The 212,284-nt window shown below is 36.2% G+C and overlaps 6 protein-coding genes across 14 annotated transcripts; 3 read left to right on the plus strand and 3 right to left on the minus strand.

The window, feature by feature from the left end:
• The first annotated feature begins 5,827 nt into the window (after positions 1 to 5,827).
• cobll1a (cordon-bleu WH2 repeat protein-like 1a) lies at positions 5,828 to 19,674 on the plus strand. 5 transcript variants are annotated; one of them, XM_051112357.1, is made up of 12 exons: positions 5,828 to 5,990; positions 8,182 to 8,271; positions 8,481 to 8,624; positions 8,717 to 8,915; positions 9,706 to 9,931; positions 12,112 to 12,153; positions 12,301 to 12,407; positions 12,701 to 12,922; positions 14,603 to 14,711; positions 15,817 to 15,958; positions 16,073 to 17,778; positions 19,147 to 19,674. In XM_051112357.1, the coding sequence occupies exons 3-12, from the start codon at positions 8,533 to 8,535 to the stop codon at positions 19,152 to 19,154; spliced, it is 2,853 nt and encodes a 950-aa protein (XP_050968314.1). In that variant the 5' UTR covers positions 5,828 to 5,990; positions 8,182 to 8,271; positions 8,481 to 8,532; the 3' UTR covers positions 19,155 to 19,674. The 5 variants fall into 5 exon arrangements, with proteins under 5 accessions (XP_050968314.1, XP_050968315.1, XP_050968312.1 ...); XM_051112358.1 differs by having other exon boundaries at positions 5,828 to 5,985; XM_051112355.1 differs by having other exon boundaries at positions 8,478 to 8,624; positions 19,147 to 19,673.
• Positions 19,675 to 25,252: 5,578 nt separating this feature from the next.
• On the plus strand, positions 25,253 to 47,348 carry LOC127166798 (fidgetin). The gene is made up of 3 exons (XM_051112365.1): positions 25,253 to 25,280; positions 26,101 to 26,271; positions 41,234 to 47,348. Exons 2-3 carry the CDS (start codon positions 26,241 to 26,243, stop codon positions 42,415 to 42,417), a joined length of 1,215 nt encoding a protein of 404 aa, XP_050968322.1. The 5' UTR covers positions 25,253 to 25,280; positions 26,101 to 26,240; the 3' UTR covers positions 42,418 to 47,348.
• Positions 47,349 to 71,768: 24,420 nt separating this feature from the next.
• kcnh7 (potassium channel, voltage gated eag related subfamily H, member 7) lies at positions 71,769 to 131,189 on the plus strand. The gene is given in 16 exon segments (XM_051112354.1): positions 71,769 to 72,300; positions 74,345 to 74,575; positions 92,393 to 92,548; positions 101,569 to 102,030; positions 106,165 to 106,379; positions 112,340 to 112,765; positions 112,885 to 113,284; positions 114,779 to 114,978; positions 116,034 to 116,286; positions 121,617 to 121,822; positions 125,360 to 125,468; positions 125,856 to 126,074; positions 128,277 to 128,421; positions 128,604 to 128,751; positions 130,812 to 130,853; positions 130,855 to 131,189. Coding segments are annotated over 16 exon segments (3,513 nt in total). The 5' UTR covers positions 71,769 to 72,224; the 3' UTR covers positions 131,080 to 131,189.
• A 2,130-nt stretch (positions 131,190 to 133,319) lies between these two features.
• Positions 133,320 to 187,691, minus strand: dnah9l (dynein, axonemal, heavy polypeptide 9 like). The gene is given in 86 exon segments (XM_051112368.1): positions 133,320 to 134,660; positions 134,743 to 134,883; positions 135,685 to 135,797; positions 136,896 to 137,011; positions 137,135 to 137,317; positions 137,793 to 138,035; positions 138,229 to 138,348; positions 138,436 to 138,627; positions 138,874 to 139,101; positions 139,179 to 139,306; positions 139,524 to 139,672; positions 142,883 to 143,076; positions 143,260 to 143,382; positions 143,490 to 143,660; positions 143,911 to 144,051; positions 146,224 to 146,388; positions 146,462 to 146,666; positions 146,778 to 146,900; positions 148,370 to 148,605; positions 150,320 to 150,493; positions 150,618 to 150,752; positions 150,860 to 150,961; positions 152,998 to 153,180; positions 153,522 to 153,665; positions 153,800 to 153,913; positions 154,874 to 155,020; positions 156,024 to 156,257; positions 156,655 to 156,816; positions 156,896 to 157,038; positions 157,139 to 157,262; positions 157,378 to 157,540; positions 158,818 to 159,011; positions 159,105 to 159,266; positions 159,434 to 159,673; positions 160,998 to 161,100; positions 161,179 to 161,344; positions 161,572 to 161,776; positions 163,939 to 164,112; positions 164,226 to 164,357; positions 164,454 to 164,604; positions 164,683 to 164,831; positions 164,913 to 165,040; positions 166,410 to 166,542; positions 166,767 to 166,844; positions 166,949 to 167,143; positions 167,262 to 167,354; positions 167,432 to 167,570; positions 167,688 to 167,804; positions 168,446 to 168,591; positions 170,422 to 170,578; positions 170,660 to 170,820; positions 170,910 to 171,041; positions 171,149 to 171,256; positions 171,487 to 171,612; positions 171,703 to 171,867; positions 171,965 to 172,091; positions 172,218 to 172,309; positions 172,394 to 172,618; positions 174,041 to 174,163; positions 174,243 to 174,365; positions 174,529 to 174,687; positions 174,868 to 174,951; positions 175,113 to 175,271; positions 175,439 to 175,525; positions 176,136 to 176,252; positions 176,331 to 176,553; positions 176,707 to 176,876; positions 177,223 to 177,477; positions 177,903 to 178,010; positions 178,012 to 178,233; positions 179,439 to 179,661; positions 179,754 to 179,926; positions 180,041 to 180,145; positions 180,842 to 181,037; positions 181,129 to 181,253; positions 182,724 to 182,861; positions 183,066 to 183,182; positions 183,791 to 183,958; positions 184,160 to 184,402; positions 184,501 to 184,712; positions 184,826 to 184,925; positions 185,632 to 185,827; positions 185,946 to 186,130; positions 186,885 to 187,091; positions 187,263 to 187,509; positions 187,604 to 187,691. Coding segments are annotated over 85 exon segments (13,506 nt in total). The 5' UTR covers position 187,509; positions 187,604 to 187,691; the 3' UTR covers positions 133,320 to 134,412.
• A 3,382-nt stretch (positions 187,692 to 191,073) lies between these two features.
• sp3b (Sp3b transcription factor) lies at positions 191,074 to 202,210 on the minus strand. 4 transcript variants are annotated; one of them, XM_051112360.1, is made up of 8 exons: positions 201,937 to 202,210; positions 199,287 to 199,623; positions 198,647 to 198,764; positions 196,889 to 196,986; positions 193,992 to 195,180; positions 193,496 to 193,676; positions 192,423 to 192,619; positions 191,074 to 192,303 (listed from the first exon to the last, which is right to left on the minus strand). In XM_051112360.1, the coding sequence occupies exons 2-8, from the start codon at positions 199,572 to 199,574 to the stop codon at positions 192,026 to 192,028; spliced, it is 2,349 nt and encodes a 782-aa protein (XP_050968317.1). In that variant the 5' UTR covers positions 199,575 to 199,623; positions 201,937 to 202,210; the 3' UTR covers positions 191,074 to 192,025. The 4 variants fall into 4 exon arrangements, with proteins under 4 accessions (XP_050968317.1, XP_050968318.1, XP_050968319.1 ...); XM_051112361.1 differs by lacking the exons at positions 199,287 to 199,623; positions 201,937 to 202,210 and having other exon boundaries at positions 198,647 to 198,777; XM_051112362.1 differs by lacking the exons at positions 198,647 to 198,764; positions 199,287 to 199,623; positions 201,937 to 202,210 and adding an exon at positions 197,288 to 197,443.
• Positions 202,211 to 203,155: 945 nt separating this feature from the next.
• On the minus strand, positions 203,156 to 209,367 carry ola1 (Obg-like ATPase 1). 2 transcript variants are annotated; one of them, XM_051112367.1, is made up of 11 exons: positions 209,229 to 209,367; positions 208,477 to 208,577; positions 207,767 to 207,910; positions 207,557 to 207,684; positions 207,107 to 207,282; positions 206,897 to 206,977; positions 206,046 to 206,143; positions 204,876 to 205,016; positions 203,773 to 203,869; positions 203,559 to 203,681; positions 203,156 to 203,475 (listed from the first exon to the last, which is right to left on the minus strand). In XM_051112367.1, exons 2-11 carry the CDS (start codon positions 208,575 to 208,577, stop codon positions 203,374 to 203,376), a joined length of 1,191 nt encoding a protein of 396 aa, XP_050968324.1. In that variant the 5' UTR covers positions 209,229 to 209,367; the 3' UTR covers positions 203,156 to 203,373. The 2 variants fall into 2 exon arrangements, with proteins under 2 accessions (XP_050968324.1, XP_050968323.1); XM_051112366.1 differs by lacking the exon at positions 209,229 to 209,367 and adding an exon at positions 208,666 to 208,823.
• Positions 209,368 to 212,284: the final 2,917 nt, after the last annotated feature.

The raw sequence follows: 212,284 nt of genomic DNA on the forward strand, positions 1-212,284 counted from the left end.
AGGGTAACAAATTATTTTGAGCTGACTCAACATATTGTGTTTTCTGTTTTTTACAGTGTAGTGAAGTGATCTGTCATTTTCTAAGAAAAATAAAATTTTCTATACTTTTTAACCACAAATGCTCATCTTGCACTAGTTCAACCTCATGCATTACATAATCATGCATGTATGATGTAAGCGGAAGAAGAACTAGGGGTGGAATGGTTTAACTTACTCACGGTTCGGTTTGTATCACGGTATCAGTACAGTTCAGTATGTGCTGTGTTTAGGGAAAAACTATACTGTCAAATAAAAATAAAGAAAATAAGAATAATCTAACTAACTACAAGCAACAGCACAAATAAATACAATAGAGTAAAGATACAAGTAAATGCGCGGTCACACTGCACTTCTGTTCATACGCATGTGAATGCGTCAGACCGGAAACGCAAGTCTGTGCAAAAAGTTTTTGCATTTCACGGCGTTCCAAAGTTCATGCTTGGTGAACTCTGACCTGCGGATTTGCATCACGTGACACTGTGTGAGCAACAGCAGATCGATACATCACAGTATGACCTCGTAGCTGAATGAAAAGAACATAAATTTAAAACTGCAGCACTTGTTGCTGTATAATTAATATTAAGAATGTGCTGTCACTTTAAGAGAATGCACTGATCCAGTGCACTGAAGTAGTTACTTACAGTACGACTATGTCTGCTATAGGATACTTACCAAGACGGGCATTTTGACATCATTTTTGTGTGAATTTGTCAGTTCAAACACAATACTTCAGAGAGAGCTTAATATTTGCATGCGTTCTGAGCATAGAAGTGCAGGTTTCCATGCTTTGGATGAGACAAATCTTCTCACTGCGCGTGTGAGCTTGTGTCTTCTGGCTCTCAAATTTTTAAACTGGCAATGCTTAAATAAGTTTAGATTAAACTCAGATAGCAGCGTGTGCTGTTCAGGTCTCACCTACACATCAGCACAATGATGGAATAAATGACTGCTTATATTCCAGCATATGGCATTCGCCTTAAACAAGAGTGACTGGTTTGTCCACGTTTTTCATCGCTGTTGTTGTAATGTACTGGAAAGCCAGAATGTGCATCCATCAACAGAAACATACATTAGTCGAACAAACCATATTACAGATGCGTAGTCAGATTTAAGTTGAACCGTGGTCCCAGTGAATGCCGAACCGTGCGTGAAGAACCGTACTTTTTACCCGAGAACCGTTCCACCCCTACCAACCCAGTGTTTACAAAGCAAATGTGTCAAAACAGTCAAACAGCCTTTACAAAAAGGTAAAACAATGATATTGGGCAATTCTGATGTTGGAGGAGAAAATGAGATAGAGCTACCCTACCATTTTGAACCAGATTACACAGACGCGCATGACTTTTCCAATTTGATTATGCAATGAGTGAAGACATGGATACACATTGCAGAGCTAGTGCAAGATGAGCATTTGTGGTTAAAAAGTATATACATTTTTTATTTTTGTAACAAAATGACAGATCGTTTCGCTAGATAAGACCCTTATTACTTAGCTGGGATCGTGTAGAGCCCTTTGAAGCTGCATTAAAATGGCAGTTTGGACCTTCAACCCGTTGGCCACCACTGAAGTCCATTATATGAAGAAAATTACTGGAATGTTTTCCTCAAAAAACTTAATTTGTTTTCGACTCATGAAAGAAAGACATGAGCATCTTGGATGACATGGGGTGAGTAAATTCTGGAAGTGAACTTCTCCTTTAATACCCACATTTACCTTTTATATCTAAAGTTGTATCCTCTGTATGTTACTTTAAGTACACACTCAGAATAATATTGTCTCTGGTTATAGGCAAATTAATTATAAACTTGACTGGAAAGAATAAACTACAGAATAAATGACTCTTCTGAATGAAAGCCTGTTTATGTTTTCTCTGTGGACAAAAAGTTTCACATAAGATTAAAATTATTTGTAACCTGTTTCTTTGCCTATTCAGGACTGAATTTTACTTTAAAACATCTAGGACTGTACAGGTTCAATAAACACTATTGTGTTATACAGTATAGAGACTGAGGCCCATCGTTTCTCAAATCCCTAAATTAACCAGACAAAATGAATAATCCTTATCCATGCTTGAAAGAGGCTGCTGGCGTACACTGCACCTGAGGCATGGGAGAGGCGCGCTGCTCCAAACAATGCGTGCGCGCCCCCTGCTGGCGACAAGGAGGGACAGTGCTGTTTCTTACGACACCTTCGCTAACACATGGAGCTGATTTCATTAATTGCTAAGACTTTGCGCATTCTCTTCGGTTGTTTATTACATGTTTAGTATGGATGAATGCCTCGAGAAATATGTGTGGTCTCAGTCTTAAAAACGTACACTCAGAGGAGATCAGTGATTTACTGCATCACAGCGGCTGTTGTGTACCAGCGCGTCGCGCCTCCGCAGGGCTCGTGGTGATGCATGACGCATCGCGCTGGTTTTGACATTCACTGAGCTTCCCTCATTAAGCGCTCTCGCCCGTGGGCTGTCATCGAGGCATAGGGCGTACTGAAGGATCACCAGTCCGCCGAGCGGACAGAATACGGGTAAACTCTCAATGGAGCAGCTGGCTATGACATAAGTGTTTACCCTGCCGAACGGATGAATAACCCGATAAATACGTTAAGTGAAAGGGTGCTGCGTTCCTCAGCCATTGTCGCCTTAACAAACGATGTACACATTCGGAAACAGACATTTAGATGAACATTAAACGTTTAAAAGTGTACTTAAAATGACAATAAAAATAGTATGAGGGTGTATCTTCCATGTGGGCAATTTTGGCCCTGTGGACTGTGGAAAAAATCAATCAGAGGGTGCAAAAAATCTAAATATATGAAAAAATCGCCTTTAAAAGTGTACAAATAAAGTTCTTAGCAATGCAAATTACTAATCAAAAAATACATTTTGATATACTTACGGTAGGAAATTTACTAAATATCTTTATGAAACAAGATCAGTACTTAGTTTCCTAATGATTTTTGGCATTAAAAACAAAATCGATCATTTTGACCCACACAATGTATTTTTAGCCATTGCTAGAATATACCCATGCTACTTAAAACTGGTTTTATGGTCCAGGGTCACATTCACACCTGCATAAATTCACAACAGCTTAATTAAAGATTACCTTTTTAAAATATTGTTTAGCCTACAAGTAATATTTACCTTGTGTCACATTACCTGCTTCCTGTTTCCTCTCAAGTAGTCTTATGCTTTACCAATCAGGCTTGGTAAACAAGTACAGTAGCCTTTAATAAAAAACTTTATTAATTGTTGTGGTAAGGATGGAAAGGATACTATTCAGGATGTGTAATAATTTGTTTTTACATTTACATTTATTCATTCAGCAGATATTTACAAAGCAACTTAGAACACAACCAAGTACAAAACCATTTCTATTGTATGTATCTCCTGTGAATGGTACGTTAAGTATAAAACATTTTCATAAAAAGTATTGAAGAAAGAAAGTATTGGTTTTAGATATAGGAACTGTAGTCATTTTTGATATATATATATTACTGTATATAAATCTTTACTAGATTGAAATAGTTTAGACAAAAACAACAAGCTATTTAATGTTAAATCTTTAAAATCTTGAAAATCTAAAATCACAAAATCTGACTTTCATATACAAAAAGGCAGATCCAATTTAATAAACATCAATCCTTCTCTGTAAGTTTCCGTACCATATATCATGAAAAATTGCAAATGGTTTAACATCTCATTAAAATGTAATTTTACTGTAAAATAGTGTAAACTCTACTTACAAGTAAAACTATGAATTACCATATGTTTTGCAGTGCAAACCTGTAAAAGGAAATTCACATATTTTAATTATAAATCATTTTGTTTTCTTCTTGTTTTGTTATCAGTACATTACAGTGTTTGTGTTACATTCCGTTATTTTGTGTTATGTGGTCCCATGCACCACTATACAGACGTATTGGCAATATTTTATGGACAGTCCTCTTACATTGAACTGAATTATCATGTGACTTTCTATTTTGCCATCTTTATTAATATGGTGGTTATCTGTATATTTTAAAATAACATTATCATAAGATAAAAGACAGATTTTGGTAGTTCAAGTAGAGTATATTAATAATATATTAATAAAATATGCAGTGCATTTCTGGCAACCACAGTTGCCATGTTTTTACAGTACTGGGATGTAAAACTACTCTCAGTGCTGTAAGTGCAAAATGACTTGAGATTCTTCAGATTCCTCCTCTAAGAAAAATGGCATAATTTTTTCATATATTTTCTGATAAGTAAAATACCCTAAAATTTAAGTAGCCTAGTCCTACATGCACAGCACAACTACATTAGCACTACAGTGTGGCAGAACATGCCTTCATTAGAATGTCTCTGCTGAATACCTCTACTTACCCTCTGACATAAGCACTCACACACAAGTTCATGAATATCTGTTCGGATGCCAGAATAGACACATGACCTGAAACGCAAACAGACACATGAGAAAAGATTCAAGGTCTGACTTTTCTTTGTGGAGCTGGCCGCTGGTCAGAGGATGTGTGAAATAAACAGTCTACTGAGAGATGGCATTGTGACCCGCCGCAAGGGGAATGAGGTCATGTTATCAACGTGAAATATAAACACATGTACACACAAGGCTATATTTGCACATCTTGCTTTGTGTGTGTGTGCTCCTTTGATACAAAGAACCCACAGTCCTTTAGCATTTTTGTAGAATACATGTTACATAATTACTCTGATGAGTCCTTGACCGTGTTCTTCAGGGCTGTGGAGAGTAGAAACCTCTTTAGTGCTTTCAGAAGTACCAAAAAGTTTTCCTCTTGTGTGAAAGTGATAAATTACTGCACTTCTGTGTGGCCCTGAGCAAGCAAAATGTGTTGAAATGAATCAACGAGTGCAGATGACTCTTTTGCACATTCTGAGACAACAGACAACCACAATAAGCTGATTACTCATCCGTCATGTGATTGGCCGCCAGTTCTTGAAGATTGCTAGCGCATTAGCACAAGTAAACACAAGTAGCTTGATTCATCCATGACCACTTATCACCTTTTTCTCACGCAGCATCCCTTAAACATTCAAAACATTAATTTTAATAATAAATCATTTTGTTTTTTTCTTGTTTTGTTATCAGTACATTACAGTGTTTCTGTTATTTAACTAATGTTATTTTGTGTTATGTGGTCCCATGCACTATCTATACAGATGTATTGGCCATATTTTATGGACAGTCCTCTTACATTGAACTGAATTATCTTGTGACTTTCTATTTTACCACTTTTATTAATATGGTGGTTATCTGTACATTTTATGAACATTATCATAAGATAAAAGACCGATTTTGGTAGTTCAAGTAGAGTATATTAATAATATATTAATGAAATATGCAGTGCATTTCTGGCAACCACAGCTGCCATGTTGCCATGTTGCCATGTTTTTTACAGATTTTTTTAAGATGATTACTCATCCCTCATGTGATTGGCCGTCAGTTCTTGAAGATTGCTAGTGCATTAGCACAAGTAAACACAAGTAGCTTGATTCATTCATGACCACTTACCACCTTTTTTTCACGCAGCATTCCTCAAACATTCAAAACATTATTCATTAACAAACATCATTAAATTAATTCTCTAATCAACAAACAAAACATATATTAAAATATATTGCTCTACAATAATAATTATTTTAAGTTTTTTAATTTAATAAAAGTAAAATCTAAATCATGTCAACTCAGTAGCCTTAAAACTCAATGTTATATCACGGTGTCTCTCTCTCTTTCTCTCACACGCACACACAGGAAACAGATTTGTTGATGTCACAGCACTGGGCATGTCCATAAGGTACTGACAACACCAGAGGATTACCAACGCTTGTCTTTGCAACCACTTGTTTCTTTGCTCGTTTAGTCTTTCTTTTGTTTTTAAACGCTAGTTGTTGGAGGAACTCCCTTATAGAGGACTGAAGATAGGTAAGGTAAGGACTTGACTAAGATCAGGTGCCACACATTGCGTAATTGTGCCCAAAACTTTACGTGCGCATCGGTGAGTTACTGATAGTGCTTAAGTTAATCCTACTGCGATATAGTAAACCTTTTAAGGTTGTTGTCAATGTATCGTAAGTCTCAAAATTGCAGTGTGTGAACAAGCTAAGATTTAAATTGGCATGCGTTAAATGTTTCTGCAATGTAAAAATCAAATGTGGTATTTTCGAGTGCCGTTAGTGAGCATTGGATGGCTATGGACGCTAAATGCGCACCAGGTGCCACGTGCATTTGGCGTTTTATTAATGGTTTTAAGTTCGTTCTCTTGGGAAATACGCGAAGGTAGATCTGCATTTCTCCGCTTTGCGCCGATGATCAGCGGCAGGGAGGCGTGAAGTAAAGCTCACGCCCAGTTATGATAAACGTGACGCTCCAGCAAACAAGCACCATACACACCCAAAGGCGCTGGCTCCCCGATGTTATTTTTAATTTTCGTCACTTTCACAATAGCTATTTATTTGTTAAACTCCACTTTCAGTCATTTCGTTTGTCTCCAATTTAGAGTTTATTTTCAGATGTGATTTGAACGTCTTTTTGTTTTTGTATGTAATGGCACGTTGAGCAAAGTGGGCCTTTTTAACTCCGTTATCAAAATTTAGAACATGCCACAATACACTTTAAACCTTGATTGGAGTAACTGCGATTTAGCACTTTGGTTAAACAAAATTGAAATGAATAAGATTTTAATTAAAAGATGTCAGTAAAGTATTGCTAATTTTAAGCTAGTTTGGCAAACATTTGTTTGTATAAAAAAAACGTGTTATTTATTTATTTTATTATTATTATTATTTTTTTTTTGGTGCGTGTATGTGTATTAAAGGTAAAAACACTATAGTTTTAAAACGTGTTTTTTTTTTTTTTTTTTTAAAGAAGTCTCTTAATCTCTCCAAGGCTGCATTTATTTGATCTTAAATACTGTAAAACATTAATTGTGAAATATTATTACAATTTTAAATGAGTATTTGATCTGAATTTATTCCTGTGATAGAAAAGCTAAATTTTTAGTTGCCATTACTCCAGTCTTCAGTGTCACATGATTCTTCAAAAAGTCTTTATTCTTACCATTGTTACCTTTATTGTGCATCCTTGGTGAATAAATAGTTTTAAACATAATTTAAAACTGTAGTCTGTTTTGATATTAATTATATATATTCTTTTGTAATGTAATATTTACTAGTTTAACACTAAAACAAGGCAAAAACAATGAACAATACTGAAGGTTAAATATTTAAAATCTTGAAAATGAAAAATCACAATTTTAATGAGACCTTGATGTAGAAAAAGACAGATTTGACTTAATAAACATCAGCTCTTCACTGTAAGTTACCATATATTTGACCCTGGACCACAAAACCAGTTGTAAGTAGCACGGGTATATTTGTAGCAATAGCCAACAATACATTGTAATGGTCCAAATGATTGATTTCTTTTATGCCAAAAATCATGAGGATAGTAAATAAAGATCATGTTCCATGAAGATATTTTGTAATTTATTTGGACAACTTTAAAGGTGGTTTTCTCAATATTTAGATTTTTTTTTTTTTTTGGCACCATCAGATTCCAGATTGTCAAATAGTTGTATCTTGGCCAAATATTGTCCTATCCTAGCAAACCATACATCAATGGAAAGCTTATTCAGTTATTCAATTTTGACCCTTTTGTGGTCCAGGGTCACATAACTTGAAAAACTGTAAATGGTTTATGATTCCATTAACATGCAATTTTACTGTAAAACTTTTACACAGTTAAACATTTTACAGTTTTCAGTTTTCATTTCAGTTAAAAGATTACTGACCCCAAACTTTTGAGCAGTAGTGTTTAAAAAGGAATTATTTATTTGTCTGCTCTGCTGTGTTGGAGGTTGTGAGCCAATTGTGGGACACAGTTAAATGCGTTTTAATAAAAATTAAAAAACTAAAATAATTACATTCATTTCTACAATTAAATATTGTTTGGAGGCAGTTGAAGGTTAACATAACATGAAAAATAGCTAGTTTAGCTAAGTTTGTTTAAGCTAATACTAGGCTGAGACAGCACATTGTTATTGCTCTAAAGACCATGGGACTTCTGCTTTTACTGCTTAAAAGGTAAAGCAACTGTAAAATGTGATTTTGTGTCTAACAGGGCCCACAGCAAAAAGTTCAGTCAATGGAACATATCTGGAAATTTCCTCTGCACAGCCATAGCTGAGACACAGAGAGGATTTTCACACAGGTTGGTGATGTGATTCATCACAAAGCATTTTGCCATGAGTGTGTAACAGTGGATACTATAATTGCCTCTGTTCCAAAGAGCTAGTTCCAGAAAGGCAAAACCATGAGTGATGGTATCCAGATGAGTTCTCAAATCATTCCTACATGGATAAATTGTGTAGGGTGTTCTTTGAATGACCCATCTTTTTTTTTTCTCTGCTTTGTCAGTAGGAAAACCTAAATCTACAGTGTCTGCCCTTCATACTAGCGACAGCACGCATCCATGGATCCCCAAGAAGATCTCATAGACAGGGACATTACTTTGACTGTACTGCTCCCTGGAGGACAGGAGACCACAGCCACAGTGCATGGCAGGTGAGCAAGAAGGAAAAAAAATAAAGGTTATATTGCACATTTTCACCAGTTCTTCTGGTCCTATTTTAATTCACTTGTGTGTGTGCTTTCAGTAAACCAGTTATGGATGTTCTGGTTACGCTGTGTGCTCAGCACCACCTCGTTCCATCGGATCATGCCATTAAGCTTATTTCCACAAATCAAAACCACATTAATTTCAAACCCAACTCTATGATTGGCTCTCTTGAGTTTGAAAGAGTTGTCCTGCAAACTAAAGGAAGCGAAAACAAGAAGAAACCTCATGTTCCTGTGGTAAGTCTGATTGAAAGCTTAATTATACCCATATCTCATAATTTATCTCATAATCTTAAAATTAATTTTTTAGTGGTTTTGTCAAATATTAAGCAGTTAATCTAGGGATTTGCACCATTTAGTGCACAAAACAAGTGTATCTTGCTGAGTCTAAAATGTCAGGCTTTCAAAGTAGGTCAACCAGGTGTTAAATAAGATCTGTCTTAAAGAACTCCACTTCCAGAACAACAATTCACAATTTACTCACCCCCTTGTCATCCAAGATGTTCATGTCTTTCTGTCTTAAGTCATAAAGAAATTATGGTTTTTGAGGAAAACATTTCAGGATTTTTCTTCATATAATGGACTTCAATTGTGCCCCCAATTTTGAACTTCCAAAATGTAGCTTAATTGCAGCTTCAAAGGGCTCTACCGTGCTACACAAGCTTTTGTGCTTAAAAAGTATACAAATTTTTATTTTTTGGAAAAAAAAAAAAAAAAAAAAGTTACTGATCGCTAGATAAGACCCTTCTTCCTCGGCCCTTTGAAGCTGCATTTAAACTACATTTTTGAAGTTCAAAATTGGGAGCACAATTGAAGTCCGTTATATGAAGAAAACTCCTGAAATGTTTTCCTCAAAAAACATAATTTCGTTACGACTGAAGACAGAAAGACATGAACATCTTGGATAACAAGGTGGTGAGTAAATGTTTTGTAAATTGTTGTTCTGGAAGTGGACTTCTCCTTTTAAGTCACATTCATCCTGTCATTAAAAGTTTGAACTCTCTAACTCTCTAATTGAATTTCACAGGCAACAGTTCGTCTTCTAATTAACTACAAGAAGACTCATAAGGCAGTAGTACGGATCAATCCTACAGTGCCGCTGGCTGAGCTGATGCCCACAGTGTGTGAAAAGTGCGAGTTTGACCCTGATGCCACCATCTTACTGAGGACATATCAATCAGAGGAACCTCTGGATCTCACCAAAACACTCAATGACTATGGAATCAGAGAGCTGTATGCCAAAGACATTAAAGGTTAGTAAATTAAACCTGAGAAATTGGATAGTGTGCCAAGTGGCCAAGCAAAGGAATACAGTGTCCCTGTTAACTGCATACACGTCTGACTAATGGTTGGGAAACTTTTAGAACCATTAATAACACAAAACTAATTCTTTTACTGGTTAATTAAACCAACTGTAATTTACAGAAGCTATAGACACTCAACGCAAAGAGAAGGAAATACTGTAGCAGGCAGATCAAGCTCACTGTTCATCATGCATGAAATATAGAAAGAAAATTCTAAACGCTGAACTAGGAGTAAGGGATTTATATGATTGTATCTTTGAGGGGAACTGAATGTCTGAATAAAAGCTTGGATGGTCTTTTCTTTTCATCTTACCTCTGTATAATGCATGTTAATGTAGTATTCAAAAATGCAATGCAGCTTTGTTTACAGCAGTAACCTATGGAAGGCTGTATTGCTGCTGTTCCTTAAATGCCACTGACTGTCAGAGAGTGAATTTGTGTCCTCATTCAGCCTGTTTGCTATTTTGTTTTCGTTCGGATGTTTTATGTGGTATAGTTTCACAAAGCTAAGGTCAGACCATTCTGTTTTTGCTTTCAATTTTGAAACTACAATTTAATTTAAATCAAAAACTATATGTAGCATGTTTGTTTGAATTGTGATTGAAAAGCAGTGGTTCTGCAACTGTTTCATGCATTCTGATTAATATAAAGACACAGTTAGGAAAAAAACGTGATAAACCATCAATCCACCAAAAAAAAAAGTGGAAAAAATGTCTTTTTTTTCAAACCACCCAGCACTATGGTAAAGCTTTTTGCATCCATTATCATATTCATTTAAAAACAGCACACAATGTGCACTATATACTGTGTGTATTTAGTACACATTATGGGTCCCATTCGCTAATAATGGCGTGAATTATTCAATAAATTTACACCTAATTTGCATATTTTCATGTGCATAGGCATGCCAGTTTGTTTTTAACCTCATTATTATGTTAATGATTTAGAACTATCACAAATGATATTTGCATAAATTTGCATAAAGCACACCTAGATCATCTAAATTTTCTGCTTACCACACACTTTCAAGCATGCATTTCAACCAGGTGTGTGTGTGTGTGTGTGTGTGTGTGTATATATATATATATATATATATATATACACGAAGTACAGCAAAAACAGTACATTTTTGAAGTGTTTACTATTTAAAATAACTGTTTTCTATTTGAATATATTTGTAATTTATTTCTGTGCTTTTAAAGCTGAATTTTTAGCATCATTACTCCAGTCACATGATTCTTCAGAAATCATTCAGATATTTTAATTTTCTGCTCAAACATTTATTATTATTATTATTATTATTATTATTATTATTATTAATTTATTTTTTATTTTATTTTATTTTTTTTAATTATTATTCTTATTTTGAAAACAGCTGAGTAGAATTTCAAGTTTCTTTGATGAATAGAAAGTTCAGAAGAACAGCATTTATTTGAAATAGAAATCTTGTGTAACATTATAAATGTCTTTATCATCACTTTTGATCAATTTAAAGCATCCTTGCTAAATGAAAGTATTAATTTCTATAATTAAAGAAAATAAAAAATACTGACTCCAAGCTTTTGAAAGGTATAGTGTGTAATGTTACAAAAGCTTTTTATTTTAGGTGCTAATCTTATTTCTATTCATCAAAGAATCCTGAGAAAATTTACTCAGCTGTTTCAAAAACTGATAATAATAATAATGATGTTTATTGAATGTTAAATCTGCATATTAGAATGATTTGTAAAGGATCGTGTGACACTGAAGACTGGAGTAATGATGCTGAAAATTTAGCTCTGATCACAGGAATAAATTACATGTTAAAATGTATTCAAATAGAAAGCAGTTATTTTAAATGGTAAAAATATTTCACAATATTACTGCTTTTGCTGTATTTTGAATCAAATAAATACAGGCTTGGTAAGCAGAAGAGAACTTCTTCACAAAAAAAAAAAAACATTAAATCTTACTGTTTAAAAACTTTATTGGTTGTGTGTGTATAAAACAAAACAAAAAACAAAAACAACAACAAAAAAAAATACAATAAACAATATATAAACAAGACATCTGTTTGCATTTACATATTTAAACATATGAACGGAGTAATATTAATCTTTTATTATTTTTTCTTTTTTTTCTTTTTAAAGTGGTATCAAACACTCTTGCTGATCCTGTATCCACCCATAAAGGTACCAAACTCCAAACAACCACATTTTGTATCACAAAAAAATGTAATTGTTATCTTTATATAATAGCGTTACACCACCAATTTCCGCACTGCTGTGATTTGTCCAAAAAGTTTGTTTGAGCTAAGAGGCTCTTTTGTGTTTATCCAGGTGGTGATGAAGAACAGAAGTCCCCAGTTAAAGAAAAGAACCACAGAGAGAAGGGAAACAAAGGTTTCTTTGGTTTATTCAAGAAGAACAAGAAAACACCTGAGCAGGTTTGTACACCTGTCAGTCTGTCTGGTTTTGCAATCTGTGCAACCTGCTTGTTGTCATATTTAGGAAATGATGGGGGGAAATATCATAACTGAACTGTAACACTGCAAAACACTTATTCTGGTCCACCCATCTGTCTCTGCATCTGTTTATCTTTCGGCTTTCTTTTGCATCTGTTTATCTTGCCTCATGTTTATAGACATTAATTCAGTTTGTATATTGAAAAATATTCCTTTTCTGTAATGTTTGACCTCTTTCAACATATACATAGATTTTTTTTCTTCTTCTTCTTCAGGCTGCAACTGGCAGTGCTTCAACCTCTCCTGAATGGAACGGCCAATGTGCGGACAGGGTGAATGGTGTTAATGGGCACTCGACCTTACCCGTGGTCCCTGCCGACATGCCAAAGAAGAGACACGCTCCACAGCCTCCTATGACGGCATTACAGAGTGTAGCCTGTGGGCTTCACGCCAGAGACTTTTCTGACCTATCAGAGAGTGACTCTGCTAGAAAACAGGTGGGAATGCTGCAGGCATCTCCATACCAATGCAAACAAACCTGTACCATTGGCCATCTGATATTCTTATTAATCAGTGTTATTTTAGTATTATTAGGGCCCAAGCACCAGTTTCTTCCTCTTCTCAAAAATGTGTCGTATTTTTGAGGGCCTAAACATGGTCAAACTCATGAAACTTTGCACAAACACCAAAAGTGGTAAAAATTTACAACTGATATGGTTTCAGAAGTGGGTGTTGAAAAAATGGCTCAATAGCAATAGTCTGAAACCCAACAGGAAGTCTGTTATTTTGAATTTTCTCTGCAAGTTTTGCGCCATTTTCAGGCATTGTATTTAAACCCCTCCTCCTAGAGATTTAAACGGATCAACACCATATTTGGTCAGTGTAATCTAAAGCCCTTTGTGACATTAAATTGCAAAGATCTTGAGTCTTCATTGAAGGGAGTGTCCGTGACAACCTTCAATGTTTCGCCATGAAACCGGAAGTTGTTACAATTCAGACATACAATGTCCGATCTGCACCAAACTTCATTGTTAGTTTGTCCAGAGTCCAGGCCTGAAGACATCTAAAGGCTAATATTCAGGTATAACAATAGCACCACCTGTTGGTGACAGGATATGTCATGCTTTGCACTAACTCAAACATACCATGTTCAATCTGTACAAAACTTGCCTGAAGACACATACCAATATTCAGTTATAGTAATAGCGGCACCAGCTGCCAACAGGAAGTTTGGCACACATAATTGACTTTGACATATTTTTCCTCTGTTTACCACTTTAAATGCATATTTCTCACCATTCACTGTTTTCCTAAAACCACAGAGTGGTGGTGAGCCTGGGTGCAAGGGCCCTTTAAATGAGAAGTCCACTTGCAGAACAAAAATTTACAGATAATGTATTCACCCCCTTGTCATCCAAGATGTTCATGTCTTTTGTTCTTCAATCATAAATCATAATCACAATCATAAAGAAATTGTGTTTTTTGATGAAAACATTTGAAGATTTTTCTCCATATAATGGACTGATATGGTGCCCCGGGTTTTATCTTCCAAAATGCAGTTTAAATGCAGCTTCAAACGATACCAAGTACGGTTGTAAATGATCCCAGCCCAGGTAGAAGGGTCTTATCTAGCGAAACGATTGGTTATTTTTTTTTATTAAAAAAATACAATTGTAATATTTTTAATCTCAGATGCTCATCTTGTCTTGTTCTCCCTGATCTCTGTATATTCTTGCTCAAGACAGTTAGGGTATGTTGCAAAATCCTGAAATGTTTTCCTCAAAAAACATAATTTGTTTACGATTGAAGAAAGAAAGACATGAACAACTTGGATGACAAGGGGGTGAGTACATTATCTGTAAATTGTTGTTCTGAAAGTGGACTTCTCCTTTAAACGCTTCCATCTAATATTTATTTTATTTATTAAAACGTTTCAAATTGGAATTTTAGTTTACAATAACCCTGGCATGCAGTTGCAGCTTGATTGCCAAAAGTCAAGACATTTTTAACAATAAATTATAATACTTTTTTTTCCCGTTACAATGTGTCTAATTTAAAAAAGTGTAATGAGGATATGTGACAACTACAGCATAGTGTGCATTATGCTATTTTAAACAATAGTTTTTACTGTGCAATATGCACATTTTCCAGCCATTACCTCTTTGTGCTTTGCTCAGGGTCAGCTCAGTCGTATCTCTTCCACCGAGTCCTCCCTTAAAAGGACTAAACGGAGAGCTCCGCCTCCACCGTGTGATTACCCCACCCCACCCGATGCAGATAACAAAGGTACACATTAATTTTTGTTCTAAGTGTTCTTTTCGTTTTCTGTTTGTGTGCATGTTACTTCTGGTTTCCTAGACACCAAGTATATGCAATTTCAGCATAGAATCCAGCTTGAACAAATGTGAGAATCAACAAGTCTGAGTTGGATTAATTATTTGCTTTTTTTTTTTTTACACTGTACTACCAGGAGGGGGCGCCTAATAGGCAGCGCAGTCTCCTTTTCTCCTCTCCTCCATGCTTGCTTCTCTGTTCCTGCTTTCATCGGTGATGGGCTGTTTGTCCTCTGTGTCTTTACATAGCCTTCATGTCTTGCGTACAATGCACTGAACTCTGTCTTGTTCTGTGGTTTAATTGGCTTCCTTGTTTAATGTCACTCTCTCTTGCTTTAACAGTAATGTGATGTCTTTTTCACCTTGTTAGTATAAACACAGTGTGGTATTCTAGAGGATAAAGAAACACACTCAGGTCAATAACAGTCAGAATCAATTTATGCCTTAGACAAATGGATTTCATTGTAGTGTTTATATGTTCTAGGGTTTTTAATGTAAAGTCATTCAGTGTCAGGCAAATCTGTAGCACTTTATCACAATAATTGTGCCTTAATTTTGAGACAGCTCTCAGGATGGTTGTAATCAGTCTTTGATATTTCTGTCTATATAATTGCAGTTCAGCTTTATTAAATGTCAATGTTGATGTCTTTTTTTTAACATGTCGGGTCATAAGGGATGCTTTTAAGAATTCATCTTAAATTATTTAAACATCAAATAAATCAATGTTTTAAATTAAAGCTGTTAGTTTTGTTGTTTTGCTTTTTATTAGAATTTTAATGTCACATTTGTCATTAACATTCTGTATGCTTGTCTTGTGTGTTCTGTTTCTTCAGAATATCGTTACGTTTGTTGTTTTTTGCCAAATTAACTTTTGAAATAAAGTTTACTAATATTGACTAATGTTTGAATAAATTAAATAAAAATGCATACTGTATGCTGTGCTGTTTGTTTTGCCAAAATGATATAATAATGAGAGGTTGCAGAAGAGATGGTTTTACAGAAACACAAGACACTCATAAAAACACGTGTCTTTGTCATAACACTTTGTTTTGCTTCAGTAGAGGAAGCTCAGTGGGACAACAAGAGTTCATACAAATACAAAGCTCGCATTGCTGACCACTGCCCTGCAATCGCTAAAGTTATGAGTGAACTTGCAGAATCTCTGCAGGCACGGAAACAGAGAACACCGTCTTCTGTAAAGTATGTCATTTCTTGATTTGCACTTTCATAGAAATAAAGAAATTTACTTTCTAAGCATTTACTTTTTTCCCCACAGCTTTCTTAAATGATTACTGATTTCTTCTTCCTTTGTAGTTCTTCTATATCTCAGAATCAACTAGATGATGATTCTTCTACAAGTTTGTTTTCTGAGCATCACACCCCTGAGGCTGAGCTTGAGGCACTTTCTGGCTGTCAGCTGCAGAGAAACCCCTCTGAGAGAGAAGGTTTGACCACCTTCACCGTGGTTCCCCAGAGACGCCAGCAGAGCAGGCAGTGTTTTGAGGTGCCACTAAACTTAAAAACACCTGACGCTACTAAAGCTGAACAAGAGCTGTGCCCTGGAGACCCAGTTGCCCTTGAGATGCCCACCACAGAGCTTTTGGAAGCAGTTCCAACTGAACCTTTTAGAAATGGGTGCAAGGGTTCAGATACAAGTGAACACTTAGAGGTTCTACATCTACAGCCTGTGGAGCAAGAGAATCAAGCTTGTACAGATGTAGAGAGTGAGAATTTGGAAAATGAAGATGAAGAGGATCAATATATTCAACCAAAAAACACAGAGCTTGAGAGTGTAGAATCACTCCAAAATGGTGTCTTTAATTTAGAACGTTCAAGTAGTATGATAAATAATCTAGAACTACGAGACAGTTGGGCTAATCATTCAAAACCAGCCAATAAACTGGCTGACAAGTCACCAACTGATTCAAAAGCAGGTATTATGGAGCAAGAGAATCAAGCTTGTACAGATGTAGAGAGTGAGAATTTGGAACATGAAGATGAAGAGGACCAATATATTCAGCCAAAAAACACAGAGCTTGAGAGTGTAGAATCACTCCAAAGTGGTGTCTTTAATTTAGAACGGTCAAGTAGTATGATAAATAATCTAGAACTACGAGACAGTTGGGCTAATCATTCAAAACCAGCCAATAAACTGGCTGACAAGTCACCAACTGATTCAAAAGCAGGTATTATGGAGCAAGAGAATCAAGCTTGTACAGATGTAGAGAGTGAGAATTTGGAACATGAAGATGAAGAGGACCAATGTATTCAACCAAAAAACACAGAGCTTGAGAGTGCAGAATCACTCCAAAGTGGTGTCTGTAATTTAGAACATTCAAGTAGTATGATAAATAATCCAGAACTACGAGACGGTTGGGCTAATCATTCAAAGCCAGCTAATAAACTGGCTGACAGGTCACCAACTGATCCAAAGGCAGACGTTGTGGAGCAAGAGGAGATGGAGGAACATCCTTTGGTGGAAACTGGAGAAGAAAAGGATTGGGTTGAAGAATACAAAGAGAGGAGAAGGAAGTTTCTAGGTGGTGATAATGGTTTGAAAAAGTTAGATGTTTGGGGAAAGATTCAAAGAGAATTTACAAACACGCAAGAAGAGAAAGCAATGCAAGAAATGGACTTCCCATCACCTCCACCACCTGTCTGCTGGGATGAGAATAAAAGTGAAAATGAAGATCTACAGACCTGTGATGAAGACCTTGACCAATGGCCAAACTTGGACTCGAAGCCCAAATATACACCTTATTCACAATACTCCAAACCGAAAGCCAACTCTACCCAAACTAACGGTGATCCAAACACTTCTAGTGCTGAAAACAATTGCAGCTCTGCTCCGGAACATCATGGAATCTCGTTTATATCTAAATCGCATTCGACCTTTGACCACTGCCCTCCTGCAACAGTGTCTCTTTTCGCCTTGGCTGTATTTCAGAAGGCTAAGCGCTCCAAACCAGGGCTGGATCCTAACTGCTCCAGGAGACGGGAGCTGCCTGTGCACACACACAGTGAGTAAACTGATTAAAGACATAATAGATGGTTATTAATATTAATGAGAGGGTCAACATTTAGTTTGTTGTCAATTATTACAGAGAGTAATTGCCAAATTACATTGATGTCCTTGCATTGCATTGTCAGCCAACTTGCTGACACCCACATTTAATAGACCTTACTGGGTTGAAACATACACTACCATAAAAGTATATGGGCAATTCTACAGAATTGGTGCAAACTGCTGTCCCAAACAAAAAACACTTTTAAAGAGCATTTAGGATTTTTTATATTATACAGTTTGCGCACATACAAGACGTTTCCAACTGTAGAATGGCCCATATATATATATATATATATATATATATATATATATATATATATCCTTGCTGAGTAAAAAAAAAAAAAAAAAATATAATATATATATATATATATATATATATATATATATATATATATATATATATTTATATATATATATATTTATATTTATTTTTTATTTTTTTTTTTTTTTTTTTTTTTACTCAGCAAGGATGCATTAAAATAATTAAAACTGACAGTGAAGACATTTATGTTGATTCTTAAATTCATGAAAGAATATTGGGGGAGAAAATCATGATTTCCAATATTAATGGTTCTCAACACTGATAATAAGAATAAATGTTTCTTACAAATCGGCATATTAAGAATGATTTCTGAAGGATGACACTGATGTCTGGAGTAATGATTCTGAAAATCCATCTTTGCCATCACAGAAATAACATTATAACATTCACAATATTTCTGTTTTTACTGTATTTTTGATCAAATAAATGCAGCCAGTGAGCATTTGTAACAGTAGTGTAGTGTAGTTTACCTTTTGTCGCCTGCCAGAAAACATAATAGGATGAAAAGGATGTATAGGCCTCTTTCAGATGTATCCGTTAGTTCATGGTCACAAGAGCAAGGAGTGTCTGGTTCAGGGATGAGTTATGTATGTGTGTAGCTTGTAATGTAAATGATGTCTGACACTCATAATAATCTCTGTTTATATAACAATCATCTTCCTTCCTCTAAGCATGTTTTTGTGTGCGCTGCACATTTACAGCTTTTGATGCAAATGTTGACGCATTCCAGCGTTCATGGCATGAGTATTTATGAGTGTTTAGTATATCTTTATACATTTTAAAATGATGACTCGATCTAATAATAACATGTGATATCCATCACTGATGGAGTAAATATGTTCTGTGCACAACCATACAATATACTGCATGCAGTTTTCTGAATAACTGACATGAGCTATAAATGGGCTCTGGCTTTCAAACCTGGCTCCAGAAAAAATATAGCTGCCTGTAAGAGTCTTGCAGAATGATGGGACTTACTATGGCGTCTTTTTTTTCCAGGTAACTGATGGGCAGTCTGAATATGGGAGTGTTCATTTGCCTTAAATGAGGAAGAGGTGTTCTTCACCGGACTGAATAGGCGGACACACTATATTAAACTCCTATATTAAAACTACTACCATTTCAAATCATAAGATTATTTGATTCTGTGTTTTAGCATTATGTTCATGTTTGATGAGAAACATTATGAAAGCTTTACCTGCGTTTTTCTGTTTTGCTGACTGATTTTCAGAGATTCTTTCAAAAAGGAGGATTTTTCCAGCCTTTTAATTGACTCAATAGGAACAATATTATTCCAAGAGTAAATTTTGCCCCCACTAAATACACTTGGGGAAAAACATGCATGTATTCATGTGTGTACATTTTTGTATATTAATGAAGGCTTATATTGCTGAGTTGTTTTTGTTTGTTTGTTTTTGCCCTCTGAGAAATTAGTCATGAGAAACTTGCCTGGATACTGTTTTCTATATGTTGTCTTTTGTATTTTTCAGCATAAATAAATAAAATTTGTTCATAAACTTCAGGTAAAGTATGTTTCTTTTTTTAGATTTAGAGAAAAATATAATGGCAGAGACAGAGTGGGTGGTGCTTGTATAATCAACCCAAAAATTGTTCAGCCATTCTAGAAGAGTTTATTTTTTTATCAGAACTGATTTTGAAAAATGTATTACATCACTTGCTCACCAACAGATTCTCTGCAGTGAATGGGTGCCGTCAGGATGAGAGTTCAAACAGCTGATAAAAACTCTGCAATAATTCACAAGTATTCAACACGGGGCGGGGGGAACCTCCAAAAAACGTCATAAAGTATTTTGATTCTTCTATACAGAAGTCATCTAAAGTCAAAAATGAAGAAATTCATGTAACATACTATTGTCCTTGGAGAAAATCATATAAAAGTGTAACTTGTTTAGTGTAACTGTTAAGAAGTTCACTAGGGGGCAGTATATACCAAGAGCGATAAGTGTATGAGAACTGTGTATTGTGCATGTGTGTGCATGTTTTTGTCACAGACACGTCAAACACTTTGTCCCTCGTTGATCCCGGTGTGACTCACGTACTTTGCGGATCCTTTCAACTGTCGCTTTCTTAATGATAAACGCAAAGGTCAAATCACACAGAAGAGCGTTTTAACCAGCGACAGAGTGTTTTGTGTGTTTTTAAATACCTGCCGCTTTCCGTTAGTAACATTTTTTCAGTCTGTCAAGACAAGTTTTATAGACTTCATAAAACTGAGGGAAAAGGCTTTCGTGTGTTGCTTTATTCTCTGGGCAGTCAAAGACATTAAAAAGGATGAAGTTTATTTATCGTCCTCGCTTTTTGTTTGAGGAGGACTCTCTCAAGGCCGCAACAGCCTGCAGAGTGGTTGCATCTCCACCTTTTAGACCTTCAGCCATTTCAGATTTTCTTCCTCTCATTTTCAAGGCGTGTTTTCCTGCCCTCTGAGACACCTCTCTGTGGTGTGTAGGAATGGTTTTCCAACAGGCACGGCTGATTGAATAGGACCCCGCTAAGCACAATGAGGGGCTTTTCATCAAATTGGGCTATTGAAACCCACGTGTGGCCGTAAACACCGCGGGTACATGTTTGCCATAGACGATTGGGGGTTAGGTGGGCTTTATTGGTCATCTGACCCATGCATGTTTTCTATTTTAGAAAGCTAGTTTGATTTACGTGTATGTAAGTATGCTGAGGAACTGATCGAAACGCTTTTGCGTTAAAATATGCACCTTGTGTAAAGTCCACTGGTGGTGCGTGAGATGGAGGAAGCGTCTAGTTCTCCCTGGTGGACTGGTGCCTTTCTCACCTCCCTCATCAGTATTCCGGCAAGTTTGTGGCGCGCATACTTCCTACTGGTCACTGAAGCCAGATCAGCGCTCCCCCAACCCCCGCGCAGCACAGACACGCCCGGCGAGAGCAGTGCGCCATGCACACTCATGAATACTGATCACCTAAAGCCCTAATTAACAATCAGAGCCAAACTTATTTACATAAAGTCTGTCTCAGATGGAACAGGCCTCAGATGAAACTGTCAGACAGATATCTGCACTTAAAAATTCAGTGAAATCTATTAGACTATGATGGGTCATTGAGTTCAATGGCACAGCAGCCAAAAGTAACAGGGCCTATATATATATATATATATATATATATATACACTTCGTATATATTCATGCACACACACACACCATGCATATATAGGTATTTTAAAGGGATAGTTCACCAAAAAATTAAAATTCTGTCATCAATTACTCACCCTAATGTTGTTGCAAACCCGTAAGACCTTCATTCATCTCCGAAAGACGAATTAAAATATTTATAACGAAATCCGAAAGCTTTCTGACCCTGCATAGACAGCAACACAACTGACACCTTTAAGGCCCAGAAAGGTAGTAAGGACATCTTTAAAATAGTCCATGTGATATCAGTGGTTCAACTTAAATTTTATGAAGCTACGAAGTGAAGTATTTATGAAGTATTTTAGTAGCTTTATAACATTACAGTTAAACCACTGATGTCAGATTGACTTTTTTAACAATGTCCTTACAACCTTTCTGGGTCTTGAATGTATCAGTTGCATTGCTGTCTATGCAGGAAGCTTTCAGATTTCATCCAAAAAAATACCTTAATTTTCTTAGTTTTCTGAAGATGAATGAAGGTCTTACAGGGTTGGAACGACATGAGGGTGAGTAATTACTAACAGAATTTTCATTTTTGGGTAAACTATCCCTTTAAATTAATTTAAAATTAATTTTCATGGTGTCACCTTGGGATCAACACACACAAGCACACAACACACGATATGAAATCCGTTCAGTGGCAGCATAACACTAACAATTCAGGAATATAGTATTAACGTGTACGTACTACAGGTGCATGAAAAGTTCATTTCAGTAATTCAACTCAAATTGTGAAACTTGTGTATTAAATAAATTCAGTGCACACAGACTAAAGTAGTTTAAGTCTTTGGTTCTTTTAACTGTGATGATTTTGCTGGCTAAGAATATTGTTTCTAATCCTAGTCATGTATTGTATCATGAATTTGTGCTTTTACCATCTAATCGTCGATTTAAAGTCCCAATATTTAATCGAGTGAAATTAAAAAATTCCTTTGTACATCAGGCTGTCCTAGAACTGAACAAGGTCCATATAAAATGAAAACAAAGGATTTTTTTTTGTATTATATTGTACTTGTTGTGTTCATGTTTGTGAATCGTGTTTGTAAAGAGTGTGCAACAAACATACTGTTATGCAAGACTTAAAGTATATCTATATCTATATCTATACATGTGTGTGTGTATGTGTGTGTGCATGAATAAATTACCTCCCTGGGAGCAACCCACATGAGCATGAAACTTGAGTAAATATGGTACACGCATGATATTATTTTAGATGTAACGAAGGATAGTGAATAACTCTAAATAATTAGTTATGAAAAAAAATAACTCGATTAAAATATTTTAATGCAGTTAATGCACTGGCCCCTCCCCCATACCTGTACATCATCTTAAATTTCATACAATTGACTGCTGACAAATATGATGCAGGGCAACAACTCAGTAAATGCAGTTATGCCCTAAAATTCAAGATAATGGGGCACAAATGTTCCTTTATGAGTTGTTTTATATTTATATATATTACATATTACACGATATCACATGGGCAGCAAGAGCAATATGACACGAGTGATAATTTTGTCCTGATCTATCATGAGCTAAAATGTGATTTTATACAGCAGTTCAGTAAATAAGACGTTTGATATTGTTTTATATTTTTAACACAATATTATGTTTTTGCTCAATTTTTCAGAGAACACCTTTGAAGCCAAAGCAGAATTGCTGAGCATTTCCAATCAACACAGCAGTGTTTACTTTCTGAATTAATCCGCGTTTTGAACGAATCATGTGAACAAATTATTCAAAGGCCCATTCATAAAGAGAGCCATTTACTTCATTCCTGAATGAATCAGCCGTTTGATAAAAACATTAAAGGGATAGTTCACCCAAAAAATTTAAATTGTCATCATTTACTCACCTTCATGTCATTTCTCACTGTATGAACAAAAAATACTGAGATGTTTCTGAAATTATCTTCTTTTATGTTGCATAGTTTATGTTAGGCCATTGCAACCTAAATGTTTGTGTAATAACTTTTATGCTGAATCAAATGAAATATTTCTTCCTAAGCTACAGTTTGTAATGTCTACTTGATACTTTCTCATTTATCACAAAAATAGCTTTAAATAATCTTTTGTGCCTATTTTCACAGTCAAATTTATTTTGCAATTAATTAGATTAACCGAAACATCATGTAATTAATTAGACTAAAAATTTTAATAGACTTACAGCCTTAATATATATATATATATGCACACACACACATTTCTTTTCATTGTATATATGTTGTCATTCATGAAGCAACACACGTGAGCATGTAACTGAAGTAAACATGGTAAAAGCATTATATTATTTTATCCACCTGTGTTTACTGTATAAGGAGTAATGGCTTTCATCTGAAGGTATGTCTGACCTTTCCGACTGTCCAAAAATGTCAGTTTGGCTTTCAGGCACGGAGCTGAGTTTCTCTTTAACGTTGCCTCCCACAATCTCTGACATTTCCTCTGATGTCACCACATTCTAACCCCCACAATGCTGTGCGGATGGCCTCTCCTCCCTGCCCTTACTCAGAAAGACAGAAAGAAAAGCAAACAGACAGACACTATATTTAGTCTAGAAATGAACAATAGAAGCAAGAAAATGTTGTAATCACAACGCATCATTTTTCAACCTCAACTTCTTCACCTTCAGTCCTATTTTCTTTAACTATATATGCAAAATATTGCTGGTTGCCGGCGTTCTCGTCTGTCTTGAATTCTTTGCGTTTTGCTCATACTTCTTTCAGACACGTCTGTGCATTTGAAATGAAAACTGGCTCTTTTTTTCTTTTGATGAAAAGTAATTAAAACAATTCTAAATGTCAAGGTGCTCTTTCTTTTCTCAGTCTCTTTCAGTGTTTATTCTTTCTATTTTTCATTCTGTCAGATTATCTCTCTTTCATTTTCTCTGCCATTTGACACCGGGGTCATTAACATGTCACGGCTCCACTGGCTAATATGCAGAAATATTCGTAATTTATGCTAAACTTGTGCCTTTTATGCAAAATGATAATCGGAGACAGGGACATGAGTGGCTGTGTAATTAGCAAACATAAGAAATGTGGATTAGAATGAAATGATGTTGAGGTTGGTGAATGGGGGCTTGACTCTTTTCCGCATACTGAATGCATGGTGAATTTGTGGGATGTCTTAATATGAATTATCATGCACATTATATATGCATATAGTTTATTTAATATACAGTGACACATCCTAATATACTCATTCAGATGCATTGATGCACACATTTACAGTTTAGTACAAGGATGTGCACTTTGATTATTACAATCACTTACCAGTAGAGTGAAAAAAGAAATGAAGGTGAGAAAAAGAATCAGGCCCTATTTTGTATATTATGCATTACAGATCTGTTTCAGAAAGCATGTAGACAGCTATTATTTCATTGTTTATCCAATTAAATAGCAATCAAATGAGTAACATCATATTTCAGTTAAACATTAAACAGAACACGATAATCAAATTTACATGAACTTTTCATGACCTGTCATACTCTGACAACAACATATTTTCTCACAGCTGTTTTCAATGACTTCCCGTCCTTTGTCACACTCTGTGTACAACATCAGCGAATGTTGTCCTTTGCTACAAATAAATAATAGGAATTACATTTGTATATTTATGTGAATTCCCAAAGGATGTTTAAACCCGCTAGCTTTGGTGGTGTTTAACATGATATACTACGTGTGCGTGAGAGAGAGAGAAAGAGAGAGAGAAACTGGACTCTCAGTTGGAGTCCGGCAGAGCGCATGCGCAGTAGGAAATGAAGCTTCTCCGCTTTCTTTTCGGCAGCTGGCGTGAGGTTCTGGAATTCCAACATGGCAGTAGATGTGGTCAGTATTTCTATGGTGGTCAGTCTCTCCAGCCCTGACTCGGAAGCATTCCAGAACATCACCGACTCGGAGTAACCCTCATCCCCCGCTCTCAGCAGCAACTGTCGCCGTTCTCCGGCGCCGAACAGGTAAATCTTTCACTTTGTTTGTGTCCACCAGCTGTCCGTTTGTACCGGAGAGAGAGAGAGGGGCCATGCCACAGCACGGACAGCGAGCTCGGACACTCGGACACAGGCCCGAGGAAAACACAGCGCGCAGTTTTTGTTCGGCGTGACTCTAAATAGCATGCAATTATGGTAGTTTGAGCACTAGGCAAGAAGTTTTATCATTGGAGCAGAGTTCCGGAATAAGGCAGCATTGATCCGTGTGTGTGTTGTGTGTCCAGGCGAGAGTGACAGAGAGACATTCTCACCTATCAGCACAATTCAATACGATCTCTGACTCAATTTATAAATCTTTAGCTGTTATATCAGTGATATTTCTTTTGCAAGACTATTCAAATATTGCCAAAACAATCCAGAGTCAGATTAAATAACAAATTAATGTATATTATTTAAATAACATTTAAATGAGATTGAATATACTTAAGTATTTATATGCAACAATTAATTAAAGAGAAAAATCGCAATGTTAACTCCTAATTTAGAAAATGTTTATATGCAGAATGTAGTAATTAATAGAAATACATAACGTGGATTTACCTGACTTTTTGAACGCACTTTTTAATATTTAAAATACAATATTTGCATAAAATATTAATATAAATGAAGTATTTGCATAAAATATTTAAATAAAGAAAACATCATTAAATGCTATTTAACAACAATTTTAGGGGGAGATGGGAAAAAGCCTAAACAAGGACAATTAATGAGCATTTTTATAGACGTTTAATGGTAAACATATTTTGCTGCTGCATCATATTTATCACTCCTCTCTCTTTTTCCACAGACTGGGGCTCCTGTCCACAGAAAACACTATTTGCATGTGGTGTGTTTCCTTCAACTTACTGGAAAGTCTTTCTCTACACCTTGTGGAAATCATTGAAGTGAATTTTTCACTCCTTTCCGTCTCTCTTAATCACCTTGCTGATGTCAAGCAATATGATCAGCGGTGTATACGGTAGGTGTTGTATTTTCTGTATGAATCAGTTTTCTTTGTTAATCAAAGCCTAATCATATGCATGCATGCATTAATATTTTAATTATTGGCTGGCAGAAATGACATGAAAGAGGCCTAGGAAAGAGGGTAATGCATCGTGACTTGACCCAGGATTTGAGAGCCTACGAGAACAGCAGCTCTCTTAAATAAAACTACTTATTCAGTCTTAGAAGATCCCGTGTCTTCCCTCTTCTCCTCACTTTTTCTAGCCTATATTTTCCTACTTAAACATTTTTTCCAATCTGTTTCTCATTCGGAAATTTCATTCATACTGGTCGTGCAGGACGCAGATTGATTTTCAGTGCTATGATAGCATTTTCCTGGCTCGCGTCAGGGGAAGGAGAGTTGAGATTGGAGGTTACAGACCGCAATCATGTAGCGCTGTATCTCCAGTCGGGCGCGCGGGCAGAGCGACTGCTGCACGAGCGTGTAATAAATGCTCGCGCTGTGATGGGATTCTGGCGGGAAATCAGCCGTGAGCGCACAGTGGCGCGGGTAGTTAGATGTGCATAATTTGGACTCAGATGTATTGCGAAATGACAACACTTCATTTTCCAATATTTCAGTGTTCCCCTTGTCTCTCTTTGTCTGTCTGTCTGTCTGCCTCTCAGTCAGGTGGAGCAGATTGCTGTCGGCTTGTCTGCATGAGGGGTTGTTTATCTGTCTGAATGTGGTGTCACTGAGCCAGTCACACAGTACACACAATAAATCACATGTTTGATGGGCATTTGTGAATTAGAAATGGACAGTTAAACTACCATGTGTGCGTGTTTCTTACTATACTTTCACATGACCAAACTGGGTAGCATCAATCACTGAGTGATATTGTCTGTTTTATTGTTCTGCCTGTGTGTAGCCTACGGCTTTAACGTTTTTTGTTTTTCATGTCTTACATATAGTAAAACATGTTGAAAACAGGATATTTGAAGTGGTCCTCACTATCTGAAATGCTTATAAATGAACCAAATTATGTATTACTTAAATCTAATTACGTCAGCAGGTTTGTGTGGGATTTAGGGGGATGTTCCCCCCAATAATCAGATATGGCTGAAATTGTCTGAATTGTATGTACTCGTCAAAGGCTAACAGCATTCGTCAATGTCAATTTTTTAATTTTTTTTGAGATGACCAATCAAATCAAAATTACATATGTATCCCTGGATCACAAAACCAGTTGTACATAGCACGGTATATTTGTAGCAATAGCCAACAATACACTGTATGGGTCAAAACTATCAATTTTATGCCTAAAATCATTAGGATATTAAGTAAAGATCATTTTCCATGAAGATACTTTGTACATTTCATACCATAAAGATATCAAATATACATTTTTGATTAGTAATATGCATTGCAAAGAACTTCATTTGGACAACTATAAAGGCGATTTTCTCATTATTTTGATTTTTTGCACCCTCAGATTCCAGATTTTCAAAAAGTTGTATCTTGACCAAATGTTATCCTATCATAACAAACCATACATCAGTGGAAAGCTTAATCATTCTGCTTTTAGATGATGTATAAATCTCAATTTCAAGAAATTGACCCTTATGACTGGTTTTGTGGTCCATGGTCACATATAGTAATATCCAGTGATGCAAACTACTCAGTTTCAGTTTAATAATTAATCAAAAAGTTAAAATGCATTAGTTTACAATAAATTCTGGTTCTTGTATTTTCTTTCTTTTCATTTATTTTCTTAAATCCCTTTAAATCCTTTAAAATGTAAAGTTCAAGACACCGTTACGGCTGTGGTAATGTATAAATATCCATCTTTATGAAATGCGCTCAATAGTTTCAGAAGAGTGTGTGTATGTATGTCAAAGGCCTTAATTATTATTAAGCAGTGGCTTTTCTGAGATTTATCCATTTAATAGCAGAAGAGCAGGGTCATACCTTGAATTCTGCATTTTAAAAAATGAATATGGTTGTGTTTGGTGAGAAATTGAGTGTTAGTTTACGTGAGACTGTCAATTTGAAGTCAGTTGATGATACTTTCTGCTTAATGCTGTTGTTTTCTCCATACTTCCTTTAGGATGATGTAATTTAGGTTAACTAAAAGGATAGTGCAAAAGACTAACAAGATGGAAAGTCATATTGAGGACATTTAAAAATCTATAAATTAATATTCTACAGAAAATGTTTTGTTTTCAATTAAAAAAAAAAAATGAAGAAACATCTTGAATATTCCTAGTGAAATCTTTTATAATTCACTCTTTCCATTAATCTTTGCTTAACTGTGAAATTGTGATGAACTAATTAATATAATTTCTATTCTAATTATCCATTAAACATAGTGCTGTCAATCAATTAAAAAAAGTATTTATATAAAAACACAATTTAAGGTATTATATTATTACATTATAAATAATTTGTAAGTCAATATATAGTATATTTTAAATTCAGAACATTGGCTTGTGTGAACAGCTTGTTCTGTAAGTAAATGTTGTATGTCAAAGTGTGTTGCCAGATAAGACTAAGCTGACTGCACACTTGGAAAAAAAAATACTTTTTTTTTTTTACTAATTTTCAGTTACTCAGACAGTGGGCAAATACTCTATTTTATTTACGTGTCGTTCAGTAGGCATGATTAAATGTGGTAATTTTTACAAAATTTGGACCCTTAAAGGAGAAGTCCACTTCCAGAACAACAATTTACAAATAATTTACTCACCCCCTTGCCATCCAAGATGTTCATGTCTTTCTGTCTTCAGTCGTAAAGACTTTTTTGAGGAAAGCATTTCAGGATTTGTAAACAGCGTTTGACCTACTTGCAATTCCTTACTCTTTGTGCTTTCGCTTTGTAAACACTGGGTCTGTAGTTCCAAATCGGGGGCACAATTGAAGTCCATTATGTGGAGAGAAATCCTGAAAGACATGAACATCTTGGATGAGAAGGGGGTGAGTAGATTATTTGTAAATTGTTGTTCTGGAAGTGGACTTCTCCTTTAAGTGTGATTGCTCATACATAGTCATATATATGAAATGAACATATACAGAGTCTGATTAATAGCCTCCATTTTTATCTTCCTCTCCTGTCTCTCGTCCCCTCGTTCTTTTTGACAGTCAGATTACGGTAAAAGTTTAGTGTTGACAGTGTTCGTGATAAAATCTTTTACATCTAACACCACTTTTTTCTTCATTCACCTCTCTGTCTCTCCAGCTCTATCCCTCTCTTCACACATCTAAAGATATTTAGCGACAAGAGGAAAGTGTGTTTGAGTGACTAATGAAGACTTTCTCATACTTTCTCTTTTCTCTCATATCTGTCCCTATTACACAGAAAACTAGTGCATCCATCCAGTCTGAATGTGTGTGTGTGTGCGTGTATGAGAGATGATTGAGCTGTTTAATATGCTAAAGCCCTATTAAAGGCCGATGTCAGCAGCAGACGGTATGCGGCCGCCCAGCCTGCCCCGGCCCAGTGCTCTGCATTGTGTCTCTAAATGAACACGGTACTGTGTTAATTAGCAGAGGAAAATGGTGTGTGGAATTGAATTGGTCATTGACATGCGAGGCGTTCGTCTTTCGTTTAGAGAGATATGAAAGTGATTTAAGCCCTTGCTATGTCTTTTATGGAGGTTTTAAATAATCTATCTGCAGAAAAGAGAAGGAGAGAAGGGGGAGGAAGTTGAAGAAAAGAGTTGCCTTGTGTGTCTTAGATTGAATTTATCATGTTTTTTTATGATTGCTGTGAATGTCTCTCTTTCAGTTTGATTCAGATTGTGTCAGTGTCAGATTTCTATGCCACTACTGTCGCCAAACAGAATTGCAAAATAATGACTGTTTTGTAACATGTTTCCAGAACACTCTGCCATTGGTCAGTCAAACACACAGTCCTGTCCTGCAGTCACTCCATTAGTTGAGCCAATGTATTCAGGGATGCTTACATAAGTAATGTTTTGAAAGTGCTACAAACCTATAGTTTTCATACTTTTCAGGAAACAATTCCTTGGGAATTGCAATTTGCAATGCATTTGCAACCCATCATTTTGTATTTCCAAGTACAACCGGATGATTAACAGGAAAAATGTAGGATGAGTCTTAATTTTATCCATTGGAAATTGATTTGTGGTGAAAAGTTACATTACATACCAAAAACGTCTGACCTGAATTCAGGTTTGGTAAAATAGCTATTTGGCTATTGGTTAAAATGTTGTATAATAATGTCAACTAACAACCCAAAAATGAAAAATTGTTGATTTTTAAAATGGAAAAATTACAACAAAAAAAAAACTTATTTTTGTAAAAAAACTTCAGTATTCCATTTACAAACATTCCAACACCATTCATGTTGCTGGAGGTGGTGTTTACAAGAGTATTTAAATATGTGATGCACACTACATTATCAATACACAACAACATTTATTGCAGTTTTCTTTTCTGAAACTTGATCTCCAAGTCTTCAAAGGGATAGTTCACCCAAAAATGAAAATTCTGTCATTAATTACTCACCCTCATGTTGTTCCAAACCCATCTTCAAAACAAAAACGAAGATACTTTTGATGAAATCCAAGAGCTTTCTGGCCCTGCATAGACAGCAATGTAATTACCACATTCAAAGCCCAGAAAGGTAGGAAGGACATTGTTAAAATAGTCCATGTGACATCAGTGGTTCGACCGTAATGTTATGAAAACCTCAAAATAATGACTTTATTCAACAGTTTCTTCTCTTCCATGTTCTTCTCTGCCACGTGTTCACAAGAGAACCACAACTCATGCGTGTGCATTTCAGTGTTAATTTTGTTGGCGAATAATTGTTATCATAATTTTCGTCAACATTGTTTTCACAAACGAAAACGAGACAAAAACTAGTTTTGAATGACAAACCCTGTGACGAAAATCTATTGACATTTTCGTCAACTAATAAAAATGAGACGAAAATGTTAGGGAGGAACGATTTGGGAAGAGATCCTGTCAGAACGAATCTCCTGCGTGTTTAGGGGGTTATATGCGAGCATTTGAACTGTAACATAGCCTATTGATTTATACGGTGGGACATAGGCTAGCATACATTTGCCGCATGTCTCACAAATTAAAAAATGTCAATATCAGGGAGTAAGAGATGAGCAGACATATGGATAAATTTGAAAAGCATGACGACGCAAACAAGAACTCAATTCGGTCTGGCTTTCTGAGCGCACACACCTGAAGCACGCACACAGAAAAGTGCCTCGCACACAGCGCGCAAGTGCTGAATTAATTTCTCTTTCACGTCACGTGAACTGAGAAGTACATACAGAATTGTTGAATTGTCCGTTTTGACAAGTATTCATGCAAACACACTCGGTTACGACTTAAGGGAGAAGTCCACTTCCAGAACAAAAATTTACAGAGAATGTACTCACCCCCTTGTCATCCAAGATGTTTATGTCTTTCTTTCTTCAGAAATTATGTTTTTTGAGGAAAGCATTTTAGGATTTTTCTCCATATAATGGACTTAATTGGTGCCCCGATTTTGAACTTCCAAAATGTAGTTTAAATGCAGCTTCAGAGGGCTCTAATCGATCCCAGCCGATGAAGAAGGGTCTTATCTAGTGAAACGATCTGTCATTTTTTTCGGAAAATATAAATTTGTATACTTTTTAAGCACAAAAGTTTGTGTAGCACAGGCTCTGGGATGCGCGTCCACGGCGCAGACCCAGTGTTTACAAAGCGAACGCGCAAAGACTAAGAAAGTGCAAGTAAGTCAAACGCTGTTTACAAACAAAAAGATCCAACGATGTTGGACGATTCTGAAGTTGTAGGAGAAAATAAGATGTTTCGCCATACTCTACACATACTCTACTCTACACTTAGACGTGGTTCGTAGTAGTGATGGGAAGTTCAGATCATTTTACCGACTCGGACCTTTGAGTCTCGTTCAGCAAAATGAACGAATCTTTTTTCGAGTCATTCCGTTCATTGCGTTCATTTTAGCAAAATATAATTAAAATGTTACGTGTTAGTTCCCTAACACATCTACTGCTTACACAAACGTTGATCACAAGACAAAACTACAATGCTATAAGAAACAGAAAAGATTAATTTATTGATTACCTGGGTCTTTAGTCTACGATTAGCTCACCTCACCTCACCTCTTATCTGACAGATTTTTGGGTTTGATTCGTTCGTTCATCACGTGACAGCCGCGTAAGATGAACGAACGACTCAAAAAACCCGAAGACTCGAAACAGGTGAACTAATTCCATTGCAGAACTTAATAGGATGTTGCGCATGCACGACTGAACGAATCACTCCCCGAGACGACTCGTTCTTTCGAGTTACATTAAAGATTAGATCAAGAACGACCCATCACTAATTCGTAGCATCGTGGACACGCATCCCTGAGCCTGTGCTACACAAGCTTTTGTGCTTAAAAAGTATACAAATTTTAATTTTTCGTAAAAAATGACCGATTGTTTCACTAGATAAGAACCTTCTTCCTCGGCTGGGATCATTTAGAGCCCTTAAAAGCTGCATTTAAACTACATTTTGAAAGTTTAAAATCGGGGCACCAATGAAGTCCATTATATGAAGAACAATCCTGAAATGCTTTCTTCAAAAACCATAATTTCTTTACGACTGAAGAAGAAGACATGAACATCTTGGATGACAAGGGGGTGAGTAAATTATTTGTAAATTGTTGTTCCGGAAGTGGACTTCTCCTTTAAGTGAATGTAAACGGTTAAGAGTATCAGATGTGTATCAGTACACTGCATCCATGCATTCGGTTTTCAAGGGTCGGCAGCCTAATTTAGTTGCTATTGTCTAACATTGTGCTATTGCACTGTCGTACTCCCATGAACATGCTGTTGACTGACATGGAAGAGAAGAAATTGTTTAATGAAGTCATTATTTTTGTTTTCTTTGTGCACAAAAAGTATTTTTGTAGCTTCATAAAATTACAGTGGAAGGACTGATGTCACATAGACTATTTTAACAATGTCCTTGTACATTTCTGGGCCTTGAACATGTCAGTTGCGCTGCTGTCTATGCAGGATCGGAAAGCTCTCGGATTTCATCAAAAATATCTTAATTTAGTTTCAATGTCTGAGCTTAAACTTTCATAGACCCTCTGCTGCTGAGGCTACGTTCTGTCATACTTCTCTGCTCCTCCCTCTCTTTCTTTCTCCCTCTTTCTCTCTATTGCAGCACTCAGCAGGCCAGGGCTGAAAGTCAGGCGTTTTGAAGAGAGGACGTTGAGAGTGAATGGCTCATTCACATTAAAGAAGAATTAGAGGGCTTCCACCCTGCCACTCTTACAATAGTCAAACAGCCTGGCACAACAGGAGAACTGTTCACACCAGCTAACACACACATACAAACATGCACACTCTCACACACAGTGAAAAGCATGCCCTTTGTGTCAAGTAAAAGAGAGTGTGGTTTTGTATCAAATGTATTTTCTGTTTTATTTTTAGATGGTTAATATGGTCTATGCAGTACTGTGGCTCGTGTCATGCAGTATTTAGCTGATTTCTACTGGAGCAAACAGCATAAATAGAAGAATATTATACTGTATAGAGATTACTCACCCAGCAATTACAATTTTGTCATCATTTACTCACACTCACATTGTTCCAAACCCATATGACTTTCTTCTTTGGAATACAAAAGAAGATGAAGCTAAGCAGAGTGTCCATGCTGCTCTTGTCCATGAAAGTGAATAGCAACCAGGAGCTTTTAAATTCCAAAAATAAGCACTATAAAAAAATGATAATTAGTCCATATGACTATATTGATGGCTTTGCATGTTGAAATGGCAAATGTAATTCGTTATTGACTGAGGCAACTCTCAAATCTTATTTACGTTTGTATACACTGTATTAATCAAATCAATATGATATCAGTAATGCCAAAATTTTGTTCTCATGTTTCTCTGATTAGAACCGGTCACAATGTGCTAATGTGAATATATGCTTATTTAAATTATGCAAATGACATTTGTATAGAAGCCCATTTCCAACACTGAATAAAAAATCAAAAAGGTTATTGCGACTTTTTATCTCACATTTCTGACTTTTTTCTCTCAGAATTATGTGAAATAAATTCATAATTGTGAGAAAAAACGTCAGAATTGTTAGAGAAAATCTTAATATTCTGACTTTTTTTCTCGCAAATGCAAGTTTTTATTTCACAATTCTGGCATTTTTCTCGCAATTCTTTTATTATCAGAAGTTTATGCGAGTTATAAAGTCCAGTTTTGAGGGAAAAAAAGACTGAAATGTTCTTAGAATTGAAATGTTCTCAGAATAGCGAGTTTCTCAAATCTCAATTCTGACGTAATACCTCAATTGTGTATCATAAAATTCAAAATTGAGGAAAAAAGTCACAATTGCGAGATATTAACTCACATTTCTAAACTTATATCTCACAATTCTGACTTTATAAACTCAAAATTGTTAGTTTATGTCATGCAATTCTTTTTTTTTTTTAAAATTTGTGACTATTTCTTGCAATTGCGAATTTGTCTCACAATTCTGACTTTATAACTCACAGTTGCGAGTTTATATCTCACAATTCTTTTTTTTATAACTCACAATTGTGAATTTATATCATGCAGTTCTTTATTTTTCAGATTTGCGGGTTTATGTCTCACAATTCTGACTTTGTAACTCACAATTGTGAATTTATATCATGCAATTCTTTATTTCTAAGAATTGCGGGTTTATGTCTCACAATTCTGACTTTATAACTCGGAATTGCAAGTTTATATCTCAGTTCTGACTTTATAACTCACAATTGCGAATTTATATCATGCAATTTTTTATTTCTAAGAATTACAACTTTATTTCTCAGAATTGCGGGTTTATATTTCACAATTCTGACTTTATAACTCACAATTGCGAATTTATATCATGCAATTCTTTATTTCTAAGAATTGCGACTTTATTTCTCAGAATTGTGACTTTATGTCTTACAATTCTGACTTTATAACTCACATTTGCGATTTTATATCATGCAATTCTTTATTTCTACGAATTGTGAATTTATTTCTCAGAACTGCGGGTTTATGTTTCACAATTCTGACTTTATAACTTGGAATTGCGAGTTTATATCTCACAATTCTGACTTTATAACTCACAATTGCGAATTTATATCTTGCAGTTCTTGTTTGTAAGAATTGAGACTATTTCTTAGATTTGCAGGTTTACAATTCAGAGAAAAAAGTCAGAATTGTGAGATGTAAACTCTCAATTGCGAGTAAAAAAGTCAGAATTTTTAGATAAAAAGTTATAACTACCTTTTTTTATTTTTTGTTCAGTGGCGTAAACAAGCTTCCATACATTTGAGAGCTATAGCAGACAGGAAGATTTTCAAATCTTTAAATAATGACTTGTTATTCTGTCAATATCATATGGTTTGAGAAGTTTTGGAATATAACACGAGTTGTTTTTTTGGCATATTTAGAGCTTTACAGCCCCTGGTCACCATTCACTTTCATTGTATGGAAAAGTACAGTGATCAATCCTGCCTAACATCTCCTTTTGTGTTTGATGGAACAAAAAATCATACAGGTCTGGAACAATATAACGTTTTTTTGGGTGAAATATACCTTTCATGAAAATCTTTTTTTCTAAAGACTGAATTGGGTATTTTTGTGTTAGGTCATTGTCTTGTGTTTGTGAAAGATTTGAAATCAGGAACCTATAGGATTTTGTACTTCAGTAGGCACTTACTGAAGCCAATGGTCTGGATTAGATTGTGTGTATAAGTGTGAATGTATTTTGTCTAGATCCTGTTTGAAGGGCTTTATCCGTTTTACTATTTTGCTGTTGGCGACAGTAATGGCTGTTTAATTACTCAATAAAAGCATTTTATGGATGCAGCTTGTGTGTGTGTGCGAGCGAGTCTGTGTGATGTATTGATTTTGCTGCCAGAGAAACCTGAGATTTCACTTAGGAAAAGTGAGTCTATCTGTCTGTCGATGTGCTTCTGGTTTTAAATAGTAGTCTATATGCATTTACGCACATGCATAAACATGCACAGCGTAAGCATTGTTTAAAGAGACGCAACAGCTCAACTAACAGATTTTCAGTCAATGAAGTGAAGATCCCTTCCTTTAAAACCAGCTAATGAAATGTCTGCCTTTAAAGTATGGAACATTGCTTTAGAAATTGCTGTGTGTGTGTGTGTTTGTGTGTGATGGGCCTTCTCTGGAGGATTTGTAGCCAGGGTGTATATTGGAACAACAGAAAGTCATTCTCTAAAGCACCAGCACACGCTCTTTCACACACACAAAAGTACACACACACTAGATCAGCAGCTTTGCAGCTAATGGGATTGTCCAGGTAGTTCTGTAGAATACAACAAAAAGACAGCATTTGAGAGAACATTCCAGCAAACTGCAGCTAATATTGGACTTTACAACACCTTGCTTTTGGCTTTAGACTCTGACGAGGGTGTGATGTAGGAACAAACAACCAGAGAATATTCATTTTTTCATATTTAAATAAATAGCCCTCTCCATGATGAATAGTACTTTATCTTTGTACTGTAGAAGAGTTGAATTTAGTGTGTAATTCTTATGAAGAACCCTTCATGCATGTTTAGGGAATTTCTGCTCTCATCTCAAGAGGTTTGACTGATGCGGGTTTCTGATTGAGGCTTCATGTTCATCCTCGAAGGTTGTTATATAGTCATGCATAGTCTTGCAAGGTTTTGTTCATTCTCAGGGTTAGGGATTTAAATGAACCTACTTTGGCGCATAACTCGTCTCATCAAACCATTATTGAATGGAGATATGAATGATACACCAAATCATGTGGCTCGTTGAGGACCGGCGTGCCATCACTTTTGGACATCCCATAGCTCATACAGCATATTATGTCGAAAGCAATGCTAGTGTCATGGATTCATTCTACTGCTACACTCTAAAAAATGCTGGGTTAAAAAAAACCCAACTTGGGTTATTTGGCAACTCAGCGCTGGGTAAATATTGGACAGAACACATGCTGGGTTGTTTTGACCCAGCTGGTTGGGTTAAATGTTTACCCAACATGCTGGGTTGTTTTATTTAAGTCAGCTATTGTTTAAAAAATATTATATTGCTGATTTAAAACAGGCTGGAAATTAAAAAGCACACACAGAATTATAGAGCCAACAGCAATAATCCAAAAAGATGAACAATTATTATTAAGATAGAACACCCATGGATAAAACTATAAGACACATTTAATTTATTTGGGTGAATACAGCATAGTTTACATTATTACATACATTTAACTTTGTTTACCAAGCATTTTTGAAAAAAAAAAAAAACCTAACATTTAAAAATAGCATTTTAATATAAGTGTATTCAATCGTTCTCTGCAATTACATTTCAGCAGAATAGTGCTAATTATCGAAATCTAAGCCAGTGATGGGCAGCTGTTTGCCAGGGAAACTATGAACTTCAGACCTTCAGATGCTTTCACTCGTTGCTGAAATTGCCATGAGTGACTCCATAACCTGACCATAAACAAACAGTACTGAGATTAGAGAACATATTTTAACATCTAATTAAATTACATTTAGTATTATAACAAATACAATCAATTTGTTATGCACGGCAAATGGTGTTTGCATCATGCAAAATGACCGCTGCTGCTGCAGCTGACTGACATCTCATCCTTGTATGTTGCGTAAAATAATATAATTTACAGCACAGTAAAGACTTTATAAATGAAATAGAATATATACAAATCTTTATTTTCGCTGATGAAGTGCACCAAATCGCTGAGAACGCTCCTGTGTAGGACGCAAAAAGCCTGTGCTCTGACTGTAACTCAGCAGCTGGGTTGTTTCGTCAGAGACAGGCTCAATCCAGCAGATGAGTAGAAAAAATAACCCAATATTTAATAACCCATTAAAAATTGCTCAGCAGCTTAGTTACAGAATAACTACCCAGCACCTGGGTAAAAAATATTAAAAATAACCAAATAAAATGACCCAACAAGGACCCAACAAGCTGAACCCAGCATTTGGCTTAAAAAAAGCATTTTTTTAGAGGAATGCATAATCTAATAAACTGTGTTTGTAATATAATGTAAGTCACTTTGGATAAAACCGTCTGCCAAATGCAAATCCCATAGATTTACACTGCAAAATATCTGTAGAACAAAACATTTTCTGCTCTGTTTTTCACATATATTTTCTTCAATCTACTTTTTTTATTTACATTTTTGTGTGTATCTTTTTTATAGGCGAGTGTTTAAGAATTAATGCTGAATTAATGACTATTATTATGTCTTGATAGCCTCAACCGTTAAAAGAGAAAAAAGCAATTAGGAAGTTGTTAAAAGGCATCTTTAGCTCTTTCGGATGTGTTATTGATATTGCTTTTAATCATTTGTCATTTTATTGTGCTTTTCTTCTTTTATCCTACCATTTTTCAGCTACCTGTCCTGCTAATTGCCATTAGTGTGATTTGCACCCAGTATTGTAAGCCGCTTTGGTTAAGTGTGTGCTAAACTATACAACTTTAGTTTTAACAGTTAAAGCTATTGCTCATGTAATGAGTGTGATGAGCGACTTTCAAAGTCCTAATTTATGTCAGTTAAAGTCTTTCCAGGGAAACGGCGCCAGTCCACGTCTTGTGTGTGTGTGTGTGTGTGTTTGTAGTAAGTCCAGCGTTTTCCCATGAGGGAACACTGAATGACCTCAAGTTGCATGTATCGATCAGGAGGATTTGCTGCTTGATAGAATAGAATGTAATTGGGCAGTTTTTAATTGAGATGGATAGAACATGTAAATTTTGCTCCATCAGCCCAAAATCAATATCCATCTGCTGTAATATGGAGTATATGTCTTTCATTTCATTTTGTTTCGACAAACATTGGATTGTTTCTGATGCGCAAAGCTTTGCAAATCCACTGTACTTGCAAGGTCAGAGAAAATCCAATGTTTCTTGATCTTGGAAGTATTTTATGTGTTATATTTTATGGCTTAAGGACATTATCTCTCTGTTCTTTCTTCTTTTTTTCCTTTCTCTCCCCCCATCTCGCTCCCTCTGTACAGCCATATGCCAAAGTTCGAAGCAGAAGAAAAGCTCTTTGTTTCACTAAAACTAAAATTTTAGTGCAGTACTGTATGCGTGAAGCCGAAATGACAGAGATACAGTATTTTTAGGGGTAACATCTGTTGTCGGGTTCAGTTGCTAATGCCGAGAGCTACATTATTGATCAGTCGTTATTACAGTATGCTGAAATATTATGTTCCCGCGTGGTGTGCGTGAGTCAATGAAACTGAGAAAGAGACAGAGAGAGTGTAATATGAGGTTCCTTGATTACATTAAAGAGCTTTTATTTTATTCACTTGAGAAGAAGCCTTCTGCTCAGCATTAGACCTTAATGATATCATCAGCGCTATTCTTGATGTGTGTGTGGGGGTGATTCAAGTACACAGCTGAATTTACTTCACTGTCAATCTGAAGACCGTAAAAATGCTCGGATTGCTGCTAGTGTATGCCTTCCTAAGCCATTTTCTGATGTCTTTCATTTTTGTTAAAAGATTTTTGCACTTATGTTTTTTTTACAAGATGATTATGCAGAATTGGTCATTATCTGGAACTGCGGTAATTTTCTAATAACGTTAATTAACCTAAATTGCTCACATTTTCTCTCAGTGGTGTTTTATGTAGCACACTTAATTTATATTGCGATGGAAAAAAAGGTAGAATAATAAGTATAATTAGTATTTTTTTTATTTTTTTTACAGAAATATCATATACAGTTGATGAGCCTGTACCTTGCAGAATCTGCAAAATGTTAATTATTTTACCAAAATAAGAGGGATCTTACAAAATGCATGTTATTTTTTATTTAGTACTGACCTGAATAAGATATTTCACATAAAAGATATTTACATATAGTCCACAAGAGGAAAAAAAAGTTGAATTCATAAAAAATTACTGTTCAAAAGTTTACATACGCTTGACTCTTAATACTGTGTTGTCACCTGAATGATCCACAGCTGTTTTGTTTTTTTTGTTTAGTGATAGTTGTTCATGAGTCCCTTGTTTGTCCTGTCCTAAGGACAACTGAGGGACTCATATGCAACTATTAAAGAAGGTTCAAACACTCACTGATCCTCCAGAAGGAAAAACAATGCATTAAGAGCCAGGGGTGTAAACTTTTGAACAGAATGAAAATGTGTACATTTTTCTTATTTTGCATAAATATATATATATATATATATATATATATATAGTACTGGTCTTCAAAAGCTACACAAGATACTTACATGTTTCCCAGAAGACAAAAAAGTTAAATTTACCCTGATATTCAATTCAAAAAGTTTTCACCCCCGGCTCTTAATGCATTGTGTTTACTTCTGAAGCATCAGTGAGCGTTTAAACCTTCTGTAATAGTAATAGAGTAATAGAGTCCCTCAGTGTGAATAGATGGATCTCAAAATCATACAGTCATTGTTGGAAAGTGTTCAAATACACAAAAATGCTGAAAAACCAAAGAATTTGTGGAACAGAACAGCGGGCAGTTTAACTGTTCATGACAAACAAGGGACTCATGAACAACCATTACTAAAAAAAACAAAACAAAAAAAAACAGCTGTGGATCATTCAGGTAACAACACAGTATTAAGAACCAAGCGTATGTAAACTTTTAAATGGGGTCATTTTATAAATTAAACTATTATTTTCTTTTGTGAACTATATGCAATTTTATGTGAAATATCCTACTCAGGTCAGTACTAAATAAAAATTAACATGCATTTTGGATGATCCCTCTTATTTTGGTAAAATAATTAACATTTTGCATATTCTGCAAGGTGTATGTAAACTTTTGACCAGCTGTACCCGCATTTGATTAACAAATCGATGTGAGCAGCACATTTAGAGGCTTTTTGTTTTACATTTTTTATGATGTTATTTATATTTCTGATTTGTATGAAGTTCCACGAGTTTGAATTGACATAACTTTTTTTTATCTCTCACTGGCAGGCGTGACCATGCAGTGGAGCCCTGAGCAGTCGCAGTGGGCGGAGCAACACTATGACATCACCTCCACCACTCGTTCACCAGGGCATAAGATCGAAGCACTTAGGGATCCAAGGCTAACAGGTTCGACCTCAGCTGCAGCGTATCAACATTCCTGGGCAAATGATGACATTTCAGCTCTGACCGCTTCTAACCTGCTCAAAAGGTATGCAGAGAGATATTCTGCCATTCTGGACCTACCCTGTGAGAGTGGACTTATGGGATATCCAGACGCAGCCATCTCCGTTAGCGTTAGGGGACCTGGTGTGGTGAATAACGGGCCACCACTTCTTAACGGACGGAAGGTGGAAGAGTCTTGGCTGGAGAGTGTCTACCCTCCGTTAGGTTGCGTGCCCGAAATTCTTCCCAAAGCACCGCTCAGTGTGACGGACGTGTCTGTCAGTGCATGTAACTCACCAGTTATAGGCAGCGGGAGTCTTCCGGAACCTTGTTTCTCAAGCAGCAGTTGCAACAGTCAATCTGGAAATCAGGAATACAGCAGCACTCCCTATAGCACTACTTTCCTGCAGCCTGTTGGCACGTACGGTGGCTCTCTTTTCCACCCTACACCATCCCATGCCAGTCTGGTGTCAACCTACAATGCTAACACGTCACCGAACCTAGCTGCATACAGTTACCCTAACACCCGTTACCCCTCACAGGCCGTTCTTCCTGCTGGTTACAGTCCTCCACCTCCTCCCTCGGCGTACCTAACTCCTCCCAACCCTATTCCAGCCGTGGGATACTCATACCCAGCCACCAGCCTGGGAGGTAGCGTCTCTGAAAGTGATGCTCCAAGTGCTACCAGCCTTTCGAAGTCATATTACCCATCAACTCAAAGCGAGATGTTTGAGGAATTTGATTTTGGCGGCAACTCTAATACAGACTCTAGGTCTGAAGGCAGCCCCTTATACAGACCATCAGGAGACGAAACGGTGGACAAGCCAAATGGCTTCAGCCAATCGGCAGATGTAACGTCTTCGTCTTTCAAGCCAGCTAATCACGGAGACTCTTTAAGAAGCTTGGAGACTCTCACAGTAGCCATGAGTGGACGAAGCAATGGTACATCCGGACAACGCTTCCCATCTACCTCAACTTCTGTTGTCAGTTCTCACCAACATCTCTGCCTTGACGCAAACACACCCTGAGCGATTGGGCTCAGAAGTGCTTGAGTTGATGAAGTGTGAGTGCTCCCCCTAGTGGATCGGAGGTAGAAAGGAGGGACTTGCTCAAAGCCATAGAGTTGGGGTTCAATGCAAGGGCCTCAAGTGCAATTCTGCCCAGGAGGTCTCTTGTGCTGTTCGTCTCTACAGGACAGGAGGAGATTAGTTTCTCCATTCTGGAAAGAGGACAATGATGTTTATGCCCCTCCTAGCCGAGCCTAACAGGTCATTGCGAGACACTGACCTCCTCACTCTGATGGAACGGACAGACATCCTCCATGATGGACACATATATCTAGAGGGATGGAAAGAGTTTGCTCCTCCATTCCGAGAGATAGGAAAGTACATCAAGGGAATTTATATGTCTCACGGATGTGTTCTGGCTGCCATGGAGACAAGGAGTCACAGATGTGGTGGTTGGACACTAGCTATGGTTGACCATATTGCCATGGTGTACATTCGGTGTGTGTGTGTTTGTGGCCTTGTAATGGTTATTTATGTGGTGAGCTTTAATTGTAAATCCTGTTTCTCCTTTTTACACAGGGGAACTGACAATTCCTGGTTGTTTAAAGAATCCATGTGTGAGAGTGTGAGAGAGAGATAGATAAAACCTCAGGAAAGTGTCTGTCAGTTAAATATGCCTCTGTGTGTAACAAAGAAGAAGAGGGCGTTTTCACGTACCGTCCTTAGGAAAAACCCAATTCAACTAAGTTGAACCAGGTGGTCTGGAGCAAAATGTTTGTCTGATGATAAGTTTGTATGCACTTTCACTGCATTTTAAAGAGAACCCTGGGTATTAAGATTTGTATGGCCTAATATAACGTAAATCATGTGTCATGCTAAAATATGTAGTAGAAAACCCATAAAAAAAGATTTACGTTATTTAAAAAAATACACATTGTTTAATACATATTTTGGACTATGGTTGGGGGTGCCATTGTTTTGTTGTGAAATGGTTAAGACTTTAGCAATTGCTATTTTTACCAGAACTCGAAAAATAAAATACTGATACGATGCAACATTGTGCAGTTTTTGGCTGTAATTTTCAGTCGAAGGGCAACAAGAGAAGCGATATAAGTCTTCACTGTTTTCCTACTGATAAGAAGAGGATAAAAGAATGGGAAGATGCCTGTGGATGAATAAAACGTCCTTAAGACCTGCGTCTTTGTTCTCTTCATTTTAGCCCTGATGCCTTTGAGGCTTTTAGTAGACCACAGCTACTGAAAGAGCTTACAAATGGCAGAGACAAGAAACGCTAGATGCCATCCTGGCAGGATGTAAACATGCCGAAGCTTATCATGACACTCCAGCCAGTGCATATTTCACTCAATATCCGGGGCCTTTTAGACTCCTTGTGGGGAAAATCGATGGTACGGCATTTGGTTAAGCCTATGCTTATATCAGTCGCCAACTGTAGACTCTTTCTGAAGCTGTGGTCATCATATCAGTATTTTATTTTCTGAGTTATGTACTGGTAAAAATAGCAATAGGTAGAGCCAGTAGCTCACTGAGTACAACTATTTCATGTCAGCGAAATCATAGTAAATATACGTAGATGCCTCATTAGCGACTGTTTCTATGGGCCGCTATACGTAAGTCGTCGGCTATATTGTAATGGTCAAATTGGCGTCATTCACCATAGTAAATGACATATTTCAATGAACATTTGAAGATGCCACAATCCTGCACAGCCGATGGTCTGCGAACCCATAGTATGGTAAATGATGTCAGTTTGACCGTTACAAGATGGTGGACATGCCTACATGCTTGGAGCGGTCAAATGGGGCATCTATGAACGAAATAATGGCGCCCCTATAGTCCAAAATATGTAATGTAATAATATTTTTTTAATAATGTAAATATTTCATGGGTTTTCTACAACATATTTCAGTTAGAGACATCATTTATGCTATCTTAATATCTTAATAAGTCTTAATAACCAGGGTTCCCAGGGTTGCTAGACATCTTCGTAGAGCTAAGTTACAAGATCATTCTATGAAACATTATGCAAAAATGTTTTGCAGTTCTTTAGGCTCTTAAAGCTGCTGTGTGTAATTTTTTCTATGAGAAATTACATTCTCATTTCATAGGTTAATATGCAGAGAAAACTGTCAGGCGTTTGCATGTTGACTTCCCAAAAAGTGAAACACTGCACTTTGTTTGAGCGGCCCAACCTACCAACACTGGTTTAACAATTGAGTTCCTTTTTTGTTCAACCAATGTCAAGTGGCAGGGAATGTTTAAACTGAACCAAAAACAAAATTACAAACCGCAGCTTTAAAATATGCTGTTCGATTTATGTTTAGTAAATAACAGTAATTATCAGTCATAGTGCTGTTCTGTCTATTCCACCAGTTTCTGCTGTTGTCTCAAAAAATGTCGTAGACTTTCTTGAAATATAATAAGCATATTGAGTGAAACATTACTGCAGACATAAAAACAAATGGAATTCAGACTATTCCGGCTACTTCCTGAGACGGTCTTGGCCTGCTTGGCCACCAAAAATAAAACATTGCCTTAAGGACCAAGTGTGAAAATGCTGAGCGAGAAGGAGAGCACATGACTTTGCATGTTTGTCTTCATTGACCGTTTTATGCATTTTTAAAAATAGTGTTGAGTTTACTTTATCCCAAGCACTGGAAATAGGTTTGGCTGACCTCACTACAAATCTTTCTGTTTACTTTCTTTCCCTTCTTTGTGAACCCTGCCAAAGGGAATTAAGATATTATGCTTATTTATGAAAGTCAATCACCAAAGCAGCAGTGTGCGAGCCAAATCACAAGGAAATGTTCAGCCAAAAGTACTCCCTCTGTGTGAATAAATTTTTGTCAGTTTTATTTTGATTTAGGAGGGTGAATTGGCTTCATTCCAAGAGACAAATGAAAGAAATTCCTTGGAAAAGCTGCTTAAAGATCCATCAGGTCAAAACTGAATTGTGATTTGAACCAAATCGGCCGAACTAAATGAAACAGACCTCAATAAAGTTGATGAATCTCACTCTGCAATAGGGTACATCACTGCATTGTTTCTGTGGTATTACTGTGTTATCACATGCTCAGCTCGCAAACTTTAAAACTAAAATGTGAGTTATTTAAGTTATTGTATAGTTTTCGAATAATTGGACCATACACCAGTACAGTTTTCCTTACACAGCTACATACATTTATCATTGTCTAGATGAAAGCACAGACATTTTTTTAAGTTTTTTTTTTTTTTTCAGCTTTTTGCCAAAAGTGCCATTTATATTTCTTTATTTTTAAAGAGAATTTTTTTCTTCCACATCATGTTTTTATACTGCTTTCACTTGAAGGGTTTGTATGCTTTCCTGTTTCATTCTGTCTGCAAATTTTCTGTTTTTGTCTTGATCATTTTGAAAATTAGGAGTTGTTAAATGATCAATATCACATCAGCTCCTGATCTAACCATCTGTCGTTTTATCAAAAGAGTTGTTTGGTCTTAAAACTTTAGAAGTAAGGCACTAAGAGGCTTGAGTTCCTTTTTTGTTCACATAGTTTCACTAGATAGCTCTAAATTCAATAGTCTGTAGCATTCTATGCAAAACTCTGTTCCTAAACCTAGTGAGCACACTCTGTTCCAAATAGTAATCAGCAACATTGTGCATTAAAATTACATTTTAAAATGGACTGCTTCACTTAATATTTTGTGCTATGTATTTTTTGAGCTTATCAGTGTATGCTTTTTACTTGGCAACTTGTTAACATCAGTTGGAACCAACTGTGTTAGCTTGTATGGCATATTTGTATGGCATATGTGACTTTTCACTGAAGAGTGTTCTAAATAAGCAATTTGAGGTTCCGTAACTATTAGGATGTTGCCTATGTAGACAGCCAGGCTGTTCACTAGGTTTTGGAATGGAGAAACTGACCTCCTTCGGCTACTTTCCTACAAAAGATTCAACTATATTTAGCAAACTGTTGTAAGGATCCTTCTAAGATGTACTTAAACTAGTGGTTTTCAATCCTGGTCCTGGAGACCCACTGTTCTTCACTTTTTGTGTGACTCCCTTATTTAACACACCTGATTCAGATCATCAGCTCATTAGGAAAGAGATACATGTACTGAACTGAGTCTGTCAGATAAGCGAGACATACAAAATGTGCAGAACAGTGAGTCCCTAGGACCAGGATTGAAAACCACTGACCTAAACCCCTCTTATTCTCTATATTTTTTGTCTCAACAATAGAGAAAGAGTGTGTCTAAAAGAATGTACTGTACAAAGTGATGTAACCAAACTAAAGTAATTTGTAATACTCCTTGCAGACATCAGAGGTGAGAACAGGTGCCATGGAATGAGAGATCTTGAAAATAGTACATCATAAGCATATCATGTCAAGTTTATTACCACTTTCACAGCCATAAACAAAAAAAACCCTGGCCAGGAACCTCTGAAATCCTGTAGTGTTTGCAGTAATGGTGCACTAAAGTCTCTAAAGTTGTTTTGTTGTACACCAAGACTTTGGACAGCTGTGTTTGGTATTTCTGAGTGCTGGAATTGGTGTTAAAGGTGCATTACAACCGCACATGATGTTTCACTGTGTAAACACCAAATTTGTGATTGGTGACTCCTTTCTGCATTTCAAAATATGACATTTTACAGCGTATGTTCACAATATATAAAAAACAGTTGCATTTAGAATTGAGTTGTGAGTTATTGCAGTCAAAAAGAGAGAGTGTGTGTTGCCATATTCTCAATCGACTCTATTGTGTTTGTTTTCATGACTTTTGGAGTATTGTAAACAATTTGCTAATTAAATATGTTTATCTTAAGGCCTTGTTTGCTGTGTTCAATAGACGTGAAACACTATATTCGAGTTTTACTTTTTGGATAAACCCAGAAATCTACTAAATCTGACAAAACAGCTTTTTTAGGATGCAATAATAGATTTCTTTTAGAAGAAGTGTTTGGGGTATGGCTAATCTGTACTAATTAGCTTTATATCAGATGTGAGCACGTAGTCTATTACATTTCCTCACTGATGTAGCTAAACTTCTGTGTGTGTGCAGTGAAGGATGTTTGGGTTATTATACAGAGCTTAACAATTGACATTCTTTTTTCATTTCTCTTTCTGTGATGTGTTCATCCAGTTTTTTTATCAATTATGATATGCAATATTGTTTTGTATAGATGCATATAATTGTGATAAAATTGTAGACACTCATTTATCCGACGGTTGTGGGTGTGAATGTGTGTATGTTCATGTGTGTTGAACCAGCCATCCATTCAGTTTCTCTGCATACAGCCTAGGAATAGGTTCCAGCATCACATACTGTACAAGTGGTTAGAAAAATGGATGGATAACTAATTGTAATAGTATATACACCATCAGTATGTTTATGTGGGCTGTAAGTGTTATTCAAGTAAATTAGATAATTTTGTTCTTTTGTATTTTCAGGTGTTTGTTGGTGTTAAACCAGTGTGCGTAGGAAGATATCTTGCAGTGAGCTTTTTCTTCTCAAGGTTTTTTTTGTGCTTTTTTCCTTATACAATTTCACACAGTGACTTACGTTTTAATGGCTTTGTTTTTTTTTTTATTATTTCAAGTTAAATGTAATTTTCAACAATTAAAGTATGCAGGGCATAATTCCGTTTAAGGACCCTTAAATGGACAGTCTATGCAAATGAGGGGAAATTGTGCAAAGGCAGAAGAGAGAAAGAAAAACATGAATAAATTATGCAAATAACAAAAGGACTTGACCATTTAAAAGCCTAAATTTCCAGTAATAAGCGCAGTGTTTCATTTTTTATTTTACCATGATGTTATGAAATGACAGTGCTTCAGTGTGTGTGTGTATGTGTGTGTGTGTGATGGATTTGACATGGGGTGAATGAACACAAACGGCACTAAATGCCAGTGTGCATGTCTGTGTGTGCGTTGAGGCTTTCTGGATGACGGTACATTTGCGGGGTAATTATGCATAGTATTGGAATGAAGTTCAAATTACGTGTCCATTTATGTGTGTCTGTTTGTATTTTCTCTTACTTTAACAGCTAGACAACATGTTTAACCTTTCTCTTTAATTTAATATTTTTCTTTCTTTCTTTCTTTCTTTCTTTCATATATATTAATTTGAATGAATGTAGTCAGAGTTGTTTAGTGTGTGTGTATAAATTAACCATATTTTGAGAACAAATTTGTACCCAGAAGTGAGCTAAACCTTACAAAATCTCTCAAAACCTAGTTTAGGGATGTCCTCATTTGTAAAAACAATTTTACAAATTTGCATAAAGTTTTCTGTTAGGGTTAGGTTACAGTAATTATAACTAGTGGATATAAAAACTATAGAGGTGCAATGTCCCGATTTAGATGACTAATTAAACATATGTGTGTGTGTGCACAAAAGCTACCTACCGCTTACTTCATGGTGAACAAATCAGGTTTTATTTCTTCAGTCTTCATACTGGATGACCCCAACAAATGCACTATAACACAGAACAATCATCCACCCATTATCCAACTATATTTTTATGAAAAATTCCCATAATTAGATTAAACATACTTATGAGCTTGCCCTCTGTGCTTCTTTTTTTAAATGGTGTTTGTTATGGCTCACTATTACTATAAATGGACAAAACTTCATGATGGATAATATTTTAAGTCACTTATTCAGTTGGTGCATGCAGAGTATAATTCTCATACACTGTTTTGGGTTTCGAGACAAAAAACATTCTATCGACTACATAGCGATGCATTAAACCACTCGGAATCACCTTACCAATCACCCTAAGAGTTCTTCATCGCTTGCATTTTCTTTAGAACAATCTAGTTTATTTTTCTCAGTTCTCTAAATGCCTCTAAAAGAAAAAAAGACCTGTCCATCTTGGATTTACATGAAGAGCTCAGAGCAACAAAAGACCTACGGCTCATCATGCGGTCCAATCAGCTGCCCTGGCATTTGATCCTCTTTTTAATGTGCCTGAGTTGCGGGAACATTTTGTTCCAGATGAGGGCTGATAACAGTGATGATGTCTTCTAATCTCAGACAATTATCTACATGTTATTGTGGTTAAGCCAGAATGAAGATGTATTCATTGTCACGATTCTCTATTTTAATAGACACCTTAATTACCCCCAACACAAGTCATTAAAATGTAAGGTAGAGTACTCATTTGAATAATCATAGTGCTGCCTTGGCAGGCACTGAGACCCCTTGTTCACAACTGAGAGTTCAACACTGAACCGTTAAAAATATACCATTTAGATTTTAATTTAAGCTTTTTATTTATTTCATAGAGATGTCTTTCAGACAGATAGGTGTGCTTCATCCCGTCTTCAGTTTTGAGCTATTTTTCTCTGTCTCTGCTTTCACAGTCGCTACTGTTGATGGCACATTGTTTACACCATTGATCTAATACAATGACAAGTGTGAATTTTACCCATGAAACACAAGTTTGTCTTTCAAGGTAGGCCTGCCAGAACAGAAAGGCCCCACATTCCCATTGTCTAATATTAAAAATCATCCTTCCTCTGTTGGTTCGTAGTGAAAGCGCATTTCAGATATAGCCTATAATTCACTTTATTATTAGACCTTGATATTTGAAAACAGGTAAAAGTGTCTTTATGACCCTGCATTACGAGGAAATGGCAAATGTTTAATCTGATCATCCATCCAGATCTACAGAGAGAAACACTAGCATGTTTACGCATTAAACTTATACATATATTGAAGTTGGATTAAAGCTATTAAAGAAAATATATTAGCCAAATATAAAAATTCTGTTAGCATTTACTCAACCTTACCTGTTAGCTAATGTGAATGGATCAGTTGACCTCAAGAACCATATCAGTCCACTGAGCCATTTTCACCTTTATGGATTTGGAAAACATATGTACACTATAGAAAAAATCCGCTGTTGTCTTTTCGTGGCTTTCTAAAAGGGAAAAATACAGAAAGATTGATTTCAGCAGTCAGAAGATAGAAAGATTTACAGTCATTACCTCAGCAGCTATATTAGAAACCCACTCCAAGCAGTGTTAAATCATTTTTAACACAAAGAATAATGTTATAAATGTACATTCAATTTAAAAGAACGAAGATTAAAATTTACAATGTTATACTGCTAAAACGCATCCCTCAAGGTCTATCAAAAGATGAATTTTGTGAATGACTCATTCAGAATAGTTTTGTGAACTAGAACAGCCGATTCATTGCAGTTTTCGACTCAAAAGAAGGATTCGTTCACAAATCGTCCGTTGCTACTTCTCTCGTGAACGCGCATCAAACAGACTTCAAGCTTTCTCGTTTTGTGTTTCACAGAACGGATGTCATACGCATTTAGAAAGACATGTTTGGTGAGTAAATAATTACAGAAAGTAAACAAAGCTAGCTGCCATTGTTTCTTTGTTAACTGAGAAAAACATGCTAATGTAGAATTTTTTTTTTCGTGATTTGAATCAATGGTTTGAATGATTTGTACACATTTTTGGACGATTTAAACATATTTCCTATCGTATTTTGATGTTAAATTGTTGGCTATTTTCAGTCTGCATTTTAAATAAACAAAGCACAAAGATCAGACTTGGCTTCAGGGATATTGTAACTTCTGTGGCTGTGACTATTGATTAAGTAACATGACAAGACAGGATAAAAACTATTTAGCAACACTAATTAGCTAATTAATATTCATTTATTCACTTTCATAATATTTATAAATGTTCGGTCTTCTCTGCACTTCTCTACATGACCTGCCTTACTTGTCCATATTCAGTCTGAGCTATACAGCTACTGGTCGCAAAGAGCGTAATGGGTGTCCAACAAGAAATGAATGCCTTAGGTTTATAAGTTTAGGCCCCACCATGTCTGTTACTTCCTGCACTTTAGCCTTTTCCTTCTTGGCATTGTATCTTATTGGCTGAGAATGAGGTAAAGAGTGAATTTTAACCCACTGAAATGCAAATAGCTTTAATGTACCATCCTCTCATTCTATAATGCCAGCCGTGCGTCTATGGGTGTGATGCATCGTCTCTCTGGAGACACATTACACGGCTAATGGTCTGAACGTGCTTCATTACTGCTTTAATCCAACATAGTGAGATCATTTCAAAACACACACACACACACACACACACACATTTCGCTCTCTCTTTTTTTTTTTTTTTTTTTTTTTTTTTTTTTTTTTTTGATCACCAATTTTACATCTCTGTGTTTTTTGTGGAAACATGCAAATATCATAGGTTTGAAAATAAATCGTTTCGGATGCCCCTCTCTCTGTAAAGGCTCGCTGTCGCTACACATTTCCAAAGCCACCCTTCATGGCCGAACCCTGCTACCTCCACCTTTTTATCTCTTCCTCTCTCTCTTTTTCTCCCTCTCTGTAAATGCCATCTGAGAAGAGAACATTCTGACAGGCTGACCTTGAGTCAGCACCCATAACTCAACAGGTACTTACAGTATGAAACAGATTGCTTTTATATGGGCCTGTAAAACAGATCCATGTATCTGTCTGTTCACTATGACTCATAAACACCAGTCAATCATATACCTATCTATTTGTGTGCATTCTGTCTCTCATAGGGATTTTAGTTGGAAGTCTGCCCAATACATCTACAAAAGCAAAAAGTAGCACTGCAAAAAATAACTTTGACTTCACTCTTGTATGCCGCTTTTCATGAGCCAGTCAATTACTGATGGACAAAATTTTCCATAAGGTCTGCAACTTGTGATACAGTTTTTCTGCATCTCTGTTCACAGTAAAGCCTCTCTGAGACAATGAAACACTGTATTATCACAGGTAAATTAACTAACAGACTTACAGCACATATATATTTATTTGCCAGCATACCACTAAAATAAAAGCTTTCATTAGGATGCAAATGGGAGAATTATAATTTTACAGTTGTACTACATTCTTTATTAAATACTTAATTATTTTTTTTATTTTACAGCAGTAGTATTCATAGTTCTCAGTCACATGAGTGGTGTGGAAAACTGGAAGGCAAAACATTAATTGAACTGCAGCTTGTGAATTTTCCATCTGTTTTAAAACACAAATATGTAGATCACGTCTCAAAATAAGAAAACCTTTTAGGTGAATATATTGATGTTGCATACCATGCATAACATAACATTTGGTGTGCTGCGTTTTATAATCTGGATTTATATGCTTGCCTCTATCCACCTTATTTTGCAATGCAGAAGTAAGCTATTTTTTTTAGAAAGTGCGAGATTTCAGATTTATTAGCTGGTATTGGTAAATAACTAGAAGAAGTGTAGTAAACAATGCAGTGAAATGAACAGTAGACAATTTGCAATCTGGAAATTTTATTAAGAATAAAGTTCATGCACTCTTTCCTAATGCTGAGATCAGAAGGAAGGCAATGCAAAGACTGTACAGCATCTTCTTGTATTCTAAGCCATCTTTATTGTTTGGTTTCTGTGTAGACCTAGCAGTCGTCATTTATTCCCGACATCTGAGCTGCTGAAGACGCAGTGGATTACTTTTGTTTTTGAAGGGAATGCGGCCCATGATTTACATAAATGTGTCTGTTAATGCAAATCATTTGTGATCCAGCTTCACCTACAGAAGTGAGTATAATGTTTTTTATAGGGCTGCCCCCTAATAGTCGACTAACCGTTATAGTCGACGAGAAGAGGCTTGATCGACCAAAATCATATTAGTCGCTTAGTCGCAGAAAAAAAAAATCGTTAACGGCTGGTCTGTAATATAGTACATCGGGCAGGACATCCAAACGCTTAACCATCATTTATCGACCTCAAATATGGCTTTTCATCTGGAAGATGTATGTAGCACACTGTAAAAAAAAAACACAACTTTAAAAAAAAGTTGTTTCAACTTAAAGTTTTCGTGCTGCCCTAAAATTTTAAGTTTACTTAACTCAAATATTCACATTTTCATGTAGTACAACTTAACATTTCATGTTGACTCAACTTAAAAATTTAAGGCAGCACAAACTTTTACTTTTTTAAGTTGAAACAACTTTTTTTATTTTTTTTTTTTTTTTTTTTACAGTGCAGCAACTTTACATGGCTGCTCAAATTAATGTTAACCTAGAAAAAATGTGCTATTGAAGTGTCTGCAGATTGTGAAAACTAAACAGTAGCACGCTCACTGCAGTAGTGCAATCACTTGCTCTTAAAATACTCAGTCATTTCTAAAAGTAATACATCTTTCGAATTTGTAAAGACTCTACATTTTTATTTGTGTGCACTCACAATAACAATAAAACATTGCGCTATAACTATATAACTAAAGGAAACAGGATGTGCTTTCTGCTGTCTTGGTCTCTATGAACTCGAGTGCAAAACACCCTAAATAATCATATCAACTTGTAAAAAATGGGCATCCGATGACCCCTTTAAGCTGTTTTTAGACCAACGAGAAAGTTTTGAGTTCTGAAACTTACAGGATGTTTTTCTAGCACAATGACCACTTATTTGTGAAAAGATCAAGGGAATTTAGATTTTTCAGTTCATGATCCCTTTAAAATGACATGACAACAAATACCAATTTGCAGTATCAAGCAGGATAACAGACGGTTTTTATACAGGTAAAATAAAGGGAATGACCCTGGAAGCCTTGTGCATTCAAGTTACAAATGGCCACACCCACTTTTACATTAAAAATAAGGTGGATATAGCATACATCATCAATATGCTATAAATTGAGTCCCTGTCTTAGTACATACTTAGTACAGAAGTGGTAAAAATAACTGGTGAGCAGTGGAAAAAAGCCTTGTTTTGCCCTCCAGGTGGGTGTGACGTAATGTGAAAACTATGAATTATTACAGTGTAATTCTGATTTTGTTTAATATTTTATATCCAATAATTATCACATTAAGAAAAATAATAGTTACCGTTATTTGTATTATTTTATAGTTTTATTGAATGTGTATTTGAAGTATGGCCTATGAAATGTCAAAAGAGTCTTTCTTTCTTTAACCAATTCATTGAGGCCTAAATTATGGTTCATACACACAAGGAAAGTCTTCTTAGTAAAAAGTAATTTTTAGTTTTTTAAATAATTTTTATGTTCTTTTCAGATGCACTCACCATTCTTTCGTACATGGAATAGTGCACTGCAAGCAGGACAGTCCCAAAGACACACAGTATTCCCATTTGATTTCAAACTGACTCTTTCCACGCCCTCAAAACGGATCTTACACATTCCTACCCATCAAGCGCTCCACCGGAGCTTTAGCTAATGCGTAAGTGCCCTTCTCTGAAATTACTGTGTCTACTGTGATTACTTATAGCCTCAGACACTGATGCAGACATACTGAAGATCTGTACGTCCTCGTCTGTGCAGTGCGCATGAAGGTATAATTAACCACACAGTCTCGAGTCTCCTCATTTCAGTCTCAGTATATTAAACACAGCGTGTCTCGGCCACATTTGGCATCCTAAGTATCTCCATACTTGAGTTGTGCAGACAAAGGAAAGGCTTTGTTTCTCTTTCATAATTGCATTGTGTGGACGCTTACGCAGTGACCAGTGAACAGTCACGAGGCGAGACGGCACACACGCGCTCTCCGTGCTCTGTAAATTAGCATACCATCTGAATTCAGCGAGCACACGCAACTTTGGGGTCAATATGCATGTCAGCGGCGTGTGTGCGTGTGAGAAAGAGGAAGGGAGACAGAGAAAGGGCTCTCTCCAAGAAAGTCAAGTGGGGTTGACGGCTGAACAGTCTCTCTGCTTCTGTGTTCAGAATGGACGATTCTGTTTCCTACGCTTTGGAAAGCCAATCTCAGACTAACCCTAGTGAATAATCACAAATCCTTCTCTGCGCGTTTCAGTCTAGGACAGAAATGCCACACACACACACATACACACATACACAGATGTATCTTTGAATCTTTGAGAGGCAGCTAATCCAAACCACTTTAATAACTTGTGTCGATAAGGATGTCAATTTAATGCTTTTCCAAAAGACTGTTAATATCTTCACATGCTTAATGTCCTCAGCCAGCACTAAGTTTGACATCATTACACCCCCAGCTTTTGCAATCAGCTTTTCGCTAATAATTATGCATAGCAGTTTTGTTTAATTACATTATGAGTTTAATTCGCCTCCGTTTTAGCGCTTCAGCATTACACATCTATCAAAGCTTTCTAGCTCTGCGAACATGCGTGCGTGTGTGTGGTGGGTAATTATGAAATTGCATAGCTGAAAACACACACAGGCATACACACTGATGGCCATCACAACTACCATTAATTACCTTTGCAATTAATTGCATCTTTTATTGTTATTATTGTTTAATCGGCTCTATAAAACAAAAGCCAATAAAGAAAAATCTATGATCCATTATAATCAGCGGTTGTGGGTGACCAAAGAGGGTTGAGAGAAAGAGGAGAGAAACTATGTAATTACCGCCCTTCAAACCACAACAGCACCATTCTAATCAAGCCTGTACGGAGGCCCAGCGCGTACACACACACATACACACACGCACCTTCTCAGGTAGAGAAATCTAATTGAGGATGAGGGCTGAAAATTAAAATTAAAGCTTAACATTAGACACACATAACCTTGAGATACAATTTGAAGTGGGAAATTCTCAGAGAGAGAGAGAAATGTTACAACCTCGCATAAAGAACGCTAACAAAAAACGAGTGGGTTGGAATAATGAGGTTTTTTTCTGTATTAAATCCCTTTTTTATGCCGCAAATCCATTTCTTCAAACCCCTCAGACAGGAAGAGCTCTTTCCGTTAATCACTTCATTTTCCCGCTCAAATGGGTCGGCCCACTCGCAGACCTTGACTAAGTATGCAATGGAGGGATGGAAAGATGCAAATGTGGGGCAAAATTATGAAAATATGAGGTTTGGATAGAAGGTTACTGCGAGAAGTAATTACGGGTGTTCGGTGGAAGGAGCTCCAGCCCCTTTTCGCTTTCGCTGACAAGCCTCGCTGAGGCAAATACGAGAGTGTGAAGCTAATGACTCTTAATGTGGCGATGCTGGCCATAATTTCATAGTCCTCGCTCTTAATAAGCGTAGATGTAATGAATTGGTATTTAGAGGAGAAACTGTTTCCATATATCCGTTTAATGCCATTACTGAGCAAATTAACCTTGCAGGGGATTCATTAAGCTCTGTTCCGATTGGCTGATCATGCGGGTGGAACAGGAAACGTATTAAGGATGGACAACCTTTAAAACGCCAAGCCTCAAAGTTTTAGTGTCGGACAAAGTAGTTAATAACCACGGCCGTAAATGTGCGTGTCACGAGCGAGCCCACCGTTGTGACTAAACAACGCTTCAACCCTTCCCTCAGCCCACCTCTGGAGTGGAGCTGATTGACTCGTCATGTTTGAGAACCGCTCTGAGTTCAAATAGAAGTTGAATCGCTCCATCGAGAGGTCATAAATGAGAAGATGATTGACATATGTCTTTATGTCTCAGTCACTTTGACTGATGTTCTACAAACGGCAAGAACAGATGAGACAGATAAAAAAAGAGAACATGTCTTCACATCAATCTTACTGTGAGAGCAAATCTGATTGATTCAGTATCTTTATATAGCATTCATTCACTTTCTCTCCTTTTTTTCCCTTTTTTATTCTCCTTGTACTTGCTTCATCTCAGTCCAACTGTTTCTTTAACCATATTCGATTCTGAACACATTTCAAACGTCTTTTCGTATTGGACGAGCAACTGTTTAGAGATGTCACGATTCCTTGATTCAATTTGACTTGATTTTAAAAAAGCCTTGACTGCAGTTTGCAAAGTAACTGGCAAAATACCAGAAATGAAACGCATTATTATCAGTGTTGGGGGTAACGCACTACAAGTAACGTCAGTTACGTAATAATATTACTTTTTTGAAGTAACTAGTAAAGTATGCATTACTTTTGAATTTCTAATAAAATATCTGAGTTACTTTTTCAAATAAGTAACGCCAGTTACTTTTTTCCCCATTTATTAATTGGCAAGTCTCCTGTCGGAAGATTGATGTTACTGTATTCTGAAGTAAATGTGAACATGCATTAATTCATCTCACTCACAAAAAACAGATTCAGTATTCCTCAAATGAATAAAAACTGTGAAATGCAAACTCAGAATATGACGCAACCCTGCAATAATTAAATATGGTAAATAAAACAAATATCCTTTATGTATTTAATCCCATTTTATTAACCTTTTTTTTGCTGCTGACCTTTGATGATGCAGTTCAACTATACTAATATGCAAAAATTACTAGATAAACTAACATTTGTGCTTCATTTTTTTAAATAGCTGAAGAGTGATCTCCTGCATAAATGTACTTTTCTTTCAGCCTGAGGTGAATTCATTTCACTTTTGGTGTAAAAGGGCTTTTACATTAGAATTGTTTTATATTAAAAACAAAGAAGCAAGCCCTGCCCAGATTTAGAAAGTAACGCAAAAGTAACGTAACACATTACTTTCCATACACAGTAAAAATAGATTTTTTATTTTTTTAACCCAATAGATGGGTTACACATATTGGGTCACTGTGTATGGCAAGCCGTTTTAACATTTAATCTATTTCCCGTACTAGTATATTTTCCTTTAAGTACTAGTACTTATTCATTAGATACTAGTACTTATTCATTAGATACTAGTACTTTTTTAAAAGATACTAGTACTTATTCATTAGACACTAGTTCTTATTTATTAGGTACTAGTACTCATTCATTAGATACTAGTACCTATTAAATAGATACTAGTACCTATTAAATAGACACTAGTACTTATTCATTAGATACTAGTACCTATTTAATAGGTACTAGTACTTATTCATTAGATACTAGTACTTATTAAATAGATACTAGTTATTATTTATTAGATACTAGTACTTATTTTAATAGTGACTAGTAACAATTCTGTTGTTACTAGTAAAAAAAAAAAAAATTGCCATTGATTTCTATGGGATCTGTCATTGAGATATCAACTATTCAGTTTTGACTAGTATGTATTCCAGTTGTGACTAGTAGTTAATCATTAGGTACTAGTATCTATTTAATAGATACTAGTACTTATTAATTAGATACTAGTACTTAATTAATAGATACTAGTACTTAATCATTAGATACTAGTACTTAATCAATAGATACTAGTACCTATTTAATAGATACTAGTACCTATTAAATAGACACTAGTACTTATTCATTAGATACTAGTATCTATTTAATAGATACTAGTACTTATAAAATAGAAACTAGTACTTATTAAATAGATACTAGTATTTATTTAAAATATACTAGTACACATTTATTACATACTAGTACTTATTTGAAATGTTACTAGTAAGATTTTTTATTTTACTAGTAAAATGTTTAATTGAACTCTACTGTGGCCATTCGGACTAGTCATAACATAAGACGAGTAAAAAAGCTAATCTGACTAGTAAAATAACAATTGTTACTAGTAATAATTATAAAAGATACTAGTGTCTAATAAATAAGTACTAGTAACTAATGAATAATTACTAGTATCTATTAAATAGTTACTAGTATCTAATGAATTAGTACCAGTATCTATTTAATAAGTACTAGTATCTAATGTCTGCTTGCTAGTAATATCTAAATAGATACTAGTCACTATTGCAATAACTACTAGTCCGAAATTAAAAGATGATATCAAAAACAGAATAACTACCCTTCACTGTTCGTTTGGAGATATCTTTAACCTCATAAAGAACTAGTAAGAATTTATTTGGAGATATCTTCATTTAAACAGATCATTACATAAACATGAGTTCCTATCCACCGTCCAATCAGAGTCCACATGGTAATACAATACATGAATATGCTGAATTAATTTGATTGTTAAGTAGGGCTACATGGCTTTGTATATTAGCCTACCTTGCTAACTGGTTACCATGAAAACACAAGGAAAGATGCCAAATCTTTTGCCCACCAAAAGTATTTTGACATGTTTTTACTCCAAATTCACTTCATAACATCAGTCAAGCATTGGAAATAACTTCCTTTTGTGATCTGATATGGCTTTATTAAACAGAATGAGGCAGAAAGCATGTCACCTTATAACAGTGTTAAAGGCTATGTCGATTAGCACTGTCTTTTAAATATATATATATATATTATTTATTCTCAAAAATACCAGAGATGGCTTGAAGAACACAGATAAAACCATAGGTTTTATCTTAAACCATAGGTTTTATCTTTCCAAAAGGTTCTAGTATCTAATTAATAAGTACTAGTATCTATTTAATAAGTACTAGTATCTAATTAATAAGTACTAGTATCTATTTAATAAGTACTAGTATCTATTAAATAAGTACTAGTATCTATTTAATAAGTACTAGTATCTAATTGATAAGTACTAGTATCTATTTAATAAGTACTAGTATCTAATTAATAAGTACTAGTATCTATTAAATAGATACTAGTACCTAATGATTAACTACTAGTCACAACTGGAATACATACTAGTCAAAACTGAATAGTTGATATCTCAATGAGAGATCCCCATAGAAATCAATGGCAAAATTTTTAATTTGTTACTAGTATTAACTGAATAGTTACTAGTCACTATTTAAATAAGTACTAGTATCTAATGAATAAGTACTAGTACCTATTAAATAGATACTAGTATCTATTTAATAAGTACTAGTATCTAAATAATAAGTACTAGTATCTAAATAATAAGTACTAGTATCTATTTAATAAGTACTAGTATCTAATAAATAAGTACTAGTATCTAATAAATAAGTACTAGTATCTAAAGAAAAAGTACTAGTATCTAAAGAATAAGTACTAGTATCTAATGAATAAGTACTAATGAATAAGTACTAGTATCTAAAGAATAAGTACTAGTATCTAATGAATAAGTACTAGTATCTTAAAAATAAGTACTAGTAACATGAAAATAGATACCAGTACGGGTAATAGAATTAATCTCAAAAGGGCAACTACTAGGCTACATAAACACGGAAAGTTTAAGAGATTTCGTAGTCTCACTTGTGGAGTTTGTGCGCGAGGGCGCCCTCCGGCGACAAGTATGAATGAAAAAGATATTACATTAATTGAGTACTCAAAAAGGTTAAAAAACCCTAATTTGGGTCAAAATAGCAAACATAATTAAGAACTTTAAGGTGAACATTTGCAAATCCTTACATTACATTTGTATTTTATCTTATGCACATTAAAATTGATAAACAGAAGCTCAAACATTCATGCCTAATGTGAGAATCAATTATTATTGTTTTCACACACATTTCTACATCAGTTATGACTTTCATCAGGTACATTTCTGGCTTTAAAAGTTCACCATCTACCAATTAATAATGTTACAAATACAAAGTTTAAATAAACAATGAACTGTAATTCATGTTTAGTGATGTTCTTATCAGGTGGTGGATAAGTTGTATTTACAATATGTCATTAAATGATACATTGAATAGGAATTAGGACTGTCAGAAAATATATTTTTAATCTTAATAATTACATGATTTCCCCATTAATTAATCAAACTAGTCAAAAAATTCTAAATGCTCCAAATAAACAATTAAAAGATTAATTATTCTTCTAGACAGTGATGTTAAATAGACAACACAAAAAAGTGGCCTTTCAAAACTTTAATGTTGTATGTTTTAATTCCATTAATTTCTCTGTCTGGAATATGTTTCTAGCCTCTGCATCACATTTTGCTCTTTCACCCAAAAGTGACAATTCTCTCATCATTTACTGACCCTCATGTTGTCCCAGATGTTTACGACTTTCTTTCTTCAGATGAACACAAGCAAAGATTTTTAGTCCTTATAATGCAATTTTTTCTAAATAAAGAAAATGTTTGTCTGACAATAAGGTTTGTATTTTATGTGCCAGAACATTTATGTGTACAGAACATTCATGTAAAAACATTCAGTCTCTGTGCTATATGCAAAAAAATAAAAAATAAAAAAAAGTTTACGTACAGCCCTGATATAATTTTTATTGTTTTTACTGGAGGAAAACCAGGAAAATAATAGGTAATAAAATTGGTGTCTTATCTCCTTCCTGCCACCAGAGGTCACTCGATGAACCTCTTATTCTTAAATAGCCAAATAGTGTTATGTTTTTAATGTTTCGCGGTATCAGTAGTAATAATAATAACAACCATACTTTTTTTTTAGTTATACTGGTAAATAAAAACAACTCCAATGAATTACCAACATTATGAAACATGCAAACTGCCATTGAACTATGACAAAAAAAAACTAAATAGATGTCTTATCTGCATCCTGCCAATAGAGGTTACTCGTACAATGACCAACAAACATATTAGGCATCAGCTGTGCGCTTCCAATGTTTCCCTGGTTTATCGATCGTTCAACATATTTGCATTTTCTACATATTTGTTCAAGTACTTCTGCCATTTTCACCTTCTGTCTTTCCCTTCTTCTTTCCGTCTTCTTATTTCCGTTTCCTGTGTAATCTCTTTCCCATATATGTTCCTGGTTCATTAATATTCAACATACGATTAGCATACTGGGCTGAAATGCAAATTTAAAAAGTACTAGTATCTATTAAGTTCAGGATATCTCTGGTCTAAAAAGGTACTAGTAACTAAAAAATAAGAACTAGTTCTATTTTTGCCATACAAGAAAAGTATAATTGAATACTAGTCACTATTAGAATACCTACTAGTATCTAATAAATAAGTACTAGTATCTAATGAATAAGTACTAGTAACTTTACAAAAGACACTAGTACCTAAAGAATAAGTACTAGTATCTAATGAATAAGCACTAGTATCTAATGAATAAGTACTAGTATCTAATGAATAAGTACTAGTACTTAAAGGAAAAGATACTAGTATCTAAAAAATAAGTACTAGTAACATGAAAATAGATACTAGTACGGGAAATAGATTAAATGTTAAAACGGCTTGCCATACACTGTGTTGGGTTATTTTCTAAAACGTTGGGTTATTTTTTTGAACATCGTTGGGTTGTTTTTAATAATAACCCAGCGTTGGGTTTAATTGGTTCCCGCGGCGACAGTTCAAATTTTAACGGTGGACAGTGACTGACGACAGAAGAAGCTGCTGCTGCATCAGTATGAGGTGAGTAACAGGGTTTTAATAACTCTTATAATATTATACTTATACGAAGAACGTGAAATGCACTTCAAAATTGAACTTTTGTTGTTGTATGTTTGTTTTTTTAACGAAGTTGTAGTTTCCTTTAGTCAGTGTATTGTAACGTTACTGCAGAGAATGAGCTCCATTGTAAACGAATAACTTAACGTTAACTTAGCTGTCCCAGTTAGGTCGCTAGCAGTAATAAATTAAATAAATATTAGCAGAAAGTTGTAAAACTGTTTAGAGATGTATTACAGTAACCTAAAGTTAATAATTTATGGTGGAATGTATATAGGACTACTTATGTTACTGAAATCACCGTCTACCATTACTACAGGTTTAGTATTATTTTACAGCTGATGAAGGGTTCTAGACATACGGTTTCTGACTACAGTTTGTTTGGTCGCATTAATGGTTATCACATTTAACTTTATATGGGAAATGGCTAATGTTAAATGAGACATTGTTGATTTAAACCGCGCCGCACGAACCTTTCAACTTCGGTCCAGTATGTAAGGTTAGGCTCAGCGGCCGCTCAGAGAGATGCGCTCTAATTCTATGTTTAGAAAAGTCTAAAAATAATCACATTTCCCAAAAGAAAGACGTGATGGGAGAAACGAAGCTTTTCAAAGTTTCGAATCAATTAAACGAATCGCTTAATTCGCAAAATGATTCACTGCTTCCAATCGTTCGTCACACAACGGCGACGCCTGCTGGTCAAAACAGGGCAAGCGTCAGTTGTTTGGAAAGCGAGCACTAATTGGAATAACACTAAATGTGTTTTTATGGTTTATTTATATTGAATATTGTTATGCATATATTAGAATCGCCTCTAATTACAGCCATTTCTCTTATAAAGCTATGACAGATTTGCATGTTTTTTTAAATGTGTACTAAATGTGTTTATACTTATTTTTAGACATTGGGTTCTTCAGTGAAGGAAAAACTACAACAGTGGAATCTCATACATTAAACATCCACATGCCAATTAACTGAAATATTTCAAGGTAAGTAAACTATTTATATTAGTGATCCATATACATTACCAGTCAAAAGTTTTTGGACAGCAAGATTTTTAATGTTTTTAAAGAATTCCCTTCTGTCTAAGCCTGCATTTATTTCATCCAAAATACAGCATTTTAAATAACCGCTTTCTATTTGAATATATTTAAAATGTAATTGTCCAGTCTTTTCAAAGCTTTTAAAATAGAAAGCAGTTATTTAAAATAGTAAAAATATTTCACAATATTACTGCTTTTACTGTATTTTGGATCAAATAAATACAGGCTTAGTGAGTAGAAAAGAATTCTTTAAAAAACTTTAAAAATCTTACTGTTCAAAAACTTCTGATTAGTAGTGTAGGTTTTCCAACAATTATGAAAAAAATGTTTTGTAGTTTATCTGTAAAATGTTTCTTCTTCTGCTTCATCTTATCACAGAGGAAGGAGTCAATGAAGGAAGTTTTATGCGACCGGATGACACCAGCATTGCTGCACTAACTCCAAGAGAAGAAGTTTTTAGCATTTTCAACGGTGAAGCATTGGAACAGAAGACCTTACTACAAGCAGTGGATCTGTGTTTCAGACATTTCTACATTTATGACATCTACTACCCAAAGCTCCTCTGCACCCATTTGCAGCACACAGTCTTTAATATTCCAGGAGTTCTTTCAACACATTACCTCTTCCTTAGAAACTTTGTATTTATTGATCCGTAAAAACTTTTTATGTTGCTGATTATCAGCAAGTCCAGCAGCCAGCAGATTTACTTTGTTTTATTATTATTATTATTATTATTATTATTATTACTTGTGTTTATGATTTTTTATTTTTGTTTTATTGATAAAAGTTTGTATGTTATGTTTGTTTTATTTGTGCACATTTGTGTATGTGTTGATATAAATAAATATGAATTGATACACATTTATGACCCTGGACAACAAAACCGGTCATAAGTATCATGGGTACATTTGTAGAAATAGCCAAAATTGCATTGTATGGGTCAAAATTATCAAATTTTCTTTCATGCCAAAAATCATTAGAATATTAATAAAGATCATGTTCCATGGAGATATTTTGTAAATCTCCTACCATAAGTGTATTGAAACTGAATTTCTTATTAGTAATATGTATTACTAATAACTTCATTTGGACAACTTTAAAGGCAGTTTTCTCAATATTTAGATTTTTTTTTGTACCCTCAAATTCCAGATTTTCAAATAGTTGTTCTATCCTATCAGACCACATATTAATAGAAATCTTATTTATTGAGCTTTCAGATGATGTTTATATTTAAATACAAAAAACTTGACCCTTATGACGGGTTTTGTGGACCAGAATCACATTTGTTGGTTTTGAATTCAGTGTACATCTTGAAAATATGTCAGTTGTGTGTGCATATTTGTGTTTTGAATGTATTATATTTTCACATTCTTGTACACTTATTTTGTAAACATTTGCAGTATGACTGTTTTACATTTAAAAATATATTTGTAAAAAAATATTTGCATATTTAAATAAAATATTTATTTGAAAACAAAGTAGTGTTATAGTGTATTTTTATAAAAAAAATAAATAAATAAATAAAAACTGATATAAATGAATCTAGATAATTAACTCAACTGTTGGGTTACTTGGATTTACAACTGGATTTTAACCCAATTCATTGGGTTAAAATAACCCATAGATGGGAAGGTGCTATACCAACCCATAGTTGGGTTACTAGTTGGGTTATTTTTAACCCAACATTTTTTAGTGAGTAGGTATATAGTTTTTTTTTACATTATAGTGGGGAAATTACAATACTTCTTTCCTAATTTCTACACTTTAAAGAGATATTTTGAATTTGGACTGTAGTAACGTTACCCATTTAAACCACTAGCTTTCAGCAATTCATACTGCACTGTTAAGCTTTTATTTTGACGGAAACGGCAGTAGAGCTTTTATTTTGAAGGAAAACTCCATCTTCAACTTTAAATATATTTTAAAAACTACACATTTTGCCTGGAAGATGAAATCACGATACTGATAATATTATTACATCCCTACACAATGCTATAGTGAATTCACAAACTCCACGATTTACATGTGCGAAAGTTATGTACTTTCGTCTCAGAATGGCTCCATTCACAGTAAATGCTGCTTCACACAAACAAGTTATCATTTACATGTCTCAAACTCCATCTCTGCATGTTGTTATGAGTTTGGGTTTATTATAACGTTCATTTGGCAACGCAACATTTGCTATTTCATCAGATTTGTAAGGTAAATAATATATAAACCTATGCAAACACAGAAGAATACATCAATATCTTTTTCAATATGCTAACCGTTCATCACAATTTGAAAATAAAAGCTCAATCCCGAACTCTGAGTTTACATGTTTTGATGTCCACGTATTCAGAAATTACAGGGACTGTAGAATTTATGCCATAAAAAATGGTTGAATATTAAAGATTCAGTGGACATTTGAATTCAGTGTTTTTTAGTCAATATTAAACAAGGATTAGATCCCACAGTAATGAGTAAAGCATGTGCAGACATTTGATATATAATGTACATTTGTTTTGTTGTTTATAATACATAATGTATTTTGACAGTTTGTATGTGTATTTGCTTTTGATACTTAATTTGAACCAATTGTTTTTGCCTCATTGCTATTCTAGGTATTTTAAGCCTTTTTAAAGGCTATTGTTAATTGATTAATCATTAGAATAATTGTTAATAGTAGTTGTTTTAACTTTTAGATGTAAATATAAATATATGAATATAAAATATTATAGCAATATATAGGAAATTAATATGGGTATTTTAGTTGTTGTGACCAGCAACAATTTCTCTCATTTACCATTTTAGATTTTTTTTTTTAGATCACTTTTAAATGAATTTGTAAAAGCAGACATTGTTCATGTAGTCTGTCACTTGATATGGTCATAAAATCTCCATTTGTAACAATAATAAAAGAATTAGCAAGATGTTGTTTAGATGTTAACCTCCCAACCTACTTTGTGTGAGCTACCCATGTGCATCTTAACACTTCTGGAGTTCACATTAATATCCCAAAGTGCAGATCTAGCGTGGGCAGCATAATCAAAAGAATGAGAATAAGACATGATCATTTGGAAATCGTTGAGTTGCCAAGAGAGACAAACTGCAATTCAGGGACAAATAATGATTTTACTGACGTTAATGAAAGAAAATTAAGGTTGGACTGTCATGTCTTTAACTGTTGAAGAGGGCTCTTAATTACGCTCTCTCTCAAAAGGAAAAAATTCAATCAAACTGTTTTCAATCAAAAGTTCGCTTTAAACAGACTTTGTAAATGGGGGGATTTATTTATATAATTATTCTTTTATCTTTGTTTTTAGCTAGACGGGGGAACGAGATTAAATCCATTATATTATAATTAAAAATTTTCGTTTAACAATGAGTTGCAAATTGAAGCGCAGGTCTTATGCGTGGGTGTTTGTGCCTGTTTGTTTGAAATGATGTGAATGAAGGGAGCATAAGCAAACACCTAAATCCTGAATAATTTAGATCTCTTCGATTTCTTCCTGTGGCTCTACAGTGCAACCCAAACAGATGATGCCATCATCTTAATTACTTAAATAGTCTTCATTTATCTAATTCATTAGATAAGAAATTATACTTTCTTGGAAATGAAAATGTTGCTTCACGAAGAGGAGAATGTCACTGTACAAAGATGTACATTTACTGTAAATATTATGCAGTATTTAAATTATGCAGTATGTATTTTAATTCAAACTATTTTGAGACCTAATACATGCAGTGGTTCAATTACAACACACTTACACCCCTGCCTATTTACAACTAGCAGGGTCTGTTTTAAGTGAAGCATGAGTTAAAAATGTTTAATAGGAATAATAAATGTAAATGTGCTGCCATCTGCTGTTGGATGAGATTCTGTACAACATTAGAACCCTATTCCAATGTAAATAGTTGTGTTTAACCTTAAATGAAAATCTGCTAGTTATAATCTGATGTCATTATTTTGACATTTTGACATTTTGTTATTTTAGCATTATTAACTATTTTAGTTAGTTAGTCAGCTTCTTTTTTGACATTCATGCAAATTATGGAAATGCATGTTTGACAGTTGGCCGGAAGCTTCAGAAAACATTGATTCATTGTTTGGGGTCATATGGATTACCATCATATTCCTGTTGACTTTTTGCACACTTTTTGTTCACTTTTTGGCTTTTGAAGCATCATCTTTGAGGGTCCTACTGTATACATTATATGGACTCACAGAGATAGATTATAATTTTGGGGTGGAATATCCCTTTAACTGTACAGCTATCTGCATTTAACATTGTTACTGTCAGACAGCTGATTGCCATCATGACGAGGGCAGAGGTCAGATGTCAGACCATGTTTCAGTGATACAGACGTACTATCAAAACAGTGCTTAATTTGCAAAGTGTGGGACTGAGCCTGTGTTTAATTGATAATGGTTTGGCGGACGAAATCTTAGAGGCTGTGTAAGGTTTCTTTAGATCTCTTTAAATATCCACTCTGTAAATATTTGAAAGTGAGAAACTAACCCAGTAGGATAAAAGTCTGGCAATCCCAAAGCACTAAGTGAATTTACAAATCACCATTCAAAAATGATTAAGAATTTGTATCTTTGGAACATTGTATTTTTATCAGTTTAGCACTCATGTCCTTCTTGTGGATGAATTGTTTTATTGTATTCCTCACTTATCCATGTGGCTTTAGATAAATATAAACGTGCTGTAAATGTAAGAACATTTGTCTATCTGAAGATAAAGATTTACTTGCAAAAGAAAGAAATATTGTGCAAAGAGTTGCAAACTGAATCAAGTAGCAACACCGACCACCTTGGCTAAATATTAAATGGAAAGGAAATTTAATACATTACAAATCAAATCTGTGTTTATTCAAACAGAGAAAAATAACTTGAAGGCACACTCATATATATTATATATATGCACTCATATATACATATATATTATAAATTTTTATTACTATTACTTTTTAATTTTTGAATAGGGCAGATGGCAGACAGCGTGTATGGCGTTGTGTGGGTGAGCGGTTTGCTGATATCAACGTTGTGGATCGAGTGGCCCATGGTGGCGGTGGGGTTATGGTATGGGCAGGCGTATGTTATGGACAACGAACACAGGTGCATTTTATTGATGGCAGTTTGAATGCACGGAGATACCGTGACGAGATCCTGAGGTCCCCTGTTGTGCCATTCATCCACGACCATCACCTCATGTTGCAGCATGATAATGCATGGCCCCATGTTGCAAGGATCTGTACACAATTCCTGGAAGCTGAAAACATCCCAGTTCTTGCATGGCCAGCATACTCGCCGGACATGTCACCCACGAGCATGGCCAGCAACTTCGACCAACCATTGAAGAGGAGTGAACCAACATTCCACAGGCCACAATCAACAACCTGATCAACTCTATGCGAAGGAGATGTGTTGCACTGCGTGAGGCAAATGGTGGTCATTCCAGATACTGACTGGTTTTCGGACCCCCCCCAGTACAGTAAAACTGCACATTTTAGAGTGGCCTTTTATTGTGGCCAGCCTAAAGCACACCTGTGCAATAATCATGCTGTCTAATCAGCATCCTGATATGCCACACCTGTGAGGTGGATAGATTAACTTGGCAAAGGAAAAGTGCTCATTAACACAGATTTAGACAGATTTGTGAACAATATTTGAGAGAAATAGGCCTTTTGTGTACACAGAAAAAGTCTTAGATCTTTGAGTTCAGCTCATGAAAAATGAGGGCAAAAACAAAAGTGTTGCGTTTATAATTTAGGTCAGTGTAGTAAAAAAGCAATGAAAGAACATTCCAATATGTGATGTGTTTATGTTGCATTATTAACATTCGTATAAGTTGATGTACAGTAGGCTATACTTTCATGAACTGTAAATTATATAGGCAGTAAAATGCTATTCCATAATGCCACATTGCAATCATATTTTTATGGTCATTTCTTAGTAACCACAGCTGCCAGGTTTTTTGTTATTAGAAAACAAAACAAAACAAAAACAAAACAATTTTTTTTCTAGAGATTGATATGAAGTTGAATTGCTTATTTAATATTTAATGAATTAATGGCACACTGAACTAAACCATTCTCCAGCCTAGCACAACCCATGAAAAACAATGGCTATTACACACATTGTCTTAAAATTGCTCTCCTCTGTCCTTCCCTTTCTAGTCATTTTAATAATTGACAGAGATCAAATTGGATTGCAGAAAGCAGCATTTGACATTCTGAAGTAGCATTTAACTTAGTTTCCCACAGTGGCTCATATACACTGACAAACACACATGCAGACTGGCACGCACACACATACACGCGTGTCTTCTTATGTGCCAGTAAACCTCTCCATTACAGCGGAGCAGACATTACCAAAGGGGTCTGTGTCACTTTCTAAGTTTCATTCTTGTGAATATTGCATACAGTTCAATATTGATGAGTCGCACTGATAATTAATGAAGGAAAGAGCTTGTGGAATGTAAGTGCTTCGCTTTATTTTATTGATTTACATTATTTCCAAAGAATGCCGGACACTTTCTCTTTCCCTCACACACACTGTACACTAATCAAATTTCTGAGGTCAGTATGATTTTTATTTTTATTGCTTGCTGTTATTTTCTATTGTAACTTTCTATTTATGAACACATTTTTTAAAAAATAAAAACAGTTTCTAAAAAATATTAAGCAGAACAACTGTTTTTAAAACTGATAATAATAATAATAAATGTTTCTTGAGCAGCAAATCAACATTTGTGACACTGGACCACAAAACCAGTTGTAAGCAGCACAGGTATATTTGTAGCAATACCCAATTGTATTGGTCAAAATTATCATTTTTTCTTTTATGCCAAAATTCATTAGGATATTAAGTAAAGACCATGCTCCATGAATATATTTTGTAAATTTCCTACCGTAACTATGTCAGTTAATAATATTTATAATATTTTTGATTAGTAATATGCATTTTTACGAACTTCATTTGGACAACTTTTAGATTTTTTGCAACCTCAGATTCCAGATTTTCAAATAGTTGGCCAAATATTGTTCTATCATAACAAACCGTACATCAATGGAAAGCTTTCAGATGAGGTATAAATCTTATAACTCTTATGACAGGTTTTGTGATCCAGGGTCACATAGAATGATTTCTGAAGGATCATGTGACACTGAAGACAGAAGAAATGATGCTGAAAATGCAGCTTTGCCATCACATGAATATTTTTATTAAATTTATTTAAAATTGTCATAATTCATAATTTCTTTTAAATGCAAAGAATTTCAAAAACCTTTGAAAAATATTGCCATTCCCAAAGTATTGTTTATCTAATACCTTACTATGAAATTCTGTTACTACATCATACACTTACTATGACTAATTTTGTTGTAAACAGGTCAGTGAATACCTTCATAATGCATTCTCTTGTTGTCACCACTAGATGCCAGCAATGTTTTTTCTAATCAATCTCTCCCTCAGCGGGGGTTTCCCCATATTTCCGTGACATCAGAGGTCAGGAAGAGGCAATAATGATCTCTTAACAAATATTTAATTGCAGCAAACCAGTCAGCGTTTAAGTGGTGGAAAGTGCTGACGATGTGATTTCATTGTCTTGCAGTTGTAGAAGGACGCACACACGCACGCGCACGTTTCCCACAGACGTTGAAGGCCTTACATTATGATTTAATTAGCATAATTCTGTTTTTTTGTTTGTTTATTATATTTAACTAATAAACGTCTTTGTTTGTTCTAGTATTATAAAGTACATGTTATATATCCGTTTTCCGAATCTGGGGTTTTATTAACCACAGAAACTACGTTCGAACACTTCCCTTATTTGTTACACTTCATCCGCCATGAATTGAATGTGTTTTATTGAAAGCTGATTTAGTGAAAGCTATTATTTTGTGACGGCTGTTCTTTCATAAAACGCTTTTCTGTTAACTAAATTATTAATGAGGAATCCTGCTCTCTTTTCATCCATTTCATCCTTTTTATTGGAGAAACGAAGTTATTCCAGTAGGACTATTTCCAGCACCATGGACAGTCCCAAATTTACCACACATTTGCAAAGGTCGAACCCAATTACTTTTCATGTTTAGGCGCGTTAAAGTTTACCTTTGCCGTCGCATTTTTGCATAAACACTCACAAGTCCAGATAACAGTCATTGACCTGTCTAATTTAGTCGCAGCCGCTCTTCAGTTCACTGTCATGAATATCCTAAAGGTGGAAAAAGAAAACCCCACGTGTTGTGTGGTTTGACGTGGTTTGCGGAGAGCGATCCGTGTGAACTGTGCCCTCCTCCCGGGCTTCTCTCGCGCAACACAGATACCGTTTCCTCGCGCATCTCCTTGCACAACGTCGCGCGCTCACGGGCCCCTCGCGGAGAGACAGACGTCACTGCTGTCAGTTTGTGGCCGTTCGTCACATCGGTGGGTTTCAGTTCGACTGAGATGCAGCTCAGACCCGCAGCCTTCTCGCAGAGCGCCTCGTTTTCTCGTCTTTCGTTTCAAACCACGACTACCGGTGAAGACAAAAACGGGAATGAATCACGGAACGCGACAATCTAACGGTGGAACGAAGGAGAAGACGTCGCCGGAATGACCCCTCATCACAAAGAAACGCGTTTCCCCGCGCTGCGCTCGTGAAGCTCATTCAACGGATTCAAAGGGGAGCGCGATCGAGCGGCTCTAGCTCACAACCAGCCGTCAATCATGCCGGTGCGACGAGGTCACGTCGCGCCACAGAACACGTTTCTCGGGATTATCATCCGCAAATTCGAGGGTCAAAGTAAGTGTCGCCTTCCAGATGTTGGAGGGGTGTTTTGTTTATTTAATTTCAACAAAAAAACCAGCATGTGATACGATTCACTTGCGGTTTGTTGTTTAGTGTGACCTCTAAATAGGAAGAATTTACCTCCACACACTGTCTGTACAACTTATTTAAGCCTTACTCCAATGTCCAAATTTAGAAATGGATACTTTGATTTGTTAGCGTTGTGCTGTTGCCGTTTGTAAACATTGATTAGTTAAGTGGTTGACAGCGCAGTAGATTTTGGATAGTGTTTGGACTCTTTCTCCATTAGTTGTTAGGGAGGAACTGTCCATTTATGTTATCCAGTGTTCAGCTAACATCGTGTCAGCATCTGAAAATGTCACCGTTTGTGTTGTGTTTGAGTGTTAATGTGTTTACTCACACTACCACAGGCACTCAGCTGAGGGGCCCAGTGTCCACTGCCAAAATATCACTCTTTCATGCCTTACTGTCTCCGCTGTTTTATATCAAGTAGAACTGTTAATAGAAAAGGACAGGTTCTTGTTGACAAGACCATTTGTGTAAATGTTTTTCAAAAAGGAATATTCCGTGTTCAGTTCATCTCAGTCAGTGTTGATTACCACAAGACATTATTTTGGCTTGTCCCCTTTTTTTCTTTAAAAAGGTGGAAGAAGAATTCTAAAAGTAGAATTTGGGAAGCTTATATATATATATATATATATATATATTAATTCAGTTAAAATTTGAGCTGTTTAATTGAATATAACTGTAACTATAGGAAAAAAAGTTACTAAATGAGTTTTTAAAGTAAAATCTTAAAATTAATTAAAATTAAAATTAAAAGTAAAAAGTAAATTAAAGTAAAAATTTTACATGATTTTTGTACTTTTGCAACACTCAAGTGTACAAATTAGCCCAATTCACTGTCATTGTAAGCACCTCATAATAACCTAGATTTATGCTTTTTTTTAGAAAAGGAGAGACAAGTGGTAATCAACTTTATGTCACAAATGCTTGATTGCGCTTTACTTGTATTAAACCCTAAATATTCCTTTAAATTGTTCCATACTTTCATATTTACTTTTTTTTTTTTTTTTGCTTATATGCTTATTGGTGTGAATAGCAGAGACTTGTCAACAATCACAGGTTTATATGCAACCAAATAACCCGTTAGTAATCAGATTAATGGCTCAATTAGACTGAAAAACACGATCGGAAACTCAATCTGAATAAATTTCGATCGGATTGGAAAGGGTGGTGTAGACCTTTTCTAATCTGACCGAAACAACATGTAAACATTTGATTGAGAAAACCGAAATTAGAAAATACTGTGCATGTGCAGTGACATAGAAATTGTGTAATGACATTTGACGTGTGGAACGAGCTGTTGTTTTTGTAGAATGAATGACTGTCATGTTATTCTGAAGTTCCACTCATCGTCTGTGAGCAACGTCCCATCAGTCCTCATTTCATACTCTCATCTACAGACGGCTTGTTTTGGCCACGGGAATGGGCAATTTTACTTCTTGATTAAAGCAGCACTGCGCAAAGCTTCATATGCTCGTCGTCTCCTAATTAGGTCCCGAAATAGATCAATTTTAAGTCTGCTCTTTAAAACGAAGAAAAGAAGCAATGGTAGAAGAATAGTATGTGCAGTTGGGAAACTCTGTATATTTATTCATTGTCCGCAGAAGATCAAATCCAGTATTGAAGCTTGTGACATATAAATGCACACATCAACCCAATCACTTTATTTAGCGTTCATGTAAACACTATGTTCAGATTCATTAATCAGAATGACTTAGTTCCTATTGAAACAAAAAGTGTAAACATAGTCAGTGTAACATCATAAAATTTGGCAAGGCATTCAGGCCTAATGACTCAAATTTACAACCTTACATTTGCTAATCTACAGGTGCACTCTGCCAAAAGCACAAGTGCTCATGTGGCAGGAAACACATTTGTAAAAGCTTTGAAAATGATTTAAAATATCTTTTCACCTCAGCTGCCTGTACACACTTTCTTTATTCCAATAACTCTTTTCTGCCTGTTTCTACAGACAAGAGATTTGTCATAGCCAATGCACGTGTTCAGAACTGTGCCATCATCTACTGCAATGACGCCTTCTGTGAGATGACAGGGTTTTCCCGGCCGGACATCATGCAGAAGCCGTGCACCTGTGACTTCCTGCACGGACAGCTGACCAAGCGGCACGCTATTGCGCAGGTAGCACAGGCTCTCCTGGGCTCGGAGGAACGCAAAGTAGAGATCACCTACCACCGCAAGGACGGTAAGTGTATGAGCGTTACGTGTTTATAGTAGTTTATTTAACCTTAGAATGTCTGTGGGTTGAGTTTACTAAATGTTACGGTGTATGTAAAAATTTTTCTTAGTATAATTTCTGTTTGAAACCTCAATGAAAGGAAAAAACCTTATATGCAAGCTGTTAATTTGATTCAGCACTTTTTCTCTGTGACACTATTAAATATCCCGGCCAGCCTGACATAGAAACAGCTTCTTAGCCAATAGACTGAGATTGGGGCGGAGCCATGTGTTGACTTACCAATGGCAGACAGGCAAAATTAAACCTGTTTATAGTAAATGAAAGCATTTACTATTTTTGCAGTTCCATTTGGTGATGGTAGTGGCACAGAAATGACACTCTTCAGCTTATATTCCACATTAATGATGTACTTGATTTGTGAGTCAAATTTCTGTCCTTTACACCAGAGGAAAACACTTTCCAGTGTATATTTCCTTTTGTCACTTTTTTATTATTCAATAGCACCTTTATTTCCTTTTGTATGGTCTTTCTAGGAATAAAATGATACTTGAGATATGGAACATAAACTGTGAGAGAGGGTAAAAAAGAGCATGTGTTTGAATTATTGCGGAGGAAGTTAAAGTCAGCACTGAAATGACAGCTCCTATTGTCTTCGACAATTTTGCTTCAGATCACAAGGAAACTGCTGAGAGCTGAGATCGTTTTTTCCTCTTCTGCTATAGTGTCTCTTGTAGTGAGAGACTACATGTCCCCAACAGAGGACATAGATTTTTCTTCTTTCTGTGCAAGAATCATAATAATCCCCTTACACACATTAAACCAAATTACTGTAAAATTACCAGATTGACTTTTCCCTTAAATAAATAAAATGTGCTGTGTTCTGGTGCTTTTTACTGTTATTACAAACATAAGCTTCACAATTCCGGTAAACTTTGTGATGCCAATCATCGTAAATGACCTTTAAACGCTGTGCTGTTGTCTTGATCTGTCTGGAGATAAAGCGTTTTAGTTTCACTGTCCAATTTAACAGAGACATCCAATTTTCATGTCCGTGGGGTTTAAACGACCTCAATAACATCATATTTAGCCCCTGGAATGTGAGTTTATTAGGGGAACCCGAATAGAAAACGTGTATTTTACACCCTGGAACGTGATTTTTAATGGAGGACCCCCTGGAATGCAATTGGGCTAGTTTTGGGCTAGTTTTAAGAAGCAGTTGGGCTAGTTTTGTTGTTTTTTTTCAAAGCAGAGCTAGCTGTAAACATTGCGTAGTTATCATAGAATGATTTTATGACTTCGTACATTGCTGCATGCTGACCTTCTATGTGCTCATGCCAAGCATAGACTTATGCTTTGTATACATGTAGCATCATAAGTGTATTTTGATGATAATATTACAACTTCCTTTACCTAAAAACATACCGGTATTTTAAAAAAAGGACCTGTTAATGCATTATTAGCTTATTTCTATTATAATATATATTGAAAATATTTTTTCAATAGATATAATCAACAACTTTTATATTTCTCCAATTCAGTTATGTCATTTACAGTGCTTCCTGGCAATGTAATTATTTTCCGTTTAGACTGTTTGTATTGTTGTGATTAACTTTGTAGTTGGTTGGCTTGGTTCATGGCTTGTTATGCTTTAACAATGACTTTTTTAAAATCCTTATGGGAAAAATGAATGCAAAATACCGCAGAACTAATGCTGATGGAAAAGCAGGCAGCAACTAATGCACTCTATAATTTGCTTTCATTTTTTTTTCTTTTGCTATGTTAATTTACAAGAAAATGGCAAATCAGTCAAACATTTGTAATTGCAAAATAATATAAAACTGGTTGCTCTTTTTAAAAAAACTGTGATGTCAGGATTAAAAAAAACAAAAGAGAGAGTATTCATCAGGAAAAATGAAGCATATGTGCTCTGAAAGAAAACACAAATATCATCTATAAAGGGCAAACATTATATGCTGAGTCCTGTTATATGAATTAATACATTTAATACATTAGTCAAACTTCCTTACAACAGCACACACCAGGCCCCTGTCCTCCCGCTGAGAACTCTTTATTCAATAATATCAATATTCTTCTCTTATGTTTCTCATCTGGTTACTGTAGTGCATGCAGAGGCACTTCTTGTGTCTCCCCATCTCGTATTTCATCTCTCATGATGATTCTCTGGAGAACTGTAATGGGAGACTCTATCTGCTCAAATCTGTCTGGGAAAAAACCTTATTCCTTCAGCAAAGAAGTCATAACCATAACTATTACACGCCCTCTTAATTGAAAGAGTAAACTCATAATTATCCAAATGGAAATAATCCATTAGAGCCATCACTGATCTTTCATGCCTTTAAAAATTCAGTAGCAGTTTAAGAGTCTTTTAAATAGAGTTCCTTCCTGGAATGACCATTCATATAATTCTGTCAGTCACACTGCTACGAGTATAAAAAAGCAGCTGTAATTTATCTGACATGTCTTCTGCATTAAACTCCTGACTTCTCTTCATAATTATGTCCCGGGAGAACTTTGAGCTACTGTTTCTAGACCTTACTTTATTGTCAGGTGAAATCTCTTGACTCTGTTCTGCGTGCCTCTTAGACATCATATGAACATATAAAATAATGGACGTGTCATTACTTTGGTTTCCACCCCAGAGACTGCATATAAATTCACTTCTCTCTCTGAGGTGTAAATGGGGCCTCTCAGTGAGCCGTAGCACAGCACATTCTGGTCCTGCTCTCTGTAGAGATTTTAGTGGCTTCTACTGTGAGTGCATTAAACTGTGAATGATGAGCAGGTGCGTGTAGCATTTTTAGAAAGCCTGTGTGTCTTTCTCTCTCTGTTTTCATACCATCTTCAGTTTTCATCCTTCTGTCCGCACTCATAAAAGTAACAAATAAATTTAGAACAAAGGAGTTTTGTATTCTTACATCATGGTAGAACCTTTTTAACGTTTTTTCTCAAACGCTTTTATCTTATTTATCTCCATAGACTCATTGTCAAGGATCAATTACTCCATCAAAACCAAACCATAAACGTGTTCTTTTTATAAACTGGATGTCATTTAACATTTAGGTATTCACTTTTAAACTAAACACAATGATTAAAAAAAAACACATACTCACAGTCACTTCATTTCCATTATAAAATGACACCTTCGCTTATTCATGGAAGCATGAAGCCTACTGAAATTGCTATATTCATCACACAGTACTAATGAAAATTCAGTTTTAAATGTCAAATTGTGAGTGTAAATGACATTTAGAGATGATTTTGCTACTATTATTACATAAACACATAGCAGCTAGTACATTTCAGTTTTAATAATAATCACTTATACAATTTAATATTTAAATTAAATGGTAATAAGAAATGGCAAATGCAAATTACATTATTGAATTTGAGTTTGCATTTTCATTTTGCATAAAATATAGAACATGTAAATTTAAATACTCAAATTCCATTGTGCATATTATATTTTAAATTAATTCAATAATCAATATCAATTTAGCCTACTTTATGCTTCCATATAGTTTGTCTAATCAAAAAAAAAAAATGCTGCAAAGAACCACTGAATAACCTTTAAGAGTGTGTGGTCATATTAGAACTCATTCAATTACATTTGTGACACACACACTGAATTGTACCATACAAAGCTAGGTCCTCATGAGTATGGGTCATGCCTTATTTAGCATTTATATTGCAGTAGAATGTGATAGCCCTGCATAATTCTTCTGAGACTTCCTGTCTGAGAGGACACTGTTATCCTACACTGCTGGCGTGGCAGTTTCCCAGGTGCAAAGGATTTAATTCATTCAATAGGAATAAAATAAATAATACAATTCAGCTAAAGCTATTTTGTACAGTATTTTTTGCATTCAGCTTTTGTATGTTTTCATGCTGCAATGCACTAACCACAGTCCTTCCCTCTTCTGAGTGCTCTCTTTGTTATATTTGGAACATTTTGTAAATTGTGACCCTGGACCAAAAAACATTCTCCTAGTCTTAAAGGAGAAATCCACTTCCAAAACAAAGATTCACATATGATGTACTCACCCTCTTGTCATCCAAGATGTTCATGTCTTTCTTTCTTCAGTCGTAAAGAAATTGTTTTTTTAGGGAAAACATTTCTGCATTTTTCTCCACATAATGGACTGCTATGGTGCCCCGATTTTGAACTTCCAAAATGCAGTTTAAATGCGACTTCAAATGATTCCAAATGCGGTTGTAAACAATCCCAGCTGAGGAAGAAGGGTCTTATCTAGCGAAACGATCGGTTATTTTCATTAAAAAAATTAAATTTAAATACTTTTTAATCTCAAACGCTCGTCTTGCCTTTCTCTCCCTGAACTCTGTGTATTCTGGCTCAAGACAGTTAGGGTATGTCAAAAAACTCCAATCGTATTTTCTCCCTCAACTTCAAAAATCATTTTAAAATCATCCTACATCTCTGCAGAAGTTCCGACCCAGTCTTTGCAAAGAGACCATTAAAGAAGATCAAACACCCTTAACAAAAAGGTAAAACCGCGATATAGGACAATTTTGAAGTTGAGGGAGAACGTGAGATGGGAGTTTTTCGACATACCCTAAATGTCATGAACCGGAACAAAAATAGTCCAGGCAGAGTAAGACAAGATGAGCGTTTGGCATTAAAAAGTGTATAAGTTGTATTATTTTTATTAAAATAACAGATCGTTACGCTAGATAAGACCCTTCTTTCTTAGCTGGGATCGTTTACAACCGCATTTGGGATCGTTTGAAGCCGCATTTAAACTGCATTTTGGAAGTTCAAAATTGGGGCACCATATCAGTCCATTATATGAAGAAAAATGCTGAAATGTTTTGCTCAAAAAACATAATTTCTTTACAACTGAAGAAAGAAAGGCATGAGCATCTTGGATGACAAGGGGGTGAGTAAATTATTTGTAAGTTGTTGTTCTGGAAGTGGAGTTTTCCTTTAAGTAGCATGGGTATATTTGTAGCAATAGCCAAAAATACATTGTTGATTTTTCTTTTATGCCAAAAATCATTAGGATATTAAGTAAAGATCATGTTCCATGAAGATATTTTGTAAATGCCCAACTGTAAATATATCAAAACCTAATTTTTGATTATTAATATGCATTACTAAGAACTTCATTTGGACAACTTTAAAGGTGATTTTCTCAATATTTTGATTTTTTTTGCACCCTCAGATTCCAGATTTTCAAATAGTTGTATCTCAGCCAAATATTGTCCAATTCTAACAAACCATACATTAGTGGAAAGCTTATTTATTTAGCTTTTTTATATATAAATCTCAATTTCAAAAAATTGACCCCTCTGACTGGTTTTGTGATCCAGGGTCACAATTGTGGCTCAAGTCCTCAAATCTTAAATCTCAAGTCCTTTATAAGTCAAATTGAGAATGTATTCCTACAAATAACAATAGAAAATATAATTAAGATAAGTTGTTAACAAAACATTAGTTAATGTACATCAGAATACTAATACTACTGAATTTTTTATCAATATATTGTCAAATGTATTGTACATGAACCATCAGCATTAGCTTATTTTTTGTTACAGCAGTACTGAAGTTATGAACTGTGACCAAATATGAATTCAGATGACATTTGTGGGTAAATAAAAGTGCTAGCTCATGATTGTGTATATTGTCAGTCGAAGAGGAAGTGTTTGGAAAGAGTGACCCATGACTCTCTCTGTCTTTTATTCTTTGCGCTTTGCTTTGCTAATGAACATATGCTGTCATGTTGCCTGCAGGCCTTTCTGTATGATTAATGAGCTGTGTTTATTAACCCACGGATCCACCAATCAGCACACAGCTCAGTGTACCAGTCATTTCAAAGACTGAACACAACTGTGTCAAAGGCTGTATAAATGCTGTTAGTACAGAAATCAGGTGATGAATGGCAATAATGACGATGTGTTCATACATTCAAAATTCACTCACTTTAACATCTGGCTCAGTTCTTTCTTTCTGGCCCTTCTTTCCAAACTCAGTTGGCCTAGCACACATAATCATCAGGATTTACTTTCTAATGAAATTGGAATTATTCACACTTGTGCCTCTGTATCTTGTATCTTAAGTCTGTGAAAATGAAATCTGTCGATACAGATCCTCTTTCTATTATGAGCAGATTAAATGTTACAGTTTCACTTTGGCAGAGACAGAAGAGAGAGGAGGACACACACACACAGAAAGGTATTTATAGCTCTTGTGCTTTTGGTAGGTATGATGTTTGGAGTCTCTGCTCAGGGGAACAGAGACACAGACTGCACTGCTGTACTGTTAACCCACAGCAATATAGCAGAAACTAACCCTATCAGCGTTAGTCATTATTATTATTAGCAAGAATGTAAAATGCTTTGTCAGATTGTGAATGCTTTTAACACTCTGCATAAGGAACAAGAGTATTACAGGTTTGTTTGAGGAGATACTGACATGTTTCATTGCTAGCAGACTGTAAACACACATATATATGTCCTGGCAGACTACAAACCTTGTCTCATCACTATGAGTAGAATTAGAGAAGCACTGAGCAGATGAGTGTTAGAGCTCTGTAAAGAGATACAAATAGTCATTCTGAACCTATGAGCTCAACAGTCAGATGGGGATTGTGTTAACATGACTGGCCTCATGTTTAGTTCTAAGACAACAGGCCACATTCTCTGAATGTGTCTGACAACATGCCCACTGACCATCATGGAGCTGACTAAATTATGAGGTCATGTGCATGTTGTATGTTACATTGTAGAAATATGTTGCTGTTTCTACCTGATATAGCTCTTGTATTCTGTTTCATTACAAAAGGCTAATGCAAACAAAAGTTATTAGCATTTTTGGAAATTTTATTATTAATGGTTACTTTTGACCAATAGGTGGCACTACTACCAAAATGATGTGGCGTGGTCAGTGTGAGGTGCCAATGGCACATGCCAAATTTGGTGTCAATATGGTGTCAATATACAACCTCAGATGCAGTTTGGCAAATTTGTTGATGTGTTAAATGAAAAATGTTTTGTATATTAACACAAAATCCATAACTTTTTTGTCAGCATGGTCTGAAGATGATCAAATTTGGTGAAAATCGGATCAGCGGTCTAGGAGGAGTTCGAAAAAGTAGGTTTGAACATTAATCAAAATGGCGGACAGGAAGTACGGACAATTTTGGCATAATTGGTATTGATGTTCTCAGCATGACCCAAGGAATCTTTTGAGATCAGTTTCATTACAGTAGGCCCATGTAATCAAATGTTATTAGCATTTAAATAAAATTCTTTATAATTTTTAGCCACAAAGTTTTTGAGTCGTGTCAGGGCATGGTGTCAAAGACACCGTAATTTTGAGTAATGTAAGGAAAGAGTTTCGTAATGATACGCCAGTTTGGTAATGATACGCCAGTGTGTTCGTAAAAATATAGCTTTTTTATGACAAAATTCAAAATGGCTAATGCCCAAAATGGCTGACATGGAAAAATTGGGTATGGTTTCACTCTGCATGGTCCACCGAATCTAAAGAGACCAGTTTTGTAATTTTTAGCCGAACTATTGAGAAGTTATAAGCAAAAAGAGCCATTTTTCATATCTCTTGACCACTAGGTGGCACTGTGCCGAAACATCGGAAGTAGCCTCTGGTCATGCTTGTTATAACACACACCAAGTTTGGTCTCAATATGCCAAACCGTTGCAGAGATATAGCCTCACATCCATTTTTGCATGCTTTTTGTAAAATTCATTTGCACATTATTCAAGAACGGTTTGACTTGAAAAAAGTAGTTTTTTTGAAACTGTATGAAATTAAATATACTTTTAAGGTTAAGGCACATTTTAAAGTTCATTTTTTAAATTTAGTTCCAAAAAATTCCTGTTTATAAATTGGCAGATTGCTGCAATGAATCCTTGTCATAACTTGGTCTTCTGATTAAATGAAGACTTCTCTCTGGCGATGTATGATGAACTTCTCAAATAATTTAGTCTGCATTTAGTTACACAAAGTCACTTCATGCTTCTGCCAAATCATGAAAAGATGAAGTGTAAACACCTTCGAGACGCATTCTGAGACTCAGCCACTCAAGCCTCTTAGGCAGACACATACATGCAGTGACTATAGGTCCTGACTTCAGTAAATGACAGAACATTTTTGGGGTTGTGATTAGTTGGTTAGTCCTGGAAATTCACTCTCACACAGACAGACAAGTAACACAAGAACAACAACTCACAAGGAGTTGACAAGATTTGAAGCCTGATCATTTTTGGAAAAAGTAGGCTGAGGCAGCTCATAATGGGCTGTCTGACATGTTGACCACCCATTGTGCGAGTGTGTTACAGTGTTTTCTGTCTCTCCTGTAGTGCAGTAATAACCAACCTTTCACACGCTCCTCAAAGACCAATCAGTCACAGTGCTTGAACCAGTGTATGTGTGTGTTTGCATTGGATGGCTGCGCTGGGAAATTGAGATTGCAGACAATGAATAATTCAGCCAGACAGTTTCTTCACCTTATACATTCAGGATGTACTCATAAACGTAATGTATACCTTTTCACATAAACGCAAACAAGCACATCGTGCATGTACGTGCACAGTAATGGTGAACATCACAGAATAAATCACTCAGGAAAACATGATTCAAGAAAAATGTCACCACTTCTGTAAGGAAAAACAAGAAAGTTAGACAGGATGTAGTGAATGAATGATCTTTTCTAAATTGTTTCGAAAAGGCATGATGGGTGAATGTGAATGCTTATGTGTGTGTGTGCTGGTGTGTAGGTGCGTATGGATTACTCTGTTTAAAGAAGTCTCCACAGGCTCTGTAGGTTTAATTATTGATAGTGGAAATTGAATCTAATGAAATTTCCATCGTCTTGAAACAAGAACTGAGCTTAAAACATTCTGTATGTTCATAAACAGAAGAAAATGAAAATACTCTTACCCTATCAGATAATTTCAGTGACCTGCATTCTTTATAAAACTGAATGATCATCCGCTTTAGATTAGAAAGCATGTGACCTTAAGATAGGACATGGGAATATTGTCTTGGAAATAAATGTAATTCACATGATCTGCCAGCCGTTATTTATTAGAGTTCCCGCTTAGAGTTTGGATGCTTTTCCACCCAAAACATTTAGTAGTGCAACAGTAAATGCATTATTTTGGTCAAAGATCTCTCTTGGGAAAGCTCAACCTTTAATGGGGCGGATGCTTAGCATCTCAAGTAACAACAGAAATTAACAAACAGACAGTGAAACTGCCTGTGTCTCTTGTAAGTGAAGGGGACAACCAATGTGGAAGAGCTGCAGAATTGTTACACATAACATAGTTCACCTCAGGACACTTTTGCAATTTATGTGTGGGGAATGAAAATTGCAGTACCTGAGCTGATTTTCTTTTACTGTCATGGTGTGATGGTCGCCTGATCAATGCAGCTGCTGCACAGAGAAACTTGTCAGAGTTTGAAAGAAAACAGCATGATCAAAGCCATAAAAATGTTGCTAAAATTGTACTACAATAAGAGTGCTGGTTCCACACAGCAGTGCTAATTCATCAAAGACAAAAGAATTTCCTTTGAGAAATGCTACAGTACAACATTTATTCTCTGGCTAAACAACAGTGTGGCTCTGATCACTGTCAACAGCAGATTGTTCAGCTTGGAAAGTTAAAATGTTCAACTTTCTTACAAAACTTTGGAAAAAATTACTTGGATGTATATGACATCACACCAACAGGGCAACAACAGTAGAGATGTACACACTTCTCTTGGTTCACACCTGGATTAAAATTCCCTGATTATTTAGTCACCCCCATGTCATCCAAGATGTTCATGTCTTTCTTTCTTCAGTCGAAAAGAAATTAAGGTTCATGGGGAAAACATTCCAGGATTTTTCTCCATATAGTGGACTTCAATGGGGATCAGCTAAAGTTTCAGTGCAGCTTCAAAGAGCTTTACACAATCCCAGCCAAGGAATAAGGGTCTTTTCTAGAAAAACGATCGATTATAACGATTTTAACACAAATGCTCGTCTTCAACTAGCTCTGCAATGCGAATATGCGACTTCACACATTAAGTAATCACATTGGACGTATGGTTAGTTCTTTGTCTGTGTACTCCAGTTCAGTAGGGTAGGGCAGGGCTAAAACATTTCATTTCCTCCTTCAACTTCAAAATCATCCAACATCATTGTTTTATCTTTTTTGTAAAGGGTGTTTGAATTTCTTTGCACGTTTGCTTTGTAAACTCTGGGTCGGTACTTCCATGATGTAATGCGTGAAGTTGTGGACACAAAGCCAGTGCAAGATATATATGTTTTAATATTTTTTTTTTAAGAATGACTGATCGTATCACTAGATAAGTCCCTTATTCCTCAGCTGGGATCATGTAGAGCCCCTTTGAAGTTGCATTGAAACTGCAATTTGAACCTTCAACCTATTGGGACCCATTGAAGTCCACTATATGGAGAAAAATCCTGGAATGTTTTCCTCAAAAACCTTTATTTCTTTTCAACTAAAGAAAGAAAAACATGACTATCTTGGATGACAAAGGGGTGAGTAAATGTTGAAATTTTAATTCTGGAGTGAAAAAATTCCACTTAATTCACAACACGTGTTTATATGCACAAATTTGCATAAAACAGATTCAGAACATTTCCATATAACAGGCTTCCGCACAGCCATTCGTAACTCAGCAAAGCTGTTTAGAAGGACATTTGTTGCTGTTTTTTTTTAGTACATTTAAAATGAATTTTAATTTAAGAGTTATGGCTGAATCATGATTTTTTCATAAAAAGGTTTATATGCAAATATCACACAAATTTGTGCATGCACACGGATAGTGTTTGAGACCTAGTGTTTCAACATTGCATGATAAAACTGTCTAGCAAACATATACAGATGTAAGTGTTTATAATTGCACTTTATGTGGTGACATTTGATATAATGGTATTCAAGTCAAATTTCTTATCTAATACAACTGAATCAATCTGACAATATTGGGTGACTATTTGTTGTTGCAAGACTTCTAACACATTAGTCAAAAGGTCAGGATCAGGTAGAAATAGCTCCTTACAGTTTCATTTTCATTTCTGACAGTGTTAAAGTCTTGATAACGATCTTTTTTTAATCTATTTCTTACTTGATTTAACCCATAAAATGACTTTTGTTGATGTAACCACATTTTTAGGCTACCCGAAAAAAAGGCTTAACTCTTTAATAGTTTAAGCTCATTAATGCTGAGAGCTCAATGTGCCCTGTTAACCTCTCTCAGTGTATCTTGCTAGTTTGACTGTGGTTTCTCCTGCTTTACACACTCAAGACAAGCATCAGATCGCATTTCTTTTAAGACGTCATTGGGTCAACAGATTCATTCTTTATTTATGGAGGTCACTGTAATTGAGCAATTTTAAAATACCTCTGTAAGTCCACATTGCACAAACATGTGCATGTTTGTTTATGTTTATGTGTGTTTATATTCACAACTGTATACACAGAACATACACACATCAAACTCCTTCTCAAACCGAGAGGCTGACATTACAGTTGTGCTTGAAATAATTGTCCTGTGTGACCTATTGATGTCCTACATCATGCAAAGACTTTTATTAAGTAATTAAATAGAACTTTACATTTTTGGACATCCCCATTTTCCATTGGAAATATAATATACTATATGCTAAATTTTTTTTTAAAGAAAACATATAAAAAAAATATATAAACTTGCTGGAGGTTTTTCATCTGCCTTACTAGACTATTTAATTCATTTAAAGCAGCACCACAGCACCATGAAATTCAAGCGTTTAAAGCACTTATTTAGTTCCATAAAGCTAATCTCTTAAGCTTCTCTTGTCCTTTCAGTCTACACACACACGCAAACAAGAATTCCCCCATTGGTTTCCTCAGTTTGCCTCTCACCTAGGTTAATGCCAAACATAACCAACCAGGACTGTTTGAGATTAAAACTGACAGGTTGTTGCACTCCCCAAACATTTTCTGCTGTAAAACGGATATTTATGCTCAGTCATGCAATAAATTCTATTCCACACAGAGCTAAGCCAATATCCAAAGAATTCAAATGACATCATAAGCTCTGGAAAATAACACTCCAAGCTAGTTTATTTAACTTTTACTTCACTGTGGACAGTATGCTTTTGTAGATATTTTTAGATAGCATTTTTATGGTGAAAATTACATAACCTAATCTTTGGATAATGTAACATACATGAGCTTGCAGCAGCTTTGCGATTTTAGTCTTTGTTATTTTATAGTACTTTTTTCTGTCACACTTTTTTTTTTTATAAAGCTGTGTGAACAAGACAGTTTTGAGTTTTCTGAAGAGGAAGTGGATTCAAGATATGGAGGTAGAAAGTCTGTTAGAGAGTGTGAAACATCTGCCCATCCATCAGTTTCTGACATGGTAAAATATAAAAACGAACTGCTGGAGCTCAAAATGCTTTTTTAGAAGTTTTTCCTCCTGGCCTACAGTGATCGTGCTGCATTTCTCTCCCTGTCTCAGGATGTATTGCATTATGTGGTAACACTGACAGTGATGTAGTGGAGGGTCATAGACTGCTTACTCTGGGCATACCTGAATCTTGTATTCCATTTGTCAACTGCAGAAAGAGAGGGATAGATTACATTAAATTCGTTAATACACTTAATCACTATCATTCATTTTAAAACTTTACAGTCCTGGCTACTAATTAGTCTATACAGCAGTGTGAAAATGCTCAATATACTGTTATGAAATACCTGTTCACCTAGATGCTACAGTACTCCACAGTACCCATAGAGAACACACTCTGTTATAGACTTTATCTAACAGAAAGATAACAATTCATGAATTTGTAGATGGAATTGGAGTATGATTTGGGATAGAGTTATGTCTTTTTTAATTAGCTGACCATGCTGAACAATTGGGCACCAAAGCAAACAATAGTAAAACCCACAATCCCTCACAGCCCCATTTTTATTCCAGTTTAATGAAATATGATGTCTACCATGACTAATAATGAAGAATGTCAGTTTTATCGACACAGCTTTGAAGTTTTTATTTTCAAAGCTGTGCCGTCTAAAAGAGGCATTATATTCTAACTCTGAAACTCTTGAATCTACTGGATTCAATTTCTATTGATTTTCTATCAGTTCTCACACACTATTTTTCTCTGAATCTTTACAGCAGGGGTGTTTTAATTTTTTTTTTTATTATTACAATTTTTCATTTTCATTTTAATCAAACATGTTGATTCTGTTGTGTATGGCCACTGAATAAAAACTAAAAAACAAAAATAGGTAATTGCAATTGTTTTATATCACAGTTCAGACTTTTTTCTCACAATTGCAATATTTTTTTACCTTTTTTATTATGACATTCTGTAAAAGTTACACATCAGAGATAGACAATAGGGGTGTAGACATTTGAAAAGATTTACAAAAATAGAGGGGAAAAAACTGGTGTTTTTTACAGTTTCAAGATTTTTCAAATAAGAGCATATATAAATGTAAAATCCATATGCTTTGTAAACATGTATATAGTTGCATACATAATCTACCCCACTATGTATAGGCAGTTAACTATTATTATGTATTATTCTTAAGATTGTGCTCTTGTCTCAAAGATATTCATCTGGAGTCAAGGAAATATTTAATTTTTTGGATCCACTGTTCATATGTGGGTGGGTCTGATTTGAGCCATTTAGATGTGATACATTTTAGGGCTGCAGAAAATAATGTTTGAAGTAGAGAATTCAATCACCTTTCCCTCATGCCCTCAGGTATCACACCTAAAATAACTATAGATATAAACGCGCAATTGCAAGTTATAAAGTCAGTATTTTGCAATTCTGAGAAAGAAAGTCAGATTTTTTTTTCTCAGAAATGCAAGTTTATATCTTGCAATTCTAACTGTAACACCCCTGGACTATTTGTATTGTTTTTTCCCTCATGTGCCCATATATGGTTTTCCTGTTCCTTCTTGCAGAAATCTTGCAATTATGACTTCACGTAACTTTATATAGAGTTTATATCCTGCTATCCTGACTTTATTACTCGCAACTGCGAGTTTATATACTGCAATTCTGAGAAAAAAGTCCAAATTGAAAGTTTATATCTCGTAAATCTGACATCATTTATCAAAATTGCGAGTTTATATCTCACAATTCTGAGAAAAGTCAGAATTGCAATTTTGTATTACATGAATCGGAGAAAAAAAGTTAGACATGTTAGATGTAAACTTGCAATTGCGAAAAAAAAAGTCAGAATTGTGAGATAAAAACTTGCAATTACCTTCTTTTGTTTTTTATTCAGTGGTGGATATAGGCTTTCATATTTGTGGGATCCCCTAAAATATAATGGCAGCAGGTTTTTTCATATATAAACACCCATTTATGCTGTGAAAAGTAAAAAATAGTTATAAAAGTCTAAAATACAGTATTACCTGGAAACTAGATACTATTTCCAATTTAAAGCACCTTTAAATTACTGTAACGGAAACTTAAACCTACTATATGGCTAAGTATACAATGCAGTTGTCATTTAAAAAAAAAAATCTATCTCAAAAATTTCTGAAGCAATATCAGTATTAATTTTGTGGTTCTCTTTTTATTATTCTTTTCTATTGTGTACTATTCTATTTATTACACTTATTTAAAAAAAATACCTGCAGACCGTTTCAACCACCCCTTAGGTGTCCTGGATCCAGTTGAAAAACATTGTTTCACAAGGCACATCATAAACTCATTTGATGTCAATCATAAATCATTTTTGAGCAAATGCATACAGTAGTTACTGTGATTTGCTTTTTCACAGAAGTTCAAGAAACCCTTCAAAATGATTTCTAAGCATGAAAATGATGTTCTCCGAACTGTGTCATTGTAGCTGCCGTAATGATGATATTGTTTATCTGAGCTCTTTAAGCACTGATTGCTGTTGTTAGTTCCAGGTGTGTGTTTGAGTGTTTGTGCATTATAGATGTTCTGCAGGTGGTGATTGCAGAAGTTCTGTGGTGAGTGTGTATGTGCGTATGTGCATGCACAGCTGCTTAAAATATCACAGATTGACAGAGAAACACTGGGCACACTCGGCGAAAGCCCAGATTTATTTATAGATCACATGGCCAAATAAAGCAGACAAACAAACACTTTTTTCTTCTGTGTGTCTTTCTAATTGATATGTGATCATTCAAACAAGTTTTTTCTAAACTGAGCTGATTCTATATAGGCTTGCACACAACGGCTGCTCCTGCAGGCCAGAATAATCGAACAGGGAATTCTTGTCACTCTGATTGTTGTTGAGATAATGCAAAATAAACTGACATGAGTAGCCGTCAAAGCAGATGAACTCATCGTCCTGAAAAGGCGATCGCACTGACAGCGATTTGCAGAGACCTGAAGTCGCAGTTTCCATCTGCATGAGTGACAGTGACTGTTGGTGAAGTGACACAGTTGAACATAGATCAACTTTTTATGTATAATGTATAGGGTATAAACCCGGACTTAAAGGGATAGTTCACCCAAAAATGAAGAAAATTCTGTTATTAATTCCTCACCCTCATGTCGTTTCAAACTGGTAAGACCTTTGTTCATCTTTGAAACACAAATTAAGTTATTTTTGATTAAATCCGAGAGCTTTCTGACCCGGAAGAGAAGTAATTGTTGAATAAAGTCGTTATGTTTTCTTTGCACACAAAAAGTATTCCTGTAGCTTTATAACGTTATGGTTGAACTGATGTCACTGATGTCACATGGACTATTTTAACAATGTCCTTACTACCTTTCTGGGCCTTGAATGTGTCAGTTACATTGCTGTCTATGCAGGAGCAGAAAGCTCTCAGATTTTTATCAAAAATATGTGACACTGGACCACAAAACCAGTCTTAAGTAGCACAGGTATTTTTTGAGGAAAGTATTTCAGGATTTTTCTTCATATAATGGACTTGATTGGTGCCCTGATTTTGAACTTCCAAAATGTAGTTTAAATGCAGCTTCAAAGGGCTCTAAATGATCCCAGCCGAGGAATAAGGATCTTTTTTTTTCGGGAAATGAAAATTTGTATACTTTTTAAGCACAAAATCTCTTGTAGCACAGGCTCTAGGATGCGCGTTCACAATGCTACGTACTATTGAATCACCTCAAAAGGTCACGCGGAACGTAGGCGGAACGCGCAAAGGCTCTCCTCGCCTCTTATCTGAAAAGTTTTCGAGTTTGAGTCGTTTGTTCATCACATGACAGCCCCATAAGCTCAACCAATGCAGTGTGAGCCGGAAAAAGAATTGATTAGTTCATCTCTCGAGTCTTCGGGTTCGAGTCGTTCGTTCATCACGTGACAGCCCCATAAGATGAACGAACGACTCAAAAAACCTGAAGACTCGAAACAGGTGAACTAATTCCAGTACAGAACCTAATAGGATGTTGCGCATGTGCGACTGAACGAATCACTCCCCAACGACTTGTTCTTCGCGAGTCACATTAAAGATTCATTCAAAATGAATTCAAGAACGACCCATCACTAATTCGTAGCATCGTGAACGCACATCCCAGAGCCTGTGGTATATTTTGGAAGTTCAAAATCGGGGCGCCAATCAAGTCCATTATATGACGAAAAATCCTGAAATACTTTCCTCAAAAACCATAATTTCTTTACGACTAAAGACAGAAAGACATAAACATCTTGGATGACAAGGGGGTGAGTAAATTATTTGTAAATTGTTGTTCTGGAAGTGGACTTCTCCTTTAAATAACGATCATGTTCCATGAAGATATTTTGTAAATTTCCCATTGTAAATATATCAAAACGTAATTTCTGATTAGTAATATGTATTGGCAAGAACTTCATTTGGACAACTTTAAAGGCGATTTTCTCAATATTTGGATTTTTTTGCACTCTCAGATTCCAAATTTTTTAAACAGTTGTATCTCAACCAAATTGTCCTGTCCTAACAAATCATACATCAATGGAAAGCTTATTTATTTGATTACTAAATTGACCCTTATGACTGGTTTTGTGGTCCAGGGTCACATATCTTAATTTGTGTTCTGAAGATAAACAAAGGTCTTATGAGTTTGGAATGACATGAGGGTAAGTAATTAATAACAGAATTTTCATTTTTAGGTGAGCTATCCCTTTAAAACTCTTTTTCAATTCAAAATTGGTCAGTGAAAGGAGATGTGTCAGGTGCCACTATAAAGAATCTGCAGTTTTTCTGAAGCAGTGACTGAGCAATTCTCAAACTCCAGCACCATTGACTTATTACTGTGAAGTCTGTTGCTCATATGAATGCACTGAAAAAACAGAATGATAATTATAAAAATTATTGTAGTTATGACAATGATGAGGATAATTGTGTTTTCGGAGATGGCGGCCTATGGTTAATTAGCATTCCTGATAACTCTTGCACCCCAGTAATGATCAACACAAATCCACAGGCTTCCATCAAATGTGAAGACAAATCAGAGCCAGGTCTCCATTGTGCATTTTCTCACAGGTCGTCTTGCCCTATAGTTGCCATGACGACCCTCATCTTTGCCTGTCAGAGTGAATCCCGAACCTGTCAAACTGAATGAGCGTCAACATCCACACCCAAAACTGCATGTTTGTTTATGTGGTGAGATAGCAAATGTAACCTGCTCTCCATAACCACCTTCAGCCTCTGGTTGTTTATCAATACACTTATGCTAATTAAGCTAATTAGTATGAAGAACTGTAATTAATCAGAGGGGTTGACGGTCATTTAAAGAGCAAATATGTTCACTGAACTTAATGGTTGGATTTGATTTGTTTTCTAAATCAAAAGATAATGAATAAATAGTTTTTGTCACTTTATTTTCGCAGGATCAGACTTCCTGTGTGCGACACACATCATTCCGGTGAAGAACGAAGAGGGTGTTGTCATGATGTTCATCTTGAGCTTCGATTACGTGTTGAAAGAGGGCAGCATGGATTCATTAGACCGACTCAACCACACCTCTCCAGCCAGACAAGAACCAAGTGAGGCTCCTACTTTATTTCTTTATTCAATCATTCCCTCTGTTTTTTCTCATTTCCATCAATGCGATCCATTGCCAGCATCTGCTTTAATTGCTTACTACCTGTCTGCCAGATGAAAAAGAGGATGAGAAAATTTCAAACAAATTGGGCATGGTGGCTGAGAAGGAATAAATGGAGAGGTGTGTAGAAGAAAATATGGAGAAGGCAGAGGATGAGAAAGAAAGGTTTTATTTGCTCCAGTTGCTCTGGCTCACCAGCACACACTGTCAAGACCAAACCCAGTCAGCCAGAAATGAAATGAAGTGGGGGAAAATAATTTATGTGACACAGTGTTACAATTATTTGGATCCCTGAGGCCAGGTGCTGAACGGCGCTTCATTTATAGGATCCCGTTCAGGAAAACGGCGCTCACTAAACCATCAGATACAAACAGAGAGAGAGAGAGTGTGCGTGTGTGGGTGCACATGCTATAATTATGACAAATGTTCATAGAGACCTGTAAGCAATAAAACTGCTGCATTGCATTTCTGCAAAATATGCTACTGCATCAGTTTACACACATATGCACACATACACACACCCTGCCTGATGTCCTCCTCTAACTCTGTATTGGAAAGTCACATCTGAACTATGAAATCCAATTAATATCCAATGCTAATACCGTCTCTGTGGTATCATAGCAACAGGGAATGTTTTGAAAAGGACATCTGCGTGTGTTCGCACTGTACAGTATGTGAGCGAGTTAGAGGCACTGTTTAGTCAGGGCTGCTATAAACCGATGATTTGCTATGGCAATGCAGTCAGTGTTATGCTGAGACATACAACATGATGCTTTAAAAAAAAAATGGTGACAAAAACTTCCAGCTGGGATGAATGTAGATTTCCTAGATCTTGCTTCCTTTGAGAGCAGGGCTGAGGGCTTAGTAGGCAGGAAGTGCACTGAACCAGTAAAGCAGAGACAAACTAGCTAGTAAAATTTATAAGCTTTTCCACCCTGATTCTTTCAAAGATTTATTAGGCTTTGCTCTGATCAAAAATTGAAGGACGTCCCCCTCCAAAAAGCCTCTTTTGTGGGGTGCATTAGGTTGTTTTGATGAAGGAGCGATATAAATAGCCCAGTTTGGAGAGACTTTTAATTAATGCTGGCGTGGTACTGAAACCCCAGGGAAGAGACAGACAGAGAGAAAGAGAGAAATCACACTGCAGAGATTAAAAAACAGATTCTAGATGTAAAATCAAAACATTTAACTGGTGTACAAGATTTAGGGGTTTATAACTTCATATGGCTTTTGAATTAAATGAAATATGTAATAATAATCAGTTAAGATTCTGTCTGATGTCAGCCGGATGAATACATTTAAACAGCACATATTCATGCTATCCTGTAATAAGAACTTTTACAGAGGTAATGAGAGAGTAGAATACATGCTATTATTATACAGCATAAGAGCAAATGATAAGAGTAATGTGCGGGTAAAATGTAGCTTTGTGTAGCACCTGCAACTCTGCACATCCTGGAAGGCCCAAATCAAAACGTGTTAGAAATGCTTTTATCAAGGTCCTTTACACATTTCAGGTTGATTGCAACAATTTGTGTTGCACATGAATGTGCGAAGTGTGTCAGGTTAACAAAAATGTGATGCAAAGAGGCTGTTACTGAAGTAGAGAGCAGGAAAAAACTATATTGCTGCCAAAAGCAAATCCGCAGCTTGCAAATGAGTGCATTATAGCGAAATATATCCAACACAATAAATCAGTGAAAATAATTTTAATAAAGCTCAAAAAGTTTTCAGTTTACACATCTGTTAGGCTACATGCACAGTATTGTATGTTTGTTTTAAAATGCATACCTCAGAATCATAATTTCTATTCATTTTCCACTAATTTACTGACAAGTACTAGCACCTTCCAGCGCTGTCTGCCGGTATGTATAACGTTAGATGCCTTCTCTCCTCTGCAATCGCTGTTCTGACTCAGAGGACATAACATATTTCAGCAACATTACATGGCCAAAACACACATTTGACAGCAAATGTAAGTTATTACAAACACTCACTGGTGGTTTAAAATGAGTTTTGAGTAAAAGCAGAATTTAAATCTTATTTATTGTCTTATGTAGCATCATGCTACAGTGTTCGGGAATGGCCACGTAACGCACACTTTCGGTCATGTAGTATGGACAGATATCTTTTCTGAAATGCCAGTATGGATGAAGATTGTTTTAATGAACGACAAGAGGTTTTTCGATACTCAATGGTATCGAAGCGTTTCGGTCGGTGCCTAAAAAGTATCAAACTCGATACCCAGCCCTACTGTATAATAACAAAAAACTTTTATTTCAGTGAAAAAAAAAGAGCCCAAAACTCTCAATTTCAACATTTTGAACAATAGGGCCTTACAATCTTTTTCTTTCTTTTCTTTCAGAAATTGTTCTGTTTTTATTTTTCTGATAAAGTTAAATATTTATTTATTTATTTTTAATCAAATGAAAATTAAACCCTTTTATTTTTTGGCAAACAAACAGAGGTTTACTGTTAAAATTAATACATGGAAGAAAATTTGTGTGAATATTCTGTTAAAAAAGTTTTAATAACTGTAGAATTTTTTTCTACAATTAAGTGGTTAATCTGGTTGTAATATTTATTTTTATAATTTATTTGTTTTATTTAAATTGGCCAAAAATATAAATATATAAAGACATTATACATTATATTGTATAAAAAACATATAACATATAACAAGACCCAATTTCGATTTATTCATCCAAAAATTGACGAATTTCGTGGCATTCCGCGCTATAGAGTAAATTCCGTTTTTATGAATGGACTTCACGGAGGAGAAATTGTAGATGCGCATCCATGTAGAGACAGAAATTACATGCCGTTGTGTAAATAAGATAAATAACATGCAACAATTTAGTTTGTTTAATAAAAGATTACAGGTACAAGGTATAGACCTGTTTTATAGGAAAGGTAACCTTAAATGACATTTGTTGTGATCTGGCACTATTTAGAAAATAAAATTAAATAAAATTAACTGTACCTTCAAGGGGGACGGGGGGTGCTGTTGGTGGGGCAGGTCGCCCCTCCTAATATAATGGCAGGGGAAACACTGGTTTAGTTTATATCACTGCGTAAGCCAGAGCCATTGAGCTCAGTAAAGCTGCATCTGACAGTGTATGGCAGCCACAATCTCATCCATATCACTATAAAATAGCATTCTGTGTAGAATTCAAATGTGTCAGATACGTTTTGTGCTCTGTGCCGACTCATGCGTGTGATCCGCTCCGTGCTATTGTGTCTGTGAGCAGGCTGTGAGTGTGCTGCGACGATTCATGTGACACAGCGTGAAACCAGACTTCATTCGCCCCAACGGAATGCATATACACTGCCTGAATCGTTCCCTATCCCCTATATAGTGCCATTCCCTATGCAGAAAATGTATACTCTTTAAACAAGTGACTGATTTCAGTTGCAGCTTAAGTGTCTATTTATAGTGTAGGGGCGGGAAGCTTTGGATGCTAGAGGGCATTTTGATTGGTCAGAAAGTTTGATGAGAAGCTGAAGTGCGTGGTGATGTCATCAAAATCACTGATCCATATTGGCGGAAGTTAGAGACTGTAAGTTTTGAATGCTTATATCTACTAAAAGCTAATTTTGTCATTGTTTTTGAGCAAACTAGCTTATAGATAACTTTAAGACTAATATATTCAAAGCCAAATGGGGTGTGGCAGCAAAAATGGTCTGTTTAATTCTAAGGGTTAGAAATGGGGTGTAAAATAATCATGAAAAGCTGTTTAGTTTTTGGTAAAATAATAATAAATGCTTTAGGTTTTTCACCAATTTAATTAACATTTCTCTTTTTGCTCTTTTTGCACAACTCAATCCTGGTACGAATACATTTTTAAAGTGTTAAAAGAATAGTTCGCCCAAAAATCAAAAGTCATCATTTATTCACTCTCATGTATTTCCAAGACTGTATAACTTAGTTTCTTCTGTGGAGCATAAAAGAGGATGTTCTGAGCAAAAACGTTTGGTTACCAACATTGTACTAAAATTTAGCAGAATTTTTCGTATTTTTGTTAATGGGTAAAAATTTAATTTATGCTTTAATATTTGTTTTGAATGTTTCGTGTAAATTCCGTTCATAATTTTTTTTTAATATTGAAAATAGAAAATTGAGGAAACGGCTCCTTTTTCGTTTTTTCCAAAAAAATTCAGCTTAATTTTTAGTTTTTTGTTCAGCGGTAGAAAAAAACAACTTGAATATTCGATTTCGACACATGGGCGGGAATTAAACGCCCCTTTCTGCTGATTGGTCAGCCGACGATCAAACCGTGTTGTCACCAGTTCTTCCTCAGTTTCACGTGGCAGAATACTAGTCCTCCACTGCTGCAGTTGTACAGATTCTTAACGCGTTTATTGCAGTTTCATCTGTTTCTCATCAAACATACAAATAAATGGCTCGAATCAACCCGTACCAGGGCAGAGCCTAGATGGGGTTTGTCTCTGTGTGGATATAAATTCTATGCTTTGCATCATCTGGGCATACCTTCGTCCTCCAATAAGTTTGTTTGATTAATTAATTACTTTTAAATTAAATATTTTAAACACTAATACAAAAAGGAAAGTATAATGCATTGACTAACTGACGTTCATGCAAGAACTATAATTCTGGCAACAGGAGAACAGAGATATTAAACGCTTCTGAGTTTTACAATGTAGTCTTTTGTTTTAATAAAATTTATTATGATCGATATCTCAAAGGGATGTGCGCTTGTACATGGCGCGGGCTGCTGCGAACTCCCACACAAGACTGCAATGCAAGATTTAAATATAGTATGTATATATAGTATATATTCAGTGAATCATTTATTAAAACGGACTTGCTGCCACCTACTGGCAATTTTAGTGTCATATTTATTCATCCATGACAGCCCTAAATCAGTCAAGGTACCAGCACAAAAACACACACAGCAAAAAAATATTGTTTATCGACAAAAAACTCCCCTTTTCAGGCCCCAGAAGGAAACAGCTTATAAAGTATAGTTCATTTAAGAATGCTTTTTTGTTAAATAAAAATGTTTAAAATGAGCTAGTTACCCTAGTTCACACAGTTCCAATAAACTCAGTAATCCAAAGAAGCAGACAAACGCACAATCATCAGCTGACCAATCAGCAGAAGGGGGCGTTTAATTCTCGCCCATGTGTCAGAATCCATTATTCAAGTTGTTTATTCATTTTTTTACCCCTGAACACAAAACAAAAAATTAAGCTGAATTCTTGCTGAATTGAGAAAAGCCGTTTTCTCAATTTTTTTTTTTTATTTTCAGTATTAAATCAAAAAATGAGTAAACGAACGATACACAAAACATTCAAACCGGTTTGTGTATCTTCTGGTCATTTAATTTTCTACTTAAGAAATAAAAAGAAATGAGAAACAGTTTGATTTTCCTTTTTTTAATGTTTTAAGAAACGGGGAAACAAAAATTAAGCTACATTTTTGTTCATGGGTAAAAAAATAGATTATGCTTTAATATTTGTTTTGAATGCATGGGTGGCACTGAAACAAATGAAATAACAAATGAAAACATGTTACCTGTGAGGTTTTTCTTAAATAGGCCAAAAATAAAATGAGTAGGCTAAAATCAGTAATCAGAAGTATCATATTGTATTCCATGTAGTTTTAGATCACGCACAGTAAAAGTCAAATGCTGTTTTACTGGTTATGAATACAGTCATTTCTATTGTGTCATTAACATGTAGCAGCCATGAAAATTTAGATTTTTTTTTTTATCTTGTAAGAGCCACTAGCCTACACAGCAAAGACACAGAATTCTTGTGAATAAGCTTGGCTCGCCTGCTGCATCTCTACTATTGAAAATGAATGTTTTTCCGATTCTAAAAAAAACAGTTCCTCTTCGTCAGTTATGATGTAACGTCTCCGTTCCCTCCTTTGGGGAACGAGGGTTACGGATGTAACCGAGACATTCCCCTTCACTCGTACTCTACGGCGTTACGTCATAACTGACATATTTGGGCTTCCAAGTAGGACCCCAAATACGTCAGTTATGACGTAACGTCTCCGTTCCCTCTTTCAGGGAACGAGGGTTACAGATGTGATCGAGGCATTTCTCATTTCTCCTTATTACTTTTTAAGTAGAAAATTAAATGACCAGAAAGTACACAGACCTACATGGATTAAATTAGAAAACTTTTTAAAATTGTTTTAAATGAAATGTAGCATGTCATAAGACCACTGCTGAGGCTGCTTGGAGTGTTATGTCAGCAACACAAATACCATAGAACCAAATGTCATGAGTTATCCTAGCACACCAATAATGTTTTTGTAGGGCATCAAGTGTTCATGAAGCTCTCCTTCACCCAGCATTGTGGTATTGCCCAGTAATATAATATTTGATTAAGTTGGTCTCACTGGTCCATAAATAATTTAGCTGTATTTTCTCTGTGGTTGATATGAAGCTCAGGTAATGAAATCCATGTTGGGTCCTGGGGCTCTCTTGCCCTCCAGAGGAGAAAGATACAGGGAGAAAACTCATTTGATCCATGTCTCCTCTCGTCTTCTCACTGAATTTCATTGATGCTGATGTCCCAGTTTTTCCTCCATCAGAGACATTTCTGCTTGTTTAACATTCAGGAAGTTCTTGTTAAAGATTCACAGTGTGGGTAGGACCGCATGGCTGCAGAGGTTTTGCTGCAGAGACCCCATCAGTATAACCTTGTTTGACGGCTGCTGTAATGCTGTAAATTGCACCGTACATGAACTCTTTTTCAAAGTGTCCTTAGTTATTCTGGTGTTAGAAATAATCATGTCTTCTCTGCTTTCTCCTTGCTCTTTATGACTATGCAAACACATGCAGTGACCCTTGGGTTAACAGATACTTAAAGTTATCGTTCACCCAAAAATAAAAATTGCCCTATAATTTACTCACCCTAAAGCCAGGTGTATACATTTCCTACCGTAAATATATCAAAACTTAATTTTTGATTAGTAATATGCATTGCTAAGAACTTCATTTGGACAAATATGGCAAATTGATTTTTTTGAAAAAGGTTGATTTTTCATAGTAACACTTTATCACACCTTCCATAAAGAACATTGTGTAACATTATTGCATAATACAAAGATTGTAGAGCAGGTAATTAGCTAGAAAGTAGAAAAGACTTGGAAGTTAGATATATCATGAAAATATAAATCTTTCTTCCTGGAGCCCCTGGAGTACCCTCAGGGACTGTTTTCACTATTTATGGTGCTTTTTGAATAAGGCAGATGCTGATCTGAACCAGTCAGCAGGAGAAGCTGCTCACACAAAAACAAGCACATCCAATTAAGAAGGTGGAGGAGGACATGGCCAGAAATGACCTTTTCTATTAAGGGGCAATGTTTGCTCCCTGGAGGTGATTTCCTGGGGCATTTTTTTACGCTTGTAAGGGCAATTTTTATAATAACCTTCTTAAATTTATCTGTGTTGTCTTTTGTCAAATACCTAAACCATTCAACGAATCCGAATACTGTTACAAACACAATTTTATTAACATCAACAAAAGTCGAATTGGCATTAAATTATATACAGAAAGCGAGCAAAGAATGTTTCCCATCATGGAAGCAGGTCATGACTTCAGCTTACTGACCATGCTCTTGCAAAAACTCCCATTATAATCACTGAAGCTGTCTATACTGCAAAATGAATTTCTTGCTTACATTGTATATGCTCTTTGTTGTTTACAAATAAATTCTCAAGAGTTTAGAATTCTCAGAATTTAGAATTTACAAAAAATTCTTTATCACTGATGGCTATTGCATTCATACACTCAACAGAAACGTCACATTCATACGCTCAACAGAAAAGTTTAATGCTGCAAATATGTGACCCTGGACCACAAAACCAGTCATAAGTAGCACCGGTATATTTGTAGCAATAGCAAACAATACATTGTTTGGGTCAAAATGATCAATTTTTCTTTTATGCCAAAAATCATTAGGATATTAAGTAAAGATCATGTTCCATGATGATTTTTTGTAAATTCAAACTAAATCAAAACTTAATTTTTATTAGTAATATGCATTGCTAAGAACTTCATTTGGACAACTTTAAAGGTGATTTTCTCAATAATTTAATTTCTTTGCACCCTCAGTTTTCAGATTTTCAATAGTTGTATCTCGGCCAAATATTGTCCTATCCTAACAAACTATACATTAATAGAAATCATATTCATTATGTATAAATTTCAGTTTAAAATTAAAATTGAAAATTGACCCTTATGGTTTTGTGGTCCAGGGTCACATATACACTGACCAAAATTCTAAACGCAACACTTCTGTTTTTGCCCCTATTTTTCATGAGCTGAACTCAAAGATCTAAGACTTTTTCTATGTACACAAAAGGCCTGTTTCTCTCAAATATTGTTCACAAATCTGTCTAAATCTGTGTTAGTGGGCACTTCTCCTTTGCCAAGATAATCTGTTCTGCACATTTTAGAGTGGCTTTTTATTGTGGGCAGCCTAAGGCATACCTGTGCAATAATCATGCTGTCTAATCAGCATCTTGAGCATCTTGATGGATTATCTCGGCAAAGGAGAAGTGCTCACTAACACAGATTTGTGAAAGATATTTCAGAGAAATAGGCCTTTTGTGTACATTGAAAAAGTCTTAGATCTTTGATTTCAGCTCATGAAAAATGGAGGCAAAACAAAAACAAAAGTGTTGCGTTTATAATTTTGATCAGTTTTTTGATGCAGCACGAATTTTTTGATGCAGCATGAGCAGATCTCAATCTAATGCTGCAATTGACAATCATTATTACAGTCATAATACATTTAGTTTAATTATTTCCCATTATCTTGAATTTGGAGGAAATTTTTGTTCATTTTGGTGTCATTCTTAATGTCAGACCCTGTAGAAGGACATGTACTGAACCATTTTATACAGTATACAATAGTAAAATCATGCCTTTTTCTTGTTAACTCTTCTGAACCCTACTCTATCCCTTTTTTTGTAGAAAAAGGACGTTTCTTTCGTTTTCGTCTGCCTGCACCGCTGAGCATGCTGGGAGTGAGTAAGCAATCCCTTCCCCAGGAAGACCCGGATGAGGTGACCATCCATTCGGCCGATCAGAATGAGAAACGCTCTTCCTGCTCATCATCTGTCTCTCTTTCCCTCTCTCCACGTGAACTCCACCCACCCACCGGTGAGAGCTGCAGCCCCTCCTACGGAAACGACACTTGGGCTTTGATTGGCCAGAATTATCTGGGCTCATGCTCACCGATCTCAGGGCCACAAGATCACTCGTCTCCACGGGGCCCTTGGGAACGGGTGGACCCCCAGGAGCCTGTGCCGACTGCATCCAGGAGAGCATCACGGGCCAGTATGTGCACGTTTAGGAGAGTATCATCTACACAAGATTTAGAAGGACTCAGCGCGCATACACAAAGGACGTACCGCGATCGCCATGCTAGTGAAGGTATACAAACACATCTAAATACACAAAAGCTTTTAAGAAGAGTTATATGACTGCTATTGGTTGTGTCAAAGGTATTGTTCACCCAAAAAAAAGAAAATTAGCTGAAAATGTACTCACCCTCAGCCCATCCAAAATACAGATTTATTTCTTCGTTGGAGCAGATTTGGAGAAATTTTGCATTACATCACTTGCTCGCCAATGGATTCTCTGCAGTGAAGGGGTGCCATCAGAATGAGAGTCCAAACAGCTGTTAAAACATTCACAATAATCCACAAGTAATCCACACAACTCAAGTCCATTAACTAATGTCTTCTGTAGTGAAAAGCTATGTGTTTGTAATAAAAAAAAAAACATCATTTGGCCAAAATATGAGTCCACAATCCATAATAATGTTTCCTCCAGTGGAAAAAGTTAATTCCCTGTTGTCCTCTCACATTAAAAACCTCCCACATATATGTTTAGAACTGTTTTGCACTGTTTTTTCACTTTTAAATGTTGCGCGATCTATGCATATTTTTCTTCTGATTCAGAGTAGACAACATTTTCACTGGAGAAATCATTATGGATAGATGACTTTTTGAAATAAAAAGCATCTCAATTATAGATTTTTATTACAAACTCACAGCTTTTCGTGTCACAGAAAGTTAATTGATGGACTGGAGTCGTGTGGATTATTGTAAGGTTTTTATCAGCTGTTTGACCTCTCATTCTGACGGCACCCAATAACTGCAGAAGACATATTTTTTAAGCAAGTGATGTAATGCTAAATTTCTTTAATCTGTTCTGAAGAAGAAACAGCCTCCATATTGGTTGGCCTGAGGATAAAATACATTTTAGCTCATTTTAATTTATGTGTGAACTATTCCTTCAAAGTGACCTAATTTGGTAAAATGAACTGCAAGGAGCAGAAATGAAAAACACTGCTTACTCATCTCTGTGGGGACTTCCAATTCACATATGTTGATTTTATTGTAAGATGGTAAATATTTACTATTAATTTAGAAACTTTAAAAATATTGAAGGCACTACATATAAATAGGGTAGGCTGTTTCCCAGAGTGTCAAAATTATGCTTTAAGTATGGGTGCAGTTTCCAGACTTTTACTCAGTTATGTCAAAGTATCTAGCAAAAAATATATATGAGAGGATGTAAGGTTTCCACATTTAACTGTATTTAAATATTTAAAAGTCAAAAGTAATCTTAGCCCTTGAAACTGACTGATGAAATCAAGAGACAGGGCAGATTTTCTCATTAAAATGAGTAATTTTCTCAATGCTTTGACTTTGTAAGGCTCCAGGACACAGCAGATGTTAAACCGTGACCTATATCTTGAAATGTGTTACCTGAAATTGCTGAGCATTAATTTTAGCTGCAGCTGGTTTTATAGTTGTTTGGCACTTAGATGTAATTGTTAATGGACTGACCATGTTTGCACTCCAGTCACATTCTTCTTCAGCGATAGCTGTAACATAATTAAAAAATGTTGTTGTGAATATAGAGAGATGTCTTTCCAAGGACGAGTGACTATAGCTTTGGCCAATTACATGTCATATTAAATGCCACATTAAATTTTGATTTTTATTGGATGTGTTACATAAAAATGCTTTATTATACACAGAACGTGATGTGACTTGTTAGTTCAGTAAAATAGGCAAAGATCTATATTTTTAATAAACATTATAGAGTCCAATTATGATAAGCAGTGGAAAAACAGTATACTTTATAACCTGTACATGGAGTAAATTGTTAGGTAAGAAAAAGTATTTCAATTATTTCATAGGAATGTAATAAAATAAAATGCAAGTTTTAGTAGTACTGTACTACAAGTAGTATTATTACACTACCAGTCAAAAGTTTTTGAACAGTAAGATTTTTCATGTTTTTTGAATAATTCTCTTCTGCTCACCAAGCCTGCATTTATTTGATCCAAAATAAAGCAAAAGCAGTAATTTTGTGAAGTATTTTTTCTATTTAAAATAACTGCTTTCTAATTGAATATATTTTGAAATGTAATTCATTCCTGTGATCAAAGCTAAATTTTTATGACTCAAATCATTACTCCAGTCTTCAGTGTCACATGATCCTTCAGAAATCATTCTAATATGCTGTTTTTTCGAAAGAGATGATAGAAATTAATACTTTTATTTAGCAAGGATGCATTAAATTGATCAAAAGTGATGATAAAGACATTTATAATGTTACAAAAGATTTCTATTTCAGATATATGCTGTTATTCTGAACTTTCTATTCATCAAAGAAACTTGAAAAAAATCTACTCAGCTGTTTTCAACATAATAATAGTAAGAAATGTTTTTTGGGCAGCAAATCAGAGGATTATGTGACTGGAAAAATTATGCTAAAAATTCAGCTTTAAAACACAGAAATAAATTATATTTTAAAATATATTCAAATAGAAAACAGTTATTTAAATAGAAAAATATTTCAATTTTACTGTTTTTGCTGTACTTTGGATCATATAAATGTAAGCTTGGTGAGCAGAAGAGACTTCTTTAAAAAAAAAAAAAAAAACAATAAAAATCTTGCTGTTCAAAAACCTTTGACTGGTAATGTACATATTTATATAAGCACAAAATACAAAATAATAAGTTAAGTAATGAAGTACAGTACAAGTACAAAGTACTTTATAATAGTGATTTCCCTTTCTTTTAACCTGAATGAAGCTTGCTATATAAAGTATTGTTTATTGAGACTTTTAATAGGGAAAGTGCCATCTTATTAAATAAGCACACATTTGCATATCTTATCTAAAGGAATATGGAGTCCATGGAAACTGTCATAACATTTTGATTGAATGTGTTCAACAACTCAAGGTTGTTTATTGACCAAATGATTTAAATGCTTGGAAGAAGATATCTAACAAACCATCTAACAATTAACAGTATTAGCACAACTTAAAACTATGGTCTCTACCTTGTATAAAATATGAAATTGTACCTTTAAGAAAGTGTTTTTTGAAAGATGTTACCTAATGATAATGTAACTGGTATTATAAGAAAAAAGTTTAAATTTAGGATAATTTTAAAGTTTAAATTTAGTCATAACTGCTAAAGATCATTATTTATGCCTATACTTCCTTCACACCTAAATTATTTATTCTGTTTACGAACCTTCTTTTCTTCTTGGTACCACAAGATGAGTTTTAGGTTCTGTTATTCTTGCTGGGATTTTTATTTCTACTCTCACATACCCTCACACACAGTTTAAAAACCTAATAGATCTCACCTATCACTGATGCTTTTGACTGCCTTTCACTGTCTTTCTCTCCTTTCACCCTGTTCATCCGTGATCTCTTGCTTTCTCAGATAATGGGCGTAGTATTAAAGGTAACAGAGCTGTTACTCAGCACATGCTTGCCTGCCTGCCTGTGTAAAGCATGCTGAGGCTTACACTGAATGCTTCCGAAACACCAAATTAACAAAAATACTGAAAAATAACTGAATGTGCCAGAGGCACAGAGGAGAGATTTGCATGTGTAATGCCTTACGTGACGTGAAAGTGCATGGGACAGAAATCACTTGCTGTATTGTTTGAGCCGATATTTAAGAACTAAGTTTGAGCTTTTGCAGCTTCTTCTGTCTTTCTTTTCTTCCTCTAAATCTCTTTTTCTAAGCCTACATGGGTTTTAAACCCCTCAGTTTAAACTTAACATATTCCATAGGAGAATGGATTGTTTAGATTCTTATAGCATTCTTGTCATAAATCTAGAAGACAGAAGAGTTCTTGAGATGATATCAGATACTCTTGACCTTTGACCTCTCAACTTTTCAAAAGTGAAATCATTCTTTGCTCCCCTTCCCCCTCTCTTTCGCTTTCTTCTCATTGGCTAGTGTCGCGCTCTTGGATGGCTGGGGGTATGGCTAGAGCTTCACTTCTTTGATTTTAACCGTTGTCATGTCTGTCGTCTGTGCGTCTACTGTCTTTGTATCTTGTGTTTGCAGTTGACTTGTTGTTGGTGGTGCAGATTTTAATAATGTTGGTTTGGAAATGCAGATTCTTAAAATAATCAGTGTTGATGTCGCTATTAAAGTTACTCCTGCTAGATTTGCATATTTTTTAATAGCGAGAGAGAGCGAGTTGTACCCTGCTCATAATTTGTGTGTGTATTTGTTTTAGGTCCATTTAATCAGATCAAGTCCAGCATTTTGGGTTCCACGTCTGATTCAAACCTCACTAAGTACAGCACCATCAACAAGATCCCTCTCATCACTCTCAACTTCTCAGAGACCAACAATGACAAGCGAGCATCATCTCCGCATTCCTCAGAGAAAACCATCATCGCACCAAAGGTCAAAGATCGAACACACAACGTCACAGAAAAGGTCACGCAGGTGAGAAATTGACATTACATCATGGAAACTTTCATTTACTACTATAAATGCAACAGAGCGGTTTCACAAAACGCTATTGATTACGCTATTGATTACTAATAATATTACATTAGTCTCTCTTAAAAAATTAAGACATATCAAGGGTTATTTTAATAACAGAGAGAAGACCTTCAGCTAGGAGTGAAAGTTAGACAGGACTAACACACACACTACTTAGTATACTTAAAATTATTATATTATTATATTATATTACTGAGTATACTTAAAAAATGTAAATATAATAATAATAACTGCTAATATATTCTCTAATTTTTAAACAAAAAGTAATAACTTATGCCAACTAGCAAATAACTATTCAGTAATTGTTTTAGGGTTTTGTTGTAGGTAGTGCAGCCTTTCACAAATCATTGCAAATCATTTAAGCAATTAATTAGTGTACATAAGCCACTAATTAGTAGTCAGCCCACATACACCTTCATCTCTCTTCATTGGCTAATGATCAGTGCTCAAGTTCAAACTTTGATGCTTGAGTAGAGAACAGCCACGTTACCTCCACTCCCTCTTAACAAGTTCACATCAACTCCAGAAGTCTGAGGTCAGTGCGTGATTGTTGTTTTATTACAGACAGGCACAAAATCATCTTTCCAAACATTTACAGTCACAGTCGCTTTCTAAAGGAATGATCTTCCAAATCCGATATTCAAGAATCAACTCTTGCATGAGCTCTTAATTGCATCTTGCTGACTCTTAAGAAATTCCTTTATGTTTTCAGCATTTGTTAGATCACTCAGTGTTTGACACTTTATATGTATAACATTTGTGTTATTTCCTGCTTAAGGTGAATAGCTTTGAGGTTTTCCTCATTTGTATGTACACTACCATTTAAAAGTTTGTGCTTAGTAATATTTTTTTTTAAAATAATACTTTATTTTTCAGCAAATATACTCTGAATTGAACAAAAATGGCATTAAAATAGATGTACAAATACATGTATTCATATATATAAATTCAAATAAATGCTGTTCAAAAACACAAAAAACAGCAGAACTTGGAAAAAATGGTTTTGAGTACCAAATCAGCATTTTAGAATGGCTTCTAAAATATATTTAAATTAGGGCTTCAAATGATTATTCACGATTAATTGATTTAAAATTAATAAATAGTTTATGTTTGCATACTATATGTGTGTGTACTGTGTATATTTATTATGTATATATAAATACACACATATATGTATATATTTAAAAAAAATATTTGTATATATTGTTAACACTTGTACATAATGTATGTTATATTTAAATATAAATATTTTACATATAAATCAAACATATTTTTCCTTAACATATACGTGTATGTGTTTATTTATATATACATAATAAATATACAAAGTAAACACACATATGTAAATATGTATATAAACAAACTTTTATTTTAAATCAATTAATTGCGACTAATCATTTTGCAGCCCTAATTAAAATAATAACCAGTTATTTTATGTTGTAATAACATTACTATTTTTACTGTATTTTTAATCAATTAATGCAGCCTTGGTGAGCGTAAGAGATTTTAATGTCTGGATATCTGGATCTTTTCATTATTTGGTCAGTTCCGGATGGACGAAAAGTTCTTGGAAAAAAATGTTTTTTTAACATCATGTTTCATTCAGAAATGTGTCCTATTACTGAAATAAATTGGGTTGCGAATCCTGTTTCATGCTGACCAAAGAGAGCACCAATGATGGTGACTTCAAACGAAACAACTATTTACAACACCATTAACAGAACAAAATAGATATAAAATATCTGTTGATTACACATAAATGCTTAAATCCTTCTGCTTCATATTTAATATTTGCTGTGCTTTGAGCAGGACCGATAAACCAACAAAAAGTGGGGACCCCATATTCTACCTACATGCATTTTTATCACATGTCTGGAATAAGTAGTAGGAACTAATCATGAAACATGCACAGTGTACCATGCAAACATGCACCAATAATGACTAAACACATATATGTGAAATATTGGCTCAGTTTGTATCTCTTTCCCTCCTCTTCTGTCTATTTCTGTCAGTGGTGCTGTTTTTGTTTGTTTGCCACATTATAGACTTGTTGCCTGTAACTAACCAGATGGCCAGTTACACACACAGATGGCTCGTTTCGTCTTTTCCATTCTTTGTGTCGTGCTGGTTGAAGAGTTGGACTCTAATTAAACTGGGTCTTGGCATCTAATCCTGAAATGCAGCCTCCCACGCGCCCGCAACCTTTATGCCGAACGTGATTTTACTCTTTCTGATTGACCCCTTTTTTAATATGCCTCTTTTTAAATACATCTCTTTATACTCTTCTTAGTAATGAAATCCTCAAGTTATTAAACTCAGAAAAGTTCATCAGCTCAGAGAAGTCACTTGCAGTATATTCACATGCAATGTTCCATGTGTTTTTTTTTAACACATCCATATTAGATTAAAAATAACCAAGCTATCCACAATAATAGTTTAGAGATAAACATAACTTGTGGACACACTGTAAAGCTGAATCTGAAGTAAGCCAACAAAGGTCACTAAAAGCAAGAGTTTGATTACCGCACTGCATTATTGATTAATAATTAAACCCCAATCATTTATTTATCCACTGCATGGATGACGTAATTTGGCAGGACACAGCTTGTCAAGTGATACACAGACAAGCTCACAAGTACAAATACAGTAATTAGGAGAACACATGCTTTACAGCCAGCTCCAATTATTCTACTAATTATGATGGCATCAGTCAATACATTGCATTTGTGACCTGCTGAGTTTTATGCACTGGATGAAAAGTCACTTTCTAATGATACAATATAAAAATGTTTCTACTCGAAACTGTTGTTGAGAAATAATAATGTCAGTGTATGTGATATGTTTTTTTGAGAAAATGTATTCTAAAGACATTTCACACAAAAATAGAGTTTTTTTTTATTAAACATACATTAAATAATTTGGACAATAACAGATTAGGTAACAGATAGGCAACATAATAACAGATTATGTTTATTTTTGGTGTCATTTATGTTTTTTTTGTTTGTTTGTTTGTTTGTTTGTTTTTTTGAAAGATATGAATACTGTACTTTTGTTCAGCAAGGGTCCATTTAGTTGATCAAAAGACAGACATTAAAAGACATTAAAATTGTTACAAAAACAACCTCTCTCTTCCACTTTGCTTTCCGTCAGATCTCATATCCTGTCTCTAATGGCAAAAATACCAAAAATAAATATTTAAAAATATTCTATTTTAAGTAAATGCTTTTCTTTTGAACTTTCAATCATGAAAAAAAATGTATTCAACTGCACAACTGTTCTACTTTGATAATAATAAGAAATGTTTCTTTAGCAGCAAATCAACATATTCTAAAGGATCATGTGACACTGAAGACCCGAATAATGATACTGAAAATTCAGCCTTGCCAGCATTGGAATAAATTACACTTTAAAATATATTAAAATAGTTAACAGTTATGTTAAATTGTCAAATAAATAAATCCAGTATACAGAGCATAAGAATTTCTTCTCAAAAACATTCAACAAATCTTGCCATCCATAAACTTTTGAAGGGTAGTTTGCTTATATGAAGCATTTTCTTGTTCTAACTCCCTGTGGTCCCTCTCATGGTTTTTATCAAATGACATTCACTATTAAAAGTATAACATACGACCTCTTAGTGGCTGCAGCCCATGGGCCTCCCAGCAGATACCTATGTTATTCATCCAGTTTGTGCAGTTGTGTACGTGTATGTGTATGTGTGTGTGTGTGAGAATGAGAAACACCCTCCATGACACACAAATACACACACAGGCTAGCTGAAGGCTTGGCAATTACTGTCACTGAAAGCAAGAGGAAATTGTCTCTCATCCTCTCTGTATCAGTGGAGGAATGGAGAGGATGGCTATATGAGAATTGCCTCTGTGACATTGAGATTGTCCTAGTGTGTCCCACACGTATGCTGTCATAGATTGCTGTAATGATCAAGGTAGGTCTTGACTCATTTGTAATAATAAGCTTCCAGGGTATTTCTGTATTCTGTAATAATGTGGTATATATAATGCCTGTGCATTCATTTGCTCACTGAACAACACCCAGACTGGTCCTGTCCATTCAGACTGGTTTCCTGATGGGAAGGACATAACAGTCTTTCTGTATGTCATTTTTTCTCTGGCTGGATGGTGTGCTGTGGTCCGTGATTAACTCATGGCTGCCTCGGCCGTGACCCATCACCATGTGGCCTTCTCTCTGCTTTCACATTACCATCTGAGAGCTAGATCATGAAATTTGCATCACAAGTATGATGTACTGCTCCCTCTCTTTAGTTTCCTAAAATATCTATAAGGTAGACATACAGTATAATGCTCTATTAAAATGAAGGAGCTCAGTGACTGCTGAGTACTAAATAGACATGCTCTATAATTGCAAAGCATCCTGACCAATGATTACGTTCACAACATTATGAACTATGCTTACTAATTTACTTCAAGTCTTAACGGTACGGTAGCAAAAGCAGTGTGTTCAGTTCTAAGGGTCAGAGAGGGTTAAAAATGGTCATGTAGCAATTGAAAATAACACTATGTCCTCACTACATGTGACGCGTAAAGATTCCATCAACAAACAATTTGGCTGTCCACACCAGACGCAACACGACAGTGACGTGACAGAATCACTAAAAATATCACAGCCATTCAGGAGTCCAAAAGTGCACTGCACTCTCAATGAAATGTGCAAGTTTGTAATCTAATTTATGAATATTAAACCTTTTTAGCATTGTTAAAACTAAATATTGAGTGACCGATATCATCTTTGTCATGGAAAACACGTATTGGTTTGCATTGAGTTCACATTTTTAATGTATATGTTTTCTTAAATTTATTTTCAAGATGTGAGGTAAACTGTCTGTTGTTGCGTTCAGTATGGATATAAATGTCACACAATATGATTTTCACACTCTTATTAGACACTTTTACACTTTTACACTGAAAAAAGCACATAATCAGTACCTGAGATTATGATTGTCATAGTTTGTATGTTGTTGTTCCAGCCACGACTTTGCAGAAATAGAAACCGTTTCTAAAATAGAAAACGTCAGCTAGTTAAGACAAAAACTCAAATTAACATGGAAAAGATGCTTTGTGTGTAGTTAGGACACGGTGTAAGGCTGGAAATTAACAATATCACTAGTCAAATATACAAATTTGTAACATTAATATTTAAAGCAGTGATTTAATTTGCAAATTAATCACAAATCAATTAAAAAAAAAAAAGATCATATAAAGTCATTATTTTGCTGAATGAGAAAAGCATTGAAGTTGAAGTTTCATTTTTATTAAGGTGTTTTCAATTATTATTATCCCACAAACCCTCTGTAGCTCCTTGGTTTAGAATGAAGAACAAGATGCTCTTTGGATCATTTTCAAATAATCCTAGATAATGTGCTCATCAGTATTTGCATAAATTCATATAGTTTAGCTTCGGTAACTAGTTGCTTAGCATGCATATTCCTAGCATATTGGCTGTTTATTAGTATTTATAAAGCACATATGTGCCTTATTCTATATGACCATATTTTTATATACCTAAACTTAACAACTAGCTTAGTATTAATAAGCAGCAAATCCACAAGTTTATTGAGGTAGACGGGTAGTAGAATTGGTTCCCAGATTAAAGTGTGACCCAAATTTTAAAAACATTCTAAAATACAAAAACATGACTAAACTGCTATGCTGATAACATCATTTCTCATTTCAAAATGTATGAGGTAAACATCATGAATATCTGAATCACATTCTACCGCATGAAGTTAATAATGTGTACGTTTCATACATGAGTCACTGTGTTACTTCCAGTCTCTGATTTTGCAGCTTCTGATATCTGTTAATAGGTACAAAATATAAAAGTACCATTGTTGTCATAGTAACCGCATCTCCATGCTTCAGGTGTTGTCGCTAGGCGCCGACGTTCTTCCAGAGTATAAGCTTCAGACGCCACGCATCGACAAGTTCACCATCCTACACTACAGCCCCTTTAAGGCAGTCTGGGATTGGCTGATTCTGCTGCTAGTCATCTACACCGCTGTTTTCACACCCTACAGCGCGGCCTTCCTCCTCAACGACGTGGAGGAGCAGAAGAGACGAGAGTGTGGCTATTCCTGCAGCCCGCTCAATGTGGTGGACCTCATAGTGGACATCATGTTTATCGTAGACATTCTTATAAATTTCAGGACTACGTATGTTAACGCCAACGAAGAGGTAGTTAGTCATCCGGCTAAGATAGCAGTGCATTACTTCAAGGGATGGTTCTTCATAGACATGGTGGCAGCCATACCGTTTGACCTGCTCATATTTGAGGGAGGATCAGAAGAGGTGAGCAGTGCATGTGTATTTGTGTGGTTTGATTTGTTTGCTCATACTTTGAGTGAACGATTTGAACAAATATGAAACAAAACTTCTCATGAATGTTTGCTCTTAAACTTCTTGATTAGACCACGACTCTGATTGGCCTGCTAAAGACTGCCAGACTGCTCCGATTGGTCCGTGTGGCACGGAAGCTGGATCGTTACTCAGAGTACGGGGCAGCTGTCCTAATGCTCCTCATGTGTATCTTCGCACTGATCGCTCATTGGTTGGCTTGCATATGGTATGCGATCGGCAATGTGGAGAAGCACTATCTGGATCACACAATCGGCTGGTTGGACAATCTAGCCATATCTATCGGCAAGCAGTACAATGGCACCGACCTCTCCTCAGGCCCCTCAATCAAAGACAAGTATGTGACAGCACTGTATTTCACATTCAGCAGTCTGACCAGCGTGGGCTTTGGAAACGTGTCGCCAAATACCAACTCAGAGAAGATCTTCTCCATCTGTGTCATGCTCATTGGCTGTGGGTATCAAGAAATTAAAATTAAACTTATGCCAAAATGACCAGTATAGCAAACAGGAATGCTTTTTAAGTCAGTTTAATCTTAGCAGTTCCTAAACAGGATATATATATAATATAATATATAGTGCTGTCAAAATTAGCGTGTTAAAGCAGGCGATTAATTTTTCCAGTTTTACAGTGTTAAAAATATTTAACGTAGTTAAATGTTCAGCAGTGGCAGCTCAAAGTAATAGCAGTAAGAGCAGCCAAATAACCTAATAACCCAGCTGCTGTGATGTCTATTAATCAATGAACAAAGGAAAAAAGAAGAAATCATTCATCTATATTTAATTTAGTTTAGTGTTTGATAACTTTGTTCAATTTCTGTATATTTCCTTCTTGCTGAAGGGCACAGGTAAATAATGGGTTTATGTGACAACTGTTTTAAGTTCACTTAAATTAGAAGTTATTTCTAATAGTTCTTAATTACTGTAATGTTGAATGGCTATAGCCAATAGTTAAATATTAGGAAGAAAAGAAGAGTTTCCTGGAGACATCAGTAATATTGGTATCTGTGATAGTCACATTCAGTCAAAAAATATTTAACAAATCTTATACTGTCTAAATATACTGTCTTTATGTTGTTTGAGGATAAATGTGAAGATTTAATGTGAAATACCTGCAATATATAATATATTTAAAAACCTTAATATTCGGTGGGATTAATTACAATTAATCGTGATTAATTTAAGAAAAAATGTATTATTAATTAGTTAATTTATTTAACCGATTGACAGCACTAATAATATAATATAATATAATATAATACAATATAATAAATTTATATATAATTTATAATTTAATATAATTTATTTTAATATACTTTATAATTGATCGTTTTGTGTAAATCATTTTCACTAGTGTTCCATGAGTGTGCTTATATTGACAAAATCACCTTTAAAGTTGTCCAAATGAAATTCTTAATAATGGTTTTGATATATTTCAGTAGAAATTTTACAAAATATCTTAATGGAACATGATCTTTACTTAATTTCCTAATGATTTTTGCCATAAAAGAAAAATCTATAATTTTGACCCATACAATATATTTTTGGCTATTGCTACAAATATACCCCATCGACTTAAGACTGGTTTTGTGGTCCAGGGTCACATATGTGTGTGTGTGTGTGTGTGTGTATATATACATGCGTATATAAATGTATATAACGTTGGGGACCTAAATTGAGGTCCCCATGGGTACAAAAGCTTATAAATCATAAAAAATGAGTTTTTTTTTTTTTTTTTGAGAAAGTAAAACTACAGAACGTTTCCTGTGACGGGCAGGTTTAAGTATAGGGTTGGTGTAGGACGATAGAAAATATGATTTGTACAGTACAAAACCATTAACGCCTATAGAGAGTCCTTACAAGGATAGCTGACCGTGTGTGTGTGTGTGCATTCAAACTTCAAACTTGACTTTATAAATGACCATTGCCATCTCTCTTTGTGTTTTAGCTCTGATGTATGCTAGTATCTTTGGGAATGTGTCTGCTATAATTCAGCGACTGTACTCAGGAACAGCTCGGTACCATCTGCAGATGCTTCGGGTCAAAGAATTTATTCGCTTCCACCAGATCCCTAACCCGCTGAGACAAAGACTGGAGGAGTACTTCCAACACGCATGGACATATACCAATGGCATCGACATGAACATGGTAAGAGTCAGGTTTTTCCCCCTTAATGTGAATTTCTGTCATTGGATAAATAAATGCATTTATCAGACAGTGTGTACAGTATGTGTCAGTGTGTTAGCTCTCTAGTATGTGTCTCAGTCACAGAGTATTAATGTCAAATGTGTTCATGTGTCTACGCAGTGATCTGATATGCATTGTCTCTTTCTTATACGCACTCAAACGGACTGACTTCAACACTCTGGTGAGCAGGAGGTATAGATTAATGTTTGCTTTTGACCCAAAAATAGCTGCGGTCATTTTATCTTAAATGTTTTCCTAATGTCTGTATATTTGTATTGAAGCATGCCGTTGATTTTAAACTGTGCATGTCTAACCGTGAGCATATTTATAAGGTAAGCATAGTTTAAATGTTATAACCAATTAAAGTAATTAAAGTTTGGTCCATTTGAAGACTGATGTTAAATCAAAAGCTCTGTTTACAAAGCTAATGGCATGTCTACTGTGACTCATTCTGCACACAGACATTTGCCCGGTTCCATTTCAGTTATTTTCCTTCAGTTAAATCAGCTTCACTTTGATGGACCTAGGTCATATTGACATTTCCCGTTTTATTAGGCATGAGATTGTTTAGTTAGTCAGTCAGATAGATAGTTACTGCCGATTAATATGTTTTCATGGCAGCCTTTGTTCCTTGGCAGACATCCCAAATGCAGTTTGAAACAGTGTTTTTTTTTTTTAGTCTTTTTTTTGTTTAGATGAATCAGAAAAATTTGGGGAAAACATAAGTGGCAGTTGCATTTTCCTCTGCTTGATGTGCTGTATATCATTATATGAAGCAAAAGCAAATCAAAGGCAAACACAGTGCAATGCAGCAGAAACAAAGGATCCCAGATGCATTCATACTGTGCTCCATCTTTTATGTATTTGTAGTTGAGGGAGACAGGGCTATATTAGCATTGTATAATCTGAGCTCTAACGCAAAGCTCTTAAAACCTGCAATCATTCTGCCCTCCTTCTGCTTTTCTCCATGGGAAACACTCTTTCTGTCTTTTTCTCTTTCTTTTCCCTCTCTGCAGGTACTGAAGGGCTTTCCAGAGTGCCTGCAGGCTGATATCTGTCTTCATCTGAATAAAACTTTGCTCCAGAGCTGCAAAGCTTTCCGCGGTGCGACCAAAGGATGCCTACGGGCACTGGCAATGCGCTTTAAGACCACTCATGCCCCACCGGGTGACACGTTGGTGCATTGCGGGGACGTTCTCACGGCTCTCTACTTTGTGGCAAGGGGATCCATCGAGATTCTCAGAGATGACATAGTGGTGGCCATCCTGGGTGAGCAATGAACAATTAAACAAACTTTCACTGTAAGTCTATAATAATAATTTTAGCTGTAGGTACCACTGTTCTACTAACATTTCAACAAAAATCTTTATTTTGTGGAAAACACTGGGATCCAAATTAGAGAACAAGTATCACTGTAACACAAAAGATTACAGCTAAAATTCTAGAGGGTTACAGCTGTCAGAAATTAGTAGGAAGTGTAGAGGCCCTTGTTTTGAATGAATGGCACATCTGCGGCCACAGGACATCGCTAGTTTCTCACACTGCGCTGGTGTGATCTTGGTTCACTCTTCCTTCTTAGCCATAACTTTGTTGCCAAGTATTTAACTAGAGAATTGGGTTCAGATCAGGAGTCTGGCCTGGCAAACACTGAGTGGTTTTAGCTTCAAGGAACTGCTTTACCTGTTTTGCATTGTGACAGGGGCATGGTCTTGCATACAAATTGCAGGCTGATTGGGAGATGCTTGCGGGGAAGGAACTGCATGTTGCTGAAAGAGTTTCTGAACTGCCATGTAGCTGTATAAGAGGCCCAACTCCTGCTGTAGAAAACATCCCCTAAATCATGACACTTCCTCCTGCAACTTTCACAGACTTCTTTACGCACTTAGGCTTTACGCACTAATCTTTTCCCAATTTGACACCAAACAGCATGTCACTAAAGTGAACCTTGGACCAGTTCTCCTCTCTTCACACAACATATTCCTCAACAAAAGTGAACTTTGCCTTTTGATTCTTTCTGCTGTTAAAAGGCTCGATCACAGCAGAGTGCGCTTTCAGTCTGGCTACTCTTAAAATGCCTCGATACGGATCGTTACCCTGTTCAGCATTGAACTGTCAAGCAATTCCAGCTGCAGTGTTAAACCGATTCCCTGTTGAGACTCTCTAATTTCTTATCCTGTCTTCTCATACATTTGTCTTACGTGGACGACCAGCCTTTTGGGGGGACTTGAATGAATTAGTATCAATATAAACCTGCAAAATTCAAGAAATCACAGATTTGAAATGACCAGCTTCTCTTGTAGTGGCTGAAAGGGTCATCCCTTTGGCAAATAGGACTTTGCACCCTAGTGAAAAATAAATATACTGAAATGTATTTAAAATACATTTATTTCCTGCTGAGTAAACTACAAATATATTTACATATTATGTACTTAATAAAAATACCCTGCAACTGTACTTTTAGTTTACTAAATTGGTATATTTTAACTTGCTAAATTGGAACAACTAATTTTGTACTTAATGCACTTTAATTGTGCTGAAGTAGTGCTAAAGTTCAACTAAAGATAGACTTGAGTATATTTGAATGTGCTAAAGTGGAGCTATTGCAAGTATACTTATGTACACTTTAAATATTTTGCATTTAAAGACTATTATTTAAAGATCATACAGTTTTCATCAATAGTAACACTAAAATATATTTTAGGGTTAATATTAAGAATTGTGCATTGTGCACAAGTAGTTCTCCAAATGAAGTTTCATTACATTTTTTTTTCTGACGATATGTCAGTAAATTTGTTAATAGACTTGAACTATACTTAGTATAAATAAATGCATTTTAAATCTATTTCTTTTTTACAAGGGCAGTGACCTTGAAATGTAAGAAGTTGTAGGTTGTACACTAATTTTGATCTCCACATTTGTATGTTGTGTAATGTATATAAACATACATATCACTGCACTCTGCATGTGCACAAGATAGTAGTTGAATTGTCAACATGTTTACATGCTTAATTCTTCACTGTTTATGATTATTTCAGATCTAAATCATCCCTCTCAATCAGAAAACGAAGTTTAATTCACCTCATAAAGGCTTTTTGGCCCAACTGAGACATCAGTCTGATTAAAAACTGACTATTTGAGTGCATGTAAACTTAGCTGTGATTAAAATATGTATTTTAAACAGAGTTTGGTTACTGAGCCAAATTTGTAGCCACTATGATTTTCCACCACACAATAAATGTCCTTAGTGCATATTATTAAAAAAAAAATCATTATCTTTCATCAAAATGTAATAACTTTTCCAAAATAACTTAATTTGCTCATGTAACCAAGACCACACAAGAAGAGAAATGTAGTATATCATCATCTACCAAATTTTGCCATCTAATCAAATCCAAAAAGTATAAAAATAAGACCTGCCTACATTATTTCTAGCTAAACATTTTGCCTTTTGGAAGTTAAGTGGTTTACAAATGCTGATGGCTTTACTCTCTAAACGTCTGGAAGTGATGGAAGAGACAAAAGGACTGAAGGACAAATGTAGTATGTAGTTTATATGTATATGTATCCTATAAGAAGTGCAGTATTAATGTCCAAATAGTGGATTACTGGAATGCTGTGGAAAATGGGTTGACTTACAATATGGCACTTGCACACACTCATCTAAATTTAATATAAACAGCTCAGAGGCTCAAAGGTAATAAGAGACTTAATGAAAGAAGTGCTGTCCTTCATTCAAGGATATCTCTCCTGTGATGAGCTCATCATGTTTTTTATAGATGGAGAGAGACTGAAATAGAGGAAAGCTGAAGGAAAGTGAGAGAACGAGGGAGGAGAAGGGTTATAATTAAATAAGAAGATGCGGGAATGAGAGTGACGGCAGTATGGTGCATGTTTCCCTTGTTCATTAGATTTGCAAAGTGTCACTTAGTGTGACGGAGAGCCCCGAGTGATAGCGCTAGTTTCATTATTTACAGGCACATTTATTAAACTCGCGCACACACGTGCTCGAGAGTCTCCAGCCGCATCCGTGCGCGGGCAGGTGGAGCAGGGTAAGCCGAATTTAAATGGTCCATCTCTCTTCCTACGCAAGCTGGCTTTAACAGAATAAGGCCAGGGGAAGAAAAAGAGACACACACTTACACACTCATGCAACTCAGCAGAAACTTGCTGTACACTGCGTGAAATTGCTGAGAGAAGCTACCTCCTGCTTCATATGTATTCTTAGGTCTCAGTTGAAGAATTACTACCTCAGCAAGAATCTATTGTCTTACGAAAGTGTTGCAGATGGACACTTCATCACTGTACACTAATTCTGGCTCTGGCCTGGACTCTGTTACACTAATATCATACCTCGCCTCAGATAATTTATATTTAATATACAGCACTAATGGGTTTAGCCACAACCCTGAGCCGGATTTAGATATGGTGGCAGGTGGCCGCTGCCCAGGTGGCTGTCGTTTTTTTGTCAGGTCTGACCTTTGATATGTATCACCACAGAAATGTGCTGTCAGGCCTTGACTTTTCTCTTGCCACGTGTTCTCAGGACGCTAGCAGCGCTTTCAGAAATATCACATCCTCAGAGTTTATCAAGATGCATTTTACCCAAATTGTGAGCTTGCAATCAATGGAATAAAAAAAAGTCATTGCGACTTTATTTATATTTTAGAATTTAGATTTTTTTTTCTTAGAATTTATATTGTAATTCTGACGTTTATTCTTGAAATTCTGTTGTCCCAGCATTGGGGACAAGTTAGTGCACTCTCAGGGCTGGGTTGTGGCAGGAAGGGCATCCAGCGTAAAACATGTGCCAAATCGCCTGTGCGGATCACTGTGGCGAATCTGCCAAATCGCTGTGGCGACCCCTGATAAAGGGAGCAAGGCGAAGGAGAGAGAGATTCTTGAAATTCTGTTTTGGCATTTCGCAATTCAGATTTTTTTCTCAGAATTTGGAGTTTACGTGTCACTAATTATTTTTCTTTTTAGATTGGTGAGTTTACACGACCAGTCAAAAGTTTTTGAACAGTAAGATTTTTTAAAGAATTCTCTTCTGCTTACCAAGCCTGCATTTATTTGATCCAAAATACAGCAAAAGCAGTAATATTGTAAAATATTTAAAACATTTTATGAATTGCTATCTATTTATATTTTATATATTTTAAAATGTAATTTATTCCTGTGATCAAAGCTGAATGTTCAACATCATTACTCCAGTCTTCAGTGTCACATGATCCTTCAGATGTCATTCTAATATGCTGTTTAAGAAACATGTTTTATTATATTATTATCAATATTTAAAACAGCTGAATAAAGTGATCTAAAGATTAGCATTTATCTGAAATTAAATGCTTTTGTAACATAATACACTGTACCTTTAAAAAGCTTGGATATCATTTTAATAAGTAGTTTTTTGTTTTTTGTTGTTTTTTTTATTTAAAGAAATTATAGAAATTAATACTTTTATTTAGCATGGATGCTTTAAATTGATCAAAAGTGATGATGAAGACATTTATAATGTTACAAAAGATTTCTATTTCAGGTAAATGCAGTTCATCTGAACTTTCTATTTATCAAAGAAACCTGAAAAAATTATACACAGCTGTTTTCAACATAATAATAATAATAAATATTTTTGAGCAACAAATCAGAGTATTAGAATGAATTCATATCAAGGATCATATGACTGGAGTAATAATGCCACAAATTCAGCTTTGAAATCACAGGAATAAATTACATTTTAAACTTTATTCAAATAGAAAACAGTTATTTTAAATATTAAAAATATTTCAAAATTTTGCTGTTTTTGATGTACTTTGGATCACATAAATGCAGGCTTAGTGAGCAGAATAGACTTCTTTAATAAACATTTTTTACTAATGTTCAAATTTTGTACTAATGTACAATTTTACTGTTCAAAAACTTTTGACTGGTAGTGTACGTCTTACTTTTTTCTTTATTTTTTCCTTTATTTTTCTCAGAATAATGAGTTTATATCTTGCAATTCTGACTTTTTTTATCAGAATGATGAGTTTACATCAAGCAATTCTGAGTTTTATCTAAATTTTTAGTCTTGTGGCTGAAAGGGTCTGCCTGTATCATCAAATACATTTCATGCATTAAAATTTTTTGTACATCCCATTTTGTATTTATATTAATGCACAGAATCACATATTACATTTAAAAAAATATTTTCACAAAATTCTCACAAAACAGTTCTTAGATATTATTAATTTGTAATTGTGAGATAAAAAGTCACAATTGCCTTTTTATATTTTTTAGCCATCTTATATAACTTTGTATTCTGTAGTATTCTGTGGTAAGCACTGACACACATAAGGTATGATAACATTTACTGTAATGCAGAAATTTCAGAAGGAATCCAAGCAATTAGGAACTTCACGTTGCGAAGGGTTGAAAAAATCTGCTTGGTGAAAGTGACTTCTGTGTGTGCTGTGCTTCATACATCACTACTACAATTGCCCCCTTTTTGTCTGTGAATTTTTGCTTACATAGTCACAAACTAATATGAGAACTTTCTCCCTTCTTTTCCTTCATTGCTTTATCTTCTCTTCTCCTCTAATTTCTATATACCCATCTCTCAGGTAAGAATGATATTTTTGGAGAGATGATTCATCTGTACGCCAAACCGGGGAAAGCCAACGCAGATGTTCGAGCACTGAGCTACTGTGACCTCCACACCATCCACAGAGAGGATCTTCTGGAGGTTCTGGACATGTATCCTGAATTCTCAGACTACTTCCTGTCCAATCTGGAGCTCACGTTTAACCTGCGTGATGAGAATGCTAAGGTAAAGCAGCAAACTAGAAGTGTGTAGTGTTTTTAAATAAGAAGATGAAATGTTCCATGCTAACACTGATGACATAAAGCTTTATGAAAACTAAGCAAAACTTGTTCCTAAATTATGATATTAACTAAGTGCACAATTAATACAAAACTATATGATTTTATTAATCATACAAGGACAATTTACTGTAGTTTTGGGCATACAAAGTGGACACTTAGGTACAAGTGAGGACATGGGAGATGAGGAGATGATAGTGTAGAGCAACGTTATAGAAATAGAATGGCTTATAAAATATGCAGCAGTCTGTGCAATGAAATGTAAATTTACAGTGCAACCATTGCAGTAGATAAAAATAGATAATGAAGGAAACAGTTTTTAATAGTAGCATGTTGGTAATGACATTTAATTTGAACAATATTCAAGTAATATACAGCAATTGGCATCTAATGAATGTTGTAAATCATGGCAGTAATTTTCACATGTGAAGATAGTCCTTCATAGTAGAAGACGTTTACAAATAGAAGTCTTAAAAGGAAACCTGGGAATTAAGACTTGTATGGCTTATTATAATGTAAATAATGTATAATGTCCTAGCAATAAGAGAAGAAAATGTAAAGATGTCTGTTGACAAATAAAACTTCCTAAAGACCTGCGTCTTTGTTCTCTCCACTTTTGCCCTGATGCCTTTGACGCAATTAAAAAACATCATAGTGTATTTCAGTTAATGTCATAGAACTATCAAGCTAAGCCAGTAGTAGTACTGACAATGTTGGCCGAATGTAAACATGGCCGAAGACGCAAAACGAGAAACAGATGAACCAAATCAGTTAAATTTAAGACATTTAAGAGTCATTTAAGACAGAACCGCTCCAACAGATTCAAACCCATGACCAGTGTTGGGGAAAGTTACTTTTAAAAGTAATGTATTACAATATTGCGTTACACCCTAAAAAAGTAACTAATTATGTTACTTTTGTGCTACTTTTTAAATCTGGGCAGGGCTTGCTTGTTTGTCAGATGTAAAAGCCTTTTTACACCAAAAGCCTCAGGCTGGAGGAAAAGTAAATTCACGTCTGTACAGTAGAACGCAGAAGAAGAAAGTTCCACACTCTTCAGCAATACAAAAAAACAAATGTTAGTTTATCTTGGGTAATTTTTTTTATTAGTATGGTTGAATTGGATCACTGAAGGTCAGCAGCAAAGACACTGGTTAATAAAATTGGATTAAATACAAAAATGGATATTTGTATTATTTAACATATTTAATTTCTGCTGGTTTGCATCATATCCTGAGTTGCATCTAACTGTTTTTATTCATTTTGAAGAATACTGAATCGTTTTTTTTGTAAGATTAATTAATAAATGTTATATTTTATATCTTACTCCCGATTTCTCGCAACATGGCGACAGGAGAGCTTTCAATCAGTAAATGGGAAAAAAAGTAACTGCCATTACTTATTTGGAAAAGTAACTCAGATATTTTCTTGTAAATTAAAAAGTAATGCATTACTTCACTAGTCACTTGAAAGTAATCTGATTATATAACTCGCGTTACTTGTAATGCGTTACTCCCAACACTGCCCGTGACTTCATTACATTTCAAGCGATTCACTAGCAAAAACCAAATCAAATTTAAAGAGCCATTCATTTTTCGAATTTCAACATCGCTTGTAATAATTTTTAAAATGATTCACTGTTTCGAAGTGATCCAATTGTATGTAGAATCCTGAATCATTTGATTTAGATTGGAACTTCAAGAGCGGGTTCTTGAATCATTCCGCGAATTGAATGATTCGCGATCCACACTCCGAGTCCTGACCTGAAGTGATGGTTATTATTCAAATCAGGACTTCAGAGCGTGGGTCGTGAATCATTTGATTTAGATCTGAACTTTGGAGGGGGTTCGCAAATCTTTTACTTTAGATCGGAACCTAGGAGCGCGAATCAAAGCAGTTTTGCAAATCTTTTTTCAGATTTTTTTTCTTAAACAGTAAGAAAAAAACATCAAACTATAAGTGAGATCCCTGACTGAAGTTGGAAATTAAAAAAGTAGCGCTTGAAAAGTCCTTGAAAGTTCTGGAATTTTATTTTACAGTATCTGTATGAACCCTGGGTACGGCATTTGGTTTAAGCCTACACTTATATCCAACACCACCTGTAAGCTCTTTCAGTAGCTATGCTCCTCGTATCAGTATTTTAACTTCCCAGTTGAGTTGTGTTGCAGTAAAAATATTAACAGGTAGTGCCAATATCTCACAGAGTGCAACCATTTTACATCATTTTTTTACATCACAATGCAAAACGATGTTGATTTTTTAAAGGACATTTCTGCTTATTAATCGTTAGTAAGGTATTAAGTATGTAAGTAAGTAAGTAAGTATGTATGGGGTAGGATGAAGGGATGTAAAGTTTGGTCACGTAGAATAAGGAATTAAGATTAATTAAGGAATTAGAGCCTTTGAATATTGTTGTGAAGTATATGTATAAATTATATATATGTATTAAATTACTTCTATCAATATGTTAGATACACTGTATGCTAGGGATGTCACAATACTCAATATAATAGCAAACCGTTCGGTACGACATCCACGGTTCAATGCGCGCTTGTGAATTGTGGTTTTTCGGTTTTGCTTTTAAATAATTTCCTCGTTTTATTACTCTCAAAATTTGCTCTGTGTGTGCCCGTGATTTCACGTGCTGAGATGAGGAAATGCCTCCCTGTTTATATTTGAGAAAGCAACACTTGCAGAGCATCTTCCCTTCTAATGAAATGCAATAAGTCTTTCTTTATCCATATTAGACATTTCCTGGCTGGAACATCAGTGTTATCTCTTTGACGCATATGTGGATTTTCTGCACAAGGGCACCCTCTGGCGTCCAGTATGAATGAAACCCATCCTATTTTGCGTAAAAATCTGAAAAATAATACCTCTCTCAAAAGAAATATTAAGCAGACATATAATAATCCACACTTTTTCCAGTGCACATAGGTTGACAGGAGTGTTTTGTTGTTAATTAGATGCAAAAAAAACACTGATGTGGCAAGCTATCTATGTAGCCGAAAACCTTGGTTAAAAACCAAGGCATGCATTGAACCGTGGACTAACTGTATTGTTGCATCCCTACTGTATGCAGTCCATGTATATATCTAGCACTGTGCTTCTGTAAGGCACATTTCATTACTTTGTACATCTCCACATATAGCAGAATGACAATGCTTGCTTGACTATATTTTTTGTGACAAAGAGACTGAAATGTATGTTGTTGTCTCCGCTCTCTGGTGGGCTGTTGACCATTGATTTATTAGAATGGATGTCAAGATTGTCAGCGAATGACTTGATTTTTGCTCTGTTCCTCTTGCCATTCATTACTTTGATGATGCTATCATGCTATGTTCTGGATATTCCTCAGAAAGTCAGCTTTTGTGTTCCACAGAAGAAAGCCAATCTGTTTTTCCCTCCCTCATGTTGCTGCAGTAAATAAAGTTAGTGTCCGTTTAATGCTTTGCCTAATGTGATGATGTCTTGTGTGTGGCAGGGAGCCACGGCTTCTCAGAGGAACCTTTACACAGCCGTGAGCGACTCAGAAGACACAGAAGACCCTGACGTCAGAACCAAACCCTGCTTTAAGAGGGACCGCTCCGCAGGTCAGGACCCTCTCCTGTTCTCCTCGCATCCGTTTTCCTCTCCTCCGTTTCGGTCCCTCCTTTGTTTCCCTTCCCCCGTCACCTCCCCTTCTCTTTCCACCCGTCTCTTTTCTCTCCCGCTGGGTTTCAAGCTGTTGCCATGGTGATTGTTGGCCACAGACAGATGTTTGTTATTGTGTGGTTGCAACGTGCCAGATTTCACCTGAACGGTCAAGAGACGTTTTATCCCCCGTCCCTGTGTAACCTGCTGTTTGGATTATTCATCCCAGCCAAATCTCTTACTCTCTTGCTGGCTCATTCATCGCTATCTTTTTTTCTTTGTTCAAGGTGCAATCTGGAGGGTGAGAAGCATGTGTGTAATTCTGCGAGGACTTTGTGTTCCCTCAGGTTCTCCGAGCAGACCGAGCGGGACAGAGAGGGAGAGGGGAAGAGATCAAGAGGTTCACACGTTACCGGGAGAGGAGGAGGATGAGGAGGAAGAGGAGGAGGAAGAGGAGGGTGAGGAAGGGACAGCGAGGCCTTTGAATCAATCCATTCCTGTCAACCTGAACACCATCCCTGACACATACTCTAAAGATTGTGTTGAAAACAATCTGTTTTGCAAAGGTATAACATACTCATTCTCAACAACTTTACCTGAAACATATCAAGATGTTCATAATGCTTTATAATAAAATTGTAATGCATTTTTCATTTTAAAGTTACATTACACTTTATTGAGTATATTGCAAAAACTGAGTAGGTTAGACTACTGCGTGTGCACATTTAGAGTTCACGTTTTCTCTGGGTGATTTAGTCTATTAAAATACATTTAGAATTCCACCAAAATTCAAGATAAGAGGGCAAAAATGCCCCTGTATGAATTATATTTATATCTAATTTAGTTTATATATTACACAAAGAGAGACGTTTTCTCCAAATATCAGCACTATTGCAAATGTGATATTGATTTGATAAACAGTTAAATAAGTTAATTTTAAGTGACTTACATTTTGGACACAACAATTCAGAAATGTTTTGCGTCTATTTTGTGTTACGAAACACAAACAACGGTGTTTCGTTACTGAATCCATCAGCCTTTTGAATGAATCGGTTGACTCAATGACTCACTCATGCAGTGATTTGCTGCCACCTACTGGTAACATCAAAACATTAATTGTGCATTTGTAACTGTGGGTTAAATGCAATCATGTCCAGCATTAAATAGTCTGTGTATATGCATCTAAATGCCATTTTAGATGCAGATTCTGCGCCACCTCCACATTGCAAGCACAAATGTAGTTGATACTGATTTTATTTGATTTATAATAGATGATGCATGCATTTAATTAGGTCCGAAAAATTGGCCTTATAAAAGTAAAAATGCCTGTAAAATTTATTTAAATATATTGGAACGTTAATTTCTGAAGAAAGCTTTGGGAGTCAGCTGTCAACGGCAGTCCTAAACCTGTCAAAATACCAGCACAATAACATGCTAAGCAAAATGTTGTCTAATTATGGTTATCAACATTTTCCAGAAAACATTGAGATTTAATGTTTTGCTATCATCACACACCCCTACATCTGAGTGAAACAGATTAGCAGAAAAGTTAAAAATGTAAGGCAGAGACTTGGTTCTATTAATTATTTGCTGATTGGATGCAAGTTTGCAGCCAGTTGTGAGGGTCGGAATTTAAGCAGATGAAATAATTTGAGAAGTCTGACATGTATCACCAGAGAGTATGTCATTTCAGTGAAATTAAATTAAGTTAAATAAAACTTCACTCAACCTCATGTTGTTCCAAACTCATTTCAAAGACCTTTGTTCATCTTCGGAACACAAATTAAGATATTCTTTGATGAAATCTGAGAGCTTTTTTTACCACGGATACACAGCAACGCTGTCATAAAATTAAGGTAGCTTCATAAAATTAAGGTTGAACCACTGATGTCACATGGACTATTTTAACAGTGTCCTTACTACCATTCTTGGCCTTGAATGTTTCGGTTGCATTGCTGCCTATGGGTGGTCAGAAAGCTCTCGGATTTCATCAAAAATATCTTAATTTGTGTTCCAAAGATGAACAAAGGTCTTACAGGTTTGAAATGGCATGAGACTGATTAATTAATTAAAGAACTTTAATTTTTGGGTGAACTATCCCTTTATAAATGTTTTCATAAAAATGTGCATTGTTAATATTGGCAAAGTTCTATGGAGACTATATATAAAACACATTGTATTCACAAGATTCGTAGAAAGTATTGGCAAAAATTGCAACGTGAGATTGAGTATATAAACTGAATTTATAAATAACTAGAAGAAAAAAATCAGTCATAAAAGTGCTGCAATTTTTTTTTGAATCTGTACTGTAAAGAAGAGGTTTTGAATGTGTGAACAATTGCTGACTGCTGATATAATTACACAGCCAGGGTGCTTCTCTTTCTCTCTTTCCTTCTCTCATTCTTTCTCTGTATCTCTAAATATTACAAGACAGCACTAGAGCATATGATAAGATTGCGCTTGGTGTAATATCTTGTTGAGGCAAACATACACAAACACATTTTTTTGGCTTCTGGGGATTGCAGCTGTTATATTAGGGAACTGGTGCAGTGTGGAGAGAATTAATGACGTGTGTTGTGTGTGTATAAGATAGATCTAATTTATCTTCTTATAGTGCTATATGTTTTTTTATAGTGTGTGTGCAGTACAATTGACAACATACAAACCTAATTCATCTTACACATGTTTATGATTGATTGGGTTTGTATGTATCTGGTATGTTTGTGTGCATCTGTGATTAATTGCACTGGGACTTTGTGTTTCTCTAGATGTGTGTGTTGAAGAATGGCCTTGTGGGAATGCAGATGACTCAGCGAAATCTCAGGACAGAGAAGGAGGAGATGACTGTGAAAGTGACATCACATTCGGCGAAATGGAGCAAAGACTGGATCTACTGCAGGAACACCTAAACAGGTGAGAGAGAACACGGGATAAAGTAGGCCACATAAAAGAGTAAATTAAGAGAATGTGACTTAAAACATCAACTTTAACATACAAAACATTTTGTGCTGTTGATAAAATGGTGCTTGCCACCATCTGCTGGTCAGAGACTGTATTGCACATCTGCGTCAATGTATGCGTGTGTATGTTTGTAGGCTGGAGGAGCAAATGACATCAGACATCCAGGCTATTTTACAGTTGCTCCAGAGGCAGAGCACTCTGGGACCTCCAGCGTACAGTACTGTTGCTGTCAGTCCGGACTACCACAAACCTGTGCAGCCCGTCACTGCCATGCAGACGCAGGTAACACACAGGCTTTGTTCAGAATAGAAAGCTAGTGTGAATATGTTATGTACACTCAATACCACAGAAACCAACAGAACACATCATAATAAGAGCATTTGTCCACTGTGCTGCAACATATGATTTGATTAAAGGGTTCATGACATTGATTTTAAAATTATTTTGATATGTTCCTTGAGGTTTACTTATAATGTTTACTTATAAAGTTTTTTGCAAAAAAAATCAGAAATATGTGGGAAAAATTATTTTCAACCTCATTCTGACCCTCTGTTTAAAACGAGTTTTAAGGGGCGGGTCCTTTAATGCTTGTCAGGAATCAGCTACTGTTATGATTGGCTAATGTTGCAACTATTGCATAGGAAATCGTTTCAACGCCCCCCCTCGCTATTGCATGTGAGTGTTTTGTCATTTCCAGACAAAACATTATGAAATCATTTACCTACCATTTGTGATGCAGCTGCAGTCAGATCTAGTACCGCTTCATCTTTAAACAAATGTTTCTTTGTGAACTCTCCATGACACTATGCCTCGTTTACCAAATGAAATGCTCCGATCAATCTTCAGACACGAGTTGATATGATTATTTAGGGTCTTACAGAAAGGTCTATAATATACTTTGGTTAAAAATTCCCAGTCGTAGTGTAAAACAACACCCCTTTTACCTTTTGTCAAAATGAGCTCTGCAAAAATCATCCCATTCTGATGGATTGTTCCTTTAAATGCAAATGAGCTCTGCTCACCCCACCCCTCTCTACTCTCTGTGGAGTGACGAACCTGTTTACTTTAGCCGCATTTACCTGCTAAACTTGCTAACTAGCATGTTATTAGGAAAGGTGATTGCAGAGATTCATAATAAACCCCCTATACTCACTTCTGCTGTAGGTGAAGCTGGATTGTGCGAATGATTGTGCGAATATAGATGCATTTATGTAGATCTGGAGGTGCATTCCCTTCACAAACAAATGTAATCTACTGCATCTTCAGCAGCTCAGATGTCGGGAGTAAATGATGATCACTGTGTTCATTATTACATCCAGCAACACAACACCTCAATCGTTCAATCGGAGATAATCTTGTCTGGCTTACATCCGTGCTCCGGCATTGAAACAATGGAGGTCGGACTGTTGAGACTACCTGCACAGTTTCGGAGAAGCGCCACCTAGTAGTCAGGAGATATAAAAAAATGGCTCTTTTTGCTAATAACTTCTGAATGCTTTGGCCAAAAATCAAACTGCTCTCTTTAGATTCGGTGAAGTATGACGAGTCAAACATATCTAATTATTCCATGTCAGCAACATCATCTTCAGATCGTGCTGGTAAAACGCTATGGATGTCGTGTTGATATACGAAATGGTTATCGTTTAACACATTAACGAATTTGCTGGAATCATGCCAAACTTTGCCTGAGGCTGTATATCTACAAAGCTTTGACATATTGACACCAAACTTTATTTGTACCATTGCCACCTCACACTGACCACACCACATCAATTTTGTAACAGCAACACCTATTGGTCAACAGTGATAAATCTTTCAGTCATATTTAATAGTGACTGTATTTGATTTTTCATCCTTTTTGCTTAATAAATAACAAATACGTCTTTAATTGCTTATTGATGCAGTTGGTCTCATGCTGGTATGACTTATCTTGCCTTCTTTGTGCTTAGCCCTTTAATTGCTGCTTGCAGCTATATATAATTTCTATTTGCTTTTTAGCATGTCAGCCATTAAAAGACTAAACACCAGTGGAAAGAAGATGGCTACTCGGTGATGCCTTGCTTTGGAGGCAGTGTTTATGCAAATGTTTGTGCCTTGGTGACGTTACCTTGCACCACAGATCCAAACGAGCTGCTTTTGGAGCTTGATTAAATAAAAGCTTTGTTTGTAATGAGGAGGACAATTTAAGCTATGAAACTTTAATAGTACAAAGACCTCATATATGCCAAATTTCATTTCTCATGTAATGACCCCTTTAAAAAAAAACTGATTTGGCTGACTTTGCAATAACATACTAGCATCCTACACTCAAATGGCAGAAATAGCTGTTTTCTTCTTTGCAGAGTGATGATCTAGAGAACGCCTGCAAAGCCAAAGACTCCAACGCCTGCCGTTACCAGGGAGATGACCTCTGACGTCAGCACGACGACTCTACTGGTGACGGAGCCAGAGTGGGAGGCGGGACCCAACAGGCCCTCCTCTGATCCTGGCCTTCCAGGGCAGCAACATAAGGTCAAAGGTTATAGTTTCATGGTCGTGAAACAGAATCCAATAACAACAGAATTCCCAGGGGCAGGTACAGTAAGAGCAGTGTTTAATCGTGAGGCTTGAGTTGTCATATTCAGAACGCCACATAGAGGAGTCACACTTCTGTATGCTTTCATGTAACTATGCATAGACAGAACAAAATCAACAGTAAGCTCAAACTCCTCCCTTCAAAATCACAGCAGCTACAGCTAGACTCAGGGTAGAGAACACGAAGCCGAAGAGTCATATGCAAAGAACTGAAAACGACCTTCCATGTCCCATATAGTTAGGAGTCAAACACAAGCTAAGGAACAGATGCATCAATGCAGTATGAATCAGTCTGGGGGTTGTTCATTTTGTAAATATATAAATGAAACGGTGGTCAGGAAGTACAGACATACGACCATGTTAACAAAAGATGCATGCTGGGAAGAAAAAAAATGCAGTGTTTGTTTATTTTTTTGCATGTTTCTTAACAAAAAACACTTGCATTTGTAATCAAGTGAGATGAGCTTGGTTTTTTGTCCTTATATCACTTATTTGAGATTTATATATGTATTTACTGAACTATGAATTTCCTGGTATTCAGGAAGAATCTTTTACTTGAACTGAACTCTGCAAAGCAAAGCCTCATCATCAAACTCTCATCATCTCAAAATATCATTATTCTGCCCATATCAGATTTTCACAGGACAGCAACATTCAGAAATGACACGCTGTCCCTTCAGAGCCAACTAAACATTGTACGATTGTCAGTATTGCAATATCAAGTCTCAGTATTGAATTTGACAAAACTTTTTTTGATGGACTAAGTGAGCTTGAGCGTTTTTGGCCCTAATGGTGGGTGATTCAAACCGCAGATGAACGTTCGACCGCTCCACAAACACTTGGGGGCTTTTAACACGTAAAGGGTCGTTTTTAACCCTGGGTAGATGTTATTTGCATATTTATGAGGGAGGTGTTTGAAAGCCTTATGAATATTTAATGAGGTAAGCACTGAGACAGCTTATGATTGGTTGTCTGTTGCTAAATAACTCTCCTTTGGATTTTAACACCTTTAATGCAAAAGGCTAACACATGATTTTATGCAGTTGCTTAACCCAGGGTTAAAACTGACCCTGAAAAGCCCTTATGTGTTACATGTTGCTTTTTGTATTCATTTCTTTATGCAATTTACAGATTCATTTCATTCTGAAGCTGTAGCAGTGTTTATCGGTAGAAATATATCTGGATAATGTGATCTGGAGGTGAAAGCATTAGCTTTTGTAGCAGCAGTCATCCCTGGCCTTCCAGACGATAGATCTACACGAACAGAACCCATAAAATGCACACTTTTAGTCTTGCAGTATAACATGGCATTGAGTTCATGTGTAGGAGGACTGCATGTTTAACCAAAGTTAGTTAGTTCAATTAATCACTTAATCACATTTAATGAGATGCATTAAAACACACAGTCTTCCTAGTGTCAGCTAAAAAAAGAAAAAAAAAAAGAAAAAAATGTATGCATGTCTTAATTTAGTAATTTACTCATAGGGCCACCAGATTTAGAGCTTCGAATGAATCTGATTGGTAGGCTGAAATCTGGAGGCGGAGCATCCATGTCGGTGTGTGCTCATCGCACAGATATGTCGTTGGCTGTCCTGACTGGCTCGTGTGACCGCTGTGATCACGGCATGCGTTGACCTAACAGTTTCCTGTGAGATGGTCCAAGTCATGTCTGGTGTTTCAGGAAGCTGGATGAAGCGGGTTTGCCTTAGGGGTGTTTGTGGGCCAGGACGTGTGCCAGTGCGGGAAGAGAGCAAGAAAAAGATACGATACTATTGCGATCTTTTGCACAAACTCTTTGAAACATCTTGTACAGTGTCACTTTTTAAAAACTAGTGCTGTTCGCAGAATTGTTTTTATGCATTTTTTTAAATGTTTGACACTGTATTTTATACAATGCAACACATAACAGCAGGTTAGAATGTTTTCTTCCTTGGATATATTGGTATGTATTATATTTATGCTGTATATTGTGAATATTACAAGAGTTACGCACAACTGTGTAAATTAATAAAGGACAGAATGCTTAATTTACAATGTTGCACAAGATTATTTATGGAAAAACAGGGGTTTTGCAGGTTTGATGAAGCTAAATTTAAGACTTTTGGAGACTTTAAGACCAAGCAAAGAAAAAAATACAACTTCCTACCAACTTCTATTACTTTTAATTAAATAAATTAGCTTAAGCCTCACAATTACTAGAATATGAAAATTTTTCCTCTAAAAATTGTTTTTCTGCAGTATTTTTTCTTGTTTTCCAGTGCAAAAATCTAATGAAATTGATCAAAATGAACTTTATTAATTAAAACAAGAACAAATATGTCAATGGGCTCAGAACATCTACTCAATTCAAAAGTTTTCATACCCCATATAATATTGTTTAGTAAATGTAGCTTGATTTAATGTTTTGATGTTTTTTTTGTAATTCATGCAAGAGTTAATTCCATGACTTTATGCCATAATTTAAGACTTTAAGGCCTTCCACAGTTTTAAGAAACTGTGGAAAACTTGAGACTTTTTGTGCACTTCCCTCTATCCTATCGAATAGGTGGAAATGGGGGAAAAAACAGAAACTAACCAGAAACTAATTGCCAAATTTAAATGGGGTACACCGGTGTTCAAAAGTATAAGGCCACTAATGAAATGCTTCTTTTTCTTTTTTAATTTAATAATAAAAATAATTTTTAAAAGTCCTCATTCGATTAGTGACCAAAAAGTGCAGAATTTTAGTAACTATTTATTAATTTTACATCTCTAACTTTTCTCTAAATTCTACAATTTTATTTCCAGATTTACAATGTCTTGACATATGGATCCCACATCATACCAAAGGCATGTGACAAAATGTGACCCTGGACCACAAAACCAGTCATAGGTAGCACAGCTATATTTGTAGCAATAGCCATCAATACATTGTATGGATCAAAATTATAAATTTTTCTTTTATGCCAAAAATAATTTGGATGTTAAGTAAAGATCATGTTCCATGAAGTATTTTGTAAATTTCTGACCATAAAATATCAAAACTTAATTTTTGATTAGTAATATGCATTGCTAAGAATTTCATTTGGACAACTTTAAAGGCGATTTTCTCAGTATTTAGATTTTTTTTGCACCCTCAGAATCCAGATTCTTAAATAGTTGTATCTCGGCCAAATATTGTCCTATCCTAACAAACCATACATCAATAGACCACTTATTCTGCTTTCATATGATGTATAAAACTCAATTTTAAGAAACTGACCCTTATGACTGGTTTTGTGGTCCATGGTCACACATATTCAGTTAGGTTAAAAACTATTATTTCAGTGCATATTTTAGAGTATGTCTTTACCCACAATTCTGTAACACATCTTTGTGTGTTGCTTGTTGTCACACACTAAGCAACAGAGCGACTCCTGCCAGAACCCATTTTGCAGGCCTCTCTCTGGTCTTAAGGCTGAAGGTCCAGATATATGTGTTAGCACGTAGTTTGGTTTTATAGACTGGGCATTCGTAGGTATTACGTGTCTCCTGTCGGTCGTTCGGGATGGCTCGGACAGCTATAACAGGCATGCTGGGAGTTAGATCCTTCAGGCGTGCTTCTGCGATTGTCCCACCTTGAATGTCCCAGCATGCACCTGCAGACACAAGCAATTACTTTAGATTCAAATGCACCCAAAAGGCTCAGATAAAATAAGAGAGCAGACAGATGATACAGACCCTCCATGTAAAGCCCATAGATGTAGGCTCCCTCTCTAGCTGGCTGGTTAAACTCCTCTTTGAACTTCTTGGTTACATCCACCGTCAAATTCATCTTGTCAAGTGGCCATTCGTTCTTACGTGCCAAACTCTGCATTACAGCTACAAAGACAAAAAATGGGTGTGATGCACATATGTGAGCCTGGACCACAAAACCAGTCTTAAGCAGCATGGGAATATTTGTAGCAATAGCCAAAAATACACTGTATGGGTCAAAATGATTGATTTTTCTTTTATGCCAGAAATCATTAGGATATTAAGTAAAGATCATGTTCCATTAAGATATTTTGTAAAATTCCCACCATGAATATATCAAAACTTTTTGATGAGTAATATGCATTGCTAAGAACTTCATTTGGACAACTTTATAGGTGATTTTTTGCAGCCTCAGATTTCAGATTTTCAAATAGTTGTACCAAATATTGTCATATCCTAACAATACATCAATGAAAAGTTTATTTATTTAGGTTTCAGATTATGTATAAATCTCAGTTTAAAAAAAATGACCCATATGATTGTTTTTGTGGTCCAGGGTCACATATATAAACAAAAACGTCCTTAGAAGGAAATGTCACTACCTTTAAAACTCACTACCTTTTGGAATAAATTAACACTTTCATTCAGCAAGGATGCATTAAACTGATCAAAAAACTATATTTTAACACATTTACAATGTGACAGTTTAAAATAACATTTGAAATAGAAATATTTTATAACAATCAATGAATCCTGAAAACTTTCCTAAAAATATTAAGCAGCAAAAATGGTTTCAAAAATGTTACTTGAGCAGCAAATAAGCACATTAAAATGATTTGAAAAACATTCAAACGTTTGAATGGTAGTGTACATATATGGTTTTTTTTTTCATTATTTATATACAAGCATATGTATGTGTTACTGTACCTGTTAGAAAAGACTGAGGGTTAAATAAACCAGAGATCCAGACCACACTAGGCAGAGAGAGATCGTGAGTCCAGCTATCTAACTCTCTACAGCGGAGTAACACGTCATTATACCTGATTGGATACACACAGACATCACATACACAAATTGTTATCGTAAAACAGTACGGCTTTTATATAGTTTCAAAACTTGACAACATACAGCAAGCAGAAAAACTTTAATAATGAACAATACCATCTTAATGGAGCTCATCCCAATGCATTCTGGGATCATTTTATCCATAGACAAAATGTAACCAAAACAAGTTATCTCATAAGGTCTCTTAAAGGGATAGTTCATGCAAAAATAAAAATTACCCCATAATTTACTCACCCTCAAACCATCCTAGGTGTATATGACTTTCTTCCTTCAGATGAATATAATTGGAGTTATATTCAAAAATGTCCTGGCTCTTCCAAGCTTTTTAATGGCAGTGAATGGGTGGTCAGATTTTCAAGTCCAATGAAGTGCATCCATTCATCATAAAAAGTACTCCACACGGCTCAGGGGGGTTAAATAAGGCCTTCTGAAGTGAATCAGTGCTTTTGTGTAAGAAAAATATCTTACACAACCGCAATCTCTAGCTTCCGCTAACTGACGTACGCGCATCCGATTTCGCTATAAGCCAAGGGGAGACTTGGTTCTCCATACTTGGTTCTCATGAGACTAGCTTACGCTATATCCTATATCTATATATCGATATATATATCCTACGTCATCCGCTGGAACCCCACTTTCTTTTGAACACACATACGATACTTAGCGGAAGCTAGAGATTACAGTTTATAAAGTTAAAATATGGATATTTTTCTTACACAAACGTGTCAATTTATATCAGAAGGCCTTTATTAACCCCCCAGAGCCATGTGGAGAATTTTTTATGACGGGTGCATGCACTTTATTGGATTCAAAATCTCAACAGCCATTCACTGCCACTATAAAGCTTTGGAAGAGCCAGGACATTTTTTAATATAACTCTGATTGTATTCATCTGAAAGAAGAAAGTCATATACATCTAGAATGGTTTGAGGGAGAGTAAATTATTGGGTAATTTTCATTTTAATAACAAAGACACAACAAAATTAGTACAATTTAAATGAAAAAATATAAAAAATAAAAAATAATTTAAAACATTTAAAAGAACTACAATAGTATCAGTTATCACTCCATACCACTGTCCGAGGCTGTATATAGAGGGGTAGGCCAGTCTGGCCCAGGTATCTGGAACATTATCAAAAAACAGAGCTGTCTGGATCTGCTCCATCTCTGATGAAATAGCCAGCTCTCCCTGCCAGAGAAATACATACACACTTGTGAAGCCAAGCTTTGACTATCAACCTAAAGTCTTAGACAAGAAGAGGTTGTGATATGAAAAGCGACCAAGCACAATTAATGAATTTGAATCACGCACCTTTAGCCCCAAGTCCAGCTCTTTGAGTGAGCGTCTTATTTCATTGAGGAGAATGTTCATACGCTCACACTCTTGGAAACACACCAGAATGTAGGGCGAGCGTTCAGCTGTTTTGGACGTGATGTCAGACATGTTATACTCCTCTGGTAGTTTTTCCAAAATGTCATCCAAAATAGTCTTCACCTGAAACAGCAGTGGCTTAAACCTTCGTACAATCAATGCATTACAACAACATATGTGATTCTGGACCACAAAACCAGTCATAGGGGTACATTTTTTGGAGTAGAGATTTATACATAATCTGAAACCTAAATAAATAAGGTTGTTAGGATAGGACAATACTTGGCCGAGACACGACTATTTGAAAATCTGAAATCTGAGGGTGCAAAAAAATCTGAATATTGAGAAAATCACCTTTAAAGTTGTCCAAATGAAGTGCTTAGCAATGCATTTTACTAATCAAAAAATAAGTTTGATATATTTACAGTAGAAAATTTACAAAATATCTTCAGGGAACATGATCTTAATATCCTAATGATTTTTGGCATAAAAGAAAAATCGATACAATGTATTGCTGGCTATTGCTACAAATATACCCTAGCGACTGGGTCACATAAGGTATGAAAACGTGCACCCTTTCAAAAGCTCAGAAACGGACCTTCTCTTCAGTGGTCTGTGAGGCTCCTTCACCCATGTTGGAGTCTCTGGACTGCAGCTCCAAAAGAGTGTGGAAGAGGTTGTCTGATGTCACTGTAAGAAACTCAATCTCAGCGTTTGGATGCAGGCCATAATGCACTGGGCTTTCGTGGGGCAGCATCTCATCTATGTACGCATGATAACCTTGGTAATCCAGGTTCGAAGGCACAATAAATCCTGGGGCCAGTGACAACTTCCTGTCAAACTGTAAGGACAATGGGAAAAGTATTTAGGAGCCAAAATACATGGGAATTAACCAATAGTGAAAATCAAATATCAAATCCAGTAAACATATCATTATTTTTAAGTTCTGGCCAATCAATAGCAGATAACAAAATTCTGTCTAAATAATTTTTTAAAAAATCTCACAAGGCACCATTTTGAGTGTGAGTATACACCTGGTTAGGTTGCATGTACTCTTCCAGGTAAGTTCTGCACAGTCTCCTGTCCCAGTCATCAGTGATGTGACCTCCATACATGATCTCACCAAACAGGTAACGAAGGTCTTCCCATGGTACCTGGGCAACACACGTTTGTTTACATGGCTCTGTATTACATAAACACCCAGAGAAAGATGACTTCTTGTGGCAGAGTTAATTACACACCTGTGAGTTGGCTTCTAGGTAATTGTACAGCACATTCACTGATATAGTGAGATCTCCTGTGTTAAAAGGGTACTTCCTGTTCCAGCCCTGTGGGCCAAACTTCCTCCTTTCAGCCACACAGGCATGGAAATAACACAGCGAGAACAGGATGGTCTTGAACTCCTGCTCACGGGAACACTGGTCCAGAATGTCCTACACAGGCAAAAGTGTTTTTAATATTCAGTGTTCTCATTTGACTTAATCATACAGATAAGCAAAGGTTTTTGTGTTACAATTTGGTCTGAAGCCTTATAAAAAAGCTTTCCTTTTAATCACAGCCTATCAGAGCATATCTGATTTTAATATACAGCTAATAAAGCATGATTTTTGAACCAATAGGATTTTACTGTGGGTGGGGCCTCAAGCACAACATCCAACTTTTTTCCCCATTCCATTTACCTGATCAAAGTTGTCCAGGGCAGCATGTAGGTTAGCCAGCATGCCTGTGGGTGGCTCATTAGTGATTTTGATGGAGTTCTCTAGAATTCCCTGTGGAATGATGTGTTCCTGTGGGGTGGGAGAAGGTTCTGCGCTCATGAATACTCTGTAGTCTTGGTGACTGTTCACACAGCAACGTTCAAGAAGCTTTTCAAGACTTCCCAGCCACTTTGCCACCAGGTGAATGTTCTAGAAGAAACACAAGCATTTGCATAAGGTATATGCATAAAATATACTATATACCGATAACATGCACAAAGACACACCTGTAAAATGACCCAGTGGCCCTCTTTAGAGGCTTTTTCCATGGCAAGTTCAGCAACAGACTCCTGGCCCTGTCCTAGAGACACATTATGGAGCTTCCCCAGGTCTATAGTGAAACCAAGCTTCTTACCTAAATACATGCACACAGTAACACACACAAAAATCAGTTCAAACACAATTTCTAAGCACATCCCATTCAAATCTATAATTTTTTTAAACTGGTGGGCCAGGGTTTGACTGGGTCAAGATGCACAACCATAGTCAGGATAATGACAGACTACTTCTGACAAAACAAAATATAAAAAATTCTTGCATGAGATGAAAGAAAAACCAGTATGAATTTTTACCAAGAGACTCAACATCTTTTAGGGGGTCCACTCCAGGGGACAGGATGAAGAATACAGGGGAAGCAGGACCACACTCTTTGAATGAGCGTGCAAACTCCATCTTCCTGCCCTCTGTGTACTGCACGCCAAGTTTCTCTTCAACAAAGTTCCTACACAAACACACAGACACATTTGTTTTTGTTTTCTTTGTGTGGATTTTCGTATACTAAGGACGTTTTTTTATACTAAGCTTATCCTAATTCCACCCCTAAACCTAACTTCCATACATTTTTGGGTATTAATTAAAACATTTAGTGTGTTTATTAAGAGATTTGTTCCAAACCTTTTCAAAACACAAATTAGGATTTTTTTTTTGTCCCGCCACCGAAAACGCACACAATTTTCAAGCTTCAGCACATGACTGACAAGACATCGTAGATGTAATATTTAATTAGGGTGGTTTGTTCTCAGCCTTCTGAAGAGACATGATCACTTTATATGATGAACAGTTTGTTCACAAGTAAACAGAAATAGAGTTAATAAAATACAGTAAATGGAAACTCAAACATGCTTGCTTGTTGCTAGTAATGTTGAGTCTGATTACCATATTTAATGAGCTCTATGCATGCTGATCAATTTTTAGATTTATATTAGGGATGCATTACATGTAATCTGGATTACGAAATCAGATTCCAGTTACATTTTAAAATACTCGTAATCAGATTACAGTTACTTTTTTATGGATTACATATTTACACAATAGTAAAATAAATATTCATATTTTATGGATTCTCCCTAATTCTTCTTTTTCATTATTTAAATTTCCTTTCTAAAATAGCCTACTGCTTATATACATTCAGAAAGACTTCCAACAGACATTCACACAAAGACCTGTCACTAGTCATGTGGGTACACAACATTTGACCACTGATTCACAAAAATCATTTCATTGCATGAACTACTGATGAACACATTCATTTTTATTTGAATTATCACTTTGTAGCTTATTTAACAATGTATTTCTTACTTTTAGTCTTTAGAAGGCTTTTGTCTTTCAAACACATTAAAATGTACAAATTTATTCATAAATTTGCAAACATTTTTGTCATCTGATCGTCTTTCACCTGATATTTTTATAATTTCAAATAATTTACTCACCCCCTTGTCATCCAAGATGTTCATGTCTTTCTGTCTTCAGTCGTAAAGAAATTATGGTTTTTGAGGAAAACATTTCAGGATTTTTCATCATATAATGGACTTGATTTGTGCTCCGATTTTAAACTTCCAAAATGTAGTTTAAATGCAGGTTCAAAAGGCTCTAAACGATCCCAGACGAGGAAGAAGGGTCTTATCTAATGAAACGATCTGTCATTTTTTTCAGAAAAAGAAAAAAAGAGTATGCTTTCTAAGCACGAAAGCTTGTGTAACACAGGTTCTGGGATGCGCGTCCACGATGCTACGAATTAGTGATGGGTCGTTCTTGAACGATGCGTTCATTTTGAACGAATCGTTAATGTGACTCGGGAAGAACAAGTCATCTCGGGGAGTGATTCGTTCAGTCGTGCATGCACAACATCCTATTAGTTTCTGTACTGGAATTAGTTCACCTGTTTCGAGTCTTTGGGATTTTCGAGTCGTTCGTTCATCTTATGGGGCTGTCACGTGATGAATGAACAACTCGAACCCGAAGACTCGAGATATGAACTAATCAATTCTTTTTCCGGCTCACACTGCGTTGGTTGAGCTTATGAGGCTGTCACGTGATAAACGAATGACTCAAACCTAATCATTGAGCTAATCATTTAAAAAAAGATTTGTTCATTTTGCTGAACGAGACTCAAAGTCGGTCGGTAAAATGATCCGAACTTCCCATCACTACTACGAATCACGTCTAAGTTCATCGTCTGTTTACTCCGGCTAAAAAAAGTAGAGTATGGCGAAAAACTCCATCTTATTTTCTCCTACAACTACAGAATCGTCCGTCATCATTGTACCTTTTTGTTTGTAAACAGTCTTTGACTTACTCGCACTTTCTTACTCTTTGTGCATTCACTTTGTAAACACTGGGTCTGTAGTTCTGCCTACGTTCGGCATGACCTTTGGACATGATTAAATAGTATGTGAACACACATCCCCGAACCTGTAGTATAAAAAAAAAAAATTTTTTTTTGAAAAAAATTACCAATCATTTCGCTAGATAAGACCTCGGCTGGGATCGTTTAAAGCCCATTGAAGCTGCATTTAAACTACATTTTGGAAGTTCAAAATCGGGGCACCAATCAAGTCCATTATATGAAGAAAAATTCTGAAATGTTTTCCTCAAAAACCATAATTTCTTTACAACTGAAGACAGAAAGACATGAACATCTTGGATGACAAGGGGGTGAGTAAATTATTTGTAAAATGTTGTTCTGGGAGTGGACTTCTACTTTAACATCTGTAGATGGTCTAAAGCAAAAAAATCTTTCAGAGCTCCTTGTATTGAAGCTTTCATAACCTATCTATAAAAAAAACACACATTAATGAAAAATCTATATATAAAATTACTTAATTTACAAGTGTCATGTTTGTGATTTTTATTTATGTAAGCTATAGCTGCCTACCTTTAAATAAAAACAGACTTTGACATCAATTACTGCTTTATTTATTCAGAAACACAGGTATCTTAATGTTATTTTTGTATTTTACTGTAATTTTATTTACAGTAAAATACTGTAATTTAATTTATATAAGTAGGACAACAGCACCCCCCAAGTAAATGAAACACCTTACCAGGCAGGCATTAGAGCTATTCATCTAATTTGCAAGGTATATCAGCAGAATTTTTCATATCCAGCCAATGCCGATGTTTACTTTTTATATTTTTGTGCATCTCTAATTCATTTTTTTTTTTTTTTAGATCTGTATGGATTACTTTTACCATGTTATTTTGTACTTTTTAATGCATAAAAGTTTTGATCCAAAATGAAAGAAGATGAATGAAAGTCTAATAGGCTTTAAATGACATTAGGGTGAGGTGAACTGACATTTTTGAGTGACCTGACACTTCAATTTGTCTTTTTCTACAATGAGCCTGATTTACTAGACGCAAAACGTCTTTTGGCGTTAAAATATACTGTCAGGATTTACTAAAGACAGTGCTGAAAATGTGAGAACACGGTTATTTTTGTGCCTGACCTTATTGAATATTCATTTGTAGGAGTTTCCCTTTCAGATGTAAAATTTACATTCTTTAATGTGTGCACTGTCAGTAAATCACACACAGAATTTTCCCCTCCCAATGGCGCCTTTATGGAATTGCGCTCTAATGCAGTTTAGTAAATCAAGTCCAATATAACATTTTGTCTTTAATAAACACATACTATGTATCACAGACTTACCGGACAGCATATGTCATCCGGTCAGGTCGGAGAGCCCTCATAAGGATGAGTTTCTGGAGCGAACTCTTGTTTTTCCACTCCTGAGGGAGTTTCTCTTTCTCTGGACACTCTGACTCCACCACTTTCTTCCAGCGTTTGGGAGAACCCTCAATGTCCCGATCCAGACCACGAAACTCATCAGTGAAGCTCATTGTCTGCAGGAAGAAACCAGGAGCATCTTCAGAGGCTGTATTACAGAATCTTCCTATCTAAATTTAAGACTTAAGATTTAAAAATGTTGAGAGAAATTACCATGGTTACTAAACGGACAGGATAGGATTCTGTAACAGAGCTCCAGGTCTTTAAGCAAGTGTGTGTGTTTCGAGATTTGTGCTTACTTTAACAGCGCTCCAGGCAGAGTTGGAAAGAAAGTCGAGTGGGCTGACATAACTGTGGTCGATGTTGAAGCGCAGCAGAAAGTCCAGCTCTCGAGGATCCAACTCTTTACTCATTAACAGCAACTGATATACACACACGCAGTCACAAAAATAAAATACACGCACATCCAACATAATATGGAGAGTTGGCGTGTGTAATAACAGTAAGACTTCATGTGTAAGCGGTTTACCTGAAATGTAAGCTGTGCAGCAAAGGTGAGCTTGTCTCTCTCAAACAAGCCTCTGTTGATGTAATTAAATGTAGAGAAGGTGATACAATCTATCAGCGTGTTCACACGGGCCTTTACATCTGAAGAGGCGTCTGCATTCTGTACAGCCTTATGGAACACAACGTTAAACGCCTGCAGGGAAAGATAAGTGTACACACTCACGTAAGAAAAGGCTATGACAATAATGACATAAAATGAAGCGAGTTGGGGGCAGAACCAGTTTATCATACCATAACAGATGGGGTGCCTGTTTAAAACACTGATTATTTTTGTGTATATTCATTCCATTTGGTGACAAATTAGTTCAGCTGTAAATATTTTCAGGGAGACCTGAACAAATGTCTTACAGAATGCATGCAGAGACACACAAACAAGGCCGCACCTTAAGGGAGAACTGGTACATGGGGTTGATCTTGTTAAGGTCATTGATGATGAAGTAGAGGAGGGATGCTCTGACAGCCACGGGCCGGTAGTGTTCACGAGCCTCGTTAATCTTCACCTCATTAACCTTCGCTTCCAACACCTACACAACACGAAAGCTGAATCAGACCGAGAAGGAACAACAAATGGCAACTAAAAAGAGTGTAAGAATGTGAAAAGAAAACTCTAGATCTCTATAGCCTATAGCAACACTCATGAAATGAACAAACATGAAGACTGTTAAAAATGATGCTGCCTTATAAGATATTTTGTTTGGGTCTGTGATGGATCTGTGACCACAGAATTCAGCAGAAAATGTTGAATTGTTAAACATCGCTATATTTAGTTCACTTTAGCTGATTTGATCATTCTATCATCTACCAATTACTTTACACACTGTACAATGTTTTACACCATCCTTCAAAGGTTTTGAGTCTGTAAGATTTTTTAATGTTTTTCTTATAAGCTCATTTGATCCAAAATACAGCAAAAACAGTAATACTATAAAACATCATTACAATTTAAAATTATTTTAATATATTCAAAATATCATTTATTCCTGTGATGGCAAAGCTGAATTTTCAGAAGTCATTACTCTGAGCCATTACTGTCACATGATATCAGATGTAATTCTAATTTCAGAAGTAATTCAGTACTGTCTTTAGAATTACTGTCTTCAGAATTGGAATCAGAATTCTAATTTAGTGCTCAAAAAAAAACTCTTATTATTAACTTAAAGGAGAAATCCACTTCCAGAACAACAATTTTAGAGATAGTGTAGTCACCCGGTTATTTTCATAAAAATAAAATTTATATACTTTTTAATATCAAACGCTGGTCTTGTCTTGCTCTCCCTGAACTCTGTGTATTCTGGCTCAAGACAGTTAGGGTATGTCGAAAAACTCCAATTGTATTTTCTCCCTCAACTTCAAAAATCATTTTAAAATCATCCTACATCGCTGCAGAAGTACCGACTCAGTCTTTGCAAAGTGAACATGCAAAGAAGATCAAACACCCTTAACAAAAAGTTTTTCGACATACCTTAACTGTCTTGAGCCAGAATACACAGAGTTCAGGGAGAGCAAGACAAGACGAGCGTTTGAGATTAAAAAAAAGTATTTAAACTGTATTTTTTAAAATGAAAATAAGCAAAGTATTAATTTCTTCCATAAGTATTAATTTTGTTTCTGTTTTACAGAAACAGCGCAAAGTTAGTGATGTGACCCACAGCCATGGTGGTCATCAGTGGCTCTCTCCATGACATCACTTTGTGTTTAAAGGAGGCCTATTATGCCTTTTTTTACAATATGTAAAATAATTGTCAGGTGTCCCCAGAATGTGTCTGTTAAGTTTCAGCTCAAAATACCCCACAGATCATTTATTATGTCATTTCAAAAATGCCTATTTTGAGTGGAAGCAGAAACACTGTTTTCGTGCATGTCTCTTTAAATGCAAATGAGCTGCTGCTCCCCGCCCCCTTTTCAGAATAGCACTGAGCCTTTAGAGCTTGTAGGTCGGATGCTCTGCTGGAAAACATCTGTTTGGTTTTGATTACCATGTCTACTGCACTGAAATCATGCATTTTAAAACCGTATTAGTTTAAAATTCCGATATAGGGTTTTCTGAGCACACACATCTGAAGCACATGCACAAAAAGCAGCTGTCACATGGCCTGTGAGTACTAAACTAAGTTCTCTTTAATGTCTTATTGGTTAAACAGTCAAATACATACAATTTTATGTTAAAAACACACAGGAGTAACAAAAACAGTCGATTATGTCTGTGAAGGTAAACAGCTGGGAAAGAAATTGCATGCTTACATTACATCTGTGTGGCAGCAGCATAATATACAGTAAATAAATCAATAAATCCACTGCTCTTTTGTCTCCTCTGAGGCTGGGAGTTTAAACAACAGAACAGTTAGCATGCTTTGCTCGAACTTTTGCCATGGTGTTAGAACTGATGCCGTGGGTGGAAACGTGCAGATTAAGGGGCGGTACTATTGTAATATAATCCCCTTACCATGTCTCAGAGGGAGCGAAATCTGACACACTCGTTTTTTCACAGGCTTGCAGAAAAAGTCCTACCAAAACTGTTATTGGGTTGTTTATTGGGTTGGCAGATGCACTGGGGACCCAATTATAGCACTTAAACACAGAAAAAGTCGGATTTTCAAGATATGTCACCTTTAATGGTTCTTGTCACATGACAAAAGCACTTTCTGCATTCAGCCATATTTAATTTTCTAACAAAAAATGGATGAAAACAGTCAAACCTTCATCTCAATCTCTGCGGCTGTGTGTTTAGTGCTCTCCAGCTTCTCCACCAGAACGTTGTCTCCCAAGAAGTTACTCTCAGCCGCAAAGAGGCGTGTCAGCAACTCATCCTCAAGCTGCTTTAACTCGATTTTAAATGTGTTCTGCTGTTTAGTCAGCTCTGACTGCAGATACAAACAAATAACTATCAATAACAACAATCAAACTTCAGATCTGACTAAACTAGTACACACACACCTTCAGATGCTCGAGGTCTGGTCTCTCCAGGTTGACCACCTCTGCGAGCAGCTGGTCCTCAAGCCCGTCCCGTGTGACAGTAAAGTTAATGAGAGTGGTCTGAGCCTGGATCTCAGGTTTATAATGGGGGTTTGCCAGCTTAGTATGCAGAATCAGTCGGAAGTCTGGATGGAAATAACATTCCTTATCCCCCACTTTAATACATCTGCAGAGGGGAGATTACATTTTTACTATACTGATTTTGGTAACTGTCTTTGTGGTATATTGTGAGGAATGCTGTGTCGTTGTGTATTATTGCTGTGATGTGGTGGTTTACCTGCCCTTCTTGATGGTTTGTCGGCCCAGCAGTGGATCAATAACTGGTTCAATTGTCTCTTCCAGATTCTCAATCAATACAGGCTCTCCTGAGACTACGGCCTGTTCAATCACATCCACATACCTAAAGCAGCAATGACACAGAATAAATATTGCTCAAATAAATTACAACACTAAGAATGGTGTTTAAGATAACAAGGAATGTCTTTACCAATGCATTTACTCCCATTTATAGACATAGATTTAATTTTATCCATAAGGTTTTAAAGGAGAAGTCCACTTCCAGAACAACAATTTACAAATAATTTACTCACCCCCTTGTCATCCAAGATGTTCATGTCTTTCTGTCTTCAGTCATAAAGAAATTATGGTTTTTGAGGAAAACATTTCAGGATTTTTCTCCATATAATTGACTTCAATTGTGCCCCCCGATTTTAAACTTCCAAAATGTAGTTTAAATGCAGCTTCAAAAGCCTAGGAAGAAGGGTCTTATCTAGCGAAACGATCTGTCATTTTTTTTTTCAAAAAAATAAAAATTTGTATACGTTTTAAGCACAAAAGCTTGTGTAGCAGAGGTTCTGGGATGCATGTTCACGTACTATTGAATCATGTCGAAAGGTCACGCCGAACGTAGGTGGAACTACAGACCCAGTGTTTACAAAGCGAACACGCAAAGACTAAGAAAGTGCAAGTAAGTTAAGCACTATTTACAAACAAAAAGCTACAACGGTGAGCCAGAGTACACAGACAATGAACTTAGACGTAATGGCAGGTTCGGATCATTTTACCGACTCGGACCTTTGAGTCTCGTTCAGCAAAATGAACAAATCTTTTTTTTCGTTTTAACAAAATATTATTAAAATGTTACGCGTTACTTCCCTAACAAATCTACTGCTTACACAAATGTTGATCACACTACAAACAAGACAAAACTGTAATGCTATAAGAAACAGAAAAGATTAATTCATTGTTTACCTGGGTCTTTAATGTATGATTAGCTCACCTCTTATCTGACAAGTTTTCGGGTTTGAGTCGTTCGTTCATCACGTGACAGCCCCATAAGATGAACGACTCGAAAAACCCAAAGACTCGAAACAGGTGAGCTAATTCCTAATATACAAAGTATACAAATTTTTATTTTTAGAAAAAAAATGACCAATCATTTCGTTAGCTAAGACCCTTCTTCCTCGGCTGGGATCGTTCAGAGCCTTTTGAAGCTGCATTTAAACTACATTTTGGAAGGTCAAAATCGGGGGCACAATTGAAGTCCATTATATGAAGAAAAATCCTAAAATGTTTTCCTCAAAAACCATAATTTCTTTACGACTGAAGACAGAAAGACATGAACATCTTGGATGACAACGGGGTGAGTAAACTATTTGTAAATTGTTGTTCTGGAAGTGGACTTCTTCTTTAACTGAATAAAAATTAAAGACAGTTTGTTGAAAAAATATGAACAATAAGACCAGGAAATAAGAATAATAATTATAGATATTCCCAAAAAAATTCTGAATTATTTATAAGGTCATTATTTTCACAGTGTGTGAAATCTCTTGTGATGTAATTTCTGCCGTATGTTCATTAACCACTCACCCCTTCTGGCTGAGGTTAATGACCTTCAGGCTGTTGCCATATCGACTCTTGAGCCACTTGATGCCCTGCAGCTGGGGGTCAATGAGCAGAGGCCAGCGCTCACAGTTGGTCAGTATAGTAGCATTCTGAGTAGATATTTTATCACCTGGCAAACCCTCATTATTCCACTGAGCAATGGTAGCATCATCTGTTAACATGGATATGGGATCTAAGCCCTCAGTCATAGGGATGGGCACCTGAAAGTCATTAAGAAATAATAACAATAAAAAAAAAACAGTGATTGATTTTGTATACTAACATTTCTATCCTTGTAAAAGAACTGCATGACTATAACAGACTTTGCAGACTGTTATCAAAGGTTTAGGAAGGGCCTTCTACACCGGACCAAAGAGTGTAAAATGGTAATTTAAACTATAAACACATTATGAGAGGGAAAAAATGCTAGAGTGTAGCACAGGAGTGTAAAGTGTATCTGAATTTGAATAATAATATGTTCATCAAGACCACATTGATTTGGTCAAAAATACAGAAAAAAAACAGTAATATTGTGAAATATTATTTCAATGCAAAATAACTGTTTTCTATGTGAATATATTTAAAAATATAATTTATTCCTGTGATGTTAAGCTGAATTTTCAGCATCATTACTCCAGTCTTCAGTGTCACATGATCCTTCAGAAATCATTCTAATATGCTGATTTATTATTAATGCTGAAAACAGTTGTGCTGCTTAATATTTTGTTATTATTTAATGGTGCCCCGATTTTGAACTTCCAAAATGCAGTTTAAACGCGCCTTCAAACGATCCCAACAGAGAAAGAAGGGTCTTATCTAGCATAACGATCGGTTATTTTAATAAAAATTATACAATTTATATACTTTTTAATGCCAAATGCTCAACTTGTCTTCCACTCCGCCTGGACTGTTTTTGTTCCGGTTCATGACAGTATCTCATGTTCTGCCTCAACTTCAAAATCATCCTATATCGCTGTTTTACCTTTTTTGTTAAGGGTGTTTGATCTTCTTTGCATGCTCACTTTTGAAAAGACTGGGTCGGCACATTTGCAGCAATGTAGGATGATTTTGAAATAAAGTTGAGGGAGAAAATTGGAGTTTTTCGACATGCCCTAACTGTCTTGAGCCAGAATACACAGAGTTCAGGGAGAGAAAGACAAGACGAGCGTTTGAGAATTAAAAGTATTTAAATTGTATTTTTTTAGTGAAAATAACCGATCATTTCGCTAGATAAGACCCTTCTTCCTCAGCTGGGATCGTTTACAACTGCATTTGGGATCGTTCGAAGCCGCATTTAAACTACATTTTGGAAGTTCAAAATTGGGGCACCATATCAGTCCATTATATGGAGAAAAATGCAGAAATGTTTTCCTTAAAAAACTATTTCTTTACGACTGAAGAAAGAAAGACTGAACATCTTGGATGACAAGGGGGTGAGTACATTATATGTGAATCTTTGTTTTGGAAGTGGACTTCTCCTTTAAATTATATTAAATTTATATATTTTAGTTTAAACTGTAATAATATTTCACAATATTAATGTACTGTTTTTTTTCTGTGTTTTTGGTCAAGTAAATACAGCCTTGATGAGCATAAGAGAATTCTTTAAAAAAAAAAAAAAAAAAAAAAAATGTTACTGATCCCAAACTTTTGAACGGCAGTGTATGTGTGTATGTGTATTTATTTATTTATTTATTTTCATCCAGCATTGCATGTCATCAGAAGTTCATGAATCTCCCACAGTTTCCACATGAATGTTTGCAAACCTCTCTTTGGGAATTTCTGGTAAAATATTCATTTTAATAACTGAAACAGAACTGAATGCAAAGAATACATTTGAGGTTTCTAAACGTCGCAGATGAAACAATACACAATTTTAGCACAAGAACTGACAATATCAATACTCAAGACAAACAGTTTTAGTTGGAGACATACCTTCTGGGTACGCAGGTAAGGCATCCAGAGGTTATGGAGTAACTCATGTCTGTATCTCTTTGAGAAGGAGCCAGCGTAAGAAATGAAGGCTGCAGTGAGGAGAACGTCTCCACACAGTGTCGATTCCTGCTCACGGTACTGAGCCACTGAGTGAACCCAGCGAACATTTTCCGACTGAAATACACATGCATTTTTCATGAAAAACAGAAGAAAAACTGTTTGCATCTAGAGTAGAATTTCACATAATTCGAATGACAACATATGGTTCAAAAAACAAAGCCAAAAAAAACAATCTAACCTCTAAACCCTTGACCAGGCGGTTGGCCAGTTGGATGGTGGTGTTGGTGCGGTTCACCTCATCCTGACAGCGGAGTTTTTCCGAGGTTGCTTTTTCAAACGCAGCTTTCAGTGTGTCCAAACTACCATCCAACTCCTCCACATTTCACACACACACATTTAATATTATACATTACATCTTGTAAAACACTGATAGGATATTGCTGTGGACAGAGAGAGTAAGAGCTAGTGAAAGAGACTTACAGCCAACTTCTTTCTGATTATCTCTAATTTTTCTGCAGCCTCAGCCAGATCAGCATTTGCCTGAGCCAGACACATCCTTTTCACCTCCACCTCACAGAACACCTGATTAAACACAAGTACATATTTAAACACACAACCACAATGCAAGAGCATCAAACTCTGGAATTAGAGATAGTAGAGTGGTTTATGAAGTACTGGATTGTACTGAAAATGGATGATATAGATTCAAAAGTTTGGGGTCTGTAAGATGTTTTTGAAAGAAGTCTCTTATGCTCACCAAGGCGCCATTTATTTGACTAAAATTACAGTAAAAGCAGTAATATTTTGGAATATTATTCCAAATTGAAATATTTATTTTTCTGTTTTAATAAATTTTAAATGCAATTTATTCTCATATGGCAAATCTGTCTTCCAGTCTTCGTTGCAACACGATCCTTCAGAAATCATAATGCGCTAATTTAATGCTTAAAAACAATTCTTATTATTACCAATGTTGAAGGCAGTTATGCTGCCTAAAATTTTTATGAAACAGTAATTTTTCATTATTCTTGAATGAATGTAATGTTTTAAATAACACCATTTATCTGAAATAGAAATCTTTTGTAACATTGTAAGCGTCTTTACTGTCACTTTTTAATCAAATCACTTTAAATCAATTCAATGCATCCTTTCAGAATTAAACTATTAATTAAAAAAATCTTTTTGCCAAAAATTTTGAACAGTGGGGTATAAATTACACTAGAAATAACAAGTTATATAAACATCGCAATCAATACAGTTTAAATAGTTGTATAGGGTTTTTTAGGTAGCACTAAACATTTTCTGTTTTCAGTGCTATGTTATTGTTTTACTTGTTGATTTGAACAGATTAGCAAGTGTTTACTCACATACGTCTGGACAGAGCAGCATAGAGGAGAGAAGCAGAAAAATACACTGTAAACAATACAATCACAAAACAAACTCAATGAGAATAAAGACACACAATACAATGTCAAATATATTAACTTAGTGAATCTTAAAGGAGAAGTCCACTTCCAGAACAACAATTTGCAAATAATGTACTCACCCCCTTGTCATCCACGATGTTCATATCTTTCTTCAGTCGTAAAGAAATTATGTTTTTTGAGGAAAACATTTCAGCAATTTTCTCCATATCATGGACTAATATGGTGCCCTGATCCCAGTCGAGGAAGAAGGGTCTTATCTAGCGAAACAATCAGTTATTTTAATAAAAATAATACAATTTATATACTTTTTAATGCCAAGCGCTCGTCTTGTCTTACTCTGCCTGGACTGTTTTTGTTCTGGTTCATGACAGTTAGGGTATGTTGAAAAAAAACCTCCCATCTCATGTTCTCCCTCAACCCCTATATCGCTGTTTTACCTTTTTTGTTACGGGTGTTTGATCCTCTTTGCTTGTTTACTTTGCAAAGACTGGGTCGGAACTTCTGCAGCGATGTAGGATGATTTTGAAATGATTTTTGAAGTTGAGGGAGAAAATACGATTGGAGTTTTTCGACATACCCTAACTGTCTTGAGTCAGAATACACAAGAGTTCAGGGAGATCAAGGCAAGACGAGCGTTTGAGAATTAAAAGTATTTAAATTGTATTTTTTTTTGTGAAAATAACCGATCGTTTCACTAGATAAGACCCTTCTTCTTCACCTGGGATTGTTTACAAGCACATTTGGGATCATTTGAAGCCACATTTAAACTGCATTTTGGAAGTTCAAAATCAGGGCACCATACCAATTCATTATATGGAGAAAAATGCAGAAATGTTTTCCTCAAAAAACATAATTTCTTTATAACTGAAGGAAGAAAGACATGAACATCTTGGATGACATGGGGGTGAGTACATTATATGTGAATCTTTGTTTTGGAAGTGGACTTCTCCTTTAAGTTCTATCTATCACAGATCTCCATGTTAACAGCAAACAGACATTTTGCAAACAAGTTTATATTCATTGTATTCATTTTAATATATTTCATTTTGTGTATCTTGCAATTTGTGTAAATATTAAGTACTTAAATTCATCATTTCTCATAACTACATATTATTTATAATTATATACAAGTATTAATGCTATTGGACTGCACTAATTTTGAATGATTATGATGGTGTAAGGGAGCAGAACCTCGTGGAAGCGGATGATGTTAATGACCCAGGCACAAAGACCGGCTGCTGCAGAAGATTTCAGTCGCACAAACTCTGGATTAAACTCAGGATCGCTCAAATACTCTTCTTTGACCACACGCACCGTGGCTTCAGGGATATGCTCTTTATCAAAATTAATCAGTGCCTGTAAGAAGTCATCCACCTAAAACACAAAGAAAAGGAATACATTTACCCATCTAAATTTACCTTCTTTTCATAACCTGTTGAGTTGAAGTATAGTTTTACTGCCAAAATATCCATGCATCTTCACCATGAATATTCCATTTAAAAACTTCAAGATACAATAAATAAGTTTTTTTTTTTAAATGTTGGCAATTTGAGCAAATTTCAGGCTTTTGCTTATGGAGGAATCAGAGGTAAAAGCCAGATTTCAAAAACATGGCTAAAGTTAAATGTCAGCAGTATTTAAATAGAAACATTTGCAAATATGACTCATGAAAACCCTGAGAATAAATCTTAAATGTCAGCTCTTCACACACTCACTTTACTCATGACAACTTTAGACGCTTTCCAGCTGCGGTCCTTTGGGATACGCCCACTAGGAGACAACAGAACCAAAACAGCTGCAGACACATTCGATACGATGGCAGGAGGATTCGGAAACGTCCGCAACTCTGTTAGATTCAGCTATAGACAAAAATAAATACACAATTACTCTGGACCAAAACAAAACATTTGGCTTCTGAGTGTGAGAATAGTTTAAATACAGGAGACTAAACAAACTTTAGAGCCCAAAACTATAGTCAAGTACAAATACACACCCTGTTGAGTGTGTTGAGTGCTGCATTAGCTGCCTGTAAAGCTGGTTCTGCTTTCGCCAAGTCTGATTCAGTCTCCTGCTGCTGCTTGGTCACTTCTGCTTGGATTGCTTCTACCTGATATTGCAATCATTATTTTACACATTTTACAATCATTATGATGTCTTAAAGGGGTCATCGGAAGCCCATTTTCCACAAGTTGATATTAAATCTTTAGGGTCTTAATGAAAAGTCTATAATATACTTTGGTTAAAAATTCTCAATGGTTGAGTAAAGCAACAACCTTTTTACCTTTCCAAAATCAGCTCTGCAAAAATCATCTCATTTTGGTCGAGGCTGCTTTAAATGCAAATGAGCTCTGCTCACCCCGCCCCTCTCTTCTCTCTGTGGATTGATGAGCCTGTTTACTTTAGCCACATTTAGCCGCTAAACGTGCTAACTAGCACATTATTACGAAAGGCGTTCGCAAAGATTCATAAAAAAACCCCTTATACTCACTTCTGCTGTAAGTGAAGCGGGATCACAAATTTTTTGCGCGAACATAGATGGATATATGTAGATCGGGCGGCGCATTTCCTTCACAAACAAACGTATCCACTGCATCTTCAGCAGCTCAGATGTCGGGAGTAAATGACGACCACTACGTTCATTATTACATCCAGCAACACAACACCTCAATCACTCAATTCTTGTCTAACTTACGTCCCTGCTCCGGCATCAAAACATGGAGGTTGGACTGTTACAGCTGATTGGAGGTAAGACCCTAATGTAAATCAACTATGGGAGCGGCCTCTGTGGGTGTGACGCAACAACAACAGGCATCTGAGAATGGCTCGATTTGATAAAGAGGATATTATTTTTACAGATTAATTAAAAAGCACTGCATGGATTTTTACCATTACAGGGTAGATTTGTACATACACTGCCAACACACATTAATGTTCAAACAGCATGTTAAAGTGAACTTAACATCCGATGACCCCTTTAACAAATATATTCCCATAAATAGAATGTCTAAAAAAACAAATGGCAATATGACTGTGCAATTTTGTGCATGAGGGTGGAAGAGTGTCTCACTCTTTGCTCCTCTGCATCTGCAACGCTCCTCTCCTGACTGAGTTTCTCACTCTGCTGGCCGATTTTAGCGATGAGAGCTTCAGTATCTGTGTTTCTTAGTTGCAACTCCACTTCCTGTATGGCCAATTTAGCTTTTAGGTCCTCCACCTGAGAAAGAGGTTCATATAATAAAACTTGAAATTGAACATTTAAGGTGCCCAAAACTTAGAATGAGAATATGGTGTAATAATTTGATTAATTTGGTTAATTTTCATTTTTGCAATTCCTACAGCTTCGATAATATGATGTATTCTCCCTGCTCAGGCAGTCTTTGTTACGTCAAAAGAACAATTGAATAATTTTACAGAAAGGGTAGGTCATATTTTTATACACTTATAATGCATTTTGATGAAACTGTGTGTGGGTCAATATCACTGTAGGGAGCCTTTCGGTATCCTGTACATAAATAACTTGTTTGCCATGAAAATGACTATAAAACATAAAAATGAGTATGAAAGGGTGTGTTATATTAGGCTACGTTTTTATATTCACAACAAAAGCATTATTTGGCTCTTTAGACACATTTTCTAGATTTTTTTAAGTTTTGTGTAGGAGGATGCATGTTATTTTGCTATGTCCCATGCACTGCTCATTAAATTTGATTGCGAGTAGAATATAGTCAAATCATAAAATGTTTACATTTTGTTCTCCAACTAATATTTTGTTAAATAAGAGATTACTCAATTTAAGTGTACTGACCATTTGGTAATAAAAACAATATTTTTATTTAATAAAAAAAAGAAGAGTTTGTCCATGTATTTCATGTATTTATCATTTGAAAGCGAACAAATAACTCTGTTTAGGAAAGGGACATTATACATTTCAGAAAATATCATTTGCATCTTAACATTGCAATGAAAACGTATTTAACAGTAACATATATGTCCATGACAGGGTGGACATATCTTCTGGTTTATGCTTCGAATAATGGCCCATGATTATCTAAAAAATGCATGGGAGCTCAGCTAATATGTTTCTATAGTACTTGACTGTCTACTATTTATGACATTACATAAAGCGAATGGGAATTGAAGACCAAAATTTTTGAGTATTGTAAGGGTTGAAAGGCACTGGTGATATTGACCCATGTGGTTTTCAATATGAGGCTGACCTGTGATGCAGTGGTCAGTAGTTTCTGCAGGCCATTCTCCAGACGTTCCATCTTCTGGGTCAGTTCTCTTCTTTTTGTCCCCAGCAGGTTGCCATAAAGTTTCATGAACTCCAGGAAGCTCTTGGGTGTGGTGTAGTTGAAGCGTTTTTCATTCTGTTGATACTTTACGCTGACTTCATTTATACTAGTGTGAGCGAACGAGATAAACTCACTGATGGAAACTCTTACCGCCGGCTAAAAAAAGGAAAACATGTCTGGGTTAGTGAATTTACACTGCCGTTTAAAAGCTTGGGGTGCATACATTTATTTAATGTTTTTGAAAGAAATCTCTTCTTGATCTCTTCAAAAGGTTGCATTCATTAAATCAGAACACAGCAAAAACAGTAATATTATGAAATATTACTACAATTATAATAAATTAATAATAAACATTTCATTATTATCTATTTAAAAAAAAGTTGTGCTGCTTAATATTTTTGTGGAAACTGTAATATATTTTTTGTCTCAGGATTCTTTTATGAATAAAGGTAAAATTAACAGCATGCATCCTTGCAAAATTAATGCATCCTTGCTAAATAAAAGTATTAATTAAAAAATACATATCCCCCTCAATGCCCCTAGTCTATGTTACCTCCAGGCCAGAAATATTTTCTATAAAATTGCTGCTGACGGATTGCAGTGCATGCTGGGGCCAAGGATGAAACCAGTCAATGGCGGTGCAGTTCACGAGAGCCGGAAACTTCCGTGCACGTGTACGAAGAGTGAAGCCAACTGGAGAGAAACACAGCACCACCTACAGTGCAAGAGGGGCATGACATCAGCATTTTTATTCATAATTCCTAGGATGCAGTCTTCTAAATAAGCAAACCAACCTTGAGCTGTCTGCGTATACGATCAATGAAGAAGTTCCAGCAGTTGTCACGAGTGTCTAGCAGACCAAGAGCCCTCAACTCCACTCGAATAGAGGTGACAATCATATCAACCTCTTCCTCGCTGAACAGGTCTGGTATATCCCCTACACACACAAATATATACACAAACACAAACAAACTGAGAGGTACTGACAGGATTGAGAGGAAGGAAAAGGAAATGTGAGAGGACTCTGCATTGTGTACCTGATGCTAGCATGTCGTTGATTAGTACCAGGAACCTTTCATCAGGAATCTGGGCATCTGTGTGCAAGAAGACTGTACCGATATTCTTTACTCCCACCTTTATGTACAGTGCAGCGATATCACTCTACAAAGAAAGTAGAAAAGATTGGAAGTAGAAGGGAAAACTTTTCACAATATAACATATTAAGCTTTAAATAAAAAGAGATCACTGAAATGGAGTGCGTGTGTAGGTGTGTTACCCTGAGGTCGCTGATGCCATAACCCTTTCTCAGTGTGATCTGAAATACTTCCAGGACGCTGAGAAAAGCAGCCAACCGACACAGACTCTGTTTCCCGCTACCACCTACTCCAATCAGCAAAGCATTCCCCACAGGAGACTCAAGAATACGGCTTATCCTACAGCTACACACATACACACCTATAAGGTTTCAGTTACAGCAATTTTCCACAAACAAGGTACAAAGTAAATTTAAAAATTAAATTTTTCAACAAAGGAGGTGCTAAAAGGGTTAGTTTACCCAAAAATGGAAATTCCGTCATTAATTACTCACCTTCATGTTGTTCCAAACCCGCGAGACCTTCATCTTCGGAACACAAATTAAGACATTTTTTAATGAAATCCGAGAGCTTTCTGACCCTGCATAGACAGCAATGCAACTGGCACGTTCAAGTCCCAGAAAGGAAGTAAGGACATTGTTAAAATAGTCTATTGAACCAGCCTTGAATGCCGGCTCCTGCGTCAGCAGCACCACAAGCATGCGACGTGGTACTCTTGTGAACGTGCGTTTAAGTCTGACATGGAAGAGAAGAAACTGATGAATGAAGTCGTTTTGTTTTCTTCGTGCATTCATAACATTACTGTTGAATCACTGATGTCACATGCACTATTTTAACAATGTCCTTACTACCTTTCTGGGCCTTGAACGTCGTGTGTTTTGTGTTGTTGTCTATGCAGCGTCAAAAAACTCTTGAATTTAACCAAAAATATCTTAATTTGTGTTCCGAAGATGAACAAAGCTCTTAGGGGTTTGGAACTACTGCCGTCTCAGTCTCTGTGAACTCTGTGAAACTGTGTGTACTTGCCTTACAGACATGAAAAATATATCTATAGAGAGTGAAATGTCTACTTTTAAATAAACCAAATCAAATAGAAAACAAATATTCTCAGATTATGTAATCTGTATGAAACATGAATACAGGCACATCACTACTGCGGAGATGAGTCATTGTTGCCGACTTCATCTCTTAAGATGAAAATTAAAGAAAGCACTAATTTATCAACAAATTATTAAAACGTTAATGCTGTCTCCTTGCTGTTTTCCCTGATACATTCATAATTATTATATCTGCCAGTGCGCTGTGGCAAGCTTTATGTGTGAGCTTGAACGCTTTATTAGGCTATGTAGGCAATTAAAGGCTCATTTTTATGATTTCTATGGTTTATTAATGAATGTGTGCCTAATAGTCGGCTAATGCTTAAAATGAACAACTACTAGTCGACCAGAAAAATCTTTAGTTGAGGCCAGCCCTAGAATTTTCATTTTTGGGTGAACTATTCCTGTAACCTTCAGAATATCTTTGATATTTTAGAAGTCTTTTTGATTGAACTTCAGGAATTCTGTTAGATACAGTTTTAAAACCCTTAATTATGTGATTTTGTTCCTTTCTAGTCAGCTCACATGTGTTGCATGGCTTCTTCAAACAGCACCAGGTTCATGTCAGAGTACAGCTCATTGTAGTGCTCAAGAGCGTCCATCAGGGTCTTCTGAAGCTTCTCCAGGTCAGTCACCTGTGCGTAACGCGGCTCACCCACACCGTGAGCGAAGTGAGAGTAGATCAATGGCTGGTTGATAAAAATAGACTCATCTATACCCTACAAAGAGAAAGAAAAAGAAAGTGCAAAAGCTGGTCTTCCAATTCACTGGTGACCTCAGCAGAGAATTTTTTTTTGAGAAGTTCTGCTCACCTCAAAGTATCTCTTGCCTGTATCTAGCAGAATCTTGTTGAACAGCTCCACGTCTTTCTCCTCCATCAGTTTGTCTGAATATACACGAGAAGACTCGTGCAGCCATAGGTGTACCAGGTCTATAGGGTACCGCACTTGCTCTGGCAGAGCAAATAGAATTCCCTAAACACACACATAAAAAAGATAAGAACACAGAAAAGAGCATGTCAACACTAATCTACAAGCAATGTACATATATGCAGTGGCATAACTAGGCCACAGTATATACGCCCACAGTACTCAATAACTGCACAGGTGCACACACTTTAATCTATTTCATAGACACACACCTGGAAGATGTTTGAAATGTCTCTGAGGTTGAAAATATAGTGGAACCGAATGGCTGTGGGAAGGAAATTCTGGCTCATTTTCTGATGCAGACAGATGGCAGCCTGGACCAGTGTGTTGGACATGCGACTCACACCATAACTGTAGCCACCCTGCTGGAAATGACCACTCAGAATGCTGCTGTATATAGTGCTCAGAGCCTCCGCTCCAGGAAAATGTACAGCAAACACTGAGAAATGCCTCTGTCAGTGGAAAGAATAAAGAAAGACATGTCGAATGTAAAACCATGTGTGTATTTGGATAGGTCTTTTCTGTTCTGTTCCTGGTAAACACCAATTCAGCTGTAAGACAGGCTAACTCTGCTTGAAGGTTGGACATGAGTTGGTTTTATGGTTACCTACAGTTTACCTTTTTGTACTTTAACACTGTTAACCAGGATCGGAAATTAACGAGGGCTTGTGGCAAAAATGCCACCAAAATGAACAAAAATGCCCCATAAATTCAAAACAAAGGGACAAAAAAATGCCCCATGCACAATTAAAGTGTCAGTTTGTGGAATTAAATTTAGATCCACTCACACTACATCAAATTGCATTAACATGTTGATTTGTGCAGCACTGAGCCTTATAACCAATCAAACACATTTCTGTTGAACTTACGAATGCATTGGCCAATCAGAGGCACTTAGATTAGCGCTGAAAATGCACCGATCAGAGGGCAGATACAATGTAAATAAAGCATTAATTTCACAGCTTCAGTGATTATAATGGGAGTTTTTGCATAATTTACACTAGACTTGGCTAATATCATGGACCGACATGTTTGTCTGTGAAGCCAAAATGTGAGTTGCCCAAAAGCCAAGACACAAAACAAAAACGTTTTTATATTGTTTTCTATATTGATATTAATAATCATTATTACATGATAAAGAGCAATAATCTACAACAATGATTTTTGTTATAATATTGCAGCCCTATGAGCTCCTGTTTTTACATGTATAATTTTGATACAACTTTAAACAGTCTATTGTTATTGAGAACAGTTTAAGATATTGATTAAAGTAACTGGACAGTTTACTACAGTATGTGACATTACAGATAACATAAACATTGCTTTCACAAATGTAGAAAAATGTCCCAGGAAATCAATTCCAGGGGAAAAATATTGCCCCTTAATGGAAAAGTTCATTTCTGACCCTGCTGTTAACCCAAAAATATTCTTTTATCAAATAACCACCAGGGTGCCTCAGGGGTCGGTGCTTGGCCCTCTTATTTTTTCAATATACTGGGGTCTACCATCAGGCACAGCATTTTATTACCACCGCTAAACTGATAGCTCATCACAGTATCATTCAGGTCAGCCAAAAACAAGAAGTACTGTGTGATAACCAGCTCACATAATAAAATCAGACCTTTCCTATTCGAGTGTGTCCAGGCTCTATTCATGTCTAGACTCAATACTAGACTGCATATGCATTTGTTGTTATAATTATACACAGTCAAAGGTGAAATATTGCTATGGTTACTTTCAAATGAGGGCTTGATTTGTAAGGGTTGTTATGGTTACCTGTAATCGAGGGTTAACTGAGAAGCTTCCTGCTGTTGGGTTCATGCAGGTGATGTACTGACAGTTATGAATCTCCTTGAGTGCTAGTCTCTGACGATCATACCTAAAACATTTAAGCACATTTAATAAGACTGCAATTACTGTTTCATATACGTGCTTTAATGTACATGTTTTCTCATACCAATGGGAGTAGTCCAGGTGCTGTCTGATAAGCGTATGAGGTTGAACAGTGCCATAGGCATCTACCTCAGGCATGTTCATGTCATCCACAAAGTAGATGAGTTTTTTAGTGCCAGGAGGAGCAAAGTTTCGGCCTGCCCTCTTCTCCAGAGGCTTTTCCAGCACACCTAGAGTTAAACAACCAGAATGGAAGTAATGCTTGTTACTTCTATGATAATGTCCTCCTGGATGTCTAAAAGCATGTTTTTTGTTTACCTTGCAAATGTGTCCATCTGATTGTTTACATACATGTGCAGTGATTTTTTTACATTGTTCATTGTTGCAAATGTTGTTTTTGGGTTTTATGAGATATTTATATAATGTGCTCATATACAGCTTTCATTATCTTACTCACGTTGTAACATGGCTGAGGTTGTGTAATAATTGAAAGGCACTTTTGCCACCATGAATTCCTCTTTGAGTTTGGAAATTTTATCCCAGACCAGTACAGTTTTCCCTACACCAGCATTTCCTACTAGCATCACTGGCTTCCCCTTCTGCAGAAGTAACTCAATGAAGTACGTCAGGCAAATCGTCTCTGCAGAGTGCACCAACACCGTCTGTACACATGGACAATATTTCAAAAGGACAAACTGTTTACTATGTAACATTCAAGCGAAACAAGCAAATCTTTACAGCTCTTTGATTATTTCTACAGGAATAGTTCATCCAAAAATGAAAATTCTGTCATTAATTACTCACCCTCATGTCGTTCCAAACTTGCCGGGACACAAATTATGATATTTTTGATGAAATCCGAGAGCTAAATACGCATTGAAGACTGACACGAAAGAGAAGAAATTGTAGCTTCATAACATTACAGTTGAACCACTGATGTCATACGGACTATTTAACTGATGTCCTTACTAACTTTCTGGGCCTTGAACATGTCAGTTGTGTTGCTGTCAATACAGGGTCAGAGAGCTCTCGGATTTCATGGGAAATATTTTGTGTTCTGAAGATTAATGATGGTCTTATGGTTTTGGAATGACATGAGAGTGAGTAATTTATTACAGAATTTTGATTTTTGGGTGAACTATCCCTTTAAGAATATCCTATGTCATTAACATCAAAGACATGATGCAGAAACATTGATGAAAAACACTATATCTGAGGTCGACGTGACTTTAAAGGCCTGTTCACACAAAGAAAAATAACTATAAACACACTTTTAAAAAATCATTTTAACTCTGTTAAATACTGGAGTCCACACTATAACTAATAATAATGACAGAGGAATGATAAGACACTGACAGGCAATCAAAAGCCTGCATACTGCATTTTTTAAAGGACAAGTCCACTTCTAAAACAAAGATACACATATAATGTACTCACCCCCTTGTAATCCAAGATGTTCTTGTCTTTCTTTCATCAAATTATGTTTTTTGAGGAAAACATTTTTGCATTTTTCTCCATATAATGGACTGCTATGGTGCCCTGATTTTGAACTTCCAAAAGGCAGTTTAAATGTGGCTTCAAACGATCCCAAATGCGGTTGTAAACGATCCTAGCCAAGGAAGAAGGGTCTTATCTAGTGAAATGATCGGTTATTTTCATTAAAAAAAATACAATTCAGATAATTTTGAAACTCAAAAGCTCATCTTGTCTTGCTCTCCCTGAACTCTGTGTATTCTGACTTAAGACCGTTAGTGTATGTCGAAAAACTCTGATCGTATTTTCTCCTTCAGCTTTAAAAATAATTTTAAAATCATCCTACATCACGGCAGAAGTTTGGACACAGTCTTTGCAAAGTGAACATGCAAAGATCAAACACCCTTAACAAAAAATGTAAAACAGCGATAAAGGACGATTTCGAAGTTAAGGGAGAACATGAGATGGGAGGGGTTTTTTGACATACCCTAACTGTCATGAACCGGAACAAAAACAGTCCTAGCAGAGTAAGACAAGATGAGCATTTGGCATTAAAAATATATAAATCATATTATTTTTATTAAAATACAGGTCGTTATGCTAGATAAGACCCTTCTTTCTCAGATGGGATCATTTACAACCACATTTGAGATCGTTTGAAGCTGCATTTAAACTGCATTTTGGAAGTTCAAAATTGGGGCACCATATCAGTCCATTATATGACGAAAAATGCTGAAATGTTTTCCTCAAAAAACAATTTCTTTACGACTGAAGAAAGAAAGACATGAACATCGTGGATAACAAGGGGGTGAGTAAATTATTTGTAAATTGTTGTTCTGGAAGTGGAGTTTTCCTTTAAAGTGTGTCAAGAAACAGAGTAAACAAAATTATCAATATAGATATCATTATAGTTATGGCTGTAGTTATCACTCCTGGAGTGAAAGGGCCTTAAAGGAATAGTTCACCCAAAAATTAAAATTAACCCATGATTTCACCCTTAAGCCATCATAGGAGTATATGACTTTCTTCTTTCAGATGAATATAGTTGGAGTTATATTAAAAATATTTTGACTCTTCCAAGCTTTGTAATGACAGTGAATTATCATAAAAACCATCATAAAAAGTACTCCACATGGCACCGGAGGGCTAATAAAGGACCTAGATGGCTTGAGGATGAGTAAATCAAGGGGTAATTTTCATTTTTGGGTGAATGCTCACTCAAAAATTTAAGTTATAAATTTCTGGTTAAACTATAAGACTTTTCAAGAAGTCACATTCTGATCAATTGTTTCATGAAAACGAAGTATGATACTGTATAGATACTGTATTTTGTGCTTTGTTAAAAATTGACCTGCAAAGGGATGTCGGGTTCCAGCTCAAAGGGAGGTGTGCGTTCACTCCACGGAGCGAACCGTTTAGTGTTTGGGTCGATGTAGTAATCAAACACTGAACCCTGAGAGGGAAACTTCACGGCTCTCATCTCCTTACACCACCAACGACTGAACTCTGAACGATAGTCTATTAGCTGACAAGAGAAAAAAATGAAACCAAAAAAAAAAAAAATTGTGAGTTTCACAAAGTGAAGATCACATTAGATATGTGGCTTATAGTAAACACGGCACAGTTTTCACTACTAACATGGTCCTGGAATAGAGCCCCTCCAAAGGCCCAGACACATGCAAACACAAAGTAGAGCTCATAGAGCTCACGGGGAGAGTCCGGAGGGGTGTTTTCTTCAGTCAGCAAGCAATCCAGCAGACAACATAGTGTCTAACACATCCAAAGAACAAGCATACATTAAAGTTTCATAAAAGTTTGGCTATACATATTTATATATACCAAGTGTGTGGATTGTGTGTCTCTTACCTGTACCATGCTTGGCTCAGGTATAGGTGTGATTGTCTTAAGGTTGCATCTGACCTGCTCCAGACAGTAGGGAACATACTTGTCAAACAATATAGTGAGATTTGCTCGCTCAGATTGGGCCTGACGGGTGTCTATCCAGCTTGTCACATACCTATCAATCAAAATAAGGAGTTGAGTGTCTCAAACACAAACTCAGTATGATATCAGTGAGGTGAATGCTGTCACTTACGAACTCCAGCCCAGATCCTGAGGGTTCACGTAAAGAATTCCAGCTCTAGATACTGTAGCCGGGGTTGCAGCCTTCAGGTGGCTGATCTCAAACAGTAAACGCATGGAGGGGGTCAGTGATACCCGCTCATTACTGGCCAAGGTAAGCACCTAATATATACATACATAAATATAAACAATTACACAGTTCACACATTTATGGTATTATTGTTTTATATCATGATTATCAACCTTATTATCATCCATGACGGTGTTTAGTGATTCAATCCACATGGGGTCGATGTCTCCATCTAAAACAATCCACTTCGGCCCATCATGAGATATAGCAGAGAGTTCTCTCATTGTGGAAGAAAACAGACCTAAAACACCCAAGGAACTGTGGTCACACAAACACATTTTTGCACATTTTAATCCATAAAAAAACACTTAATGTACATAATGTATGAATGTCATTGCATTAGATACCAAATCTTACCACTGATTCCTACTGTTCTTAAATTAAGCTTCTGTAACTAAACACTACGGTTCAAATGTTATTTGATCAAAAATACAGTAAAATACAGTGAAAACAATAATATTGTGACATATTATTTTAATTTTAAATAACTTTTCTATTATTTTAAAATTTCATTATTTTTTCCCACGATGCAAAGCTGCATTTTTTAGTTGCCATTACTTGAGTCTTCAATGTCAGAAATCATTCTAATATGCTGATTTGGTGCGCAAGAAATATTTCTTATTAATGTTGAAAATAGCTTAATATTTTTTTATGATTTCTTGATGAATAGAAAGTTTAAAAGAACAGCATTTACACTACCAGTCAAAAGTTTTTGGACAGTAAGATTTTTAATTTACATTTATTTGATCCAAAATACAGCAAAAGCAGTAATATTGTGAAATATTTTTACTATTTAAAATAATTGCTTCATATTTGAATATATTTTAAAATGTAATTTATTCCTGTGATCAAAGCAGTACATATATACGTATATATATATATATATATATATATTTTTTTTTTTTTTTTTTTATAATGTTACAAAATATTTCTATTTCAGATAAATACTGTTTTTTTTTTTAACTTTCCATTCATCAAAGACATCTGAAATAATTCTACTCAGCTGTTTTCAACATAATATAATAAAAAATGTTTATTGAGCAGCAAATAAGAATATTAGAATGATTTCTAAAGGATCATGTGACTGGAGTAATGATGCTAAAAATTCAGCTTTGAAATCTGAAATAAATTACATTTTAAAATGTATTCAAATAGAAAACAGTTATTTTAAATAGTATAAATATTTCAAAATTGTACTGTACAGCAGAAGAGACTTCTTTAAAAACATAAAAAAATTTACTGTCCAAAAACTTGTGTATATAAAAAGAAATCTTTGTAACATTATAAATGAGTTTATTTTCACTATTGAACAATATAATGCTATGAAGCTGAATAAAAGTAATGTTTAAACATTAGTGTAACTTACCTAGCACCAAATTTATAATTTATATAAAATGTTTAGATTTTAATTAAAATCATATTTTGTCCCTTTATGAATCAAAGTTCCCAGATCTTTGAGACATAAGATTCTTAAAGCAACAGACAACTGCAACACACACAAAAGTAGAGTGAAATAATCGCATATAAACACAAACACACCACAGCTGACAGATGTCGACAGAGATGAACCTCAAACAAAACCACACTCCCATAAACACACACACACATACCATCCTTCCACTCCCGTGTAGCTGGGTGCAAGAAGCCAAACAGCTCATCAGTAGTGACAGCTTTAGGGTTGATGTCAGTCCAGATGGGCTTCAGTTTCATGTTAGAGTAGGTCTTATGCAGTGTCTTTAGAATCTGACCCACAAACAACCATATAAATCATAAATAATTAGTTTACCACAACAGAAACAAGATCCACTCAACACATTTGAACTGGCTAACACAGTCTCTCTGAATATCATGCATTGTGTAAGAAAAACAACAAGCAGAAAATACATAGAATAAGTTAAAAAACTCGAGGAAGGAAAAAAAAAACATGTATTTATGGGCCTTTCTCTTTATTTCTTCATTGGACTGACCTGACTTTTTCCTGTTCCAGGTCCGCCTACTACAAAAACAGAGTGTCTCACTGCCAACAGCTCCTCCAGTTGGGTCACCTAAGAGAGCAGGAAGAGATAAGAAAGAAAGGAGGACAAGATATATCCAAAACCATCAAATGTCAAAACATTTTAACATTTTTCACATACTGTACAACACAAACCTTGAGTATGAAGTTCTCCTCTGGCTGCAAGTGGAGTTCAGCAACCGATCGGCGTACATTCTGTTCAAGCTCTTGGTCTCTCTTGCGTGGGATGTCCAGAAGAGGAAAGAGATCGCTTATCAGGCCCAAGAATATCGGCACGTCACTTGTTACAACCTTCGGCAGATTGAAGTCTCGTAGAGCACGCATTAACACCTGGAAAACACACATATAACAGATTACAGAGCAAACAACAATGAAAAAACTGAAAATGTTTTAAATACAAAGCGACAAAGGAAATACATCACAACTAAACTACAATTCTCATGAGCACCTGCTCTTCAGGGCGGCTCCTGTCCTCCCTTTTTAGTGACCCGGCAACAACCAAGACTGACTTTATGGCCCTCAAGCCCCAGTCATAATGATCCTACAAGAAATACAGTGGTCTAAAAAACACAAAAGCATGAAGTTTGTTTGTTTATGAATGTGTGTGGGTAAGGGTACCTGTTTGGAGAGCAGTTCTTTGCAGAGTGTATAGAGGCTGATGAACTTGCGTGCGAGCAGACGTGCCTCTAGAAAGCCTTCAGCCACCAACATGATCTCACAGATTAACTCATAATCAGGAATCACCATTGCACATGGCCTAACACACAGAGACAGAGCTCATGTTCACAAAGATCCATTTTCCACATATAAACATCCAAAATTCCAGTAGTACTGTCTATTTTGATTCAGTTTAAAACATAACCAGAGCCTGTACCTGAAAAGTGCTTTAAGGTTCTCTGGTAGTTCAGTCCTCCCTGCATATCCAGGGTTTAGAGTGATGAAGATCCCAACTGTTGGCCTCAACTCAATCTCCTCACCCAGGAAGTGGAACCTGATAAATGGAACGCAATGGAATGGAGGAGTATGAGATGGGATAGAATGGGATGGAATGAGATGTTATAAGATGGAATGGAATGGAATATGATGGAAAACTGAGATACAGGAGCTGGTCAGAGGAGATGGGATGGAATAGGATGTTATAAAAGGGATACAGAAAGTTTAAAGGATGGAATGTAAAAGAATAGAATGTTATAGAACAAGACAAGATACAACTGGATGGTGTGGAATGCTGAGAGGTGGAATTTGTATGAAATTTGTATGGATAACAACAGAATGAGATTTTAAAGGGGTTATTCAAATGGACAGGACAAGGTCAGATGGGAAAGAGATGCGATAAAAAGTAACATTATGGACCAAGAGTAGGATAGAATCAGATGATTCAAAATGATGCGAGATAGACCAAAACAGAATAAAATGTAATTTTATGAGATGAAACTGAATGATAAGAGATGGCTTGGAAAAGTAGGAGACAGAAGATGGAAAAGGACAAAAGGGATACAGAATGTATAAAGTATGGAATGAGTAAATAACATAATGGAATTTGTATTAAATTGTGTAGAACACAATAGAATGGGATGCCATAGAATGTGAGAGAAAATATTAGGAAACAGGAAAATGTGAAATGGACCTGACCTTTGTTTCTTATTGCGGACTGCATCTTGAATAGTTTTCACCTGCACAGCGACCACAGACAGAACCTCCACCGAAATCCTGTTAAACTCATCAAAACAACCCCACACTCCTGTCTGGGCCAATCCTTTATAAATATTACCTATGGACTGAAATAGAAAGGAAGAGAGAGCAAGAAACAAAGCATTAAAAGGGGTATTTCACACAAAAATGAAAATTCTGTCATTGATTACTCACCCTGATGTCGCTACATACCCGTAAGACCTTCGTTCCTCTTTGGGAAACAAATTAAGATATTTTTGATAAAATCCGAGAACTTTCTGAGCCTGCATAGACAGCAATGCAGCTACTACATTCAATGCCCAGAAAGGTAGTAAGGACATTGTTTAAAAAGTCCAAGTGGCATATGTGGTTCAACCAATTTTATGAAGCTTTGAGAATACTTTTTGTGCACGAAGAAAACAAAAATAACAATTTTATTCAACAATTTCTTCTCTTCTGTGGCAGTCTTTGACGTGCATTCACGAGAGTACCAAAAACTATTCTCGTAGCTAAATTACAGTTAAACCACTGATGTCACATGGACTTTTTTATTGATGTCCTTACTACCTTTCTGGGCTTTGAACGTGGTAGTTGCATTGCTGTCTACGCAGGGTCGAAAAGCTCTCTGATTTCATAAAAAAATAGGGGTGTAACAATACATCTATTTGTACCAAACCATCACGGTAAGGGCATCTCGGTTGGGTGCATGACGCCTTACATTGAATACAGGCAATTCACCCTCAATCCAGAAGGGGACGCCCACAGTAAAGCAACTCTGTTTGATAACCGCCTGCAGAAGAACAGCAAATGCCAGGAGTTGTGCACTTGAAAACAAAGCCCACTAGACTAGGGGTCACCAAACTTGTTCCTGGAGGGCCGGCGTCCTGCAGAGTATACCTCCAAATATCCTCAACACACCTGCCTGGAAGTTTCAAGTATACCTAGTAAGACCTTGATTAGCTGGTTCAGGTGTGTTTGATTAGGGTTGGGAGCTAAACTCTGCAGGGACACCAGCCCTCCAGGACCAAATCTGGTGACCCCTGCACTAGACAGTGACCATGTGCTGATTCTAAACACGTCTCTCACTGACAAAGGAATTTAATGTTACTTTAAAGGCTTGCGCATTCAACTGTCTGTGAAATGGAGCTTTGTGCTCTTGTATCCTACCTCTCTCATTCAGCAAAAATCCAAATATTCCATAATATTTCCATATTTGCAATGCATCCAAATGCTAAACTATTATTTATTATGTAAATTATAGACTTTGTACTTCAGTCACGTTCTAACAGTGACACAGTGAAGCGGGTGCGCTGATGTTTGGTTCATTGTGTTTTATTTGATAAAGTGCCAACTGTGTTGTCAAGTTAGCAATGCTAGAAGCCTTGTGTTTGTGTGTGCCAGCGCAATTACTTCAACTTTCCTCATACCAGCAAAATCAACTTAAACAAAAAACAAACAGAATGCCGCTTTCTACCATTTGAGACTCAGCAAATATAGGCTACGTTATGTGTTGCACAGTTTTTTCCCTTGTCTATCATTTAACGAAATTAAATTCTTTATATGTATATATATGTACTGCAGATTTTATAGCCTATATATGACATTAATTTGATATAATATTTAGTATTTTCACATGTAGGTGGAAATATTGTAATTTGTACTCATGTCTGTTTAAAATAAATTAAAAGAAACCTAGCATAGTAGATTTGTTTTTTTTGTCTGTTGTACTGAAATCGTATCGAACCGTGACCCTTGAACCGAGATACGTACCAAACCGTGACATCTGTGTACCGTTACTCCCCTATCAAAAATATCTTAATTTGTGTTCCGAAGATGACATGAGGGTAATTTACAAAATTTTTGAGTGAACTATCCCTTTAAGTAAAGAATGTTGTGCAAATACTGTTTCTTAGACCTATGTATTGTGTTCTGCAAACCTTGTAGTCCATTTGCTCTGAGCAGTTGAACACATAGACCATAATGCCGAGCGATCTGCCTAGGTCTTTGGTGGTTTCTGTCTTGCCAGTTCCAGCAGGACCAGAGGTGGCGCCACTCATAGTGAGGTGCAGAGACTGAGTCAGAGTGATGTAACATCTGCGGGGTACAAAAATTAGCATAGTGAATTACCATCAGTAATCAGCACAAATCTTATTAATAACTATGTGTGACACTGACCGGTCAGTGAGTGGTGTTATGACCAGTCTGTTGGTATTCCCTAGATACTCGTATGAGAACTGAAACTGCGCGTCACAGATGTTGATGTAGCAGTGCTTCTGCTGCTCATCCCATCGGTGCCGTAACTGTGAAAGCCATGCAAATGCCTGTCCACTGGTCACCTAAGATACAGGTCATTATGACGACATCATATTTCCTTTTTGCAAACTCTTCCTTTAGGAAACACAATACAGAGTTGTGGTTTGATTACCTTCTGAGATATGAGTTTAGCGACAACATCGCGAGCGTGGACATCAATAGTGCAGATGGTCATGATCTTCTGTCGGTCTCCAGGGGTGAGGTCACCCAGCAGCATGTTTATCAGAGAATTCAGCTGACTGATCTACAGTCAGTCACAAAAAAGTCTTTCTCTCAGATATCAACATAAAGTAAATTGTATGAATTATATGCTATTAAATTATATTACAGTGTTTTTATATTTTCATTTACCTGTTTTCGGTTGTAGTCTTTCAAGGCAGTCTCAAAACCCTCCTCCACCCTCTCAAAGGCTATGCCCACATCTGTCGCCCACCAAATTTGACTGCCCGTCAGTGCTACCTGAGAACCAAACATATATAAATGGACAAACATTTAAAATTAACCTTAAATTTTTTAACTAGTGCTCTGATGTAACATGACTGTTTTTTGTTTATCCAATCTTTAATCAGTGATCTCAAATAAATTTTCTTTATATAAAGTTACAAACTGTTAGCAACAGGAATCGTAAAGAATTTACATTTGGGTCGTGACTCATTTTAACGATATATGGAAAATGGAATCAAACACACCTGAGCCGGGTAGTCAAACAGCCACTGGTCTCGTGGCTTGTCTTCATACGCTGCCACAGCTTCAGAGATCTCCTGACGAACAGTGGAACGCATGGCCTTCTCCAGAGCATTTAGCCAACACTCAGCCTATTACATGACAGACAGACAAACAGACAGAATGTTTCTCAAACACAGCATCTAAAGATAAAATGTTGTGTGTGTTTCATTCTGTCTCACCTGTCCCTCACATACACAGTGCTGTGAGAAGGGCACATACTCTCCCTCTCTACTGTACATTCCTAAGGCAACAGGTGTTTTGGGATCCAACCCTCCATCATCATCATCTTTTTTAAAGCAGAGATCAGCCAGATTGTCAAAGAGCTTCAGCAAGTGTCGAGTCACCTGTGCATTATACACACAAATGCAATTCATTTAAAGATAAACACAAAGAGGACTTTAATTTTGTAGCAATGCAGTGTATTCATATAACAACAACAACCTCTCTGGGCTGAGTTCCCTTAGAAACTATTTCCAGCAAGTCACTAGCCGAGACGAAGTAAAAGCGTGGAAACGTCAAACGCTTGGTCTCTAAATACTCAGCCAGAGCCTTTTCACACACTGACAGTCTGCAATACATAGACAAATGCTGCATAATTATTCATGCTTTACAACAATCTTTTATGATGGATGTCAAGGGGTATTTAAACTGACAGTGATTTGCAATGGAAATGAGAGTTTAACTTTCACATTACCTTTGCTGAAGAGTCTCAAGCTGCTCCAAGAAGCCTGGCTGGTTAGTGACTTTTATCACATTATCAGTTTCCACGACAGTGATCATTAAACTCTGAAACAACATTCTGTGTTAAAACATTTCTTATCTGCCTGGCAATTATTTATCTCCCTGCATGCATGTTCTTTGTCACAATACCTGGAAGTCCTGATGGATGCCTTGAAACTGTTCTGCATCATGGGCCAGCTGGTTCCGGATGTCCTCAGAGTTGGTGAAAATGCTCTGGAGGTGAGCCCATGTGCGCTGAACCGCCAACCACGTGCCAATGACCAGATCAGCCACCACCAGCTTCCTTTGCCAGCCGCTCACCTCCACCATGAAATACTCCACATACTTACTCATGAGAATATTCTGCAACTGAACCTAGGAAACAAATTTAACTTGATCTGAACATTAATCTGACTTTAACTAATCAGAACAAAACCAAACAGATCTGATTTGAATTCAGCTGAACCAAACTCATCAGAACTGAACTGAGCTGAACAGATCGGATTAGAATCAAACCAAACTGATCTGATCTGAATGAAACTTAAATTAACTGTTCAGAAATGAACTGACAGAGCCAAAATGAACTAGACTGATCTAAACTGATCATATCCAAACATGCAGTTGAGGTTAAAATTTTACATACACCTTGCAGAATCTGCAAAATTTTAAATACTTTACCAAAATAAGAGGGGTCATAAAAAATGTGTGTTATTTTTTTATGTAGCACTGACCTGAATAAGATATTTATTAAGATATTTTTTATTTATTTTTTTTTAGTGGTAGTTGTTCATGAGTCCCTTGTTTGTCCTGAACAGTTAAACTGCCTGCTGTTATTCAGAAAAATTCCAAAAATTCTTTGCTTTTTCAGCATTTTTGTGTATTTGAACCCTTTCCAACAATAACTGAATGTTTTTGAGATCCATCTTTTCACACTGAGGACGACTGAGGGACTCATATGAACTATTACAGAAGGTTCAAATGCTCACTAATGCATTAACTTTTTGAATTTGAGGATCAGGGTAAATTAAATTTATTTTGTCTTCTGGGAAACATGAAAGTATCTTCTGTAGCTTCTGAAGGGCAGTACTAAACAAAAAAATATGACATTTAGGCAAAATAAGAAAAATGTGCACATCTTCATTCTGTTCAAAAAGTTTACATCCCTGGCTCTTAATGCATTGTGTTTCCTACTGAAGCATCAGTGAGCGCTTGAACCTTCTGTAATAGTTGCATATGAGTCGCTCAGTTGTCCTCATTGCGAAAAGATGGATCTCAAAATCATACAGTCATTGTTGGAAAGGTTTCAAATACACAAAAATGCTGAAAAACCAAAGAATCTGTGGGATCTGAAAGATTTTTCAAAAGAACAGCAGGCAGTTTAACTGTTCAGAACAAACAAGGGACTCATGAACAACCATTACTAAACAAAATAATAATAAGAAGAAGAAGAACAGCTGTGGATCAAGTGTATGTAAACTTTTAAATGGCGTCATTTGGGGTCAACTGTGGACTATATGTAAACATCTTTTATGTGAAATATCTTATTCAGGTCAGTACTAAATAAAAAATAACACACATTTTGTATGATCCCTATTATTTTGGTAAAATAATTAACATTTTGCAGATGCTATAAGGTGTATGTAAACTTTTGACCCCAACTGTAACTGATTTAAACTGATCATAACCAATCAAAATTGATCTGAACAGAACCAAACTGGCCTGAACAAAGTAAATGTATTTTTATGCCAAACTGATTAGAACTGATTTCTGCTAAACCCAGCTGACTGATACAGTTACCTGGTTGTCCTCCAGGGTTTCAATGAGGTTTTCATCAGCTTTGAGAAGAGGTGTTCCAGTACTTGTGTGTGTCTCATATGACAGGGACATCATGGACCATGTCTGCTTGATCTCACCCAGAATCTGCACACACAACATTTTATGACGACCTAAAAATGCCTCAGAGTGTTTCTCAGAAATGCTTTCAATCTCCTTCATGTACCTTCTCAATTCCCATCTCTTTGACTGCTTTGTCCACAATATTCTTCACTTCCTCTTCCACACGGTGGAGCTGCAGCTCCAGGAGATCACCAAGTGTGGTGTTCTCATCCATTACAAAACTCACCTACAAGGACAGAAAGAGAGATTGCGTCCTCTATTACTCACATGATGTTTATTAAGTTTTCTGTTTATCACTCCGCTGATATTTATTAGTAAATGGGTTTTCATTATTTCTAAACAGCAGATGATGTCAGGTTTTTGTTATGCTGTGCTGGTTTGTTTGTTACCCCTGTTGTGCGCATGAGCTGTTGCCAATGTCTTTCTCTGACAGCAGAGTTTTGAAGTTCATTGACAGCTCTCAGTGATGTCAACAAATTCTTAACAATGGATTCCAGACCGTTGTAGACATCCCACGCACGCACCTCTTTGTCCAGAGTCTTCAGCTCCTACACATACACACAAATAAACAAGCACTGCTATTCCATAATTCATTACAAAGCAACAATAAATATACATTAGTTCAACTGGTATTTGTCATAAACCTCATTCAATGACTAGATTCCATTCTTGTTTTATGCATCTGGTAAATGTTGAAGAGAGATAGAATTTTAAGATGTAAATTGTACCTTAGCAAACCTTCTGAGCTCCATATCCATCTGTTCCACATTGATTTCCTTCCATGGAGTCTTAGTCCAGTCTGAGATGCTGGACTACATTACCCATCATTCCCAGGAGAACACCAAGCAGATGAAAATATTGGGGGGAAATTTTGGAAAGATTAAGACAAACTTTAAATTACTTTTTCTGTATGTGTTTAAGTTGTTTACAGGAAGAATATTGTACTCTAAATCTTATGTGTAGCAAATATTACCTTAACAAACATAACCATATCCCAGACTGCTTTAACCAGGATGATGTCTGACCGACACTGTCGAAGTTGTTTGTAGTCCGGAAAACTGACTTCGAACAGATTGGCTGTTTGTTGAAGCTTGGACATCTCATTCTCAAAATGAGCAACTGCACGATTAGTCTACACACAAACAAAGACATTTATAAACATATAGAATGTAAGACACTTTCTCAGATTTTTATGAGAAAGAACCTTCTGGGCTAGAACAAACATTTCAGCAGAAGAATAAAACCTATTTAAAACATACATGCTCACACAGACATACAAGAATGGTTTGATGAGAGCACCTTGTCAATGAGTTTGTATGGCTCCTGCAGGCTGATGAAAAATATGGACTCAGTGCGGAACTGTTCCCTGAAATCATGCTGTTTAATCTAGAAAACAAACCACAGATGCTCAAGCATAATATTAACAAAAATTATTTTTTTCCTGCTGGTTGGACAAAAATTGGTCCCACCACAAAAATAATACTTTCTTTTTGCAACATTTTTTATATGTATAACATTTAATAATATAAAAAAAAATTAAAAATTATAAATATTGTAAGTATAATAATTATTCTGATATGTTATATCTCATTTTCATATTTTAACAATACAATACAATACTATATATATATATATATATATATAAGATATGAATGCATACACACTTTCTTCTTGACTAAGTCATTCTGAATATTTCATTTTAGCCAGCTAGATAAAGATAACTGCGGCGGACTGAGGCAGCTGAACTGAGGTAAGACACTCATGTCAATCAACTATTGTGGGAGCGGCCTCTGTCGGTGTGATATTATTATTATCAGATATTATTTTTACAGATTAATTAAAAACCACTGCACAGACACACATTAAGGTTTAAACAACATGAAAAAGTGAACTTTGCATCCGATGACCCCTTTAAGTTAAGCTTCAAAACTGGTGTAGCCCTTCATACAAGCTTAACAAGCTTATCATGATGATTTAGTGTTTTTCAAGCCCTTACCTCAAACTGAACGCACTTCCTGCGAATTACAGCAACTTCATTGGCCTGGAGAGGAGCAACCTCGTGTTTTACTGTAAAAGCCACCTTCTTGAGATTCTTCCATTTCTCTGGCAAGGCCTGTGAAAGCACATGGTTATGTGAGGCAGTAGTGTGGATAGAAAAGTAGCAGAAACAAACGCACGTAGGTGAAGATACCTCCAACAATATGTAAACATGCTCAGGTAGCTGTTGGTTGTAGGTTTTGAGCAGGTTCGAGGTGGCTTTGAGGGGTTTGAAATGCTGCTCTGTGCTGAGCTGGCGGTCTCTGATGGCCATCAGGTGGCCCATGATGTCCACCAGTTTGCCATAATCCCCATCAGTTACAGTCTTGGCCAACCCAATCTCTGTATTCTCAACAAATGAGCCCAGCTCTTGCACACTAAGACAGAGAAAGATGGGATTAGTCATAGTCACTCTACATAATTACAGTTGTTGTACTTAAAACATACAAGTTTTCAATGCTTGAATTTTCAATGATTTATTGGGGAGTTTTTTTAGGGGAATTTTGGGGCAATGTCTGAATAAATATTACCTGGCAATAACATGGTTCAGTAAGTGTTCCTTAAACATCCAGCTCCATTTCTTAATGATGTTCATCAGAGATATTTTAAAAGGTTTTATGTCCACCTGAAACCAGCCGCAGAACACTCTCTTCTCCTCTAACATGCATACCTTCTTGTAAAGATCCTCAAACTCACTGATCTATTGAGAAATCAGTGAGAGAAAGAAAAAAAAAATTGAAAAATTATAGTAGATCCAGTGGCCTTTGCATACTTGTGTAATTTGTTAAAAATGTTCGTCTTTTTGTCTAACAATAAAAAACGGTAATTGAAAGATAAATTATATAAAGTCAAACTCTCAGAAAGCTGCATTAATGAAAAGTCATAGTCATAAAGTCATTTACTAAATCGTAATTGTAAGGTGGGAATTAACCACTTAGCCAAATTACTTTTTTTTACTCTGAGATGAAAACAGGCTTCTATAATTATATCATGTATTTAAATCACTCAAAATATTGTATATCGTAATCCTGACTGGTAGCAGATACCTGCTCTCTGAAGTTCTGCAGTTTGGGCGGATTCTTGGGCAGCTCATAATCTGCATAAAGCTCCACCTCCTCAGCAGAGAGGGCGTGTCCATAGAGCAGAAACTGCCTCATAAACTCCACCCTGTCTCCAGTCCAGAGATAACGATAGGAATCAAAGGAATGTTGGAAGTCTTTGACCTTAGCAATGGCCACACGTGCACGGTATCGCACCAGCTGAGCCAACTCCACCAGCTCAGGTATCTGATCTACATCCGCCTAGGAAATAACATGGTCAGTCATAACTCATGTCATTAAGAAGTTTTAGGTCTTTACAGAAAACACTAGGTGGTTTATCAGACAACACCCTGTTGTCTGAAAACAGCATATGCTGATTAGGTATGTTTTGAAGCATACCTGCTGGTTTGAGCTGGTTTAAGATGGTTAAAGCTGGTCATGTGCTGGTCCTAAGCAACTAGCTCCTGTTCAGGACCTGGTTAGGACCAGCACATGACCAGCTTAAACCAGCTCATGACCATCTAAAAACCAGCTTAAACCACCTCAAACCAGCAGCCATGCTTCAAAACATACCTAACCAGCATATGCTGTTTTTTTTTTTTTCAACAGGGCAGGCTTTAGTGGCAAAATTTCCAATCATTCTCTGATGAACTTCAACATTACATTGCAAACTAAAATTATCTTACCTTGTAAGTCTCAGACTGTTTGCTTTTGGCCACTCTTTTTATGAAAGAAGCCATTCTAAAGATATCTGACACCATCTGGTCAATGATATCATAGAAGTTTCCCTTTTTTGGAGAAGCTGAGCGAGGGGTGAAAGATCATGTCAGAGGTCAGGGTTAGCTGAACTTCAAAGAGCGGAGAAATGTGGAGCGCTGGGTCCGTGTTCTCAACTAAGTACTGCAGGGAACATCGCACAGCACTGGAGAACCCAGTGAGAATGCTTCTGTCCACATGTTCTGTGTAGGACTGCCAAGCCTCGGAGTCCAAATCAGCACCAAGCAGCTCAGCATTCTCCTGAAAGGCAAAAGGAGGAAATCAAATAAGAATCCACTATAAATAAAATTCCACAAGAATAGACAACTTACAATTCCAATTAATAAGTGACCCCTAGGGGCCAATTATTGATCTCAAACTAATTTTATGAAGAAAAACAAAACATATATACATTAAATGAAAACACAATATAAAAGGGACAGTTCACCCAAAAATAAAAAAATTACTGCATGATTTACTTACCCTCAAGCGTATATGACTTTCTTCTTTCAGATTATATTTTCTGGCTCTTCTAAGCTTTATAATGCCTGTAAATGGCTGTTTAGATTTTGAGGTCCAATAAAGTGCATCCATCCATCATAAAAAGTGTTCAACATGGCTCCAGGGGGTTAATAAAGGCCTTCTTCAGCAAATTGATGCATTTGTGTAAGACAAATATCCTTCTTCAAATCTTTATAAACTGTAATCTCTAGCTTCCGCTAACTATCGTATGTGCAATCATAAAAGAGAGTCTCGCGAGAACCAAGTTTTGTTAAGAGCAAAAAAAAACCTTTTTCGTCTGTGTTGAAATTTTTCTTTAAAAATCCTCACTTTATACTTTTAATTTGTGACCGGAGTTGTGTTTTGCTCTCTCCACAGCACTTCATCGTTTGTCACTGCGTTCGCCTGTGTGCTATGTCATTTGCTGGAATGCTACATGTGAAAGTGTGTACGACAGAGATTATGATTTATAAATATGTTTCTTACACAAATGCATTAATTCGCTTCAGAATGCCTTTACTTATTGTGCGGAGTATTTTTTATAATGAATGTAATGGATGCACTTTATTGGCCTTCAAAATCTCAACACCCATTCACTGCCATTATAAAGCTTGAAAAAGCAAAAACATTTTTAATCTAACTCTGATTGTATTCTTCTGAAAGAAGAAAGTCATATACACCTAGGATAGCTTGAGGGTAAGTAAATCATGAGGTAATTTTCATTTTTGGGTGAACTATCCCTTTAAGTTAAAGTAACGTAAACTAAAGTTCAACTGAAAGTTTTATTGTCCCTCCCACAAAAAACTTAATTATATACTTTCAGCGAATTTTCACTTTTAAGTGAGCTATTCAATATGCAACAGGGTCTCTGCTGCATCTCTATCTACCGATGAATCCTTAGCCCTTCTTCAGAATTTTAAAGTGTGTCCCTCTCATTTTGTTGAATCAAACAGTGAAACCGACACCTGCACAAGCTCATGTATCTTCTCTCCTGTGCGAGCGATGAGAGCATATTGTCGCTTGAAGTTCTCCTCTACATCGGTGAGGATGAGCAGATTGCCACGACGACTAGTCCTACGCGTAATGCAGGCAGAGTGACTGAAAACTCCCATCAGCCCCTGCAGTTTCTCCAAGTTAGCCTTGCTCTTCTGCACACGCTCCGACACACCCCGTACCAGATCACATGTGCTACAAGCACACAAAGAGTATAGTAGAGCAATAACATCACAAATTAAGAATTTTTGGATTGGCTAACAATAATATGAGAATATATCTGTTACTTCTTAATGTAGTCAGTGAGATGCTCATCACTCCATCGTAGTTCCTTTAACGTAGGCCTTAAGGTACACCTCACTTCCTCCAGCTCAGACTCTACCAAACGCAGCTCAACAGCCAGAATTGTGCTGTGTAGTTTATTATACCACTGAGTGATTTGGAACAGAGTACTGGTGTACTAAACACATACAGAGGGAGAGAGAGAAACAAAGTTTGAAAGAATAGAATAAACAAAGCTCATTTCTTGGCACGGTGCAAACATAAAGGCACAGATGGCCATAGAGAGTCTCACCATGTGAAGCATTTCCCGTTTAGAGTACAGACTCAAAGCAGCCTTGGGAATGCTGTGGTTCTTCAGAATTCCAAGATATTTCACTTCCCTCAAAACAGACGTCAACTAAAACATCAACATCATATAACAGTAAACGTGGAGAAAGCAGGAGTGTTTGAGTGCAGGTGTGTTTCTGAACTGTTCTTAGACTTATCTTAAGCTAACAAACTGACTGCAAACTGACTGACTAATTAACTACTGGGTGAAGTACAGTTTGACATTGCTTTATCAAGCAAATTAGCTTACTTAGCCAAATTTACACGGGTCATCGGATACCCATTTTCCAAAAGCGCATTTCTTCTTAAAACGAAACTAACGTTAATCCTCTGCATCTTTAGCAGCTCAGATGTCGGGAGTAAATGATGACTGCTATGATCATTATTACATCCAACAACAGAACACCTCAACTGCTCAATCGGAGACATTCTTGTCTTCCCATGCACCGGAGTCGAAACAATGGCGGTTGGAGTCGAACTGTTCACAGCTCAGTCAGGGCAGGTCTAAGGTAAGACGGTCATGTCAATCAACTATTGTAGCAGCGCTCTTGTCGCTGTGATAATGGCTTGATTTGAAATAGGGGATATTTCTTATAAAGATTACAAAAATACCACTGGGTGGATTTTTATCATTATAGCGTGGTTGTGTACACACTGCCAAAACACATTTATGTTTAAACAACATGTAAAAGTGAGTTCTGCATCTGATGACCCCTTTAAGAACAATACAACTAAAAGGTGTGAGTTTGTTGTGCATGTGTCTTACAGCAGGGTTAAAGTTCAAGCTGTACAGGCTGCTCTCCTCATCCAATATCAGCAGTGGTTCATTCAGATGTGTGTGGCACAGCTCATCCAATCCAACACTCCAATTTGCGTAGACTTCCTCATCCATCTGATCCAGAACCTCCAATACACACTCACACACCTGCAACACCTGTTGTGCCTCAGGACTGTCTAACGGCCTAACACATACAGAATACGGCATGTTACATTGTCAAATATGCACCAGAAGCAAAGTTTTGTGTATTCGAGTCTCAACGTGAGCTTGTTTACATATGCATAAGCTGGCTTAGTTTACTGCGGTTTGATAGAATCCGTTCTCTGAGTTCTTGAGACCATTTCAGGCTACCAGCAACAGTTGGCATGTTTTTACCAAGGATGGGATAGCCGTTCCTCATCTGCACCGAAACAAACATTATCACAAAATCAGTAAGTACGCTATTATCCAAAGTGCCTTGCTAAAGGGCATATTCCATCAAATATTTATATGTGACCCTGGACCACAAAACCAGCCATAAGTAGCACGGGTATATTTGTAGCAATAGCCAACAATATGTTGTATGGGTCAAAATGATTGATTTTTCTTTTATGCCAAAAATCATTAGGATATTAAGTAAAGATCATGTTCCATGAAGACGTTTTGTAAATTTCCTACCATAAATGTATCAAAACTTAATTTTCGATTAGTAATATGCATTCCTAAGAAACGTCATTTGGACAACTTTAATTTTCTCAATATTTAGATTTTTTTGCACCCTTAGATTCCAGATTTTCAAATAGTTGTTTTTTGGCCAAATATTGTTTTATCAAACCATAAATCAATGGAAAACTTATTCATTCAGCTTTCAGATGATGTATAAATCTCAGTTTTAAGAAAACTGGCCCTTATGACTGGTTTCGTAGTCCAGGGTCACATATTACAGTTTTATAAGCAAGACGTTAATTTTGAGTAATTGACATTTAAGATGCAACATTACTACTTTATGTATTTTTGCTCCGCCAATGAAAACCTTTTTAAACAAAGTCAAGGCGGAATTAACCATTGCATCTTCCAGCATTACACTGTAAATGTGTTTTGTTCATGAATGAATCAGATAATTTGAATGAATAATTCAGTGACTCAATCACTTATAAAGACAAGACAGTCATTTATTGCCACCTACTGGCGTAACAATATAATCTACAGAAAGCTTAACAGAACAGTCCCCACTGCCAAACACAGGAACTAGCTGATATTTAACATAATTCATATATTAATTAATAATAAGTATATTTAACTAATAATTTCTTTATACAAAGCTCTGACAGTCCTAAAAACTAGTGATGGGAGAAACGATATAGCCTTGAAACTACAAATCAACTGAACCAATTGCTTAAACTGATTTATTGTTTCAAAGTGCTCGAAACATGGCACGCTGGTGACATCTGCTGGTCAAAACTCTTGTAGTTGCAATTAGGATACAGTCCAAATATGTATGACACCTTTCACAAACCCATTGCAAATTAAAATAATTGAATTATATCTATATAATTCATGTTCTTTTATTAATGTATAGTGCTTGTTTTGTGCGTTCTTATGCAGGGATTGGAAAACTATGCCAATTAGAATCAATTAATTATCATTCTCCTTTTTATATTTTATATTAAATTCATCAGTTAAAACCTAGATTATAAAACTGACCCGAGATCAGTCAAATTATTTATTTTTTAAAGGGTTCACCAAGCTGCCAACCAACAGAACATGCTCCAAACTTTGTAAGCTTCATAAGGCAGGGGTTCAAACATTTTTTCCACAAACCCCTATCAGCGCTTTATGAACCCCAATTTGAAAACCCCTGCTTCACTCCGTAATTATTAGTCACACAAACCTTCTCCCTCTGTGTGTCCAGGATGCGCTGACAGAGGTTGACTTCCTCCTGGAACATGACCAGCAGCTGAGAGTAGTTTGGAGCAAAAAGCTGGTGAACCCTTGGCCTCTCCAACAAAGTACCAAACATCTGCAGGAGCTACAAACACAGGCTTTCAATGTTAGAGGCTTAGAGACAGGATTTTTGCACACACTGAATTAAATAATGACTATAAACCTTGTGTTTTGCATACTGTATGCATGTCTGTTCATTTATTACTGAGCATCTGTGTGTGTGTATGTGTGTGTGTGTGTGTGTGTGTGTGTGTGTGTGCACATGCTTTTGCGTGCATGTGTGTGATACCTTAAAAGCAGACTCCAGGCCCTGGGAGTGTTGGAAGGCCAAGTTTATTACTGTTGCCAGTCTCTGGTCAAAGTCTCTGTTCTGTTCCATGAATCGATTATAGTCACACACAAACTCCTAGAAAACACAAGAGTGTGATTTTATATAATGAATTATGAATGTGAGCACATACACTATGGTCCAAAAGAACAATTTTCTTTCTTTTCTTTTCTTTTTTTTTTTTTAAAAAGAAATTGGTCTGTTATTTATCAGTAATAAGTAGCATGGGTATATTCCTTTAAGCCAAAAATCACTAGGATATTAAATAAAAGGTCATGTTCCATGAAGATATTTTGTAAATTTCCCACTGCAAATATATCAAAACTTAATTTTTTGATTAGTAATATGCATTGCTAAGAACTTCATTTGGACAACTTTATAGGCGATTTTGCACCCTCAGATTCCAGATATTCAAATAGTTGTAACTTGGTCAAATATTGTACTATCCTAACAAACCATACGTCAGTGGAAAGGCTATTTATTCAGCTTTAGATGATTTATAAATCTCAATTTCAAAAAATTGGCCCTTATGACTGGTTTTGTGGTCCAAGGTCACAAATAGAAAACAGTTATTTAACTGAGTTTTTGATCAAATAAATGCAACTAAGCATAAGGAACTTTCAAAAATAAAAAAACTGGCTAAAAAAATCTTTGTAATGTTTATTTGTGTGAATATATGGTGAAACCTTCTTGTTGTAGTCGAGTGGGTCATATTTGCTCTCTCTCAGAGCTCTCCAGCTGTCCAGGAACTCATCATTCATGCTGTACACCATATCACTGAGAATCTTGCCTCGAGAGCCGCCCAGCTCAATCCGTTCCAGCTTTAGAAAGTCCAGAGCAGAGGCAAACAACTCCTGAAAGGCACGCACACACAGAGGCAGATCATTAACAAAAACAACATTTCAGACTCTGTGTGGAGTACATAGAAGTTTATGTTAATTTTACAACATGTTTCTTGTGTAAAACATCTGGATTCACTGTTCACAGCCAAGATCAGAAAACACATAATTATACACTCAGCTGTTTTCAGTGGAGTTGGATTTGTGTGCACACACCTCAATCATGCGCAGTCTCTCCATGATGCAATCAATGCGGTGAAACACAAGCTCAGAGGGAAAGTCCCAGGGTTTGACCACAAGTCCTGGTCGCCTGTAAGGTCCAGTGGGTGTCAGTTTGTCCCGGTGCTGCTGGAAACTGCGCTTGAATTCCCAAAACACCTGGACGGCCTTCCGAACTCGATCCATACCCTCCTCTAACTCCATTTTGAAGAGTTCCTCAGGAATTAGATACACTGAGGCCTGCAGAACCACATGTGCACATACACACATTATACAAAAAACACATCAAACAACATAATTTAGATTAGAAGATCATTTAAATAAATGAGTAAGCACACCTTGTCAATGAGTAGGTTGCAGAACTCTGTGAGAAGTGTGACGATGCGCGGTGGGCGGCAGTAGAAGTGAGAGTGTGTCCAGATGAGAGCGAGTGTGTGAAATAGAGCTGGGATCAGAGGCTCCAGATCAGTGAAGCTCCGTTCCTCGAATGCAGCTATGGGCCGCCGTAAGGTCCTCAAGTGCAAGTCAATGTCTTCTGCCTCCATCACAGCTAGAAAATCGATGCATTGACATTACATTTATTGATTTATAAATAAAAATATAATGTCTTTACATCAAAATCATGTTATAATGAGAGTGTTTATACATTTCAGATGTGATTACCGTGGTTTACTTTTTGAATAATGTCATAAAATGAAGGATAATAACTGCTCTTGATCCTCTGCAAAATTTCCAGCACCTGATCAACTTTTGGGTTCTGCAGCTGCACAAATAAAACAGAGTTGGATTTAGTTTAAACTTAGTTGCAGAACCTGCAAAATTTTAATTGTTTTACCAAAATAAGAGGGATCAATTCTTTGGTTTCAATTCTCTCAATTCTTTTGAAATTAAAACAACAGGAAAAACGATGCATTAAGAGGCAGGGGTGTAAACTTTTGAACAGAATCAAGATGTGCGCTCTTCAGAAGCTACAGAAGATACTTTACCCTATAATACCATATTCAAAAAGTTTTCACTCCCCAGTTCTTAATGCATCGTGTTTCTTTCTGAAGCATCAGTGAGCATTTGAACCTTATATAATAGTTGCATATGAGTCCCTCAGTTGTTCTTAGCGTGAAAAGTTTTTGTGGGACCTGAAGGATTTTTTTTCTGAAGAACAGAGGTCAGTTTAACTGTTCGGAACAAACAAGGGACTCATGAACAACTATCACTAAACAAAAAAAACAGGTATGGATCATTCAGTTAACAACACAGTATTAATAGTTAAGGGTATTTTCTCCTGTGGATTATATGTAAACGTCTTTTATACTAAATATCTTATTCAAGTCAGTACTAATTAAAAAAAATAATATTCATTTTGCTTGATTCCTCTTATTTTGGTAAAATAATTAACATTTTGCATGTAAACTTCTGACTTCAACTGTATATGCAAAATAAAACAACAACACTGAAATCCACTTAATTTCCACCTGCTTCTGGATTCCTAATAAGTTTTCTTTCTGTTTAGTCCAGAAAATGAGCTCCACTGTGGGACCTGGGTGGTCCCCCTGGTGCAGAAGCTTAGAGGAGTCCCGCTGCAGCACAGAGCCCATCAGGCGACACCACTGAACCACCATGGTCTCAATAGAGTACAATAATGCCCTGTCAATCAGACAGGAGTCCGAGCTACACACACACACACACACACACACAAACACACAAATGATACATGATATCACAAGCTTGGTAAATGTTTGTTCCAATGATTGATTGAGTGATTGACATAGAGTGTACAAGTTCATACCTGAGCTGCTGCTCATCTTTTCTTTCTACACACAGTGGCAGGGGCAGTAGTGTTCGACCCTGTGCTCGCCCTCTCAGTGTGACTGCTTCACTGAGCAGATGCTCAAGGTGCCTGCAAATGTCCTGACTGACCACCCGGGGCCAGGCGGACTGATTCAGGGGACTTCCAAGCACTGCAACCAACACCTATAAACATACACATTTTTTTTATTTTGTCTAACATTGCCTATCTTCCTAGGGAGACGTTCACTTCCAGAATGAAAAATTCTGATAATTTATTTACCCCCATGTCATCCAAAATGTTCATGTCTTTCTTTCTTCAGTCAAAAATAAATTAAGGGTTTTGAGGGTTGAAGGCCCAAATTGCAGCTTCAAAGGGTTCTACATGATCCCAGTAGAGGAATAAGGGTCTTATCTAGCTAAACGATCAGTTATTTTCTAAAAAAAAATAAATAAATAAAAATGTGTATACTTTTTAACCACAAATGCTTCTTGCACTAGCTGGACTTCATGCATTAAGTAATCATGTTGGGAAGGTCATACGTGACGTAGATGGAAATACTGACCCAGTTTTTACAAAGCGAATGTGCAAAGAAAGTCAAACGACCTTTACAAAAAAAAGGTAAAACAACAATGTGTTCATAATTAAGATAATACATTAAAATTATATGGTAAGACACACCAATGCAATATCAAGCAGCAAAACAAGCTGTTTTGTACAGCAAAAAATAGCCGGAAGCGAATGACACACATAACATTTACAAATGGCTGCGCCCACACTTACGAGAACAAAATAAGGTGGATGCTAGTTCAATTTGAACCAACCCTAAGTCTAACTATTATGTGCTACTTTATTTCGTTTACTTTATTTATTCTATTATACATTATATAGGCTAACCTGCATAGCTGTGGAAATAGCTAATGTTTTAATTGTGTATACCTGAGAGATGAGCACAGGAGCGTGGTCCATAGGTTGTGCCGCAATCTCTCCAAACCAGAGCTGGCTTCTAAAGGTGGTTTTGGAGATGACGCCCTTCTTTTTTTTAAAGACACACAGAAGCTTGGTCCACCAGGGAGATGAGCTCTTTTGGGAGGAAAAGACGGGCGTAGTGCTTTCAGAAGCGAAAGCACTCGAAACAAGTGATGACTTATTTCGAATACCAAAAGCTAGTCAGTTCACTGAATATGAGAGACACTTGCAGAAGAAATGATACACGGCATCCTAATGCCACACTGAGAACAAGGTGAGACTGAATTTTCTGTTAGTCAGAACTTTGAAAGTGAGTGTGTTCTGTATGAGTGTATTTGATATACTCACCTGTTCATCTCCTGCATGAAGAGTTCCTCCTGGTCCCACGAACAATATGAGATACTCTCGCCAGCCCTGTTCAAAGAAATCAAGCAAAGCTCTCTGATTCTCCTCCAGTCCAATGAAACGGTTCCATTTGTCAGTTTTGAGTCGCAGAATGGTGAAGGCCTGTTCCCTTAGGAAGTCCACACGCTCATCAGAGATGGCACTCATCTTTACCTGCTCCAAAGGAACACGCACACTGGCCTCAGCCATGCTAAGACACAGAAAGGAAGAGGAAAATTACTCCAGCCATACAGTCCAAAGGCAAATTGTTCGCTTAAATCTTATCATGGTATCAAACCTCTCACCTTCTACCAAGTTTCTGAGTCTGATCCTGTTGTATTTTTTATCATCAGTATATTTCCATTCTAAAATGATGTGATGGCTTTATGTGATCTCATCCATTGGGTTGTTCTTTACCTTCTTCGTCAGTGGGGGAGAGAAACTGAACTCCTGTAGAGTCAGGTCCCTATGGCAACAGGGTCAATGGCTTTTGTGTACCTGCACCCACGTTGTGTGAGAGAAGCACACACCTGGTGCTAATGAAACCTGAGTGTGCACTGGAAAAGCCAGCAAAAGTATCAGGCGCATGTTTGCATAAACGCTGTATAACCTGATACCCACACATTTGAAGATGATCTGATGCATCGTCTTTCATGTAATACACATTTTTAAAATCTGTTTATAGTTCTGAAGCACATTCAGAAGAGAAATTCAAAATAGCAGCAACTTAAAACCAGACTGTGACCTTAAACTTGCACCTTCAGTAAGAATCACACTGCCCTCTGCTGATACCAAATGTCCCTAAAGTTTTTTTTTTTTTTTTAAATAAAAAATGAAGTTTTAGTTCAGGACGATACAACACAGAAGGTCTTTAGTTTTAACACTGTAAACTTGATATGTAAAAGAATCGATTGTTTTTAAAAATATTTTTTACTTTTATGGCAAAACGTAGCATGATATAGAAGAATATGGAGCTCACGCTTGAGGAGGAACAAGACACCTCAATTTTACTCAAGAGGCCAACCCTGGTGAAAAAAACAGCAGTTTTTGCTGGTCCTGTTGCTGGTCAAGGACCAGCATGAACCAGCAAAGGACCAGCATAAACCAGCTAAGGACCAGCATAAACCAGCAAAGGACCAGGTTAAACCAGCATCAAAACCTACCTAACCAGCATTCCAGCATCAAAACATACCTACCAGCATATGCTGTTTTTTTCACCAGGGAACAGTAAATGCAATTAAATGCAGATGCAGTAATTTTTATATGGCTAGAAAGTATGAACTTTTGATAACTTCGCGTAACTGAGCTCTGTATAATTATATTGGATAAAGCAGATTTTTGCCATAAAATATAAATATCAATTTCCACTCTGTATCTCCCAGTTGTTTGTCTTAGTAAGACAATATTATCTTAGAGGTGTACAAAACATTTTCAAAAGCCTAATGTATATTTGATACATTTCACGTTTTTAAATACACCTTTTCCTTTAAAGCAGAAGTTAGCCTGTGGGTGAGACTTCCGGTTCATTAACCAGAACGAGAAGAATAACAACGTGCAGAAAACTGTAAAACTGTTTGCACTACAAACCAGTGTGTTCATAATTAAGATTGTACATTTAAATAACATGGTAAAACGCACCAATTTTCAATATTAAGCCGCAAAACTATCTGTTTTTTTTGTTTTTGTTTTTTTTACAGCTAAAAATAGCTGGACACAGATGAGACCGGAAGCCAGATCCATAAAATGTACAAATGACCGCGCCCACTCGGGAAGAAAAAGGTGGTTGCTTCAGTCCAGTACAGTAAGTATTCATCATGAAATATTATTAAATATAAATCTATTTACATTCACAAAAATTTGTAAAGATTTCATAGCAAAAGGCATGTGTACCAGTACCACAACCTGAGGACTAATTTAGAATCATACTAAAACACCTTTGCATTTGCAAAAAGTATAAACTATCAATCAGACGACAGAAGACATTTATAAGATTGTGCATAAGTTTTTCAGGCCTTTCAGAAATTTGCATATCAAATATGATACAGTAGCCTTAATAGGGTTAAAGGCTGGGGGATATTTTGGAACAGCATACTTACTAATTCTGGCTATTTTGTCATAACAGCTCTCGGAAGGATTTGCATGGTAATGTACATGACAATGTAAATGTATTTGGTCTTGGCGGAACAGATCGGCTACGCTGCTGCTGCTGCAGAGCAAGTTCCGAGACTTGGTACTGCCAATACATCTACAACATGCTGCTGTGAGCATGTAAGATATATTGCTTCTGCTCATATAACATATATGAATAAACCCCATAGCATACACAAACCACCTTGTAGCAGATCTATACAGGTGGAGCTGGGGAAGGTGGAGAGTTTCTGAAGCACACTGCAAAACTGCTTACAGCTAGCACTAGTCATATATTTGAATGTTGAGCTGTGAGCTCATTGGCTACTGATACAAGAGAAAACCAATCAGCTTTGCCATGTGATAATGATGTCATTAGGTCAGATTGAGATAGACCTATCGGGATTGCGCCATCTAGAGTTTCATGCCAGAACTCTGTATAGTATGTACAGTGCACAGGATGATGGTTTTCTCTTACAAAATCTTTTCCAAAATTTGCACAATACAACAGAAAACACGCTATCCACCTTTTTCTTCAACGCGGAAGTAAGCCTATGGGCTTCTGGTTCATTATCTACCATAAGGAAATAATGAAAAGAATAACAAAGTGCAGTAAACAGTAAAAAATGTTTGCTCAACAAACCAGTGTTTGTAATTAAGATAATACATTAAAATAATATGGTAAGACACACCAATTTGCAATATCAAATTGGTGTGGATGAGACCGGAAGCCAGACCCATAAAATTTACAAATGGCAAAGCCCACTCTTATGGGAAGAAAAAGGTGGGTAAAAGTAATGTACCACATCTCATAATGCAATGTAAATGACTTAATCTTCCATTTCCAGAGTGTTCAATGAAACTGAAGTAACAGCCAAATTTTATTAACAACTGTTGTAACTTTTTATTTTATTGAACTTTCAAATGAAAAGATACTGTTATACACAAAAACATAATTTTATTTCCAGAAAGATAACTGGATTTGCTGAATGAAACATGCAACATGAAGTTAGATGGCAAGAACAAAGCATATCGTTCCATAATGCCTCCTGTTTCACTTACTAAAACTAGTAGGCAGTATTCAGCATTCCAAACAGCCTAGGGTATTACAGAATACCACACAGTATATACTGTATACAGCCTACTGCCTAACTGTCAGCTAACAGTTTGCACGTAATGACAAATTTTTCAAACAGTCGTATGCTTCATCAAAGTTTAATTCAGTAAATGGGGTCCAGGTATCTCAGAAATAAAAACAATTCTTTTGCATTTAATCATGAATTTAATAAAAACGAGTCCAGAAAAAAAATTACTTCTGAGACCTTCATCAGAATTTAAATTTAAGATTAAGTTGAACACATTGCATTGTGGGGTACAACATACCCAGCAGTGTGCATTTAGGTTTCTGCAAAGTAAGGCATTCTGTCATTCACATACTGTGCACAGTACACATACTATAAACAGCGGGAATAGTTGTATGGCAGTATGCTATTTCAAATAGCCAGTATAATGAGGTATTTGGGCATAGGTTTAATTCTCTCATTCAGTACATACATACCAACACCAGAAATCTGAAGCATTTAGAAACAAACTTTTAGTTATGAAGAGTCATAGGAAGGTTTCCGACTTTAATTGTGTTGCATTTGAAAAAAAAAAAAAAAAAAAAAGTTGTACAAAAGTAACATCAAATTTTACACGTTTAAAAAGTAATCAAAACGAGGAGTCTTTGATACAACAGAATCAGTATTAGACTACATAAATTGTGGCTATAAACAGCTTGGGGCTGAAGAAAACAAAAAAGAAATGGAAGATACATTATGAATGTTACAGGGATAACCTGGAGAGCAATAAGAGCAACGATACAAGAAAAAGAAAGTTTATTACACGATTGTTTCACTCTGCCACCTGATGTCTTGTTCGAGTTGCATGTGGGCAGCAGAACAACGAAATCAGAAGATCCTCGAACCGGATCCAGAGGACACGTGACCGAGAGCGCAAAAGACCACTAACATGACATCAAATAAAAATAAAAGCAAAGAGTGAAGACACATTTGGACGAAGGCCAGCCGAAAGGGAGAAGGATAAAAATGGACAGATCATGAGTAAGTCTCCCTCGCAGCAGACTGTGTCCTTCTCCTGCCGTCATTCTCACAGAACAAATCTCACTGTAAGCACACGCACGCACGCACACACATCCTGGCTTTCCGTGTACCATAACGTCCTTTACACAATCACACTCTCTCAAATGATCGTCCCCTGAACATATACATGAGCAAAAGTAAAAACACATGCAACTCCAGCATTTTATACTACAGATTATGATACAAAATAAGGCATTTCTGTGTATGTATTTTGTGTATGAGCGCAAGTTCATGAGCATGTAGGTGCTTGCGAATGTGTGCATGTGTGTGTCGGTGGAAACTGGAACCATATTTAATGTCATTTTTTGCCTTGTTTGTACAAAAGACTGCTATTGAACATAAATGGATAAGTCATTTTTAAAATATATATATTTATAATATATATATATATATTTTTATCATATATATAAAAATTGATAGTGAAAAGCAGACGAGCTGTGAAGGTGGGCGTGATTTTGGTCACTCCATGACCTCGCTGGCAGACACAGTGACCAACTGGAGCGGGAGGTCGGAGTTTGAAAGAAGGTCCTGGGTGCCAGCCTGTTGCAGATTGGCGAGGATGAGCGTGGCTCCACCCCCGGTGATGATGGTGTCCGAGGGGGCGGCAGCTTCTGTCTGACCTGCCCCAGTGTTGGAGTTTAGCCCTTTTTTGTTCTGGTGAGTTTTAATGTGTTTGGCCAAATGGTCGCTGCGCATGAAACGTTTCGAGCACTCTGGACACACAAACTTCTTCTCTCCTGAAAAACACAAATACACATATACACATATACAAAATGTACATATTTTCATGTTTGAAGGATCCAAATGAATTATCTGCTGTAATTATAGATCCTGATCTCTTCCAATATGCCCATACCCGTGTGTGTTCTGCGGTGACGCTGGAGTTCATCGCTGCGAGTGAATCTCTTGCCACAGTAACTCCACGAGCAAATGAAGGGTCTCTCTCCTGAATGCCAACGCAGGTGAGCTCGGAGGTGAGACGTCTTACCGTACACCTTACCGCACCCTGGGATATGACATATGTGTTGTTTCTTTTTTCCCATACTTGAACCTCTGAAAAGACACAATTTTAAAACGGCATCATAAAAAGAATCTAAGCATTCCAAAATGCAGTCCAAAATGCAGTTTCAATGCAGCTTTAAAGGGCTCCAAACGATCCCAGCCAGGAAAATAAGGGTCTTATCTAGCAAAACAATCAGTCATTTTCTTTATTAAAAAAAAAAAAATAAATAAATTATATATATATATAAAATGTATATACTTTTTAACCTCAAATGCTCATCTTGTATAGCTCTGCATTGCAAGTGCGTACTTTGTGTAATCCGGGTCAATACAGTTAGGGCATGTCGAAAAACTCCCATCTTATTTTCTCCTCCAACTTCAAAATCATCCTACGTTGCTGTTTTACCTTTTTTTGTAAAGGGCGTTTGACTTTCTTTGCATGTTCACTTTATAAACACTGGGTTGGTACTTCTGCAGCGATGTAGGGCGATTTTAAAGTTAGAGGAGAAAAAGAGATGGGAGTTTTGACGACATACTCTAACTGTATTGACCCGGATTACACAGAGAACACATGCGCATGGCAGAGCTAGTCAAGACGAGCTTTTGAGGTTAAAAAGTATATGAATGTTTATTTTTTGTAGAAAATGACCTATCGTTTGCTAGATAAGACCCCTACCTTGGCTGGGATTGTTTAGAGCCTTTTGAAGCTGCATTTTGGATGTTTAAACTCACAGGCACCATTGAAGTCCACTATATGGAGATAATTCCTGAAATGTTTTCCTTCAAAAAACAATTTCTTTACGATTGAAGAAAGAAAGGCATGAACATCTTGGATCACAACGGGGTGAGTACATTATCTTTACTTTTTTTTTTCTGAAAGTCAACTGATGCTTTAAAACAGGATTTGTGCTTCTGCACTGACATTACCTTCCTCCAGCCTCTTTGCAGTTGGGGCAAGTGCAGGCTACTCTACGTAGTCTCTTTCCCTCCAGACCCGTCCCCTCCTTATCCTCCTCAACCAACCGCACACGCAAATGTGACAAATCATTGGTGTTCAGGGTGGAATTTGGCCAATCGTCTGACTCTGGCTCCTCTTTAATTTGAATATCTGCCATAACAGAGAGGGGAGAATCGTTAAAACAGATTCCAAGACAATCAAGAATGTTCCAAAAATAAAACAAACATAATCAAGACCAATTTTTTTGACTTGAGTTATTCAATTCAAACAGGCTTCCCACACCTTTGACCAATAAATTATGACTTTAAGTCATTAATTATATAAGAAATTAAAAAAAAAAAATTCATAAACACGGTTGCACTTACAAAAAACATTTTTAAAGATTAAATTCATATTTTGAAGATCACCATTTAAATATTAAATTCCTGAAATCTCTGTAAATATAAACTGTGTGTTACTGCATACCTGAGTGGCTTTCTGTGTTCTCCTCTTGCTGGTACTGACCAACAGAATTGACTGTGACTGTCTGAAGGTTTGGGATCTGTCCCACTGCGCCTGTGGCACCAGTTTGCCCAAGAGAAAGGGTCTGCACAGGGGCAAGGGTAATTTGAGGTGATGAGACCCCACCAGCAGCCGGAAGCTGCAGATTCTGCAGGTTCTGAACCCCTTGAACTTGGAAGGTCTGCCACTGGATCTGGCCAGTAGGAGAGACGGTTTGGGCTTGGATCAGAAACGTGCCAGCATTCAACAGCTGCACGCTTTGTAGTGTCTGCGCTGCTCCATCCGCCGTCTGCGCCGGTAAGAGCTGCACCACCGGTTCGCCAGCCGTGTGGTTCTGCTGAATGTAAGATGGATCCTGCTGTCCGACTGACACAGCAGTGGCTTGGGTGAGAACGCCAGTCCCGTCTATCGTTTCAGGGAGCGACGTTGTCGTGGAAGAGGTGGTGGTTGGCACAAAGGCATTAGCGTTAGCGTCGTTGGCGTTAAGTGGCTCTGTGCACTTGTTTTCACCCTGGTTATCGCTTGTTGAGGTGGTGGGACCGGTCATGATGAGCTGGCCATCCGCGGTAACGCTTGTCGCTATGGTCTGAGCACCAGCCAACCCCAGTGACTCGAGATCTACATTACTCAAGCTATTTATCGGCACTAACGTGATGTTGCCCGGCAGCCCCACCGGAACATTAGCGACAACCTGGCCTTGTGCACCAAACCCTGAGCCGGCCAGTGAGACGGTGGGAATCTGCTGCACGTGCCCACTTTGACTCAGCAGGCCCTGGAGGTCATTAGCATTGGTGGCTGTGGCAATGCCCTGCGTCCCATCTGGAAGGATAGCAATGTCAGTACCCAGCGTGCTTCCATCTGCAGTGGATGCTGCATAGCTTAGTGAAGCCCCATCCGCTCCCTGCAGCTGAGGGATGACCTGGTATTGCACCCCATTGGCCCCGGTGCCATCTACCCCTGCAGTCACGAAAACAGGCTGGGTCTGCCCTGCCATAGTCTGTAGTGGCACCACATATTGCCCATTACTGCCCAGAAGTCCTCCGCTGGGTACCTGCACTACTGCTGGCTCGTCTTTCACGGAGCTCACAGGCGTTAGAACCTCCCAGCGATCAGAGGAACCCGTCAACTGGATGGCCGTGAGGTCTGTGGTCTGCTGTGAGGTGGAGATATTAGTGTTATATTAGTACTTCATAAATTTTACCATACACACACAAACAGAAATTAGTCTAAAGGCCTGTTCACATCAAAAACGATAACTATATTAGCGTTCACACCAATGGATAATAACATTCTGTTTATAAGCAGCACATGCTGCAGTTAGCTGAGTGGATTCTGATTGGCTGTCAATGTTTTATCAATCATCAGCTGGAAAAAACTCATTCTGAAAGTGACTGCAATGATTTTGTTCCTCTCTGTTGTTTACATTATAGCTGTGGTGGGGACTTCCGTATTCTCACAGAGAAATTACTACATTTTTAGAGTAATTATCGTCCTTGCTGTCAACAGGCCTGAACAAAGACAAAAATATTGAAATTCAAGTCACTATAGAATAAAGAAAGTATGCATTAAAGAATAATTGTGATACAATCACAATATTATAAAGACTTTATAACATAATGCCAAAAATTCAAAGCGTCGGACCTCAGTGAGGATAAAGTTTTTAAACAATAAATATAGCATGAAAGAGACAGCAGTAGGGACGGATCTTTTCTTCTGTATTTTGACGCACATCTGAGCGGTATAATCAAAAAAAGAAAAAAAAAAATGAAAGGGTGGGGACCAGGGTTGCCAGGTTTTCACAACAAAACCCACCCAAATGGTATTCAAAACTAGCCCAACTGTGTTTTGAATGGGGTCTCCCGTTAAAAATCGCATTCTAATGGTTACAACTTTTGACGGGATTCCCCTGGTAAAATTTGAGTTTCAGGAGATAAATATCATCTGGGGGTCGCTTAAACCCGCAGACATGAAAAACAACCTGTGGCAACAGTGTTAATGTAGCCCAATTCACACGGACTTGGCAACTCTGGTAGGGACTTAGTTCTATTCAATGTTTTTAATTGGATTTTAAGATATGGGTGTTGCACTAAAAAAAAAAAAAAAAAAAAATGAAGCGAGATAAAGGAGAGTTTCTTAAATGAATGGTAAAGTCCTGTATAGAACACCAGAGAGAAGCCTGTTGCTTTCACTGGAAGATCTAGTTACCTTACAAAGTCAAAACATTAAGCTTATAGAAAAGCAATAAACTTATTTATAAATTAAACATATGCATTTGAATTGTTCAGAGTACGATCTAATACAATTTTAAAAATCAACTGTGTGAATTTTTACTTAATGTCGCCTTTAATCGACTTTAAGAGGTGTCATTCAGTACTGTGGTTCAGTTGTCTGTTTAATAACGAACAATAACGTCTTTCAACAACTGTGGGTCTATCAGAAAAGGCAAATAAATCATGTACATAAGCTCAAAAAAGCCAAGTGCACATGACAAAAGGTGACAAAGAGCTTCTGTTTGCCAGGTCTGTGCACGCAAGCGCTCCAGGGGGAATGGTGGAGCTGTGGAGGATCTGTGACAGCCTGGGTAGGGGTGGAGGCTTTTCCCGATGGAGGGGTCCTCCCCTATCGTGGGGGTGACCCGGGATCACCGCAGGTAAAGCGGGCAAGGCGACGGTGGCGAGTCTGTCCGACCCACAATGGGCGGGTTTAAAAGGGTAAGAAAGTGGGTGGCCGTACAAAGCGAAGGCTCACAGGAAGTGTTCGACTTTTCCCCTATTTTTAAAACGTGTGAACTTCACCAAAACACCACAACACCCCGCAAGACAGCGCCGGGGAAGCGAGAAACCAACAGGGGGATTGCATACCTGGTCCTGGGCGCCGCTGGCCGGCTGCAGAAAGTCGCTCTGACTGCTGTCCACGTCCAAGGCAGCCATTTCCTGCTGTTTCGCTGGCTGTTCTGGGGCTACGGAGACACAGCGAGAGAAAAAACTCACAACAAATTCATGCTCAACGAACTCCCACCTCGAAAAGGCGGAGATTAGCCGCCAAACCGCCTGGAATTTAAACGAATCAGGCGGTTCTTTCTGCTTTCGCGTTGCCCGAGCAACAGTCTTTTCAAATGTTTACTTTGTTAAAGTCAGGCTAGCTGGCTAACGGTTAGCGTCGCTGCTGAGAAAGATTAAACACTGAGCTAGCTCGCTTTGCTAATGGCTCTCCAAACTCACCGGCGGTGCTCTGCTTCGATCGGGCTAAGTGTTACGTACCAGTCATAGCGTGAAAAGGTACAAAATCGGCGCTTTATCTGTTCATTTAAACTCCCAACATGATTGTTTTAATCAAAGGCGGGCTGTGATCGGAGAATCGGGTCGATTTTTTTCTTATTTTTGATTGACGGTGCGGGAAACACAAAAGGTGGGGCTTCGGAGATTACCAGTGATATTTGCGTCACGTAAACGGAAGACCCGCCTTTCTTCTACAACCTGATTTGCTGTGTGATTCGACTCCCTGGCCACGGAGTGGTCAAAGCCGTACGTCTGTCAATTTCATCGGACGAGCGTTTCCTGTTTGTTGTTCGCTTCGCAGATGCGGAGTCTTTGGAAATCTAGCTGGAATTGTTCACGTATGGCAGGAAGTTAGTTGCAACTCCGGTGGCCATTACGCTGAGTGCGCTACACGAGTCGTGTTGTGAAACAATACCATCTGCACAATGTCACAACACTGTTTTACGTTCAAATTAAATCGTTTCACCAAATATTTATTTCATCTTTAACACAATGTGAAAGATTAAATTAAGACATTTGCTATACATGTAAATGAACCAGTTTCGTTTTTATCCACAGCACAGCTCTGTTAGTTATCGCTTGCCCGAGTTTACGTGTCGGTTTAACCACCTGGGTAAACAGCGCTTTGCGGAAACAGCTGTGACTCCGGATGTCCTCAGGGCCCAACTGTATCAAAATAATATACCGCCTCATACAACTCATCTCTAACTTGTCCTGTACGTATATTAACAAAATAACTACATTATACATGGCTGCTTGTAACAATTTGATAATACCGCCAAGTCTGAGGAATTTCTTTCTCAAAAATGTTTTACTTGAGCTTTTATCAACTTGTTAAAAGTCTTTTTCAACCTCTTCCAGCCCATCCAATCAAATTTCTATTAATAAATTCACTTTAAAATCCTCTAACTATTTAATATATTACATATAAGCCAATTTGAAAATGGAAAGGTAAAAAGTAATTGTTTTTAGGAAAAATTATAATTACTAACTAAATAAGCATTAGATACCATTAAATAGATCTAGTAGATACCACTATATTTAAGCCTACTAGTCAGAAACAAACAGATCCACACAGAATTGCATGAAGTTACAATTATTGTTACCCATAAAAAAAAAAAAAAAATACATAATATAAATACTAACCACTTTAAAATAGCTACTAGTTTGGGGCATTGATGTTTAAAAAAAAAAAAAAAAGCCATAGGCTGCTACCACAAGTCTCTGTATTCCAGTTGCATCCAGGTCTCAAATCTATCTACCTACCTCTAAGGACTAAAATACCACCATCAATGTCAGTTTATCTAAAAAGATAATGAAGTAGAAAACATTAAAACACACTTTCAATCTTTGGTTCAACTTTCCAGCTGCGCTGCTTCAAGTCTTGGATGGTTTGGCATTCTCCATCTCTGGTGTTGGGGTCCTCCGTCTGGCATCCCATTTCACGACATGTCTTGGGCTGACAGTAACGAGATAGATTCATTTTAACATGTATCAAAAGCATAAGACAAACAAATAATGAGTTAATTAGGTTTTTTATAAAAAGTTCTCTGAGGTGCACTTATGTTAGAATTTTTTATTTGTAATGTAAGGATTTTTATGAGAACAAATTAAATACATCAAGAAAAATGACTGACAGAAATGTCAGTTGTTTATTGGCAAGGTAGCCAAAGGCTTAATCAACTAATCAGAATATAACTGATAGATTTATCAGGGGAAACTAACTAGACAAGATGACTAATTGGAAAAACAAATCTATACATCAAACAATACAAAATAAAACAGCTCTTATTTTTATTCAAATATAGAAGTAATATGCCTGACGCATTCAAGACTTGGAACTAAACGCCCACTGCTATGATTGGGTAACAGTTTTGCGTGAATGAGTCATTTTAGTTAAAAACATAAACATTTAGTAAACATCAAATGATCTGTAACAGACAAAGCAATAGTGACAAATAATAAAAACACGGTTACTCACAGTTGTGCGTTGCAACATTGCTGTTGGATTCAATATGGTCGGCACTGCATCATTTTTAATTTTCAGTCTCTCTGAAAAGCCTGCATCGAACTGTGTCTTGTTTAAAAATGAATCCGCAGAAAAATGAAGCGAACAAACAAACAGTGTCTTACTGACATGATCTGGAACTTCGTCAAAAATAAAGTTCATCCATTCTTTCCTAATGTTAGGATCACAAGGAAGACCATGCAAAGACTGTGTTTGTCCACAGCTTGGCACTGCACAGCGTCTCGTTATCCTCGGAGGCATCTCTATCGTTTTGTTACTCAAGTAATCCTTTTTCCAATCAAAGCGTTACCTAAAGGAAAAAAAAGGAAAAGCCATTTTACACTAATCTTAAAGTTGATTGGCAAAATAGCTTTTGCCCAACATAGTTTTTTCACTTCAATTAGACCCCAAGTTAAAATAGTATCCAAATCCCTCATAAATGTGCAAGCTCTTGATACATGTATATAAAAAATACAACTCATTCTAAATGAGCAATTTAATGCATAAATACTAAAAAGTGGTGTGGAAAATACTTTTATAGCATTCCTGCTGTGTTCATAAAATTGTTAGGGGCCCCTATTGGTTTTCATGCAATTCACCAAAAATCAACTCTATTATAATCACTGAATTATGTAAAAACAGAAATCTTTATTATAGCATATAAATATTTATTATTAATTTCTAATAAAAACGGGGTCAATTTGACCCAGATATTTTTATGTTCAGAATTTGCTGAATAGACACAAAATAAAAACATATCTTTTGTGTTTTTTTGTAATTACTTGTAGTGACTATTTGCACCGAGGTGCAAATAATAACTAACTTTAAATAGTATCTAGAATTTTTGTTCTTTGTGTAAATAGTATTTATTGCACTTTGTACATAACTGTTTTGTTATGTCTGATTCTTAAACCAGGTTAAAATTAGCTTTTAAGTGCTGCAACAGACCATTAATTGAGTTTCAATAAACTAACAAACAAAAATGTTTGGTAACACTTTAGTGTAACAGCGTCCTTGTTACACGTTAAATGTACTTGCTATTATAATAACAATAAGTTATGCATAATTACATGCAAGTAGTCCTAAACCAAACCCTAATCCTAACCATATAGACACTAGTTCATGTAAGTGAGGATAGCAAAATAAAATAAACTGTCACATATTATACCCCAAAAAATCTTCATACAGTGGACTACCAGTAAAAAAAAAAACACAATTGGGACCAAAAGTTATTCTTTGATCTGACCATGTTTTTTTCCTTAATTGCTAAACCTTTTTACACCACAGGCTGATCAAAATTAAGCATTGCTTGGTAATTGGTCAAAAAAGTTGTCTGACATTTCTATCAAAGTTATCTGACATTATCAAGATGATTTTGTTCTGACACAGTTTAACTCTTAATGAGGTCTTGTCATATTCCATTTCCGTTTTTTAAACTATAGTGAATAAACTGATAATGTGAGAAATGTTGAAGGTGTCTGAATAAATTTTGGTTTGACTGTACATGGCCCTAAATATAGGGCCATGTTCAGATATACATGTACAATTATAGAAAAAATTCAAGATATAACTTCAGGAATTAGTTTGACTAGTGTTTTGACTAGTGTTTTACGCAAACCGAAACCGAATGTGGGTTAAACTGACTCAAACGAAACAATGAATTAAACAAGGAGTACAGTAACGTGAAACTACCCTCCCCTATTTCACCATTGGTACTTCAAAAGCCATGAAAAGCCTCAATCAATGGGCGTGGAAAGATGGGAGGGTACATTATTGAAAACGTGTTACTGAGCCGACCACAACATACGTCCAAAACGAGAAACACTTACCAGAAGCCGGTGGCTGGGTAAAACTACGAGCTGTTGTGAGAAAAGTTGCTACCGCGTTTTGTTTTAGAATAAGATTCACAGACATTTCTCATACGTAGAGACAAACCAGACAAAGTCTTAACTCTCACGGGGGAAACCGTGCAGTATCTTTGAATTAATTCACTGTGGATAGACACATTTACAACTGATATTTAAAGGCCGCCAGCTCTCATATGGAGATGTCCTGAGACTCTAGTGAGGTGAAATGCCTTTGTACCACTTACAACTCAGACTAAACCTAATATTCCTTATTGTTGGTTTTAAACGAAACAAGCCACGCACCGTGTCCTTTGTAATAAAAATAAAGGTTTTAACATTGTTTTCGACCTTGTGCAAAACGTTCACTTGCTTTTGTGTTTGTTCTTATACAATTACAGAATCACCCGTCTCATGTTCATTTCAGCAATGGGAAATACTACATGCTAAACCCGCAGGACCTCACTGTTGTACTCAAGCTCCATGGCACAATGTTTTGGCGCTTGTCAGCCTACGTCATTAACCTGCGTCCAAATAGAGTAGAGTACTCTAGGCTAAACGAAATTTGTGCATTTTAAAAAACTAAAGGAAACAAGTTGGTTCATTTATATATGCACTGTGTTACCGAGACAAATGATCTGAATTCTGCGTACAGAACAATGCATTTGTGCATTCTGATGCGTGCATTTGCAATTGCTTTGATTTAGCAAGCCGGATATTATTGGAATGTAACATTAAAGGCATAAAATCCCAGCAGGGGCACTTGTGTTAAAACTTACCAAGTGTATCGGCAACGCATCCTCTTTTAAACGGAGGCTGGCTTTCTTAAGAAATCTCATTTTCATCTGTTCATAATTCTGGAAGCTCTCCTTTGTAAAATGATCGCTGCACACAAACAACCCGGTGGTATTGGTGGTTGACGGTCGACCCAACACATCAGCCAGTGTTTAGCTTTCTCAGCGTTACGAGGGAAGCAGTGCAAATCCTGCTGGTTTTTACACCATACAAAAGCACATTTTCCACCTATGCTTCTGAATGGTCACATTAAAATCCGCCTGTCAGTCAAAGTACAAGACCACGCCCTCTCACGAGTTTTGGGGGAGGTACTAAGTGAACATCAATGCTATAACTTTATGACAAAAAATATACAAAATATTTATTTCTTTTTCTCGGATGCTTTCAGTTAGATTGTATAACGTAAGTTTAGTTTTTAAAATAAAATGGCCTTAAATCAACCACTAAAAACATTACCGACACTTTGATAATTGTTAAAAAGTCAGAATTGTGTGATTTAAATATGATATTGTGAGTTATAAACTCACAATTCTGACTTTTTCTCAAAATTGCGAGTTTAGGCCCATATCTCACAATTCTGACTTTATAACACACAAATGCGAGTTAAGTCAGAATTGTGAGTTTGTATCTAAAACATACCAGTATTTTTTTTTACTCAAAACTGGACTTCATAATTTGCAACTGCAAATTTATATCTCACAATTCTTCAAATTTATATCTCACAATTCAAAAAAAGTCAGAATTGCAAGAAAAAGGTCAGAATTGCAGAATTCATATCGCAAATACTTTATTTCTTATAATTGCGAGAAAAATCTCAGGATTGTGAGATAAAAAAAAAAAAGTTAATTACCTTTTTTTATTCAGAGCTGGAAACAGGCTTCCATAATAAAGTACAGAAACCTTTACTTAAAAAAGCTGACATTTTCTCACAACTGAAACACTGTTTTGCACAAATTAAGACTTTTTAGTTTACATCTCGTGATTCAGTTTTTGTGTGTGTGTGTAAAAAGGTAATAGCAACTTTTTATCTCACAATTCTTACTTTTTTTTCTCATGATTGCCAAATTTAAATCTTGCAATATAAAATATAAACTCAGAATTGCTTAAAAAGTTACCTTTTTAATTTTTTTAAAAAATTGGGGGGTGTCTTATGACAGAAACAGCTTTTGAGACGACTGGAAAAGAACTGTGAACAAAAAACACTTTGGTCTGAGGAAGTGTTTTATTAGAATAAACTGCTGTGTGACATGCAGCTTTTGTAAGCAGACCAGCTATTGCATTTTTTTCAGCCATCAGCCGAAATAATAAAATAAAAAATTAACTTATTCACCACTAAGGTGTGATTCTGTTTTAAATGTTCTGAAGCCATAAATGAAGAGACTGCGCAAATGCCATAGACAGTACTGTCCATCCAACTGACTTCACTTCTTTTTGGGCTGATTAGGTGTGTTGAACTTGAAGAAGATGATGTCACCATCTTCCACTATGTAGTTCCTCCCCTGTTGTCTGTATTTTCCTGCGGCCTGCAAGTATTTGACAACATTAACAGTTTTGTATTAACAAGCTACACTATTTTGTGTCACCAAGCACACCATTAAGATCTTACTTTAGCTGCATTTTCACTGCCTTCTTCCTTGAAGTCTGTAAACTTCATGACTTCAGCCATGATGAAGCCTTTCTCAAAGTCTGTGTGGATCTTTCCAGCTGCTTGCGGGGCCTTGGTGCCTTTCTGTAAGGTGTTCAAACACATGCATGACATTTTAGAAGTGCAGCAGAATATATCAGTGTTAAATGTGTTTTGGAACACATGCTTTGCTTACCCTGATGGTCCATGCACGGACTTCGTCAGGTCCTGCCGTGAAGAAGTACTCCAGCTGCAGGGCTGCGTACCCACTCTTGATGATCTTAGTTAGAATACTGAAACAAAGAATTTAAAATTCACAATGCGCAAAACAAGAACGGAAAAACTATGATATCACTATAGAATAAGCATGACTGACTACAGCATTTAGAGTATTGTTTTAGCACTGTTGCTAAAAAAAAAAGCTTTTTGCATGTAAAAAAAGTATTGTTTCTTAAAGGAACAGTTCACCCAAAAATGAAAGTTTACTTAACTGCAGGCTATCCAAGATATACCCTAGTTTATTTCTTCACTCTTCATCAGAACAGATTTAAAGAAATGTATCATTTCATCACTTGCTCACCAATGGATCCCTGAGAGTTCAAACAGCTGATAGCAGCAATCCACAAAAGCTTTTCACTGATTAATCGTGACCCTGGACCACAAAACCAGTCATAAGTAGCACGGGTATATTTGTAGCAATAGCAAAAAATGGGTCAAAATTATTGATTTCTTTTATGCCAAAAATCAATAGGATATTAAGTAAAGATCATGTTCCATGAAGAGATGTTGTAAATTTTCTACTGTAAATATATCAATATAATATAATTATATCACCTTATTTTTGATTACATCAAAGGCGATTTTCTCAATATTTAGATTTTTTTGTACCCTCAGATTCCAGAATTTTCAAACAGTTGTATCCTGGCCAAATATTGTCCTATCCTAACAAACCATACATCAATGGAAAGCTTATTCAGATTTCAGATTATATATAAATCTCAATTTACCCTCATGACTGGTTTTGTGGTCCAGGGTCACAACTAACATTAATTGATGAACTTGAGTCATGTCGATTACTTTTGGATTATAGTGATGCTTTTATTAGCTGTTTGGACTCTCATCCTAATGGCACCTATTCACTGCAGAGAATCCATTGGCTGAGAAAGTTATTTCACCTTTCTCCAAATTTGTTCAGATGAAGAAACAAGTTCATTTACATCTTGGCTGGAAAATATTTTTTTTGAATGAAATCATCTTTAAATTCAGCTAAGAGGAAAATGAAAGAGAATAAATCCTGACCTCTGTGTTTTGTTCTCTTCACAATATTTCTGTTTCTCTTCATCAGTCATGTCCTGATACTTGTTCTCAAATCCCCCGCTGAACGGGATGACCAGCGCACCTGGATCGTGAGTGTCAACCCACTCCTTGATCTTCACCAACCTAAATAAAACAACAAAAAGTTTTACATCAGTGGTCCTAAACTCAGATTACCTGAGGACTGGGAGCCACAGAACAATCTGGACTATATACAGTTATTTAGAGTGACTCAACTCTCTGTTATACCTGGTATTCTGCTCTGCATGTGTACTGGAGTAATGACACCCAGGACTTGACTTCTTGAAAATCACAATTCAAAATCAATCAGGAAGCAGTGCCGTTGAAAGGACAGTTGACCCAAAAATATAAATTAGATCATCATTTATTCACTCTTTACTGAATGCGAAGATATTTTGAAGACGACTGTATTTTTGTCCATACAATGGAAATCAATGGGGATGTGTTTATTTAGCAAAAAAGGTCAGTTCTTCCAAATATCTTCTTTTGTGCTCCATAAGAGAATAAAACTCATACAGGTTTGTAATGACATGAGGGTGAAAAAATGATGACAGATTTTTCATTTTTGGGTGACCTATCCCTTTAAGAGGCCACACACATATTTATCAGGCTTTAATATAACAGTCAGCTATTCAAAGTTATGCATAGCATTTGATTAACTCATTTATCATTATAAATCAGACATTTATAAATCAGATTCATTTTAGTTGGACATGTAAAAGTGAGTCAAAACTAGAAATGCAACTGAAAAGTGCAACAACACAATGGCCATTCAGAGTTCAAACAGCACCATCAATTGAATAAAAAAAATAAAAACCTTGCTTTGTCAAATCACACTGCATTGTATAAATCTAAAATGTGTTATTTACTATATAGGCAATAGTGAAAAAGTGAAAGATTTTGTGCAAGCACAGGTTTGTTTGCTGTCAGTACCTGGGCTGCAATTATGCATTTACGTTTATACAAACATTTTTTGGTAAGTCCAATAAATAGATTTGCAGGCTGAACCCAAGTATAAACACTTGAGGAAGGCTCAAGCAGATTGAGACCACTTTAATATGGTCCAAAGGTTGTGTAATACCAGCACAGACAGGACTGACTAACAGCAGATGAACAGCTAACATGTCATCTCACCATTTATTCTTTTTCTTGATGTAATTTTTCTCAGAGAGGTTTACCAAGTAGATCATTGGCTTGGATGTCAGGAACAGATACTTATTCAAGACCTCAATCTAGAGAACAATAAGGAAAAACAGTTAGTGTACACTACCAGTCAAAAGTTTTTGGACAGTAATATTTTTTAATGTTTTTTAAAGTAGTCTCTTCTACTTACAAAGCCTGCATTTATTTGATCCAAAGTACAAGCAAAAAAGCTCCAGTCACATGATCATTCAGACATCATTCTAATATAATGATTTGCTAAAAAAAAAAAAAAAACATTTATTATTATTATTATGTTGAAAACAGCTAAGTAGAATTCTTTCAGGTTTCTCGGATGAATAGACAGATCAGAAGCACAGCATTTATATTAAATGGAAATCTTTTGTAACATTATAAATGTCTTTATCATCACTTTTGATCAATTATAAAGCATCCTTGCTATACATCAGTATTAATTTCTATAATTTATTCTATACATCAAAGAATCCTGAAAAAAAAATTCCTCACCTGTTTTAAATATTGATAATCATAAAACATTTGCTGTTAAACATTCTTTAACAGCAAATCAGCATATTAGAATGATTTCTGAACGATCATGTGACACTAAAGACTAAAATAATTTTAAAATATAGTAAAATAGAAAAAATATTTCACAACATAACTGCTTTTGCTGTATGTTGGATCAAATAAATGCAGGCTTGATGAACAGAAGAGACTGGTAGTGTATAATCCAAACCTTAATCTGAGCAAAAACACATAGGTCCTGCAGGACTAAAAAATGATAAGAAATTATATTAAAAATGATATTAAAAAAAGATTTCAACCTCCTTATCATTCCATTCATGGTAAAAACGGACATGTTTCTTGTCATCAACAACCCAGGACTTTATTTTACACATGATGTCCTGCAAGCAGAGAGAAAACATTATAAATGTCAGTGCATGATTCTTTCAACAGAAGCTTTCTGTTAATATACAAAGTAGAAAAAATGTTTTAATTCTGTAGATGCATACTGGGATATATAGCTCACTTACATATTCAGGTTTGAGTTTCTTGTCTCCTCCCCTGACAGCGGTTTTCTCAAGCTTATCAAGGATCGGCCCGATCATCTCTTCATCTTTCATCCTCAGCTCTTCATGAATGATCTCAATATCCCTCACTGGGTCAACGCAGCCCTCAACATGGATAATATCTTCATCCTCAAAAGCTCCTACACATAAATGGTTGCATATACATATTATCAGGGTTTTTTTAATTAAAATGCAAACATATGGAACAAAAACATCAGGTTTCTCATGCATGAATTTCCACAAAATTTCCATGGATTTCCATATGCCTGTCAGATAATTGTCCAACTAGTCAGATAGTTGTCTTTCCAACTACATTACTCTAGTACATAAATTCTTCACATAACAGATAAAGAATATCCTAAAATCTAAAAATAAACAAATTAGTTTCAGAAATGGATTGAAATGGCTACTTACGCATCATGTGAAAGATGGCATCACAGGCACTGATGTTGGAGAGAAAGGCGTTACCCAAACCCTGGCCTTTGTGAGCACCTTTCACCAAGCCAGCAATATCCACCACGTTCAGAAACGCTGGAACCTTACTGGAAGGAAAAATAATTGAGATCATGTCACTAATGTCTAGAAACATATGATAACTGTTTAATGCAGACATGCAGTGAGCACCTGGCTGGTTTATGGTACTGGCAGAGGAAATCAAAGCGCTCATCTGGAATGGGCACACGGCTCTCGTTTGGGTCGATGGTGCAAAAGGGAAAATTCTCAGCCGCTGCCTGACTCTTTGTCAGAACATTGAAGAATGTTGACTTTCTGAAATCACAAACCAATGAGACAAGTAATGAGAACATGGATCACTGACACTGACATGTGATATATACAGAGACTCAAACTGCGATCTAGTAGGTAATCCACTTGGTATGAACCTTACTTCACTTCTGTAAAACAAAGTATGTTCCATATAGGATGATTAAAAATGCGACATATTACAGCCACAATGTTGTCACTATCACGTGACCTACCAATATCAGTTGCATTAGCAAACACTATGAATTAGATGCATACTCTTTTGGCAAACTTGCATACGATACAGCACGGAAGACAACAAATTCGGACACAGCCCAACTTCGTTGCCATTCAAAAACTACTGCACATCTTGTAGCAAGATGATGTCATTCTTATAATCCACCATGATCATGAGTCATCATCCCTTTAATAATTTCACACAGTACAGCAGGACACGTTTGCATTAAGCACGAGTAAAACAACTGGGTCAGGCATTCACACTTCATCATTCTGACATTATTTCACTGTCGACGTCAAATTAGAGACCCTGCGCACATGCATACGGGCAGAACGCTGCTGGGAGTGACACGTACCCTACATTTGGTAACCCAACAATCCCAATTTTCAAGGAAGTCCCGAAACGTCCAATCAGGGGGGGTTGCTTTGGTCCATCTCCTCCCTTCTTTGGAGGCATCTGTGAAGAAAAAAAATTAATACCTACTTTCAGTTCAATGCATTCCATGTTTAACCATGCAAAACAACCAGTCATGCAGCTACCACACCTTTTTAGGAGACATGGTTAAATGCTGTCAGTATTCCCTTGCAATATTACCAATGGAGTATATTTTGCAGAGTATACTTTGCATAATTAAAATACGGTAGAAGCCAGGCAACGTGCAACTTCTTCGCCTGGCTAACTGCAGTAACTAGTTGCCATTTCACGACAGTGAAACCCATGGCACCAGGTTCCCAAAATAGCCCCCGCATTGAGTGTAAACTGACCGGCCTTATTCACTGTAAGAGTGGCTAAATATATGCTCCTCCCTGGCCAAGTAATAGAAGGCATACGTGTATCATTTCACTGCTTATAAATCCCTGCACCACTGCCAACTGACAGCCGGGTTAGTAGAGGTAGGGTTGCTTCATTACTTGCTAGGAAGCAAACAGAGACCCACATGTGCATCCCGAGCATCAATACTACCATCCCCAATTCATTAGTGTGTATAGCTGGTTAGCATGCCGGTCATATGAAGGGGCCAAAACGCAATAAAATAGACAATTTAAACACAAATAACACGTCTAAACGATGCATACACAAGTAGAATAAAACATATGCTTATATCACCTTGATATCACACTATGTGTGTCAGCAGATGGGTAATTTTGCTGTGCTCAAATGAACACACGCTGCTCCACACTTCGGCCGATGAAACGAAAAGAATGTGCATACCGGAAGAGTTCTGAATCCTCACATTGTGATTGGTCAAAAAGAGTTACGATGTAATGACGTTAGAGTAAACGCGTACGAGATGACGTAAACGCTTACGGAGCATGTGAGAAAGCTTGTAAATGTAATAATGATTTGATTAATAATATTATATTATTAGAAAAATACTTTATATGTCGATATTTTAAATCTCCTCCCTTGCTTATTGTGTTTAAAAATGATCTAAAATACTTCTCAGATGCCCTAAGTAAAATGAAAAGGCAGTAAAACTGTTTGCATTATATAATTTGTTTTAATTACATTTTCTTTATAGTTTGTTTATTATTATTTTCTTTTCGTTCTTGTTTCTTAATTTTATATTTGATTATGTTTCTTGAAATATTTTGTTATATATTTTGTCTGGAATTTAATATGGTTCCATAGTGTTGAGCCTTCAACAGATTCTTTTTGTATACTAATTAATAGCATTTTGTTGTAATTTTTTGTACAAAAGATTTTGTTTCGTTTCTGTATGAACGAGAAATAGATAAGAGGGGATGTTTATGGAAATCCAAGGTTTTATGGGATGTTGTCATGAATCAGTTTGATATCTCATTGTTTGTTGACCTGTGTTCCCCAGACGAAGTCTGAACATTGAGACATACTCAACTAAGACTGTTCAACAAACTGTTATATTATACCTTTTATCATCCTCACTTACTCTCCTGCTTTTGCTCTTTGCTGGCTTCCACTGGTCAACTTCTTGACTGAAAGAAGACTGTTTAACACTCGTTTTGGGTATTTTTGGATACCAGACCAGAACTGCTGTTAACAGGGTTTGGGTACCGTACTGCTGACTAGTTGTTCTGTTACCTAAAATCTTATATTTCCTGACGCAATCTGGCGTCTGGGGCTGGATCCTAATTATTGTCTTGGCGTGGGGACTTGATCTAACAGTACTCAATTAAAAAAAACAAAAAACATTTTAAATGTTATATTGCTTCTTGATAACATAGCATGTTATTATTCTTTGAACAATAATAAAAAAAGCTTTTAATGAGCCAAAGAAAAAAGAAAATTCAAACCTGAAGATGCATGGTAACAAACTTTGAGGATTGAAGAGAGAAAAAGTTCAGTTACACAAATGATTGTTCAGCCATATTTTCAATATCTCATTGCATTAGACAAATTATGACTAGTCATAATATACACTAAAGATATTTACAGAGTTATTTAGCTATTATATACAGTTGAGGTCAAAAGTTTACATACAGCTTGCAGAATCTGCAAAATGTTAATTATTTAACCAAAATTAGAGGGATCATACAAAATGCATGTTATTTTTTTAATTTAGTACTGACCTGAATAAGATATTTCATGTAAAAGATGTTTACATATAGTCCACAAGAGAAAATAATAGTTGAATTTATAAAAATGACACCATTCAAAAGTTTACATACACATGTTGTTCCCTGAATGTTCCACAGCTGTTTTTTTAGTGTTGTTTTTCCTGAACAGTTAAACTGCCTGCTGTTCTTCAGAAAAATCATTCAGTTCACACAAATTCTTTGGATTTTTTAGCATTTTTGTGTATTTGAACCCTTTCCAACAATGTCTGTATGATTTTGAGATCCATCTTTTCACACTGAGGACAACTGAGGGACTCATATGCAACTATTACAGAAGGTTCAAAGCTCACTGATGCATTAATTCATTAAGAGCTAGCGGGTGAAAACTTTTGAATTTGAAGATCAGGGTAAATTTACCTTTTAACAAAAATGTAACAAAAATCACAGCTGTGGATCATTCAGGTAACAACACAGTATCAAGAATCAAGTGAATGTAAACGTTTGAACGGGGCCGTTTTTATAAATTCAACTATTCTTTTCTCTTATGGACTATATGTAAATGCATTTTATGTGAAATATCTTATTCAGATCAGTACTAAATAAAAAAATAACATTCATTTTGTATGATCCCTCGTATTTTGGTAAAATAATTAACATTTTGCAGATTCTGCAAGGTGTATGTAAACTTTTGACCTCGACTGTACATTGAAGATCATCCTGAGTATAAAAGTGTTGAGTTTCTGTTACAGAACTCGTTTGAGAGATTGTCAGTTAGTGGGCGAAATTCTTAAAACACTGCCCTTTAAACGCATAAAACTTTCTCTGCAGGTGCCATTTAATAAGTACAGCTTTTGACACTGTTTTTGACTTTAATGTATGAACAGTATTACAGAAATAAACAATTTATGACCTCTAAAAACAGTAACAGTAACTTTTCACCAGTAACTGGCCTCCTGCTTTCTAATATTATTTCACATATCTAGATATAATTTTATGATATACTTAAGTCATAGAAACATAAATGCCATCACTTATATAGATTAACACTAGCAAAACAAATTTACATACATAAAAGATGCTAAATTAGGGAATTGTCATATTTCAGTCAACATTAAGGTAAAAATAGTGCCTTAGATTGAAAATGGATCGACCCCATTGTAAATTCCAGAGACTGTCCTGAATTTCTGCTTAGTTAGCTCTAAAAATGTGACTGTGTGGGATAATTCTCAGGTTTGTAAACATGTCTTGTATTGCTTTGCTACAAGGCCGTATAATCTTGTTGAGACAAGGCTCACAAGCAACACAAAGCATACAATTAAAATCCCAGTCAGAGGTGTTTTTACAGCACTTGTGCAGACAGCATATTTCATAATTCTAATAATTATTTCACATTCAGCGCTCTGCAAATGTGTCATATGCTCTGTTCCAAAACCTTCTAAGGCAGCATACATGCTGTTTTGATACCCCTAAGCGAATTAGAAACACAGCAACTCCATACAAATAGGGTACTGCATAGGAGACTCAACTTTGAATACTCTTAAAGAGTGTTTAACTTCAGCATATATAAGAAAAATACCCATAAATGCACAGCACACATGAATACAGGATAAAATAAGACTTTTTAAA

The sequence above is a fragment of the Labeo rohita genome, chromosome 6 (assembly GCF_022985175.1).
Source record: "Labeo rohita strain BAU-BD-2019 chromosome 6, IGBB_LRoh.1.0, whole genome shotgun sequence".
In the NCBI taxonomy this organism is placed as follows: domain Eukaryota; kingdom Metazoa; phylum Chordata; class Actinopteri; order Cypriniformes; family Cyprinidae; genus Labeo; species Labeo rohita.

Excerpts from the sequence above, each read along its gene's own strand:
- cobll1a (XM_051112357.1), top strand. The coding sequence starts at position 8,533 with ATGGATCCCCAAGAAGATCTCATAGACAGGGACATTACTTTGACTGTA. Across the intron at positions 12,154-12,300 it reads TCCTGTATCCACCCATAAAG|GTGGTGATGAAGAACAGAAG; the intron begins GTACCAAACTCC and ends GTGTTTATCCAG. Across the intron at positions 12,923-14,602 it reads GTGACTCTGCTAGAAAACAG|GGTCAGCTCAGTCGTATCTC; the intron begins GTGGGAATGCTG and ends TGCTTTGCTCAG.
- LOC127166798 (XM_051112365.1), top strand. The coding sequence starts at position 26,241 with ATGTCAAGCAATATGATCAGCGGTGTATACG. Across the intron at positions 26,272-41,233 it reads TATGATCAGCGGTGTATACG|GCGTGACCATGCAGTGGAGC; the intron begins GTAGGTGTTGTA and ends TCTCACTGGCAG.
- sp3b (XM_051112360.1), bottom strand. The coding sequence starts at position 199,574 with ATGCCTCCGAGGATAACGAGACGCTGTGCAGTGCCAAGCTGTGGACAA. Across the intron at positions 193,677-193,991 it reads GAACACAGAAAGCCACTCAG|ATATTCAAATTAAAGAGGAG; the intron begins GTATGCAGTAAC and ends CTGTTATGGCAG. Across the intron at positions 192,620-193,495 it reads TGCAAAGAGGCTGGAGGAAG|AGGTTCAAGTATGGGAAAAA; the intron begins GTAATGTCAGTG and ends GTGTCTTTTCAG.
- ola1 (XM_051112366.1), bottom strand. Across the intron at positions 203,682-203,772 it reads TCCGTGCATGGACCATCAGG|AAAGGCACCAAGGCCCCGCA; the intron begins GTAAGCAAAGCA and ends AACACCTTACAG. Across the intron at positions 203,476-203,558 it reads GCAGTGAAAATGCAGCTAAA|GCCGCAGGAAAATACAGACA; the intron begins GTAAGATCTTAA and ends AAATACTTGCAG.